A 288358-nucleotide genomic window follows, 5' to 3' on the forward strand; every position below is an offset into this window, starting at 1 on the left:
TAGAGTAGAAATTGAATGGAGAGAAGTGGCTGGTTTCCCAGCAATAATTTATCTGATTAAAAAAATACTCCCCCAGCTCCCCCTCCTCTGCTGGGCCTACGCCTCCTCCAAAAAGAGCATTGGCACTCAGGCTAGTGTTTGAACTGTATTTATTCAAATTGCTGGAAGAGGGATTTAAATGGGAAAATAAGTGTCAAAAGATGGTTCTCTGGGGACAAAAAGCACGAGCTCTGAAATTTGGAACGTGGGTTGTTGTGTGGAGGAGGCAGAGAGTAAATAATTCTGAGTCAAGTACCTCCGTGATTTCTAGCTCTGCCCTCATCTATTAATAACAAATACTTTACACAGACACGCACAGATGCACACGCACACATTTCACAGAAGGAGCCCTTAGCAGTGACTCCAAAGCACAGCAAACTGTTTCTGCTCTTCCCTTTCTCCTTCCTTTTTTTTTTTTTCTTAATTCAGGGCTGATTCCAAATAATAGAAGAAATCCACGTCATAAAATGCTCGTCTCCTTGTTTGTTGACTGTACAGGTTTTATTCGTTTTGAACCAGCGCCATCCAAGGCTGGCGATTTTCTTCTCCTGCCAAAGCCAACGTGGACCATTGTGATTAGGGAATGGAAAAGTCCCCCTGACTCCCCTCTTCATCACAGCAACGCAGCATGGTTGACCTGAACCGTGTATTTGTGGCCCATCTGTATTTCACCGTAGCCTGTTTCTTTGCAGGAGAGCGGCTGGTATTTTCCATTTCACACCGCTCCCGCGGTACGCGGTGATTTATAACAGGAGCTGCCTTATTAATGTCAAGGGCAGAACTGCTACCGACGTTCAAGCTGCAAGAGCGGATGAAAATCATTTTGTGAGCTCCGGCGAGGTCCTGGCACTGAGGGCTGTTTCTGATGTACGTTCCGCTCGCAGCCTCCGCCGGGTCTGCGTGCTGGGTTCTGGGCCAGCGGCTGGAAGGTGAACGAGCTCGTTCTGAGCCGGAGCTTCTCAGCCTCGGAGCAACCTTAAGCCGGGGTTCAGGTTTCCTTGCTTTTTGACAGGAGTGCTGTTCAGATGAAACCCCGCTCTGCTCCTTCTGGAGGATTTACACTGCCACAAGCCTTCATTTTTTCCAGATGTTTTACCTAATAAATCAGGGAGGCTCATCAGAGGATTCGAACCCAAAAGCTGTTACCATGACTTCAAAGGCACAGGCTGGAATGGAAAGAAGCAACGCAGACATTTTCTACTACTCTCTAGTCACTGATCATGAATATACATTCTGGTTCTTGTTTTTGTTTTCTGTGGATACCAAAACTCCACCATGATTAAATAAAACAGCGCTGTGCTCCTTCAGCCAACCTTTGCTGAAAAGAATTGATCCGGAGCCCTTATGGGTGCATGGTGGGCAGACACTGAGGATGGGGCTGGTGCTGAGCTGAGCTGAGCTTTGCCAGCCCAGTCCAAGATCGGGGACCGTTAACACAGGTTTGAACTCGCTCTGTTGTTACAGATCAATACGCGGCTGCATGTTCTCTCTCCGCGCTAGGTTAAGCTGCTCTCACGTAAAGGATTCAGACGTCCATTCATATTCTTCAGATGTTTGGGAGAGACAAAGATAAAAGGAGTTACATGGCTGCAAAATGTGATTGTGATTATTCATACTGGTTGGTTCCCTGATCAATAACATAACTTTATTTTTTTATATATAGGACGCTTTCTTTTTACAGTGTCTACGTGGTGTCATTTTCTTTCGCTGCTACGTTTCTGAAGATAAACGCTGTGGCGTTTTGAGGAACTGTTTTGTATGTGTTTCTAATAACAGTGCAGTGTACTGCAGGGTAAGGTAATGAAGAAAAGCACCTGAAGAAAGGGAAGATGTTCTGTGGGTAGGTGAGCCCAAGAGCTACAAGGCTGTGTTTTGTCGCCTGCTTTCCTGAAGAACTTGGCTCTGGCTGCGCGAGGTGCTGCCCATCAGAGATGCCTCATGTGGGTTACCTGCTTGGAACTAAATTTACTCCAATTAGACCACGTTCTATGTGTCCCAGGCAGCAGAGCGTCCTGCAACGTGTTTAACCAGATCTTTAAAAATCACAGTGGTTGCCCTACACATTTTCAGATAGGATGTTTTGGAGAAGGGGATGTCCTGCTTCATTCTGGTGGAGGGTGATCAGAGTGGGAAGAACCAGGTACGTATCATCTCCTGTGTTGTAATGATGGGTTCAGACTGAAAAATAACCTCATCTAAATCTTAATAACAAACTAACAGTTACCACGGTACTATCTGTTCTTGCCACAGACTGCAGAAGAATTGCTGCTTATCTTCCCTCCCCCAGCACCCCGAACTGTCGAGGCTGCCTGGGCTTGGTGACACCTCGAGTGATACGTGTTGGATCGTCAGAACGGAGTGGGAGTAGCACAGCTTGCTTTCGGGAGCCAAAAATAGGTACTGTCATTTCAGAGCTGAATCTTCCCTTCTTCTTCCCCACCCAGCCCTGCCTGTTTGCACGTGTAACACATAATCGCAGCACTCCCGTCGTCCCGAAGAAAACCACATTCCTCGAGCGAGCAGCGCATTCAGTAGGGGACGTGCTTTGGGAACAGGGCACATTATGGTGTAGATCCTAAATTAGCGAGCGTCAGTGACGATGGTTTGCAGATGTTTGACGGGTACAGCTCGTCTGCTGCATCGCCACGTGGAGAAACATCAGAGGTGTTCAGAGATGCACCGTGAAATAGGGAGCTTGAATTCTTTTCACTGGACAGCTGCTCAAATGCTTGTAATTGAACGACTGAGCGATGAACGTAGCACGTTTGATTTTTTTCTCCAGTTCTTTTCTGGTTTTTGTTCTGTAGCTCTGTGAATCTCAGTCGTGCTTTCACATTTTTTAAAGTCTGCTCACTGGAGTATTTGTCTGCTTCTGCCAGACCCCAAAAACTACATTTCATTAAAAAAACCCTGATTATTCAGGAAGAGTGAAGTTCGATTCACAAAGATACCACTCTTTGAAGGGGTCTGCTCCTTTGGTAGTGGCTGATTTAAATGGGCTCCATTTTACTATGCCTGTTTCAGTGTTCTCAAGGCCACACAAAGGAGGAGGAATTGTGCGAGGCCATATAAATCAGAGTTTGTTATAGGGATGTCAAACACAACTGCGCCGTGGGGTGTTCATAGTGAGCAGGCAAGTAGTCAAAAGCAAGTCAGAACCACCAAACAAAAGCCACAAAGCTAATCTGGTTCGCAGTGTCTGGTCTGGGAGACACTTGGGGTGTTAGACTGACCCATATCACATTTTCAAAGTGCTCCGATAAGTAATTGGGTGAGTAAGCTTGGTGGAACATCTTTGGTTCTCAGTTTCTTCCATCAGGAGAGATGTAAAAATGAAGCTACATGAGCACATCACTAGTCCAGGTCTCCTCCTACTTATTAACACCAAGCTCACCCCTCTGAATTTGGGTTCAGCTCAAGCAGCGTGAGGAGAAACAGCTCACAGGACACACACTGAGAGACCTGCTGGGTTTAACTTCCATCCAATAGTTCATTATTGCGTGGAGGACAAAGACTCCCAATCTTTGTGCGTGCAAATGAGAGTTCCCGTCTTTTCCAGCAGCGCTTTGTGGGCAGAGCGAGGGCAGACAAGAAAATTTAACCAGATATTGAGAAATCCGACAAACCTTTTAGTGCAGACTGGAGGCGAAAGCTCTCAGGCAACGTCTGGACCACAGAAACACCGCACGGACCGCAGCCTTTCTCCAGAAACGTTCGCCGCGATGGGCCCTGTGCGCATCTCGGAGCCGGGTTCCTGCTGACCTCCAGAAAACCAGTGTGCTTGCTACCCAACATCAGTCCTTACCCAACATCATAGTGCTTTAAATTAACTTCTTCTGTGCAGAAGAAATTAAAGAGAGTGGAAGGATTCAGGGTTGGCTGCAGCTCTTGGGCCAGGACCTCAGGCTGCACCCATGTGCGTGCACATGTGCCTGCAAGCACATGTGTTGTGGTTTCCATATTAGTTTTTGTTATTTCGCAATATTCCCATCAATATTGAATGTATTTATCTTGGTTGGTGGTAATTACAGTGGTGAAAGTGCTGACTCTGATGTCCTTCTGGGACATGACATTGGCTGGGGACAACCCAATGTTTTTGAGTGGGCCCGCAAAAGTTGTTCTGCCCACTATTCTTCAAACCCAAGAGCGTTCCTGGTTTCTCTGATAACATCCTTAAGCACAGCGCTGCTATAAAGACTTCTGTGTATATGAATGACCTGGCACTTCTAAATATTATTTATTTTCCAGGATTTCTGTGTCACTAGAAGCGATTTGAATTCTACCTGTTCCTATTAAGGACTTCAGTTACCTCAGTCCTATATCTTCAGCGTCCCTCTGTTTCACAGGTAATTTTTTTTGTAAAGAAGCAAATCTGGCACAACGAGAAAGCAGGGAATGAGAGTCCAGACCAGGGGTGCCCCAATGGCCATTTTTGGAGGGCAGTAGCTGAAGCAGGGAAGGACTGGTCCTGGTAGGGAGCACAATCGCTTTTCATCTGCAGCGCAAAGGCTGACGCAGGTGCCCTCCAGTTGGATGCACAAAGCTGGATTTCGCCTTTGTGAACATTTGCCGATTATAACATATCATGTGCGTCAATAGTGCCTCTAACCTGCCTTAATACCTTTTTATGAGAATAAAATTTGTTCTTATATGGGGCTTTTCATGCTCGAGGCAGTTCAAAGTGCTTCGCTAAGCACAGTAATGAGTTGGGTCTGGGGAGTGCAGGAATTGTGTAGGCAAATACAGGGACTATTATGTGCTCTGCAGTAATTCACAGAGCCGCCTGTGCTAGAAACGGTTTTATTTATGGAAGGGAGGAATGTTGGCTGGATCTCATGGCTGTCCTCTGGAAGATTTTAATGATCTTTAACTTCCACATAGAGAAATTGGAGCCAAGAGACCTCGCTCAAGGGACGAGGCAGCGTGGCAGCCGTGTCTGCTGAGGTGAGGGGCCCTCGAGCCCGAGGTTTACCTTTCCCAGGCATATTACATCTCTCAGAATCCTCCCAGTGCCTTCAGGCTGGCTCTGTTGTTTGATGTCCTCTTTTGCCTTACTTTTAGTTATAAAAGTAAAGCTTTTTTTGTGCAGGACCTTCCACCCCTAGGTCTTGAAGAGGGATTACTGAGTTCAGCGGTGACGCTGTGAAACGCCGTGGAAGTATTGCTGTTCTCCACACAAATAAAGGGAGGTTTAAGGCTGGATCCAAGCAGATGTCTGCAGTGAAATTTGCACAGAATTTAGGCACCTTAGTTCAAAGTCATGATGCTGAAAAACCTGCTCTTGGCTCTCCTTGCTGCAGGAGCTGCCTGTGCGCTGCAGGCTCTTCATTCGCAGGGTTTAACAACTTCTCAAAGGCGCCTGGGGATATGTCTGGCCAGACAGGCCTTTCCTGCTGACCATACTGAGTCTGGGGTTTATCCCTGTTATATTTGGGTCAAAATGAACTGTTCTGGTGGAGAAGGGCAGTAGCTGCTTCCACTGGCTTGCTCGTTTGTGCTGGTAGGAATCCTTTGAGTGAGTGAAGACACCACGTGCAGTCCGGTCCTCAAGGTAAATTCACGTCTTTTTACCTTTTCTAGAAAAGGCCAGATGACCCCTTGGACCTTGTCCTGAGTTTTGTGGGTACCTACTCATGGTTGAGGTGCTCTTCTTAATATTTAGAGAGGTCTAGGTGGAAAATGTGCATTATTCACTCCTGCACTGCAGTGTGCTTCTGCAAAGGGAGCCACCTTTATCCTATTGCTACACGATTATAGGAGCCTAGTTAAGAAAGCAAGTGGAGTCAAAAAGGAAAATGCTGCCCCTTGTTTCCTCCACAGCGACCTGGCCTGCGCAGCTTCACTTTTTTAAGCTGTTTGGTCTATTTATTTTGCTGAAATGCTTGTTTCGTGGCAGAGGCTCTGCCCTTTGGTGTCCCCTTTGCACACCACAGCAGTGGTACGTAGCAAAACAGTTAATAAAAGAAGTTTCTTGGGCATTTGTGCCTCAGGAAGCACTGCATGTTCCAGGACAGCCTTGAAACTCTTCTTCAAGCTCCTGTGAGGCCACTTAGGCTGTGCCTCCTGGGAACAAAGGGAATTTGCATGACTTTTCAGCATCTCCCGCCTGCCCGGTGATTTGTGTGTTAACCCAGAATAAGTCATTACCTCTCCGGAGCTGAGGGCACCAGAGGGTTTCAAACTGCGTTACAAACAGGGCGGCCCCGCTGACATGAATACAGCTGGTCAATTGGGAGTGTAAACACAGTCTGACTTATTATCAATTAACTTCCTACTAATCACAGAGGTAAGGAGAGAAAGGCATCACTTCACGCTGGAATGGGATGGGGAGCATAGCTTCAATTGTCCAGAGCACAACTACCCCCAGCTAAAACTGTAAGTAAGGACTATCTCTAATTGAAACCAGATGGAACATTCGAGTAGGCAGCCTACAAATGCTTTACAAAGAGTAGAAAGCTTTTTGTATGAGAATTAATCTTTAAGCCTCGCTGGCGTCCTAAGCACTTGTGAGAGAATTCAGCTCAGTCAGCACTGGTCTGTAAAGATCTATGTCCAGGTTTGCATTTAATTCTGTGTATCTGGGGCTATTAATTATCTCCTTTCAGTTTCCCTGTGAAAATCCGCATGTTAGGTCCGCTGAACACTCTTGCACAGAAAGATCTGTCATTGACTGTTTGGGCAGCTAAATTGGGTACAACAGTTCGCTGTTCAAAGGTATCTTAACTTCGCATCCTTTTCTGCTGGGGCAGGAATACTGGGGATGACTTCAATCTTATTGTAATCTCCTTGTACACATTGCTTTTCTAATTTCATGCCTAGGTACGGCATTTCCATTACAAAGGCGTTTTGTTGGTTGAGCTCTGCTGGCCTGGGTCTTTCAAAAGCTGATCAGAGCTTCTGGTCATGTGCTTCTGCTCTTTTCCCGCAGAACAAAACATCATCTACGCAGATCCCGGGCTATCAAACAGTTCAAGTGCCAAACACAACCCAAACGGCAGCCTGAGAAAATGATGTGTCCCGTAGGAGCTGTTGAATATGCACAAATGTATGATCTGTTTTCCTAACGTGGCTGTCGGAACCCTGCTGGTGCCTCCAGCAGGGAAAAATATTTGGCATGGGCCGTTTTCCCCCAAACTTTACTCCTTACAGGAAATCAAAAATGTTCTTTTCCTACATATTTGTTTGTGCTTCACTGTAATCACAAAGGGTTGCATTTTTTCCCCTTTCTCATGAACGTCCCCTCCCTGCCAATTCTGTTTCCTCTTCTCATTCCGGGAGCTGCGAGTCTTTTCAGCCCGTCCTCTGGTGTCTGCTCTGGATTCCAGTAAGAATTTGACGTAGGAGATGAGCTTTAGGATGGGTGGCCTGCATTCAGGTTTACTCAGCACACTGCACTGGCTGTTTATTTTATTTAATCCTTGTTCTCCAGGTGCTCTGGGAAAAGTGTTCTAAAGCGAACAAGGCTTTTCAGCACAACTGTGTACACTGCTGATTTTTCAGACCGTCTTTTTGCTTCCCCCTACACTGAACGCTGGATTCCTTTGGTCAGAGAGATGATCTCCACCCTAAGTGCTGACTTAAAGCAGTTCCACTCACTACCCACTTTCAAGAGTCTACTTGTTGCTTTTTGGGGGTGCTAATTAAGTTCATAGCGCTGTATAAGTTAATGCATAACTTAATTAATATCTGTTTGTCTTTCAGGCTGTGGTCTGCTTGCCCTCTGCTACATAGCCTTCCCATAAAGGACACCAGACAGGGATTTTGTCCACACCAACCGTTGTGTTGGCATCTGCACATTCTCGATGTCATCACTGGAGTGACCGCGTCTTTTCCCAAAAGTGGGGACTGGTTTCTGCTGCTCGCCCCACTGCTCTGTTCCGTTGTGTGGGGTTTTTCTGCAGACTGCTTCTGAATACTATAGATCTCTGCCCTCCTCCCTTCTGCCATAGGCTTTTGGATTATTGGATCTGTGTTCTCTCAGCTTCAGGACAGACATGGTGACAGATCCGTCCCCTGACCCCAGACCCACAGCTAGAACGTGGTCTCCAAGTCAGCTGCTGCGATGCCACAGATCCAGTCCTGGACTCGTTGATGCCCATGTTCATTGTGAGTAAAAAAATCTACTTTTGAGTCGTTTGTTCCAAAACACAGCCAGGATCTGGTCTGTTATGAGTCCATCTAGCCTTTCAGTGCTGCAAAGAAGCTGTTCAGGTGAGAGGATCACAGAGCTTTCTGCGCTTAGTCCTTCTTTACATACAACGTATCTGTTATTTTTAGATGAAGCCCAAGATTTCTTACATTTGTCACTTCTAGCATGGTAAGCATCATTCACCTGCGTCAGCCGAAAGTCAGTAAGAGCTGTCACGTGTGGCTGGCGGTAGCCAGGAACAAGACTCGCTTCATCGTTCTGGTTTGGGAATTGCTCACTGCTGGGTATTTTCCTCGCTCTGTGTTGAGTTCTCACTTCTGCAGCAGGAACCTGCGCACATGTGCTGCTTCGGGGTCTTTGGAGGCACCGTGCCCCACGGAGTACTGCACTTGTCAGAAACTGTGTGCAATACTTTAAAAAAAAAAAAAAGAGAATAAGAAAATAGGAGTTTTATGTGAGGTTTTTTTTCCTGATGTCTTTCTCTGGTACTTCTTTACAGCTTCTTTTTTTAAGCTAAGCATAATGCATGAGCTCCGCTCTCCAGTAAAAACACACATTAATAGCATTAGTAGCAGTAAACATCAAAAGCACATCGGTAATACTATTCCTTATCTTCCCTACGCTGCCTTCTCCAGAAGTTTTACTTCTAGAATGAGCTGGTGGTGTGAGCAGAATAGGCAACACTGCAGATACTGCGACAGGAACCCCAGAATAATACCAGGTAATATCTGGTGAGTGGGCTGGAGGTCAGGAGGAAAAAGCCTGACTACCATTGGAGAGGATGGTTTAGACAAAACTAACAGATCCTGAAGCAAACTTCAGCCTGAAATAGAGGTTTAGAGGCCGATTGCAGCCATTCAGGGCTAGAGAAACATTAGATTTGTGAGAAAGCTTTTCTTCCTCTGTCAAAGATGTATTTTTGTTACCTGCCTCAGAGGGCTCGCATCCGGAAAATGCCATTTCGTTTCTTCTTGGAATGTAAATGTTCATTCCAGATGATATAGACATAAACCTCAATTCCTTCTCAGCCCTCACTGCAGGTTTTCGAACGTTGAGTCTTTTTGAGAAATGCCTTTCTTGCTGAATACATACACTTCTGCACGTCCAGAAATGAAGGGTACTTTGCATAGCCTTAACCTCTTTCTCTACCAGTTCCTCATTTTTAGCAATGTAAATTTGTTCCGAACATTGAAATTCTCTCCAGTTTTTGGTAGCCATCCTTTTTTGCTGAATTCCTTTGGGAATGTGAAGGCCATCTTGCTTTGACACAAAATCTCCACTGCCTGTGTAGCACAAGAGTGTTTTTATTCTCAGATTTCCTGCCAGCACATACCTCCCACTGCCCTGAAGGAGGATGTGCCATTCTACCTTTGGTCCTTCTAAGAGCATCCCCCAAAACGTGATTTAGTGGAGGGGGAAGCAGGTGGAGCAACAGCCCCGGCAACATTTACAAAGTGGAGGTACCTGCTCCCTAGAAGGCGCATTACCACCTTCCCCTCTTTTTGGGCCAGGCTGCTCGTGGGCAGCGATGTTCAAAACCCACCGATCTCTCTGGGTATGAAGCAGCAACGTTTAATTTCCTGCAGTTCCCGATGCACACTTTTGTATCTCTGAATGTCTTTGTGTCTCGCTTGGGCGCAAAGTCGCATTCTGACCTCTTTGAAACTCATTTCATATTTCTTCGAATCAATAAACTTGGAATGCAGTTGCAGAAATACCAAGCAGTCAATAAGTCCAGTCAAGTCACGTTAGGAGGAAGAGCGATGTGCTGCAAAGGCAACATTTTCGTAAGGGACTGCTCTCCAGCCATATTTGTTGTTCCAATTAGTCTGATTTAGTGGCTCAGGCAGGGGGCTGCAGCCTGGAGCACTCAGCCTCTAATTTGATTTTTAAAGTTGCCATTCAGGTCCTAAGGAAATAAAACTATACCGTAAAACCACGTTGTGACAGCAGATGTATAGATGCTGATGTGTTTAGTGTGCAGCCAAGCTGTCAGGAAGATCTGCGGGTTCACGGCATGATCACCCACATTTCACATCCCGTCGGAGCCGGTGATTCGCTCTCCCGGCTTTGATCACCTGGGAGGAGCATGGAAAGGTGGCAGAATGGTGGTGTTTTTCCAGAACTATTGCCCTGAAGGGATGTTTAAACAAAAAAAGAAAGTAAAATTAATGTGTGTGAAAAGTGCCGGATTGACAGCTTTAGTGAGTAAAACACTTTACCTATTTGAAGGCTACCCACGTTTTATCTGCCAGAGCTCTCAGCGTAGTGCCATCTCTCACGCAAAATAGATTCTTTTCTTTTTAAGCTGTCCTTGTATCTCCAAAGTGCTCAGTCCTGCATCTGAAGAACAGTCAGACAGCACTGATGGGGGTAAAAAGTTGAACTGCTGAAAACTGGGAAGAAACATTGTCAAATGTGCCCTGCTTTTGGAGATGCTTACAATTTGCAAGCGGCTAGAAATGATTTGAAAATCAAATTTATGCAGAACGCTTCAAGGCATTGCTCTGCTTGCAAACTGGAAACTGCTGGGAACAGAAGCTTGTTTCTGTCCTTGGCGAATCGGGGCTGTTGTTGGTCTCTGCAAAGAGGCCTCTGTGGCTCCTCCAACAGCGGCGAAGCTGAGGACACGTCTGGGCTTTGGCAGCATGAAGGTGCTTTGAGAGACACCACAGTCACCTGGCAGGAGGTCACTGGCAGAAGACAAGTCCTTCAGTGGCACCTTATGAGCTTGGGGAGTTTAAACCGTGTCTAAACAAGGTCTTGGATCTGTTGCTTTATGGCATTGATAACAAGATATTCAGCTTCCTGGATAGAGTCCAATTAGGTCTCTGCGCTTTTATGCAGAGATAAATGTCCATCTGAAACTGCACAGTGAGGTCTTCAAAGTACCCGCTGCACAAACGTGAAGAACTGTGCTGAAAAGCCTAATTTACAACTGTTTGTGCTTGTCCCCTTTTCAGATGACATGGTAAAAATGAAGTAGTTTGATATTTCTTCCATGAAAAATCCGTTGTATTTATAGGAAATTCCTTCACAGCATTTGAAAGGGTTCTGAGGAGCAGACCCAAAACTCTCGTTTTAAAGAGTGGCCTGAGGAGGTAGGTGCTCATTACAGCAAACAGGACTCTGTATTGTCTAACGTCAGTATTCCTTCTCGTTTCTGCAGTTTTCACTACATCATATTAATGATGGGTGCCACTGTTTTTAAACTGTTAGATTAGTGGACCAAGGTAATTTTGTTCATATTTACTATTCAGTCACAAGGTTCTTAAAGTTCTCTGTGCCTCCAGTTTCTGCCATTTTAAATGTGGGGGGGATAGTTACGCCACTATTTTCAAACAGGGTCTCCTGGAATCGTTCTAGCTGGTAATTCAGTTTAAGCAGCGAGAGCAGTCTGAGCTGGCAGCCCTGACTGAGCGCCAGCAGCACAGGACGCCTGCGGGAGCTGCAGGTGTTGACTTAGCAGTCAAATGTATCTTAAGCTTTATGCATGAGACTTAATTAATATCTGTAAAGTGCGCTGAGATCACCGGGAGCAATGGGCTGTGTATTTTCCAGGCATCCTCTCTTGCTGGTCTAAGATTGTTTCTTTGATTTCTCAAGCCCAGAGGCAAACGACTGTTTTTATATGCTAAGTATCAATTCTCTTCCTTTTGTTTTGAGCCTTTCTCCTCTTTCCTCTCTGTTTTGAATTGCTCTCAGACTGCAGTCTCACTTCCCTGCCTTCGTTGGCACAGACACCAGGAGAAAATGTGAGAGTGTTTACATAGCACTGAAGCACTAGGACTCCGGAGACGTGAATTGTGGACCTGCTGCACTACCTTGGTGACTTCGGACACCTTTCCGCGGTTCTGCTTTCCTTCCAACTCCCTTCTAGACCATAACCTCTCCAGGAAAGGACTTGCTTTTATTGTGTGATCCCTACCCTGTCTCATACAATAGGTCCCAACCTCAGGTAAGACCTTTAGGCACTCCCATTATATGAGAACAAGATTGTTGGTGTCAGTAATTAACATTCTTGTGGGATTGTTGGAAATGCTTTGGGATAAATACCACCTGCAATCCTCGTCTGGCTTCCGTGGTTTTTAAGCAGTAATGGAGGCTGATCCTGTTCGTGTGAGAGGCCCTGGACCATCTGTCCCGTCTCTTAGTGGGTGTGCACAGTCCAAAAATGAGTTATTAATACAATAGCTCAGTGAGAAGCGGGGCGCTGGAGAAGTGAGGGCATTGCCAGTGGGGAAGAAGGATGGAGGCTCAGTTTTCAGTCTCCAGTTCTGATCTCACCTGAGAACAAAGACTACAGGACAAATACTGGAACAGAGAGACAAATACCAAGCTAAGTGTCGCCGATGACACAGTGAATGCCTGTGACACAGTGTCATCCCATGACAGGCTTCCCGAGATGAAATCTCACTCTGGTGATGTGGATGGCAAAACTCCCGTTGACTGCAATGCCATCCACCTTTCCCCATGGGGGTTACCTAGATTTCCCTCCTGAATGCCCAGAGAGCCACATCCTGCATCATTATGCACATTCCCATAAAAAATAACTTATTCTTTAAAGTGTGGATTGTAAACCCTGCATTTTGGACTCTAGGTTCCCTCTATCTGCATCTGAAATCCCTAAATAAACAAACATTGGATTAGAGCTCGAGAGATCCCTCCGCTCAGCAACTGAAGCCTTTAAAAGCATTTCACATCAACTGCTCTGCTCCTGTTTCACTCAGTTGAACGCTGACTCACGCAAAGGGGCTCCGTCCGTCTTCCCCTCAAACTTCCCAGGGAACTCACCTTCCTTATTGGAAGGTCTGTCTCCAGCGAGGAGTTGGAATTGTTCAGCTGTTGACATCAGGAATGACATAAATATGGGCTGAGGTTAGACAGTTGCTGGCAAACGGCCCGCTAACCTAGAATTTGCTCTGCCAAGTCAGGAGGACGACTTTTTAACCTCCAAGCAGTTTGTAAAACCACATCTGTGAGCAATAAATATGAAAAATTGGGAAAAAAACCGATCTAGTATGTAGCGAATGATGAAAGACAGTGTGGACACCGTGGTGTGGACATTGGTGTGGAGGAATAATCACAGAGGTCATTGCTGCCAGAAATCTGGGGACATAGCTGATGCCTCATACGCAAGGGAGGCAGCACAGCAGATTAAATTGAAGGTATCTCATGGCTGTGTCTTAATAATCCAGGTCTTTATTCGTCCCGTCTTAGCCCCAAATTGTCTTATTGAGCTGTTAGAGGGTGCCCAGTAACGGGAAATTCTCTAGATAACAATAAATTGGTGTAACGCTTCAGTGTCACCTCACATCCTGCTAAGCGATAAACCACGATCAGAAAAATAGACACAACCGGAGTGCCGCTGAGCAGGCGAATCCTAATTTTATCAGCCTTTTTGCGGGCCACAGATAACCCAGAGCGACTCGCAGCAGCTCTGAAGCGGCTCCAAGTCTCAGCAGGAGTCAGAAAGACTCAGTCCTAGCCCGGGGACGGAGGAGTCCCAAAGGATCCGTGGAGTTGTCATTGTGCCATAACCTTGCTTCTGCAGCGAAAATCCAGCGAGCTGGTTTGAAATCTGAAGCACCTCAAGCAAAAAGGCAAAATTTTAATCACTGATGAAATGAAGGTCCTCGTGTGGATCGCTCTCTGGAGAATATTGTCTGCCTCTGATGAGCATGCACAGACTCCCAAGGAAGGTAAATGTTGCATTTTAAACTGTACAGTGTCAATGGCTGAATGACAGCATTAAATCTGGGCTGTAATGCTGAGATATCTCCAGGAGGAGAAAAACACCTTTTGCACTCAGCTGTGTAGGGATGGCTGAGGCAAATATATTGTCTCCAAATATTAAAGGGTGAGGGAATAATTTATACACATATGTGACACATCTGCAGCCTAAAGGTGTTTTGTTTTTAATTCAAGAGTTTAAAAGGTCAGCAATGCCAACAGTAAGGTGGCCTGTGCAACTGTAATTTGTCCCTTTTGTGCATTTGCATTATGATACACTATTTAATTGTAATTAGATCACATGCTGTTCTTTCGACAGGTTCCCGGCTTGACTCACTGTACAAAATAGACTGTGCTCACTAAGTAATAATTTTATTTTCTCCTTGCTGTTCAGTATGTGGCCCGTGCTTTATTTACTGCACACTATTCAAATATTGTTCTGAAGACAGATTTATTCATTTCCTCCTGGGCTTTTCCACAGTACTCATCACTATGGTATCCAAGTGCTTCACAAACTCTAATTCATTTTCTCAACACGGTTGTGAGAACTGGTATTACCCGTATTTTACAGATGAGGAACTTCGGCGTACAAACAGAATAGTAAAACCCGTCTTTTAATTTTGGATATCTGTCTCTGTTGTGAGCGCTGTGCTTTGCATCCCTCGCCGGAGCAGCCGTCGCCCCCTCGGCCACAGTGCCGGGCGGCCTTTCCCTGCTGCTTTTTGCAAGGTACATGAAGTCCCTGCATCTTCATTTTTGTAGTAAATTAAGTGGAAGTTGTTTTGGCACTTACCTTGGTTCCTTGACCTTGGTTCAGCATCTGAGCCAGGCTTATCCTTTTGCCCTGGCAGCCTTTATTCTGGTATTTCATAACTCAGGAGTGTTTTACTTTGCAGCCTAACTACTGTTGTTTTAATACAAGGCTATTTCTCCTTCGTTTAGAGCTAACATAGAAAAACGCCAGCAATTTAATCCTGTGTTGACATTGACGCAGGCTGTCAGCAATGTGGAAACTTACCCTAAAATGAGGAATGTAAATAGTTTGCATGCCGTCCAGCACTCGAAGGGGATGAGGTACGTTCCAAGTGTATTTCAGATACTTGCTGCCAGTCATGATGTGACCGTTTTCCAGGTGGTTTTCATTCCCGTTCCTAAATCCTCACCTTTCTGCTCTGCCTCCCTCAGCCTCCGTCGTTCCCACATCTCCATCCCTGTCTCTAGTGAACTCCCTCTTCCCCTTGGGGTTGTGTGTCCTCCTCCCTCGCCTGCTCCCCCTCTCCCATCTGATCCCTTTTGCCCAACAAATTTTCCTTCAGCCCTTAGCCAGGTAACGTACTGGTCTTGTGCTGGTCTTGTGCTGGTCCTCCTGGGTTGCACGTCCTCCTGGCAATTTTCTCCCCATACCCAGTCTGTTTTCAAGCCTTCTCCCAACACGCCGGCTTCCAGACTCTTCTTTGTGAGCTTTGCTTTATCCAGTTCTTGTCCCTGGTCCAGTTCTTGTCCTGGTTCAGTTCTCATCCCCATGAGTGTTACTGCAGGAGTTTCCTGCTCCAAGAGGACTGGAAGGACAGGTTCTCCACTCGCCCTTCCTACCTTCACACTTGGCATGGCCCAAGAAAGCGCCCGTTCTCGTTTGCAGGCTCAGAGATCCCTGACAGAAGGAAGGAAAGAAGAAATGTTTGTAACTTAACCTGACGTATGAACTTAAGATGCTTAAATTTCAGCACAGCGGTTCGTCTGGGACTATTAAGAGTGGCTGAAGGTAGGATTTTAGGATGGGAATTGCTAACCAGCTTTAATAGGGGTTCTACTACCAGTCCTGCCTTTTAATCAGTGCTTCCATTTTCAGTATAAATTACAGTTCCTTGCTGGTAATCCTCCTGGCATATCAGATATCCGCGTAACTCGGCAAGCGTAACGGAGAGAAACCCAAACACCCTTCTGAGGAGGTAATTATTCCTCGTTGTGAAAGTGCTCCCGGATATTTTGAGTAGAGGACAAAACCCCTGTTTCCTGACAGAAACAAAATTATAGAATAATGAAGCAAGTTTCACAATGAAAAGCACTTCAGACGCCGGTATTAGCTGATGCTTTGTAGTCACAGCAACAATGAATTAATCGTGCACATCTCTGCATCTCTATGTACAGCAAAATTCACACCCGCGTTTGGGTGCTCAGCAAAATGTGTCGTTGAAAAGCTTCTAAATTCGCAAATCCTGCTGGATCAGGGATAATTTCAGGAGAATATTGAGGTGCCTGCTTGGAGAGGGACAACCCGGCCACATGTGGGGAGTTTATCAGGTAAACTTGGCTGGAATTAGTCTTTGGTTCCTTAGCGGGAGTGTGGCTACCGGTGCAAAAACGTGTTTCTTTCTGGATTTTAAACTAATTTTAAATGGTTTTGCGATACAAACGCACATTCTGGGGGGGTGCACCCGTGTTCCACGTCTCGCAGTGCCCCAGGGGTACGGTTATCTCATGGTTACCACTTCTTGAGCCCTGGTACTACATAATTTATGTGCTGAAAGAGAGGATTCAATTAGTCAATAATAAAATGAGCAAGGATAGCATGCACATTGTAAAAACACAATTTAGTGGGCAACAAGCTGAGATGGAAAAAAATATAAGGGTACTCTCCATGTGATGAGTGGAGGAGGAATGTATATTTATAGCTGTTATTGTGTCCTTTGGAGGGATATGGGATAGACTAAAACTGGCTGGTAACGATGCAGCATTCAAATGATTTGGATTTGAATGGCAAATGCTGCATAAAATTAATTACCCCCAGGAGGATGAAAACACATTTCATTTGCCTTTGCAAAGTACGTTTGGTCTTTTCTTCCCATTTATTTATCCTTTGGTTTGTTGAGAAACATGCTTGTTTACGAAAGCCAACATCCCAAACTGAGCAGCAATCCTCCCCGCACAAGAAAACAAGTTTCTGCAAGTTATTTTTACAAGATTAGCGTGAGATGTATTTTTTTCCTCTCGCCGGTTCCCAGCAGCGCGCAGCCCGACGCCTCCTTGCTTGGCTCGCTGAATTTGCAAGGATAACCCAGGTTTGCGCTCTATAATTCAGGTTTTTTTGCGCGTCTCCGCGCACGGTAACACGGGCGGGTTTTGCAGCCGCGCTGCTCGGGCTGAGAGAGGGGTAAAGAAGAGTTGGTTTCACTGGAAGGCGGGAACCTCATTGCTGCGCCTCTCGGCAGGAGCGACGAGCTGAAGCGCGGGGCTCGGCCCGCACCCCGCGGCCGCCTCCTCGGGGCCGGGGGCGCCGTGTGGGCTGAGGGGCGGCGGTAGCGGCTCAGTGAACAACGGCACTCACTGAGGGGACAGCAGTACCGACTGACAGTGGTACCGACTGAGGGGACGGCGGTACCGGCTGGGTGGACAGCGATGCCGACTGAGGGGACTGCGAGTGCCAGCAGTACCGACTGAGGGGGCACTGGCACTGACTGAGGAGACAGCGGTGCCGGCTGAGGGGACAGTGACACTGGCTGAGGGGACAGCGGCACTGAGCGGCCGCGCATCCCGTCCCGTGCGGTCCCGTCCCGTGCGGTCCCGTCCCGTGCGGTCCCGTCCCGTGCGGTCCCGTCCCGTGCGGTCCCGTCCCGCCCCGCGCTCGCGCAGGCGCAGTGGCGGGCGGCCGCCCGGGCGCGCGCACACCTGGCACGGGGGTCGGCGGCGGGAGGGAGCGCGTGCGCCGCCGTCTCCCCGGGAGCGGCGGGAGGGGCGGAGCGCGCGGGCGCATGCGCACGGGAGGGGGGGGCGGGTGCGTGTGTGTGTGTGTGCGCGCGGAGGGCGGGGGCGGCGGGAGGAGGAGCGCGCGGCGGGCGCCCCTCAAGGCTCCGTGTGCGGGAGCCGGGACCGGCCCGCCATGGAGTGACCGGCTGCTCCCGCCCGCGCTCCCGCCTCGCCGGCCGCTCTGTGGGCCGCCTCCTCGGGGTGCGGAGGAGCGGGGGAGGCAGGAGGAGCCCCCCTCGGGGGAGGGGCTGGCGCTGGGTGCCCGGCTGCCGGGCGCGGGGAGCGGAGAGATGGCGGCGGGAAGAGCCCGGCGGCTCCTCGGCTCCCTCTGGATCGCCCTTCTCCTCGGGCAGCCGGACCCGGCCGGGGCCGCCGCTCGGAGCGGCTCCCAGAGCCTCCTCACAGGTACGGAGCCGGGCGAGAGCCGGGGGGCGCGGGGTGGGTGTGCGGGAGCGGTGGGGGCTGCGCGGGGGCGCTGCGGGCGGGGAGCGGCGGGTCCGCTCCGCTCCGCTCGGACCGTGCGGGCACCAGCAGAGGCCACTGCGCACCTGCGGACGGAAAACCAGAAACACCTGGGTCCCCTGTGAACGCCACAGCGAGTCACCTGCGCGGGGTCCCCGCGCACCTGAGATGAGTTGGGACACAAGCCGGCCCGCTCTGGGCTCCCCGGGGCCGGGGAGTGCTCGTTACCGGAGAGGAGACGAGCGGGCAACCTGTGGAGAGAGGGGAACTTGCCTGGAAACTGCCGCAATAGCTCAGAAACCAGCGAGCTGGCGGCGGTTCAGCCGCTCTAGTTCTCACACCTCTTACCATTGTTGCCTTTAATGATCCCTTATTGAATCCTGCTTTTTTTTATAGCCCACGAAAAGCGTAATCTCATCCAGATGAAGTGCGGTGTGCGTATGAGAAGCCTATCTAAAAAAATGCCCTTGTAGAAGACAATACTGTAGAAGGCTCTCTAGTTTTGCAGTAATGCTTATTTTGCAGAATATTTGTTTTAAAGAAGAACTTTTTTTCCCTTCCCCTCTTCGTTAGCAACAAGCTACTAGAAACCTTGTAAAAAGATCTGGTTTTGAACGCTGGATGCTGGGATTTTAAAAAAAATATTCCCATGTAGATCAAATGCTGGCATTTAAAAAGAGCTCTGTGCAAGTGGAATTTGGCAAAAAACTGCTGGTTAATTGACTTGTTTTTAGCAACTCGTAAAAGTAAGAATGGTTAGGCTGGTATTAAATGGTGTAATTATCCTATTGCAAATGCCATTAGGCAGCAATGTCCGTGGTAGCTCTCATCTCAGATACTACTGATGTAACCGTGTGTGCTGACTCCCGTTGACAGGGGATATATTTATTCTCTTACACACTACAAGCTTTGCAGATTCCAGGTCTGAAGCAGATTTTTTTTCCTGTTTGATAAATATTATACATGGAGTCAAAAATCTTCAGAGTATGTGTCATAGATAAGTTACTTTTTTGATGTGTAAAGTCTCGCCACGTGACGATTCTATTCCAGTATTTACAGCTCTACTGACAGCTCACTGTAGTTACTGTTGTGTTGGTCGCTCTTTGCTGTGTTAAAAAAATCCTTTGTGGGTTGAGGAAATGAGATTCATAGGTGAAGTTTTATCAGTTGAAGTCAAATATGTGAGCTCTGTTAGCAAAGGCGAAGTGATGTACTGAAACATGCAAAATAAAACCCTCATTAAAGCTGTTTGGAGTGGGAATTTCGGAAGTTCTGGTGAATCCTGGCTTTGTTCTCTCTTGTGGGAAGTGTTTTTGTGCCATATCGGTGGGTACTGTCCTGTGTCATCCCCGTTAAGGACCAGGAGCTGGGGTTACTCTGACTGTGTTTGTACCGGTTATTTAGAGGGAGTGAGTAAATGAGGAGGAAGAGGCTTCCTGGATTCTTTGTCTCAATGAGGATGAGATTCTTGATCTTAATTCCCACTATTTTCCACCTGATTATTACTGTTTATTTTTCTGAAAGAGATGATGCTTCATGTATATTTGGTGGGAGGAGAGAAACCTTCAAGTCCCTCCCTGCCTGAAGGGGAGGGAATTGGGTCCCGGCGTGAAAGTTCTCCCCTTTGTGTTGTGGATGTGAGGATGACAGCGTCTTATCTTCTGTCCTGTTCTGCGTGAAGCTCCATCTCCTTGGTGCTCTCTGGAGAACCTCGTTAGGTTGGAACCTTGTTAGGTTGGCGTGGAGGGCCAGGGAGGCAGAGGAACAAACACCTTGTGTCTAGTTCCAGGTTTAGCGCTGAGACTACAGTGCTGCTTGTTGTGTCCAGAGCAGTAGTTTTTTTAATGAAAAAAACAACAAAAAAAAGCAAGCTGGCCTTTTGGTGTGGCTAAAGATGACGCAAATGAGCGGGAGTTACAGATTCGGAAGCCCATATTCATTGTATGTAGCCGTGTATGTTTGAGTGATATTTGAACCCTTCTATAAATAGCCAGTCATTGCTCTGCAGAAGAAGAGAGTGTAGCTGAATTATCTTGGGGAAGAACACCTATATAACTTCATTTATTTGTGCATCTGTAAACAGTGTGTTTCCTAGTCTGTTTGGTTGATTTGCAAATAAGATAAAATGAGCTACTGATTTTAGAATTAGGACAACATTTCACTTAGCTAAGGGAATAAAACAAAGAAAGTAAGGAAGAAGCATCAATTTAAGTTAAATCCCGCCTCTTGTAACTGTTTGGAACTGACTTGAGTTTAATGGAAAACCTTTGATCTATACAGGATTGCATTACTAAGAATAAAATTCAAGTAGGTGTCACTATTAACTTTTAATACAAAAGCTCTGATAACCTATATACACCATTAAGATTGCAAATTAGATTATTCAGAAGCTGGAAATTTGTTCTGTCTCCCCCCTGCTCTTCTCTAAGCCCTTGGGATCCATGTATATTTTGTTGTTGGACAAGCTGGCCATTTTGGAAGTCCACAATCAAATGCAATTAGAAATTGGTGGCATGAAAGTTGCACGAGGCTCCCAGAACTGAACAGGTGTTTTTAGCAACATGTTGATCAGGGATCAGCATATGTTGCTCTGTAGGATGCTCTGCCTACGGTATGGGGTATGGAAAGCTAAGGAGGATGGGTGCATAGATCAGCTGGGTTCCTTGGAAACATAAGGCCAAAATTTGTTTCTGTTTTGTACATGCTTCTTGATTATTTCTAAATATATCACAGGCTAAAAATAGAGTGGAAATATTCGGGGCTCAGTTACATCCCAAGTCACTTAACACAGGTCTCCAGTTGATATTCCCGTTTCATATAAATACAGTATGTGTGTTCTGCGTGTTGCGTAGGAGCTGATAGAGCAGTTTGATTGCTTATAGCTCCTGAGATACATGTTCACCAGTGCCACTCATTTTATTTGCATGTATAAATAGGCAACAGTAAAAGCATCTGTTGGTGCTGGAGCATATTTCTTGTGGGGGTGAACAATAGTTTTCATAACCCGTGAATCCTTTCAGTGGGGCTGGGGTGCTGCGCTGTCGCTTGTCCTGGGACAGAAGCGATTAAGTTGCATCTGGCTTTTGCAACCTGTGTTTAATTGTTTTATTAGTCATCTAAGGAAGTGATTTGGCTTGCTTATGAAGGTATCCGAATAAACTAATGTTGCAATTTAAAAATTGTAAGGTGTGTCTACACACCTGTGCCTATTATTTATCACAGTGAAAAACAGCAAGCAAAACTTGTCGTATTTAAAATAAACACCAAACCCCAACCAACAAACCCCAAAGCAAAACACTTGGCTTAGTTACCTCCCGCTAACTTATCAGTGCAGTTTAAGTACGGAAATTCTGTATGGTGGTGGATTTTTCTTTATGCGAGAGTATTTGGTTATTCCTGATGATAAAACATCCTGGTGATTTACAAGACATCTTCAACCAAAGATTTTTAGAGAAATCTGGAAGCTATGTTGGCACCAACTCAAGTTTGCTGTGGTGCCAAGAGGAGGAGGATGAGAAGGAGCATGGAAATAGAGTGGGAGTTTGAGAGAACTACACGAGGAGCAATACAGTATGTTTCTTAACCTTTACTTTCAAACTATAAAGGCATTTCCCTTGTGCAACATCAGCCTGAGTATGATAGAGGGTTTGAAAGCAAATTCTGGTGCCATCACTAGTTTGGCGTGGCAATAATTTTGTGTATAAAATGTGTGCCAATATGTTCATAGCTACCTTTTCTAGACATGCAGTATTTTTATATATGCCGGATTTTCAGAGTTTCACTTGGCATTGTGTGTGAGGGGGAATAGCTGAAATTCTTGTTAATGACTAATTAATGCTCGTTTCCTCCAAGGAATCTGCCCTAGCGTTGAGATGCCAGTCGGTGGAAGGGAGGTTGGGTTCTGGGTGGAGAGGTGCTGCCCCAGAAATTCACATTATTGCGCTGAAACACATCTCTGTGCCGTGAGTAGTTAAATATAATGCTCTGAGCCTATTGATCTTTAAAAACGGCAAAACAGTTCTTAATGGAGAAAATGCCTCAGTACTGTGGAAACAACACTCATATTGGACTGATTGGATGCTATTGATTTAGTTCTCCAGTTAAATTGCCAAGATGAAAGTGGTAATCCTGATTAATTCCATGGAAATAGATAAGCACAATTTGTATGTGCATAGTTGCAGAGTTTTTTAGGAAGACTGAAACCCTAGCTTTATATGGTATTTCAGATGCTTTAATTTTAAGTGGATTTTTAGCATTTTGTATTCATGCTGAATAGAGTATCTTAATTTTATAAAACGAACAGGCTGTCAATTCATGATGAATCCTTTTTGCATCAGTTAAAATAGTGCGGGTTGTGTTGGGGTGTGTGTGTTGCTGTGTTTATTTTATTTTATTTTTTTTAATGAAAACTGTCCTTATCAAAGGGATTGAAGGAATTGGCAATGTTCTGCTGTGAAACTTTCTTGGGAGTTCGGGTAATTCCCTGGAATATATGACAGCCATGACATTTGAGGTGTGTACAAAGTGAAGAGAGTTCATGTTTAATTTTAATGGAAACTATTTAATGTCCCTTTAATAATCTGAGGAAGAAGTAAATTACTACAAAGCGAAAAGTTTATTTTTTTTATAGCATGACTAAACAACATCGCCCCTCTCCTTGCTTCTGGATGTTGTGGGATGCTTGGAAGCTATTAGAGATGTTAGCAGGAAAAAAATCACAACCAAATCCCTTAAGGTGCTGTTCTGAAGGGGCTGGCCAACTCGGGAACCCACTGGCCTCCAAATACCTATCCGCATATATATATATATATATATTTGAACTTTCCTGGTTCAGTTTGGTGTGGTGAAGCGGCCAGGACTGAGTATGGCATTTTTAGGAAGGTGCTGGTAATTTCTGTTGTGATACTGGTTTATATTTTACACTTCTAATTCCTCTTGCGTTCTAGTTTTCATAGCTATTCAGTAAGAGATGTTCTCTTGAGCTTTTTGTCTTTAAAATGCATTTTTCTGCATACATTGCATTAAAAAAACCCCACACTGTATACTTGCTGGTTTTTTCATTTATCTACAGCAGAAGGTTAGAAAACGTGTTAGTTTTTGAAAGCAGCCGAGCCACTTCCCATCGCTGCATTGGATGTTCCAGCCCTTCAGATCTGGTGTGTTTTTACCCGGTGATGATGGGAGAACCGTCCCAAAGAAACCCTGTAACCTGTGTCATTCTCATGTTTTTGTACTTCTGCCCCCTGCTCCTTTAAAATTTCATCTCTCCTGTTTTTGTTTTAATTGCTTATAGACTTTATATCCATTTGGGTTTCGGTGGGGTTTTATTTCTGCTTGATCAGAATAGCTCTATTGAACTTACTTACGATTTTAATATTTATTTTTGTCTTAGAAGTATGGGCATCTTCTGAGTTCTTGATTCTAGCTTTCTGCCCTTGCTCTTAATATTTTCCCTTTGTTTTTGTTTGACGTCTTTTTTAGGAGTCTTGAGGCTGTCAGGTTGTGTGACAGTGGGTCGGAGCAGGTGTCTGTAGCCAGCACACTTGTCTTCCATTATTATTATACTTCGATAAATTTCTCTTGTCTGATGTGCTTTTAGCTTTTTTGACATGTGTCTGATGTCAATGTTGACCTAGAGGTGAATAATGCAGTGCTGCCAGTATGTGTGTGGTGTTCTGGAGTTTGAGCTTTGTGCCAATATAGGTTTAAGTGATGTTTCTTGTCAATTAAAATATCTAAGTTAGACTTAGTATCATTGGGAAGAGACAATGTACTTCTCTGCAGCTTCATCTGTTAAATGTTCTGTGTGTAGTTTGCAGCCAGGTAATGATGAGACTTTTGCTCTGAAAGTTTTGCTTGATTTAGTGTTTTCTTTACTAAGGCATTTTGAACCATGGAAGATCCAGATTTGTTGTTGTGTGACTCTGAACACAATATTTTCATGTCTGCAACATAGCACTTCCTACTCTGTTGTCTTGAATGTAAAAGCCGGAGCCAAAATGATGAGAAATACATTGATTTCTCTTACTTTTGGCAGAGACACCTTTGTATTACTGATATCTTGAGCCCTCAGGAGCAACTTCCAGTGTTTTTCTGCTCCCAGGTTTCAGTGTAATGGTCCAGCAGCCTGTTTCTGCTTGTGCTGAGGTGGATGGAGTCCAGTCCTGTATAAACTTTGTCTTTCTTGGTTTTCCTCTCTGGTTAATGAACCTGAACATCCCTTTTTAACACCACTCTGCAGTTCATGCGTTGAAACCTTATAATGTAACTGTAGCAAGAAAGGGAGAGCCACAAATAGAGGTGTTCGGATATTCTTTCTAAAAGTAGAACAGGCTGCCAAAAGTCATTTAAGTCATTAGGCCTGTCATGACTTTTAAAATCTCTTGCGTGTGTGTTGAGAAGCAGAGTATGGCTTGCTTGCTGAATTTTTACTGTCACGTTGATTAAAAAAATGAGTAATTGCTTGAAACCAATAGCTGTTCAGTGTCGTACATAGAGAGGAAGGCTGGGTATTAACGAGATGAAATCTTTCCAAAAGTAATGCAGAAAGCCAAATGTTCCTGTTTGAAAACAGGCAAGGAAGCAAGTAGTAGTAATCAAGGAAAACTGCATCCAGAAGCATTTTTTGCTGTGGTAGGACAGCTGAACAGTTCGTAGTCTGCTCCTGTGCAGCCGGAATTGGCGTTCTTGATGTTGGGCTCCCGGTGCTCACGTTTCAGAAAATCCAGGTATTTTGTTATCAGTTTGTGAATCTTCTATTGGAAATGTGTCTGGGCAGATATGAAACACGGCAGAGAGGAAGTCGATGCCAAATGTTAATCCTGTTTTGATGTGTTTAGTTTCAGCGTTTGGAGCTGGCGGTGCCAGCGCAGGGAGGAGGACCCACATACTGTGCCCTGCCGTTTGCTTTCACAGGCATTTGCGGAGGATGGAGAGAGTTGGATCCGTTCCCTGATCTGCAGGAGCACTTGTATGAGCAGAAGGGAGAGGGTGACATGAGCACGTGGGAATGGTGCTACGAGAAAGGGACGCTGCTTTTGCTGCTGGGGGTAGAGATTGGCTTAGTATTGGAACACGAGAAGCACTAGGAATAAAATATATCGCGTGTCTTCTGTCACCATATCAGTCTTTAATATTATGATGTATTACAGCACATTGACTTCAGATCTATGGACGAAAATTTTGTCAGAAAATGTGTTATTGTTTTTAAATGAATTTGCTAATAAAGTGTCTCATAAAAGCGAATTTTTAGATTGGTAATAAATCCTCAATTTAGCTTTAATTACTGTTTGAGTTTTGTTAGTTTTTTCCCCACGCTGAAATCTTATTTGCTTGAGTGATTCCAAAGTGGGAATAGAGCTCCAAGTTTCACCTGAAAATCCTTAACCTTGAGGAAAAGAGCTCTAAAACTACCAGGTAGGTTACACTTTCAGAAGAGGGTAGTGGCCTGGTAATTCTTTGAATGCAGTATCTGCTTACTTGCTAAAAGAGAAAATTTAGTGCTGATTCCCTTGTGTAGCATATCATTTCAGGTGTCACTTTGAATCTCTCCTGCGGTGTAGCTTTGTGGGGCTGGGACTTTCAAAACCAACCCTGTACCGATAACGACATTTTGTAAGGAGAAAACTGAATTGAAACCTGACGGAGAGCGTAAGAAGAGCTCATAGATGTCGTATGATGTGCTGATATGCTAGTGAAGATGTATGGAAAGCATATGTGGCAGGCAAAGCAACTCCTTGTGTGGAGGCTTCCCCTGCCTCTACCAACCAATGTAGCAGTGCAGTGCTTCTGGACTTGGCTAGATGCTGATAGAGGGATGGTCTGATACTAGAGGAGTATTTTCTTGTTCATTTGCAAGGCAAATACATTTTATTGGACGCACTATTTTTATTAAGAGCTGTTAGAGTGTATACTGCAAATATTGGGTGTGACAGCCCTCCTTCATGATTTTCCCACGTTGCTTCCTTTTGTAGAATGTGGCATGGCTTGTCTTATGTTTGTAGTGTAAAATAGCTTATTTACCCTAATCTTCACATGTAGTTGTTTGCTTATGCCTAGTACAGGTCTTTGTAACCTTAATTTTAGGTTCTGTAGTTTTGTTGCCATGGATTCTTTTTACTCATCTCCTTATTTGAAGTTATGATAGTTTTTGAAAGATATTGAAATACTAAGAGGTCACAAATGGCTTAGATATCTGCAGTGATTTGGTAACCATTTCCGTGTTGTGGTTTTCTGTAACTTTTTTGAGGTTCGGATGAAAGAAAACACACCCAAACCATAGCTACAGGAAATCAGTGTCATATAGGAACTGCTGAGGTTTCCCCGTTGTGCTGTTGAGCGTAAAGCAGTGTTCTTCCCCTTGCCGCTTGTCGTCTTTGAGTACGGACAAACAGCATTCTTCATAGCCCGTGGAAGTAGTGTAGGTCTGGTCTAAAATAAGGAGGCAGGATCTGCAAGATAACACCGTGGTACCTGAATAGAGGTTTTCTTATTTCAGATTTGAGGCTTTTGTAGGGGAGAAGTTGGTTTCTGAACAGGGAAGGAGGAGCAGCCAGTCATCAAATGTATCCAAAGTAGGATCTGATATATTCTGACTCCTAGGTAGAGCTAGTTAAAGGCTTATTCTGGTTCAGCTTGATTGGAATATCTTGTGTTCATGGTAACAGCATTATCAGCCCAAAATCTGAAGTGGTATTTTGTAAGGCAGTGTTTTCCAGTTGTTCCTATATGCTGTTGTTGCCAGCATTCCATTTGGCTGTGGAAATCAATCTAAAAGAAAAAAGCCAGCATTCACAGTAACTGAAGGTATCTGCCTGTACCAGAGCTGATCTACATGTGCGTTTTAATCTGCCCTACATTTGTTCTCTCTGGAACTTACTCTGTAGGCACCATTGCTCCTGACTCCATCGCAGAGATGGAGCCTGTGCTTTGGAGCTTCATCTTTGTTTTCACATTCATTATGCACAGGCTATATTACCTGGGTATAACATTTTCAGGCATGTCCTTTTTAACTTTAAATAAGCAAGGATCTGTAAGAAATATATTTTTGCCTTTATTTTAAATCTTATGTCATCCTAAATAACCTTTTTTCCCAAGTTTAGCCTGTAAGCAGGCCATTCCTGTTTCTGCAGGAGGCTGTGAGGGGTTGTCAACTGATAGTTTCTGTTATATTAGAGGTTAATATATGGAACTCTGGTAACGTGAGGAGCTTTATCATTCCTAATTTGCCTGCTAAAGGGCTGTTGGTTATTGTGAGTGCACAGAGTGAGGAAAAGAGGGTGATGGTGTTTATTTAATAATAATAATTAAAAAAAAAAAGGCCTTTGTTGATTCTCCCTCGCGGGTACTGGTGGTATCAAGTGCCTTGTTGAATTATGACTAAATGCAAAGTCAGATTCACTGGCCTGTCTTGACTGCAATTCCCGGGGGATACAAAGCAGCTGGATTGAATTGGTAAACTGAACCTTAAATCACAACATGTTCAGTGAACTACCCATGTCACTAGCATCTAATTTCTTGTAATTCCGCGGTCTTACTCTATGTCAGTGTATTAAGGAGGGAAAGCGGATTATAGGTTGAGTTGATGGTTTCTATGAGTAGCTTGAAGATTGAAAATTTATGTATTTCTTTAAAAATGTGTGGCTTGTCACGGAACAAACTGGCTTTAAGATACAAAATGCACTTACTGATTTCAGAGAGATTTAACCTTGTCCTGCAGTGCCAGAAAAAGGTAGAGTTTGGTTTCAGTTAGGGAGAGGTTGATGCATGAGCAGTAATTCCTTTTTCACAGCGGAATGGTTATTGTTTGGCGCTACCTGTTACCGCGGATCTTTGGAAAAGTGAAGGGTGGGTAGAGGTCACGTCACCGCTCAGAACACCTGGAAGGTAACGCTGGGATGGGGTAACGGGCCAGGAGATGCTCACGGGGCTTAGTGCTGATTATTTTCTAACTTTCCTATTAGTGGTTTCAGAAATGGGACTTAATAATCTTTCAGGGCTTCCAGAGGTGCTGCGTGGGTGGGAATTAATGGTTACCTATTCTCTGCAAATAAGCAGGAATGTTTCTGCTGTTAGCGCTGTGCGGTTTGTTTGGTTGTGGAAGCTGTTACAGTTTTTTAGGTGGTATTTTGGAATTCTAATCATGAGAACACCCTTTGCTTCATAGTTTGGAAAATTTCTCCTCAGGCAGTTTTCTAAAAGAATGATAGAAGGGCTTTAGATGTTGACCAAATGATATCTGGCTATCACTATGAAAGCAGTTTCCACATTTGATTCATTCTTCTACCTTTTATGATAGTAACTGTTACATTTATGCAGTCTCTTATAGCAGTTTCAATCAGAAACATCCATGCTTGTTCTGCAGTTGCCCATATGTGCTCTTCCAAGGCTACAAAACAGCCGTCAGTGCTGTGTAGAGTAGTTCCGTTTTGAGGTGCCATTTCCTAAATGTTTTTAGAATGAAAAATATTGTACTTGTTTTCGAAGCGTCAGATTTGCATGGAGGGGGAAAAATTGATCAAAGGTGGTAGCTACAATGTATAAATGAAAGTATGAGCTTGAATAGACCAGTTTGGCAAAAATTAACTTTAAAATGAACAAACAAAAAAACCAAATCAAAACAAAAAAGCCCCAAAACCGCAACAACAAAGACTTCTAATTTTGGTGATTGTAACTGATCTGCATTTAACTTTCCCAATAAGCACATACATGACTCAAAACCAAGTGAAGATATTTGGCAGAAAACAAAGCTGTCACCAGAAAACTCAAGAAATGCTGTCTCCAAGTGTTCCGTTCCTTAGCAGGCTTTTGATGCAGGCAAAGAGCAGCGGCACAACTTTGCTTTTACAAAGCTTTTAGCTTACCAGAAAGCGACATTTAAATTCAGGAATTCATCACGAAGGCATCTCATGTTAATTATATGTCATACACTTTGATGCCGGAGTTCTTGTTTTAATGAACCATTCTGGGGGAGGCGGTTGCTGGTTTTTTAGGTTGGCTCCTCCCTTTGCGTAATCTCTGTTGTGCATTTTCTCAGCGTTCGCCTCCAAAGTCACTCCTAAGCTGGATTTCACAACTTTTTGATAAAATTAGAAGCGTATTTCTGTGATTAGTGTTTAATTGCTGCGACCTTGCTGTCCCTATATCTAACATTTTGTCTCTCTAAAGATAGATCTGGACCTGACTTAATTTCTCTCCTTTATACGTTTTTACACTTTCAGACTTTGATTTACAGAAAAGGATCAATAAAAATGTTTATTGTTGAAATCAGTTTTAAACTGTTTGTGACACGTGGCATGATTCTTCACCTTGCTCTACTTGCCTAAAAAAGAACTCTGATCACAGGAAATCTAAACTGCTCTGGTTTAGAGGATGGTCATTCTAAACTTTGAGAAGCAGTTCTGAGAACTCGGCTATATTTTTGAGCTCTGCTGTAATATCATGCAAGATCTTTCTGAAGTTGCTTCATAATTTTTGGTGTACAGAAATAAAGATGTCAGAATATACTTCTGTGATGTTGACATAACCTGGTCTCTGTCATCCACAAGGCTGAATTTAAATAGCAATTGGGAAACTGGATGCAAGTCTTGCGCTTAAAATCCCTGTTAGAATTCCTATCAAAAATTCTCTGGATGAATCTGTTTGGTGAATTTTTCAACTTGGAAAAAATTCTTGACTTCCTTGTGTGTCCCCACTCGGCGCAGTGTTTGTGGGCAGCTGCGTGACATAGATAATGAACACGTAAATATAGGTAAAGGACACATCCAGGGAGGTGGTGTCTGAGCTTGAAGTGCCTCGGACACACATCGGGGATCAGGTAACAGCAGTAAAAGAGTTGGATGGGTCTTTTAGTGTCTTTCTCTTTTCTGTGCAAATCCACCTCAGAGTGGGAATGAGTAACGTGTCATGGGCGAGTAACATGTTTGTACACAAGTCCCTTACACCTCTGCTCGACTTGCGAACAGTTTAAAAATACAAAATTTGTGCATCTTTAATGCCAAGGTAATGCATAAACCTGTATGTGCTTTGTAGGAGTAGGATTTCACTTCATACACTTACAGAAATGTGTTTTTTTGGGGGGGAGATAGTCGTATTTACTTGTGACATGCCGTGAAGCCGTGAGGCTCCGTAAGGATATGGAAGCTGCGAGGTGAGCGGGACTCCTGAGGTTCGGGGTGAGGAGCGGGAGAATGCTCTCCCCCACCCCAGAGCTGGAAAGGAGAGCGTTTGCACTCTTCCTGGCTGTCAGCAATTAGCTTTTCGAGTAAACATTGATTTTTAAATCTGGGAAGAGGAGGATAATTACGAGATTCTTAATACGTTAATGTGGACTGGAAGCTGGACTGTGATTGAATAATTTTATTTAGCTGTATTTACGTGGCTAAGTAGGTGAATGTAAAATCCAAACCTGAACACTGTAGCAAGGGCCTCCTTCCTCAGGATTGTTTTCTTTCAATTAGTGTGGTGCTTAGAGCTTTTCTCAAGTGTTCTCTTGTTCTTCATTGTACGAAAACTATTTTCCTTTAATGCTTTCTTTTTTTTTTAAACCACTTTAACCCTTGACCACTCTGGTATGAAGTTGAATAGAAGACTTTGGCTGTGCCTGTGCTGAAAATTTGAAAAAGGAAGAGAAGTCTTGCTTTCTGATGCTGCTTTGTCTGCTTTTTCCTAGTACGTGTTAGTGCAAGAGCAGAAGTCTGCCCTGCTTAATGAACACTAACAAACTTTGCATCCTGCAGGCATTATAAGGATGCAGAAGTATCACCGAATTTTTAAAGGTCTTAATTCGTCTGAAGCTCAAACCCTCCCCCATGAACAGTTGTGATTTAGAGTCACGGCCAGCATTGCGCACCCCAAAAGATGTCAGTGTTTGGATGTTGGAGGGCCGGTCTTTCTCGCTCTAATCCTGTTGCTGATATTTTCATTGCTTGACAGAGCAGAGGAATGTCTGAGGCCGCGGCAGGGGGCTGCGGAAAGCAGCGGATTGAGCCCAGCGCAGGGAAAAAGCCTCATGTGCTCCCCTGGGATTGAAAAGAAGGGGCTGCAGCCCGGCGGACTGTGATTTACACACAGCACGCTTGTCTGGGGCGGGAGGAGACGGAGGCTCAATTGGTGCAGCTTTATTTGCTCGAGAAATTAAATGCCTCGCGGTAACTAAGGACCAGGATTACAACTAATTGCTTTATACCTGGAGTGACTCTTGCCCTGTTCTGCCTCTCTGATACCAGCTTTGGCCCATAGTTGAATCAAAATTATATCAGTTTTTAGTAGGGATAAATTCTAGGGAGACTAAGAGCTTAAACTGTGATTTCTAACGTGATGGATGTCAAAGACAAAGCCTTTCACAAGCTGTTGTGGCAGTTTGTCTGGGTGGCTCATTGTTCTTCATTCACACTTGCACTGGAAACGCTTTTATGGGGAAGAGCTGCTTTGTATTTATACAGAGATCTAAACAAATCTGGAGTTTTACTTCTTGACCAGAAAAATTCAAATGCTATGAAAACTAAGTGCAAAGACAAATGCAGAGAAGCTTTGAAGAAGTAGATATGTTCAAATTGTATTTCTGTTAATACAATTGATTTTGCATACGACTTAAACATAAAAATTTACTTTTTTGATGTCTGAGGTTAAACAGTTAAAATATTATTCTGGAACATTACAAAATACTGGGGTACAGACAGGTTATGTGGAAATGAAGCTGTGTATTCTTGGTGTTGTTCATCCAAATGTTTGTCAGTGGTCCAGCCCTTTGTCATGTTTCCTTGGAAAGTGTTATGAATCTCATCTTTAGGTCTTAATGATGCCAATATTAAGCCAATTCTTTCTCTGAAAGCGAAGTAGCTAATCAACATACAGTTGTTGTTTTGTTTTGTTTGTTTGTTTGTTTTTGTTGTTTGTTTGTTTTTTGCCTCAAATGTTGATTTTTTAACACTTCTCATCCATCCTTGGCTTTCCTGGGTCCACAGGACATTATTTTAACAAAGAGGTAGAGAAGTGTCTTTTACACGAGTGCCAGTTTTGCGGCACGGTGCGGATCTGACACAGGAATTACATGTATCCGGTCATCTCAAGGATTCTTCATGTGGACTAAACAGTGTGGTTTTTAATAGATTAAAACAGGTTTGTGAGAATACAACACAGCTATCTGCCTTGTGTCTTGAAGGCTCCAAAGCAAACCCTGTAATTATGTTCACTAATCAGAAGAATCCAACCTGAGAATTTGACTCCACAGCTTCCATCAGACACAGACATCCCCACATTGTACGCCCTTGTTTTGGCGAGTTTACTAGACTTCTGGTGTCCACCCAGAAATCTCCATGGCAGGACAACTTGGGGATACATTTTTCATTTGCGTCAGTTGGAGACAGAGGGTACCATGCATACAGATTTTTCCTGCTAAATTTAGATGTAAAGCATAATATTTAGCTCAAAAAGTAGTTTAAAAGGTGTACTTGTCTCAGGGTGCTGAAGGGCTGGTGGCTCTGGCTGGAAGAGCTTGAAGAGCACAAATTAAATGGTTAAAGTATGACCATTGTATTCAAACAACTGATACAGGGTAGGTAAAAAAGGGCTAATCCTATTCCTTTGCACCATTCTGTCAGCCTGGGTGTTGTGTTTTTTCTTTACAGGTTTATCCTTTATGCACTTGTTTGATTTAGCATTTTTCACTACCTTTTGGGGTAGCTCTTTACATATTTTGGCTGCTGTGTGAATGTAAAGGAATTCTGTAGACACAAATCTGCATTAGCAATGGGTCGGGCACTGTGTGCATCCCATCTCCAGTCACTGCTTCTAGTGGCAGCGGGCACTTGGCATGCATGCTGTTTATTTTGAAGAAAACCAGGAATTTAAATAAAATGTGTCAGTCTTTTCATAACAGTTTTCATATGGAAATAAATGTACTTGGCTCGTTACTTTGACAAGTGGATTTTATTGTAATGTGTTGTTTCACTCTTGTTTTGTGCAGATTATACCATTCTTATGCATATAGTCTGGTCACATAATAGTTTATTCATGACTAAAAATTACTTTGGGAAGTGCAGAGCTACAAGCAGTTGTCACTTTCCCCAGTCTTTCTGAATGGCTTGAAATCACTCTGAACTCTTGAACTGTCTTTTCTTGTTCCTCGGAATATTAACTTTATCACTTGAGAAACGAGCACAATTTGCGTGCAGAGAATACGCAATATTTCATCCTCCCAACCTCCAATTTTACTTTATATGGAAATCAAGCTACTAAATTCCCAAACCTGAATATTCTCACGTGACGGCCGGGTGTAAGGTGACCTCCTTGGCTCTGCTCCCAGGCCAGGAATGCGTCGTTTCTTTGAGTTAGACTTTGAAACAGGTATTACTTTACAATTTAATTGGCTGCATGCATCGCAAAGGGTAAAAACCGGTGGGTTTTTCCACTGTGGAGACATAAAGGCTTGTTTCACCGAGGAGGAGGCATAAACACGCTGCTACAAGGAACCCTGTGTGAACCGAGCTATACCGAATACTTCAGGGGGAAAAAGAAGTCAGATATATATTTTTTTCGTGGCCTTGTGGGTTTGGCAGCGTCAAACAAAACAGTCAGTGTTCTCCTAGGAAAACTAAGGAATTCTGTTATATCTCAAAAACATATTTAGAGGCCCCCTGGTGTTTGTGCATGGCTGCCAACGTTCGGTCTGACTTTGGTGGAGGTTCTTGCGTGGTTTGGTCGCTGCCGTGTTTTGCCCGCTCTGGTGACGGTTTCAGATCTGGGGCAGCAACCAGCTGCTGTGGAACCAAAGGCCGCTGACAGTTAGAGAAAAGAAAAAAAGGGAGAAAATTCAAAATGTTTGGAAGGGCAAAGCCTTTGTTTTGGAGGTTTTTTTCTTTTCTCTTGTTTTTAATAACTGAAAGTGATCTAATTAGTGTCTGTAGCTGGATGAGAAGCCTTTTGCTGACCTATTTTCAGCCGCCTTTCATCAGCTCCTCTGCGGTTCAGGCCTTGGGAGCAGTTATTTAGCAGTGGGGAACCAGACATCACAAGGAGGGCGCACAAGCCTTTTGGGTCTTTGAATCTTGTTTTGCTAGTTGGTTGGTTGCTCCTTATTCAGTATTTGTGGCTCGTCTTTAATTTAATTTCACTTTACCGTTTTTGGCTTTTCTTCTTTGTGATCTGTGGCTTTGAACATCTGAAAGGTCCTAAATATTTCATCAAAATAAGACCTAATTCCCCTTCTGAAGAGAATAAATCACGTTAAAAGTGGTAGAAAGAGAAACCACGTGCAGGCAAAATGTGGTTTGAGGGGAAAGCTGCACTGATGTCCCTCTGCTGCCTCCGATCTCGTCTCAGGCTTCCAGTACAACTTGGGTCATTTCCATTAATCTAGTTAACGCTAAGAGCTCTGGGTGCAGGACTTACACGTGTGCGTTCGCTTAAAATCTCATTTTCTCCTGGTCGCCTCAGTCCTGGTTTCTCCAGCTTCTCGTTCTGTGTTTAAATCTGTGCAGCAGCTGCATTAAGACTCATTTCTGAATTTTTTTGGAGTGGAGAGCAGGGATATGTTTGTGTGACTCTTTCGTAATTGCAAGTAGGATGTAATAATGATGCGTATCCTTCCTAATGCTGTTTTAGCGGAGTTTTCCGCAGTCTGCATTTACAATAAATTCCCTTTAGTGAGAAGCTGGTGGTGAAACTACCAGATTTGTAATACTCCAACCTGGCTAAACTTGTTACTGCAAACTGCTGGAGGCTGATGAAGAGCTTTGGAGATGTCAAGTGTTGCAGAAGTGATCAGCAGCGTTAATCAAACCCATGAACGTGCAGGGGTGGCAGATGTGGGTAACATCTGTGGCAAAATAGTTCATGGTTAGTCACTGAAGTACGTAGAATGTTTTTTCCATGTGGATTTGGTTACTAATAATAAGATTGAAAAAAATATTAGAAATTATCACTGTGCTCTCTTTTTGCAGAATCTAAGATCTGATTTTCAAGCAGTTCCTGACCCTCTGACTCCTGTAAATTTTTTTTTAATCCCATCTGAATATTTTCTGGCAAGGTAGTTAAAATATTATTTAAACAGAGTATCACTTAAAGCTGATTTTCTTTTTTAAGATAAATATTTAAAGTTTTACTTACTTTAAAATCAACATTTATATTAATGCATAACAATATTCTGGCAGCACAAGCCTGACATTTAAAAGAAATTCATGTGAGTAGGAGGGGGAAGTCACTAGATCAGTGTTAGAAGCAGAGTTTGTGATCCGCTGGATCCTGACGGCAATCAGATTTATGCCAATGCAAAAAACAACCACTTCGACAGTTCAGTAGATACTTTGTGCAACCTTAAAATATTAATAAGGAACAGAAAAATCAGGGCAACTGTGTCTTTTGCTTCAGTCTGTAAATTAGGACTTGCGTGTGAGGAGCAGAGATCATAGGACCTTTTTATCAAAGCTTTTCAGCTCACCATCTATAGAGACTTTTGTTCAACAGAGAGATCTTAATGTGCAGAACATCATCGGCTTGTAAGTCAAGAGCATTTAATGTCTATTTAAAAAAACACAGATGACTTCCATGTTTGCAGCATTCAAGTTAATTCTCTAGAAAAACAGCTTGATGCTGATATAAAGTAGCTTTATGTAATAAATAGTAATAATCTCTTTTTACATGTTTCTGCTTTAGAAGGTAATGCAGATGGGTGTTAAGAAGTGTGATAGCCTGATGATGCACATAAAGTATCCTTTTGGTCCAAAAATTGAGGTTTGGTATAAAGATTACAGGCTGTCATCTTGAAAACTATCAGCCTGGCTTTGGGGGGGAAGGTTTATAAGAATGAAACCATTAGTTTTAAAACAACTGGGGGATGGCACGACACAACAAAACTCACTTTTTGTGTTCTTCAGAGTAATGGAATGAATTGTATTTTCTTCCTCTCCCTTTGCTCTAAGCACTGAAACACCACCACCTCAATAATTCCCCGCTGTAGTTCTGCTGAGTTAATTTTTTAGTTTTCAGAATTTTTTAATTTTCCTTTCTATGGAAAACAAGTCTGATGAATTTGTAGTAAGTAATGAGTCTCTTACATGTTAAGATCAGTTGCAGGTGAACATTTATTATATGAAAATGGAACAAGGAGGAACTGTTGTGTGTGCAGACACGTTGCCATTTTGGAAGGAATTATTTGTTACCTTAAAGATGGAGGAAAAGTAGATTTTGGAGCCTGAAGAAGCATGAGGTTAAATGAATCATGAAAGAACTCCTTTTCTTCCCCCCACATGTTTGTGCTTTGATTTACTGCATATTACTTTTCTTCTTCCAGAGTTGTTCTCCAGCTCACTTTTCCATTTGTGCTCGGAAACCGTACATAGTGCTTACAGATGAATTATAAATAGCCTGAGACATTGGGCATTACCTGATCCGTTCATTCTTCTTCTCCTTCTTTATGGTGGCAGCCTTGGCCAAAAGAAAAACCTATTGTTAGTGAGCCAGAAACAGGTCTGCGTCTGCATTTTCAGGAATGTGCTTTTAATATTCTTGGACAACTTACCTCTCACCAAGAATTGTTGGTGTTGGAGCTGCAAGGGCTGCACAAACTTCCTGAGAGGAAGCAATTGTGAATTATTCAGGAAGTTGATAGGAAATGTGTACTTCTGTCTGTGAACTACATGAAGGGCTGAGGCTTCAAAAGCACCAACCTGCATGTCACAATGCTTGACAAAAATTGGCTTGTTCTCCAGTTATAGGAAACTTTGTTTTGTCGGCTGGATGTCAGCAATGTGACCCTCTGTTTTTTCCTTGTTTGAACTTGAACTCATCTGAAAACGGCCTTACAGTTGCTGCCTGAACTGTGCTTTCTCTAGTGACACTTATTAGCGGCACAGTGACAGAACGTGGTTTGTGGTTGTTTTTTGTCCCCCTGGCTCTCACTTACCAGGCAGACCTGGCTGCTGTGGTGCTGGGTGAGAGTCACTTCCCCGGAGAACCGAGATCTGTGAGGATAAAGACAATTTTACATGATTAAGCGTGTTCTTTGGCTACTGTAATAGGTGCCATTTCTTTGGTTTTGTCTTATTAATGTAAATCAGAATTGTCAATGTGTAAGTACATAGTCTCAGGTAGAATAATGATTGGTTATCTAACCGCCAAGTATTGCAAAAGTATGAAGTCAGGCTGCCTTGTGATAATGTGGATGAGGAGCGTGTTTGGTGTTTGTTAAAGGTTTTCTTCGAGTTCAGCTGTGGGCTCCAGCTTGCACAGGGATGTGGGAGGCTGCAATTGGGGCCTTATCTGAAGGAAAGCTGTCCTAGCGAGTTACACACTGCGCGTTTGCTGTAATAATGAATAATTCTTTCAAAATATTCATCATTAGCATTGAAGTACTATCTGGATTTTTTTGAGGTCTAAAAAGTTGGAGTTTGCAGCCTTTTTCCTCTTGAGAGCAGTGAATCTTCCACCTTGATGTGACTGCCTTTTTATTAATTTTGTGGGACCTCTTGGAAATCATTGTCAAATTTGCTTAACATTTGCAAATACAGACTTGGGAGTCCCTGCAAGTCAGGACTTTGTGCAAATACATACATAAATATGCATGTCTATACAAAATTTGCCTTGTTTACTTGAAAGCAGCTAGAAATAGTGATATGAGTATGACTGATGTTTGGTGGCCAGAAGGATTTTGGACTTGCTCTTGCCATCTCTGACCTGCAGATGGTTTGTACTGCTGAACTAAATTATAGTTTGAACATGTTTTTTTGGGTTCTCTTTTAGCTTTGGCCTCTTTGTGGGTTTAGGCGTTTTAGCAGCTTGGAGAATGAGTTAGCAAAACTCTGTTTTTCTGCGTGGTTTCGGAAGAGCTGGCCACGCTTGCTTGAACTGAACTAATTGGGGTGTGATTAACCTGATTTACTTCTGAAGAGAACAGAAATCTAAGTATATAATTAATGAAGGTCATTTAACTTGGTTCTTTTCTTCCCTTTCCTTCCTGTTCAAACGGGGAACTTTGCAGGCCTTGCAGTGAGGTTTGTTTGGGCAGCACCATATGCCGTGATACCCAGACTGTCGAGACCTGCAGTGTAACTTGTACTTTAGCACGAATGTGCAGGATTCATCTCGGCCCTCCTGCCCTTCTCCTGGGCTTAGAAAATAATTTGATAAAGCAAAATAACTTTGAGAGCTATTTTATTCTAGAATTAATAATGTAAGAAGTGGTGCTAGAATTCGATAGAAAACTATCTATAGTTTTTCTGTTGGGCAAGAGTTAGAACGACCTCATGAGGAGAGTTTAAAAATCACATTTTTAATCATTGTTAATAATTTTTAAAGCTGAAAGAATCATGCAGTCCTTGTGAAGAGTTTTGAAAATAATTTGAGTTTCTGCCTGTTCCTGTTCTCCAATTCTTCTACTTTCTGTTATTGCTGGAAATGCTTTTCTTCTATCTCAGAATTTTGCCGTTCCTGTAATATAAGCCTCCGAGGAGGTGTTACAGAACGGGTGAGGCTTCTAGCTGGATTGTATTTATCAAACCCTTGTATTTATCAGAACGCGTCCACCCTGTCTTTTAATCTGTGCCACACACCGATTTATCTTGCTTGGCCTTCTCCTTGATGGCAATGATTGGTTTTGTCCAGCTGCTGTGTTAAATTTAATTAACTGCAAATGCTGGGCACTTCTGTCACTGGCAATGTGTTGAAACCACTATTATCTAAATGTGAGAAAGTTCTAATGTAGCTCAACTGTTTGAAATATTTTAGGTTTGTTTATTTTTAATAGGATCTGCTATGTGCTCGTTAATGTCTGGAGGAGACCTTGCATAGGAAGCCTGCAGATGCAATGACCAGTGTGTTAGAAACTGAAGGATGGGTTTCTCTGTACATGCTTGTTTTTCTGGTCAAGGACTACTTATGGTGAGAACCCTCACCCAGTCCCCAAACTGCTGCTTGGGAAACAGTGACGTTCTCACAATCGTAATGTGAGAAGCATTTTCCTCTCGGCTCTCTGGTACACCGCATTTTAGCGAAAGAAACGTACGTGTGCTTATAAAGTGATTGTATAGTCCACCCTACCTTCTGTGCAGGGCTGACATTTCTCAAATGAATGAAGTTAGGTCTGTGAAACCTACTCGAAGAGAGGAGGGGTGCTGGGACAGAGGACAGCAGAGGGACATCGACTCTCCACAGCTCACCTGAGAGCCATAAACAGGTCTGGGGACACAGCGGAGTGTTCTGGTCACGCAGGAATCCCCAGTTTCCTTTGGATAACGCTCTGTCTGGGGACTTGCCATCTCTTTGAATGGAACTGGCAGCGTGTTGAGCCTGGTGTTGTAGAATTCAAAGAGATGATCAATCAAATGCTTGAGAAATGGCTGAATCCCAGCAAAGGCTCCGTGGTACACGCTGGGCTTGATGTCAGCCGTGCTGCAGGAAAACACGGTGGGTCTGTGACCCTGGCAGTGCCGACGGACGGTCCAGACTGATTGCAGTGTCCTTATGTGACATCTTGACCACATCACAGGCACAGAATATATCTGGTACAGTAACAACAGTGCTAACACGAGTCAAGCTCTAAAGAAATGGGCAGCAAGCTTTTTTAAGGACTATTTTTGGTAATTTTTAAGTAGAGAATGCCTGAGCATAAATAGACTTCCCCATCCACTAATGAAAGGATTGGGTTTACTTTGCCTTAGCGTGTTTTCTGGCTATGCTGAATTACTTGAATATGGCCCTCATGGTTATATATTGAATTTTTCTGCAGCATGCTGGCTCCTCTAGCTTGAAAGTCTGTGTGGATCATTGTTGTAGCAGATTTTGTTGGTAAAACCTCTGTATGTGTAAGCAAACGAACGAAAAAAGTATTTGATTTATTAAACTGTATGTTAATCTAGTAAATATTGACTAAATGTAGTTTGGGGCATGGGTAAGGCTTTTGAACGTGAAGACAAATTTCGGCCTAAAGGGAAATTGTAAATGTAGGATCTGGCTGTATTTAAACAGTCTCCCGTGGTACATGGGTAGGACTGGCTGCTGCTCGGGATTTATTATAAATGAACACTGTGCTTAAGGTTTGCCTTGCCTTGAATTCCCAGCAGTGCCAGCATCGGTGGTGTTTCTGGGAGCCTTTCCATGAGGATGAGGTAGCCTTTAGGAGGTTGCCCAGAGTTGTACCCCAAATAGTTTCTCATTTCTCCCCGTTTCTGTGTCAGAGCTTAGCCTGGCGTTGTTCTCCAAGCTTTATGGTGTTTCTCTGGAAATGTTTGGTGTAATTTGCATGTGTTGGGGCGGGCAGGGAGCCCTTTCCCCTTTAACATGCTTTGTAAAGCCACAGGTGAGCACGATAGCTTACTCTGAGCTGTACCAAAGGCCAATGCATTCAGTTCCTTTGAACTGCTTATTTACAGCATCACTGACTAAAATGTCCACAAGTGATGCAGCTTTTTGTAAAGGATCCTGCAATTCTCCTTGAAATAAGGCCTTTCCTTCAGATCATGTACAAATAGCACTTATTCATAAGTACTGTTTTTACTCACCCTTGTTTTGTATGGAACTGTAGCCAGCTGCTTGAATGAAGAACGTGAATTATTTGCCTTTAACTGTCTTCAGCAACTCACCACTCTCCTTGCTGTCTGAGTTCAGTTCTCCTGAGAAGAATCGGTTCATCCTTTATTATTTGCAGGTACACAATGTACAGAGAGGTCTGAGCTTGCACCTTGCTCTGGTAGGTGCTGCCGAGGCAGGAAAACCTTGTTTTAGAGTGATGGAGTAGTCGCTGAGTGAAGAAATGGATAACAAATCTGGAAGGACAGCTGGAGTTAAGTCATCTGTCACTTCACAGCTCTAGGGATTAGAATAGAAATGTGTTTAAACCGGTGTTTATTTAAATAGCGAGTTGAGTAATAAAGGTAATACCTTTGCCCAGCCATGAGTACCAGAACTCTGGCATTATTGAAATTTGTTCCGCTCTTCACAAAAAGGCCGTCTTTGCCTAGGAAAATAAACACCTGTTTTGAAGAATAAACCAAAAAAAGGACTTTTTTGTGTATCCCTTCCTAATGGTTGCATGGTTCCTTACTAACATGCAACATTTCTTATATTCCTTGAAGCTGCAAGCATCTTGTCTAAAATCAATATGTGGCTATTGAGCAAATGCAACTGCTTGCCAGAATGCAGAAATTGAGGGCTCTATCAGCGTAGGAACCTCATGGCAAATTGAAGTGTCAGATTTGAGAATTCCCAAAAGTATGAGAATTCAGTGCTTTTTCTTGAATTTCAGGATAGAAGTTTGTAGCGTTCATATTCTACTGATAACCGTTCAGAAGAAATCAGGTCAAGTCCTTCAATACCAGTGGCCTCGTTAAGATTGCATGATGAGCAAAACAGCTGAAATCCAGGATTAGCTGCCAGAGGTTTTTTTATTTAAGCAAAATATTCTTACAAATAAATTAATTTAGGCTAGAACTGATTAGATTTCTGTATTTTATTTCATAGTTTGATACTTAGAATTGGTAAAACAATTTTTTAATGATCTGCTAATTTACAAACTGATTTTTTCACGTTCGAGATACTTGCAGATTTAATAACTTCAGTACTTAGATTTTGCCGTTGCAACAATATAAAAATACAGCAAGAGGGGACGGTGTGAATATCCATGTCTTGCCATGTCCTGTCCCTTTTTAGCGCTGTTGTGTGTGTATTCAAAGGGAGCAATAAAAGCCGGTGTCGCAGCGGAAGGGATTTTGGTTAATCTGGCTTGTTGCTCCGCTTTGGCACTCTAGAGCTGTATTAACTATCAACAAGACCAACCTCGTTCAAAATCACTGCAGTCTGAAGGATTAATTTACCCCATAGCCTGGTGTCAGGAGGAAAAGCATGGTTTGGTGTATATATGCGAACCACATTTTTGAAGCCAGAAACATTGCTTGGTGTAGAGTTTTATGTAAAATAGCTGAGGGTGGTAGGCTCAGCATGGGATGTGTTGTGTTTGTACCGAGTTCAGCTGCAAATGTAAGTTTTCTTTTAAATGAAAGCTCCCATTCAGGAAGTGGTGGTAGCGTAAAACTGATAGTGCTTTGGGGCAAAAAGCTGCGGGTTGTTGTTTGCAGGTACCTGAAAAGGTTTTTATTTGGATGCTTGCACTCAGAGGGCAGAGAACTTGCTTGGTAGGAGCTGTGCTCAGGAGACGCAGCTGGCTGCACAAGGAATGGTGAGATTGCAGTTGGTTAGGGATGGAGATGTGATGCCATAATAATACTAGTAAGTTTCTACCAGGAAGCGTGAAGAGGAGCTGAATGGGTGTTGGGAGCTGCTGCTGCCTGTGTTCATCACTGTGATCGTACTGTTCCATCATCCTGCTTCAGGGCTGGTCGTACATCTCAATCGTGAGCTCTTTCTACTACTCTTCCTCCCTGGTCTCAATTGTTCATTGTTCTGGTCTGTTTCCCACCTCTGTTCCAGACACTTTCCTCTGGCCATGTCTCTTCCTGTTCACGCCGCACCCTTCCGGACGTCCAAACCGCGCAGCAGCACGTTCCACCCTTTTTGGAAGCCCCTGGATCTCTGTTACGAGGTCCGTCTTGCACGAGCGTGCCTGAAGGGGGCCGAAAGCCCCTCAAAGTGATACTGCCTTCCTGCCACACCTGCTTGTGTTAGAGATCCTGTTCCTGTTTATCAGTGGCTTGGAAGGTACCAACTTTCTTGGCATCAACTCATTGCTCTCTTGTCCCACTCCCATGAGTTTTGACATTGTATTAATTCTTTCATGTTCAGATGCCACCTGTGACACTTGCGTTCCTCAAGTAACATTCCTACCTCTGCACAATGATATCCTGTAGTTTCTTTGGCCATCTTTAACTCCTGGTGTCCCGCGGGACTTCATAAATATCACTTCCTCCAGCAAAGCTGCTGACATGGAGCAAAAGCCATCAATAAATTATTCATATGCCGTTCATTTTCGATGTTTAGGAATTAATGCGGCTTCACTTAAAAATTCTCTTCCGTGGCTGAAGCAGAGTAAAATTGCTACAATTGAAGCTGCATGCTAAGCTATGTTTTAATTTTCAATAAATTATTTTGCATTTTAGAACTAGTAGTTTGAAAAACAATTAAAAGTTGCATTAAAAGCTCCCACTGTAATGTTAAATACTGTAGGTAGGTCTGATTTAAAATGGTTCCTGATGCATACGTCGTTAATGTAGGCTGGTTTTTAGACAGTCACTTATATAAAGTGCAATTTTGTGCTGTTTATAAGACATAATTTGTGATACTTTAATACATTTATGGAGCAATATCTTCAAATTAGGTAATTTTGAGGTTACAAGATGTTGTTTTCATTAAAGAACAAAACAAAACCCACAAACCGAACACCTAAACCTCTCTAAATCCCCGAAGCCTGTGGTGTTGATTGCTTCTATCACATTAATGGCACGCTATTTTTCAAGAATGTGTTTTCTTTGTAATTTGAAGAAAGTGCGAAATTATATTCTTCTCTCATTTTAGCAATTATCCGCGATGCAAAGGCCTCTCATGGATGTATATAAATAGGTTAATTCTGTAATACTTGGCTGTCTGTGTGTGTCTTTCGTTTTCTTCAGTCTCAGACCGTGTTTCTGGACTGGTTACAGTAAACAAGCCCTTTTCTTTAGGGCACAGATTTAGTTCATGAAAATGTCCAACTTTATTCCACAGGCACTTTATTTCAAGCATTGAAACACCAAGAAGAACGCTCTGTGAAGGCAGATGGTGAATTTATGTCTGAAACATAGCAGAGATGTTTGAAAGCATCCCCTCTTCTGCAAGGACAGCAAGCGAGGAGGGGCAGTCTCAGCCTTGCTCCTGGGAAGGGATAATGAAGAATTAAGGTTTTCTGGCTGGTTACTAAATGAGCACTTCGTGACATCTTGGTCATCTCAACATTGCTTTAGTTTTTTGGTGTTACTATGCCTCATCATTGTAGTTTGACGCTATTTTCTTTTGTATAATTTAAAGCAATATTTAGTTGCTGTGATGGTCCTAAAAGGTAGATGCTGTGATTGGAAAGGATTTGTCCTGTTAGTTTGTTGTAAGGGTTGTTTTGAGCACAACAAGTGATTCAGTGTGGCTTTTTTAACCCGATTTCCTGGTGACCGAGAAACCATGGTTGCGGTGGGATTCAGTGGTGCCCACACACGGGTTGGGGTGCACAAGAGAAAATAATCTCTTGGGTAAAACTTTGCTGTAGTTCTTTTACAATGCAGAACCCAGTGTAAAGCAATATAAGTATTTTGCGATGGGTATGTTTAGCTGCTGTGAAAATGTGGTACGGGAACTGCGAGTCCCTTGGTGAAACGAACAGCTTAGTTAAAACAGATTAGAGAACCACGTTACGTGGTGAGGACTGAACTCGTGGGACTTTGTGCTGGAGGAGAATGGAGGCAGCACATTCAGAAAGGGTTGGACGTGCTGATGGACGACAGGCCAGGAACAGATCTACCCCTATGACTCCTGTATAGTGGTGGTAGGTACCTGAGGACTGTGAGGGGAACGGATTATAGAGAATGGCCAGGCTTGGTATTGTCACTTAAAAGAAATGCTGCCGTTGCTATTGCTGGAAACGGAACTGTAGGTCTCACATTATGTATGTTTTCTTAAGCAAAGTGCAGACAACTCTAGGAAAAGCATCCTTCTTCAACGAAAACGAAGCTCCCAGCTGGTTGTCATGCATTTCTCAGCTTCCTTTTACGCCACTGCTCGTTCTACACCTCTCCATTCATGGGGTTTTGTGTTGTGCAAATCCCGGAGCTGTCGTGATGCGCTGTGCAGGTTCTCTGCTGCAAGGAAGGTTTTCTTCCTTACTGGTACCCTGCTGTGCGTATCAGTGAGAAGACAGGAGCGTCACTCCTTCATTTTTGTGACTAGAAATGTGAACTGTGGATATGCTACCAGGTGTATGATCTTTTTACATTCAGGACCTATTAACCAGCAATTACAGGATTTCTATATGACTGCGTCCTTAAAAAAAAAAATCAAACAAGGTTGTCTCTCTGTGATCATCTTTGTGATGGCAAGTACATCCTAGAGAGTCTGCCGGGGTTGGTCACAAGAGTTGAAGTGGTGGAGAGCTTTCCACACTTGCTGGTCACCCAGCCGAGCGATCAATTACTTGTCTTAAAACCTAGACACCTCTAGTTAAAGCTTGTGGACAGAGACAACACCAGGAATTGAAATATGTTCTAATGTTTCATGGCATTATTTTGTGCAGATCATTACTGCTTTTGAGTTGTCTTCTAATTTCCTCCATAAAAATTAGCATTTCTGGCAGGACTTTCTATATCACTTACTTTTGTAGGCTTTTGCTGTAGTCATCTTCTCTAAGTTTGGCCTGTGCTGTAGGTGAGAGATCATAATATAGATTTCTGGTAACTTCTTAGTGATAGCAGTGGCAGAATTCACAGCTCATGTTAAGTTTGGGTGGTGTTCAGGCTGTAAAAGGAGTTATGGCGCACACTTCTCTTGTACCGGCAGCGCTGGAGGATGTGACGCTTAGGGATGTGCTTTAGTGATGGAATTGGCAGCGAGAGGTTTATGGTTGGACTTGATGATCTTAAGCATCTTTTCCAACTTAAATGATTCTATAATTGCTCAGGATTTTAGGGTTTTTGAGCCTTAGGATCATGCTGGTATTTGCAAAGTGAATGTTACGGGGAGACATGGAATGTGTTTGCCGTGTTTTTAATTAAAAATTTTGAAACAGGTGTTTGTTTTAGTTGCAAGTAACCTTTTATTTTGTGCCCTTCTTGAGGTGTCTAAAGCCACCAGAGTCTCTGACTGCTAAACGGATCAGAGAAAACTCCCATCTGTAAGGAATGAGAAGTGGATTAGCAAAAGCTGCGATGTGAGTAAGGTTATCCATGGAAGTTAGTGGGGAATGCTGGTATCAGATTACGTGGTGTCACATTGTGTGTCCTTAGGCTGAAGTGCGGGTCTGTAGCGCTGGGAAGGCGCAGCAGCCGTGTTGAACGCAGATCGCAGGAGGTTGACGTCGGGTAGGTCTGAAATGATGCTGTTCCGGCTGAACCCTTCAGTGCTCGGTGTACAGTGTCGTTAAGAGCACGAGATACATCTCAAGTGATTGGTAGTAATGATATGGTAGACTCGAAACGGAGCTGCTAAATCTAGAGTAGGATGAAAAGCAACTTGTTTTCTGGAAGAACCTTGTGTTAATTGTGCAAATACATGAATGCTTTATGGAGCAATGGGTGATGGGCAGTACGTTACCGCCCTCAAACGCTGTGTCTGTAAATCACCTGGAGCTCTGTGCCTGCTCTCTTACCAGGGAGAAAATGTGAGGCTGAATGTTGGAGTTACCCTTGTCTAACCATTCCGAAATACCACCGCTTCAGCGTTGGTGCAACCGCCTTCGTCACCTCTGCAGGAAAACAAATAACGGACTTGTTTTGAAGAAGTGGAGAGGAATTGCAATTAACGCTTGGGTTGTGTCAGATGTGGCCCTGTGTACGCATGCATCTTTACCTCTGCCAAAGAGCTTATGGTTAATTAAAGAGTTAAATATGGAAAGCATAGGACATGGGAAAGGCATGGAACTTTAGTAGAGCTTTAGTGTAGTCTAAACCCTAAAATCTCCTTTTGTATTTGGAAAAATTCCCGTGTTTGTGTGGGATAAGTAAACATCTGGATGTTCTGTCTTTGCTGCTTCATAGTTACTGCAGTTGTTGCTTTTATTTAAATTTTCCCTGAAGATGCAAATTAAAATGAAAAGAGCACACAGGGTTGGAAGCCTTTCCGTGCTGTGTATGGCTGGGAAGCGCTGCTCTGCTTACTGGCTTTGGTGAATTCTTTTCTCGCAGGAACAAAGGAATGGGAAAATCTGGAACGTAACTGTGCTGCAACTGCACTGAACTTCTAAGGAAGGAAACAGACTTGTGGGGTTGGGAGTGTATTTTAAATATCAAACACTTGTGTTCTGGTGTGGGACGGTTTTTATTCTGGTCCACTTAAAGGACAAAGCAACATACTGAAGAGGTTCAAATGGCAGAAAAGGGGTTGAAGTGAACTGGAGGTGAGGCTTTGGCTGGGGACTGTAGTGCAAGCACATCTGTCAGGTGCACGTTTTGCTGAGTTGACAGAACAGGTTTATGCCTGGAGAAGGAAAACTTGGCTTTGGAAACAGCTGAAAATACGTGACTTCCAGCAACGTCTTTCTAGCCGATACTGGATTAACTGTCAACTGCAACATTGCAAAGGTACTTTATTTTGCAAAGTGCTTAACCTTCAAGAATACTGATTTCTTGCATGTGGAGAACTAATGCTGTTTGTATTAGTGATCCCCAGCTTTCCACGGTGCTCACTTGTTCACATGTTGAACTTACTAGGCATCATCATGAATGTTGGTAACTTCGAATGTAAAACTCCATAAGCTTTATCTTTTCTTCAAGAGTATCTTCCTACTGTGATTAATACCTGTTTTAATCTTGGTCTTTTTTCCATAGTTTTTTTTTTTTTTAAATCCACAACAAAAAACCCCAAAACCAAACAAAACAGACACAAAAAAATGAAAGTCAAACCCAATTATTTGGTTTGCGATCATCTCATCATTTCCTCTGGTCTTTTTTCACCTGTTAGTGGTCTTTCCAGGGTGTAGAAATGTATTTGAAAAGCATTTTTGGGTAGTTATTATGGTTAATAGTGCATGTTTTGTTGAAAGGAGAAAGTAGCCTGACTTAGTTTTGATGTGTTTGACACCTGTGTTTTCCGAGCCACCGTCTCTCCGCTCTTGCGTTTGGTGACAATTAAAGAGAGACCAAGGCAGCTGTGATATTCCAGCTGTTGCTTGTGCTGTGTGACTTCACATCTGGTCCATTTGATGTGTAGTGTGGAGATGTGAAGGAAGAGGAACACACAGATTAATCAGATAAAGCAAGTGAAAAAACTTAAGGTGATAGCTGCAGGAAGGTAACCGTGTCAACAATGAATAGGTGTTCTGCCTCTCTTTACAGCTTTTCCTATTTCTGCTCACACCTTGGAGAAAAAGGAGGTTATTGTCCAGCATTAGGAAGGGAAAGCTGCTGTTTAAACAGCCTAAAGTAGTTGCCTTTCCTAACAGTAATTGGGATCCATCTCCTGAGTGTATATTATCTTGCAGGCCCTGGTACATGTTCTCAGCCAAGAAGAATGGACAAGAGCAATAATGGCTTCTAAAATGAAGTGGTTTTGTGGATACCTTGATTTCTTACAGCAAACTTTGCTCTTAGTGCCTTCATGTGAATGCAGCCTCTTGCTGTTGTGGCCCTTATTGAGTGTCCTTCCTCAGGGATGGAGTTCTGCTCCAGACCACCAGTTTGCACAGGGACGAGTCCAGCTTTGTTAGAATGCGTGGGTTTGGGGTTTCCTCTGACGTTTTCCAAAACCCTGAGTTGGTTTTAATTTTGATTATTGCCTGCAGGTTGAGAGAGACCAGAATTTGATAAACTACTTAAATATTTTGCCACCATCATCTCTACCTTAGTCCTCTTAGTCTTGTCCTTCTCAAAAATGGAATTGGTTCTGGGAGACCTGCCTGGCGAGAGATGGTGGGGATCGCTGCTCAAGATAGTTGGGGTTTTTGTCCTGAGTGTTGTAGGAAGTGCCCATCAGTATCACCTGCTTTCCATGTGTTTCTCAGCTTATCAGAATCAACAAAACCCAAACAAGTAAGACAGCATCAATCTGGCCAAGGCGTAGTACACAGAAATTGCAGGTGGCCCTGTGTCTGCAACAATTGCTTTCTTTTTTCCTTTTTAAGCTTCACAGCTCAGCAGGGGGTGGAAGTCAGTTACAATAATGTTATTTTTTTTCCGAAAGAGCTGTTTTGCAGAAGTAGGAGTTTTTCTCACAAAGGGCACATCCCATTGTGTTGTATTGCTGGCTAGTACTTGAAGTGGCTGAAAGAAGATAGAAGAGCTTCCTGATTATTACAGCATCCTCACACTGCTGCTGTAAATGACTCGCGTTTGAAAGGATTCCTTTCTTTTCCATCGATCCCTATCTCTGTAAGAGGGTAAACTGTTCCTCACAGAAGTCTGTACTTAAAAACTATCAGAAACAGAGAATTGGGGTGCAGAAGCAGGTCTCACCGGGACAGTTTGAATGTGAGCAGCAACTTTCTGTTGACACCAACCAGTAGGAGCTTTACAGAAGAGAGAAGAGAATTCCTATGACAGATATATATATTTTCCCTCTTTGCAGCTTGCAGTTGCTAGAATTACATTTGTCATTCACTTGGGAGGTTTGGATCTCTCTGGGGAAAACCTTGAGTTTGTTTCTCCTGTGAGAATCATGGACATTGTTTTACGTTGTTTCAAATGAGGAGCGTAGAAGATTTGGAGACTTGTACTTGATTCTGGATGTGCTCTCCGGGAGAATCTCAGCCCTTGAATGAGCTGGTTTTGTTCAGTCTAAAGGGAATTTGCTCTCCAAATGTCAAGCGATGTTGTGGTGCTTTGTGTGAGTGACAGGTTTGTCAGCACCGGAGGTCTGGGGACAATTTAGGGGACAGAACCCACCCCCGAGTCCTGCCCTTCCTGCTCTGTAAGTAACTTCAGCGAGGATCCCTGCAAGCTCCAGGATCTGGAGTTTGGCCACTTGTGCTCCGCGGGGAGGTTGCGACTGCTGTATCTGATTGCCCAGAGCTGCCAGGGTTGCATTAAGTGGAGCTGCGGAGGTGGAAAGGGCGAAGGGATTAATCTTTCTTGCATTTCGCTGCTTTTCCTATCTAAATATTGTTGTGCACAGCCTCTCCAAAGACTATTAGTGTTAATAAACTGGCCCTTTTTTATCCCAGTTCTGAGAATTTCACTTTCCCAGTCTCATATCTTGTGAGAGAAACTCTTCAGCTGTACTTGGTCAGGGTTACCACTTTCCCTGCCTATCATTACCAAAATACTGAACTTTTATATTTTGTAGGTGACTGGCCGAAAAGAAGTCCTTGGTTTTTCTATCCTGAATAGTTACAATACTATGCAATCATGTTTTATTGAACTAGAAAATGTTTTTCTTCTACTATATAAGCTGATTAAATTTTACCCCAACTTTTCTTCCTACTTACCGTTCATAGTGATCTGTAACCTTAGGAACAATGAGATTATTTTTAGGATGATGGGTTTACTACCCCTTTGATTTCCAAGGCGTTGGATGCACACACAGATTGTACTAAACCAACGTGCAATAAAACAGTTCAACACATAAATATGAGCTCATAGTACATCTGTTTTATATGGTTTTCTTCTATATTTTTTTAGTACGGGCAGTTGTTATATCGGTAACTGATTGTTGAGTGTTTAAATGTAATCATGGTGTTGCAAACTGATGTGTAACTTTCTGGTGAGCTAAACTATAAAACTATACAGATGTTTTTACTGATACCCTTGCTAACAAATTTCTTGAGAGGCACAAAAATCCAATTGTGCTTTCAAAAGTATTACTTTTTTTTAAATAACGTGCGCATATATGTGTATGCAGCTTGTTCTGCCGTCTTCATGAACTAAAGCTCAGATTATAATTTCTTTTCCAGTTGTAATGAATGAGTCACTTCTGTTTATAAGGATTTGGTTGTTTACTCTGACAAACCCTTGATAGGAGACACTCAACAAGATCTCAGTAAATCAATTTGTTCAGGATCTATAAGCATCTCATTAGCATTTATTTGCAATGTTCACTCGAAGCTCAGCTGCAGCTGTTTAACACACTGAATCTCTCAAAGATCTCCAGGATTGTAAGCATATGTTTGGAGATTGTGCTTAAAGTGGAGGAATTTTGTGGGCTTTTTTCTGCTTTTCATTGCCACTGTTGACAAAGATCTTTTTGAATTGAATTGCAGGCTCTGTGTCTACAATCTTTCCCATTTCTTGACTGCTGAAAGCTTAGTTGGAAAAAAACATTACTGCTGGAGTGGCATTGACTGGGAAACTATTCTTTTTCCCGTCATTCTCTTTATTTCACCATTGCTGGGAGGACAACACTCGCATTTCAGATGCAGTTTCTGAAATAATAGTTGAAAGGAAACAGAACGCTTTTACCTTCAACAAATCCCAGGCGGTGACAAGCGACGTCGTCGTCTCTGGGACTCGCAGCTCCGCGCATCCAGAATGCAGGCGGGGTGATAATGCTGGATTTCACATTGACTAATGTGCCTTGTGGCACAAAAGGAGACCAAGACCACCTGCAGCTCCCACTGATTGATTTTCAATACAAATCTCATAATAGTCTATTTTAAAGAAGTGTAGCAGAAAACTAGTTGGATACCAACATTTCAAAAGGTAACTCATAGTAAGTAATGTCTCCAGGATTGTTACTGAGGGCAAGTTATTCTTGGGTTTGTTTTTATTTTGCAAACTAGACTGTAGGAAAAGGAGAAAACGAAATAGAAGCTTTTTTAGAGAGCGACAGTGTAATTCCCATAGTGCACAGCCCAGACTGGGGCCAGAGAGTGCTGTGTGCACACAGTCACCGATCAGCATGCCTGTACATGTGTTCTTTATTAAAACTAAACCCTAACTTCGGCAAATACCAGATTTGGGGAAAGTACAAACGTACAAAATGGTTCTTTTTTTGTCCAATCCTGTGCAGCAAATGAAAGTGCCTTGCTGGCAATGCCAAAGTTGATATTTGACACTTACCCTTAGTATTTAAATCCCTGCGATTCGTACCACTCTCTGTAATTGAGTTAACCCGCATCTATTTTTCTTTCATATTTACAAGATGGAAAAATGACTGTAAGGCCGCGGGGTTGTTTTGGTTTAAGCGGTGGGGGTTTGCATGACCCCCTCTGTGTCCACCCCAGTTTGGGGGTGGCTCTGTCAACCCTTGGCTGTGTGAGGGACCGGGAGCATCCTCAGAGCATCCCCGGAGCAGCACGGTTGTGAAGTTGGTTGTGAAGGCTCCTCTCAGCTGCCATCACCATGGCAACGGGAGGATGGATCCCAGGGCCCCCATCCCCCTCCCGGGAAACCCGCCCTTGTCATTAGACCCTTCCAAGGAAGGGCGTTTATTGACCTGTGGGTTCAGGCAAAAAGTGGAGAAGCGCTGCTTCCTCCCTGCTGACCTGGGAATGGGCCGGGTGGTGCGGCACGCTGGACGTCTTGTGTCCGTCTTTCTGGCTTGCTTTCCCACCTTGCAGGCTGCTATGCCAGGTTACTTGGAATTAAAACAGCAGAAATTGTCTGTTGATGAGCCACAGTAATTTTTTTTAAAAAACCCTGTATGTCTTTGAGTGGCGCAGTGTAAATAAAAGTAGATTTCATTAGTCGGCCTTAGTGTACCAACTTTTTTCTGAGCGTATCAGAATGGAAGGTATCATCAGATCCCTGTATCTGAGTGAAAAAGGCTGTGAGGGCAAACTGCTGCTTCTGCAAACAGTATTCACAAAATTCATTCTTTTTTCTACAAATGGGAATCACATTCTTTCGCTGTAGTGGGTGCAGGGTCTGCTGAGTCGCTCCTACAAGCACCCTGCAGTCCAAGCTGTTTAAATATTATTTTCTAAATTCCTTTCCTTTTATGTGATTGGAAACACCGCCGCTCGTTCCAGCTGTTGCCCCGTGGGTTGCCAGTCCCGTGGATACCTCGCTAAAGCTGACCTGGCCTGATCAATGGTGCACTGAAAAACTGATTGTGTCTTTTCATCTCAGATCAATAATGGATCAGTGGTTCGGGCAGACTCAAGATACCACCCACTACAAAATATTTCTCATAGAAAAAATGTATTTATGGCTGAAGAAATGGTCTAATAAGAAACTTGTGATCTGAATTTCAGTGTGCAGTTTTGGAGCGATGAGGAAGACGTTTATGACTTTGATTTTGTGACCATTCCTGTAGCGTAACACAAGGGGTTTGCAGCTTGGAACGAGTGTGAACATCCGAAATTGTACTTAAAAAGTTTAAGTCAGGGAGACAGTGTAGCTTTGAGGACAAAGATGTAGTTTGTAGGTAGAGTTCTGGAGAGACTTGAAGGATAGGTGTTCATTTCTTGAACCTGATGTTTAAGTAAGATGAAGACAACCATGGCAGGATGCAGCAGGAATGGCCGTGTTTGAAGGATCCCTGTCCATGCCCCAGAGCCGCGCTCTCATTCACCCAGCTTTACTCTTTTCCTTCCAGCTTTACTTTGCTAATAGCAGAGAGCCTTCTTTGTAGCAACAAACTCCAGTGCCTCTGCTGCTTTATACCAGTGGTGGTGTTTCTTGTGTATTAAATTAACCACTTCTTTGGAAGTCCAGTTGTTAACTGTGAAATACTAGAAAGCAGGTTTCCAACACCTCACACAAATTACAGGAGAGCGATCAATATAGCTGTGGTAACAGATAGTTAAGGTAAGGTTGGGAGGATTTTTGGCCTGACGCTGTTATCACCAAGATGAAATAAGTGCGTGGCTGAAAATGCAGCTTGTTTTATTCTAAATTTAATTTAAATTTAAACTTGGAATAGTGTGGTGGCGGCTGGTAGTATAATTGTAGCTTGACATAATTGCTTTTTTCTTTAGCCCCTTTTGACTACATTGAAAAATCTGTCTTTATTTAGTAGCTCCCCCGATGTCGTTCTTTCAAGGTTACTGGAGAGCTGGAAGGAGGAGCTGGGTGATGGGGGGGTGAATAAAACACAGACCTTTTTGTGTGCGGATTCTGAAGGTGAGGGTGTCTGAACAATCTTCTGACCTTGAATTGTACAGTGGGGAAAGGGCTCCCGTTTCCCATCTGATCGCTTAATGAAGACTCAATTATATTTTTGGCATAGCATTTAGAGAATGATCTATGAGTTGCATGCAAAATTAATAATCTTTAATTTAATTGATGTGATGTCCCAGGCACCTTAGTCTAATAATAAGTTTTGACTGTGTTAATACTTATTTTTGCCCTATGAGCTGCACAGACTTAATGAGCTCTCCTTGTGATGTTTTGTTCAGCTTGCTGTTTGCACCTGGACTTTACATCCAATAGGTTTTTGGTTTGGTGGGGTGGTTTCCAGTCCCCTGCTCTTTTGGCATTTGCTTTTGGTGCAGGGTGAACTCGCGAGCCCTTCCTTTGCCTTACTCTATTTTCCCCAGTTCCCTGTGAGACATCTCCCATTATACAATGTCCTTTTATGTTTTGTGGTCATTTTCTATCATGTGGTCCTGTAGTGTAGCCCCAGATTTTCTAAAATTCTAGATAATTATAGTTGTCAATGAGGTCTCTCTGATTAAATACGTTTTGGTAAAAGTAGTTCACCTGCAAAACTAATTTAAAATAGGTACCACTGGTATCTAGGGTTACCTTTTCACTGTATATTTAAACAGTAAAAACGGCAAGATGAAGCTCAGATTCATTTCCCAAAATTTTGTGGGACTGAAAATATGCAAGGAGCAATACCTGGTGTGAGAGCTGCCAGCGACCAGCACGCCTTTGCTGCTTTGAACATCTTTGTGAAGAGCCCTCGGACCACTTCCACAGTTAAATTATTAATAATCTGAATGCTGGAGGAGATCTACTACTGTCATTGGTTAAGTCTAAGGATCTATTATATGCTTTATTGAAACGCATGGATTTATCATTTGCCTGTTGGTAGTTCTAGCTAAATTTTTGCTTTAGAAATCATGGCATAGGTAATACTTAGCAGTCTGAAGGAGGGAGCCGTGGCTGGGGGGAGATGCTCTTAGAGCTGAAACTGTTAAGCGTAAAAATGTGAATAACTTGCCCCTCCCTCTGTTACTTTGCAAAGATCAAAACAACTTTTAATACATGTAAACGATGTATTTGAAAGCTTTGGGAGATAAAGTCATTACATTTGAATACTGGCTGTAAGAAATCTCTGCTGTGTAGAAGCCCTAATGAAACAAGAGCAAAGCATCTTAATATTCTGTGATTTATATCCCATCTCACGTGCAAGTAAGAGTGCAGTTAAGTGAAGGAGGACTTGAATAGTACATGTTATTGGGTGATTCAAAGCCAGAAAATCTAAGATAAACAACGTTTAACAGAAACATGACAATTTGTTATTAATATGTTCACTGTCTTTTTTTTTTCCTCAATATTTTACAGCATATTTGTATGCACAGAGCGGTGCTGTGTTACAGTGCCTCACCTCTGAGATCCCTTGTCTTTAGATGAGTTGCCCAGTTCCTCTTGTAATCAGATGTGCAGCCATGGGTGTTCCTGTTCTGGGCTGATAAAATGATTTTACATGCTCTTGTCTGGGACTTTTCATGGTTAACAGTGACATGAGCTCGGCTCTCTGGGAAAACTGCGTTTCAGCCCTCTATACTGAAAGGAGCTGGTTCAGTAGTTGTGTTTGCTGGTTGTGGTTCTTGAACCAAACAAAAACCTCATCAAACATCAGGGAATATTTTCTTGGAAATCTCTATTTACAAAGTGAAAATTACTCTGCTAGGAAGCACAGCTTCCCATTTGTGATAGTCAGAACATGCTGTGAATTGTAGGCTCAGCAGGGACTGCAGTCTAATCACCTGATAATATGGTGATTAAGGTATGTTTGAGGTGGGAAAGTTTCTCAGGAGAAGGTAGTACAGGTTATTTCTGTGAAACCTCAGAGTGGACAGGCAGCTGAGCCCAGAGGGGTTTTTAGCTCTCTAAGGGTGTGTGACAGCGGTCGCCAGTGAACGTGTATGGAGCAGATCTGCCCTTCGACTGGAAGTGGTGGTGGTTTTAGCTTCAAGGTACCATTTTGGCGGCTGGCACACATTACAGCAGGAATTCTTAAAGGATCTGGGCAAAGCTTTGCCGTAATGTCTTTTGGCGCTTGTTTTGTGTTGCGATGCTTGAGCTAACTTATTTGTGTAAATTGCTTTGTACTAATGCAGTTCTATCACCGTGTATTATTGAGAATAGAAAGCTTGTTGCAGCAGGCATTGACCATGATGCAAATGTGAAGTGTAGGGTAAAACCCTTACTTTAACGCTAGCTAGAGGCCTGAAACAGAGGGGAAAAATAGACCCGTGTGCCCTGGTCTTAGTACTAAAACCACGCTTAACATCACTGGTAGCACAAACACAGCTGTAATGATTAATGAGAGTCAGACGGTGGGATTTTCAGTGTGCTGGGATCTTGTGTCATCCTCCTTGTTTCTCATACGGTAGCAGATGGATCAGGAACGTGGTGTAGCTTTTCTTGCTGGATTCCTCGGAAAACGTGTTTCCTAATGTTGCTGTTATTGTGGCTTTCTGTGCTGCTTCTGGTGCTTTTAATGTGAAGGTATTTAACAGCTCACTGCTCTGTGTGAAATAATGGAAAGCCATTTTGGGGTTTATCGTTCACCAGGCTTTCCTGCTTTGGATGCTTGGACACTTCTTGCTTGTCTTGTGCCTGTCCCCACAAAGAACCGCATCCCAATCATGTTTTATGAAGTCGCATCAGCTGAAATTATATTTTGGAAAGTAAGTGGCATCCCGCTGTCCAGGCAGGTTGAAGAGCTTTTCATCATATGAAGGTGAACGTTTCTCTTGCAAAAACAATTTGGTTACAGTCTCCTCTCTTCACTTAAACATTCTGTTCAGTAGCTCACACTTTAGCTGTCCCTCATCAGGTAAATTTTTGCATCCTAAAAACTCGGAGATGTCACCAGAGCAAAGGGCGACACCAACACAGTCTGCACGGGTTCCTGAGCCATCTGCTGCGTGTCGGAAACTCGCGCGGTTGTCAGTGCCGGGAACAGGTATTGCCCTATTTCTGTGGAGCTGTTAGTTCTGCTGCCATAATTAATCGCTTAATATATCATCAGGTCTGTCTATTTGTTTAACAGCTTAAAGTTGCGTGAATTGAGTGCTGCCCTCCAATGTGATATGCGGAGTTCAGGTCCGGGTCCTGTTTTGGTATTACTTGAGCTTGAAAATTCTGCTTTTTATTAAGCAGAGGAAAATCTTGAAGCTGGAACCTTCTCAATAGCCGACCAGGTAGCTGTCAGACTACTGAATGTGTTCTGTGCGTGCCCGTTCATAAACTCATAGTGGGAAGAAGAGAATTAACCAGTGCAGAGCCAACCGGTGAGGGGAGTGAGCCCCATGCTCTTGTATTTAGATGAGAACTTTTACCATTATGGGGAAATCAGAATAAAAGGGGCATAAGGAAATTCCTTCTAATGTGACCTACACATTTGCTTTTCTTAAGCACTTCCAACTTAGTAATTCAGGTAAACCCATATCTATATGATGATTTAGTTAATATATGCAATATTTGTGTTGCCACTCTTGTGTAAGTTCCTTTTAAACATGCTTGCTTTCCCACTTCGAAATAATATATATTATAAATGAGCAGATAAATCTGTTTTTTACTTGCACGTTTATATAACATTTGCAAAGCTAATGCTTGTAAATATTTTTGTTAATATATTTGCAAAGCCACAGTTGCAGTTTTTTATTTGATTCTGACTAAACCTGCGCCAATCAAAGCTATGAGACTTCATGGGAATTTAGGAGGTTAAGTGAGTAAACAAGCGAGATGAAAGCTTTGGTTTGTCTTGTAGAAATGAAACAGGAAGCCGCTTCACTTTCAGAAGAGACAAGAATCTGCGTAAAGCTTTTAAAACTCCTCTTTCGGCTCACTTTACTGTACTTTCAACTGAGATCAAACAGGGGGAGCGCCGGCAGTTGAACGCGCTCTGTGACATCCCCTGCTTTCTGTTCTCAGGTCAGCTAGATGTGTATAGTATTATATGACTGCCCTGCTTGCCAGGAACATGTGGGGGAAGAGATCTCAGGAATCGGGGGTTAAATTGAGGCATTTGGCTATTTTTCTGTTTAGCTTTTCTTATAAAGAGCTCGCTACCGGCTTAGCGGCAATCTGTTATGGAAAACTGTCAGCGGGTAAAATAACAGGACTGCAAACTTGTAATAAAGGATCAGCCCAATTGGATTTTTTCATAGATCTGTTGTGAATACAAATACGTTGTTAATAGTCCACAGTTGCCTTGCTGAAGTGTAGCTTTTTGATTTCGTATATGAAAAAGTAATAAACAAAAATCCAATAATTTGCTCTACTCTGTATGTTCAGTGCACTTGAAATAATGAAGTTGCAGTAAATAAGACTCGGGGATTTTATTTTTTTTAATTCCAGGTCATGTTTGTGCATTTCACCATAAAGGATCAGCGAGATTTACGAATATTTCTGTCATGTTTTGCCTTGGGGGTCTGTAGCAAGTGTAATTGAGGATGACAAAACTGGTGGGGTAGGTGCAGTGTTCCTGGCACAGCTTGTTTGATGTGAGGATATGGTCCGGAGTTGGTGGTGCAAAGCCAGAGCTCAGGTTTGGGTGGAGATTCCCTGTTGAGGCAGCCAGAGCCCAGTTCTGCTTCTCAAACCGTTATCAACCGGACCCAGCCAAACTGTATGAAAGGCAGGAAATGTTTCCAAATCAGTGGGCACAACTCACGCTTGAGAGGATAAAAAAAACATGTTTGAAGCTTGTAAAACCAGTGTATTGTTGAGGTGACACAAGTGGAGACTTCTATCCACTGCTCACAGTAAAAAACTAAGTGACTTGAAGGAGTTGTTCACTCAGCGACGTGTGCTTGAGTTACTGCTGCAACTGTTCTGCTGGTGGACACCGGTCCGTCACATAATTGAGTGGTGTTTCTTGGCTTATTCGTGGGCACAGTTAAAATGGTGTTCATTTGTGACTAGTTAGCCTCTTTTTTTTTAGCATTGGGACTGATCTGGATAACAATTTTTAATTTCTGCATCTGCAAATCCCTGTGTTTTACCAGTTCGGAATCTCTTAAGTTGTCCTGTAGTCTGGTTCAGTAATATTCTGGTTTTGTAAGCCATATGATGTGTATTTGTTTATAAGGCTAATAAGTTGTGTTTGGTTGATGCATGTGGCAGTTTTTATAATTATTAAATGTTTGTCTTGAAAAAGTAATCAAGGTTTGAAAAATTATTGGTTGTAGAGGACAGTGGTAGTTGTATGTGTAACATAAAGTGTGCATATATATAAAGTTGATATATATGGGTGTGTGTATAAATGTTAATGAAAGGCATGGTATACATGACTTAATGATTTGTTGCTTAAAGTTCACAGGCTTCTAGATGGTTGCTGCTATATAATGAAATCACAAGGCTCATTCTTGCCTTTTGCAGGGATTCAAGACTAGGCAAATCTCTAATCTGTTGTCTAGCGTCAAGTGCCTTGTGTATTTTTCTGTAGTTGAGTTAGTATTGAGTGTGTGAGGGAACTGAGCATCTCCAGGCTTTTATCTTTAGAATGCACAGCTTTTTGGGGGGGCCTCTCAAACAACCAGCGTGCCAAACCCTTCCACTCAATGCAAACCGAAACCAACGGGTGATGCTCCTGGTTATCAGTTGTTATCGCTTAGATTTGGGAAGCATCAGTTTTATTGCAACTTAATTCATCTATGTAATGAACTCTGGCACAAATGTTGAATTTTACGGGATAGAAAAACTAGCGTAAATATGTTTTTTAAATTGTGGTTCTTAAAAACACTGCGGTACCTTTATAGCGTCTGTTATGTGTGTCTTTGCCTTTCTACCATTCGCATTTTTTTTACTAGCATCTGAAAGATCAATAAAATCCTCATTTATAAATAGCTAAGGTAATTATATTTTTATATATTGCAGATCAACAGTGTGATTGGACAGTGGTTGCTGCATAGGAAGCCAGATGAGTGAAACAGGCTGTACAATTAGTTATGCTGAGTGTACAGAATTAACTGGGTGTCTTTATCCTTCAGCACGAGGCCCCTAAATTAGAGCCCTCCATGGCAGTTCAGAGGTGCCAGCAGAGGTTGCTGGTGCTTTTTCTTCAAGAGCTGTTGAGCTTAAGAACAAAACCCACTCCTGGCCGCCCGGGTCCCTCAGTGCCGTGCAGAGGCTGAATTTGGGCGGGTTTTGTGTGTGTGTTTGCTCAGTTCTGAGGTGTTCCCTCGCATCCGCTCTCGAGTGCGCTGTGACAAGACACCGAGTTAAAAGGATTCTCTCTGCTCTGATCTGATGCGCCTGTTCTTCTGTTTCCAGGTCCTCTTGGATAGTCTTTGCTTGATCTAGCATTAAAGGTATTTGTTAAGATTTTTTCCCTCTTTTATTTAACATGACAGGTCTCTCTCTTTAGAAAGACACCGGAAAAGATGTTCAGCAACTTTCAGTTGAGTTCTTGCTTGCATCTTTATTTCTTTTTAATGTTCAACCCTTTTTTTTTCCACTTCAAGCTTCCCATAGAGACCGCGCTTCTTCTTATCATCCCCATGTATCCTCCTGCATACCGTTTTGACCGTTGGCTGCAATTGGAGCCCCCCTGAGTTGGTAACAGCATCCCCCTTGCCCTTCACACCTCTGCAAGCGTCTTTGTCACCATGTCACCCCCCGAAGCACTGAATTGAGTGGGTGGGCCGGAGGAACCCACCGCATGCAGGGGGTTCGTCCCCTGATGGCGCAGGGGAGCAATTTCTAGGGTTCTGCTTGCTGCAGAACAATGTTTAGATTTCTTAAAGAGAAATGCAACCTTAGAGAGTGTGGTGGTGAGTTTGCTCTATTATTTAGGAAGCAAACTGTCAGGTGTCTTCCCTCTGATGACTCTTCGCTCCAGGGCTGTGTCTTGTAGCCCTGGAGACAGATTCTCAGGCCAGGCCTATGTCTGTCATGGTGTGAATGTTCAGAATTCTTCTCTCCCTGATAACTGTTGGCTCTGGAGTCTATTTTTAAAGCTCCAGTTGCAAACCTTCAGGTGAGGCCCTTAACCACATGCAAAACAGACTTTCAGGAGATGTAATTTTCAGAAAATAAAAAATGTAATGGGGTAGAATAGCAGAAGGGCTGGCTCAAGCCAGGTACCTGTGCAAAGGTCTGCCCAGGCATAGAAAGCTACAAACTTTTCTATCTTTACACCAAAATCCAGTCCAATAGGAAAATTTCAGCACCAGGTCCTTTGCTCCCCATTGGACCCATTTTCTTAGCCTCCACATGGGTTTGTTCTGTTCAGTTGTAGACATTGGGTTTGGTCCATATCCTTGAAGATGCCATTTTCTCTGGGTAAATCCTTTCTTAGCAGTGTGCAAAATAGGCCCCGCTTTGCAGATGTCTGTGGTGTCTCTGCGTTAGCCTTGGATCGTTGTTTTCCAAGTCAGTTCCATTTTTCCCAGGAAAATGCAAGCCGGCCTTCATCTTGCAGGTGCTTAGTGTAGTCTGCAGTTGCTTTTGGTAAATACAAGCAGAACCTTACAGCTTAAAATTTTAGGAAATCTGGTTTACCAAGTAACATGAATCAAAGAGTACACTAAAAATAATTCAAGCTTATATCTCTAAATAATCTATTACGTTTGGTGTGCATCTGCTTAAGCTAAGTGATCAACATTGAGCTTGAACTGGGCTCATCCCCGGACCTGTGAGTAGTAAATCCATTGCCATGCAGCTAATTTTTTTTATACATATTTATATTCTAAACCATTTTGGAAGTACCAGTCTTGCAAAAAGAAAAGACTGAGGCAGCGAATCTGCTTCTCTAGCGCTGGGGAGGGCTTGGGCGAACCAGTTACTCCAGTGTGAGCACCCAGAGCCCAGCCAGGGTGCCAGCGGGATGAGATGGAGGCATCTTTTGCTCCAGATGTTCAGCATCTTGCCTGCATTGTGTGCAATATGTATTTTGATTCCTACAAATGGCTTTTCCATTTTTTAACCCGTTGAAAGCCACTGTTTGTTTTTACCGTTGCGTATATCTAAAGAGGTAAATTCCATTCCTGAGCACCCAGAAGACTGGAACTCTAGGGAAAGAAATCCATTACTCCAGAAAAAAATGGCAGTTGTTCTTCACCTGCTCTAACTAATGTGGTATTGTCAGTAGCTAACATATGGTAGCTATTTCTGTGGAAAAGTCAAAGTACTATTGTTCACAATGGTGAACAGAAATACGTTTTCTTCCTTTTGTAGGTGTCTTCACAGTGCCCTCTAGTAATCTTTTGTAGAAATGCTCGATGGATCTTTTCTCAGGCCAATCTGGTAGAGTCATGAAAACGATCACTGGAAGAATTAAAAAATTGAACGCTGGTCCCCTGTAACTGATGTGCTTTCCGAAGGAAGCACTGCTAATAATAAAGAGAAGTAAAAATTGCGCGGCATTCTTGTCTTTTTCATCCTTGATCAGGAAGAATATGAAAAGTGTAAGTACTCTGCAGTCAGATTACTGTAAAACCGCCAGAACTGACAGCTGTAAATTGGCTACTCCAGTAATGGGGTTTCAGCCAGGGCTGTGAAGTTCCAAGCAGAGAAATTACATCTTTTTGCTCGAAGCGTGAGGAAGAAAATTGCAGGGAAATAAGAGCCATGCAGAGCATAAAAAAAAGGGATGGAATGGGCAGAGATACCCCCTCCTGGCATACTGTTAATTTCCTATGAAAGGTAATCACTGTGGCTTATTTTGATAGGTGAGAAAAGCGGAGTTTGCCGTGGGATGAGGGTTTGTTGGGTAGAGTGCGCGGGGGTTCATGGTGCTGGTCACCCCAATGGCATTGGCACCCGGGAGCGTCTGGAGCTGCTCTCAGATCATCAGCTCAACAACTGATCCCCGAGATTGTGGTCAAGGGAACCGCTGTGCCCGGAGCTTAAGTCAGAGAGGTTTCCACCTCGTTGTCATTCTGGCGTATTTCTGTCATTAATAGCAATAGACGGGGGATTACATCTGCAAGAACGGTTTGTTCTTACCGTTTTAAATCCTACTCAAGCTTAAAGGGATGTGTCGGAGATTGGCTATTTAAACAAAACCTGATAGTTTTATGAAATGAGAGGAATGGCTTTGGTTGCTCTACAAAAGAAAGAAAAAGGTTGATAAAAATCTTTTAATCTATTCCTCTGAAATGATTATGGAAAGAAATGTTGCAGTTACGATATTCAGGGTAATTCTTTCATTGGCTTAACTTGAAAATATGGCATTACACAGTCTGGCTTGCTTTCCCTCTGACTATAAAAGCAAAACCTCTTAGAAAGATGTTCTTGCAGAAGATGAGAGGTTTGTGGGATACAGTTCCTAGAAGCGAGTTCTGTAAAACCCGAGGGTTGTTTTTAAGAGTTGTCTTAGTGGGTACAAAGGATTCTTTCTCCTTATACACCAGGAGGAATAACAAGTCCAACCGATCTTGTTTTTGAAGCACAGCTGGTTGGCAGTTTCCTGGGTTGGGGTGTGGATTGAAGGTATCCAGAAACCCTTGGCAGAAGTTAACTGTTGAAAAGCAACACTGCAGTTTGTGGCATCTTTTCTCCTTCAGTTTTCCAAGCCTGATGGTTCTGCTCGGTGTGGTGCTGCTCCTTAGCTGGCTCGTTAAGGGAACCATCGTCACAGAACGTACGGCAATTAAGCGGCAACGCTGGGTGTAATGAAGTTGCTTCCATGCGTTGGAAATTCAGGTAAAAATATCCAGCTCCCTGGAGGTGTTAGAAAGGCCACACAACAAAACAGCAGACGTAAACGCATCTCCTAGAACGGCTGGTATTTGAGATTACAATCTGTGTTTGGATTTTGCTGTTGATTATTATCTTGTTTTCCTTCCCATTATTTAATAATATATGAGGAGATGGTATCACTTACAGGAGTGGTTGGAGTAAGTGCCCGGGTGCTCGCTTTTCAGTGGTTTACTGCAGGCACACCATGCACTGTTGGGATGCTTTTTTCGTAATTTTGTTTCTGCATATTTTTTAAATGGGCTAATTTTTTCAAGTATAATTTCATGCTTGAGTTGCATCAGGAAGGTCGGTTAAGATTAAGCCAACATTAACTCATTATTAACGAGTGAAAGTGAACTGGAAGTATGGACAGAGCTGTAAAAGCATCGTTGTAAAATGTACTTTGCTTTGCTTGAATTTGTTCTGTGTTCATTGGCTGTACTGTGTAAGTGACAAGGACATTTCTGAGTTACTGAAGGTGAAGTCTTGAAACATATATTATTAATATGTCTTTCTATCTTACAGTAATTCCTATGACAATGAGCATCTTGGCTTTTGTGCTTCTGTTACCACATGATGTCAAAACCCTTCCCGACTCAGTAACTTGAAACCACTAGAGAATAATGTGCAAAAATAGGCAGCTTTTCCCAGCTTCATGTCTCTAGAAGGGTACCCTTTGCCAAAGGGCAGAGCAGAGTTCCTGCTGCTAGAACTGTCCTCTGTGCGTTGGTGACAAGTGCGCGTGGGCCCATGGTATCCAGACGGGCGCTCAGCTCTATGGTCCATACACAGGAATTTCTCTGAACGGACAATTGTGTCGAACTGAAGGAGGGGGCAGGTTTTCTGGTGGTGTCCCGGGCTGTTCGTATTCGCTCAGCATTGTCTGGTTGGTCTGTGCTGTAAGACGACACCTGCATGTCGGGTTGGTGACTCTGGAGAAGGACAAGCACCCGACTTGGTGCTGCCTTCAGGAGAATGTGCTTGAACCAGCTGCTTTCCTCGTGTCTCTGCTGCACAGAAGCAACCCGCTTTTACTTTTTGAAGGGAAAAGAGGCTCTGTATGGCTTGTTTCCCTGTGTTGGAAATAAAACACTGTCTGTCCCTTGTGGATCTCGGAACATCCCTCCTTCTGTTATGGGCCAGGGCCCATCTGCGTCATTCTTCAGGCATCATTGCTGACCAGCCGTGCTTAATGATGCTGGGGTGAAGATTAGCTCATCTTCTTGATTAATATCGTTGTTAATAGTGTATTAAATCATAAAAAGAGGAGTTCTGCTTGTGCTGAAGGAGAAAGGAATCTAGTAAGTCTGGGAAGGTCTAGATTGATACATGGCGCTACTCATCATGTTACATCACTTGTTCTCCTTGGTTCCACTGTCAGCCCAGCGCTGGAATTATTGGCATACCAGCACCATTTATATTGTACATCTGCAGCCAGGGGTGGCTCTTACCTTTTGTTCTTTTTTTTATTCCCGATGCTTAAAGACAATATCATTCTTGTCTCATAATTTATGGATTGTAGAGGCTTTGTAAAGAAAGAAATGAAATGGATTTTAGAAAATGCAATTTAAAGGATTTGGCCTTGGTTTTTCAGTGCAAGAGGACTCGCCAACCACCACTTATATGATTGGGCATTAGATGTGTTTAAAAAACCCCCAAAATCCTACAGATCTTTGCTTGGTTTATGTATATTGCCATCGTGCGCAACTTCATTTGGTCAGGTGGTCTATATTCTATATTCCCCATAAGAGAAACATGTAATTTTAAGTAGAAAATAACTCTGCATCGAAACATTTATGTTGTAACATCATCTCTAAATTTTTCTTATTGGGTAGTGCAGAATGTTTCCAATGTTGTCAAGGAAAAAAAAAAATCCAACTTGCTAATACTTACATTTTAATTAGAGATTAATGCATGTAGCACTTTATCCAGATAGATAATGTGCTCCTTGGCAATGGGTGTTGTAACAAACCACAAAACAAGTTCATTGTGAGCTCTTGCTGGCAGCTTGCGAAGAATAACATATGTAACATCTTCAATTAAAATACGCTGGGCTAATTCTCGAAGACAGCTTTTTTAATGATCTAGGTTAGGAAGGGCATGACATACTGGTTTTAGGATTACAAGAGCCATTGGGAATGTTAATTAAATTCTGGTGAAAAGCCTTTTAAAAGTTCAATCCGGCAGCAAGAGAGCTTGGATCTTTTATCGTGGGCTTGCAGTACGCAAAAGGGGCTTTGTAAGAGTTCCTGCCGCTCTGCTTAGGGTGTTGTCAAATACTTCTCTTTTAACCGTCAGTTTTCAAAGGCATTATATATGTGCTCTTAAATTGCTTTGGAGTCTAACTTAAAAGGACAAGTATGATCCCCCCGATTGACACAGCTTTCCTCAACGCGCAAAATAAGTGCTGGTTCTTCATCAAAGCCCTGTATGAATCTAACATCAGGTATCTTTGACAGAAGATGCGTTTGGTTGCCTTAAGTTATCGTTTCCATTTGGAAAAAGTGATTCTGAAACTATACCTGCGCTTCACGTTTTCTTTCTGGATGGTGATTGGGTTTAGTGTGTGTAAATGGAATGCAGTTTCCTTCCAGTACTCAGGTGAAATCTGGTATTAAAGTCCTCTGCTTGCAATGGAGTTGGCGGTTGTGGCCAGAAAGACGTCAGTATGAATTAATTGTGGTGGCAACAGTGAATTGAAGGTGAATCTGGAGCCGTGTGCCGGTTGGAGGTAATTTATATGTACTAAGTAGAACTGAGATCGGAGTCGTTTTGTCTGAAGTTATTTTCCTGAATGACGTAATTTTTCAAGAGCTTGTGTCAGGCAATTGTACAAGCGCACGTTTAAATGATGTAAGTTTGATATCGGAGTGCTTGTCTTTTTCACAAATTAACTGAACAACGCAGGGAAGATTCTTCCCACTTGAGCAGCTGCCTTACATGCACTGTTCCAGGCACCCCCTCCCCTGGATGCAGCCGTGTTAGAGATGTCCCACTGCACCGAGTGTACAGCACCCCGCAGGTCTGTAGGCGTGGTAGCGGTAAAGAGAAGGCAAAGAAAAGCCTTAGATTTCTTTTTTCACGCTGAGGTACACAGCCCTTTGAAAACGCAGCGTTGGGAGGGGTGATTGATGAGCTCATTGTGTCTTACCTCTCTGCCCTCAGATTCCCTGTAGCTGGAAGTGTCACTAAAATGTCCTTCTTTGGGGTTTCAAAGTGTTTTTATGGTCTGTGGGAAGTGTGCTGTGAGGAGAGGCTCAGGCAGCTTCAGCTCAACTTGTTGAACTCTGTGTTGTCTCAGATGTGCTTCGTTGGCCCTTTTTCAGTGAGAAGAGTTGCGTGCTCACAGTCCTTCACCCCAGTCTGATAGAGTCAGCTTTGAGCTAGGCTTAGCAAAGGACAGCCGGGAAGTACCTCATTGTGAAACATTTTGCAATCCGGTACCGGTACTGCCAGACCAAGTGAAGTGGTGCATGGGTTGGTTTGCTGCGCCGATGTCAGATAAAAATAATGTCCTATGTACCTGTGCTGTATAGTGGAGACAGGTCTGTCTTTACTGCTTTATACATTGGCTGAACACTCACCATCTTTGTTTCCTCAATGGTTGTGAACAGCTCTGGAAAGGGAAATGGAACTTCTCTGCCATGGCTGTTAAAGAACGTCCTCAGACGTGACTTGAAAAAGTTATTTCTCAAATTTTTAGCTAATAGCAATCTAAGGCTGCTGCTGCTGCATGCTTGAGGGTACGTTAGTAGACACAGTGGTTGTAAAATACGCTTGATGTGTTAGGATGGTCGGTTATTTGCTGCATCTATGGAAAATAGTTACTTTCTAGGCCTTGCAAAAAGCCCTTTTAAGTTTGGCTGTGTGTTTTCAGGTGGCATTTCGAAGCGTTTCCTTTTGCAGCTTGCTTTCGTTCTATGAAAACAGGAGGACTTGTCGCAGCTCCAGGTCGAAGGGACTCTCTCCAAAAGCCCTATTAACCATTTAGTCTGTGCACTTCCGTGTTTGGATTGCTGGTAGGCAGCTACTGGTATTGCAGTTTCTATTGCCGTGATGTTTTGTACACGTATCCCACTCCTAGTCCCAAGCCGAGGAGAGGTGGAGCTTGTCACAGTACAGGTGGGCAGCCTTGGTGGGGCTTCTAAGGTTGGCTTTAAAAATAACTGCCCTGTTAGCACTCAACACAACATTGTGCTGATTTGGAAAACTGTTCTTCTCTAAACGTGTTTTTCTTCTTTCTCTTTTCTCTGGATGATGAAGTTAAGGCAAGTCCAAGTGATATTGACACACAGTCTTTCTGCTTGACCCAATACACCAGAAATACAGTAATTAAAATTCCCTTCTTCATGGAAAGTAGATGTTAATTATAGAAGTCCTCTGGGAATACTTACAATGGAAAAGTAATTGTGTTTATCCTGTGCTAGAATAGAAGAAAACGTTTTATGGCACTTGCATGATGAGTTAGGCTCAGAATTGGCATCTCTTTTTCTCTTGAGGGCTGAGTTATTCTTAATATATCTTGATCTTTATTATACAAAACAAATGACCGCACCGCTATGGTATGGCAGCCGTACCACAAAAGGCCAAAAAGAGAGGCCCAGCAGTACATGCTGTTTGTTCTAAGTGTGGTACTCGGGCACATCTATGGCTTTGCACAGGTTTTGATGAGGCTGACTTGTGTCCGCACTGGATTGCTCGGGGCCGTTAACCACATCGGCTCCACTGCAAGCAAGAGGATATGTTACAAGGATGAAAAAGTCTTTAAATTTAAGAGTTCATAGATATAAATAGTCAAAGCAGAAAATACCGTCATATAGACCAAACTATTTTTACCATGTTCAGGAAGACAACATTGCAAATAGTGATGACTGTTGCGCACATTACAACAGTTTGAAATGACGACGCATTTTCTGTTTAAGAAAATTCAGAAAGCTAACCCCCAGACTGTGATGCAATTTGTGTTTTGCAGGATCCCTTGTGAGAACCTTCTCTCCGTTTTACTTTCTGGTGGAGCCAACGGATGTTCTGTCAGTGCGCGGAGCATCTGTCATCATGAACTGTTCAGCTTACTGCGAAACTTCGCCAAAAATTGAATGGAAGAAGGACGGGACTTTCCTGAACTTGGTGTCCGACGACCGTCGGCAGTTGCTACCGGACGGATCTTTATTAATAAACAGTGTGGTGCATTCCAAGCATAATAAACCTGATGAAGGATATTATCAATGTGTGGCCACTGTGGAGAGCCTGGGGACCATCGTCAGCAGGACAGCAAAGCTCACGGTAGCAGGTAAGTTTCTGTTTTGGTTGTTAATATAACAGTACATGTGTACTCCGGCCTTGCTAAAGGAGGAAGGCGCTTTTCGAGAAAGGAAGAGATAAGTTTGGTCAGTGTAACTGGGACTGTATCTCTCGTGTTACGAGCTGAAAGGTGCTGTATATTCCGTTCGCCTAAACGGCCTAATGTGTGTTTCTCAGGAAATGCTGAAGATCAGGAAATCTGAAATGAACGGATTAAAAATATAAAAAAGGTGCATGTAATTACAATGAAGATTTACCGCAGCTTGAAAGGGGAAAGAAAAAGCAGTCTTCTCTTTATATAGAAATACCCTTAAAAATAGCTGTCTCTGCCTGCTTGTATGCTGACAATTGTCTGTCCACGTGGGATGTTCGGGAAGCTCCGACAGACCCTGCAGAACTGGAAGGTGTGCTGGGGGTTGTGTTTTTCTGTTTCCTGAGTATCAGCTACAAACAAGGAAATTTGAAAAGTAACAACCAACCAAATGCTTAAAACTTCCCTGACAGACATTAGGGAACTCAAGTCATAACCTCCTTTGGTGTTCCGAGTAACCTTTCAGGCAGGAGAGCTTTGATTTTGGGGGTGGAGAGCAGGAAGTGAAGCTCGCACGTAAAAATGCAGAGTATGGCTGGGGACGTGATCTGTTTTCAGAATGTCACTTGCTTACATGGCAGGGCTGGGCTGTCAGATTGTCCTGGACACAGGGTAGCTGGAAGAGACCTATAATGACTTAGTGAGACTTCAAAACTGGAAAATAAAGGTAAACTTGGGAAAAAGCCTAGGAAGCAATTTTCTTTTGTGTCTCTAATGATTTTTGCCAGCCTTTTTCAAACAGTTTTTCTTTCTTTGCTTAATAAACGTCTCAAGATAATGAATTCTTCCTGACTAGCGCTGCAGCATCTCCCAGAGCTGCTGCTTAGCCGCATTTATATTCCGATGTTGTTTCGATTAAGTTAGCTTGTAGCATTATTGTGAAACATCAGAAATGTCAGAAATAAAAAAGAACCAAGGGTTTTATACCTTGAAGGAGTGACTCTCAGAGTCTCCGAATGAGAAATAAATTCCTAAGTTTCGCGGCAATGAGGACAATAAAAGCAGTTTTCACGCACTTAGCTCAGGCAATTACCACCTTCTTACATTGCTGGCTTTCCACATGAGATCGTTCAGCGTCTTGCTTCTGCCATCCTTCCTCTCTCTATGATCATTAGGTGAGGTTAATGGGGTTGGAAATGAAGGGAATCCAAAATGTCTTCAAAATTTCGAGTTTGCTTTTCCTCTCTTTGTGTAGCAGACGGTATTCTAACTGATAGTTTTTAAAAGGATGGACTCTTCAAGAGCCTTTCAGTACTAAAACCCAGCCCAAAGCCAAACAAACAGAAGCACACACACAAAACCACCCACCCGACACAGTTCAGGTGAGTTTTGTTTTCAAAAAATCTTGGCTAGAAAACTGAACAAATAGAGTCTAACACTGGTTAAGATGAACATTTCCTGCACAAATAATTGCCTTTGTCTCATATTGGCCTAGCAGTTGTATTAGAAGATTATTGGTCAATTCCATGCAATAAAAATCGCAGATTTCTTTGGTTGTCGTTCAGAACTAGAGAAAATGCTCTTTAGGTGTGTTCTCTGTTACCTTATGCCGCTGTTAAGGTAGAAACTGGCACAGGAGCACCTGCTACAGTGTGCAGAAGGCGTTCGTTTTGTCAAGTGTAGGTGGGTGAAAACCCATTTACTAACTCAGTGCCAAGAGCTCTGCAAGACTACAGAGTGTAACCCTGTAGTTGTGGGGAAGGGTAGTTTTGCTTGCTGAAGGTTTGCAATACGAGAGTATTTAAATTCAGGTTTCTTATATAGGTTTTCTTAACCTCCTTAGAATCTCTCAGTATTATCAGTGGATTTTATGATGTCTTCCCCCCTCTTTGTTTTAATTGGAGGCTCTCAGGCTGTGCTAAGTGTGGGGATAGTTAGTGCTGTAGAGCTTCTCCTCAGCCCCAAGGTAACAGTGGGAGGCAGCTAATTCCCTTCTTAATTGAGCAGTGGGATGCTGGATTCGTATGAGGGGGTTTGTTATACGGCCATGCACCTAATTTATTCAAAATATAATATTACAAAGCATAGCTTGCATGTTTTAACTGCTCCTTATTAATTAAATAACTGCATTACTTGAAGATGACAAATTGTGGTGAGTAATGTAGGCCAGGGCAAAGAAAATCCAGTAAAAACACTCTGTGGTACCTTGTATATATATGAATATATGTGAATGAATACAGGTTTTGAGTTTTTAGTCTTAAAACTGCACAGTTTTGTCCGACAGCCAATAGATAATGCTGAGCAATGTACCTGCAGCAAGTCTTCAATAAAGGTCGAACAGGCTGCGAAATTTGGATAAATATTTGATGTAATTTAAAGGACTTTTATAGAAACGGTTTTGACAGGTCTGAAATTTGCGAAGGTCAGAAGCTGTAGCTGCGTGTAGGCACATGGTAGATGTTGGAAATGTGAGGTGTCGTAAGGTGTCGGGGGGACTTAATCAACCCGTGTGTGGAAAAATCAAAGCGAAACACTCAGTTCCTGTGCAGGGACTGGATGCTCTGTGTTACAGACCTGCATTCTTGGGGTTTTGCTTCAAGTTGTGTTACGGACACATTGCTGGAAATGTGTCGTTTCAGGGCAAAATCGATGACGGCGCGGATTGGCAAGTTTGTGGTGCGGGTGACAATGTGCCCTCGAAGAACCTTTTCCATGTGTGATAATAGATGAGGAGCCTTTACTCTCTGTGGTTTATTTGAGGTGTGAGAATCAAAGCTTCTGTCACAACTGAGACTCATAGAAATCGATCTTTTCTTTCTTTAATCTACTTTCTCAAGCTATTGAAAAGAGACGTGATGATAATGTATCGCATTATGAAAAATACTTTAAATCAGCACAGTCTGTGGCTTGAAAGCAGATGCTACTGCACCCTGATGGTAAATTTACTGTTCAACCAGACTTCTTGTAGCAAATATTTGATTTTTAGAAATGGCAAACAGCAAGGAATTGGATAGTTTTCTTTAATGAGCAGCGGTTTCAGGGTGTGTGTATCTGTCCCTTTGGTGTGTGTGCGCACCTGCATTTTGGTTCCTTTAGCAAATGAAGGTTGAGATTGTAGATTCATGTGTTCCATTTCTTTCTAAAATTGGTTTTGCTTGCTTGCTTGCAACCAGAACGTGACTGCACAAACATCAGGGTGGTGGAGGGAGATGGTGTCGTGGTCATCTAGTCCCTATAATACGTTTTTGTCATCATTATGATAGAGTCGAAGTAGGTGAAGTCAAAGGATCTGCCTAATTTATGTAAAGCCACAACACGTTTTAATCAGTGCTTTACTACAGTATGTTTTTAACGGGCTTTTGAAATGCAAATCTGTCTTTGATACCTAAGTGCCAGTTAGATCTTCAGAAGGGTTGAAGGGCTGGAATAAGCCTTACAAAGCACCGATTTTAAAAAAGGTTTACAAGATTTTGGGGAACTGTGTCTGTAATTCATCTCGGGAAAATAAAATCGTGTGTATTTTAGTAACAAGGATGACGATCCTAGCTTAAAAGTGTTCCCAAGATGATGTTTGCTGCTACTTAGTTGCAGCTTTCATTGGGAGAACAGATACACGATCTAAAGGTCTGAAGTGTGATGGTGACACCACGTTTCATCAAAGGGATCTATCAGTTCTGTGTATCCATTTAAAGACTGTTCACTGAATTATTCATTTCACCTCTTGTCTTCTTTTCCCCCCAAGTGAATCCATCTGTTTTCCCTCCTCTTCTCCCACTTATCTTTGCGTTTGTTGGTACTGGGCTTTGCGCTTTCCATCTCATTTCCTTGGTTGCCGTGATGTAGCTGTGTTGCCGCCTTCATACAAACTTTAAGCGTGTCCAGGATTCATTCAAAAAAGCACTTGGTGATAACTTACGACCTTTTTTCACCTCACCTCGTTTTAATAACCTATGATAAAATTTCTACAAGTATTTAAATGAAAAATAATTTCCAAACCTCGTTTCTGTGATTACTTGTAGAAAAAGTACAGGCAAATAGCTTCTGTTGAGAAATATTCCTGCCGTGTAGTATCCAAATCTAAAAAGGTTTCAGTAATCAGCAAAGGCAGGTTTGTATTTAGTAAAAATGTCAGAATGTGTTGACTCTCTGATTACCTGGAATATTCAGAGGCCTGGATGAGCAGCAACTGTGGTATTTAATGTAATGTGGCTGGGGTTATCAGTTACGAGCCAGGAGATGCCCATGTCTGATCCTGATTTTCCTGCAGGCTCGTTATACGACCTCGAGATCCCCGTGCTTTGCCTTTTTCTCAATGGGCCACTAAAGAATTTGCCTTCAGTAAACTCAGTGTTACTTTGTCTAATGTCCCAAGATGCTGCAGATGAGAACACTCAGACAAGCCCGTGTAGGAATTTTGGGTAGCGTTTTTTTCCTCAGTATTGCATATTTCCTTTCAAAGCGAGGGTGGGCGGGAAATCTTGATCACGGCTTCATTAATAAAGAGTTTTGTGTGCCTTGGAATTGGAAAAAGTCTGAAGAGCGTAGGTACTTGAGCAGAGAGCACTTGAGAGCACTTACCAGCAAAAGTGACACAGGTGATAAATTTTCATCGCAAAACCACATTTTTCTCTGAAAAAAGCACCTGCGTTTTTCATAAATCGGCGTAGATCAAAATGCATTTCTCAATGACAGGGAAATGGGAAAAGTGGTTTTAACAAAAGTGCAGTTTGTACAGTTTCTGTCAGCTGTTATTTAAAATGGGAGAGTTTAGACATTTAAGACAATAAATGCTCTACCTTATGTGTCATTCTAAATTCTTAAAATCCACAGTTGTCCAGTTAAAGCAGGGAAAAAATCTGTATGAGCCCTTGAACTGATCTCTGTTAGTACTTGGACTGAAGGCAAAGGTCCAGAAGCAGAACTATAGTGTTTTCAATGTAAGGTTAGGAAAAATGAATTAATAGACTTCGGCATCATTTTCTTTGTGTCGAACAGTAACTGTATAAATTTGGGAGATGGGAACCGAAGTGATCGAAGTCATTTGTGATACTGAGCCCTTCATTTTTGGGTATGCAGCCTGCAAAGACTGCGGCGTAGCCTTCAGTGCCTTTTCTTCTTTCTTGCCAACAAAACCCAACCAGATGCCAAAACCAAATGGTGTTGATGTTTTCCTGTGGCCATGAATGACTCTGTACCCTTTGCATTGTATTAGAGAGTTCGGGTACCATTTTTCTTCCAGAATTTAGTTGACTTTAATTCATTTTTGGGAGTGTGGCAGGAGAGGACTTGGGTTTGAAATGAATCAGTGGGAATCTAATGTAACTAAATCTGTGTTGTTTCACCTGGAAGTGTTGGAGGGATCAGCAGGGTATCAACACAGTAAATTCTCTAGACTTGGAGGGGAACAAGTGCTGCTCCTGCCTCCCTTGTTTTGTGCTGTGCCTCTAATTCATCCAGCCCAATCCTGAGTCCTTGCCTCCCCAGTTAATTCATCCTGCTGTTTAGAGTGCTGTCTTTGCTCCTGGAAAGCCGTATACACAGTTATGATTTAGTATCGGACGGCTTCTTGCCGCATCCGAAGCAGATAGCTGAGCAGTTTATCTGCAGCTAAATCGGTGGTTCTCATCCTGGGTGAAAGCCCACGGCAGGATTTTAGACCTGCTTGTTTTTAAACTATTCACTGATACCTAATGATCACTGTTTCTATTCTAAAATGCAAGTTTTTTCAAGCTTTTGTGTTTCAAGTTTGTTACATCTAATACTGAATCAAATCACCCAGCCCGTTTTGACCGATACCGTCCCTGTCCCTGATTGTGTGCGTGGGTGAGCTGGTTCAAGCTGATTTGTGCTGTTGGAGGGTGACGGATCCTCTCCTGTAGCTCTAGGAGAGGGGACACATGTAGATCTGTAACACTCCTGCCTGAACTTTATGCTTTAGTAACAATTTATTATTATTGTTCTGAAGAAAAACCCCCATAGTGTGGGGTTTTTTTTCTTGCTGCGATATCTGTTTAAGATGGTTGTTGTAGCTGATTGTCCTGATTCTTAAACACCCAGCATGAAGTGTTTAAATCCAGTGATCATTCATTAAAATTTCCTTAATTAGGCATTATCTCGGGTGCAACATTCCATGTTGTAAACCAGAAAGATGAGATTTTACCAGTTTGCAACTTAGATTAAGTCTTATAGTTAGCAAAGCAGGTATCCTTTGTATGTTTGGTTAATGGACAAAGTTGTCTAGATGTTGATGTGCTTCAAAAAAAATAACATAAACTTGCTGTAAATAATAGAAAATCAAAGCTCTTTGTATACGTTTGAAGCTTGACCTTTGGTTTGGAAAATATGGAAGGTAACGTAGTTCTGGTGTGAGAGTGGAAAGCGAGAGCAAGCTGCTGATGCTCAGCACTCCTCAACAAGAAAGCCGGATGAACTTGGTTTAGATTAGTGTTCTCATTTGTTAATATTTTCACTCAAATATGTATTTTTCTTGATGTCTCTGCATGTCAGCACCAGCGATCCCTTAGGTAATTCTGTTTGGCAGGTTTTCCCATGGATTGCTCACTAAATCCCAGACTGTCAGGGGACTGACAGTTACATATGCAACCCGTATTCCTAAATCACTGCGTGTTCTCGGGTGAGACTCAGTGAGATGTTTCGGATTCAGTTAGTATGAAAGTGAAGGGTGTCCATGCTGACAGTGTTCAGATTTAACTCGACTGAATGTTGCATTTTGAAAATTAGAAGAACTATCGCACCCACCCAAATGAAAGGTGACGGGAAAGAAGGATCGTGGCAGAAGTGTGCGTATGATTAATTACTGGATTTTTCATAACAGAAATTCAAGAAGTTGTTTAAAGACATTAAAAAGAAAAAGATATTTTTAATAAGGCAAAATGACGCTTACGGTGGTTGATTTCAGGGAGGTTAGTGCTTGGTAACATTTTAAAAACGTAAGCCATGTCTCATCATTCACATAGGTACACTAGAAATATGTTAAATTATAAAAAAACCCTGCACTTCTTGCTTATGTGCATATAAAACCCCAGTTTTGGGGAGAGCGTGGGGAGGTGTCTCTATATAATGTATGTGTTTCTGTGAAGGTGTTGCTCTTCCTTCTCTAACGTCTTCTGAAGTATCATTCCTGGATTAAACACATCAGTCTGCTCTTCTGTGACCGGTCTGAAGTTGAACTCATTAAAAGTGAAGCCGTGAAACGCTTCGTTATGGAGAGACCTTTCAAAAACTGTCTCTGTTATGAGGAGCTTAATCACCAGCCGCTGTCCGCAGTGCGGGGCCAGCGCTGTGACAATCCACATCTTAGCTGGTTTTCCCCCAATGCCTTGGAGCGAAATGCAGTTTTGAGGAGTAATTTGCTAGTTGTGCTCCTTTGAGTCTTTCTGCTCCTTTCTGCCATGTCTCTAAACTTTGTCTTTTTCAACTAGATGTTTCTGTCGTTTCTGTCTATAGAAGCTCTGCATCCTGCTCTATTTATATCTCCTGTTAGGTCAGTCTTCAAGCACTTTAATTTTGAGGGTTTCTTTGCTATTCCTGATTCTGAGTGTGTCTCTGAAATTGCTCAGGGTTTTTCCTATCCCTAAATGTCTCTCGTCAGGTACCAAGGGGCTTTGTCACTGTCTATAGAGCTGCCTGCAAAATGTTTCTTTTTTACCTTTCCTTTCTTCCAGTTTCTTGATAAATTTCTGGTGACAGTGCTGTGTGTGCGTTAATCCTCTTTGACTAGCTTGTTCACACGAGCCTTCGGAATTCATAGCCTCACCTGGATCTAAAATGATTTAACCTGTCAAGCTCTTCCTTTCACCAAAATACTCAAATCTTCTTCTTCTTTTGTTATGGCTGTTGATCTTGTTTTAGAAAGAGTAATTATGAGCCTGTACTGTTCTTTTTTAGGCAGTCTATTGATCAAGACTTGAGGTTTCTTAACTGATGAGGTAATACCTTATTGTAGGGGCTCCTCTTAAAATCCAACAGCTCTTTCTTCATTGTTCTCACCATTACAATGATCTCCACAGTACCAAATAAACTATTCCATAGTTTGCAGTTCATTTTTCTGTGGTATTGGGAATATCTACGTGCCACATTTCTCGGTGTCTGTGCGGATCAAGTTCCCCGTGGTTCCTGCAGCCTTTCCTGCTGCCTTGAACTGCTATTGATGCAGGAGCTTTTCTGGTCTTTGGCCCTCAGTTGCACGTCCTGTCTCTGATTTTAATGGTGCTATTCTGTCACCGACTCCATTAGCAGAACTATTTTTTTTTCCTGCATTCCTGTGCTATTTCTTGCAGCACTTTGAGCCTGACCTTCCCCTGTGCCATGGGCAGCGCCCCTGGCTCACCCCTGTTCGGTTTATTGTAGTTTATGCTTGGCATCTGCGACCTCTGAAATTTTTTAAGATCTTCCTCGACTCACCTTTCTTGTTCCCATCTCATTCACAGAATAAATTATTGATCTCTTCTTGATATCACCTGACTAGAGTTCAGATTTATTTGTTTAGCCTATTCTGTTCTCTAGTCTTGTCCTTGTTTTTCAACACTTCCAATACCTTATCAAAGATCAGTTCTTTGTTGCTCATCTCCTGCGTTTCCTCCAGAGGGTTTCTGAGCTACCTCCATCAAGGACAGCTGGATTAAATTTGTCCTTACCACTTCTTCTTTTTGTATTATTCATTTTTTTAAGTACAGCTGGACAATACAATGTTAAGGGATCTCCAGGACTGCTTCACCCCAGCTTGAGCAGCAGTACATGTTGAGTTGTCTTCATCAGGAGCTCTGCCGGGACACATCCTGCACTTGCAGAGCAACTGTGTTCATGAGGTTGTCCCATGTTCATTATGGGTGATCTGCCGTTACAATATGCTTCCATAGTTTAGGAAGGACAAAGATGTTTGTGCAATCGTAAATTCATTTTCAATATAAAGTGCCTCATGCCAGTAGTGTTTTCTTCCAAGTCAAAAGTATTTGATATTCTAATTTCTTTATTCTCCTTGCCTTTCTCTGTGGTGTTAGCAGGCACCAGCCCTTCGTCCCTTCTCAGAGCTGATCTGACTGGTTCATAAACAAAGATGTTTGATGGAGGAATTTTCTTCTCCTGAGCTGCAGGGCTGGGATGTCACAAAGCTGCTTCAGGTTAATTTATTTTGGCTAGAGACCCGTATCCCCGTTGATAGAGTATCAGGATGTACATCATGGCTACTCTCTATTTCTCAGTCTGTTTTGGCACTTTGTTATTCATGCGAGGTCTGTTAAAGGTAGCGCTTGGCAAAGCGGCATCATAAAGTTATTTCTAGATGTACAACTTGTCTCTTGCTCAGTGTTGTGTTGTCAGTCACAAGTTTAGTGGTTTCACCAGGATTATCTCATGGACTTTTGTGTCACTTGTTTTCATCAAGCTTTTACAAGCGAAGCTCAGGTGAGATTATTGTATCCTGGTTTGGGTGGAAAGAGTTGCTCCCAGCTAACAAAGTTTCTTGAGAATCCAGGATCTCTCTATGTGCTTTTTTCCATTAATGGACTGAGTTGAGCAGGTGCTCTGAGCTTTCTCTGTCCTGGTTCAAAATCGGAACCAATCTGTGATACTCAAACAGGCTTGATCACATCAAGTTGTGAGTTTTTTCTCACATCTACATGGCTGTGTTCTTATGCTGTTGAATTTCAGTTTGGGCTTCTGGGACACTGGACTTTGCACAGTCTACCCTGGGATGCACAGGACAATGATATAAACACTTTTCATCAAACAATTTATTTTTTAAAACTTTTTTACCAGGTAAAACTTGAGAATATTCTGATGAGTTTTACTACTCCAGACACCCTGTTAAATGTTTGTGTGTGTGGTTTCTTTGCTTTGATTTTGGTTTGTGGTTCTGTGGCAATTGGATCCCAGTCTGAGAGGGGATGGGACAACCTCCAATTCCTGTAGTCTGGCCTTGTGCCAAGGGCCTGATCGGTTTTGCTCAAACTGTCCCTTTTAGAAGTTTGTTTTCAAAGATACTGTGGAAAGAGGAGCGGAATTCTATTTTGTGCTATATTTTGCTGTCTCCGTAGTTTTCTGTATACTTCCCCATATCATAGTGCAATAGGATCATGGAGCTTGGAAGGGGCCTTGGGAGATCTCCAGTTGCCCATTCAAAACAGCTCTGAGGTCCTACCTGGTTACTCTGTGTGCATTGATTTTTATATATATATATATATATATATATATACACACATAGGTAGATATGTCATGTACATTAGTGATATGTACAATGACATCCTCTCCATTTTCCTTTTCTTAATTCTGATGGAGGGATACTTTTTAAATCGGTACACGCCATGTTAATTATGCTGCTGAGTCTGTGTTTAACAAGTTCAGAATTCTGAGTATGCACCAAAACGTCTCGTTCCTGTTGTGTGTTCTGCATAATTCAAGCTTTAATTTAACCAACAAGGACGTTTGGTAGGTTTTCCTCTCTTTGTGTTATAATCCTTCTCTGAATTCTCAGTCTCCTCTGGCTAGTCGTCTCTTGCCCTTATCTTAATTCAGGTGATGCTGGACTTCTGTTCTCCGTGAATGTTTTGTAATTACGAAGTCTAATCTATTCACTGGTGAGGTTCATGAAATATGCCTTATTAACAGAATTGTATTTTAAAACATGTTTCACACCTCTGCCGCTCAGACAAATGATGCTGAATACCGTCGAAGAAAAGGAGCTGCGATAATTTAATGAAGTGTCCACAGATGGCCGGACTTATTAATTTTTTAACAGGGTTCGCGTGAAAAGCTGATGCGCTAACAAAATATGCGGCATCTTTGAGATCCGCTGCTTCACGGAAGGATAACAGATGTTGCAGCTATTTCAACAATAGGGTATCGTGTTTGGTATCCCTTTAGCTACTTGCATTGCTAAAACCTTCGCCCTTCCCAAGAGGTTGTTTTAATGGAGTTGTGAATTTGTCATAAGTTCAAATTTGATTAGGCAAACAAGAACGGGGGAAAATTAAAGTGTCTTAAAATTGTATCAGCAGTTTGCGTAATCATTCTCAGGAGCTGGATGCAGAAGAGCGGGAAGGTGAAAGCTGGAGGGTTGTGGTGTTTGTAGATGAAACTGCTAAAGTTAGTTGAGTTTTGGGTAAGTTTTGAGAAACTGGTGTGAGATAACATTGGGCAGCAGAGGGTTTTCGTGGCTTGTGTACAGGAAGTAATTGGTTGGGAAAAACTGTTGACTACTTTTACTTTTTCCCCACTGAAAGGGAAATAATTAGGGAAAAAGCAAGGAAAATATTTACTGAGTTCATTGAGATGCCACAAAAAAGCCTGAAAGCAGGTTTGGGAAACAGCTAATTGTATAAACGCACAAGACGTTTGTGTGTTTAAATCTATTTAATGCTTACCCAAAGTATTACATTGAATTCCAGCCTGTGGAGCAGTGACAGAGGGGACTCGGGCACATGAAAAACGTGCTCCCAAAGACTTGGTCTGACAGGGAAAGCATGAATTTCTGTAGCGCTGCCTGGTGCCCTTCAGACAAGGAAGCTGGTCTTTTATTTTTGTTTTGCAGTCTTGATTTGACAAGATCGATGCCAATAGGTTAGTAGGATTCTAAAGAGGATTCAGTGTGTGTCTGGTAATAGCATCCATGTGAAATAAAATCAGGCATTTACAGTGATGACCGACAGTATTTAGAGCAGAAAACAAGCATTTACTCTGAAGTTAGAATATTGTCCTATCAGCAAATTACGTAGTAATGGTTGATTATGGAAGTTGATTTTTCTTTGGGCCTTCTTGAAAATTATTGACAGTGGCCGTGATTGTGTAGAGGCTGCTGAGCTACACGAGCATCTGGCTCGATGTAACGAATTCCTCTTCTTCTGGAGATGACAGGAGATGAAACAGCGGCTCCACTACAGCAGACTACAGCCAGGACTTTACCATTTGTGCTTTCCAGGAGCATGGGAATTACCGCTCTTCTAGGCATGTCTTTGCCTTTTCAGAAATGAAGACAATGGGCCGCAAATCTCAGTAATGCTCAGACTGGGAACGCTGCCTGAATGGAACAAGTTTGCATTGAGTAGCTTGTGCATTGACATTCCCACCATTGCTCTGGTCCTTTGAGGAGAGAGGAGGGACAAAAGAGAAGGAGAAAACAGGGGCAGAATTGACTTCCCTCCCCTATTTGTGTTGAAGTTTGTGGTGCATCAAATTCCTATTGTATGTGTGTGAGAATCTGTTGTTTGTGTTCTCCTGCCACGTTCAGAGAACATTCCAGGTAGAAAATCATCCTTCCTAATGGAGTTGATTAACCTGCGGTCAGCTAGGTCAGTAGTATTTTCCTTCAGCATCCTGAAATCGATACCTAACATATTTGTGCTGCCACGGAATGATTAATGTACATATAAACATGAAAAAAATTATCTTTAATATCAGAACTTCAAAGTAGCATTTATCATTACATCTGCGAAAGATGGGAAAGATGCGACTCAACGTCTTGCAGTGTGGGTGAGGAGCGGGTGCTGCTCGCTCATTAGAAATGTAACTAATTTTCATTAGATCTTGGTGATTGAGAAATACAAGCCATTGAGGGAAAAGTACCTATTTTTGTAAATTTAATTTTGAAAAAATAGATTAAAATGTGTATTTAGTTTAAATAGACTGGATTCGCTTACATGTTAATGCATTTGCAGATGATAGAAAATTCGGGGAACGCAGGCGTACAGCTCAGTTGCTGTGCCGGTGCGCTGGGACCTGCTACTGTGTTTATAAACAGGGCTTGGAATTAATAGTAATTAAGGCTTGTATTTAGAGCTCCTTTTGTAACACATCATTATTGTTTTGTGGTTGTCTGTTGGCTGAAGCAAAAGGGTCCCGTTCCACAATGGAGGCTTTTAAGCAGTGCAAATTGCAAATAATCAAGAGTAGAACAGAAAATTACTCTTTAGGACAAAATTATAGCCGAGGTTAAAGTATATATTTTAAAAACACACAAAACAGTGATCAAATAAAGATTTTTACTAGCATTTAAGATGACCTGGGAAATGAACTGTAATTTTGTTGCTAGTGAGTAATGAAACCATCTTAAATAAAGCTTATTTAACCTTAATGGAGCACCTGCACACAACAGAATGCACAATGCCTATCTAGTCCAGAAAGCAAATAGTACTAGTTAGGACTTTAAATTAAAGCATGGTCGAGCTTTATGTGAGAAATTAGCGGGATTTAGTCCTGCTGTAACAATCTCGCTTATGTGCCAAGTTGCAGATACGATGATTGCATGAGTGGTAGTTGTACGGGGTTAAGGGGTGAAAACCTCATGACAAAATGAGGAGATCCAGGACTCCTTTCCATGCCTTAACATGCAGGTCTGTTAATAAAGATTTCTAACGAGTCGTGAATTCAGCCCACTCAGTTTGATGTCATTTTTGCAGGGATTTTGGAGGCAAATTGGAAAGAAGGCTGAACTGTGACATGCCTGGTGTCTGCGGTTTGTGTCGGAGTCCATGGCTCAGAGCCCCGTAATGCGATGGGCACACCACGGCACAGCCCGTGGGTACGCTCTCCTGTTAGAAATTGGGCAAAATGGTAGAAATTGAAATGAGAATATTGAGATTGATAAGAATCTGAGGTAATGATGAAAATTTAATGGGTTATATCGAGAGGGAAATCTTCAGAATGGAATGATGCCTCGGAGACTAGACTTTAGAAAGGTGATGTTTAATGTCTTCATCAGTGATTTGGCTGTAAGAACAAAGTGTATGCTAACACAATTAGCAAGCGTGGCAAATCCAGGAGACCGTGTCACTCGTGCTGTGGCCTCCAATGGTTTTATAGGAAGCGTTAATTAATGCTACAGACTGAATAATGGTGAAACTTATTAGTACAGTGTGCAAAGTCATGCAGGTATGGCATTATTCTTGGTGTGGTACTAAGTTGGGACAGAGGGACGGGTGATTTTATGAGAAAACAGGCAGGTTACAGGATTGACTGTAGCCTGCTGGTGTGCAGACAGCTAATGTGGTTGTGAAATCTTTTGGGGAGTTATTTTCAGTAGACGCAGGGAAACAATTTTGTTATGTTCCTGTGGATGCTTGTGATCTTAAATTACAGCAGGCACTTCAATTTGTCTGTCGTCTCTTTGTTGTTCTGCCAGCAGTGTGAGGTGGGAGAGAAAGAGGTTTTAGAGATCGGTTGAAGCAAAAGAGGCTGAAGTTCTTCATCAGATGGTAGATCAGGTTGTCCAAGAGGTGGTGCCATCCCCATTCATGTGGATTTTCAAGATCCAACTCACCAAATTGCTGGGTAACCTGCTCTGACCTCATACCTGGCTCTGAGCAGGCCCTTCCGACTCAAATAGTCTGTGATTCAGAGTCTTTAAAGATGAATAGATGGGGAACGAGGGAAAGAAACTAAGGACTGTAGCTTGATTAACTAAGCAGATGGAAAGTTGAAAGCAGCTGTGATTTTTATTCATGCCAATACCTTAGAGGGAGGGAGTAATGGATAAATATCAAAGATACAAAATAATTAATACCAAAACAAGGTCAAGATCAAAGATAAGAAGTTGGTTGTAAATACACTGGGAGGGGAAACGAGAAACTTTCTTCTCAGGGAAATGAGGTTGTGGAAGGAGCCTCCAGATAGAACAAGAAGGGGGGGAAAAGTATGTGATGGTTGGAGATGGACCTGTACAAGGTTATGGAGGGAACTGGGTGGCAAAACAGAAGGGAGCTGGATGTTGCAAAGGTACTGTGCTAAATGCAGTCCACCTGTGCTGAAGGGCTGGGAAGATCTCTGGGTTTGTATCTGCTCCCCAGTTAGATGCAAGTTTTATGTACAGTTTGTTTTCTCTGTAGAGGTTAAACACAGTGCTTTGCATTGCGTTAACATTTTGGATCTCTCACATGGTGGCACGTGATCGTTTGCAGATGTTGGTCTTTAACTATAGGGCTTTTGTTTAACGTAGGTTGTGAAGACGATGTTTTGTGGGTTTGCTCAAATCTCTTACCTGTTTGGCTTTGATTGCAGAACGCTGGAGTTAGTTCAGACTTGTTTTTCTATGGGAGAAATATATACAAAGGTTCTATGAGAAGTGTATAGTAAAACTCCTGCTCGAGTGAGTGCTAATAATGGACAAGCCTGCAGCGCAGGTGAAAAAGTTTTTCATTCAAGTGAGAAAAGCCTGAACATGTGACATCAGAAGCTGCTTCTTGCTGCTTTTCCAAAGATTTCTGGAAACAATTGGAGACCTAAGATCAGACAGTTTAAAAGACAAACAAAGAAATCTGTGGGATGCTCCTGCAAGTAAACACGGATTCAAGCTGGAAATGATAGGAAGTACCATTTAAAGAAATGTGTGTTACAGATTCTTTCCAAGGCAGTGGGACGTAGTGAATATGGTCAGGGAGAACTCCATGAGCTGGATTCCAGCACCAGTTTATAGCTGATACGCAACATGTGGTAATGTACTTTTCTAGAAGACTGGGGCTCAAGAGGTAGCTAACTCAGCCGTTCCTTTTCCTGCCCTTCACACTGCAGAGCCACATGGTGGTTTTCACCCGTGAGTATTTTGTGTACCTCAGCATCAGCCTAAAATCCCTGGGCTGAGTGTTTTATTTTCCCTTTTTAAAGGAAAAAAGAATTGCAAAGCGCTGAGCTGTGTATTTGCGTAATAAATTTTTTAAAAATCTATATGAGATTGGTCATATTACTGTTAAATTCTTAGTGCATTCTTGATAGATATGTGTTAAGAGAGACTTGTAAAAATACAGGGTTGACCTGTTTGGAAATGAGTATTTAAACAGTGTAAAAGAATCATCTTCACAAGAGATAGATGGGAATTTTTCCAATTAGGTCAAACTTTTGACCACTGAAGATAATGGGTAAGAGATTTCACCTTTAGGTTTGCTAGAAGAAGTGGAAAAGGTGAGAACTGACCTAAACCGTGTTGTGTTTTCTGATCTGGAGCCCTGGCAGCAGCACTGAATTAGAGGTTCCCAGGGCCTGCTGCCTCCCAGCAGGCGCCGTTCTCGTGCTTCAGTAATTGTACTGGGATGGGTTAACTTCTGCAACCGTAGTTCCACTTTCCTCCTTTAAACTGAAGGCACACAGTGTACTGACTTCAGAGGAAAAAAATCATAGTACGTGCTTGAAGCTGTGTGCTCTTGAGAGGGAAAGGTAAAATGTCGAGAGTACCGACAGGCTGTTTCTATGACAATATGAGCTTTAAGTGCAAGCGTAAGGAAGAATGAGACTGTTGCTGTGCCCATGGCCACCACCAGCCCTGTGCGGCTGCAGAAGGGAGGGCTGATAATCACAGAATCATACTGCTGTGGAAAATAGAGCGAGGAGGCTTTTCCTTCTCCTGTCCCATGAGTTGTCCTTTGTTTTTTCCCCCCACACCACTTTCAGTTGCATTTATTGAACTGTTTCCTTACATCACTAATGGATGGGGAGGGGGAAAGGAGATGAAAAAGTTTGCGGGTCAAGACAGATCACTCGCCAGTTATTGCAACGGGCAAAATAACTGGTGCTTGGGGAAAATTAATTTAATTTCTTGCCAATTAAAAGAAAGTTGAGTGGTAGGAAAAGAGAGACAAACACTGGAACACCTCACCCTGCCCTCTTCTCATTTCCTAGGCTCAGCTTCCCGCCTTCGTTTCCAGTTCTGCTGCCCCTGTGTCTGCCAGAGCTGCTCTCCCTCCTCCTCTTCCTCTCCCTCCTCCTTCTCTTCTTCTTCCTCCTCTTTTTCCCCCTCTTCTACCCGTGCTGTCACAGAGCTGTTTCTCACACATCTCTGGTGCAGCATTTTCCTCATTTTTGGAGGTGATTCCACAGAGGAGCCATCGGCTTCACCGCGCGGCTCAGCTCCGGCCTCCACAGGCCGGCTGTGGGACCAGCCAGAACCAGCCGTGTCCAACACGCCATGTCCCCAAGCTCTTGTCACAGAGGCCACCCCAGCAGCTGCTCACTGGGCCACGGCCACCCAAACCAAACCTGAAGCCATTCAGTGGGGTTTGGGTGTTTTTGGAGAACGTTTTTCCTCAGAAGGTGACAGGTTTGTTGTGCGGCGCTGCTGGGTTGGGGTGGCAGTGATACCGCGGTGTTATGCTGTGGAGAAACTCAGTTCTCGTTACGCTAGCGTGAGAGAGAAATATTTACGTAAGAATAAATGCAATTTTTACCTTATGGTGCTATATGCAAGGCTTTTTTGTAGCTGAAATCTTCAAAGCGATATCCTGTTTCCATTGAATTTCAGCGAGTTTTGGTCCTTTAACACCCTCAGGCTCCATTTCATGGACTAATTAAATTACTGCGAAGCTAAACCTTTACTTAGACATGGTTGATGACAAAGCTGTAGAAAATACTTTTTGACTTTTTTGGCTTATTCTTGATGGCTAAACTTCTCATTTTAAGATTAGAAATCTTAGAAACCGATCAGAAAAAAACCCGCTCGTTATAAGCAGTCCTGTAGGCAATAAATGTAAATTAAGATGTCGTGTAGACTGAGAACGTGAGAGTGTTGGAGGTGCCAGAACTCCTCCTCAGTCCTCTCTTCTGAGTCAGAACTAGAGGTCATCTGTGTTCCTCTGCAAGTCAAGCAGAAGCTCTTACAAAATATGGTTCAAACTGTATTTATTCAGATGTACCAGGCAGAGACACCACTTGATTTTTGCCACTCTTGTGCTGTATGTTCCTCAAGGATAGCAGCAACTCCAGAGAACTAGCAGAGCTTACCTCCAGGCCTAGTCCCATTTTTGAGGCCTCCAATGACTTCTTTTCAACATCTGCTTGTTCCTAAAACTTCTGTTTTTAAATCACTGTTTTTATTATAGGTTGATTTACCCTTACACCAACTATATTTAGCATTGTGCTAGTGAGTATTAAGATTTTGAAAGTTGGAGAGGAGCTTAATTATTTTTAAACTAGGTTCATGAATCTTGACTTGGACTTCAAAGCTTTGGTGCCATTGTCAGATTGCCTCTAATTTTTGTTTTTCTAACTCTTGTATTTTGTATTTGCAGGCCTTCCCAGGTTCGCCAGTCAGCCGGAATCCTCGTCTGTCTACAGAGGAAACAGTGCAATCCTGAACTGTGAAGTCAACGTCGACCTGGCCCCGTTCGTGAGGTGGGAGCAGGATCGCCAGCCCGTCTTTCTGGACGACCGTGTATTTAAATTGCCAAGTGGAGCTCTAATTATTAGCAATGCTACTGATACGGACGGAGGACTCTATCGCTGCATCATCGAAAGCGGTGGGACCCCCAAATACAGTGACGAAGCCGAGCTCAAGATTCTTCCAGGTATTAACCTGCTTTTATTTGAAAAAATATTATGTACTTTTTTTTTTCTCTGTGTGTAACTTGAAACGGGCATGGGCACTTAACGCTGAAGGATTTTGGGCCTTGGGAATGTCAGCCTGTATCTTACAGGTGGGAAACAGAAAAGCAAAGTCTGAGCTCTTACCAGTGGTTGGAAAAAGGCCAAAAATGCGCACATGCTTTTTTTGCCATGTTTAATGGTTTAGCTTCTAAGGGCTTTTTGGGAAAGTCTTCATTTGAAAAGTCACCAATAATAAACTTCCATTGTGACGTGTTACAAAGAGGGAATTGGCTGTTTGAGTAGAAACTTCTGGGGATTTCTAAGTTTCTCTGGCTTGAATCCCATGTTTAAAATACTGTTGAAGTTTCCAAAAGAAGTTAATACTTAGTTCCTCACTCTTGGGATGCTTAAGCTTAGGCAGTTTTAATTGTCACAATATTGAGGACATTATGTTTCTTTAAACATTGGACCCTTGTGGAAAGTCTCCAGAACACAAAAAGGGGAGTGACTTTTTATTTTTAAAGGTTTAGCTATGCCTAATGTGTTGAAATGTTTAGATTTTGTTTTTAATTAAAACAAAAAGTCCAGTCCTGTTTCTACATTTAGGGTGTTCTGTTTGTGTGACACTACTGTGTGTCACCAGATGTCCTAACGCAAAGCTTTGAAAATCGACCCAGAATAAGATGGGAGCATGAACCACACTTTGCCAAACTAGGGAAAGACAAGCTGTGTTCTGTATGGGTTTTCTGAATTATTTCCAGAACTTTGTGCTGTCTCTTCTGAATTAGTCTTTGTGTTGGAATTCTGATTCCGTTGGTAGTGCCTGGAGAGGTGCCGGGGCGAGTCGCTGAATCATCATCTTCAGAGGGTTTTGGGGCTCTTTAAAATACCCCAATTTTACCATTGCAGCCTTCCCTCTTTTAAAATGAAGGTGTTTGCTAGGGTTTGGAAATTAATCATGTTTACACATTAAGAATTTGTTTCATTAAGTTATTTAGACTTTCTGAAAAGAAAGGCTCATCTCTTTATATAATGATACAGATTTAGAAAATATGCTTAATTTAATTACTTAGTTTGCTTTACCTTCATGTTTCTATAGCCCCTCAAATGAGTGTTCAAGACTTTTCTGATTTTTTGGGAGATTTCCTAATAAACTTCCATACTGTGTTGATCTTTCCATTTCTGATGGCTCCAAGTATAGTTTACTTCCTTTTGTAATGTTTTGCTGAAGGTAATGAAGTAGAACTGTATTAGAGAATACAAATAACGCTATTTCCGTGCTTGGTCATGAGTCTGAAAGTGCTGATAGAGTTAAATTTTGCACAATCCCTCCCAGCAGCCGCTTTTTTTTTTTGAGGTGGGATTAAACTGTCGAACAGAAATCTCTCTTAATCTTGAGTGGCCCCATAATTGATTGTTTGGTCTGAGATGTGTATGAAAGAAGGATTTGAATTAATCTGTTCTCCATTCATTTTATATCTGATGCGTGCCTGACACCGCTCTGCTTCTGAATCCCTGAAATGCACCCGACACGCGCTCGCGTTGCGCAGATTCGGATCCACAGGCTGCATTCTGCTTTTCCCATTTATATCTGTGGAGCTCCGTCTGCATTTCTGAGCTCTGCTGCTGGGTAACAGATGCTTTCAAATATAGGAATGCAAGGAAAAAATAAAGACTTTAAATCTTTGAATCCAGCTTGCACTAACTTGAGACCTGAACTGCTTTTTGTGAGCTCGGAGTATTAATGAGTTGTGTCTGCGGTGACTCGTACCAACTCCTCTCCCTGGTGTCATTACCTGCTGGCAATCTGTTAGATCTGTTTTTCGCAGCTCGGTTTGCTCCATGTGCCACTCCAGGTCACTCTCTGTGTTACCCGCCTGTTCACACATGCTTTTATTTCTGGAGCAAGCAGACTTGTTTCTTCCGATTGGGAATGTGGGCAGAGCCGCTGTGATAGTTAATGTGTGGGCCTGAGACAAAACGATCCAGGATCGCTGGAGTTTGGCTCCCTCGGCCCAGGACAATTCTGGAACGTGATTTCCATTGCGTCTGGTTCTCTCCAATACCCTGGTGACCTTATTGTACCTTGAAACACGTGCACGCCCTTGGCGTAGCGCTGTAAATGCTCAGTTAGTATTTTTAGCACTTTGAGCTGAAGAACACGGAATCCAAGAACTTTCAGAATTTCCTGGGGGTATCATGTGGGTCCCAGGTGAAACAGGGACCAAATACTGTGTGTGATGGCCACAGAATGGGCTTCAGCGAGCGAAAATAGTGCAGGTACAGAACAGCCTGCCCCACTTAGGGGACCAAAATTAGCTTGTCCGATGCTGGAGCTTGCTTGTCATACAACTTGTATTGAGAAAACTGCAGTGAATGCAGCATAAACACTGGGGATTTTTGAGCGGCTGACAGAAATGCTGGTGTGCAGTAACTCATGTAATGATGGGGCAAGGAGGTATCGCAGAGACAAAGGGTACAAGCTGCATCTTCTGTCAAGGTGTTACTGGGGTCCCTTGATGAACTGGTTGCAGCTCTAGGAACTCTGTCCTAAGGTTACGTTTGGGAAGTCATGGAGATTTTTAGTAAAGTAGAAAAGTAGCCTTTTGTTCTGGATATTTGTTCTTGGTAGTTTAGTTCAGAGAACGCTGCTTTTATTGGTGAGTATGTTTTCAGCTCTCACTAAGGGCCTTTTCCTGTAGGGAAGAGTGAGTAAAGACTAAGTAGGAATTTTGCTTGTGCTTGTTTTAAAGGGGGAGGAGAAAAATGAAGCAAACCCCTCTCCAGCCCAATTCCAAGCAAAACTAATTCAGAGGATTGACTGTTTCCATAGGGATGGAGAACCAGGATGGATTTTTGTTTTAGTGTAAATCTTGTGTTACTTCAGCATGTGAATGATCTAGTTATTTTATTTCACTTAGGGCTGACTCTTTACTGCAGTAATTTTCATTTTCTAGTGCCTAAAGGCCTGAGGTTGGCTGGACAAAGTCAAACCTATACTTTTCTTTACTAAAGCTCTACTAGCTGGTGGTAATTCCAGCTTCAAGGCTGTAGCTTTCAGCCCAAATTATTTTCCAGGGAGTTGAAGGAGTCAGAATCCCAGTTTGCATGTCTGGAGGAAATGGTAAGGAGTTATTCATGTGGGAGGAGGGAAAACCCCGTATGTAGCTAAGATGATGATTCAATCCTGTGAAGATGCAGGAAAGAAATTAGATGTTTCATTTGTTCTTTTTAATATGATCATCTTCCGATTCCATATCTGGTGACGACTTTGTCATTTCCAACACGTTTGCAGATCCAGAGGTGCCGCAGAAGCTGAGGTTTGCGAAGCAGCCGTCTTCTCTAACCAGAGTTACTGGGCAAAGTGCAGTTTTTCCGTGTGTCGCCGTAGGATTTCCAACCCCCTACATCAGGTGGACGAGGAATGAAGAAGAGCTTATCACAGAAGGGTGAGTAACGACTAATATGTCTGTTTTTATCTAATGGTAGGAATCAAGCTAGAGTTACTATTTTACATGACAGCACAACTTGCTTTCTGCATCATTTTAAAGCAGAAGCTTCTAGATGGAGTCTTATGACAGGTAAGGTGGTTCATGAGGCTTATGGAACAATCTCAGCATTTTTATTGTTTTGTGGACACCTGAAACCAAGAAATCTTATTTGAAGCAGGGAAGTTATTAAGAATATATTACTTTTAGATTACCACTGGAATAAAAGCAGCAATTAAGGGAATATGGACACTGCATAAAAGCTGGTTCTTCTTCATGCTGGCAGATTTTATGTGTGAAGCCCTGCACTTGCATTACTGTTTGGGTAGTGATGTTCCACTATGCATCTAAATGTTCCATAAGAATTTAAGAATAAGCAGAATGTTATAATTTCTTATTAAAAGAGAATATTAAAATGTTAGGCATGATTTTAAAAAAAAAAGCGGGCTTTCAGGAATGGATTAAGTGAAAATTGCTCTATTATACACTGTCATTGCTGGTGCATTCACTCAAAATAACATGGTAGAAAATATGTATATAAACCAAAAACAAGTCTTACCAAGGAAACCGATCTTTTTGTCTATTTAATGAACATACTAGAACAAGGAAATTACAAACAGATACTTGAATGTTCTTGGTGTCCCTCAAAGTCAGTGGTGAGATTAATGTGGAAACAAGTTAATTGTAAAACAATTAGGGTTAAAGTTATATTGGGGCATGGCTGCCACAGAGAGCAGCTAAAGGAATATGAAGTATTTCTGCAGTACCAGCGATAGTAATAGATCTCTCTTTTTTGTCAACTCTTAAATTAAAAAATCCAGGGGCTCATAATTTCAACCGTCTTTATCTGGGAAATGCAAGTTCCTGTGGGTAACGACTAACACTGCTAATACTGAGAAACTGTCTCCATGTCAGTCTGATGACACATGATTTACATTGTTTTTCCGTAAATATAAGAAATCACTCACAAAGAACTGTATGGAATCATTAGGGTTGCACAGTCAAATGTGATGAAATACCACAATAAATGTGCCTGGTAAGATGTTAATTTGTTTTTCTCGTATGTAAAATGATATCCTGTCATATCTTAAGTTTTTGCTGCCCCTCTGCACCACCTTTCCTCAGGTTATGTTGCACTGGGTGCGGGTTAAAGCTCTCTCAGTGCAGACCCAAATTTTGAACTCCTGCTCCGAATGCAGTCCCGTGCACGTCCTCAGGAGCTTTGCTGGGCAGGCTGGACATGAGTGACTAAAGTTACCTTGCTGATGAAATGGATTTTTTCTTCCACTGAAGAGTGTGCTCATTCTAGAGTTTAGTCTGAAGGCAGGTAAAGTAGAAGACTGGATTTTTATTGCCTCTGTAGCACGAAGATTCCTTCATTGTTTAAGGGATCACACTGTGCCAAAACTCTTAAGCCTGCGACTCATGACTATGGCTTAGCAGAGAACAGATTCAAACAGTAGACAACAAAAAATTCCTAACTCCTTGACCTCAATGGCTGCTGTATGATGCTTTTGAACAGAATAACCAGGAAGTCTCTAGAACTAAACACTAAGATTTATTGTTGGAGTAAAGCCAACAGTTAGACTACTGCAAAATAGTACCTCATCTTGTTATACGTGTTCTTTTAATTTAATTACAAATGAAATCACTTTTAATTTGTATTAAAATCCCCTTTTGATACAAAAGTAAGACTTCTCATATGAGTATGACTTTCCTTTGTCCCAAGGAAAAAACGATCTGTCTAATCTGGAGGGGTTTTAATGTACGTTCTGCCTGGGAAAGGCTCTTAAATCACGGCTGCTGTCTGTACACACACACTGCAGCCATTAACATACATATATATGTATATGCACCTGTATGTACATAAATATTTGTACACATATCTATGTACTATGGGGTTAGCCTGGATTGCGTGGTCAGCTGTGTCCCTGATTTTTACTCCTTGTTAAATGGTTTAGGCACACAACCTTATTTTTGTCTTTTTTAACTCTGGCAATTAAGCCAATACAAGGTTAAACGTTTTCCTTTCAAGCTGCATTTCTAAGGAGAATATGTATTTATACAGGAGCCTGTATTTATAAGAAAAATAGCTTGATTTTAAGGATCTGGAGTGGTGAGTTTTTGGAATTAAATATTTGTTAGAAGACCTGAAGAAAAGGAAGGCGTTGAATTTCAATGGAGTGTTTGTCGAAGGCTGCAATGAGATTGATGTGAGTGGATAGATCTGGGTGAAGTTGAATGCTGGCAGTCTTGGCACTGGCTCAAACAAGCAGCCTGGAATGCAGTATCTTGTGAAATCAGTTTGCTGTGATAAAATACTTTCTAAACTAATTTTGGTTGAATTGGCTTACTAGTCAAGCTAGTAATGTTTGATATGTCATAATTTTCTCAAAACTACATAGTTAGAAAAGAAAGGAAAAGGCCAAACCCTAATCTAGATTGAGATTTCTGGTGTTTGTAGCTCCAAACCAGAGCTTTAAAATGTGATGCGAGCCTCTAAACTCAGAGCAAAGCAGAAGAAAGAAGCCCATTATATATATTAATTGTTGTATAATCTTTGATATAGCATATTGTGCTTGTAGTTCTTCAGTTTAGGATTGGCCACCCTGTCATGTATGTGGTTCAGCAATGTGCAAACGCATTCTGCTTTTTCAGCTGGATTTCCTCCATAAACTGAGAATATTTCTGCCGGGAATGGAGAAGAACTGAGAGCAATGGACGGTCAAATGTATGGCTATTTGAATAGATCTGATGTCCTTTATAGAAAACTTCTACTGTGATTTTACTGTATTTTTAATATTGCCTGATACAAAAGGCTGTAATGGAAATGGTAGTTATATCCAGGTTGAAGAGTTTTTCAGGTTTTGCCAACTTTGAGCCTTTCATACTTGTTTTTTTTTTTCTCTTTGTTTTTAATGTCTGGCTGAGAATCCACTGTGCGAGGTTCTGGTTTTTGCAAATACAGGAGCAACTTTGTGCTTTTGCTGATTGTGAGGTTGAGAAGTGAAGTTTCAGGTGAGGTAGCTGCACAAGTGGGTTTCCAGAGCCTGGGAGATGGGCACAGGCTTTCAAACGTTTGCAGGATGATGTTCCGCTCTCAAACAGCATATGTTGTGTGTCTTGATGTGTATTTTGACACTTACATGGGAGAAATTACAAATGCGTGTGCCCCAAATTCTTGAAAACGTTACATTAAATGAGATGGTTCATTGAAAATAAACAATTGGAAGGACCCTGAACAGTAACATCCTATTTTACTAAGGCTCTTGAAGCACAGATGACTCTTTGGTGGTTTGGGGCTGTTAGTTCAGCAAAATGTTATGCTGGAAAATGCCTACAAAACACGGTAACGTGGTTTTATGGTTAATAATTGGCTAAAGTGAAGAGATCAGAAAGCTGAGGTTGCGTGTGTGGGATCAATTTAATGCTGTTGCTGTATGTGTTTAAATGAAGTCTTTAATTGTATGACCACATACATATTCTTAATGCTTCACACAGATGTGTGATACTTTCAATTATTACATGTTATTGTTTGCCAGCCACTCAGAGTGATTTGTATTAAGTGAATTACACTTGCCCAACTCAGTAAAGGTTAAACATAGCAGAGTAATTATGGAGATTTTTCTGGTAGTAGATTCCACAAAATAATCTAATTTACTGTCTAATTTTATCTGCTGTACTTTAGCGAGGCTGCAAACAGATTAGAAGATGTTTTGGGAATAGTAATTTAGAAGAGGGAAAAAAAGCTGAAACCTCAGGGTATAACTGGCTGTTTGAATACAGTAAATTAATAAAGGCTCACTATATTTGTGATAATGAAGCATAAAATGAGTGTATGAGTTAGGTATCCAAGTAGTCCAAGTAATTGTATATAATGAGTGTGTAACTCAGGGCTGTATGGAATGCATATAAAAGGCTTGAATTTGATTTTCTTGTTACCTGACATTTGGATGATCAATCCTTGTTGTTTTTAATGACACTTGAAATTACGTTACCACTACTGCATTAAGCTGATTCTTCTCTCCAGCGTCTGAAATCTGATTGCTTTGCTCGTGTGTGGAAATGCTTCCTTGTCCTTACAAAATTAAGATGTTTTTACCTTATTATAAATGCAGGGGGTTTTGAAGTCCAGAATTCTTCCACAACTAATACATACAGAAGGAATCACCAAAGAGTCTGACAGATGAGTTGTTTTCTTCCATGTTTTTAGCAGTGGTGAACTTGCATTGGATCAATATTGGTAAATAAAAGTATAGCACGCAATTAGATGGCTGAAAACTATATAACCTTGTTTCTTGAAAAGAAGGTGAATTCATGTAAATGCTGCCATGTACAAGGAGTTTGTGAGATCCTGTATGACAAAACTTTGTTGCTAATGTGACAAGATCTAGTAAGTTTTTTTACACTTGAGTTACCATGTGAAGTGCTGGTCAGTGCCCACGACAGGCTGCTGCCTCACTCCACTTGGCCAGAGGCCGGCTGTGGGAAAATGAGCATCGTAAAGCACGTGATGCTTTTAGGTAGATAACAACAGAAGTTGGTGGATATCCGGAAAAAGGCGTTACACGGCATCAAAATCACACTGGGCCTTTTAGCATTCCTGTGTGATTTAGTCTCAGTTTCTCACTTCCAGTCAGTTCTTTCCACACCACTTTCCTTCCTGTTCTTGTGTCCTGTCACTGATGGATGTTTCACATTTACCAATTGGCTCCATTCCATAGAATCATAGAAACATTTCAGTTGGAAGAGACCCTCAGGATCATCGAGTCCAACCATAACCCAACTCTAACATTAACCCACGTCCCTGAGAAGCTCATGTCCGTCTGTCCAACCCTCCAGGGATGGTGACTCCAGCACTGCCCTGGGCAGCCTGTTCCAATGCCCCACAGCCCTTTGGGGAAGAAATTGTTCCCCACATCCAACCTCAGCCTCCCCTGGCGCAACTTGAGGCCGTTTCCTGTGCTCCTGGCGCTTGTTCCTGGGGAGCAGAACCTGACCCCCCCTGGCTCCAAGCTCCTTTCAGGCAGTTCAGAGATCAGGAGGTCTCCCCTCAGCTCCTGTTCTCCAGGCTCTCCCCCAGCCTGCAGCGTTCACAGGGACCCAGTGTAGGACCCGGCACTTGGCCTTGTTGAACCTCACACAGTTGACTTCAGCCCATCGATCCACCTGGTCCAGATCCATCTGTATGGCCTTCCCATCCTCCAGCACATCAACATCCACCGAGTTTGGTGTCATCTGCAAACTTAGTGAGGGTGCACTCGATCCCCTCATCCAGATCATTGATGAAGAGATTGAATAGAACTGGCAGTACTGAGCCCTTCTTTTATCTTAGCTCTCAGCGGATTATATGCCACTCAGAATAATTTAATTTGTTTTGAAAGCTACAAAAAATAATCAAGGTATTTTACATATTAAAAGGAGATGCAGAACTGCATATGTGTATGCATCGCGGTCCAGACTTGTCTTACTCATTTATTTTTCTTTAAGCATGGTTTTAATGCAGCCTTAACATGTCTAATACACCATTCTGTTCAACTTGACAACATTTGGAAAGCTCTTCTGTGTTCGTGGACTGTTGATGTCCAAATACAGACAAAGAGATTCAAGAGTTGGGAAGAGCTTCGTTTTCTTAGATGTTTTTAGATGTCTTAGAACTTTCTTAGATGGTCACATTTGCTGTGGAGCTGCTGTAGTCCAAGACTTCTGCGTTAGTTTCTTTGTGCTGACTTAACAGACTTGTGTGGTTTAAATCTAAGGAATTTACCTAAATAGAATACAAGAAAGTGGGAGAAGAGGGAGGGGGGGGAAAGTGATAGAGTTTTGGCAGCTTCTGTTCACATCTTCTTTGTGTAGGCTTTTCTTGCTCAAGATGAGAGATGGATCATCCTTCATTATCTTTGGTTACCAATATAGCTTGGTTTTTTTCTACATATCAGTTTTTCGTCTGATCCACAACAGGAGGCTTCTGCTTGTTTGTTTTGGCTGCACTGACAATAAAATACTATCAAAATAATCCAAGATATATCTTCTCATCTCCTCATTATGGCCTTGAATGAGCGGTTCCAAAAAAACCCCTTTAATGACAAACCTGCTGTTTTCCTCTTAGCCAGAACCTCTTTGCAGTGCTGTTCACAAACTCCTCTTTTTAAAGCTCCTAATAAATATTTTCATATTTATGTATATCTTCACTCAAATTCCCTACACTTGTTACAGAACAAACTTTGTGATGCTCCTGTTACTGGATCATGGAAACAGGATCCCTTTCCTTGAGTAGGACATCTCCCTGGACATGCTTAGGACTGGTTTCTTTCACTTCATTCCCATAATGATTTTGTTTGTCTCGTTTTTAAATGTATGGAATCAGAAATCTGATGAACAATTAGAGTAGTATCATAAATCAATAATTATGTGAAAATTACTTAGGTGAGTCAAAAGTCTGTGTGTCCTAACCATTTGCCTTTCTGAGTAAGAAAGAGCATTGCATCGACTAATGTAATTCCGCTAAAATTTCAAATGGAGAAAATAATTAAGTTGGTGGTTTTTGTGCATTTGACCACTCTGTAGAGATCAAAAAAGTTAATTGTTTTAATGTGCTGTTCAGTTAATATCTTGAAAGAATTCAGTCCATTCCTGCCCGCTGAGCCATTGCTTGGTAATACCAGAAAGGAAGCCATCAGGTAGACTCTTTTACATGATCTGTTGTCTCAGCTTGGTGTTTGTGGTAATGATATTGACATCTTATTGCAGACACTTGGAGCGATGAAGAATCTTGGAGAACTCTCGTACAGATTTATATCACGTAAAAGGGAATGGTGATTGCAAGGGGAGAAGGATGCCGAGGGTACTGCATAAAATGCTACATTCAGCATAAAAAGCAGATCGTTGATAATTGCAAACCCTCCCCCTCCCTTTGCGAGTCAGAGGGAGAAAATTATCTATGGAAATTTTGCCAACTTGTTCAATTTGTCTTTTGAATTTTTTCAACCTGTACCTTATTCTAAAATCTGACATCTTACTGAAGCAGCTATTTTATTGCAAAAATTCCATTGCTTTATGTAACACAATATACATTGCTGTTCCTTATGTTGTACAAGCATAAGTCTGGCATGTTATAGTTCATTTGACTTTTCAAGCAATCGTTCCAGCTCTATCTGCAGAATGTGCTTTTTTTATGATGTGGTTGTGTTATTTAACTTTTGAAGTTTTAGTTCCTATTGTCTCAATACTGTGAAATGCATTTAATTAAGAAGAACTGAAGCTGAAAGTATAAAAAAGGATGAGCTGCTCTTGTGGAATTGATGTAGTTTGTGAAGCCAATTCTGGAGTTTGAACATCTAGTTAAAAATTCCTCTCTAACATGGCTCCTTGTAAATGGCACCCGGGAATATGATATGTAAGCACTTCTTTGGGTTATGTAGACACTGCAGTCCTGCGTGTGCTTCTCTGGGAACACCTGATTTGGGTGCATTTGTCCCTCAGCTCACCCTGTGTCCTGTTTTGCGCAGCTCGGAAAGGTTGGTGCTGCTGCCGGGGGGCAGCCTGGAGATCGGGGACATTGCGGCGGAGGACGCCGGGACCTACACCTGCCTGGCGGAGGACGGCAACGACACCATCGAGGCGCAGGCCGAACTTTCCGTGCAAGGTGGGGCAGATGTTTAATTTTCAGAGAGAACAGATCCCAGATGAGTTTTCACAAGAGTTTCGTTGTGCGATCGGTTACAAACCAGACAAAACCCCCTCGGTTCTGTTGTGTCACGTGTCACTCTTGGTCAAACTGTTTATAGTTTAATAAGTATTGAAATGCGGAATTTGCTTACAAAGAACATCTTGAGCGTGGTTAAAATCTGCTCTATGTTCTCATACAATATGAAATGTGGTTGATGCCATATACTTTTTGTTCTGAAGGACAAAGGTCCCAGTGTGGCTGATCACATCTAAAAATGGACCTAGAGTGCTACTGCTTAGGTCAGCCTTGAAAAGGACATATATAAAGTATTTTGCATAATCCTTAAATATACTGTTGTTTTTGAAGAGCTTGAAAGATGATAAAACCTGAGATAAATAATTATTTAGTAATACCCTGATTTATTGTCTGCATAACTGTCTTTCTTCCTCTTGAAAGCTATTTTTACTAGAAACAGCACTGAAAATTTGATAACATTGATTTAAAAACCTGTGCAATTAAATTAGAGTTGTTAGGGAGCAGGAGGGAAAAAAGGTAGAAGTTTGGCTTCTTCACCTTTCTTACTTGCATGGGGAAATGTGTCCTTTTTATTAATTGGATCTTGATATTGATTTGAAATTGTTCAGTGGGAATTTGCAGGCATGAAAGTTTCTTGAAAGCCAAGAAATTCTGGTCATGCAAACAAAACCCCCACATTTTTCTTACCTTGTTTCTTGGGCCAAAAGAATAAAGGTAGATGCTCCGTCTCTTTAAATACTTACATGCTTGATGCTTCCCCGAACTTTGTGATGGTTTTACTCAGCTCAATGTGTGCTGTGTTTAATTCACTTCCAACCCATATATTTTACAGAATGGACACGGGGCTTCGAGCTTTATGGGCAATGGCAGATATTAATAATATTAATGATACAATGCAATTAAGCTAAGCAAGTCGTAGATGAGTGAGATTATAACCTTAATGTAGGATATACAACCAGGTCGCTTGGGGGATGGAGGTGATCTTGAGATCACTCTTTGCTCCTTATCTAAACTAATGTGATTTCTTGACTTGGTTGTAAAGATTTAGAATATGCCCTGCCAGTTCTTTTACGCCGAATTTTTCTTGCGTGCCTGGCACACACACAAAAAAGAAATTGTAATGCTTGAGTGGTAAAATATATTAAAGATTATACTGAATGCATGTTGGAAAGATGAATTTCTGATTTTACTTGCTAGTTCTAACGTTAATTCTGCTTCCCTTTGAGAGGTCACTATAGAGAGCAATTGTATTTCTGCATTACTGTAATTTGGCGAAGGATGGAATAGTTGATGTAACTGTTGTCTGATCACTTACCATTTGCATCTAGACTAGAAAAAGTGTCATTTCTCCCCACTTAACAACTTCCTGAGGTTGCTTTAAGCTTCTTCTGTCATTCCTTCAAATGAGTCTGGCAGAAGTTCAGACAAGAAATCAGTTGAGGGGGGATTAAGTTCCCTTGTCTCACGTATTTTTCTGCATCTCTTTCTTGAAGCAGCTGTGGGTTTTTTGTCTGGTGATTTTGGTGGCACACCAGAGTTGGTACCAGGCGGTCAGTCTGTCTTCCCCCATTAACATTTCCTGATGGCAGGTCAGCAGGACGTGTTCAGTCTGCGCTTACATGTGAGTAAGGTGACATTGTTTGACAGTTAGGGTGGGTAAAGTGAAGCAACATTCCTGTTGATGCCTCTTAACTGAGATTTCCAGCTACAAATTGACTGTTTGGTTTTGTGGGTTTTTTTATCTCTGTTAAATTTGGCACCATTTTCAATTCAAGTAAATGGTACCTTAAACTAGTGGAGCTTACTCACATCCTATTGGTGACGCTTAATGGTATCCTCTCTTTCTTATACCTTGAGTTGAACAGGCTACCCTGTGTCTTTAAAAAATATCACCCAACTTTATTATCCTCAGTGTGTATCTGGGAGCTAGAGTTGTGAGAATTGCATTTGATTCAGAGGATGATGGGAAAATTAATGGAGCATTTTGATGAATATGCAAAATGTACACAGTATTGGTCGTGAGAACACAGGAAAAAGTAGCTTTTCACTACTTGTGAAAGTAAGTAGTGGTATTCACTTGAGAAATCGCTTATATTTTAGGTGGGTTTGGAGAGAAGAAAGGGTGTTTTTAAAGTAGCCTACCTTTTTGAGGAGGACAACAGAAAGAATCCTAAATGAGTCCCTGTTTTTGTCATTAGTGACCTTCTTTGTGCCTTTATCTGTGAAACATCTTTGAATTTCAACTCTTTGCTAAACCTGATTATTCTTTGATATGGTAAGTAGGGATTTTTTTCTTCTTTTTTGAGAAATACAGGGAATTTGGAGCACTAGGAAATCTAGAGTACCTCTCAGAAGGTGGTGGGTTTTGCTGTAGCTTCTGTCAAGCGCCCGGAATGAATTGTGTGTGTAGTGGTGAGTGACTCCAGCCGCTCCTGCCCACTGGGACGGCGGGCACTGGTTCCGCTTCACAGCCCCTCCATCGTCCATTGACTGCTTTGTGAGCTCTAAGGCACTTCGGATAACTTAAACCAGACTCTTTGTAGGCTGATTTGAGCTATTTTAGATCATTCTGACCAAAATTTCTAGTCATGTGTGTGCAAACTGGAGATTTCGTGTACCCATGTACCACGCACCTGATATTTGACTTGCTCATTTAAGTGCTTCGAATATGGAAGAGAACATGAAATGTCCTGAGGGAAGATCTGGGGCTGAGAGAATCTAAAGCTTAACATCTCTGAATCTCATCCATGTTGAGGTAGATGTTAGTGGTGGATATCAAATGGATAAAATGTGTGTACAGCTTTGTACTTAATCACTTTTGCTTGAGTTAATCTTGGGTGCAATGATCGTATGTCATCCTAGTTGTGGGCCAAGCACCTCCAAGGTACCTTTGCAGGGTAGGTGAAGGGAAACAATAATTTGGTGTCGGAAAATCTTGGGTACGAAGTCCGATTTCTCTGAGCTGTGTTGCCAGTGTTCATTCCCTTGTCAGGGGGAGGCATGGTGCTGGCTACCACAGTTATTTACAACGCACGTAATGAATTGAGAGCACTGGAAAAATTTGTTTTGCTCTCACCAGCAATGAAAGAATCCGTAGTATTTCCGTCAGATAAGAGTGGAAAGCGATGAAAGAAAAGGTGGGGAAACAAGTAGTAAATGTATTTAAAATATAGTTGGCTTGCTGCTGTTCAGTCTAAAACCTGTGGCTGGGAAGAGCCGGCGTGGCAGTTAAATACTGACAAGGTTATAAGTTCATTCTTCATCTGGGAAATATTTCAGATTTGTTCCTGTGCCCAGCGCCCCTGGGATTTGTGCGCGCGCCGTGACGCGGGTTAGAGCAGCCCCGGCCTTCCTGCCGCCTGCCCTCGCTCGCAGGGAGCTTGCTCTTGAAATATGTACTGCAGATAATGCTGAACCAGAAAAATAACAAACAGACCGAAAAATGCCATTTTCATTTCCCTTTTAAATCAATATGGCAGGTCTGAAGTCTTAAAAATGAGTCAATCACTGCATTTGTGTGAGAAGAGTCCGAGTTGCTCTTTTTTGTTGTCTGTGTTTTTGGGACTTACTCTTGAGTCACTTAGGACAGCACTCAGTGCCTGATAGCGTATCTTAAATATTATACCTTAGATGCCTTGCTGTGTTAATGTACTAAAACTAAAAATAAGAAAGGAAAGCTTTATTTTGGGGTATCTGTAGTGAGAAATGAGAGGTTGCACATGGCAATAGGCCGATCGCTACCTCGTGCAAGCTGCCAGAGAAAATTGTATGGAAAAAAACGATGCAGTAGTGTTTTGATAGAATTATCAATTTTGTGTTTTGAAAGGAAATGCTAGAAATATTTTCAGTATAGCTGAAAAGCTTTATGCTAATTGTAAATCCTCATTCTAGCAAGAAATACGTAGATTGCAATGTCAGACCTGCGGTGTAAGAAAACATTTGTTGTGTTTCCTGTGCAAGGGCTGGGTAGTAATTGAGATAATAAAAGAAAGCGAGTTCAAGCCTATATTGTAAGTATTTTGTATTTCAAACTAGTTGGGGTTATGCTCTTATATGAATTATTTTCTATTTCTGTTTATGGGTTTAATTTCTGTTTTTTATACTTAGGGATGATAAGGTCTAAAGCTGTCGATGAAGCTTTAAAAATAGTTTGAAAAAGGGGTCCCTTTTACACTAGTATTGAGAAATGGGACTTTAAACATCTCATTTGAATGCTTTTTGTAAACATCTCAGAAAATATTGAGAAAGATCTGGTTTTAAACTTAGTGCATGGGAAACAGGCAGACTTGGTTGTTGCGTCGTTATAATACCTGTTAGTCACAGTTGCCTGATTTCCCGTTGAGCTTGTGGAGTAGGAACATTCAATCCTGTCTTTGGTTTCCCTCTCTTGCACAAAGAGCAGCTTTATTCAGTTTTATTTACTAACCAGCCTGAGTTAAACTTAACTGTTTTGTTTGGAGTTTAAAGAAAGTCTTAAGAAAGAAGACCTTTAATGTAGAAAATCTTAGAGTTGTTTTCCAGAAGTACATCTGACCAGATCTTCAGCTGCAGCAGATGCTTTGTTAAAAGATAATACAGTTCTCAAGAGATTGTAGATGTTTGAAAAGCTCAGAATAATATGGGTAACTCTTATTTTTGCATTAAGCTTCCATCATTATTGGATACAATTCTAGGGCAGAAATTTGAACCAACACTGGAAATTGCTAAAATGTTTCACATAGTTTCGAGATTATCGATTTCTGTTGTAATTAAGCTCAGTGCTGTATCTTTGATAGTAGGCTGCACTTCAATTATAGATTCAGACGATGCTGCACTAAACCTGATGCTGTCCATGGCGTGTGTTTGGAACAAAGTATTGTTTTTATCTCTGAACTCTGGGGGAAGATGTTTAAAGCAAGAAGAGTACAACAGCTTTGTACATGTTGTTTCTTTCCCTTGAAATTGTAAAGGTGACTTTTGTTAATGATCTTTGCGCCGTAGTGATGCAAAAGGAACAGTCAGAGGAGTCTGATGCTAGGAAGATTGATAAGCTGAATTCACTGTAATTTTGGTCAGAATCATTGCACTTCACTGTGCTATCCGAAAAGCCTTTCTGCTAGTCCTTGCTCTGAAGTGTAGTTTAATGTTTATGGAGTTGTATAGTTTGCTTGTGAATTTAACTACATATGAATATAGATAATTTTTGAGTAAACTTGTGTTCAAGGATAATGGAACTGGTGGAAAAGTGGTAAAGAAATGTTCAGAACATACACAAAATGGGGAGGAAGGAGATGGCAGTGTTATTTTAAGACCGTATCACTTGCTCAGGCTTTACCTGGAGACCCAAATTGTCCATCTACATGAGATGAGTAATTTTTAATACTAAATGTAAACTTCCACAGATATAAATGGTTCTTTGCATCATGCAAAAGGTTGTGGTTTTGTTGTGTTTAAAGATGCTGTGATCTGTTTCTGTTGCTCAGTGCTGTTCTGCAGGACGTGGGCTCAGCAGAACCTCTGGTTCCCTCTGCCTGGTTCTAAACCTTGCACTACAGTTGGTGAACCGTTGTAAATTTTTTGGCATGTCTTCACGTTTCTCTAAGACCAGGAGGAACAGTCCAGTCCTTGCCATAGTTCAGGACTGTTACCAGTTAAGCTTGTTGGAGAGAGCTTGCTACGATTCTTAATAGGGGCCCAAAAATGTGTTTTCTTCAACCGTATTTCCAAAAATGATGAATGAGGTTTGCTGGAATTTTGAATGATTCCCTTGTATCAAGGCAAATGTTGAAAATTCTGTGGCAGTGTTAGGAAACAGTGCAAACCTAATGTTGTAGCAAGGACTGGGGAGCTTTCCCAAGCAATGATCCCTGCACTGCTGCTTCCTCTTGCTTTTCAGTGTTCAAAGGGGGAAAATGTTCCCCCAAACTAGGGCTGGGCTGGTTTTCTGAGCTTACCTGAGGTCAGGCTTGGGCAGAGTCCATTTCCTGTGGTCAGGGCAAGTACAGGGCAATGGTTGAACCTGGTGGTGAAGACAGGGGTTGTGTGTGTGCCTTGAAGAGCAGCATCCCCACTGGTGTGAACCATCCCCAGGTCAGTGAGGTGCTGTGGAGACTTCACAGACCCAGCACTCATTACGTTAACAGGTGCTTTTTGGTACAAACCGTGCTGCTGAGGTATGTGTGATACATTCAGCTATCAGAGCGTGACATCCAGCCCCGACAGACCAGGACGAGGAACAGGAAATGGGTGTAGCGTCTGCAACGCTCCTGGCACAGGACGGGGTCCTGAAATGAGTCCCGCTCTTTGATGGTGCTCCCAGCATGAGCTCTGCCCTGCGCCGCGACCTGGGACGGGCAGGAAGGACACCAAAGGACCACGGATGTGTCCGTTCGCTGGGTTTGGACACCGTCCTGGGGACGAGCTGTCTGCAGCAACCCAGCAGGGGTAGCAGCAATGGGCTGGAGCTCATAGTGTTGCTAGGTGGGCTTTTTCTCTTAAAAAATTCTCTTTTCCAAGTACCCAGCAACCGTTTATCACAAGATTCTTTTACATGAAACATCTATAATTTATTAGGCAATTTGATTGCATTTGGAAAAATGTTCAGTTTGTTACGTAGGTGCTGCATGATTTTCAAGCAGATTTTTATGGCGCTGAAAGAACAATTGCAAACCAGCCCCACATGGTTCCGTGTAAATGAGGACAAAGAGCAGATCCTTGGGGCGAAGCTCCCGTAGCTGAACTGTATGGGGGTGGGAGGTGATGTCTCCATAACTGCATATGCAAGGAAGATGAGCTACACTTAATTTCAGAAAAGCTTTGTGATTTATTTATAGATATATTAAAAATACCATTAAGAAAGACAAAACCAAATTACCAGTAACCCATACAATTCACCCAAATGGTTTTCCTTGTAAATGTTCTTGAGTGAAATCCTTGGAGATAATGAAAATGTTACTAAATTAAGCAGCAGTGTCTTAAATATCTACCATGTAGAAACTGATATTGAACTAAGGGAATTGTAAAAGCTGGTTTCTCTTTCGGCTAGAATTTCTAATAAATTAAGATCACGTTGATGGGGGTTTGAGCCAGCTGCCGCTTTATGGAAAGGAATACTTTTCCTTACAGAGTGACTTTTAGAAAAACAAGCTGAGGTTGTTAGTGACACCTTTCCCGGGTTGTTGTTCATTATACTGCTGCCTTGCACTAAAATGCATATTTGAAATATTAATAATGTTGAGATGGCTTTTTAGCTTTGGGAAGACACGCAGTGAAGCTGGCCATCTCTCTTTTCTATACCTAGTTTCAGCTTGTTTCTTGGATGATGTTTTGTCCTTCAGGTTGTTTGAAACAAAAAGCGTTAATTCCACGAGTTTTGTCACATCATCAATGTCACACATGTCTATACATAATACACTATATGAAGCATACTGTTATATTCCTTGGGAGTTAATTAATACTGGGTGGAAAGTTCGTTCTTTGCACAACTAACCTGATGTTATGGGGCGTGTTTTTCATACAGTGATGTTGAAGGGTAGGACAGTCAAGTAGCCCGACTGATTCCTTATTCCAAGTGCTCTTCAGTACTTGTGAAGGATTGAAGGTTACAGTAAATAAAAACTAGAGATAGACTACAGTTTTTTGTTATTATTTTTCTTCCCTATCAAAATGAGATGTCAGAATTTCAATTAAAAATAAAAAAATGAAAGATTCAGTAGTGATTTTTAACTTGCATATGCCAAAGCCTTCCAAGAAGAATTGCATGTGTGAACTAAGCAACTCATTAAAATGCCTTCTTCTTCTAAGTGAGAACTCTTTTTATAGAAATTGTGCCCTAAATGGCAAGTATTTTTCTCTGTGTATTGAGGTCATCCTTCCATGTTTAATTGGTTGAATCAAGCTTTACGTTTGATTCTTGGATTTAGAGGTTTTAAGGGTAAAGTTTTTTCATTTCAACAGAGACTTTTGCATTGTTTTTGCTGCTCTGAGTTTTGTGATGAAATCTGAGGGTGGTGTTAAAATGGAAATGAAGAACACCATGCATTACTTCAATAAGTCTCTAGAGACAGACCGTGCCATAAAGTCTACATATACTTTCTTTCAAGTTAAATTTTTATGATCATTAAGCTGAGGCCCATACCAGCAGATAATTTATTTCTCTAATGGGAGATAGGTTATTGCAGTTACTAGATGTCTCATTATCAAACCTGCAGTCCTTGGCAAGGAAGTTTATCCCAAAGTTACACGCACGAAACAATCCACTAATTTGTTGTAAGGAGGCACGGCGTTATCTGCGGTGCCTTATTCCCTATGCAGTCTTGCAGTTAATTAGTTTCTCTTCATGATAAGAATAATTAAAAAGAAAACCACCACACAGTTACGATTCCTCGAGTAAATACAGTTTCTTTCGTTACGGTCTCGATTTAGGTTCAATATACTGTTGGATAGTCGATGTGGAGACCTTTGGGGCAGGGGTGATCTGTGTAATAAAGTTGTTTTATGCTCCTCAGTGAGGCTTCTGAGGTTCTCTCTTCACAAAGGTGCTGGAAGAAAACGTGAGCAGGATCCCAAATACGAGATAGGAGGAGATGGGGCCCACAGCAGGCCAGTTAATTGTCTGTAAATGGCAGAAATAGCTTTTTATATTGAATATTTTTCTAGGCAGTCTGCTAGTCTTGTTTATTTTCAAATGCTGACTCAAAGATTTCTTCTGTGGTCTTTCTTTTTGGCTTTTTTAGGTCACCTATACCCTCAGTGTAGTGTTAAACAAAACCCATTTGACAAGTGAGGGCATGAATTGCTGTACTGGAGGTAATTGAAAGCACCCTTGTGCTCTAGACGTGCCATTCTGCTGGCTCCGTGCTCTGACTCCATCAGGTGCCTTTAGTTCCCATGAAGTACTTTGTTCTGTAAATACAGCTTAAGTACAAGGGGGGTTTTGTGTTTGACAGAAGTTACAATAAGTTACAATACTTGAAAGACCCAAGGGCCCACTGAAACCTTACTGTCCTCAGTAAGTTAATACACACAGAACACACGCTTACTAAACAATAAATGTATTTCCTGCACCAGCGGTAGGTGTGCAAGTTGCAAACTCTTCCCAAAAGTCCTTTTTATCAGTGAAGATCTGTAAGCACAAGGAACAGATAAGTAGGACAGCGGTGTTTTGGTGTAGCCGTGTTGCAGGGTGGAATTGTACTTAACGGAGATACAGAAGTTTTAGCAGCCTTCGAAAATAATCATGTGTGCTCTGAAAGTTGTCAAACTCAATAGGATTTTGGAGCTTCAACTTGAAATAAATTCTCTCTGTTTATTCTAATGGAATATGTTTTACGAAATGCATGGTGCCCTTCACGTTTGCCGGGCCGCGCGCTGTCTCGAGAAGCTGAAGGCGGCTTTGTGCATCGTCATGAAACTAAGAGGCCAGAAGTGCGATTTAAAATATGTCAGTCTTGTGTAATGAAAGTCTCTTTTGAGCTGAGTTTAGCAGCTCACGGCTTCTGAGAGTTGAGTTGATGCTGTTAAGCATGCATTTTAGTCAGTTCAGATGTTTTACTGTAAGCTCTGTGTGATGCTTCGGGGAGAATTTTTAGAATATAATTTTGCCTTTCCTATCCCCTTTGGGCAAATAATTTTTCTTCAGCTTTTCCAGTCCATGTATAATTAATAACTTTGTTTACTGACAGCATCACCAATATCATAGCTCTGATTTATAGCATTTCTCTTTTGCCTGTTTGCTTCCTCGCTAGCACATCACAAAATGCCACATAGTCAGAATAAATCATGTCTTAGGAAGGTGGTTCTAGTGAGAAAATAATAGAAAAAGAGCGTGCGAGCGCTATCCTGTCACATTCTTTTTGAGGCAGAAAATACATAAGGCCCACATCATTGTGCTTTAAAGAATTGGTTGAAACTTTGTTTTGGACAGCTACCCAAGAATTTGCATGGCGTGGGGAGGGAAAAGAACCACTGGAGGCTTTGCGGGATGAAAAATGAGGTTGCGTTACGCAAGATCAGGCTCCTGAGGTTTTGCGAACCGTAGTGTATCTATCCTTGGCACTGACTGTACATTTCCTTCCAGTCGTATACTTAATCTGAACGTTGCATGGTTATTGCTCTGCTAATTTGCTTAAATTATCATTAGTGTGATTAACCATTATAGGAGTGATTTGCAGAGTTGCTAATCTCCCTGCCACCTCTTTTGATTATAGCTGGTATAGGCATCAACTCGGAGGATTACAAGTGTGAGAACTGAGGATTTAAACAATTAACCTCTTAACTTATGTAAAATTTAACTGGACTGTAAGCAAGTGCAGTTGAATACAAGGAATAAAGCTTTTATGAAGCCTCTTCAGTGGTTTCCATTGGCTCTTTTCTCCATATTACTGTTGGTAAAGCTCTGCATCATCGTAATAATGATACAATAACATTAAATCAGTGCTTTGAGTAGTTGGGCAAAAAATTGTGACTTCAAATCTTAAGCTGGTTCTCTTGCAAAACTGAAACTTGGTTTCTTTAGTTTCACATTGGATTATAATTACTGATTATTGCTTTCTAAGTACAAGAGGAATTTCATCAAAGTGCGGAAAAATGTTATATATGAAGGGGAATAGTTTAATTTTTTTGTTTGCCGAGAATAGCTCAGATAGGTAAAATTTTGTTTGAAAGAGCGCTCTTCCCTTTTTGTTAAAATAGTGATGAATTATTGTACTAAAAATATGAAATAAGATATTCTTTAGAATTATATACCAGCTTTTTACTAGGGAAGTTCTAGTGCTTTATTTATGTTCAAGTGGTCAGTATTTAATTTACTAAGTTGAAATGTGAGTAACTGAGACTCTTACATCATCTCTTCCTGATCTATTAACAGTTTGTATAAGTGTTTTATGGATGCTCCACAGTCTATTTGTGTTTGCTAGGAAGAATGGTTTTCTAAAATATTGCAAACTTGAACATTTCTTTGATGGATTTGACATATGCTCCTTATCCGTAATATCTGCCTTGATTTATCTACTTTAAGGAACCCCAAACTTACTGGATTTAGTTAAGAAAAAAGAGCTCGAGTGAGGTCTGTGCTTTGTTGAGACTGATTCTTGCAGCGTGCTGAGAAACTCATCCCCACACTCCATCTGTAATAAATCTAGAAAGCTGGGAGATTAGTTAGGTGTGCCTCTGTGCAACTAATCATACAGTTTACTTACATTGCCTTAAGTTTGCCTCAGGTACTTCAATTGTTAGGATCCAGTGTTTAATTTGTTTTTTAAAAAAGGGAAATCAGAACACAGTATCTTGGTCCAGCGCAGCGTTGCAGCGGTGCGGTGCTTGTGTTCAGCCGCAGCAGCTGAAAGCTATTCCAGCCCATCCTGCCTCTAACTCATATTTGTTTTCGTAAGACACTTGATCTTTGAGCACAGCGAAATGGTTTTTAAGGTTTGCATCCCGAGGCAGAAAAGGGACTGTTCCCTTTAGGCACAGCTGGTGCTTTGGGTGCATTTGCTGTAGGAAGAGCTCTCCCTTTTAAAAAAACAAGTATTTTCCTAGCTTGTGTGGGAAAAGGCTGAAGCAATCTGTCCTTATTGCCCCACTATACCAGACACAATATTATAGGCCTTTATTGTATCTTTTGCAGTTGTATCTTCTCAGACTGCAGTCTTAGCTTGTTTGCTTGTTCCTTATGTGGCAACTATTATTGGATTGGTAGGGGATTTGTAAATGAGAAGGGACTTTGACGTGAAGATCGGCCCGCGTTCATTGATCTGGAAATAGAAGCCATTGGATAACTCTTAATTGATGCGCAAAGCAAGCATTTGCGTCATTATAAGCCAAAACCCAAACAAAATGGAAAAGAATAAACTAATAAACTCTCCATCTTTTTTGGACATTAAAAGGTCATTTTTTCCTAGTGGGCGATGAGCGTGGGGATGCGGCTGGTTCCTGTGAGAGCCCGGTGTTGGAGCTCACATCGCGCTTTGATCCAGATGAGAGCGGCTTAGTGGAGCAGTACATCCAAGCAGTCATTTTTACTGTTTGCAGACAGTTTGGTATTTGAAATGATCTTAAAATCTGTGGTCTCTTTGGCCTTGGCCAGCTTCTCAGTCTCCAGCACACAAATGTTGTGAAGGCTGCACAAATATACGGAATTTCAAGGCTAGCTGACTTGGATTTGTCGCCTTCTTGTTATGGGAGGGACTTATGGAAATCTTAAAATACATGTTCTCCTGCTGTTTCTCCACAGGAGCTCACTGCCTTGTGCAGTGCACAAACTTCACAGTACTCATATATTGAGAAAATATTCAATATTTCATATTTTTTTCTTATTCAGGGGGTAGTACCATGATTTATTTATTATGCTCCGTTCAAATCCATATTTATTTCTTGTTTGGCATTCAGCGCCATGGAACCTGAATCATTCATAAACACTAATGAATGCATTTTTGCACTGCACTGAAACGAAGTGCTATCGCATCCCTTTTAAAAATTGACTGAGACGCAGAAGAATTAAGCTGAACTGTATCCAGCTGTTTTAGCGCCCAGTTTGAGACACTTAAACATTGATTTTTCAGAACGCGCCTCTCTTCATGTGTCCCATTAGAGCCGTGTTATGTGCCGCAGACAGTGAGCGGCTCTGCCGCTCCAGCACTGACCTGACCGCAAGTCACCTGTCAGAAGCTGCATTTGCTTTTTAAGCCGTAGTTATCCTTTCTGGTCTCCGACTGAATCCTGCTGTGCAGATTTTGGGTCCCTCCAGCCGCCTGCTCTTCTCTCAGTTGATTCCTATTCCTCTGCCTCTTCAGACAGTTTGTGCCTTTTTACCTGTTTTTCTTTGCCACCTTTTTTCTGTATCCGTCAGTCCCACTCCCTGAGAAATGTTATGAGTCTTTCGTTTTTCTCTCCAGCTCTGTGCTTGAATTTATCCCACCTGTTCAGCTTTCTCACCCCATCTTGCTGTTTGCAGTCCTCTCTCCTTTCTCCAGCCATCTCCCTGCTTTCATGCATCGTTGACATGAAGAATTTTGAAGTCCAGTTTTTCCTTCGCTGATCAATAAGATCTAAACAATTGTGAAGTTTGAGTTTTTGAAAACTACAGCTCAAAGAAGAAAATGCCTGTGGAAGATTTGCCATGTTCCTATTTTAACAAGTTATAAACTTGTTATTACCTAAACACACGGGTATCCTTCACTGTAGATGGAGACCTCAACTTTACCTGTAACAATAGCTCAGAAAACAACCGAACCTTTGGTTTGCCGTCTGCTGGAAAGGCTCATCTTAGTTGTCAGAATCGCATAATTATTTAGGAGCTTTATGGCAACACTACAGTGTTTATAGATGCATTAAGTGTGGTAATTGTCTTTAAAAACTTGTTATGCACTAATAAATGAGTAATGATAAACCACATGATACTGCAGTTTACTGAGGACTACAACTTTTTGGATGTGTTTGAACTTGTACATCATGCCGCGTGTTTGCGATGCTGGCAACTGTTTTAAACACACCTTTCAGGAAACAAACCCACCACCCATATCCAGAATAAGTATCTGAACGCCAGAAGGAAAGGCTTTTATTTTCCACAGTGATTGAGGCGATGCTGCAGATCCCTTCAGTAGATCGTCTCAGTATAAACGGAGGATCCGCGTTAGTGTTTTATTTAGGCAGTGGCATTTTAGAACAGTTGGGGGCTCTAAACAAAACCATCTTTTAAGCTTCTCTTGCAGCTTTGCTCTTGAGAGGTGTCACGATAGGAACCCAAACTGGGGGTTTCAATCGCAAGCAGCTTTGCACTGAAAATTGGAAACAAGGACCTGAGTGTCTGGGCCTCGATCTTGCCCAGGGCTGTCTCTGCACCTTGTGTTCCCTGTGCAGAAAACCAGGGCTCTGGAATTCAATAAAAATTTCATTGCCTTTGGCGCTGCTGTGAGAATTTTAAATTTTGATGAGCGTTCATGTTATTCAGATGTTTCCATGGTATGTGGAGTAGATTCAGGGTCAAACAGACTTGATTCCTCTCAGAAGGGCTGGGGAAAGAGGGCTTAGTAAAACATGATGTAACATTTTTTACATTACTGATGCTTACATGAAGATTTTTACTTCTAAAAATCATCCTAGAAGTTACTTAGAAGGCCTGCTTTGAATAATAATCAGTAATAGCCACTGATAAGAATTGGGAGTGAGCTCTCTTTTAGTTTACTGTGATTGTTAAGGTTTTACATATGGTCTGGATATCTCATTTTAATAGAGAAATCTATTTTGTCATCTGTTCTTTGTCATGACTTAATTGCGCTGTTCCCCCCGATAACAGCATGTTAATCCAGACCGTGTCTCCAGAAGTTTTCACAGAGGGTGTCCGTACACAAGGGGTGGGCTCAGCCTTAACAAAAAGGGTTTTAACATTAAAAATGGTCATAGGAGGGTTTTACTACCAATGCTGGAGGGGAGATAAGTGCAGAAGGTATTGCGGCAAAATCTCTGTATCGGCACATTAAGAACAGAAATTTGCAAAGCTCTGATAGGAAGAAGGAAAAATAAGTGCACAAAATGGGAAATGGGGTTTGTGTTGGAAGAAGGAACACCAAACAGTGTGATGGTGCTAAGCTGGAGCAGTCGAGCACGTGCCTGCCCGTGGTCTCTCGTCCATCGCGTCAGGCCGTGGTGGTACCGTGGTGTGAGAGTCTGTCCCTGCACCAAGGCCGTCACACTCGCTTCTTGTTCGCATCGTTCACCACCCTCGACCTCCCCACTGTGCTCTCCTCATGTCCGCGGTGAAGCTGTCGCCGTCCCGTGTCATTGCACAGGCTGGGCTCACTGACATCTGGCTAGTGCAGGTTTTGTACACACACATACTATTCATTCACTTACACTGAACGTTGTTAGTCTCCAAATAGTTTAAGCTTTCTTCTGTGCACTCACCTGTCGAGTGCAAAATAGTTACAATTTAGTACAGAACAAGCAGTTACTCGCTAGTGGTTGTAATACTCTGAAGTCTTATGAAAGCAGCTTTTCATAGATCCTTGTACAAAGTTCAGTGTTTCATCCATGCAGCGACCAGCTGGGAAGATGCTGGCACATCATCTCCCCAGCTCAAACCCCCGGATCCCTTAGGATGCTGTGGCCATACGAGCATACACCCTCATCCTACTGTGCGTTGAAAATAAAACTACAGGACGGCTGTGCTGTTACTGCACCTGCTTTTGGCATCTCCCTGTTGAGCTCTGGTTGTGGTTCACCCACCAGAACTATCCTTCCCAGCACAGGGCTGTTTGCAGAGTATGACCATATAGGTGAAAGCAGATAGAACTTACAGTCAGTAACAAATCTCAGGCTTTCACTATTGCCAAAAGTGTCACCGTCTAGGACAGGTACAGTGTTTGAGGGTAGTTTGATCACCATGGGCTTCCACCATGTTCATAGCACTGCCTTGCACAGGCGGTGCCAGGCCCTGCAGCTTTGCCATCCTCCTCCAGGGTGGTTCTTTCCTGGTGGAAAGCTGCGCTTTGTGTTGCTCCCATGACACCGTGCAGCACACTGACCTCGAGTGCTCCCACCCGGGCTGTCCCAAAAGCTGTCCACACCATCCTCCGAGGCCTGCCCCCATTCTTCACCTGTTCGTGTTGTGGAGGATGATGGGGAATGAACACCAGCCAATGTGCTGCTGCTAACCTCGGCTTGTTAAGCAGAGCTAGGAATAGGCCGTGTTGGGGGAAGCGTTTCAGTGCATCCTCATCGACTGAGACATCCCCCAAATATCGGTCTGATGTTACAGAGGAGCAGAGCAGCTGCTGAAGAACCCCAGACAGAGTGCACCCCTAGCAGGGTGATGTTGGGCTGGGCTGCTGTTACATTGAGTATAGAAGTCTCCCAGCCCCAGCCTCTCTTTTGCTTGCTCTGCTTAATAAATTGAACTTCTCAGCATCGTGTTGCTGGTGTTCGATCCTCCCCCTGTGACCTGATCAAGCTCTGCCCACACTCCAGAAGTTCACACAGATCAGAGGAGATGCGATGCTGTGTTTTCATGGGGGAGGTGTTGCACTGGGTATGTTTGAAATTTTTAACACACAATCTCTTTAAATGGAGACTCCAGACTTGTATTTGAAAAGCACAGCGTTAGGGCTGGAGAATTGATTGCCTCTCCAGAGGGGTGGCACTGGTCATCACCATCAGCATTTAGCCTTATTAAAAGGGATCTACATAATATCAAGAAAGCTTGCTAAAGCCAAAATGAAACAGCACAGCCAATAAAGGTTCAATACTTGGCAAGTAGAGTGGCATTTGTTTAAGGAAATGTGTGATGTTCACAGTGAACGTCTAATACTTGTCAGAAATTCTCTTGGAAAGACAAAAACACCCCACCACCAAAACCCCACCAGAAATCTAACTGCAAAGTAAAGCTAATTATTTTTCTCTTATTGGTATGCAAGTAAAATAGTACAAAGCTTTCAATCATTTGCTAATAACATAAACATCTAATATTTTTTTCCGAGCCTGTCAGCAGAAAGCGTAGGGTCAGCAGATGATTGAACGTCAAGAGAAGGGGGTGAGAAGATGGCCTGAAGCGGTAAAGGGAATCTTGAGATCTGTGTTCTCTGCAAAGTTGGAAGGTTTTTTAAAATAATATTTTGGGTTTTTAAATTAGAGCTTTTGGGGGGACCTACCTGAAAGTGTGGAGCTAATAAGATGTATTTCGAAACAAATCCATAAAGTGAACAGTAAGAAATCAGGAGCAGATGGTATTCACTCAACATTTCTCAACGTGTTTAGGTGTGAGGTGCTGAGCTCCCCAGTGTGGTGTGTAACCCAGCACTTAAGTCAGCTAATGAGACTGAAAAAAACAGACTGAAGATATTTTGTCAACGTAAAATCAAATTTTTAGAAGTCTTTTGAGGGAAATCTGGGAAACTGTGGCTGAGTTAATCTGACATTCGGACCAGTTAAATTGATGAAAAATTGAATAAAATATAGTGGTGTTAGACATTTGGGAAATATTGTGTATTGAATCCATTTGTGTGTATTTTGTGGGGGAAAAGCCTCGCTTTTGAGAACCTTTTGAAGGATGTTGAGGGCCCTTCCCTTCCCAGAACACTTGTAACAATCTCTCACTAAAGACCTCAAAGGATGAAGCTGTGGAGTCAGAGGGAATGTCCTTGTGTAGATAAGATAATAAATACATTATTTAACAGGTATAGAAAATGAAAGTGGGGTCAAGCAGTTTGTTTTTCAAGTCTGTGCTGCTCAGCATCATTGGAGGATTTCTGGAAAAGGGGGTCCTAGGGTGACAAACTTTGCTGTTGCTCCTGAGGCGATTGGGGCTGCGAGGATGAATGTGGACAGAGGAGCCTCAGAAACACCTCCTAGGGTAAGAGACAATTAAGCAATTAAGTGGCAGGTGAAGTTCCATGTACTATAAAGTGCTATATACAGATAGTTCTAGAAAGGTACATACCTTGGAACTGCGGCATTTTGTACAGGCATCAAATATTGAAGTTGTGACACATACGTCTTGGGAAAATGCAAGATCTTAAAAACCAAGTTAAAGGTTAGGAAAGGAATAGGCACCTAAGGAGAAAAATTATAACAGCACTGCGTAAATGTGTGGTGGTCCTATATATCAAATGCCGTGAGCAGTTCTCGTTCCCTCCCCTCTGAAACGTAATAAAGTCAAAGGAGGTGTAGAATGTAACAAGGATGGTCAAAGACATGTGGAACATTGAAAACTCTTCTGTAAAATCCTGAGTACCATGGGGAGAGCAAATAGGGAATGAATGCTTGTTCCTCCTCAGTTGTAAGAACCAAGAGACATCACATGGTTGATGGACTCCAAGACACGCAAAAACTGGTACATTTTCTCAGGGAGCGTCGCATGGACCGTCCTGCTGTGAGCAGTAGTGCTGCTGAAGGCTTCTCCGGATCCGGAAGCAGCGAGAACAGGTTTCTAAAGGCAAAATCTAATCAGGGTGAGGAACCTTTGGTTATGTGAAAACAGCACAAAGCAGATGCTGCATCTTCAGCAGATGCCGGTTAGATAAGGTTGTTGCTCTGAACACTCCTCGCTGTTGCTGAATGGATCGAATGACAGTAATAGACATTATTTTAGCTTTTTGTATTGATAGGATTAAGGGAAGCGTGTCTGATGCTGCAGTCTTGCCAAAGGTTTAATGCCAGCATGCAATTAGTGTATGGAATTGATCTGCAAATGCTAAGGCGCCCCACAAGTGCAACCATAAATACCGCTATTAATAGGGATGCTCAGAGGACTTGCTGAGTGTTTGTGCAGCTGGGAAACTGCCCAGCCGGTTGCACTGGTGGGTGTGTGTGCATCACCTCGTGGGCTGCAGCCCCAATCCAAGCGCCCAACTGGCAGTTCACGGCTTTTAATGAGAGTTTGTGCTGAATATGTGGAGTCCTGCATATCAGAAGCTCATATCTTTTCTTTTTTTAGACTGGGACAAGAATCTAGATGTTACTCCCATATAGTTTTTCCTGTGCAAGAATTATATATATATATATATCCACACACACACAATTTTTCTCTCTGTTGCAGTATTTATGTATTAAGCCGTCTCTCCTGTATGAGGTGTCCCATTGCATGACTGCTTGGTCTTGCCTGTGCTCAAATCACTGAATCCAGGACTTCGGTTTTTCTTTTGGAGCCACTTTTCTGAGACATTGATCATTTTTGGTGCTTTCTTGTAAATCCAAGTGTGTGCTTTCCTGAAATGCGGTCCCCAAACGACCCGCTCAGCAGCATTAGTGTGAGTCTCCTCCTGCTACAGTTGCTCCTTTCGCACCAGTACGATACTGGGAGTCTGGTTCAGTTCATGGGCATATTTGTGATCTCAGATAAAGTATTTTATTTTTCTCAGGCCTTTTTCTGCAAAGTTTATGGCTATTATTTCCTGTCCTACAAAGGCACAGTTATTTCTCTCTGAAAAAGAAAGGCGCGTTTATTGAATTCTATCCTGACAAAGCTATTCTACCTTTCTAACTGATCGATATAATTTTACTTTATTATTGGTCTGTACTATTCATCCTCATCTGGTTTCTTGGTAGTTGTAGTATAATGATCATTGAATGTTGTATTTTTCTTCATTCCTGCATCTGCAATGTTTATTTAGGGACCGTATTTCAGACCTTAGCAATATCTGAATAAAAGCCTTTCACTGTAATGTGGAATAAGTGTATTCAAGTGCAGTTTGAACATCCCTGCCCTTCTCCCACCTCTCGAGTTGCATCTGCATATCGGAGAATAGAGTTTGTGAAAGAAGCTGTCAAACAAAGCCACCGATTGTTTACTTGTTAGGAACAGCCGTGCAGTCATTACCTCAGTAGGTAAGAAAAGTAATATAATGTCACTACCGCAGAAACTTTGATCTGCAGTTTCTGTTCATAAACCGGAACTTGGGGGCTGTGCAATGAAAAATGCTGTGCATGTACTAGTTTACATTTTTATAACTTGTCTTGGTATACTGGGTTTTTTAATATTCATTTGCCAGTTTTCTATTCTGTGAGTATTTCTCTGAAAAGATCCCTTTTTGTCAGCTTTTGTTTGCTGTGCCGATTTTTCAGCTGCATATTAAGTACGTGTTAAGGACGTGACAGCCCCGCTCAGAGCTTGGGAAGGCTTTTGACTTTCCCGTGACATCATTTTGGGTTTTAAATATACATTTTTTTAACTTTTATGTTCTTTTCACAGTCCTTATTCATATACCTTTACCACTTTCAATTGTTAAAACCAAGTTTAACTTTTAAAGGATTTTAACAGGATTTGTAATGTACCCAAATGGGATATCTTGTTCTCCCTGGAGGCGAAAAAATACGTCAGCGCTTATCCTTTTATGTTGATATAGAAAGGTTTTTATAGTTAAATACCGACTTTAAAGACTGTTGGTAATCCTGGTTATTAACTGAAATACAAGATTGGGGTTCTACCGAGAGCTTATAGCAGAAATATAGTTATAAAATGGAGATCATTTGACCATGAGTGCCTAAGCCGTGATTAATCAGGGAGAGACGCAGAAAAATGATCCAGTCTACTTATATTTTATATCCGCTATTTGGAGGATAGGAGAACTTTTGGATTTAGAAATTGGTTTTGAATGGTAAGCATTGATTGATGGAGGAATATTTCAGTCGTGGGCAAGAGTATAGAAGGAAGAAGGTGAGAATTCCCCAAAGAGACAAGAATTGTGATGGAATCGTGTGCCTTTGGAAAGCGCGCTCCTGGTTTTGGGGATCGAGGGCGTTTGCAGGTGGCTGAGGAAGCAGAAACGGCAACTTCGGTCTTGTCCTTGGCAACTCCTTTGTGGAAATTTCAGTCGTTGCGTTTCAGTCCTTTGCCTGCCTTAGGCTGTTGCAGAAGCGTGTTATACAGGGTGCTTGTATCGCCACTTATATATAACAGCGTAGTCAGGTCTATAGAATTTGGTGAATCAATGAGAGCAAGAGAGGGATTGATCTGCACGGAATGAGGGGAAGCAGCAAAACGTCGTCATAAAGATGATATGTACCTTTCACGGTCTGTGTGTGAGCCGGTTGTGGTCGGATGCTGCTGCAACAGCTGTATTTATTAATGCATTTTAAAAAGAGAATAAGTATTTTTAAAGTATGGTTTGCAATCTGTGTTTCTGTTGCGTGAAAACGAATCTCTTCTTGGTGGTTTGTGTACAGCAGACGGTGTTTGGAGTATTTCAGCAAGTGAGATAATGGTGCAGCTGCCTGTCCTGTAAGGAGTATTAGGCATACAATGCTTAGTTCATTTTTGGATACTTCTAAAAATATATTGTAGACTTTTAGTTTTATTTTTCATATTATTTTGGTGTAAAGGGCCTGCCTGCTGGAGATGACTTCTCTGCAGGGTTTTCCTTGTTGCCCAGACGTGTTTTCAGGAGTCGCCGCTTTGGCACCATTAGGGATTTGTACCTCCTCTGGGGAGGGACGTGGAGGGGTGTGACTTTGGGGAGAGGTTAACATGGATAAAAGTGAGATCTTAGCAGCATTTTGGGTTGGTTATTGCCGGAGAAGCTTTGTTGTGCTCGTAACTAAGAAAGCTGAAAGTCCTGATTAGTTAATTTTGCCTTGTTTTGTGTAGTCACAGCTTGGCTGGAGGTTTTGGGTTTGAAGTGGGGTTGCGAGACCAGAAACCTCTGGTCTCTCATCAGCGATGGTCAGGCTGAAAAGAAAGCTCTTCAGGAGAGGGAGAGGACCCAATGTCATTAGTTTCTCCCTCATTTGAAGCTCTGCAGATGGCTGAATTGAAAAGAGATTCTTCTGCCTGTGCCCCTGAAGGCTGTGAAATTCCTCTCATAATGAGAGCGAACAGGCCAGAGCCACTGACCACTGAAAAGACATTGAAGAAAGAGACAGTCTGTGAAGTTTGGGATGAATGATGCTGCTTTAATACTCTCCATGTAGCTATCTGAAGGTTTCTGATCCTTGAGCATTTGAAAAACCAAGCAGAATGTGCATCCAAAGTTGTTGTTTGCGTGCTAATGTTAAGAGGGGTAGGAGTGGGATGAACTGCCAAGGCGTCTTTGAAGTTTAATTGTCTGTTTGGTAACGGAACACATAATCTTCCATTACAAATCTTATTTTCTATGGTAATTGGCTCATTTGCTCTCTAGTTATCAATTTAACTTCTCTACCACACACATCTGTACTTGCGTTGCATTAATCTGTGTGAAGGCGAAACATTGACCAAGTGATAAAAGTGACTTTTAAATGCATTTTTAAATTCATTAACTGGCAAGTAAATCATAGTACAGTGAGCACTTCTCACATGGTTATCTAGTTGCAAGCAGCTTGGCATTTGCTCTGAAAGCCAAAAAAAGCAAAGTCACTGTGAAATAATAATGTGTTTCAAATTCTTAATCTCCTAAATGAAAAGTGTTGGAGAGCAGGTAATAGGATATCCAGTTCAGCTTTCATTGCTGTGGAAAAGAAACACTGCATCTCACAATTCAGTATAAATGCCGGTTTGGAGATGATGCCCCAGGTTAAAGCAATGTCACTCACTGAAGGTGTTTGGGTGCTTTCCACGTGTCTTCATTACCAGTGAAACACCAGTGGAGGAAACAGAAATAATCCCAGAACTTTTCTTTGCACTAACTCTGTTTTGGATGTGATGGTCCATTGTTCCCTTACGGTGCTCTCCCTGTGGTTTAATTAAACATAAATCGGGTTCTAGTACGTTTTTGATCAAATAATGACTTGGGCAAAGGCAGTTCTGAACCAGAGCAGCTGTTTTTCGTGTGCCACTCATGATTTTATTGACCTTCTCTTACATACCCTTTTCTCATCCCCGAGATTCACGGTGTAGCTGCTCAGTACGGCCGTTTCCATGTGTTCCGAGGTCAGAAGGTCCATATTTTGTGCTTTTGAACACTATTGGCTTGTGTTGATTATGATTCCTGTAATAAGTTTAATATATGGCTAAGCAATGAAATGTTAGCCTGTATGTTATGAAAATAGGAGCACTGTAAACTCACGGAAAAACTCACATTTTCATGTTTCCAGTTTTTCTGTTCTCCTTTTTTCAAGTGTGTAAGCACTTGTAGAATCGATGTGTGTGTGTGTCTGTGTACACATGGAGAAAGATTGAAAGGAATGAGAACATAAACTATTGATCAAACAGACTGGAACAAAACTCCTCATTAGTTAGAAATGGCTAAGGATGAGAGAACAGTATCTGCCACATTGGTCCGGGGCATCTGGAAAAGGGCAAATCCAATAGTGGAATGGATTGGCAAGACATTTGCCACAGTGCTAACACTGTGTTTATGCCGTTTCTCAAGTCGCCAGTGAGACGCATCTGGAATTGCGCGCAATTAATTGAAACTACGACTAACAAAGCTGAATTCAAAGTAGAGCAAACACAGCAGGTCTGTCTGTAGGGAGAGTGCGGGCGACTTAGACCAGGACTAAGCAAACGGGACTAGTTGGGCCTGCCCAAATAAAGCTGGGATGTGGGAAGGGAATGGAATAGTGCAACTCACAATCAATATAAATGCCAGAGAGGAATAACGGTTTATCACAAAAGGCACTGTTTTCATACAGAATAAATAATTGCAATTTGGCCGCAGGTAGATTCAGAAGGCAGTTGTCAAGTGTCGGAGTTATATACAGTTATAACAGATAGTACAAAAATAGCTGAACCCTTTTAAGGTGTGGTTTATGGAGATTTTGGTAAATTTCTGGAACTGACTATACGCAATGTACGTCTGAACTCAAAGGCAACTGGACTCAGCCCCATCTAGATTTTTCCTCCTATGTGAGAGACTTCAAGCAGTGGATATCTATGTACCTCTTTATGTAGTTTCTGATATAGTTTTACATGTTTATCTGAGAGTTAAGCCGTTTTCTTACTGTAGAAATAAATATTTCCATATGTGTATGTTCTCTAATGTATAATCCAAAATGTGAGGAAGTTTGGGAGCTGCTTGTTTCCACCTCTCTGTTTTTAAAAATGTTAATTCCACCTACAAACCTTTACAACAGGAAGAAGTAAAAGGTGATCTAGTATTTCCTAGCATGAAATAAATCCCATTGATAGGTGAGGCATATAAAATATTTGCCTAAACTCTGTAACCTTGCCTTTGTTTGATAAATATTAAAGGACAAAAGACCGCGTTTGACTTTCCTGGAACTTGAATAATCAGACCTGCCAGCATCAGTAAGCAAATTGCCCTTATGTCAGTGAGTGGAGTAAAAACAAATAAACAGGTGGATGTTCTTCATAAGGGATGATATTAAAATTGTAGGTGTCTTCAAACAGCTTTTGTTTGTGCCGGGAGCAGTGGAGAGTCCTGGATGGTGTTCGGTGGCACTCGTGTTCACAGGAGGTTTTTAACATGTCTGTGCGTTGGACCCTTTGTGGCTTATATTACCAAAAAATCCTCTATCTCTCAGTTTTTATGCGTTTTAATTGTCTTTAATTAATCTTACTCTGAGTACGTTTTAAAAGGCAGTCAAGAACCAGCAAAAACAACTTCGGGACATGTTTTAAATGAAGGAATTCTTTGGGTGAATACAGCACTATCTATTTGAAAAGCTGGATTTCTCCACAGAAACACAAGGCAGTGGTGCCCTAGGAAAGTTCCATCTCCGTTTTCTCTCCGTTCATTTTTTAAATTAGTTTTTAAAGATAATTTTAGTTTTTGGTTACCTACTGACTTGAGTGCAAAGAACACCCTGAAGAGTTTCTGGTGTATCAACCAAGGGATTTTCTCTGAATAAATAAATAGTTGCTGCCCTCCTATAACTACACGTGTTGTGTGTTTTACGGAGCTCCAGCTGAAGTCACCGTCCATCCAAGTGGAGATTCCTGAACAAGTCGAACTTTACACCGAGCTTGTATGAGCTTCTGTCAAACCCTGACCTGAAAACTGCCAACGTTGCCACTGTTTGTGCCCAAATCCCTGAAGCCATCGTTGTATGTTATCTTAGAATAGAGGCACAATTGATGGGTTTTTGTGGATACTGACACCATCTTTTCCCTTTCTTCCGTTTTATTTGAAGTTCCTCCCAAATTTCTGAAGCGACCTGCAAATATTTATGCTCACGAATCCATGGACATCATGTTTGAGTGTGAGGTGACTGGAAAACCGACCCCGACTGTGAAATGGGTCAAGAATGGAGACATGGTGATCCCCAGTGACTATTTCAAAATCGTTGTGAGTATATATTGTCTGTGTGACTGATTTTTAAGCTGTTGATTTATGTGTTAGTCCTCTAACCCACAGACAGGTTCTTTGGTAAGGACCAGCTGCCTGATTTTGTACTATTGTACTACTTTTGTACTATATGTTTGCAGCCTGGATGGGAAATGGTTTCTCAAAACCTTTAATGCTCCGTAATTCGGTTGGTTTACTGAGGCGTGTTGCTCATATTGCATGGGTTGATTTCTTTATAGCTTAGATTTCCTACGAGACAGACACACACACAAATCGCACTTTGTTGGTTGAACCTTTTACAGTGCGAGCTTGCCATAAACACCATTTCAAACAGGAGTTTAAACATAAATGTAACTGAGTTGTGCATCATGAGTTTTGGTATATCGGTACTTCTAGAGGGAAATTTTAGAGGTAGTGAAAGTCATTATTGAGACGTGGTTGAGAACTTAATGGTTGTATAATTGGGTATACCTGAGGTTGTAGATATGTTCAGGTTATATTCAGTGCTTAAAATATCATAAAAATGGCTGTGGAAATGTTATGACTTGCCAATGATAGGTGATGCTGGAAAATGATGGCCATTAGGAGGAGGTGCTGCTGCTTTTCAATACCGAATAATTTGAGGATTCAGTGCAAGAGAGATGAAATCAGACGGGAACTCCAAATACGCTCTTCACGTTACTGCTCACAAGTTTCTCCTGTTGTAACAATATGCCGTAATAACACCATTGTTTTTCAATCACAACCTGTTTTTAAGCGTTGTCATTTTCCTTTTCTCCTCAGAAAGAACATAATCTGCAAGTGCTGGGGCTGGTGAAATCAGATGAAGGATTCTATCAGTGCATTGCAGAAAACGATGTTGGAAATGCCCAGGCTGGAGCCCAGCTGATAATACTCGACCTCGGTAAGATAAACCGTGATGATACAGCCAAAGATAGGGAGGAACAATTCCAAGGGACCATTTCCAGATGATATGTCACATCTATAACTCAGCTAGAGCAGGATATATTTTGAAATCATATGAGGTTCAGTGTCATCTTCTGCACACTTAAAGTTACTTAGGAGAAACTAAGGAGTTCTGTGGGATTAGCCTTGTATTTTGGAAAAAATATAGAAAATATTTAGTGCAATAATAAACTGTAGCCAGAAATCTGAACTATTGTTGCATGCTGAGATTTAAAAAAAAAAATAGCAGGAAGGCCAAAATGAAAACGGTCACTGAAATTACAAAAATAAGCAATTATGGAGCTCACTCCAAATGAAGTATTTGCACTGTAGTCATTCTGGTGTCAGGAGGTTTTTTTTCTGCTATTAGTTTAAAAAGTAGTAAGCTTCTTAAAAACAATTCCTAGGAGCATAAGGAATAAAACCAATAGTAGGAGGATAAGAGGAGAGACAAGGCAGACAAGAAAACACTAATTCTGTAGTTTTGGAGACTTTTGTGTTGCCTGTCTGTTTTGGGGTATTAGGTCAAAATTGTAATTTCTTTGTATTTGGATGGAAGGGATTTAGGAGAAACAGTTTTTCGTGTGGTCAGAGGCACAATGTAACTTCACACTTGGAATTTCAACTGATGTGAATCTGCTAAACCTGCTTTTGGCGTTCAGTGTACAGAGAGTAAGCTGTTAGGAGCGTACCACAGAAAGAGGGATTTTCCATGTATTTTCTGGTTGTTTTGTAGAGTAGTTGTGCGCCTACAACTTCTTCTGGGCTCTGGTTTGGCTCCGGGTGTGCTCCCTTGCTTGCTGGGTGATTCCGCAGTGATTTGGGGAAAGACGGGTGCCCTGTGCGGGGTTCAGCGGCTTTAACAGTGCAGAGCTGTGGGATTTCAGCCTCCCGGTAGCGTTCGGCAGCAATGAGCTGCTGTCATCAGCTTGCCAGAAGAAATTATTAAAAGTAATTTTATTTCTGCTCTATGCATGAATCACCGGAGTAATTTCCAAATCTTTCAAATGGAAACGTTATTCCGTATTTTCCACGTTTGAAAAATACTGAATAATTAATGGACTTGGGTTTTGACGCCCTGCCCAGGTTTGTGCTTTCTCCCAGTTCCCAGTAGTGGTTTCTAAATGACTGTTACTGTTATTATTTTAGTTCCTGTGGTCTCACTCTTCTTCCCCTCCCTGCCCTGTTGTTTGCCCAGCGGTTTCTCCTTCCACCCGAGGACTGTGCCCTCCAACACTGTCCTTTTTCTTTTGCACGCTGCCAGAGGATGGTGGAGCCTCCCTGGGGTGTAAAGATGCACCCCGAAGTCGTCCCGTTCTGTTCCGTGGCCCCTGTGTAATGCTGGTGTATTGTAGTTGTAGCGATAAGCTCCCGGTACATCACCAACCTGCATTGTGTTTTGGCTTTGGTGTTGAGTAGCGGCATAACAAGTAGCGCAATTAGGCGTGAATGTGCTGTGGCTCGGTTGTGATAGATGAAAACTGCTATAATATACAACGTAGAAGCAAATGCAGATGTTTGATACCTTCTTTTAATACCTTATCCCGATATATGAATAGCAAAGAAGAAAACAACATTCAGGGAAAGAGGATGCAGGTTTCATAAATATTACTTCTTTCATGACAGATGTCTTGGTATGAAAATTAAACCCACTAATTTGAGCAAAACCTATTCTGAACAGTCGTTAATACAGAAAGCTTTAAAAAAACTGATACCAGATGATAAGAAATACCTACTTTGCCAATTTGAAAAGTAGTTTCAGTAAAAAATGTGAAGTGTTCATCAAGGTTGCTCCCGTTTAGCAGCATGTCCCCTTCCCTTGCTGTTCTCTGTCTTCTCCTTCCTAAATGGAATTGGCAAACTTGTGGCTGTTTCCCATTAACCCTTTTGCTTATCATCTTCAATAAATTTATATTAGAAAGTAGAGACCTTATGGAGTTTCTGAGACAGGGCGCACTTTTTTTTTTTTTATTTTAAATACAATAGGCATAAGGTATGGGATGTGATTATCAGCTACAACAAAACCTACCTTGCAGGTAGCAATATTTTGGTGATTCGGAATGTATGTGAGTGTATGTTGTGCAGAACCACACAGACCAGTTCAAATGCAGACTCTGCTGGGCTGAAATAAACTTAATGCAACTGTTGATCAGCCACAAGTTTCTTTTGGGGTTTCGTTATTTGAGGTTAATTCTGAAAAACTTGCAATGTAAGTGGAAGTTATTTGTGGAAAACAAAACAAAGAATTGGCTGGCTGAAAATGATAGTGTGAAGGCTTATTGGAGTGGCTTTTTTATTTTCAAATAGTAATTCTCTGGTAATAAGTTTAGGAAATAAATGAATATGGAAACTTGGAAATTGCTAACTTAGCATTTTCTGCACTGTATAGAAGAGAATTGTGAGAAGAGATTTTAGGACAAGTGTTTGTAATGGAGCAGGTTGAAGGGCCAGGAGGAGCATCCAGGTGAATGAGCTGGATAAATACTCTTCTACCACTATCTCCTGTACTTGAGCTCAGGTGCAGAATTCCCGGGGCCCTTGGAAAGCATCCCAACTACTTTCCAAATACTTGGAGACTGGACACAGTGTCCCTGTTTCTCAGGCGCTGGCCCACCCTGGAGGCCATGTGCCTTTGGGAATTGCACTGAAGCCTTTCTTTAACTTAAAATTAGATCCTGATGGATCAGCCTCTGACCATCTTCCTTATGGATCAGATATAATCATATGCTCAATTATAACAAAGCCATATCTTGTCATTGTTTTTACAACCTTGTTTTGTGTGGTCTGTGAAACCTCAGTAATGGATACATGGGGGTTTTCCTCGTGGAGGTTAAATGTTGGTGACAAGACTGAAAAATTGAGCCCGGACCCATAACCTGCCCTTTCCCAGCGTATCTGGTGTTGCTCACAATGGCCATTTGGGGACTGAAAACGGAACAGGTGGTAATGAGGAAAAGGAGGTGCCTTGGGGAGGAAGGCAGATGGTTCCCTGTCACCCCTGTGCGATAGGCGTTTGACAAGTGCGCAGGCACCGACAAAATGAAAGGAGTGATTGTTGAATGCTGTATAAAGAAAAATCGTAGACTGTAAACAAATATGTCATGTTATTTAGAGAACAATTTCAAAACATTATTTGAGATGCACAGTATCACCATCAAAACTCCAGAGTAAGTGTAGCATACGGTGTGATTTCTGTACTTCTATACTATTTGCCATTCTGTGCTGTATTTGGGAGTTGTATGGGAGTGAGATCTTGCAGTGGATAAATTGAATATGATGCTGGTGTCCAGTGGTATCAAGATGTTTTGTGGTGGAACTATCAGTTTCTTTAAACTGAAATTTTTCGTTAAACATAGTGTATATCTGAGAAGGGTTATCCTGCATGTGAATTAACGTTACCAGCATGGGAAACAAGATTTTCTTGACCCAGGTTATCCATGTCTGACTGGATACTGGTGGAGGTGAGTGTTGTACATGCTATCCGGGAATTAAAATGAACTGGTCAGAGATCTAAAGGTCGTGCCAGCCTTGGCAGCAGCTCTCCTGAGCTGCTTTAATTCAAGCTTTGAGAGAACCGAGAAAAGCAAGTAGCAGAATTACAGCCTTGGGCTTCAGGACAGAACTGGATTTGTTCAGGGATGTTTCTGGCAGGTTCCTGTGGGAGGTTGTGGTGATGGTGACCCGTTTGATCTTTAAGGAAAGTCTCAAAGCACAGGAGTGGGCTGTTCAGAGGGCAGGAATATGAACATGCGTGTCAAGGAGACCAGCAGGGATAAAGCAGAACTGCTAACTGAGCTCAGTCACAAAAAGAAAATGCATAGAAGTTGGAAGCAAAGGCAGAAAAGGGATATTGCCTGGGTGTGTGGGGATGGAACTGGGAAAGACAAAGCTCAGCTGGAGCTGGAACCATTTCAGAGAAGGTTATGAAGCCGTGTTACACCAGAGAGATGGTGATGACTGGGAAAATCCAGCATGATTTACTGTGGGTAAATTGTGCCCAACTATCCCAGTAGCTTTCTGAGTTTAAATGATTTGCCTTGTGGTGGACAGGAGTGAATATAGTTTCTTTTGCCGTCACCAAGGCCTTTGGTGCTGTTTCCAGTAGTGTCCCTGCAGCTGAACTGGGGGAAATTCGGACTGGCCTGGTGGATGGTGGGACGTGTGGGGAGCTGCATGTCCCAGCAGATGCTGGATACTGGGACAGAGAGGGGTTCAGCCAGTGACCTGGCTGACGGGACACCAGGTTTGCAGGTTAGACCATGAGATGTGCTCTGACTTGCAGAGGAATTAGTTGGATTATTCCTCAAGAGCGGCAGCCTCATGACATCTTGCTGCTCAACCAGCTGCGGGAGGACCCAGAGCAGAGGGAGGTAACGGGAGGATTTCTGAAAATTTCTGATCAGATAAAGGAAGTAGTTTCACAGGGATGGGAGCTGCAGCTGGAATAGGTTGCCCAGGGAGGTTGGGAGGTTACTGTTGTTGGAGATGCTCAAGACAAGGCCCTGAGCAACCTGGTCACAGGTGGCTCTGCTCCGATGGAGGGTCGCACAGATGGACTCTTGAGATCCCTCCTGAGTCGTAGTATTTTGCACTTCAGAAAGCTTGCTGGTCCGAGAGGTGTGAATGGGCCCCATTTCTCTCTTTGTGTGGGGTCTTAATGGAATAGTCAAATGATGACGGTTTTGTGGTGCTCATTTCCACGCTGATCTCCTTACGAGAAACACAAGTGTCTGGTATCGGTGGCACAGTTTGACATTACAAACCAAATTTGATTACAGCGTAACACCGCTTTGCTTGCACTGTGTGATACTGATTCCTCGCCGAATTGCTCTATGCGAATCCTAATTCTGAGAGACTTTTAAAGACATCATTTATTGACCTAAATTGGCGCTTTCTTTGTGTAATTTAATTCTGTCCAGGACCATTGCTGCATGACTAGGTTCATTTTATGTTGATACTTCTCCGCTAGAGTTTGGCCACGAGCGATCTCGAGTCTGATAGCACTGAAGTGAGGTGGACAGGACAGGGTAGGGTGGAGAACATCACAAGACTGATCAGCATTGTCTGGAGTTGGGAGATCTCAGCTAAGACTGTGCTGAAAACCTGGCATTTCTATAGCATGAGCGGTGTTTGATTGCTTGAGGTTAGTTCAGACACGGACTCGGAGATTTCGGTGGGTCACATTCCATTCTTAGAAGGTATTTCAGCCAATCCAAAACAATTCCAGCTATAACTGGATTTTCCTTAACTGGTAGAGTGTTGAACCTTGGCTCTTCACTTTAACAACGCAGTTTGAAATTCTAAATGCACCCTGTGGTGCGCTTGCAGCCCTCCTGACTTTGCCTTCATTTAAACCTTATGAGCATATTCTCTACTCCATCATCCGGCTCTTAAAAAAATACACTGAACCATATAGAACTCGCTATACCGTCCTGTGCACCCCAGCTCGATACCACTTTTCCTTCTGATACTGCAGCACTGAGAACTATTCTGAGCGGGATTTTTGCAGCCGATTACAAATCCAGTTTTTGTGGTGGCCTTGTCTGGGACATATTTGCCTGCTTTGTAAAATGTCATGCAAGGCAATGTTAAAAGCCATACTTAAATCAAGATATATGAAATGCTCTGTCTTTTCCATATTTGTAAGTTCCATTATTCTGATGTAGGAGGCAAATATGATTTCTTTTTGAGGAATTTTGGCTTCTGCTGAAAGAAATCCAACAGTTGGCACTGACAGGTTTGTGCTCTGGTTCGAAAAACTCGATTGCACTTTTGGGTATTTTCCATATGTAAAAATCAACATAAATTTAACTTCTCCTCTCGTCTGGTTGAAGCCCAGAGGCAGAAATCTCACGTGTTACTTCAGAACCTATTTGGGATGATTTCACAGATATCAAATGTAACTTCTCAGGCGCTCTCACATTTATAGAGGTAATTTTTTAGAGTATTTTATATGCAGTCACATACTGTGAATCAAAAACATTTGGTGGTGTTGTCAGGGTAATAGAGTAAATATTTTCTCAGTCCCTGGAATTCTATGGAGCTTTTGGAGACTATAGGTGTACTTGAAAAATACACAGGGTAAGATGAAAAAAAGTCTGTGCAATAAAAGAGGAGGAGGGTGATTTTGGGTATTCTTCATGCTCTTTCTGTCTTGCCCAGTTTTATGTGTTTTAATGGAAGGGTCGATTTGGGAGATCCCATCTGGTCTCGGATGGGGAAAGATCCCAAAGGAGCAGGATGGAGAATCCACTCCCATGAGCATCTTTAGAGCCAGGCCCAGCAGGGGAATTTCCTCTCCCCTCGAGAACCCTTCTCCCTTTTGTCTGTCATATATCGACATAAATCCATGGGGTTTTTTTCCTCAGCGGGCTTTTAAATGTACGCAACCAGCTGCCATATTGAAACATGATATTCATACCGCGTTTATCACAGTTTACGTCAATAATCATGTCTCACATTTAGAAAATAATACAGAGGGTAATGGCACTGTGATATTTGAGCCAAATATCTTCTATACAGTATATGCCATTTAAAATATTTTGGCTATTGGGGCAGTTATTGTATTATGAAATGCAAGTAATTTCCTCACCACCATGGCACATGCACATCAGCTCTTCTGTGCACACATATATTTGCATATATAAAATATTCGCATGTATAAATAGTCATTTTTAAATGAAAGTTCTAGGATGCTGTAGACAACTACAGCTCTGTGAAAAACTCTGTAACAAACACTGTCTCAATACTGGCGGCACGATGAGGTTTTTAAAAGATAATGACGGTGCTTGTGTTGTAAGCGGGCGAAAGCTTTTCAAAGCCGGCTGACAATATCCAAATATCCGCGTGGATGAGGGATGAACAGCTTGGGAGGCTCCGCTGGAAAGTTGTGTTTCAGGAACACAAACAGCATCTGAAATCAAACTGACTCCAAACAGTGTTTTGTAAAACCAGAGCCAAACTCTGAGAATGTTTTGTTACTGGCTGTGGATACTCATTGCTAATTTTCGGTAAACATAACAGTGTGTTCTCCTCTTTAATGCTGAAAGACGTTTTTCATTTTAATTTTGATTTTAATTTAGCTTGCTTAGTTAGTCTTCCTCAGTTTCCTGTTTCTCAGCTTCAAAATGACCAGAAAGCTGATTTAATTAAGTTCATTTCTTGACTCAATCCCTGTTTAAAAAACGGCCTTTATTTATTCCCTCTTATGGCCCCTGCTTATATATAGTCTTGTTGAGAAGTCCAGCTGATTAAACTACACCAAATCATAAACTTCTTGAATTTTAACTTCATGAAACCGCGCCCCAACCAGCTCTCATATTCTGTATTCAATAGACTATTCACATATAAACTTGGCATGCGCTTGAAATAAATTGCTCTAATTTAGATTAAATTAGTAATAGATTAATGTTTACCGGCGCGCGGTGAATCGCAGGCAGGCATAACAAAATTGATGGGATATTTTGATGGCGCTTATTGCTTTTCATTTCTTGTTTTCTGGCTGTATTCACAGTTGAGTTGGCAAAGCAAAGCACAGCCCGGTGAAGGTGCTGGTGTCGCATGGGGCTGCATTTTCAATCTGCTCAGCACAAATCCGGGTTCCGGGGCTTGCGGCTCGTGCACTTACATGTGGAAACACTTGGAGTGCGGCTCCGGTTTCATTTTGGTTTTCCTGAGTGAAATGAATGGCTAAAAGGTACTTGTGTTTGAAGAAATAGATGTATTGTAAAGAGGAGTGATAGGTAAGGAACGTTTGGTGGAGGCAGAGAAAGAACCTGGAGGAGCAAAAAGCTTCCATGTATTTTGAGAAACATTGAACACGTATTAGTACATGTTTTCTACCCTGTGCTGATATTTATTCTGTATGAATAAATACCAATGAACCAGGGTGCGTCTACACCGTGAAAGAGGCTCAGACTTTGAGTTCCTATTTTAAATCATCTCTTCTGGGTCATCCTGAATTCCCCACAGAGCTGCTCAGTTCAATAACAGTCTCTTTGCCTGCAGAAGGGCTGAGAAAAGCAAATACATTTGCTGGAATATCACTTACCGAGTCCTCCAGTTTTACGTTCTGATTATCCTCTTGTATTTTATATAATAGTTGTTTCTGGCAGTTTTGAGCAAACACGAGTGTGTTCGGTGTGACAGCTCCTAGGAACATCAGCTGTGTGGGGTGCATTCATTGAGTCACCGTGGGTGTTTATTTTTAGAGGTTTTTGGTTGTTTCTTGTTTAGATGAACGCTATAATGGCAGGATTAGCTTCATTTTGATAGCTGTCATGACTACCAAAGCCCTTTATTATTCATCAACAGAGTTGTGCAGACTGACAGGAGTAGCCTTAATTTGTAATTGATCCCGGCCCCGTGTTGTAAAGGAAAAGATCAGATTTTGTCAGTCTCGCACCAGAGGGGGGAACAAATGTGTGGATATGGTCTTAACGGATTGCTTATGTTTCAGAGTTGCTAAATTATACAGTAATATCAGAGACAGCTGAATGCCATGTGGAGAAAGAGGAGGATGACTGGTGTACAGTTTGATTGCAAATGTAATGGGATTCATCCCATTGAATATCTGAGTCTAGAAGACTCTCTTCTGATTTTCCAGCAGTCTTGACAAGATAATAGGCTTATGGGTTTTATAGCATAAGGAAATCAAATAAATGGAAGAAATAAGTGACTCTACCACTCATTTCTGATGATGTGCATTCAATTGTGTCTCAGCAGTGAACACCTCACCTTGGGACTCAGGTCTGTGGCCTCTCTCAGTCTCTTCTTCAGCACCATTTGCCATTTAACTGCTTGTTCATCTTGTTAGGCAGGAGTTTTTAGCAGCAGTAAATGACCAGAGTTACCCACATTTAAAATGTACATTTGGGGAATAACCTTGTGCTGTGGTATGCAAAGCAAAGAAAGAAGATCTATTTTCATATTGCTGATGGGGTTTACTATTTCTGTTAAAATCAGAAATATGAAGAAGCAGAAGAATGTTACCTTGCTTTTTAAGAATAGAAAGCAAAAAATCTTAATTAAGAGTTCATAGGATTGGCTTTTGTGTCCTTTGTATGAATTCCCAACCATCCTGACACCTCATCTGGTTTCTATAAAAGCAGTGCATCTGAGGTAGCTTATGAGTGGTAACTGTGGTCTTTAATGGAGAAATCTGGTTGAAATGAAGGTAAAAAACGCCAGTACCAGATCCGGTAGTATTGCTGCATACCTGGTTATAACCTAAAAGAGGAAAGGTGGGGTTTGCTTGGTACCCTCTCTCCCTTAAAACAAACAATTGCGTATATCAGCCTGACCGAAAGACAAGTGGAGTGCACTAGATATGTATAAGAAATAAGTAGTTATATATAAGTCAATGTTTGATAAAGAGATTAGCAGAAATGAGTACAATTTGGATACACAAACAGCTTCTTCAGCCTCGGCCGTTGGAACTTGAGCTTGTCAGAGTCGTTGGAAGCGTCAACAGACCCAAAATGGAGGGAGATTATTTTTCATTTCCAAGTTATTTCTCAGAGAAAGCTGATATTTGGAGAAATCCTGGGTGCTGCAGCCACCCATAAACCGCAGGTACCTTACATTTTATTCAGCGGAAACTTTGGGGAGCTTTATGGTCATTTAAATAAAATATTTCCACTTAAAATCAAGGTTTATCAAAGTTATATGCAAGAAGCAGCACTGCAGGAATTGCACCTGGTGGATTAGCTCGAGGTAATGTATTTCAGTTTAGGCTGTTACTGAGAAATAAGAGGAAAAAGAGTAATTACCCTGTGGTGTTTCTTTGAAAATGCATCGTTAAATCGTCAAGGAGCGTGATTTGATCCTGGTACTGGTGTGTTGGTTCTGCTCTGCCATCCACGCACTGATTTGGTCCTGAACCTGCCTGGCTGAACTGGTTCTTGTGAGTTATTTGTAGCATTGACAGAACCAGCAGCTCCTGTTACCTGGGGGCTGCGGAGACCCAGCAGCGCTGCCAAAAACGCCCAAGGTGAGGCGAGAACCGAGCGATTCGCTCCAGCTGATCAAAGAAACTATTGGCGGAATCCCAGGGAAACTTGAGGCGGAAGGAACAATCTTGAACTCTTCAGGTGTGGAAATAGCTGCTGTAAAAACCAGCGCCTCCCAAAATACACGGGGATTTTACTGGGAGCCATTAAAGAGCTTTGCACAAACATTACGCATCAGCTTTTGAAATGAAACCATTGTGTTCCTGTTATTGGTGAAGTCAAGTTACCACTTATTGTTGCAGGCTCTACTGTTCTCGAGAGGGTTTTTTTAGTTGGCATAAAAGTTTGCTTGAAGAATATTTACATTAAGAGGATACAGGGAGTTTTGATACATTTATATGCATTTTTACTGCCTTGTTCTATAGTTGTATTTTGTTTAGGGATTTTGACTCTCATTTCTCAATGAGAAAATGAAATACTACCAAACTTTAAGATGGTCACATCCATCATTTTGCAACGTGTAGTTAAGATTTGAATTTCTTTCCAATTACAAAATCTGTTTAGCGGTAGTTTCAAGCTCCTCGGGGACAGGTAGAGATATGTTTGGCTTTTTTTGGTGATGTGAGTCTCGTGATCCAGATGCTCTCGTGATCCAAATTGCTTTACATCCGATCCGGTATCTGGTCCGACCTGGGGGTTCCTGCGTCACCAATGCCGGGCACACCTTTTAATGCTTGTTTGCAGCCACAGGAAATAATCAAATTGTTTCCTCTACACCATTTCATCATGAAATGAAAGAGGAATGTTCTTATCAGAACGGATTTTATGACTTCCTTTCAACTCTGTGGTCAGGATGTGTTTATTAGTATATTTATATAGTCTCAATTTATGCAGCGCCCATCGTTGTCCATTACAGTGTAGAAGCAAAAAATGCTTAAAATCGTACTGGCTGGGTATGAGGCATTTGTTTGTTGTGTGTTTTAAGTGAGCTTTTCCAAGGAGTATGTGTTGAGTGAAGAGTAAATAACTCTTCTCATTCCCAGTGGTAATGTAAATTAATCTACGGCAATTAAGAAAAAAAAAAGGCGTTTTGCCTGCCCGCTTCAGGCAAGAAGTGAAGTGTCTGCATGGAGAAATAGGGAGGCCTCTCTGTTCCATTTCATAGGAAAATGAGGGTTGCTCTTCCCTGGGGGAAGGTGTGTTCCCAAGGAATGGAGCGTTGCGCTGGGCTTTGACATCTGCTGGAGACAGCGCCTCCGTTTCCCAGCCCTCGCTGACTGGGTGTTAGAGCCAAAATCATTGAAATGCTACAAAAGTTAAAGTAATTATTTTAAACTACTTATTGAAAATAAAATAATTGGTTCATAAAACCAATATATGGAGGTTTCTTTGGCCAAGTAGAGTGTTGGAACAAAGTGATACTAAGATACTGTTGCCATGTGAACATCTAACAATTATCGCTGGAAAAATACCATTCTACCTTTTTCCCATCCGTTTTGGTACCAAATGTCTTTTATATCCAATGGGACGCGTTACTAAGGGATTCTCAGGTAATCATGGCAGACGATGTATAAAACACTGCAATATAATCTATTACATACCCACTCTGTGCGTTTTATCTCCTGACCCCTTGTCCTCATGATGGTCCTTGTCTGGTTGATTTTTCGACACATTTCCCAATACAGCAAAATCACAAAGTTCTGGGGTCTAAATTACCCCACAAAGTGTGATTTTGTGCGCAACTATTGGCATCATTTTGAATTTTCTCTGGACTAGTGAATTTTGTTGTCTTTTCCTGGTCACCTCGGGCAGACGTAGATCCATGTCTCACTATTTTATACAGCAGAAATTCACTTAATACACTCTTCTTTTTCCCATATCTGTTGATTTACTTTTTCGGTTTTGCATGAAAGCACCTTTAGTAGAAGAATAGGAGTCTGATAGATTCCTTTTAATTACTTCTTTCCAAGGGAAGGAAGTAATTCAGTTATTAATACTGTAATTGATGTATTGAGACAAAGCACCAACCATTGTGGCCATTTGCCCTGGAAGGACTTATTACTGCTAGTAAACATGTTTTCCTTTGATTATGGCATCATGTAAGGAACTACTCAGAATAACAAGATAATGTCCCTCCTGTCATATTAATAAATTTAGGGATTAAGCGTTTGAAGGAAGACAACAATTCGATATGAATAAAAATGGGGAAAAATAGGAGAGAAAGCCAGTTTTTCAAGGATAGTTGTATAGCATGCGCTCCCTGGTTTTATTATTTCATGCTTACTTCATTGAGCCAGTCACCGCAGTTTATGTGAAAAATATCATTTGTCAAGTACATAGTTTTATCTGAATACCCCAAGTCAAACATATTAGTACCTCTGAGGTGTTTTTTTTCTTATGTTATACAAGTAAAATATTCAAGGTGTTGAGGTCTGAGTGTCTTACATCATGGGTTTTTTGCAAAACAGTATTTTGCTGTTTTCAGTTGGTTTAGGCCAGAGCGTGGCCAAGAGCAGCCTAAATATGGCAAATAACTGGTCCTTAAGGTGTTTATGCATCTTCATTTCATACACTAGAGTCCAGCCGTCCCGCGGCAAGTTGTGACACAGACGAGGTGGCCCCGGGAGCTGGACCCGGCCCAGGTCATTCCCATACAGCAGCAAAGCCCAGGCAGATCACAGATAACATTCCAATCCGCTTTTCCTTTGTGTCCTGTATCCCGTGGGATCACGGGAATGTCACTGCCCACGGCAGGAGGAAGCCGTGAATGCGCCAATAATGCACCACAGGAGGAAAAAAGGAGGAAAAAGGAAATTTGAACCGGAGGGGCTGGACGACGTGGAAAGTATTTCTAATAATTAGCTAACAAATGGAGCATTTCAATGACCGGTTTTCAGGTGTGCCGTGTTTGACAGAGTTGTTTTGATCGCATCGGCATCCTGCAGTGATGCTGGTTGAATAGCACCGCGGGCACACGGTCCAGTTTGTCCTCACACTGCAGTGAATTTCACTAAAAACACGGGGGTCATTTTTCCTACACAATTAAAAGCTGGATCCCACGTTAGCGTAAAACTGATGTGTAAATGTTTTATATATCGGAGTAAAACTAACTGGTGCCTCTTAGACTTCACCAGTCTCAACGTTTGTGCTTTTGCTGGTGAAGGATCCAAGTTATAGAAGTCATCGATGGTTATTTATTTGAGTCCAGCTCCTTGTGGGTATTTGTGCACTCTGCAGAACATTGTGATATTAATAAAATAGTTGCAATAGGTGATGTCTGCTCAGATGAAACCCTTGGAAAAAGCAGCTTGACAAGGGCTGTAAGAAATGGGTGATGCAGATGTGTTTGAGAAGCCAGGGCTGGAGGGAGGAGGAATCTTCTCCTGCCTGGGTCGCTGGGATCCATGTTCAGATTGTCTTCCCACAGGCAGCACAGACATGACGTCTCGCAATCCCGTGTAAACCATGTGTACCGTGAGGAAAAGTCATTTCCAGCGGAGAGTGAAGAAAATGCTGCTTTTCTCGTTTTCTGCCTCCGTCGCCCTGTTGGCGGGTTGCTGGGTGTCCCGCCGTGACTGCGTTTCAGTAGCTGAACGCTACCTGTGTATTTAGTAGTTCAGACATTGTTCTGTTGCCCCGATTACCCCATTAGAAAAATTATTATGCGAAGCAGAAAAACCGACTCTTTGAAATGTTTTGCTTTGGTTTAAACTTATTTTCATTAGACTTTAACTTCGTTAGATGCAGACAGATAAATCAAGTGATTTTCCCCATCTATTGATCCCAAATTGAAATTGTATTGCGACGGTTTTAATGTCTCCAGTCAGCAACATGTATTGAACCTCATCTCCCACTCTCAGCCCCTGCCTGCAGTGGAGCCCGTTTGAGCAGTAATTCATTCAACGTCAGCTCTTTGGCCAAACAATTCCCTCTGAACGCGGCTCCTCACAATATGCTGGATCTTTGTGTGATGCCACATTGAGCAAGGACTCATTCTTGATCCCTTGGAAAAACATACACTCAGAAAAGTTGATATATCAGCAGTGCTTGAAAAGATAAATCTGTTGTATATGTGTCTGGTGTGCAACAGCGTCATTGTTTTTTCATATTCTCAGCATGCCACTTGCTGCATATGCATATTGTATATATATGTATATATATGTATTTTTTTAAAATTGAGGTTAATGCGGAACTGTGTAGGAATAGGCCTGCAAAGAATATTCCAGAGCATAGTTACTTTTTGAAAAGTGATGAACTATATTTTAGAAAGAACAGGCTTGTTTTGCGTGTTACCGTGCTTAAAACCTTGAAGTAATAAAGCTGCTCCCTTATTGGCGTTCAAGCTAATTTTAGTGTAATTACTCATTAACAGAGCTGTGCGCTGCTGAGCGTTCTGCTCGCGCGGCTGTGTACAAATCGGTTTGTAATGGCACTCAAGGCATTTTGAGGAAGAATGGGGGGAAAAAGGAAAGGAAATAACCTAGTCTTGTAAAGACATTCCACAGCTATTAACAGAAGCAAATTGCCACCAAGCTGCTATTTAATTGCAGCTTGCACTGGGCGAGTTTTCCAGCTTATTCATTGCTTACCGTACTTGTATGATTTACAAGTCCTTTGTGCTTCTGTTTGCTTCACAGTTTATTTTTCAGACAGCGCTCGTTTTCTGTTGTGTTTGACCGATCTACCCGTAGTGCTGTCAGAAGAAATGTCTCTGGGCTTGAGTCTCGCGCGAGGATAAAGCCGGGTTTTTGTTAATCTCGGGGATCTTGGCAGCTCTCCCAGACTCCTCGTCTTGACACCTGCAGGTTCGCCAAGCCCTGTGTGCAGATCACTTAGATAAAAGATGGATCTTTATTATAGAGGAAGACAAATAACATGAGTGCATGGGATGCGTTTGAGATTAAGCAGATGAATTTCAGCATTTTGTTTCAATTTAACTATTTTAAAAAAATCTTCGTATTACATTTTAACTAAGCAGAATGATTTTTAAAGGTAGGTAAAATGCAGCTTTTGTGTGCAGAGCATGTAATTTGAAGCAGATCACCTGACAATATTACCAAGAGATGGAGGAGAAACCAAAGTATTAACGTAAGGAGACAGAAGATTGGTGGTTTGCATTGGAGTGTGAATAGCTATCCCAGCTGTACAGGAGACTGGCAAGTCTGAGACTCAGCGTTGGAGTTTTGTTCTTCCCAAGTTCATACAGCAGAAATCAATCTCCTGCAGTCTTCCCAGAGTTAAAACAAACAACCCAAATGGTGGTCATAAGGAATTTCTGTCCTGTTGTGCTGGATATGAAATGTCTTCACTTTCTTTTTAAAAAACAGGGACACTTCACATGTTAAGTAGTTTAAATAAATGTGTGAAGCGATCAGTCAAAGAATTCACCAGAATGGTTCAGAAGATGCTGCTTCAGAAGGCAATTGGCTGGTGCAGCTGGCAAACACCAGTTTGTTTTTGTAGCAGCTTCCCTGCAGATTATTCCTCAAACTGTTTCATGGATTTAAATAATATTGTGAATATAATCAGTTAATAGGAGGGTAAGAAATTAAAGCTCTCTTCAAGGGAAAAATATTCAGTTGAAGTGCAAAGCGAAGAGAAGTGTAAAATCAGAACTGAAGCAGCAGTCAATCACGCGGGCACTCTGGGAGAGATGCTGAGAACTCTGGGCACCAGGAGGTTTGTGCGGGGCCCTGTACCTCGTTCCTCGGTGGCAATGTGATGAGTAAAGGCACAGTGAGTAACTCTCCAGTCCATGGCCTCAAATTTAAACATGGGAGAAGCCTGGCTGGTGTAACCGGGATTTAATTGGCACTCATCACAGAGCAGAGAGATGGTAGTTGGGAAGATCCCAATGCATGTCTCGGTGCTGAAGTCCAAGGTTGCCACTTCTTGATCATGCCAAGTGCTCTCCCCACTTTCCTCGGGATCTTGAATTCCGCCACCTGAGGGTCATTTCAGCTGAGGATGCTACTGACTATCGCATCTCTGATCAAATTTTCCTCACAAATAACAAATGTAGGAGAGCATCTCTCCTGCTGGGTCATCCAGTCCTGGTGTCCAAACATTGACAAGACACTTGGGTCTTCACCGAGTGGAGCAATGGTGATGCTGGAGGTTGGAGGAAGGTTATAGCAGTAACTCTAAGTGCTGGTAACTTCAGTTTTAACCTTTTCTGCTCCGAGACGCTGCTGTTGCTCCTCAGTATATTGTACCGTTGAACAAGGGGTGAGGCCGTGTCATGAAATATCCTGTCGTGAGTGGTCCGGAACAGCAAGGCCCTGTCTGAGTCCAGCAGAGGAACTAAAATGTGGTGCTTTTCTGGAAAAAAAACTAGTTGTGGGAACATAAAGATAGTTTAGGTTTTGCAATGAATGTGACATTAATGGTGGTGTCTATTGATTGGGAGGGGGGCGCTGGAGAATTCATAATTGTGATCTGTGGCTATCACACTGTGGAAAGGATAATTAAGAAGGTAATAAATTATTGAGTACTTGTATATCTGGGATCTGTGTTTTCAGGGCCTCCCGGTGCTATGATACATTGGTTGGGCAGGTTTGTTTAGAATTGAAGATCAAGGTGTTGATGATGGACGTTCTTGGTCACCTGAGGGTTTGGTTGCTCAGATCACACCCTCTGGTTTACTCAGGTGTTGTGTGTCCTGTTTCCTCCTTGTCTATTGAGACACAGGTCCACGTATTCTGGTGGTATATTGGGTCGAAATGCTGAAGCTCTCAACAAAAGCTGTACTAGTTCTGAACTCTTTCTGGGGAGAATCTGAACCATTTTAGTTCACTTCCGTAATTAATAAGTGAATGAAGGTATTTGGCCGCATGCATTCCTTGGTGGAAAATGTCATCGGGTGGCTTAAGCTTGGTAAAAAGTTAAGAACCCAGAAAAAATCAGGGTATCCTGAGCTTTAGGTTTTTGTTACTAATTGTGCTTGCTGTAATACTCTGTGGTAATTGGGGTCCAGCTGCTCAGAATATTACTGTTAGATTTACTGGGCAGATTGCTTTAATGGGATTTCTAGAGCAGCTATTTGTACCTTACAGCTTGGGCGTTTAACTCACCAACCTTTTAGTGCAATAATCCCAGAGATATCCCGGCTTTAAAGCAACGATACAGGAAGACGTACACGACTTAGTTTGTTAAGTCTCTGTATAATATGAAGCAAGAGTTGTTTCTGCATGTTAGTATCTTTCTTAAATTATGTGATATATGTTATGAGAGGGAGGAGGAGCCTTGATGGAAAGAAAACAGGGACATTAGTGAAAATTAGAAAAATATTTCTATTTCTACTGCCATACGAAGTTGGTCAGCAGGTCTTAGCAGTGGCGTTAGTAGAACCCGGCCAGCTCCGAATGTGAACTGACCACAGTCTTTAATGGGATGAGTTATGGACTTCGTGTGCTGTCACTTTTTATGATTGAGAATAGTGTAAAATCAACTCTGCACGGTAATGAAATATAGTAGCAAATTAGCTCTGGATGTATTTTTTACTAAATAGTACCAGTTGGGTTTTTTATTGGTAACGGTTGGGTGTTACACCTGGTTTATGAAGCACTGCAAGTGCAGTTTGCTGCTGGTCTGTGCTCTGAGGTCAAATGTTATGCTCAGTTTTCACCCTTCCCTTCCCCTGCCACTTCCATTACAATGGAGATTTGGTCTGCTTGCTCCACAGTGACGTGTCCTTTAAAATTTCCCATTAGTTCCCAGTAGTTACCTTTGCCTGCATGTCGGCCTTAGTTTAATGGCCTTTTTTGTGTGTGTTCATTTCTTTTGTTTCCCATCGTGGTTTTGTTTATTCCTTTTTTTTTCTTTTTGTTTTGTTTTTCTTTAACCGTGGTGATGTTTGCCCTTCATATTCCCCAATGTTTGCACATGACAAGATGTTGCCATCCCAACATTACCTCCCACTTCACTGACCAGTGCCACTAATGACCATCTAGCACCAGCCGCGACGGGACCGCTGCCTTCGGCCCCGCGGGACGTCGTGGCCACGCTGGTCTCCACTCGCTTCATCAGGCTGACGTGGCGGACGCCCGTGTCGGACCCCCAAGGAGACAACCTCACCTATTCCATCTTCTACACCAAGGAAGGGATCAACAGGTAAAGATCTCGGCGTGGAAAACAGGTTGCGCTCTGGCGGGACACTCCACGTTCGCTTTGCGAGCTCGTGCTGGGGTTTGATGGAATGCAAACATGTTTGTTTGACTGCAAACAGTCGCTACCCGCTTTTAGCAAATTGCTCAGAAACTACAAGCAAGCGGAGGCTGTAACACCCTTCAGGAGCACCAGCACTGCTGTAAATCCGTAAATGCCGTCACCACGGGCACAGAAACATCCTCCAAATAACCCATTGGGCTGATGAGGGACAGCAGTCACTTTGTGCTTTCAAACCCTCTAAATGCAGTCTGATTCTGGGGAGAAGCACATGGCAGGTGTTGATCCTCTCCCAGTAATCCCTGTAAATGGAAATTTCATGGATGTGAAGCATTCATGAGTTTTTGACATATTATCCCAATGGTTCGGTTCAATCCACCCCTTTTTCTTACTGATGGCATCTGCTGCTCAGACTTAGAGTAGTGGTCAGTTTGAAGGAGTTGGAGCTAATAATTATTTTGAGCAATGCTTAATTAATGGCAAATTAGCTTGCTTATCAAAGTTATTACTCAAGAGAAAATGATCTGTCTACTTGCTAGAGCGTGAGACTCAGTTCAGAAAGTCTTTGGAAAAGAATCTAAAACTACTCGTGATGAATTGCCACTGTCTTAATTCAGTGGACAGACATCTCATCCAGGTTCGTGATAACTAATTGAGGCAATTAGTAAAATTTTCTTTGCTGCACAAGTGTTGTTTTTCTATTATTTCCTTACTTTAGTGATATTCATTTTTATTTTGAGATGGGGAAAAAGGTGGGATCTTGGTCCTTGCCTCTCCCCTTCACATCCCTGCTTGTAACCAGCCCAGCCTGCTGGGTTCTTAGAAAATAATTTGCTGGAAATTGGCTGCATCCCCCTCCCTGTGCTGCTTTTGAGGAGACAAAATGCATCCCCTTCCACTACATACATGATTATACAAATCTAGAAAATATTCCTTTGGGGCCAAAAGCGTGTGCGGAACACGGGGTAAGAGGTGCTGTTTCCAGTTCTTGCGCCACAGTGTGCGGAGGGTTACCCAGCAAAGCGCTGAAGCTGGTGCTGATGTGTGAGCAGGTGCTTCCATTGACCTCAGTGAAACCTTTGTTTGCTTGAGTGTCCTTCTGGATCAGGGTTCAAAGTGGGCTCCAAAAGCCTTTTATTAGCACATATTCGCCATTTTCTCAACTTCACCACTCCATCGCATTTTTAACGGGTTTTGTTATGCCTCATAAAGGCGGTTGGAATCACACGTTTCATAGATTTATATGAAAATACTGTGAAATCCTGCTGCTGAACCTGGGTTTAGAGAGGGAGAATGGTGCCATTTTTTAAAAAGGGAAAGAAGAAAGTAGTTCTCCTTACCATTGATATTACGTGGTGATTTCAACCAGTTGGTTGGGCCTTGTGGAAATGTTGGTTAGTTATTGAATAAATATATGAGTGTGTCACACACAACTAAACAGACTGAAATGAGGAAAGCTCCAAGTCAAGCTCAGATGTGCAACCCTCCTTTTTTTATCAGCATTATAAAACTGCTTAAATGATTGCTTTGTAGTCCTTGAATTACACACGATCACAGATCTTCACTGTGGCTTTAAATGCGTATGTTCCATCTCCTCACACCATTATATTTTTGCCTATACGTACCATTTTCATAGCATGTGTTACTGGATCCTTTTAGTAACCTCAGTGTTGTCTCTTCCTGGCTTGTATTTCAGCAGTGATCAAACTCGCTATTTGATTTATTTACCATTTAAATTGGGCTTGTGAAAAATGAAAAAATAGGTATAACATGGACCGGCTTAGCGAGATATTCTGACACCTCTAAACGATCTTTAAAGGACTTGCATCCCCAGTGAAATTATATATTTCGCCTTTTAAATTCAGCGTCTACTTGCAGAAAAACCTTGGCCCCTAAACTAAATGTTACAGAAAGCAGCAGGAAACAAGGAATTACAGGAAAAATGTAAATGTTGCCGAAGCTGTAGTGGTTTTTTACCGCTTCTGGAACGGTTAAATGGTTCTGATAACGTCAGAGAGAGGCTTTTATTGAGGGAATTCCATCCCAATGAAGCGGGTGTCTCCTGGATTTGTCACACCTCAGGTCATCCCATCCCGTGACGTGGCCATTCCACCCTTGCATCAGGTGTTCCAGATTGAAATTCCCCTGAAAAAGGGGTGAAAATCCCAGCGTGTTGCGGGGGGCAAAGGGAGGTTGAGCTCGGTGCAGCTCCAGACAACGCGCAGCCAGCAAATCTCCAGACTTTCGGGATTTGGACAAAAATAAAAGAGAATAGCACATGGCTGGTAAATCCCACGTGAGAGGTGTTCAGCTCACGGTTCAGCATAGGGTGTTTAAATCGCAGAAAATGGAGTTTAATTGTGTGTAATCAGCGCCCGGCTCTACAGCTGACGGGGCTGGCACACCAATACTCACTTTTTAATCCTTCCCTCCAGCTTGTTTTTTGTTCTAAGTGTAACTTAAAACTCCACATTTCCAGTTCAGCATTTCTGGGTTTGAACTTTTTCCCTGAGGTGCTCCATAGCTGTTTTAAACCTCAAGTCTAGTTGACAAAGCTCTTTAATTGGGGATGAAAGTGGAATGAGAGTGAATGGCCCTGGTGTTCTGTAGGGTAATGCGGTTATTCATATGGACCAGCTGATTTCTACCTGTTAGAGCTACCTGAACACATCAGAGCTCGCAGAAGTTGCTCAAGGCTCCCTAAGCAAGGGCATAAATGAGAGGTTCATGCAGCACTTAATGAGATTAATCTCTCCGTATTTTAAACAGAGGGAAGGCGCAGTTCCCAGTTATTACAGAAAATTGCAGTACTTTGACGCATCTATTTATTTTTTGATAAATGCTGTCCTTCCATTAAAATAATTTTATTTTTCTTGTCGTTTTAAATAATAACCTTGAATTGGTGATTTTTTTTCCTAGATAAAATCAGAGAGTGCGTTTACACTTGAGGCATAAACTGCAATATATTTTGCATGTCAATGGGAGACGATGTTATTCCACAGCTGTGAATCAGTTGGCACTTACCCTGGCTTTTCAAACGCCATCGCTGTATCTCAGACACGTCTCAAAGGAAACTACCCATTTGAAACTGGGTTTTCCAGCGAACATTTTGCACTAGAAATAACTGGAAAAGTTAGTGAGGGAAAATACTTCTCATTTTCCCTGCCCTGCGGTTTCATTCTATGCAGTTATGCAGGACCAGCAATACTAGTTGATTTTAAAAGAAATCAATTAAAAATGGGGGTTTTGATGTCGTATTTCTGCCATACAAACCACAGCGTAATGGCTGGATGGTAGGAAAGGGGAGACAGGGTTCATTTTGCCTGGGCTTCTGCATTAGAAATGGTTTAATAGCCGCTGATGGTCAGGATGGGAAACGTCTGCCCTCTGCTGTGGAGCTGAGCAGACAAAAGGCAAAGAATTGTATCCAAAGCAGTTGATTTCCTCAGTGGAGAAGTTCCAGATTTCGTTTGTAAGACCCCTTGTCTTTGTATTTTCAGGGCGAGCAGCCCGTTTTCCAGCAAGGCCGCTGTGTAGATGGCATTACCCCGATGCAGGTCTGAGAGCCCACGTGCCAAGAGCAACCTCTTGGAAATCAAACCTGTAGTTAGTTGATGATTAATCTTTCAATCTTCCCCTCAACACAAGAGCCGCTGGGCTTTCCTGCCCCATGTGGGCTGCGATGGGGGGTCCATACCCCTGCAACCCCTGCGGTGCCCGGGTGTGCGCAAAATATTAGGGAGGAACTCAGTAAAGTTTGGGGGAAATGAATCTATAAAATGGTTTCTTTGAGGAATACACAAAAAGCAGCCCCACGGGATGAACAGAAATGCCTTAGATCTTGCCAGACTCTTTGTATGTTGCTTAAATATTTCTTTTCGGGCTTCAGAGCAGTAGGATAAGCTGTCGCGATGAATTATCGCACGCTGTTAGGAGAATAACAAAGAAACTACTTAGAATTTTGTGATGTCGAGCGTAATTTATTTTTTTACTTCGGTGCGTGGCTATTTTTCCAAGAGAAGTTACAAATTTAGAAACTGTTTGTCACCAGCAATTTTGGCATGTCACTGTTATATGGTGCAGTCAGTGCCGTTTAAATAACCACACCATTAAATACATTAAAACAGGATACGTCTTAGTAGCATCTACCGCTTTATAAACTGCTCTTACAAAGCCATATTTCTGTGCCCAAACCTTCTGTTTCCAAAAGGGAACGTGTTGAAAATACGAGTCGTCCTGGAGAGACACAAGTGACGATCCAGAACCTGATGCCAGAAACGGTTTACGTGTTCCGCGTTGTGGCCCAGAACAGGCACGGCCCCGGCGAGAGCTCCGCGCCGCTCAAGGTGGCAACGCAGCCTGAGGGTGAGCCCACCATCGCTTCCGTTTCCGGACTTTAACATCGAGTTTTTATTGTTGTTTTCCCCATTTGTGACCTTTCCCAGAACAAGGTGATAATCTTCCAAGCCGCTCTCGCAGCCTGTAGTTTCAGATTTATTCTCCACGTTACCATATTGATATGCTTCTGTGAGTTATTCTCACCCTTAAGAAGAACTGAGATGATGTTCCTTGTTAAATTTTCTGAATTTGTTTTAAAAGGAATAATTCTAAATTGTCATTAACTGAAAGAGGGGAAAAAAAAGGAAACTTGAAGAAAATGCAGAATGTGTGATTTGTTAGGATCGTTCAGGACAAAATGAACCTGAGCAGGATCTGCTTTGGAAGCTTGGTCCCACCTTTACACCCTCACTAAGGAATCCAGCCAAATGGTGATATGTGGAAAAACAACCACCTTTTAAGTGGAGTCGGCTAATAGTGAAGTTGTTGCTAGAACAATGATGTTCTAGCAGCGTGTCGTGCTTCCATTTCAGTTCAGCTTCCCGGTCCGGCCCCCAACATCCGCGCATACGCGGGATCCCCCACCTCGGTCACCGTCAGCTGGGAGACGCCGCTGTCCGGGAACGGGGAGATCCAGAACTACAAGCTCTACTACATGGAGAAGGGACAGGACACGGAACAGGTACGGAACCTCCTCTTCCTGCGTGAGACACGACGCCAGGAGCAGCCCGTCTTCTTTCGTTATGTTTTTACCTCCTATTTCCAGAAACACCCTGTGAAGTGCTCATTTTTTCTGATAGACTGAGTCGTTTAGCCTGAAACACAGAAATACTGAACATCAAAAATCCATCATGAAATGTATAGGTCTTGGAATTAAAGCAATATTTTATGTGCTGGCTTATTTAGTTATTTGTCGGCATCAAGAAATGTTTGGGTGTGTTCATTGTATCACTCAAATAATGGCCGTATCATCCTTTAACCACTCTGGTTTGGGTAGCATCACGATGCTTGCACAGGTTTTATACACTGGCCACTTTTAGTTTAGTAAAGCAGGCGAATTACTGATTTCGACGTCATCCTCAATGTGAACTGCTCTTGCTTCTTGAGTTCTTTGATTCATATTTTGATAGTGGTGAGTGTGTAATCGATTAAATTTTCTTATGGTCCTACGGGAAGGATGCAATATGGTCCGTGCGAGTGTAGGTTTGTGCTTAAGAATAATCATGGCTTTGAAAGGATCAATCCCAGTCATTAATCCCATCTGATGGCTTATGAATATGACTCCAGCTTTAAAAAAAGCGAAGGGAAGAATATTTCTGTTAGCATTTACAGTCCTTGTTGACGGCAGTTTTTAAATAGGAATGTTGTATTCCTCAGATAAAATTACCTTTCCTGCTTCTGCCTCCCACGATTTTAAGCTCACTTAACTCTGACCTTGGCTTGTACGTGCGTTTGTTTGTGCGCAGGACGTTGATGTGGGCGGACTCTCCTACACCATCACTGGGTTAAAGAAGTACACGGAATATAGTTTCCGAGTGGTTGCTTACAATAAACACGGGCCTGGAGTCTCAACTCAAGACGTTGTTGTACGAACACTGTCGGATGGTGAGCTGCTTTATTCCAATTTGTTGTTTGTTTTCTTTTTTTGCAAGAATTATGCAGTAATTTCCTTTAAGCGAATTTTTAACTAGAAAGACTTCTGTGGGTCTTGTGTGCCCTGTTTTATTAATAATGTCGCTGTTGTTGTATGGCCACGTGTGCTGAAAGTTCCCCCAGGGCTTTCCAGATGAGGGGAAGGAAAATTACTGTACCTGATTCTGATTAGGAAACAACGGTGTCCTTCATTTCACCATCAGTCGTTTATTTCATGGGTTATTGAGTCTACAAACTATTAAGAGTGGACAGAAACACAATTATATTGAAGGCAACAGCTAGAAATTATTTTTTAGATTCTATAATATTTTTACGTATGAGCAGTCTTGGAGTGTTTTTATTTTAATTGTGGTCATATGGTCATCTTTGGACACCAGCACAGATACTATTAAATCAATTGCATATAACAATGAAATCACAACGTGGTAACTATAAGGCAAATAAAGAGGCGATGTGAGCAAATACAGATGTATGAACAACTGTAGAATGATCAGAATTAATGTTAATTTTTATTTTTTCTCGAGAAGTTAGTTTATATATAAGAACAGTCAGACCAGAGCCTGGAATCCTCTCTCCAGGAGTGTCCACAAGCAGAGCAGGGGAGCATTGTCCCAAATTCTGTGTTCAGAAGTTTGTTCCTCTGTCCCTTCTTGACTGTGTCATGGCTTCTCTGTATTTGCTAATGCTGTTTCTCATCCATAAAACCCTGTCAGCATCATCTTTAACCCAGGCCAGCTTTTCTCATCCACAACATCAAGTGCACAAAGATTCTGCACATCAGCTTTCTGTGAGAAACCACGCGATGGTGTCTACTCAGAACCTGCCATGGGTTGGTGTCATTTGTTCCCCACAGCTGTACCGCAAATACTCAGTAAACACTTGAGTGTGCACCAGCCCTCTGAGCCACTCCTCACTTTGTAGATTTTTGTTACATTTTGCTGTGTTCTTCCTCTTTCATCCCTTTTCCAGACTCAGAAGTCACAGAAGTGCTTGGCCATTCCTGTTTCAACCTCCAGTGCCCTTTTCTGAACCTTTTTCTCGGTTTCTTTTCTCCTGCATGCGGGTAGAGGGGACCAAAACTGTATCCAAGACGCAAGTGTGTAATTAGTAGCATCTGACCATCTTTCTTGGCTCATTCTGGGCACAGAGGCGACATTTTTGGGGTGGAACTGGTCAGCTCAGAGCCATCATTTTGCATGTAGAGGCAGGACCATTTTTCCCATGCGTGTAACTTTATCTCCCGTGAATTTCGTCTGTCACTTGAACATCCAGCACAAAATATCCCGAGGTGTTTCTGCAGCTCTTCAGATCTCATCTGTACGGACATTTGTCACCGCGTCCCCCACTCATCTCCCACCACCTTCCTTTCCACGTTCTCTTTTGTCTCTTTTAACCACTTATTTTCTCAGGCGAGGGCTTCCCCTTATCGCTTCGTTTCTTCAGAGCTCTCCAGCAGGTTTACAACGCAGGATTTGCCTTCAAAAAGTGAAAAATACGTATTATTCCTCCACGTATCTATGAGTTTCATGCTTTATTATAGTTTATTTGCCTGATACTGGTTTCTGACTGACTTCTGGACTCCAAACAGAACATTTTTCAATACCGGCATTGAATTCCCCATCTCCCTGCACAGAAATAACCTGTGGGGGGTTCCAGCCCTCTCTGAGTCGTGCAGCTGGTTCTGTTCCCAAGTTGCTGGAGAAATCCTGGCTGAACAACATCTAACCCTGTTCGTTGTGACTGGCGCTTCCATCAGCCTTTCTATTGGCATTTCAGTTTGAGAGGTCCTGTAAGTTCCTTGTGAAGGGCGTCATGGAAACCTCTGTTCTCACTTCCACTCAGTATAAATGCAAAGAGGTTGGTTGTGTGGCCTTATTTGTCGTACCCTGATCATCTGCTAACTCTACAATTTCTCTGAAGGGCTTCCAGCTCCTGATATGTTTTAAGAAGAATTTATGATTAGTTGTAATGTCATTTTCAAGTTTTCATTGAGTTAATTTTGGCCCAACTTTTGTCATTTAACCCAGTGAATTTTATTGTCTACAGCTTTCTGTTGTCTTTTCTTCTAACCGTCTTAAAACCTTCAAACACGCTCTTCTCCCCTTCAATCTCTCAAATCTTTCTGGATGGGAGATGCACGTTTTCTTCTGGTGTTTTCCCGTTGTGGGGCCTGTAACCCAGTTCCGTGTTCCCTGCAGGGTTTTCATTCTGAGCTTCTTTTAGCTTCTGTTTAACAAGCTGCTGCATTTTTATGGAGGTGCTCGCTCCTACTCTGAGCATGTCACAGTGGCTTGTTTAGGATTAGCTCTTCAGGTGTTAAAATTTAAACCAAGGTTTATGCGATGCTTATAGGGATTTCTTCTGATTGTCTTGCCCTTTCCAAGCTTGCAATATATGCATTAATTATTAATCATTCCTCGTGAAACCTGTGAGTTATTTTTAGATTGTTCTGAAGGTACACACACAACAAACAGCATAAAAGTAGTAAAGACCCAGCAAAGAGTGGAGGGTGAAAAGCAGGAACTGTCTCTGCGATGCTCTTCAGTAACACAGGGACGTGATGACTCTGAGGTTTTCCTGTCACTGAAAATGACAATAATCTAGAATTTTACATCTGGGCTAGAATTTTACATCTGAGTTCCCAGAATCCCGCATGTAAAATGAAGATTTGATTTTGAAAATAATCGAATGTAATCTTTTTTCTTAAGAGTTTATGGGAAGTATGTTTAAATAGAGGGTGTGTTTAATTCAGATACCTGTGATAAGTAAAGAGCTGAATAAAAATTGAGTTTGTTCTTTGTGTTGAAAATCCGTAAACCTCTTCAGCCCATACTGTATGGCATGAAGTACCGCTGGTAGAATCTTGTATTTACTTTACAGAGTGTCTCCAACCAGAATGGTTTGTGCTTTCATAGTGAATGGCAGCAGAGAGTGGTTGTATGTGGAAGTGCAGTATTTCATACAGTGTATGGGAATGCTGGAGTTGTAATTCCTTTACTATTTCTAGTCCCCAGCGCTCCGCCGCAGAACCTGACGCTGGAGGTACGGAATTCCAAGGTAAGAATTCCCCCTTGGCAGCAGGAACAGAAAAGGTTGGTGGATCTCAGAACCACCACAATTCAGAGCTGCTTTGGGCTTCTTTTCCACCATGCTGCTCTTCAGCTCTTTGTGCGTGAGTGTCCCGACAGGACGGTGTCTGATCCTGGTGTTTGGAGCATTAGAAGCTCCAGCGCCGATGTGGATTGTGTGTAACAACGCGGTGAGGACAGTGACGATGTACCAGAGCATGGAGGCTGATGATGAAAGGGGTTTAATCAGGCTCAGCAGCCTGAAGCACCAGAGCTTGAATGTGTTCCCGGTGATTAATTGCTGTTTATGGTGTGTGTGCATACACACCTATATTTATAGTGTCCTGGGCATGTCAAAAGAGAAAATAATATACTTAGTCGTTATGACTTTAGTGGTTATGATGGGAGATTTTTGAAAAAGCCTTTTCTAAACTCTTTTCCAAATACTTTTTTCTACTGCCTGTATGATTAAAAAGAAATAACTTCCTGCACATAAACTACAGTTCAGGTAATTTGTACCCTGTAAAGACAACACCAGTTCTCATAGATAGATCCTCAAATAAACCGTATCTTAAGATAACCTGAAGAAAATGAGAGGGAAACCCAAGGGGCCGTTTGTGACATGGGAATCCAAAGGTCTCATAGGATTGAAGAGCTTTGACGTGCCCTTCTGTAGGCACATGTGTGACCCGGGCTGCTGCTCAGGCACAGCAGTTGTACTTTGTACAGACAGCCTATGTTTTCCTCTATGAAAATGCACTGGTTTATCTCGCGTTTTGTGAAGTAGCAGCCCTGGAGCAGTTGGTAACGCGCTCTCCCTCCGCAGAGCATCATGCTGCACTGGCAGCCGCCCCCCGCGGGGACGCACAGCGGGCACATCACCGGCTACAAGATCCGCTACCGAAAGGTGTCCCGCAAGAGCGACGTCACCGAGAGCATCGGGGGCACCCAGCTCTTCCAGCTCATCGAAGGTGAGCTGCGATTTGCACACATTTGTTAGCAAAAACGGGGCTTAGGTGCTTTTACAGGGCTGAGGCTCAGAGACATGGGTTCCTGCCTTGGGAGAAAAAATGAAAACACTTAATGATTGTAGGTTATGAGGTGTAGCGTGGGCTGGCTAGTGGTAACCGAACTCTTGTGACCTGTTTTCTAGCCCTGATTTTGTCTTCGATCTGCTATAAGGGCTTGCAGGGACAAGGGCACACTCAGTGAGCTCAGATTGAGCTGAAAGTCCAGAGGAAGATTAGAAGTGCAGCCTGGCTGGTGTTGGGCAGAGTCACCACTTTGCATGTAGGATATAAAGTATAGAATCATACAATGTAGGTGTGCTCCGTTTGTCAGTGCTCACCGACAAGCCCAACTCAGAGTCCTATGAACTTCTTACCTCCAGCATCTGCACAAACAAATCGTCCCATTTAGTTCCACTAACACCAACCTTTCTTCTTCTTTCTGGCATGGACATAATATAGCCCCTCTTTATTTTGTACACTTAAAAAATCCAACCCTGTACATCACTCAGTATAAATTATATTCGTTACTGAAATTTTATATAGCAAAAACAGTACATGAGAACAGGAGCAACACTACATATTGTTCATTTTTTAAACCTGTGTAAATGAACAGTTGGTCAAAAGAGGAGAAATTGTGCAGCTTTAGAAAATGAAGATGCACTTTTTAACAAGGAAGGCCAATGGTACCTGGGGTGGGTTAGAAGGGGGTGGTCAGAAGGTCAGAGAGGTTCTCCTGCCCCTCTGCTCTGCCCTGGGGAGACCACACCTGGAATATTGTGTCCAGTTGTGGCCCCTCAGCTCCAGAAGGACAGGGAACTGCTGCAGAGAGTCCAGCGCAGCCACCAAGATGCTGAAGGGAGTGGAGCATCTCCCGTGTGAGGAAAGGCTGAGGGAGCTGGGGCTCTGGAGCTGGAGAAGAGGAGACTGAGGGGGGACTCATTCCTGGGGATCAATATGGAAAGGGGCAGTGTCAGGAGGATGGAGCCAGGCTCTTCTGGGTGACAACCAGTGACAGGACAAGGGGCAATGGGTGCAAACTGGAACACAGGAGGTTCCACTGAAATGTGAGAAGAAACTTGTTGGGGGTGAGGGTGTCAGAGCCTGGCCCAGGCTGCCCAGGGAGGTTGTGGAGTCTCCTTCTCTGCAGACATTCAAACCCGCCTGGACCCCTTCCTGTGGAACCTCAGCTGGGTGTTCCTGCTCCATGGGGGGATTGCACTGGATGAGCTTTCCAGGTCCCTTCCAACCCCTGACATTCTGGGATTCTGTGAAGATGTTTTGATTTGTTCTCAGAAACTCCAGCTGTGACTCAGTGGGTTTGTTTTCTCCCAGTAGCTGATGTGTGCCTGTAACTACAGTACATTTTTGCCAGCAGCAGTGCCCGTTTCAGGAATTCCGCATATCATATATTGAGAGTGTCTTCATACTGCTTTGATTGTCGATTATAAGCTCTCACACCCCATAACCCAGCTGTCTGACATTCCCGCTTTGATGCCCGGTGCTGTTTGTGTCGCAGGCCTGGAGCGAGGCACAGAGTACAGCTTCCGAGTCGCCGCGCTGACCGTCAACGGGACCGGGCCAGCCACCGACTGGGTGTCGGCAGAAACCTTTGAGAGTGACCTGGACGGTAAGATCATAACCATGACCGTCATTGTGGTATCAAAACCATCCCAACTCGTGGACAGGCCACAGGAATGTTTGTTTGCCTTTGTTAAACCTGATTTCATTCCTTTGTTTTGCTGCATTCTAATGATACAATGTGCTTTATTTTTTATTAAGTGAGATTAATTTTTATTTTCACCTAAAATTCTTGCTAACTCAATCAAATAGCTTGAAATTCAGCCCCGCTTCTATACTTCCTAGCAGTATATGCTGGCACTAGGTTTTTCTCTGCTAAGGAACATCCAGTTACGAAGGACAATGTCAGTGATACAATATTTAAATAATAACATATTGTAAGACTTATATAATAATAATGATTTTATCTTCGTCAAATATGAGAGAGATGCCACAGTAGGAGAGAACCAGCAGAAATATGTAGTTGTCACCCACAGACCTTTGCACTCTTACCATTGTGTTTCATTGCTCCTATTTTTCCTTAAAATATTTTTCCTGCCTTTTTTTGTTTGTTTCTTTAAATTTCTTGGACCTTTTTTCTGAAGGAAACATTGAACCCACAGTAATTGGTAATTTGCCATGGGAGAAGAGGGAGATTGATTCTATTGTCAGTACTGATAGACTAATACAGACCATATCTTCCATCGAAATTAAATGTTTTCCACCGAAGCCACTAATTCATATGTGGTATCCAGAGCCTCAGTAACATCTTGTTTTCCCAATGCAGAGGTTAACAAGCAAAGCAGAAAATGTCCTGTGAATAGTTGTGACCTGTGATAGGTGATCCAGATGTTTGGTATTCATTACACTAGAATGATTTGCAAAGGGGAACCTGATTCTTGCAGAATTAAAAGGAGAAGATTTGTGAGCATGTCCCAGAATCCGCTGAAGAGCGATGAAAATGGAAGAAAAGTGCCGTTTTTAATGAAAGAGCTTCAATCTGTGTCTTAGGCAAAGTTGATGCTCAACTTAATATTTTGTCCTCCATTTGCTTCACTCACTTAATCAGGAACAGCCTGAACCCCAGTGTTAGCAGTAGAGTTCAATTTTGTAGTTGTTTACATTGTTTTCCAACTGGAATGTTGCAGTCCTATAGGAAATCTAAATTTCTTTATGCAAATACCTTACCATTAATAAAGCAATAAAAATTCACCGTTAAGACGATGTAACATGGTATTCCTACCATTCTGTAGACATGTATATTTGCGTATGTGCATACTGGAAGGAAAGACGCGTGTTGCTTTACTTTCCTCAGTAAGCTCGCGTGCATAATTTTAATACCTTGCAAATGTATTTACAGTTAATCTTTATTTCTCGGGTTCAATAGACACGTAAGGCATAATTCCTTTGATTCCATGGCTGGTTTTTTAACAATTCCCTTTGTAGCATCGTCAATGTAAAGGGGAGCCAGAGCGCTGCAGTTTAGTGTCCGTAGGTTCGTACCAAGTTCCTCCCCAATGCACGAACTTCTGTGCAGTTAAAAACGCCATCTCTTATATCACAATTCTGTCGCTTTTCTGTATTTAATAGTTGTGAACTTTAATTGATCAGCTGCGTCACCTGGAGACCATAAACTCCCTGGGCTTGCAGGCCGATGGCATATTATGATCCAAATAATCCTTTTGTAGTGCTTTATTGAATGTTTTTACCGAACTGCAGCTTGTTTCATTAAAGTGAAATCCCTGCAGGAAGCAGAATTTTGTTTTGGAGTGAGAAACTCAGCACAGAATTATTTATGGTCTGTCACCACACGGCAGGCCCCAGCGACCTGAGAATGTACTTATTTCATTTTTGAGAAGGTAAAACGAAGGTGTGGACATATGTAGGTACAGTTTGCTTTTAGATCGCTCTTAAGTTGTAGTCAACGTTGGAGAAAAATCCTTTCAGTAAAAATCAGAGATATCAGTGCCATACTTTGGATGTCCTGCTGTGGTGAGGGATCCACGTTCCGTCCCTGGGTTGTCAGTAGATTTGTGCTGCTTGTGGGGGAGATCTGAGGGCTCTGCGATCGTGTGCTGTGGATGTGTCATCTCCTCGGATATTTGGGGAATTATCTGCAGGAGACTCCAGGATTTAAACAATGACACGCGTAGGACAAACCACAACCAACCTTTGGAGCAAAACCCCCTGAGTTTTATTGACCATTCGTAGAGCTTTGGAATGCTCTTTTTAATCCTACAGTGAGCTCAGGAACCTCTCCTTCATCATCAGTGTGTTTTCAATATTTTAATGCCCACAAGTAAGTTGCATGTTGGAACTACAAGCAGATCGCTTTGTGGAGAGCGGGACGCGATAAATTCAACGCATATTTTGAAGAATTAGAGAGAAATGCACAAACATCAAAAATCTCTGCCTTGAAGCAGATCTGATACTTTTCAGTATGACTGTCCTCTCTTCTAAAGAGATCTATTAAAATCTATTAGTGTGTGAAACTGTGTTCATTTCTTCTCCTTATTAGAGGTTTTTGCTCCCTCTCGTACACTAAAGCTTTGCAGCGCACTGATTTCAAAGCCGCAATGCTGCGTTTGCTCTCGCAGCTCTTCACGTCATCACCTTCCTTTAAGACAAACCCTTTAAAAGGCTCGTTTTTCCCGAGCAGAGACTCGTGTTCCGGAAGTGCCGAGCTCCCTGCACGTCCGGCCGCTGGTCACCAGCATCGTGGTGAGCTGGACCCCGCCGGAGAACCAGAACATCGTGGTGCGGGGCTACGCCATCGGCTACGGCATCGGCAGCCCGCACGCACAGACCATCAAGGTGGATTACAAGCAGAGATACTACACCATCGAGAACCTGGGTGAGCTGCTGGAAATGAGTACAGTCCCGAGTGTGTTTATCAGAGGGTCTTCTTTCTTTATTCAGATATTACACATTTCAAATAAACTCAGCTTTGTACTGGTAGAGAATGAGGCAGAGGAATGAACATTTAAATTAAAAACAACAATCCAAACCCAGAATCCTAAATTCACCGGGTTTGCAGCAGAGTGCGTTTTGATTTGATGCTTTCCCTTATGACAAAAACTTCGCTGCCGAGCAGCATTCCCCCATTCTCCAGAACTTCCCACAAAAGATACAGCAGCATCTACATGAAAAGAACAATATAGAATATCAGAATTCTCTGTGGTAGGTAAAACATCCTGAAAGCAAAATAAATGCTAGTATTGCAAACTATTGAGAAGTTTCATAAAATTGGAGGTTTGATAATGCTATAGCAGAGCAGCTTAAAATGTTCGTTTTAAAACATTTCTCCTCGCTGCTGTTTTTTTACAGTACTTAAGATAGATTTGCTGTCAGTGTGCGCTTCCGCTCTATGAGAACTACCGAACACTAATGTTAGGAGAGTTATTCCATGTATTTCACTTAAAAATACCGAACAAAGAGAAAATGCATAAGCAGAAAATAGGATTCACGAATGGTGGGTGCTAAAAATCTATTGATTTGTTTTCTCTTTCAGACCCCAGCTCCCACTATGTGATAACTCTGAAGGCGTTTAACAACGTGGGGGAGGGAATCCCCCTGTACGAGAGCGCGGTGACCAGACCCCACTCAGGTAACGCCCGCGGCGGCTTTTCCCTCCCGCACAGCCCCAGCTTGGGATGTGATGACATTGAACTGTTGGGTTGTGTTTTATTTTAACCGATTGGCCTCACTGCTTCAGGGTCTTGTGTTTCATCCCTTTTATTAACCACCAAAAACTGGTTTCGTTTTTTAAATTACACAATTTACCTTTCAACTACGTATGGAAGTTCTCACTTGTAAAGTTACCGTTACGTTAGCACAAATTGTGTGGGTGCAGTTCTAAAGGCATTGTCCCTATTTTTTGGTTGGTTGGTTGGTTTTTTTACACCCAAGCATAAGGGGTTTTTGGTCTTTTACACTGAGATTTCGAATACGATGTCTGTGTTTTCTTTGTCTAAGTCTCAACCTGCAGTCACTTACGCTAAACAAGTTCTTGACTTCTTTTCATCTTGTAATACATTAGTAGAAGATTTTAAGCAGAGACATTTGCTCACAAGTGAGCTATTGCAATGCTATGGCTCACCATGCTCCTGGACTGTTAGTTGGTTACTTTGTGTAGATGTTAACGCTGCTGTTCAGTTCGGTCTCCTAAAGAGCAGGAATTCTTACAGCTTTTATAGAGGACATTGGAATTGCATTTTCTTCAGTTCTTGGCAATTTGTATGGTGCTTGGAACTTGATTGCCATGAACGCTCTTTAAAAGATGGTGGGAGTTCCCTGTAACTTTGCTGAAGTGTTGTTTACCCATCTAGACAAATCCAGCTCTTTTTCCCCCTCCCTGTTTTCTGGAAGAGGAACCGGGGACACTGAGGCAAATAAAGTCAAAGTTAAAATTACTGGATGCTTGGGCTTGGTTGAATGCGCTGAACACAAATACAGTTTGGTGTATATATATATATATATTAGCATATATATGTTGTCTTACTGTCTTAAGAAGGGAACACATTGCAAGAATAATTTGTTAGCCAGTCTTATGTCACCTATTAACTCTGGCTTTTCTCTCTTTTTCTCCATTTCTCACCTCTCATTTCATTGTATTACCCTGCATTCCCCCTTTTTTGTTTTCTTTTTTGTTCCCATTAAAATGCCACCTTCTCCCTCTTTTAATTATAATACACGACTTTTTGCCCATCGATTCCCTAGACACTTCCGAGGTTGATTTGTTTGTTATTAATGCTCCATACACTCCAGTGCCAGATCCGTCGCCCATGATGCCGCCGGTGGGAGTTCAGGCTTCCATCCTGAGCCACGACACCATCCGCATCACTTGGGCAGACAACTCCCTGCCCAAGAACCAGAAGATCACGGACGCTCGCTACTACACCGTGCGCTGGAAAACCAATATTCCTGCTAATACCAAGTACAAGGTACCGGAGTTTCGACACCGCTAACGCAGCTGTGTTTTTTTCAGTGCAAAATTTAACATTTAAGTCAGGCTTAAGTGGAAGCTGAGGGTAAAGACAAGCACCTAGAAAATGGTATAGAGTGTGCCCAGGTTTATTTGAGTTGCCCGGACTGAGCTCACATCAGTCCTGCTCAGTTAAGTCACCCCTTCAAAGCCGTCTCTCGACTTAGTTTAGTGGTTGGTTTTGCATATGTGCGTGAAGGAGATTGGGAGGGGGAATTGTGTGTGAGCAGCTCTGGGAAGGATGGCAAACGCTTCCAGAATTACCCTCTTTCCCCAAAAATAAGACACGGTCTTATATTAATTTCTGCTCCAAAAGATGCTTACTTTTTTACATGTATAGTTGCCTGGGCACTATTTAAATTAACATTTTTTATTCATTTGTAACTAGGGCTTATTTCTGGAGTAAGGCTAATATTTTGAGCATCCTGAAAAATCATGCTAGGGCTTATTTTTGGGGTAGGTCTTATTTTTGGGGAAACAGGGTAACTTCTGCTGCGGAACCACAGACGCGGCGACAGTTTTCTTTTTCTGCTCGATCCTGACACGATGGCCGTGTCTGACAGATACGCACGGGCCTGCCTTCTGAGGAGCCAGAATGCATTAATAAGGTTTGCGTTACTAATTAACAAGGTTTGTGTTACTAATGGCTTCGCTCCAGCGAGCAGAGGCCTCTGAATTTGTGGGGTGAGTCACGCAGGGAAAATATTTACCCTGCCGGTTTTATCTTTTGTTTTACGACCTTTTCTGGTCATGCAAAGTTGATAATGAACCTTTCCTTTGGGACCGAGCGGGTGCACAATAGCTGACGATAACTTTGTGATATCCCTGCCTGCCTTGATTTCCATCTCCCGTTTTGATGTGGAGATTCAGGGCTCGGTTTATTGGTTTGGATTCTTGTAGTCAGATGGTTGGGTTTTTGTCAGTTTTCAGGGTTATCTGGAGGCCCCAAAAATGCTGACTGCAAATTTCACATTTGAAATGAGGCTCAAAGGAAATGGTTGTTAAATTGGAGCTCCCTTTATGCTCTTGCCGAGCAATCTTATTACAAACCAGATTTTTTCTTTTTAATTGAAATGAAAAGCCGTGTTCTTCCTCTAAAGGCGAGTTATTTATGAACCCACATTCCTGAGTCATGTGCAGAGGCCGTCTCGGGAGTGATTTATATAATACTGCAGTTTCATTAGTTAAATGCTTTCAAAAAAATGGTGGTAAATGAAATACTCCCATTGCTGTTGGTGCCAGTGGTCAAGGAGTTTTATTGTGGACCAAAAATAATACGTAATGGTGGAGTATAGTTCAAAATTACTCATCGTAAAAAGCATTTGCCCAAAAGGACTTAAGTTTGAGAACATTTGCTCGAATCATTTTTAACCCGTGATGTCTGGAGAACTCCCAGCCCGCTTTGCTGTCTTGGTTTAATCCTGAGTTCTGTTGGACAAGAACAAAGAGCCGTTGTTGGCGGAGCAGAGTCGTCCTGCTCGCTACCTGTGATTGATTGCAACCTAAACTCTTCAGTCTTAACTTGGATCTTTTAGGAGAGTACAAAAGGAAAATAAATTTGACAGGGTAATATTTATGAAGTTTATTTCTAGTGGGTGAGCGGGGTTTAGTGTCAGGGGACATGCTGTGATCTCAGGAAACAGTAAGTGGTGTTAAAAAGCAAAGAAAGCGGAGCAGTCGAGCGCTCCAGTTTAGCCTTTCATCTGTCATTTACATTCAAGATGATGCACAAGGAAACAAAATACCAAGTTTCCAAGGCATAGATGTAAAATACAAACGAGGATTCCCTGCCATGTCTACCTGGCAAAAGAGACCTGTGAACAAGCAAAATACTCTGTACAAATCCAAATCTCGCTTGGCTGACGGCTTCCTGAGTGTCACCTGCTGGAACAAAACACCTGCTATTGATGTTAGGGAAATAAAGGGGTGCAGAATTGGGCCGGTGTTATTCATCGAGTGTGCATAGAACATGCATTTATAGACCCATCCTTGCCTTGAAAAAGAATTGGCTGCAAGCAGCTGTTTTCTGAAGGCAGCAGTTGTGTGCGGTTGTTATATGGCCCTGTCAAATACCGAAACAAGGTTGTAGGTCAAGGTAAGGAACGTATGTATATTTGTTGTTTGGTTGGGGTTTTTTTCCCATAGGCCTCAAATACTTTGTCTAATTCATGTATAACAACTATCAGATACTTTAACCCAAAAGTTAAGAATTCTACCCAAACGGCTGTTACAAATCGCGCTGTAAACCACGTGTAGTTTGAGTGCGTGATCCTAGACAACCAGTTTTTGCTGAAAAATATGGACCTGTTAATAAACCTTCGTTATCTTCAGGTCTCTCAGCACCTGTACTTTCAGTTGATTGTTTTAAAGTATGTTAAATATTTACAGAAAATTATAACAGGAGTGTGAAAGGCGGATATTTGGAGAAGGCCTGTTATTGTTAGCTGGGCTTCATTGTTTTCCCCGGCCAGAGGAGTTAATGAAATGCTGTAAATTAACCCCCCCGAGCAGACAGTGATTTAACCTGCCGCATTACAAGTGTGCTCTGCACCTTGCACTGCTCTCTTTTTTTGAAATGTGTAATTGACTGCTATTAAATGCTCTTGCTGATTGCAGAAAGAATTTCTAGTTTAGGATAAAACAACTGCACATTAACACTTGATTTGCATGACAGAGCAAAACTGGTACGGAATTAATGCCCGCGATGCTGAAAGGTTTGAAACACCTGAGACGAGGCTGGTGGGGAGCTGGGCATGGATGGGTTTCAGTCCAGAAGTTCCTGACGCGTTGCTTTTCTTCCAGACTGCAAACGCCACCACGTTGAGCTATTTAGTGACCGGGTTAAAGCCAAACACCTTGTACGAATTCTCCGTGATGGTGACCAAAGGTCGGAGATCGAGCACCTGGAGCATGACGGCGCACGGAACGACGTTTGAATTAGGTACGCGCTCCGGAGGGGCCGACGAGACCGATGGAGTCGAGTCTGCCACAATTCTGGAGGAGGGAAAACACGTATTGAAATTATGCTGATGAATAATTGCTCGGGGCTTTTCTTCTTTATGCTTTAGTCAGAAATCCTGATTAAAAAACAACGTACTTCAGAATTCACAGGGATGATTGCACGCAAAAGAATTTACATCAAATTACAGAGGAGTAATGAATAATGTACCACAGTTCACAGACAGGAGAGAATAAAGAAGCATACGCAGCTCAGAAATAGCATGTTAATCGCAAATACAAAGAAAACACTTCAGCAAAGAAGAATTTCCATTTGCCGTAGTTACGATGATAGTTACTACAGACTTGGGAAGTGCAGGAGGCAAAGGAAGTTTTTAAAACATTCCAGTAGAAATGAAGCCATCCCAGTTAGACCTGAGTTCTTGTTCTTCAGCAGGAATTGCTCTTGCAGCGCTGTCAAAACGCCGCGCTATCCAGGTACAGGAAAGAAAAGGGGTTGTAGGTACCGGCAGGAACTCAGGCCCTCCGATCCTGCAGTGGGAAATGAAATGATATTTGTGCCGCTAAATTTACTGCTTCTTATGCTTGTGTTTGTGATTACTGGAAGCGTAAAGACAAAAAGAGCCTATCCACGTGACCTGCGGCCCTCAGCCTCAAGTAAAATACAGCAAAAATAGCAAGCGTTGGTGAGTTCATCCAGCATTCTAAACCAAGAAATAATAAAAAGCAAAACCAGGATAAAATCAGAATGCTCATAACTTGTTCTGAATCTCGGAAACACTTTGTGAGCTTCAGTTGCTTCAGTTTTCGGTGGGAATCCACCAGCCTGGACCGAGGCTCCTTTCCCATCCCAATTATTCTACAATGCCCTTCCCACAGTACAAGACTTTATTTGGTATTTTTGCTGACAGACGTACGATTCTTGTCCGTACATCTACGCTAAGATGAGAGATTGCAGAGGTCGCACAAATAAAGAATTTGAAGCTCAAAAAGCACAGGAGCGAGGGGGAGATGCAGGAGGTCTCATTTCATTTCAATAGAAGCTACGTTTCCAGTTGGGCTGGTTGTAAAGAGTATTTGCAAATATGACTTAAATCTTGGGAACTAAAAAAAAATGGCTAAGTGTATTTTCTGCTAACAGATCGTGTGATTTCTATTACTCGCCAGATTCCTGAGCGTGTGACTCATTATTTTTGAACACTGGTGAGCAGCAGCGTTGTACAGGATTCGCTCCTCGGCTAATGCCCAAGATTGTTTTTCTATGGATTTATTTTCTCTGGAGCTTCCTATAGGGCCTTGATTGGTGCTTTACATCGGTCCATTTCCCTTGAGCACGTTTTTAAGTATTTGGGATAATAGTTACAGTAACTCTTGAGCTTTTGCTCTCCCTGGTTGCCTCCTGTTACTCTGCACAGGGATAATGAGGAGCCATCTCAGCGGACGGACAGATTAATTCCTCATAGGTAATGCACAGAAAGCTCTTTAAATGCAGAAAGCACCGTGTAAGCACTAAATGTTACTATTATAGTATTAAATATCCAAGGCGGATTTACTTTGCTAAAAGGTGCCTCATTAGAAGTCTCGGGTTTTTCATCGTGGGGCCTTGCAAACCGTGGCTGGTTAATGCACCATTGGAGACGCTGGAAACCATTAATCTGAGCCCCCGCTGGAGAGCGGAGCTCACAGCCAGAAAGTCTCCGATTTCAGGTTTTCTCTGGAGCAGTTTCCTGAATTTGGGCAGGAGGCTGATGGGGAAGCAGCGCTCCCCTTTCCTGCTCTCACTCTCTGCCAATGGGGGAAAAAGGTTGAATGGTGTTCAGCAGAGATTTCTGGATTTCCAGTGCTGTGGTGGTGCAGATTTCCTCGCCAATGACAAATAATTCTTCACTAAATTAAATCAGCAATTACGGATTACGTTTTGCCACCTCTGGTGGATTTACCTTGCTGATTCAGATTGGCATTTCTGGGTCCCACCATTAACTTGCAGATATGGAGATATTCTGTATATCTGTACATACAGAATATGTTTATTTCATCAGCTCGTGTAATTTTTACAGTGACCAGACAAAGTTAGAAGCAGGGACCTCCTTACAGAGATGCCGCACACCATGATGGCGTTTGCCAGCTGGAGTAAACCAGTAGGAGCGCTGCACTGGGATGCTGGATGTGTTCGAAGCCTGAACATTCAGCGTTATTATTATCGTGGCTTTTTCAATGGTGAAACAGAAGGGAAGGTGCTTACCCAGTGACGGGGCAGCCCGTTTCTCACAGCCTGTTTTGGTTTTCCGTCTGCAGTGCCGACTTCTCCTCCCAAAGACGTGACGGTGGTGAGCAAGGAGGGGAAGCCCCGCACCATCATTGTGAACTGGCAGCCTCCATCCGAAGCCAACGGCAAAATCACAGGTGCAGTTTGCGTGAGCGATATTGTAGATATAAGACACCCGGTTAACGGCAGAATCTAACCTGCATAACTATGGGAACATGTTCCAGGTTTAATTTAGCCTAGAGCTAGCCAAGAGGTTTAGATCTTCTTTGTCAATCTTTTTAGTAGCTCAGATTAATTATTTACTTTTGTACCTAGTAAAAATATATTAAGATATAAACTAACTGCAGTGTGAAATTGGAGCCTAACCAGAAATATAATTGAAAGTTGAAACAGCTCTATAACCTTTGCCTTCATCAGCTTGTGCTGTTGTAATAGATGCCTCCAGAAGTACAGCTGTAATGCATCTGGCCCATCCGTATTTCATTTAGAAGACTCCATTCCAGAGCTCTTTGTCATCTTTGTGTCATTTTGTGGGCACAGAACAGATTTAAAATCAGTTTATTAGTCCCCTGGCATAAGTACTAAGAGTAAACTGTTATTCGCCTGTGAAACTGCATCATTTTCACGGCAGACAGATCGTTTTACAGAAACTAATAATTAGTGTTTCAGTAATTTCTGTTTGGATTCTCCTTCCTCAAGGCTTTTGCTTCAATTTTCCTTTTTACCCCAAGCTTTAAGCTTTTAAATCAGGTTGTACTGACGCATAGTTTGCAGTGTATGAGTTAGTTTGCTTTTATTTTCAAAATTAACCATGGTGCAGAATGAAGCCTTTGAAACCAGCCAGCATCTGATTAGGCGGGAGTCTAGGCCAGGTTCTAGACAGGAGACTAGAGCTAATTAGATCCCTTGAAAGGGCAGAATGCTGGAGACTCTCAACCTTGAGTAACTAAAATAAAGTTTTATGTAATGTGTAAGAAAGACCCGTGAAAGGCTGCAGGTAGGATGGAGCGGCTGTAACAGGTACGTGCTTTGTCTCCTGGCCTGCTCTTCTACATCAAGCCCATCAAGGGTTATTTTATTATCAACAAGATGTTTGCTCTGTACAAGAAAGGTTTGATGGGAGAAACAAGAGCTGGCGGTCGGGGGTCGTGCAGACGGGTGAAATGTGAAGCACAAATATCCCCGGGTTATAGACGCTCTTGCAAAGATCAGCCTTTCATCTTAGATCAAGTGCGTGCACGAGCAAGGGAAGACAATGTACAAAGAGATCAGCCTTGCCTGGCACGAAATGATCGTGTGCATTCGATTTTCCAGGTACAAAATCTCCTGGCAATGTCTGTGAAGGAGAACCTCACATTTATTTATATGCATTGAATGAAAATGTATTTACTAGTTTTGCAGGGACACGGGGGCTGAGCGCCCTCTGCTGGGGACGGCCGCCGATGCCACTTAGGGCTGCAGTAATTCCTCATTAAGTAATGCCGTGAAAACGACGCAGTGATGTAACTGCAGCACATCTGTGGAACAGCCGTCTTTCCAGCTCTGATCTCCTTTTCATGGGGGTGGGATGGATGTGAGGTACTGAACTGTGCTGGTCTGGAGTCCAGATGCTTGTGCATCGGTATAGCTGCTGACTAATTAGTACGGTCATAAATCAACTCAGTAGTCCTGTGCCACTATACTGTATAGAGAGCTTTTAACTGTCACTATATATAGATGTATATGTTGCTGCTGCTTAGACAAGTTACAGATATGTTGCTGTGCGAGCTCAACAAGTAGCTCTGCTTCTTATATAACAAATGATACAAAGCTTTGACTTTATATTGCTTTGTATCTACAATATATTTAATAACAGATCATAAACACTTCCCATAGCTTTTTTCTTTGCTGTGCAAGAGAACTTCAGTTCTCTTTGTATTGTTGTCTTTGTTAATAAACTGTAAAAATAAATAATTTAAAAAGTGCTGAACATGTCCTTTAGCTGTGCCTGATAATGTTATGTTGGTTTAATGTTAATTATTTTTAATAAATATGAATGGTTTGAGGATTTTTTAATAATAAGAGCTTTATGTTATTTGACATTATTTGATCCATGAACAGGTAAAGATAATTTCTCCATATTCAAAAATAACGTCGATGTTGAGATTGCTTTTTTCCTCTTAACACGTATTCTTGAAAGGTTTAAAATTTAAGATGGAAGGATGTATCCTATTTGAATGTATTCTTAGTCTTTGAAAAAGTAGGAATAGCCGTTCAGAAAACCCATAATCCTTTAGCTGTGCAAATACCAATAGTACATTTTCTTTGAGATCTTAGCACTATCCACTTCTTTCAGGTATAAAGTTCTTCTGCTTTTTCCCTCCAACAGGATACATCATTTACTACAGCACGGATGTGAACGCCGAAATACACGACTGGGTTATTGAACCTGTGGTGGGAAACAGACTGACCCACCAGATCCAGGAGCTCACCCTCGACACCCCATATTACTTCAAAATCCAGGCCCGCAACTCCAAGGGGATGGGCCCCATGTCCGAGGCGGTTCAGTTCCGAACACCCAAAGGTAGGAGGAATATCTTCCTTCTCATTTCCCGAATGCAGCCTCTGTAAGGATAAGATAGCAATAGTGAAAATTTTATCTTTAAAACGGAAAAGTCAGGAAGACAGTGGAGATTGACTAGAACGAAATGTTGTGTTGGATCGCTCCTGCATGTAGTTAATACACATGGAAATGCTGCTCCGCTGTTGGATTGGTTGTGTTGTTTCAAAATTACCAGTCAGGTAATTACCAGACAGGTCAGCTTGTTATTAATGCCGAAGGTCCATGTCCTAAATGGGGTTTTTAGAAAAGCAGTTTTGAGTTGCTTTAAGGTTCTAGGTGTTGTGTGGAGTTGGTAGCTGGATGGTGTCAGGGGAGTAGTGTGACACAGCTGCTCAGGGCTGGGTAACTGGTGGCCTGATATCTTGAGAAAAATGGACTCTAAGGAGAGGTGAAAAAGTGAGGAGTGGAATTTCTATCGCTACTTTTTCCATGTGAGTGCTGGTGTTTGGAAATGAGAGCTCTGGCCAGGGCGCTTACGCGATGTGAAACTTTAAATTCTGTCTCTCGCTCCTTCAAGGCTTGTGATCTCTCTCTTGTTTTTCCTTCCCTGTGCTTGCCCCACTAGCTGAGTCCTCAGATAAAATGCCAAACGATCAAGGTAAATGAACAGCCACGCTTTCTCTTTTATCCCATCCTTCACACCGTTTGTTTTTCCTGTCCATGTGCTGTTGCATTTTTGAAGTGAAACCAATATCTCGAAGTGTAGATGAGCAAGTTCCTGCGGTGCTTTTAGTAGCAGAAGAACGGGCAGCACTGGTTGGGTGTTAGGAACGTGGAGGGATCTCCCAGGGTTGTGCCAGAGCTGAATTGTTCTGTCAGAATGCGTTTGGATTAAGTGATGCTCCTGCCAACCTGTGCCAGGGCTCTAGAGCTATAATTATTTTTGTAAGAAAAGAAACTCTGTCTGCTCTGGGAAGTTTTTCTGGTCGGCTCATTGAGGCTCCAGACTCTCTAAAGCCCTCAGGTTTTAAAATGCTGCCTTGAAAAATGGCAGCTTTGAGTTGAGTGCATTGGATTAGAAGGTGAATGTCTCAGGGCTATTTTTGGTTTCTTCCAAATAACCTACAAGGCCAATAAAAAGGGGAGGAATTAGTCTACAGGCATGAATTTCACAGGACATTGGCAATCAGCGCAGACATACAATTAAATAGATCCTAAAGTGTTGAGAATGAATTTATTTTACTTGTTGCTTAGAAGTAATTAATTAAATATGCCTTTACATGTTGTGTACCCAATAAAGCAGACAGTAAACAGTTACGGAGTAAATTAATATCCAGAGACGCTGGGTGAGATTCAGGACGGCTGTGGGGAAGCAGATGTTGAATTGGCAGGGAGCAGGGGAAGGTTCAAGTGCTTGCTTTATTTAAAAGTTGCTGGTTTGTCTGTTGCACTGCTGTAAATTGTCAGCCATCGTTACCATCCTGCAGTCCTGTACCCTCCTGTCTTTTTATATCTTGTTATCTACTCCATTATTTTATGTGATCTGTTAACTTCAGTAGCAATTATTTGAATTTTCTGTCATGGTGTTATTAAGGATATGAAATTACAGTTGGCCAAGCAGAGATCTTTGCAGAACTCGGAAGGAAGGAGGGAGGAAAGGGAAAGGGAGCCCCAGAAATACGCACTCATTCCTCACAGCCTTTCATGCCCTTTCATGAAAGTGTTGCCCAACACACAAAAAATACTACACCTTAGTGCAGTACCTCTCTTTCAATTACACTAGATTTCATTTATTCCCCTAATATTAATAATTTCTTAATGTATGTCAATGTATGATATGTGTTTGAATAGTTTGACTATATAATCATAATTTATTATGCATATTAATTTATACAAATATAGGATAGATTGTTTTGAATAATGCCATTAATAAGATTATTTTGATTTATTTCAGTAATTAATAATTATTTAATTTTTATTATTTCATCTTTTCTGCTATTTGTGGTTTTCTTTACACATCACCAGCTAACAGGATTTTTACTCTTTCCAAATAGCTTTATAATGACGCAGCTAATTACATTCACAGAAGGTTAAGCTGCACAGACAGGAGAAAACTCAGAAGAATGGTTCTGTTTCTACAAACTGAACACCAGTAGTGGCTCCTAAGCTTAGTGACACAAATAACACAGCAATAACAGTGTGTGCCAATAACTCTGCATCTCCTGTTGCAGCTTCTGGCTCCGCAGGGAAGGGCGGCCGCCCGCTGGACATGGGCCCGGATTACAAACCCCCGCTCGGTGGTACGTGCTGCTCTAAAGCTTTGCCTGGAAAATACATGGGGGGCTGTGTTTTGCTGTGTCTTACCTTCAAATATCCATGACATCTTCCCTAGTAACTTCTCTTTCTGACAGGAGTTGTTCCTGCGCCAGAGATGGTCTCGTTCTTCTTTCTTCATGTTCTTACCTCCTGTGTGGGGAACATGGAAAGAAAATCTCATTACACACATTTACATTTCAGTCTTGAAAAGCAGATCCTGTTCCCTGTATGGTTTAAAATAGCTGCCCTAGTACACCAGCAAAACTTATTCGGAAAGATCATCATAGGAAAGAAAAGAAGTCTCATCTAATCTCCTCCTTATTAGCCCTGCTCACTGCAGAAGCCTTGCCCAAGATGACACTCGTTAGTGTTACAGAAAATGGGGTTTTCTCAGAGGAAAGTGACCACTGTAGGATCCTGATACCCATTCCTGTGATGACTTGGTCCAAGGAAAGTGCCTGTAGTTTTGAAAAGGTCCCAGGTTAACTCTCCTTAGACTCTAAAGCTATTTAGCTATTAAAACAAAAAATTATATATACATACATATATATATAAAAAACACTATATAACAATTATCCAGAAACACAGATAACAAAAATAATAAGTGAGCACTTCACTGGACATCCTAGCAGACAAACCATCTCTCTCATTCGACTGATCTGTATGATTCTAGGAATCCTTCCTGGGCACTACTTGCTTTTGATGGATTTTTTTCTCTCTGTTAACCCTTTTTCCCCCCCGCAGGCAGTAACAGCCCCCATGGAAGTCCCACCTCTCCCCTGGACAGCAACATGCTCCTGGTCATCATCGTCTCCGTCGGGGTCATCACCATCGTCATCGTGGTCATAGTCGCCGTCTTCTGCACCCGGCGGACAACCTCGCACCAAAAAAAGTAAGATGTCAGTGTGGAACTTTGCCATTGTGTTTAGAATATTCTCTTAATAACTGTAAGGACTGCAAAGTTATTCTTTTTAAATGAAAGTTGCGCAGCATGTGGTGGCATTTGAGACAAATGTCATGGCACCAGAACTGCGTTCAGCTTTGTCGGATGGAAAATTCAAAGGTTCGTCCCAGTGGACGGCTCTTGCTCAGCTGAGCCACAAGATCTGAAGGATCCAAGGATCAGTGCAAATTTGCCTTCCTCAACAAGTGAAAGGAAACTACATCTCAGACTGTGACATTTGTTTTCCTTCCCAAGGAAACGAGCTGCCTGCAAGTCGGTGAACGGGTCCCACAAGTACAAGGGAAACTCCAAAGATGTCAAACCTCCCGACCTTTGGATCCACCACGAAAGACTAGAGCTAAAACCCATCGATAAATCTCCAGATCCCAACCCCATCATGACCGACACCCCCATCCCTCGCAACTCCCAAGACATCACCCCGGTGGATAATTCCATGGACAGCAATATCCATCAAAGGCGGAATTCCTACAGAGGTCAGTGATCAACAAGTGCTTCAACCGTCATATTTAAAATAAAATACATTTTACTGTATCTATTTGACATCACTTCACTGACACATTTTTCAGTATCTTTGTATTTTCCAAGTGGGGAGATGGTTTTGTGTGCCTAGCTTATAAGACCCTCTGAAAAGGATGGATCACATGTTTTAGTGAGAAATCTGAGTGCACAAGCATTAAATGATTGATTTCCCGTGGTAAATACTGATTAGTAATCAGAAGATCATCTAACAAGTGTTTTGTGTTAAACTGTTGAGAGACGCGTGTGACTTTTTTAATTGGTCAAACACAGATTCAGGTTTTGGTGCTCTAACCAGCTCCATCTCCCTGCAATGCTAAATAACCTTCCGGATTTTTCCTTCAGGGCACGAGTCAGAAGACAGCATGTCCACGCTGGCTGGAAGAAGAGGGATGAGACCCAAGATGATGATGCCTTTCGATTCTCAACCACCTCAGCGTAAGTGAACAGCCCTGACGTGGGGAGCAGCCCAACAAGGCGCGTTGATGCTGCACGCACGGGCATACCCGCTCACCTCCCCGCAGCCTCCTAAGGAATTCTGTCCTGGCTGCGGGGAGACAGCTCAAGGACAACATCCCCAATCCCTGATGGTGAAGCCATCCTTAGCTCACATTAAAAGGAACACTGAGCGAGGAGTGTGCACATTGAGCTAATGAGATCAGAGATCGTCACCCGTATCTCCAAAAACTCTTTGCTGAGTTCTAACTGCAGCATCCTAGTTACTATTTTGATTATTTTCCCCTCACTATGTTACTGTACACTGAAGGGGTGCTCAGTCTCTTTGCCCCCTCGCTCAGTCTTGTGGGGCCCTTCTGGAGTTATTTGCCATCAAATAGTATTTAACTACCCCACAGACCGTACTGTTATTGACAAACTTGAAGACTGCGCTGATTGCTTCTGGGTCACCGAGAAAGATAATTGATTAAAACCAGTCCCAGCATAGATACCTGGGGAATCTCCTGGTGACTCTCCTCAGTATATTGACATCTATTTACTGGCACTGTCTTGAAACTGTGAGCTTAGAGAAGTGGGATTTACTTTTACAGGACTCACGCTTACTCTTTTCTAAACAACCATTTTACCCTTATCTGCAGTCATACTGAAACATTAAATATAACTGCTGTCCTGAGGAGGATGTCTGGTTATTGCTTATCTGTGTATTTCCCTATTTAATGATGATTTAAGCAGAAGTGCCAAATTGAAATTTTGTTGAGTACTTTAATCATTATCAAGAAATATTTCCAGAATTAAACAGTATATCTAGTTTTCAAGTGATGAGTCTGAGATGGAAGGGGACTTGGCTAAAACCTCATAACAACTGGACAGAAACCCTGACTTAAGAACACACGTCAAACGCACAGAAGTGAATGTGCAGTGACAGAACTGTACAGCAAAATTACACAGTGCGTAGCTGGTCTGAGCTCTAGAGTTCCCTGAGCTCTATAATTATGTTCAGCCCTCTAGCCAGGTGATGGTAATGATTGAAAGCCTTGCTGAAGACAGTGGTTTCTACAAATAGAAGTCATTAAAATGTTTATGTCTTAAAATCGTTGTCTCTAACGCCCATCACCTCTGCCTGGACTCCTGATCGCCGAGCTTTTGTGGGTTTTTCCTCCCTTCCCTTGTTCCCACAAAGTGGCATTTTAATCTTGCTTGAAGTTCTTAAGGAGAATATGTGACTTTTCACATCCCCTTGAGAGCTCTCACAGGACTGACATCTAGAACCGAGCGATTGCCCAGTATTAGAGTTTAGTTGCTCTTCATTGACAGGAGGTTGACAATGACGTTGGCGTAACTCAGTGGGAGAAGTTGTTCGTTAGCAATAGCTGCAAATCTCTACGCCTATCGCCTCCAGTGATGGGTTCCCGTATCCCGTTCTTCAGGAGGGGTCAGGTTTGTTTCGTCAGCCTTCGTGTTCAAACCACCTGCGTCAGTGCAACAAGTCTGACCTGAGCTCACCCTTGCAAAGATGGATTAGTGCATCATGCCATTCCTGAAAAGTAACTTTCAAAAGCAGCGCATTTAGAGAATTTCCAAAAAAGGTTCAAAAGAATAACCAACCACAACCTTTTTTGTCTTTATGGTGCTAGTGGTAGCATTCCCCTCCTGCTTTCTGTGTTGAGACTCTTTTGTTTCGATGACTTTAAGCAATTCAGTATTATAGGCTGTCCTAAGAACTAAATTCTGCGCGTGCTTTTCCTCCCGGCTGGGGAGAACTGAGTTTGTTATCACATCAGGGTGAGGGCAAAGGATGATTTACAGTCAGTATAAAATTCACATGTCTCGAACCAGAAAAAGAAAACAGCAAAATAACAAAAGGAGGGGGAAAAGAAAAAGAGGCTTTTGGCTTGAATTTATTGGAGCAGAGCTTTACTAAGTCTGCACCAAGTGTCTTGCCCTACTCTTACCCTTTGTCTTGCATTATTTAATTAACCAAAGATGCCACGTTTCATTACAATGTAAAGAAATTCAATGACAGCCAGAAATTATTTTGGAATTTGAGCTCCTAGTTCTCCTGTATTAGGTCTGACATTTATAGCACAGGGTGAAATACATGGAAGTTCTAAAGGGAACTGACCTTTTCTCAAGCATAGCAGCGCTTGAAAGATTCAGCCAAGAGAGATGTACTTTGTGCACAGGGAAATGAAGAGCTCTGCCTCTCTGGGGGGTTGTGTATCTTGGCATGAAGTGCTGGAGCAGACTTGGAAAATGGGTGCAGAACCATCATCATGGTGTCACTGGAAATCCCGTTGCGTGGCTCTGTGGGAGAAGGGAGGGACACGTGGTGCATTTCAGGACGTACACGTGCATGCTTGTCTGTGCGTTAAGCATTTTTCTGTCTTGTGTTCACCCACAGCTGTGATTAGTGCTCATCCCATCCATTCCCTCGATAACCCTCACCATCATTTCCACTCCGGCAGCCTCGCTTCTCCAACTCGCAGCTATCTCCATCACCAGGTCAGCCCGTGGCCCATTGGCACATCCATCTCCCATTCAGACAGGGCCAGTTCCACAGGTGAGATACAAATCAGCAGGGAGATTTTGCTTGTCATGGAAACAATGAGTGAAACGTGGAAATCAAACCCTGAAACTTGGTTATGTGATGTTCCATGAAAGACAGAGAGATTTAGTACAGTAATTAAGTAATATTCCTTCATAGGCTGAGTTTTCGCTAGACACTTTCTTGTGTAGATCAGATGTTGACCCTTGAGATATGTGATGATGAAAAAGAGGCTTAATGTTTCATATACAACTGAAATAGGAAGATTCCTTATTCTAAACCCTTCAGACCAGGAATCCAAAACAGCAGTTTAAGACTAATTTGAGCCACTTTAGATGAAAACTAATTAGTCATGTTTAAAAGTGAGAGAGGACAGAAGTCCAGACTTCGCTACTGAGAGCTGACGTTAGTTAATCAATCATCCCGAAGCACACAGAATATTCTGGTGTTTCCTACGCAGCATTTTCAGGCTTGAAGTGCAATCATCTGCCATATTTTTTTATAATGTCTCCAGTGCTCTGCGAAATTCTGAAGCGGCACTGTGGCTAAATCCCACTTAGGTAACAGCTTGGGATGAAGTGAATTCTGAGCTTCTCTAGTTTAAGGTCTACATTTTCATTAAGGTGCCACAGCCAACAGTGTTGTTTCCTGCTTCCTGATGAAAACAACTCACGAGGCTGCAAATGCAAGGCAGCCAATATGTTAGAGGCAGAGGTTTCCCTTCTGCTTTTACACTGAAGTGACAGCTCTCATGATCCAGATCTCGTGTGTGCTGTGAGTAGGATCACAATGCCCTAAATTCCAGCTACCGTCTCACTGTATGCACTACACTGACATACGCTTAAAATATACCAATTAATAATGCTAATACTGGGAAGTATTGAAGGATAAAATGAGAATGAAGATTTGTATTCTAGGATGCTTATCTGAGGTCTTATTACAGATAGCTGCTTCAGTGCAAAATTGTTGAGTTGGTATTATGCCTGTGGAGTCATTCTGTTCTCACGCTATTTTGTTATTAGACAGCCAGTGCCGTTCACCTTAAAACAGGACAGTTACACAGAACTGGTGCTATACGCTACACAGTTAATCTGTGAATTCACTTCTTAGCTTAAAACAGACATCTTGGAAAAGGTGCTTGCAAAACCTACTGCTTTGTTTCCAGCTGACCGCAGACAGAAATGGTGTTAAAGAAAATAAACCATGGGTTTTTTTGTGTGTTGTAGAATCCGTCCGAAACACACCCAGCATGGACACCATGCCGGCCTCCTCGTCTCAGCCGTGTGCCGAGCACCAGGACCCCGAGGGCTCGGCGGGGCCTTACCTGGGTGCTGCGCCGGAGGAGGACGCGGCTCAGAGCCTCCCGACCGCGCACGTCCGGCCCTCACACCCGCTCAAGAGCTTCGCGGTGCCGGCGGTGCCGCCGGCCGGGGCCACGTACGACCCCGCGCTGCCCAGCACACCCTTACTGACCCAGCAAGGTGAGCCGGGAAAGCTGCCAGAAACAGAAACAAAAGGGGTTTAAGATGAAGAGAAAACTTCCTTGAAGGGAGAGTAGAGTTGGGCTTCAAAGAAAGTATGTCAGGGGCCAGACTAAATTTTGTTCAGTGCCCTTTGTGTTATGTACATAGAGAAAGCAGACAAAAATTCAATTCAGGACTGCGTAATTTGAAGTGTTATAGAATCCTTTTTACTTCCCCGCTTTCAAGAGTTTTCTGAATACACAGAACCAATTAACGCTATATATTAACACTAATTATATAACAATTTCTTTTAAGCTCCTAACCATCCAGTTCACTCGGTGAAGACTGCGTCAATTGGGACTCTAGGAAGAACTCGCCCCCCCATGCCAGTGGTGGTTCCCAGCGCCCCTGACGTGCAGGAGACCACTCGGATGCTGGAGGACTCGGAAAGCGTGGTGAATCGCTCTTTATATCATCTTTATATCATATTTTATATCACATTTAGTCCTGTCTGCACTGAGAATTTCAAAGGCAGGTGATAATGAGGCTTCTGACTTCCACCAAGTGCCATTGCTTGTTATCCATATAAAAAAATCTAGCGCAAATACCTTTACACAAGGCTGTAAATTCAGATAATAAGCACTTAAATCGCAAGCATTAGTGGTGCTTTCTAAATTTGAAAATTACTTAAGGTACCTTCAGTGCTAATTACATAACACTAAACAGGTGAAGCGCTTCCAGCTATTCCAGCCTACAAGCCCCACTTCGTCAAAAACGGAAAAACATTCAACAATATTTTGGCTGAACTGAGGCTATTATTAATATTAGCTGAACGTGAAGTTATCTGAGATTTCCTTTCCTGCCTCCTTGCTGGTTTCTGCTAGCTGATCACGATTCCCTGAGGAAAAAAGACAGATCCCATCTATAGCATGAGATTATAAAGTTAGGATTAGAAAGTTATTGGAATTGATTCTGCTTTTTTATGAGAGCCTGTAGGGATGGGCCTGAGTCGTCCTAACTCACTGCTATCTATCATTGTCAACAGTTGGCAGATAATGTCTTAGACGAAGGACAGAGAGGACTTGCCCGGGACGAGCCAGATTACTTGGTAAACTGGAAAGCGCCCACTGTGATTGTTTCTATTTAAATGAAAGAAAAGGGTTGTACCTAGAAGCAGAGGAAAGGAGATCCCAGTCAGGACTCCAGTTTTATGGAACACAATCAGCTGAGAAGTAGTTGCAATATTAGGTTTAATAATGGGCCTCATATAGAGACAGGAGCTCTGCTGCTTCTGAGAACAGCGGGGGTTGAAAACTAAACCACACTGGTTTAGCTTGGTCAGCTTAGCAAAGGTTTTGAGATGCAGCAGTTCGTGGTTCTGTCTACACACACAAACAGCTACCAGAATTCTGTTATCTACGCGATGCTCTACCCCAAGAAAATGGGAAGCTGGACAATTGAGACTAAAAGTGGAGTATGATTTTTAGCAAGCATAATGATTCTCAAAGCAGTTTTACTGAAGTGATTCCTTTGAGCTTTTTTCTAGTTAAGCTGGGAAGGTTTTTCTACAGATTTTTCCTTTGGTTCAAAGGAAGCTGTTATCTTGAAGCAGGAATTGATACAAGGAAAACAGATAAGATGATCACAGTCTTAAGAGTCAGTGAAACCATGAATCACTATTGCAAAAAGATCTGTATTAAAACAGAGAGATGTTTCAGGTAACTGTAACTGTCACTAAATCTGCTTATTCATGTGTCAGGGTCACAATCTACACCAGAATCACTGGCTGTTTCTTCTTATTTCATAATTCTGTCTCTCTTTAAAGAAATGAAGTCACCTTGCCAATAATAACAGCTCTTTATCTCGCCCAGAATTACGAACCGGACGAGCTGACCAAAGAGATGGCCCACCTGGAAGGACTCATGAAGGACCTTAACGCCATCACTACAGCGTGACCACCCGCACCGGGACACGACTCCAGACACTTTGCAAGTCTTGGGACTCAGCCTTGGAACACAAGGAATTGTACAGAGGAAAGAAAAAAAAAGATTAAAAAAAAGCTAAAAAATAAAGAGGGACAGCACACGAGAGCATGTACGGAAAGCAAACGAGCCAGCCGGTGCGTCTGCGCTACAGCCAGGCCAGGAGAGACGACCTGTCTTGTCATCCAAGTCATTGCCACGTGGGATTCCACGTCCCTGCAGGACGGGCCGGAATCGGCATCCAGACAAAAGGAAAGCAAGTGGACTTCGTGTTGGGTTTGTTTGGGTTATTTTCCTTTGGGTCAGGTTTTGTCTCAGTGGTGTGATTGCCCTGCCTTTTCAGTGTTGGACATTGGCATTTATGTACAATTTCTGGTTTTGTTTTATCTTTTTTTTATAAAAAGGAAAAAAAATACTGTAATCAAAAAAAAAAGAGGAGAAACTGTTGTTTTCCACAGCCTAGACTGACGTTTGACTGCTTGTTCTATTGTGTATGAAAATTCATTGCCAGCGTGGGTTGTTCTGTTTTGTTTTATATTCTGCGTATAATTACGTCCCCTTCTGGCAGTTAATCCATGGCCTTTTGGGATGCTGCACTGCTATTTGTAAGCTTTTTTTATTATTTTTATATTATAATTATTAAAAGCCTGACTTTTTCCTCTCATCACTGTGAGATTACCAGTCTGTTTGAATTGAAATGTAATTTGAAAGGCTTGTTTGTCGCTTTTTGTGCAGTTTCAATATTTTAAGTGGGGGGGGGGGGAAGTAGATGGGGAAGGGGGAGGGGAATCCAGCGGGAAGTTTCATTATTGTTGTTTTCCTGTCTTTCTACATCGACTCGAAAGACCGAAGCAAATGAAAGCATCTTCTGTAATGTCCTTCCCTGTACCTTCAGCATACTGTGGTTAACAAATTGCAGCGAGGCTCATTTAGAAACATTAAAATAAATTCCTCCTGTAAAGTAGGGTTCCTTATGTTCAGATGACACTAACGCTTCTTTTTGGACCTTTCCTCATCAGCAACAGACCATATCATATTTCTGAGAACACCACGTGTCCACAGGATCCTGCAGCAGCAAGTCCAACCCCAGTGCCGTGTCCCTACCCTATTTAAACCAGAATCCTCCTCTTCAGGATCGTTCAGAGACATGAGCAAGGCAAACATGTATTTTTTTACACTTTGGGAACCGTTTGAAAAGAAAAAACCAGTATTAGCGACTCAGGTGCTGTTCACATAGCTGGCTAGAGAGGAAGGAAATTTCAAAGGGAACTCCTATATGAGGGGAAAGAAAAGGGGTTTTTCTCTTCTCCTCGACTGCCTGGCTCTGCCGTACTCTATGAGGAGAAATTGCGTACAAAGTGGGGAAAAAAATACAATACTCAGCTGCCTAACAAATTCACGTGCGATTTCATTTGCAAGATGAAAGGAAACTCCAGACTTACTGGGGATTGGGACGGAGCGTCTGTTCCTCCTGAGCGGTGGGATTTGCCACCTCGGGCGCTCAGCGGTGACGATGGAGGACGCGCAGGTCACGGGCGCTGCCTGTGCTGGAACAGTAAGAGGAGTATTGTAATCTGCTTACATTAAAATAAAATAACCAAAAAAACCATCACCGAGAAGGTTAATTTTCCTAGTCCCTGTCACTAAGAGAAGGGCGAGCCAGTTTTACTTCCTTTCTTTTCCTGGACTCTGTGTTGTCATTTCTAGGACATTTGCTGGTTTATTTATTATTTGAATGGGAGGGAAGGAATCAAATTAATCGGAGCACCGTGGGCAACCCAGATAATTGATGTTTGGAATTTTAATCAACACAATTCAGGGCAAAATAAGCTACAGAATATGTATTTAAGTGATGAAATACACAGCCTGTCCTGAAAGGAGGGGGTGTATGTTTTCCTTTGCCTGTTTTTTACCTCTACCCAAAGAAATGCCATCATACATACACAGTATTCTTAGCTGGTGGGTCTTCGTGAATCTTACTTATGTATAACACCATGAATGTTAATATTGTCATTGAATTTGGGGAGGGGGAATATTTTTAATGATAAAACAACTGTTCAAAGTTGGTTTTTTAAGGTTAAACTAAAAAAAAAAGAAAAAAAAACAGCAAACATTTATTCAATTCAGTGTACAATCTGTATTGCACTTTTTCACATTTTAATGCTACGTTTTCTTACGTATCCTGTGATTTTCCATTTGGAACATTGTGTATCCTTGTAGTGTCATGGCCAAGCTGTGCAGTGACAGCGTCCCTCAGAGACATTTGGGGAAAAAAACCAAACCTGTATATTGTTTTATGATTCTCATGTAGAATTTTGAGGCCTGCTGTAGCCGTCTACCTTTCTGTACAATTTTTTTGCTTTTCTGTAGTATTTGCTGTATACTCTATGGCTTTTTTTAATAACTTCATGTTTATTATTTTGTATTGGACATCCAATACACTTTTTTAAATCCAATTGAATTCCGGTCTGCTTGGAGAGTTTTGTTCTCTTTTTATTTATTCCTATACCTTTTGTTTTTCTTCAGTGAGGGTGGTGACCAGGTTTGGAATGTTACTCGCGCCTTTTTTGCTGTGGTTCGGTGAGTTGTGTATCCAGAGAAAGAAGAACCGTTATCCCCCCATCTTTGTGCAGACGAGGATGTAGCGTCTCTCAACTCCCTTTCAAAGCTCAACAGTAGAAGTCTCACCTTCTAAACAAGCAGGCAGCATAAGGAAGGGTTTCACATCAGTGAAATTGCATTGACTAGCCTTAGTAAACCAGGAAATCACAGCAAAATAATCCTATAATTCTTCAAATATAGCACTTACTAAGTGCAGTAATATACTTGCTGTTCCCCTCATTCTAGCTCCAGCCTCTTGCTTCCAATACTAGAGACTCTCACTGATCATCAGCCTCTTCTCCACAAGCCACCCGCTTGCCCAGTGACCGGTGTCCCCTGTTCTCGGGGACATCAGAGCATTCCTCAGCCTGACCTCTGCTAACAGAACACAAGATACTGCTTTGTTTTGCATCCCTCAGCTTCCCCCTCTTTATTTTGCCGCTCTGATCTTTCCATTTACTGGAGCACACGAAGCTCTCAGGTGGGAGCCTCAAGTTCTGGAGGGATTCCAAGACCCAGCAGGGATTTCTCAGCCATGCTAGAATTGGGCTGTGCACATCTACAGGAGAGGAGAAATGGCACAAAGGTGTTCCTCATTAAGTTGAGGCTGTCACAGGGCAGACAGAATGAATATGGGAAAATAAAAAAAGGCCCTCCCTTCTACTTACTAACCTCTAGCTTTAAAAGTGAATATGTTTTGCTAGGTTAGTCGGTGCTACTTGCTTTGCAGACCAAGCCAGGCGACCAAGGGACAGTTTAATGAGGCGTTCATCGCGTAGCCCGTTTGAAGGCAGGTAGAAGGAAGAGCTGCTGAGAGCTGAGTGGGGATGGGGACACCAGAGGGCAGCAGTGACCCGCCGGTACCCAAAGCTGCACCGCTAACCCACCGGCCGCACCATTTGTGCATCCCCCTGGAAGAAAATCACTTGTTTCTCTTCAGCCTGGGTTAAGGACACTCACATTTGTGATGCTTTCGTGTTAGCAGCAGGTTAATAAAGAACTCGAGCTGCTTGTCTTTAAGATGCATTGAGACTGGATTTAACCTAACACCAAAACACTGTTTATCTGAAATAAAAGCATTCCTGATTTAACTGCCTTTGCCAAAAACATTAAACCATTATAGCTTTTCTGTGGGGCCAGGTTTCCCCTAACCCAACACAGGCTTCAGCCTGAGCACATACAGCCCGTGTGACTCTTAAAAGCCAAATGTTGAGGTGCACTGTGACCCTCTAGAACCTTCCACAAGCAGACGTGGCAAAATTTCTGCATCCCAAAAAGCTCATCAGCTCTCCAGTGTGACAGACACCCTGGAAGTCAAGGGGACGATCATCCCAGCAAGCCAAGGGGGCTGACAGGGGACAGGCAGCAGACAGGACCAGCGGGCTGGGAAAAGCAAAGCCAACCCTTGGCAAGCACAATGTGGAAAAGTGGCAAGGAGAACACGAGTGAAAGGGTGCGAAACACACACACCTGCAGGCAGGAAAAGCCTGAATGTGACAGAGCGCCAGGGAGACAAAGGCAGCAAGAAGGGTGGGCAAAGAAGGATTCGGCCTATTCTGAGTGCTGCTGCGGGAAAAAGTTCTCTGCCAGCTGAGAAAGGTCCTGCCATCAGGACTCCCAGGTGCCTCACTCATTTTCCTTCCACAAGCAGGACCAGTAGCAGTTAAACCAGGACAATAACCTATTGCCTGCCCTTCAGCAAATGAGAATCAACTTCTCCCAGTCACTTCACATTTCAGCCCGTTCCCCAACCTTCCTCCAGCACACGCTGCCGCTCTCTCTGTAGGGACCGTGACCTCCCATAGAGCTGCAATTTAGAGAAAACGTTGATTTTTCTCAGTAATCTCTCTCTTAGGAGGAAATGCTGTTCCCCACCGCAGCTCCCTCAGGACATCCCAGCCCAGCCAGCTGCCCAGTGCCCAGGCTGAGGGGATGCTGCAGGGTGCTACAGGGTGCTGTGCCCACGGGGTGGGTCAGGCTGGCAGTTTAACCACAGCGCTTTTGTTCAACACACAAACACACCGGTAACACCACTTGGAAACACAATGCAGGGCTGCTCCGGGATCTGCAAATCCTCACCACCTGAGCCAGACACAGCCCTGCTTACAATACCCTGCAGCAACCTCCTCACCACAAAGGCTGGGAGAACTAAATGAGTCATGCTAGAGATGTAGCAATAAAATCACACATTAACAATCCAAATCACTTGTACTCACCCTTGGCGGGCGAGGGAAGGCTGGGCTGTCACAGGCTCCTCTACTCAAGGTTTTACTGTGTCCCTTTTTCCCTTCTTTCATTTTAGGCTGCTGTCAGCGCCTCCACCTCCTGTCACTTCGTTATTCTGGGAAAAGGGGATGAGGTTTTCTGTCCTGGGCTGCAAACCTGAGGGAAAAAGAAAGAACAGCCCCATTTGTAACCTCAGTGACTGTCTCTGGCTGGCAGGGCCTCTGCAGACAGACCTGGGACGGTCAGATGAGCATGTTGGAAACCCCCAACACGATTTCAGGCCCCCCTCAGGACCCTTTCACAGGGAGCTCAGCCTCCCAGGGGCACTGCTAATGCAGACACATGGGGCAGGACAGGGGGGCCGGGGTGTGGGCACCCAGCACCATCTGGGGCTTCAGAGGACACAGAGGTTTGTCAGCGGAGCCCAGCTGTGATTAGAGCCTGGGGAGGGCTTCCCCAGCGGAACGAGGAAACCGGGGATGGCTGCGTGCCTGACAGCCTCATCCCGCCCAGCATCCTCATATGCGAGGAAAACACCGAGCCCCGTTTCTGCTCCATCACCATGGTAACAGCAGCCACTTCATGTGGCCAAGCTCTGCGCCGAGGATGGCGATGAGGACAGCGATGCCGGGGCGGCCTCCCTCCCGCACGGGGGTTTCCCTGGCAGCTGCTGCTGGTTTATGAGGCGCAGCCCCAGCTCATGCTGCTCCTTATCGATCTCCTCACTGGCTGCGGGGAGGATTTGCAGCCCCATGACAAAAAATCCCTGTCACTGGAGACAACACTGCGGTATGGGCAGAGAGCAGCTGCCAGGTAAACCCAGCCCCTAGAGCTGCTTTTTGGTGAGCTCCGGTAGCCAAATGCTGGGACAGGCTCAGTGACACACCGGGTTACTGAGCTGGGGTCACCTCAGCCCCATGTGGGATCAGCCATAGTTGGAAGGGAGAAAGAAACTACATTGCTGGTGGAGCAGGGCTGGGTGTGCAGGGAAAGAGGGGGGGGACAAAAAGGACACCACCAGATACAGGGTTGGGGGAAAATGCTGCCCAGCCCCACACCTGCTAGCACTGAGGGGACCCTAAAGATGGGATGCACACTGGTTAGCAACACACTGCAGCACACGGCAGCTCCCAGAGCCTCCCACCCCAACGTGGAACGCAGCCCTGGCCTTGGGGACAGTCCCCAGCCTGGACACAGAGCCAGGGCTCCACCCCTCCTCCACAGCTGCTCCCAGCAATTAGGAGGACCACAAGCACATCCCCAAAAGTGGGTTTAAAACAGCAAGACACCCCAAAATCCCCACCACCACTCTTACCTGAGCTGGAGGAGCCTGCTGCTTGCTGCAAGGAGCTGGGAGTTAGACTGAGAGCTGCCCCGTGCCTCACCTTCCCCAGGTGTTTCCCATCTCCATCCCCAGGGCAGGGCCGCTTCCCAGCTGTGTGGAATTAGCTGGAGTGTCCAACCCAGCACTGCTCGTTCTGGCCACCTGCCTGGACTTGGTTGTGCAGACAGGCTCGGAAATGGGGCTGGGCAGGACAAGGGAGTTTTAATGGGGTGAGGAGTGGAGCTGGAGACAGCCCTTTTCAAACAGGCACTGTGCTAGATACTACAAGCCACTGAGATGCAGTGAAACCCAGCAAGCAAACAAAGGCGTCATGACAAACTGGAGATGGATCCTTAGTCCCCTGTGCTTGTGACGCATGGCCTCTCACAGGATATTCCTGAGTCCCCAGGTGTCTCCCTGTTTTCATACAACTTGAATCAAACCCTATGATTTTGGAGATCATTTTGCTGGAGACAGGGAGAAGAAAAATGTGTATTGTGTCCATGCACAAATGCTTCCTGGGGTATCTGGACCTCCTATATATATATGACATCATATATATATACGGTATCACACTTGAGCCTTCAGAGTAGACCTACTTAAAAGCCACATGTTAAGCATCTTGCTAGAGATAAGTGCATGTGACACAGCCTTTCCAGGAGCACCAGGCTTACAGTGGCATGAAACATCATGTTGTCCTGGCACTAAATCTTCGCCACAAACCATGAAGCTGCAAGAGGGGCCTGAGGCACCAGGGAAGAGGTTAATAATCCACCAGGGACACTGTTCCTGCCCAGCAGCACAGCCATGAGCTATAGATGTGGCAGAGATCAGCAACATGCTGCCCCAAGCACCGTGTCCCCTCCCTGCCCAGGCTGCCAGGGTTCCTGTGCTCCTGGCAGTAAGTTCAGACTGCTCCTGGGCAAGGCAGCAGAATAGAATTGTTTTGGTTGGAAGACACCCTTAAGGCCAAGTCCAACCATAACCCAATTCTAGCACTAACCCATGTCCCTGAGAACCTCATCTAAACGCCTTTTAAACCCCTCCAGGGATGGTGACTCCACCACTGCGCTGGGCAGCCTGTTCCAACGCTTCACAACCCTCTCTATGAAGAATTTTTTCCTGTTATCCAATCTAAACGTCCCCTGGTGCAACTTGAGGCCATTTCTTCTTGTCCTATCACTTGCTATTTAGGAGAAGAGACCAACACCCTCCATGCTCCAACCTCCTTTCAGGCAGTTGTAGACAGTGATGAGGTCTCCCCTCTCCTGTTCTCCAGGCTCTTCCCCAGCCTGCAGCATTCATGGGGCTGTTGTGACCCAAGTGCAGGACCTAGCACTTGGCCTTGTTGAACCTCAGACAGTTGGCCTCAGCCCATCAATCCAGCCAGTCCAGACCCCTCTGGGGTCTTCCCACCCTCCAGCAGATCAACATCCACCCAATTTGGTGCCATCTGCAAACTTAGTGAGTGTGCACTCAGTCCCCTCATCCAGATCACTGATGAAGAGATTAAATAGAACTGGTCCCGGTACTAAGCCCTGGGGACACCCCTCGTCACCAGCCAGCAACTGGGTTTGGCTCCATTCACCACGACCCTTCGGGCCCAGCCCTCCAGCCGGTTCTTTATCCATCACAGATACACCATCCAGGCCATGAGCTGCAGCTTCTCCAGGAGATGCTGTGGGATACGGTGTCAAAGGCTTTACTGAAGTCTAAGTACACAACATCCACAGCCTTTCCCTCATCTACTAGTTGGGTCACCTTGTCATAGAAAACCAGGTTGGTCACGCAGGATCTGTCTTTTACGAACCCACGCTGTCTGGGCCTGATCGCGCAGTTGTCCTGGCTGTGCCGTGTGATGTCACTCAGGATGATCTGCTCCATGACCTTCCCCAGCACTGAGGTCAGATTGGTAGCTCTGGAATTCCCCAGATCCTCCTTCTGGCCCCTCTAGATGGGCGTCATGTTTGCCAGCTTCAAGAGCCCAACTTCAGCAGCACTGAAGTCCTGTTCTCCATCTCTTCTCCCCTGCTAAGAGCAAGAAGTCGCTCCCAGGTCTGCCAGGCTTTTTAACTCTGGTTGCTTTGCTCCAGCAGTGCCAGGACCTGCCATACCTGCCTCCCATGCTGGGTGGTAGGGTGAGCTCCCTTCTCCCAGCACGGTGAGGCAGCTGGGCCAACTGGAGCATCAGCAATAGCCAAGAGCAGCTCCTGTCCCTCTCTAAAGCCACCCCAGGGCTGTGCTGGCCCACGTCAGCACCGAGCCACTGCCGAGAGGAGCTGACAGTGATGGGCATGCACAGGGCCGGAGCTGACAGCATCCTCTGGCCGCAGCAGGAGGCCAGCGCAGGTGGAGGGGACACCTGAGAGGCAACAGCGAGTCTGGGGAGGGCAGCTGGCCGTGTCCTCCACGAGCCACCCCCACGACCCATCTCCAGCAGAGCCGGAGGGGGAGAGCCGTGCGTGGGTGAGCCCCAGCCATTCCCGTCACAGCTGAAGAAAGCGGGTGTGTAAAAAAATAAAAATGGCCCTGAAGAGCTGTCTAATTTGCAGCACAGTCAGGGAGAGCAGCTTCCCAGAGAGGGGCAGGCGTTGAGGCATGTGGCCCTGGGAGATGCTGTTAACACCTTCGTGCCCAGTGCCGCAGGACAGCTTTGGGCAGATCCCATCGCCTCCCACAGGCAGGGGCTGCCTTTGGGGGGCATTTCTGGAGGAGGTGACCAGCTCCCCCTACACCACAAGGAAACTGGGTGCTGCAGTGCCCACGCCAACAAGAAATCACTCAAAGACCTACAAAGGGTCTGGCATTTGCTGGGCTAAAGTGCCTGTTTTAACCTATCAAGCTGTTCTTTCTCCCCCATTAAAACAAGAGAGCATTTTCCTCTTCCGAGAGACTTCAGTCAATGTCTTTTCTAATCAAGTGCCTGCTAAAAGTTGGACCTGAGAGCAGTCACTGCTGATGATTAAGGCCAGCTGGTAGCTGGAGGCTGAAAGGCAGCTGGTTTGCAATGCCTTCTTAAGAGAAAAATCAATATTTACTTTCCTGCAACTGTAAGTGGCAGAACCAAGTTAGGATTTTCTTTCCTTAATTTGCAAATAGTAGATGGCACCATATTCAGCTCCATTTAAAACAGAGCCTAAAGTCAAAGTGAAGCTTAGGCTCAGTGTGCTGGATTTAGCAAGACAAACTGTCTGAGGCCTCTGCAAATGATTTGATGGACAAAACCAATGTGCATATATTGATGTGTGAAAATTCACCCCCGTTTTTAGCAAAAGGTAGAAAGCAGGCAATGAATGGATTTGTTTGAGGGGACCTTTGAAGATGCCGAACCAGAGAGCAGTGCCCTGGGATTGCTGGCAGCAGAGACAAGGACAGCACCTGGCAGGGACAGGGACAGGGATGTTGGAAAGGCCCCAGCACGAACAGGGTCACCGGGGCGGGTGGCACTGACAGCAGACAGCTCACATCCAGGGCCATCATGCACGTCCAGCGAGGCCTCCCGGCCCAACACCTTAAACAACAAAAACACTTGGGACCTCAGACTTCAGCACTGTGTTGAAAATAGGCAGAGCTCAGCTGTGACACGGGGACAGGACCTTGGGGTGGCCCAGCTTCTCCACGTTGCTCCCTCCTGCCAGAAAAGCAGTGTTGAGCCAAGCCCAGGCCTCTGCCAGGAGGGGGGCGGGTAGTGTTGCTCACAATATGCCTAAGTGGCTTGATTGAATTTCTGCAGATTTCTGAGTGTGAGCTCGAGCTTAGAAACCAAACCCACTGTTGGTCACACCCTGGCTCAGGGGCCACAGAAACCCTGGCACCAAAAACTGAGCATTTCCCTGGGTGGGGAAAGGGAGAAATGTGACCGAGGAACCACCCAGCTGATGACAAGCAGCTGCAAAACCACCTCTGACTGCTGAGGGCAAACCCAAACTGCAGCTTTCCCTGCCCTGATTCTCTCCCCGTTGAGCCCTGCTTTAGTTTAGCAGTGGGAAGGGCCGCCCCACCTACATCCTTGCTCAGAGGCCACCAGTTGGTCGCTTCTTCCAGGGATGGAGGGGTGAGACACTGTCAGCAAGGGGGTAATGGTGGATAGGAGGGAGCTGAAGTGCCACCAGCAAAAAGAGGGGTGGTCAGCACTGAAGCAGAGCATCAGCATGGGGATCCCAGTGCCATAGCTGGTCTGGCCTCTTTTCTCCCTTCTCCTGGGACTCACGTGGTACTGATGGCCCAGCCAACTGCTCACGGGCTTGGAGAGGTGTCTGCCACCCATGGGTGCTGGGCAGGGACAATGACCCTCGAGGGGTGCACCTCATTGGGTGCTGGGGCTGCGCTGGTGCCAGCAGCTGCTGTCTCTGGTTCACTAGCGCTCAAGCTGTGACACTGCCCTTGCCTATGGGAAGCAGAAACTCCTGGTCAGCCTTTCAGTCCAAACACAATCCCCAGCACCTCTTTGCCGGGGCTGTCGAGACACCAATGCTGGACCCTCTCCCTTCTCTCCCTGGGCTCCAGCTCCCTCTGCTACGGAGCTTTGCTCCCACCCTGGTGCCCCCCCTGTGGTCTGTATTCCTGTTCTGTACCCTTGTCCCAGCCCCGTAAGGCTGGAAAGATTTCTGCCTACCCCATCACTGGAGGATACGATTGTCTGTGCCCTCCCCATGTCTCCAGTCCCACAGGGAGGTGGGGGCCCTTCAGTCACTCATTTCTGCAAGCTTGTCCTTTTGTGTGAGGTGGCTGCAGAGCCCAGGGGCAGAAGTGGCTGAGTTCTCTGCAGTCATGTGCGGTGTGACAGGCGGCCTGGCCAGAGGTGGCTGCAGAGGAGCTGGGGGGTGCGAGACTCCTCTGTTGTCCTGCAGAGGTGTAAGCAGTGAGATGTCACCTCTGCCTGGCCAGCGGTTCCTCCTGCTTCTGCCTGAAGGTGGAGGAGCAGCAGCGGTGACCCCACACCAGCAGTGCCAGGCCTTGAGCAATTCTCTCAGTTGCTTTTTAGGTGCCATGGTTTGCACAGAAACGGGAGCATTGCCTCGTGCACATCTTCCACATCGCAAAGCGATTCTCTTCCACAGAATAACGGGAACGCAGAGCCTGGCTCACGCAGCTCGCAGCTCGTGTCCCACTGCCACAGCAGCCCCTTGGGCTGGCAGGTACCAGGTGGCCCCTGAGGCTGAGTGAACAAGTAAAAGCTGTCACAAGTGCCTGGTTTTCTTTATTTTAAATACTATACTAATGATGATGTATTCGCTTCTTTGAAGTTGTGGTTCCTCACTTACTAATGTCTCCCCTAGCAAGGAGGAGAAATGTACAAATCCCTTCTCCTCCTGGGCACTCACTGGAGTACTTTGTAGGGTACCAGATTCCTCCTCTGAGCTCATCAGTCCTGTGCCCAGCACTACGAGATCCCTGAATTTGCAGGGATTCAAAAAAAGACTCATCCAGGGCATGCACAACCCCAACCCAGCGTCAGGCTTCCTGGAGACACATCAGAGATGTTGCAGGGTCTCTTACAGTGGTTGTGACTGGAGGCCAACGCCGAGCGAAGAACCCACCTGCCAGGCTGGTGCTCACATAGCACTGAATGTTTGTGCTCAATGAACCTCATCATCACCTCGCTGGTCCGAAACAGCTCAGTGAATTTGCAAAGAGGAAGAAAAAAGCCTCATTTCCAAGAGCTGAGCCCCAGCCGGCTTCTCACTGCACCTCTGGCACCACTTTCCTTCCCGTCTAAGGCTGGTGCAGGGGCTCTGAAAGCACTGCCAGGAATAAGGTTGGTCTCCAGCACCCCAAAATGTCTCACAGGGTCAAAGAAGTATGAGTTTGGGGACCCTCAGGAAAAGCATGAAACCCTCCTGATGTAGTCCTGCCCATCATTCTGCAACCTGTGGCTTGTGTTTGAACCCCTGCTGGGTGTTGGTGGAGAACAGAAAGCAGGTTTCACAGGGAAGTTTCAAAGCTCAAAACTTAGATTTTTGTTCTATTCCAGCATTAAAACCTTGGAAGTTTACAAATGTATTTTTAAAACACATTTTTAAACTGGACTGACTCACCATCCCAGTTTCCTCTGTAACAGTAATGGCGTATAAAACAAACCCTGGCACAGACATGCATATTTAAAGGCAAAGCAAATATTTCACTGCCTGAGCTTCCCTCACTGAAACTCCAGAACTGACCGACCAGGGAGGAGCCCTCTCGTTTCAAGGGAACAGCATTTTCTGATGAAAATGGTTGGTTTACCCTTCTGCTTTCCTGCTGATTTACAACCAGGCAAGGCCAGAGGATGGCTGCAGGGAGACTCTCAGGCTCTCCCATTTTCCTGTACTGGCAGAAACAGGAGGGAAAAGGAGAGGGAGCCTGTGTGGCTGTGCATCTTTCTCTGCAAAATACCGATTTCATTCATGGCCTTGGGCTCCTTTTTTTCTCTTTTTGACATCTCTGGCATTGGGCGTTCTGGTAAAGAAGGTCCTGGACCTTGTTCTCATCTCAGCAGGGAAGAAACTCAATTGATGCGTTAGCAAATTCAAGTCTTTCAGAGGCTGGACAGGATGTCAGAGGGCTAAATAAAACCATTGGATGAGAAGTTACCATGAAAATGAGGTTTCAGAGCAGGAAAGATGAATGTGAGACTATCAGAAGGCAGAGCTGGAGGATGGTATCTGCTACACCTTGCTGCCGCGGGCTGTGGGACACACTACCTCCAGCAGCCGGGCTGCTTGGCCCTACATTTTTTGGGCTAGAAAGAAAAGGCACAAGGTCGTAACAGCTCCCATGTGAGCTACTGACCCAAATCATCGATTTCGTGTGTAGAATGGGGCTGGACAAAGGCTCAAAGAGGATCTCAGAGGAGTGAAAGGACAGCTAGGAGTTGAGTCTAGTTTTACCTTCCTAAAATATATCGGGTCCTGACCTTGGCATCCTCATCCAGCTTAGTGTGAGACCTCGAAACGGCTATTTCATTTCTCTGGTTTCCTGTCTGCTTTCTGTGGTAGCTCCTACTCCGAGTTGTTAAGGTCTGGATCCTGTGGCAGGGCTCCTCAGGCTCTTCTCCGAGGATCACAGATTTCTCCTTTTTACTGTTAAAAATTCAAGTGTAGGTAAAAGTTATAAACTTTTACTGTCAATGGCTAAATTCCTACAAGAACGTGTGAGGTGGAGATGTGGCAGCAGGTAAACGCACTACTAAAGCTCTAAAGACATCAGGAAAATATAGATAGTGAGACAAAACCCTTCAGCTCCTCTGTCCAGTAGGAAAGAGAGGACTGAAATGCCACCCAAGGTTTTTTTTCTTCTTGAAACCTCATCTCATGTTGCCTGAAGTTCAACACTCAAAGCAGACGGCCAGTCAGAGGGATGGGTTTTTCACATTTTTATTTACTAAGGTTTTTATTGTGTGTTTTATATTGCAAACCCCACCCTTAGAACTCTTCCCTCCCTCCCCCCCAAAAAAGAAACAAAAAAATAACAGTAATAATAATAATAATAATAATAAATATAGTTCCACCTACTGAGACAAGCCTAGTGTTGACTGGGGTCCAGTCGGAATAACTCAATATTGGCTACTGCACTGCTAAGAACTGGAAAATCAAATATCCCCGTGAAAAACAAAGCAAAGGAACCCAACCGAAGAAGGATGTTCACCAGACTGGTGGATGGAACGCACGTCTACCAGAGACAGCCCTCGGGGTGTTGCTGTGCCCCTCCGTTTGTCTGAGTGTCCACAGGGCTTGTTGAGATTCAAGTACCAATGCAGCAGTCACAGGACAGTCATCCAAGAGGGCTCGGCATTGAGAACCAGCTCCTTTTATTAAATACCCCAGACCCAAACAGCTCCCAACCTCTTGAGATGCTCGCTCTAGGGGCCCTCTAAGCATACGGGGAAGAAAAGATCGCTAAAAGAAATATCAAACTTACAAGGATATTGTGAGTCTTCCTCTAGGAACTGCCTCATACCTTTGAAAATCTGAGAGGGTCTGAGTCTGCTTCAATTCCGGCAACTGATTCTGTTTCAAGATGAACCTGTACATATTTGGAAAAGCAGGAGCTATGGATTATAATTATCACCTGCCAATCAGTCCTACAGGAGGGTCAAAATTGACATGTATTTTAAAACTAGGAGATATATATATGTGTGTGTGTGCGTGCTTACACATGTGCATAAATAGACTACATATGTGTATAACTGTATACTATATATAGAAAAGCATGTGTGTATATATAGATAGATATATAAAATCTACACACACACACACAGACACACACACGCACCCCTCCCACCACACACACTCACACATATATACTCGTATGTAGCTAGTAGAAAAAACATTTCCAGAGTTCCCCTGACCCTTTAAGGAAGACCAAAGCTGATTACATCTGAATTCTGAGCCACCAAAGCACGTTGAAGCAGGAGTGCCCAGTAATGCTTGCAGCGACATTCAAGATACAGGCACATGTCAAGAGTTTTGCAAACAATTCGGTATAAAAAACGACTGTCAGCCAGTGTTTCGGGAGAGAGTCGGGGGTGGGAAGAGGTAAAAGAGGGAGTTTCATGGACCTGTATCGTTACTGTGGAAATAGTAGTTTTTTGGCACTGCTGCATGAAGTCCTGCTTTCCCTCGGAGGGCTGCCAGGACCCTGCGATCGCTGGGAACAGAGGGAGCCTGGACATGTGTTTCTAAGACCTGTTAGAAAAATTGAGCACCTGACTCTTTACAGCGAGGTGGCTGGAGACACCTCTTGGCCTACGGGAAAAAAAAAAAGAGAGAGAAAGAAAGGATCGAAGTAAAAGAAAAGGAGACATTTGCTCTAGAGGTAAAGGCTCCTCAGCGCTGTGCGCACCCAATGGCCCCTTACCGTCTCCATCCCGCCTCGACTGCCTTATATCAGGGGAGCCTGGAAAATCCAGCTGCAGGTGCCTGCCAGGCCCCAGATGTGTCCGTGACGCTGCAGGACAAGCCCAACGCCAGCCACATGCAGGCGCTTATTGCTGGTGAAATCAAGCAAAGGATTTCAATTCCCCCGTCAGAGAAGCATGGACCACGGCCAGCCGAATTTCTGCTCTAATCTGATTTAAATGGTAGAAACGTAGTTGCAAATCTGGAGGATTCTTGGCTTGGTGCCTCAAAGCTCAGACTCCCCTGGGCTAAGGAGGAAGAGGGCTGGGGTGACTGCACCCCACTTCTCCATCTTTTTCTACCCAGTTGTCTTCAAAGCAGTCAGCCCATGGACACTGAGACATTAAACTGAGGGAGGGAAGGCCAAAGTGCTGCCTCTATCCCCGTCCCTCCCCTCGCTTTGCCCTGGCAGGCAGCACACACAGTAAAAAAACACGGAGAGGCTGAAGCTTGGGCTCTTCTGCTGGCAGAGAGACAGGGCTTCTCCCACAACCCACATCTGTGATGCCTACAAAAATACAGAGGGGATATTCACTGCCCTCCCTGTGACTTACAAGGGACTGTTTCCTGTTCCCAACTAGAGCATCAGTGGAATGAGGAAACAAGCCATGCCCGTCCATCTCCTGGTCACCTTTATCTTCTTCAGATGCAGTTCAAGCAAAAACTCAGCCCTTCTGAAATCCCTAGATGGGACTGCATTAATGACACTCGCCCCTCTTCTTGCTTCCTCTGCAACCTGCTGATCCCAGGAGCAAACCTGGGGCAAGCGAATCTTTCTGATGCGCGCAGTGAGCCATCCAAGTTCCCCCATCAACAGGTGCTGGGGCCGGGTTCACAGCTGGTGCAAAGCCAGGCCAAGCTGAGGCCAACCAGAGCTGTTCTACACACACCAGCTACATGGCCCATGTCAACCTCGGATCTTTGTCTCAACAGGAAAACCTTTTTTTTGGTGGCTTCTATGGCTGATCATTCATATGTTCCAGCTCAGGCACACGCCTCGTCTGTGCGTTACCTCGTTGGATTAAATTTGCTCATATCCTTTTGTTCCATGTATTAAAATATTCTATAAAATCAAGTGACCAAAAATCTATAGCTCTAAGAATACTTGGTTATCTTCTTTTTCTGTTGTTGTTTTTCATGTGTTTTTTTGTTTGTTTCTAATCACAGTTAAACCTAAATAAAATAAATGGAGAAAAAAGCGGGGGAGAAAAAAAAAAAAGGAAAAAGAAAATGATTCATGAAAGTCTAATTGGGAACTGAATTGCACGGCTGACATAACCAGCTCTCAGAAGGAGTCCTCACAAATTGGAGGGCAGTTTGGATCTGACAGGTTCCAGATCCCCTGTGAGCACTATGGATTCTTTCCGCCCGCCAGCAGTCAGAGCGCCTGCAGCGCCGGCCCCAAACACCAGCGGATGCGGTAAAGAACCTGAGGACATCTGACGCGGTAAAGTCACACGCCCAGGAATTGAGCTACAAGGCTTCCCAAGAAGTCCGGTCCCTCCCCCAGGAAAAGGGGAGAAGCTGGAAATAGATTCTCTAGAGGAATGAGGAGAACTTTGGCTCAGCGTCTGAGCCAGCTCCTGAGGCAAAGATGGCTGGGAAGCAGAAATCAACTTGATGTCCTGGTTCAGACGTCCCGGCGGCACGGGCGGCGTGCTCTTGGACTGCAGGATCTGCGGAGGTGGGCTGGCGGTCTGAGGCAGGAGCAGAGATCCGTGAGAGCCTGAGGCCCCCAAAGGGCCACACTGAAAAGTTCTTGTCGCCACCGGGCTCTGACTAGGAGGACTAAGGCCAGAAGGGGTGTAACAGGGAGAGGCGACGCCAGACTGTTGTAGCGGAGACACGGAGGCAAAAGGTGGCCGTTCTTGGTGGAGCTGGGCTATCGTTCCAGTTAACGATCCTAAAGCACTTGGATGTGTCTGGCACAGGCCTGAGGACGGCCCAGCACAGGCCTGTGCCAGCTGGCTGAGGCTGGAGGATGGAGAGTTGGAAGAAAGAGGGGGTTGGAAGTGATTCATTCCCCCCAAAGTCCCGCTACCAGAGAGCTGCTGTAACTGTCCCCCCTGCAGCGGTCTTGAGGTGGGCTGGAACTGGTTGAGAAGACTGGGGGGTGAGTTTGATGAGAGCTGGGTGAGTGATGTTGATGGGGAGCTAGTTGTGGCTTGCTGGAAGTGCCCAAAGCCAGCGCTGGGAAGGGCTGGCGGCTGCTGCTGCTGCACGGGCTGAGCTGTCCCCAGGGGTGACCCAGAAGGCGCGTGTTGGAACTGGCTCGGTCCCACCGAGGACATGCCGCTGGAACCCGGCTGGCTCGGGCCACTCGGAGGGGATCCCACCTGGAACTGGCCTAAGCCGGCGGCAGCTGAGAACCCTGCAAGCTGCTGGATGTGGAAGGAAGAGGACGAAGGGGTTTCTGCTCCTGGGGTGTGCAGCTGGGATGGAGTACTGGAGGGAGAGCCAACGGCAGAAGGCCCTGTCGACGGGATTAGCGACTGCAGCCTTTTCAGCTGTCTTGGAGTCTGGTTGGATTGCTGGCCCAAGGAACCCAGCACGGACACCGGAGGACGGAAGATGGCAGTGGGGAGGCGCGGGTGGTGGGTCAGAGCTATAGCCACAGAAGTGGTGGCCGCTGCGGCTTGCAGGGGTGCCTGGATCAGCGGGGTCCAGATGACGGGGGTCGGGGTGGACGCGGCAGCGGCGGCGGCAGCGGCAGCAGCCTGGACGTTGTGAGCGCAGTGTGCCATCTCCCTGTCGTGCTGCACAATCTGCTGGATGATCTCGTTCTCCTGGTAGTTGAAAACGCCCGAATTGAGGTCATGCTGGACTTTGTGCAGCAGAATGGAATTTTTCTTGCCTGTAGAGAAAGTGAAGAGAGAAAGTGTCATTCGGATATGTCAAAGCACGGGAGGCTCCCTCAAAGCCTCCTGCCAGACTTTCCTCAGATTGTTGGCACTTTTTCTGTCATTATGGGGTCTGTGCACAGTCTGTGTGCTCCACCAACAAGACTACAAACGTCACATCCTCTAGTTTCATCATATCATCAACAAATCTCAAGATCCCATAAAAATGTGCCCGACAGGACACGTATTCTAACTTAGACAGCAAAGCCACTTTTGATAAGTGTGGCAGACTGGTAGCAAAGCTTATGAATCTGGAAGATTCCCATTTTGCACCTCACGATCTGAACTTCCATTAGAAAAAGAGACTAAATCTGAAGGCTGTCATTTTGTTGTGTTTGCAAAGGAAAACCTCAAAAATGTAAATCCAGTCAAGTCTTCTGAGACTTCAGCTAATCTTCTTCAGCTACGCCTTTTCCTCATCTGCCTCGTGCAACATGTTCCGTCTGGAGGCAAACGTGTTTCTAGTGGAAAAGAAATTTCTCTATGAATAAGGGACAGAAGGACTTTACATGTTGGAAAAACTCAGCTGGCCCAAGCAAGAGCTGCAGCTCCCATCTTACTTGGCCATGCCCTTCTAGCCCCAACTTTAAGCTTTAAGAAATCTGCAGACCAGCAAACATCAGGTTCCAGCTGGGCTTCCTCGCCTGCAGCAAAATATTAGCTCAGCATTTTGCCTTTTCAATGGGCTGGAAAATGTGGTGTAATGAGTTTGTCTGGCCTGAGCGCGCAGCTGGCACTGAAGGGACGCTCTCTGCTGGACCGGAGGACAGGACTGGTCAGTGCTGGGGGATGAGACGCTGCCTGTGAGGCCCTTTCATCAGAGTACAAATGCCTTCTCAAAAAATAAGATTTCTGATGTGGACAAGCTCTCTGCACAATGGTTTTCATACCTCTATTCTCATAAGAGCGTGCAAATCGGTAACTGTGCCGGCATTGATTCATAAAGAGCTGGTATATGCCGGTTTGAACGATTTTCTTACAAAATCAGTGTGGATAGCACCTGCCTATGGGCTTCCTTTTCACTTGATTTTACTGAAGGTGTTTGGATTGGAAGGGTTCAGCGCAGTAAGTTCTGTGTCTGTGTGTGTGCGCATCCCCGGCCCTGGGTGCGTGTCTGTACACAGTTCACTTGGTAGCTGAAGCTCAGGGGGTGAGCGTAGAGGGGTCACCTGTAGATGAGGCACCAGCCAGTTTGGATCAGATCAAAAGCTGTATTAACCCTGCTCCTGAACCAAACGCATCCTCAGAGAAAACTCTGCTCTGATTCAAATGTCATTTCTGCTGATTCCTGGCTGATCACTTCTCACTCCTGCACAGGACCAGGGCAAACACAGAGCATCCTGCCAAACGCTGTGGATTTACAGAGCATGACATAGCAGCAGGTATGGAAAGGAGGCCTGGATGTGGAAGGGCCTCTTTTTCTGTATTTCAACCCCCAAATCATGTCATGCTTTAAGAATTAAAGGCTGGCAGCACAGCTCAGGTCAATTAAGTTTCCTGCAACCAAGGCCTCATCCGCTAATATTTGTCTACATGCTTTCATGAAATTGCAACTCTCAAGATAAGCCAACCATTGATATTATCGACCACAGTATGATATTTATTTTGTCCCATAGGGCATTCTAGTTTAAACTGGCCAGCAGGTGGTTTCCAATGGTTAAGAGCGGACGGCCACGTCAGGTAGTAAAGCCCAGTGAGATTCCAGAGGAATTTCCTTCTCAGATCTCTATGTACAGACGGGGGTACATCCCTGTGCAGAGATGACATCTGGATTGTCATTTGGGTGTTTTAATGTATGATGTATATTTTACATCTGTAAAAGATGAAAGAGTAAGAGTTTAAGGACATGCCTCTTACTCTAGCCAATGTAAAATCAAACACCTAGCAGCAAAGAACTTGAATGACCTTCTGAAGACAGTAGCTGGTACCCTGGTGTCCTAGAAAGTAGCTCTGAAATGGTGGAGTCTCGAATATAAGTTGTTGAGTTCCAAATCTACCACCAGAAAAAGGTGAAACAATCATTGCACAATGAAGGAGGAAATTGTAAAGTATAAGGGAGTACTAGTCACTATCACACATAATGCTGGGAAGGCATACAGTATGATGTTTTAGTTCTGGTGTCCAGCTGCAAAGCATGAAAAGGTACAGAAAATAACCACAAGAATCTGGCTTGAAAAACATCAGTGAATAAGTACAATGTATTCAGCTTCTCTCAGAGAAAAGGGGATTTAATACTGATTTATAGGGAACTTCACAGGCTGCTAAGAACCACTCCCTTCAGTTCCAGGAGGACCTAAGAGATATTGTGATTTTAGACAAGCCCATTTAAAAAAATGAGGAAAAATGTATATAATGTCTGTGTCATTGTATACTGGACTAGAACACACAGCATCCACCTGCCTTTCACGCAGCCAGGCACACCAGAGGGAGCATGAATGTCACCTTTAAACTTCTGAGCATTTTTGCAGTGAAGAGAGTGAAAGGGAGTGAATGGCACAGAGGGTCAACACAGTCATTTCCACCTGGTATCTACTAGAATCATAAACATGCCCACAAACAAAATAGATTGCAAAGAGTTGCTTAAACAAAGCCAGAAATACTAACTGCTCCAAGAGAAGGAACAACCAACCCATCTTAAATAAAACAGACAGGTAAGAGAGATTCTGGCCAGCACACAAGTTAGAGAGGGATTCAGATTGCAGGTTTGTAAATCATTCTTTCTGGAGTTGAAGGTACAAATCCCAGCATGGGGAACCTGCTGCTACCTTGCACAATGGTGAGGTCAGGATGCGGATGGGAGACAGCACGCTGAGTTCAAAGCGGCCAGCGAAAAAAACGCCGAGCCACATTTGCTTTCTTGCTAACAGACTGTAGCAAAACTGGGCTGAGGAGGAACAGCAAGGGGTAGAAGAAGGAGAAACAGCAGATGCTGCTAGTGCAGCTTTCCAAAAAGCTCAATACCAGCAACCGCTCAGTGTTTCCATCATCACACCTCAGCTCACTCTTTTAATTCCATCTCACCTGTCTTTGGCTTCTGATTTGCTCGTCTGTGCTTGAATAGGCTGCAGTTTCCAGTGCTGCCCTCAATTCAAATGAGAACCCACAGCGATGTTAATCAGACCCGCACGGATGAATTGAGGGGACTGATGTTTTCATAACCGGAGCTCTTGGAAACACAGAGCTGAAGAGCAGACTGTGGTTTCCTCGGCACAGCACTAGATAGAGAATATGCTAACATTTTCCAAACATGCATGCTATTTACCGGAAAATGGTCTCATCAAAGCTCCTTCAATTTGTGTCAAATTGGTAAAGCAGTTCCAGCAAACACCTTGGATTTTTCTGTTGTTTTTAAAACAGAATATCGCAGTTTTTCCAAATCATTTTTCAAAATTGTCACTGGTTAGCAAACCGAAAAATTAATCGGTTCCACTATTCTAATTAATTGTATCATTTACATGATGTTTCCACACACCAACGCTAAGTCTTATTAGTTGCTTCTGAAGAAAATCCTCCTTCCAAGCAGCAGCAGACGAGAGCAGGCAGAGTCCTGCTGGGATAAAGACATTTTCCTGGCAGGTCTGACTAAGGTCCTGCATGAAACAGAAGCCAACGGGGGAACAAGGCAGTAGGACTAAGTTTGCTTGGGCCAGTGGTTCCAAGTTTATTTCTCCCCCTTGTCTTAATGATGGAATTGCTACCGGAGCACAGGGGCTTAGGACTAAAAGGTCTCCACAGCACAACTGACTTTTTTGTTCACTTTGTACAGCTCCTCACACAATATGATTTTTTTTTTCCCCATAGATAAAAATAAATACCATTAATCGAATGCTCTGGGTTCTAAAAATTCCCTATTTTCCTCACTGGAACAATAGGCTAAATACAGGGGGAAGAAAAAGAAAAGGAAGATATTTAAAGCCTAGAAGATGTTCACTGCAAAGCTACTGGTGCTTTGAAGCGGAGTAGGGTATGTAAAATTATGGAAACTAAGCAAATAGATGTTTCTCCCTTAATAAAGAACTGCAAAGTCAGATTTTCCTCAACTGTAGATAGCACACAAAAGACCAAGGAGAAAGGCTCATGTGATTTCATAAAAGGAGACAGCACTCAACAATAATTCTTCCATCAAATAATCAAAATTAGCCTTCAGTTGTTAAAATTCCGCACAGACACAGGGGAAATTAGTTCTGACTTTCTGTTCATTTCTCTTTTCAGCTCTGTCTAAGCCCACCGGCTGCAGTTTAAGAATTCAGGTCACTAAATTCCTCTCTGAATTTGCATGTATTTGAAATAATCTCACTTTATTAGGCTGGCTTATGCCCTGGCCTGCTGTCCAAGTGACACATGGTGACTTCTTTCAGGTCTTCGCTTCTTATTATTCACCTTCTGTCACCATGTTTCCCCCGCATCCATCAGGGGATGGAGATTCTCCTTAGCCCTCCTCTCCTTGCTAGTATGTATAAAGGGAAACTAGCTGGAACAGAGATTTGAAAACAGTTCTTAACTCCCAGTATATGTGCTCTTTTCCTGTTCAAGCCTGACTTTCTCTCAGAGGTAGGTTAACCCACACTGAACTGCATTAACTGGCATGCCAAGCTTTCTGCTCACAATTAAAGCAGCTCCTGGAAGCAAAGCCAAGCCAGCTGGATCACATCTAAGAGCATTGACAGAGGAGTCTGGTGCACTTAACAAATCTGCTCTGGAAACTAATTCAGATTAACTTCCCTGAGAGCCTGGCTGCGTAAACACATTACAAGCTGGATGTGCAGCCCTCAAACCACTTTGCAGTATTTGCCATATGTGTGTTCTTGTGACACGAGATGCACAAGGCAGCACCCACCTGCATCTGCAGCTTCATTTCTCTTGCTAAAGCTCGATCAGCTGAGCTCGGCTGGTATATTTAAAGTACAATATTCCCTTCTCCCCTGCAAGCCAATGTGGAATTACATCTGCACACAGAGGTTTTCTCGTGGGAAATCCAAATGCCATATTATAAGGGAAATAAATTTTACTGGGGAGGTTAGCTGAATCTGCTGTCTTATTACCCATCTTAACAAACAATAATGAGTTCAAAAATGTAAAATGGACAATTCTCTATCTTTCCAAGTGGAAGTCTTCCCTCCCTTACAGCTCAGGCCTGCCACTGACTGCTTCTCCTCTCCCATAAACCGAACAGACATCTTTCAAAATCTGTGGCATCTCCTTGAACAGACAGAACACAAATTTTCACTGGGCCAAGCTGCTGTAGGTCAAATGATACACGGTGAACAACGTTGTCTGATGAATCTCATGGCAGTTAAACAAAACTGAAAATCAAGTAAGTTCTTCACTCCCCCTCTTCACATTTTGTGTAATTCTAGAGCGCCTGTGACGCCCTGGGCTGCCGCACGCACGGTGTCCTGGCTGTTACTTATGGCTGCAGACTGAAACCAAAGAGCTGCCTCCTCCTCCAAGTGCTTCTGTCTGCGGCCAGAGCTCCTGCGCTCCATCCTCGGTGCCTGCTGGAGCTGACAGCTGTGACAGGGACATGCTCAGGCAGACACCAGTTTGCCATCAGCTGCTCTGGTTGCAGATACCTGCTGGACTGCCTTCCAGGAAGAAAAGTCCCCTCAGTCTAGAGGTGAGGCTGGGAAACAGGCCCTACTTCATATAATTAAGGAGAGGGTTGAAAATTATCTTTAAAGGTGTTGGAATGGTAAAATGTCATCTGAACAGGTGTTTCGTTTGGATGCAGATGCAAAGAGGTGTGGATGCGGCTCCCTGAATATAAAAGGAAACCATTAACTCGGGGGACCCGCAGAGATGAGGCACAAATATACTTTATCTCCTAGAACTCTATCAACTCCCTCACTTTTCTTCTTGTCTCCCAGCAAATCAACTACCCCTTGGTAGTCCTGGTGACTCCCGCCTAGGAGACCAAACTGCCCAAGGAAATTGCACCCTGCAAGGTAGACATGGGTTCAGATAAACTGATGTGAGCAAGGTCATTTACAAACTCAAATACAGGTCTCCCTGGATCTCATCACCACCCTGCACTGTCCCTTCTGCTGGGGTGTCTTTGGCTTTATTTTCCTTCTAGAGTTTTGCATGAGAAATGGCACTTCATATTCACGTGAACAGGGTTGCCGGTTCACCTTAATTAAGCTGAAGTAATCTGCATTCACGCACAGCTGGTGGGTTGCTGGCATCTTTCCTCAGGCTGAACAGCAAATACTCTGAGTCTGGGCCTTCACTTCCAAATAAAAACAACTTCAAATATTCCATTCCTGCTGAAGTCCATGCTCCTACCCCGCATATCTGTGCTAGGCAGCATTTCCAGGGTGGGATAGTAACCTTAGGAGAAGACAAATCACACTCTAAATACCTTTTTCTCTCGGCTGACTATAAAAGCGAGATTCAGATCTCCACACTGTACTGTTGGAAATGATGGGAGAGGATTTCAAGTCAGAGGAATAGACACAGCGGTACTTCGATTCCTCATAGTTATGTTTGTGGGTTATTCAGGCTATTAAGAAAGGACACAACACCAGAGAACCTGTGTTTTCTCTTGTCAGCCATGGACACCCTCACCTGCTCAGTACCTGGATAATAAATAAGATTTCACCTCCTTAAAGGGCTGGACAGAGTTCAACGTGATTTTGAAATAAAGCTCTCTCCCAAAGCACACACACTTTGCCGTTGTTTACCCAGGCCATGGGAACTTGTATCTGTACATCACCCAGTGCCTGTATCAGCAGCCTCAAGTAAGTATATACAGATATGTATACAGCCTTATGACCAAATCTGCTTGCTCATCTCATGTGCAGCTCTTCAAGGGTTACCCACCTGCATACAGCAAACCAATCTGGGACTAGGATGCAGATACAGTGTGAAATTTATGCTGAGTACTTATTGTTTAATTTACATATGTTTCAGTCCGTTTCATTTATTCGGATGATCTTGCAAGGCCCCTGTCACGCGGCAGCTAAGGAGCATTCAAAGACGGAGCTCCACCTGTGTTAGTTTTATTTTCCCCGTGGAAGAGATGAGGTGCTGAGGCACAGAGCAAAGGCACGACAAGGACAAACGGAACGTGTGGCAGCGCTTGGCACAGATCCCGGCTCTTCTCATTCCCAGTTCAGCCAGCCCCAGGCAGGCCAGCCCTTCCTCTGAGGCAGCAGATCCCAGAGCATTAGGCACGACCTAGACAAGCGGGGCTGCAAACCCAACAGGATTTCAACTGCAAAAGCGTGATCACAAGCTGATAAACAGGGTGCCCAGTCAAAAAGTTTGGGAACAGCTATTCTTGTGGCTTGTTTGTATGATAAAGCTTTTCAAACTTCTAGCACTCTAATACCTATCTTGAACAGACAGTCTTGTACTGCAACAATATTATATGATTATATTTGGAGACTGGTATTGTGTTGTCTCAGCTTTAGCTTTTTAGCATCTGCAATGCCTGGAGTAAGTGCAAGGCACTTTTAACCCTGGTTAACTGCAACATATGCAACTGGCATTCAAAGTGTATGCATTGCAAACTACGTGGCGAAAAATTCCTGTCAAAAATGAATCAATAACTTCCTCTGGCTTTAAGTACGCTCTCAGCTCTCACCAGCAGCCTCGGCATGGATGGTAAGGAACTTTATGCCACACATTTATGGTGTTTATTACAGCACAATGAACAATAAACAATAATTGTTCCCCCATATTTTTTCAATGCGTCAGTGAATTTTGACTCCACAATATTCACGACCTGTATTGTATTTACTTTCAATGAACATTTAAGAGGTTGTGTTTTACAAGTGCGAACAGTTGTGAAAATCTAATTTTAAGCTTCAGTGGTCACTGAAAGCCAGTTTCAAAGCCAGTCAGGAACAGAACGATGTGACTTACGTAACTGGTGCATCACAAACTGGGCCGATTCACAAATGCTTGTCACACAAAGAATTACTCACTGGAGAACTGAACAAATATGACAAAGAATTTTACAGCTTGGTCAAGAACACGAGGAAGATTCAGTCAGTGATAAAATGGTCGTTAATCAGTGATCAGCCTAATTTTCTTGAGTCTCAGCCTTTAGGTCTGGAGCCCATTGAGCATCAGGCGTGTGATGCTCTGCAGGCTGAGGAATTACTCAGAGTCTGAAGTTACTCAGAGCGCAGAGTGAAGCAGGGACACAAACCTCTGTGGAATCCCAGCCTTAGTCAATCCATGCAGACTAACGCAGCTACTGCGCAGCTCTTTCTGGATGGTGCACGTTTTGGGGGAAGGTGAAGAAATGCCTTATTAATAAAGACAAGGATTTCCATAGCACCTGCTAGTTTCAGTAGGGTGTGCATAACTCCCTTAGGTTATTTTATGAAATTACAGAGTGTTGGGCACAATAGGGTTGGAAGGTGCTATCGAGATGCTATTTTGCAATAGCAAAGGATGTAAAGTTGAGAGAACAGGCAGCTCTCAAGTCTGACTGCCATGGAAAAAGGAATTTTAAAAGTACAACTCTGAAGGTCTCTGCATTTTATATGGCACAGGACTGATGTTGTCTCAGGTCAGCAGAATGGCAAAAAGAGGGGAGGACAGTGCCAGAGCTCTGCTCCAAAGGGCCTGTTATTCCAGTAGCTCTGTGTCACCTTCTGACCTTACACTGACATTTTGCTGCTGCGCGTGGAAGGGAATTTCTCCTAGGGGAAGAAATATGTGAGGCTCTTCACGCTGGTTCAGGATTTTCCATGAATTTTAGTTGTGTGTGCAGTAGCACCCAAAGCAAAAGACAAGGGGCACAGGATGCCCTGCCCACGTGTATACAGTCACAGAGAGTGTCAGACTAGGGTGCTGAGCAGCACTGACTGTCTAAAGACGAAGAATTGGAGATAAAGTCAAGCTGGCCCATTCCTGGTTGCACCTGACATTACATTTTCTTAGTGCTTTGTACAGTCTAATTTAAATAACCCGAGTGATGGGACTATTGCCACTTACACTAGGGTCTCATTAGCGTGGGCTTTGCCAAACTTGACATATTTAGCTCATAACCTTTTCCTCGGGGGTCACACTTTCTGATTTGCAGCAGGTAATGAGATGCACAGAATACAATGTTCCTGGCACGAAAAGCCCCAAAGGCACTGCACCCCTTGCTGGGATGCCAGCTTACTCCCTACCCCCTCACCCCATCATCCTCCTGCCTCTGCATTGTACTCAGACCCACGCTGACCTTTTTGAGGCTGAAAAGCGATGAAAATGCAAGCAGTTTTAGGAGATGTAGAATAAGAAGCTAAAGGAGTTAGACTGGGACTCTGCAATGCTTGGTCCCCTGCTCTGCAAAGACCGCTTGCACAACGTTGTCATTTAATCACTCTGTGTTAAACGTCTCTGGTTGTGACCAAGGAATAATATCCTCGGCTTTTCTGTTTAGACAAGGATATTTGCGGCACAGGTGATGTCTCCCCCAGACACAAGATCATCCCAGGATGGGTCACTATGAGCTAGAACAATCCAGTAACCCTCCTTGGTTACCTGTGTTTACTTTGGGCTGTGGGAGGTTAGCTTTTTAGCAATTGTTCCATGCCTCATTCCATCAGGTGCCTATTCCTCCTGAATATATTTACAGTTGGGCTCTGATGATCAGCTGGGCAGGTCCTCTGTGGTTGTGTTTGGTTGATGGCTTTGCACAAGAGTCTCTTTAGGATCAGAAAGCGCCCAAACCTTTCCCTTCCCTACAGCACTACCTGCTTCTCCAGTTGCTTGTCAAATATGGCCAGAAAAAAAAGGTCCAAAAAAGGAGCATAATGGTCTGCATTTCATTATGCACTGATAAACCAGGGAAGAAACCTATTCCTCATCAACGTCGCTGTCAGTTTTTGTCTTACAAAAAATTAATACCAACAACCATATCCCTGCAAAATCAGGTCACACTGTAACAAACACTTAAGTCCCCGTGCTGAGAGATTATTTCTGCCACAGAACGCTTCAGTGAAATACTGGGGTTTGCTTGCAGGACTTTGGGCTCGCAGCCTGGGCTGTTTTCTCTTGGACCTGAGAGGCTGTGGATACTTACACATTCTGAGCTAAAATTCAAAATGTAGGGAATTCATCAGCATGGCCCTGAGGGACTCAGATTGCAGATCTCAGTTCTTCAAAAAGACCTCTTAGGGAAACAAATGAAAGCAGGAGCAGCAGAAATGTGTATGTGTGAAAGAAAAAGAGTGAGAAAGATGGGGATTTAAATGATTGTGAACGGGGCACCTTGCAGGAGCTGAAGCCAGGCAAGAAGAGACAGGCTGGAATCTCCTTCAGTTCACAACTCCAGAAAAGGAACTACGGACCTATGTGATCTTTGAGGTCCCTTCTAACCCAAACCATTCTATGATTTTACGGAGACGGGGTGCCAGGGCAGCAGGTAATGGGAAGGAGACCCTCACACCTTTTACTTACCAATTCTGTCCAGCCTGTCAAGAGCCACAGTTTCGAAAGCCCGACGCATCATGGGATACTCCTCCAGCACCTCGTTGAAGTTGTCCACGGAGAGGGAGTAGAGGCGGCAGTAGGTATCCGCTCGCACGCTGGCTGTACGGCGGCCACGCGTCAGCAGGCAGATTTCTGGAATGAAAGAGCCAGCCTAAGGACATGGGGACAGACACTGTCACCCTGTGACACAAGCCCTGGCACTGTCACACCCAGCCTCCTCTTGAGCTGGACTCTACCTGCTCTCCCATTCTAAACACAAACAATGGTAATATTCTCAATATGTGATAACATTTAAAAATACCAGGGGGCTCAGCTGTGGCAGCTGCTACACACAGTTGCACCCCAGGGATTCTGCTGATCTAATTAGCCAGTCAAGTTTTGTTATGGTGGATTATCAAAGATTCCACTCGTTCATTCCGAGTGGAGAAACTGCCTTTCTCCAGCTCCTCATGGGCGCTGGGAGCAGGTCAAGCTGTGCTCTCATTGAAGCCAGTCCTCTCTCTAGATTTGTAGTAAAGGCTCTGTACTGACCCATGGCTTTGGTGCTTGGCAGTAATTTTGAACCCCACACCTGGAACATTTGTCTTTTCAAAGTTTGCGAAGTTTTTTGTAGATGTGCCACAAGCTTACAGATTGTCAGACTAAACTGAGTTAGTGCTGCCTACTAATTCATGGTGTATTTACACTGCAGTCAGCTACTCCTAGAAGGATGCCCAGCTGGATACAGACCAGAAAGCCCTTGATTTTACCATAAATGCCTGATTTAGGCACAGACACTCCTTGAACACTCAGCGGAGAGCTCCTGAGGCTGCTTTCCTAAGGACATCGTGCTTACAAGACCATGTCATCTTTGAATGTGTGTGCGGAGCTGGGTGTATGGTATCTAAAACACACTGAATGCCATCAGCAATTTTAATCAAATTGGTCAGAGTCGGGGTATCCTGAGTCCAAATCTGGAACTCCAAATCCCAGCAAACTGACCCAACTTACTAGGGATGTGCAGAATCCTTGTACTGCACGTAGATGCAGACAGGTTGTTTCACAGGACCTAAGAGACTAAGAAGAGTGTAGGAAATGCACGATAGGGATTTTTTAAAAAGGAAAAGGCCCTACAGAAGGGAATGAAAGGCAGGTTTCATTCTCACCCCTCTCAGCAGGCCATTAATTGCGGTGCCTTCAGTGCTTGTACTGAAACATGCACCTACCAGAGACCTGTCTGTCCTGAGCTGTCAGTGAGGTCTCTGTAGGGCTTGGGTGGGTGTCTCTGTGTTACTCAGAAGAACTATGTCCTAAATCTTGTTTCATATGCTTTTCAGACCTGACTGTTCCAGATGATACATTATGCCTGCCTGCTGACCTTCACGACATTTTGCTCAGCCACAGGCTGGGGAGATGATGGACTATGTTTTTACCTCCGAGTTTCTACAATACCTCATATGATAGATGCCAGATAGCAGGACTAGGCAACACTATAAATGTGCCTGGAGAATTGAGAATGCTCCATTTTTTTTTCTGTAGGTTCTCAGCTTCACAGACCTGTTCATTTGCTTGGGGCAAAAAGAAATGAACCGACAAGAACTAAGTTCCCCTTCTCTGTTTTGTTATCATTTATTATCTAAACTCCTGCACCACCCATGAGTCCCAGTCACCTCTCACTGCACAATTTACTATATGGGAAGCTGCAAGACAGGTGAGAAGAAAGGAGGGTAGAGGAGGAGGTTCCTGCGGTATCAGTTCCACGTTTTGTCACCCTTGCATGCCAAGGACAAGTTAAGGAATGTATGAGCAACAGCAGTGGGTGTTGCTGTGGGTGATGGACCAACACGTACCTCCAAAGTAGGACCCATCTGCCAGCTTGGTCTCCTTGTTGCCTTTGGTGAGGACGCTCACCACGCCGTGCTGGATGAAGTACATCTTCTTGCCAATGGTGCCCTCCCGGATGATGTAATCCCCCGGCTGAAACACCTCGAACCGCAACTTGGTCAACATGGACGTCACAAAGTTGGGATCTGCATTGGCAAAGAGGGGCATGGAGGCAACCAGCTTCCGGCAGTTGAAGTTTATGATTTCCTGACCACAAAGTGAGTGTAAAAGAGAGACAGAGAGAGAAGGAGAGGGAGAAAAGGTGGGACAGGGAGCAGAAAAAACACACACATATATTTAGTCAACATCTAACAACCTATGAAGATCCCCCACTTGACTGGTACATTAGAAAGTTAAAAATAACAAAAAAAGATGCTGTTCCTCTAGTCTGGCTCCCCTGAGCACAGGCTGGAGTGGGCCTCTGGAAGCTCAGAGCGCGTAGCAGCACCAGCTGAAGCTGATAGCTTGACACCACGCTTCACTGCTTCCATTCATCTGCTTTCTCTTTGAGCAGGGACAATACCCCCCAACCTTCCAAACAGACACAATATACCTCTTTCTGCAGGAAACCTTGAACTGAGAGAGAGGTGCATAGCGTCGGTGAAACACTGAATGAAAAAGCCCAGGGCTCCTCTCTGGGAAAATGTCATAACTCACCTTGGCAGCCCTACGTTCTCTGTTGCCCTTCCTTGTCACTGAGATATTAAACAGCACAAATGCGGTGAGGTGCTCAGAGAAAGAATTATCCTGAGCAGCTGGGGACAGTGTCAAGGGAGGGGAGGGAGAGGTGCCCACCAGTCACTGGGGCATGGGCTGGATCATCAACCTCGCATGAAGAAAACCCAATTCAGCCGTTCAGCTGTCATACAGCAGACAGGGACTGTGCCTCCTCCTGTGGCTTGCTGTCACTTGGAGGGTGCGACAGCACTGTCTGCTGCACAGGAGCTGCTCTGTGCCGTGTCAGCTCAGACTCTGAAAGCAGCAGAAAGTGATATCAGGTAAATCACCTCAGCCAAGCAGGGAAGGAGCATCTGTGCAGGAGGAAAGAGGGCTGGGGAAGCAGGTGCCTCCTCCTCACCGGGGTCCTTTTCAGGGCTGCCCTTCGAGACTCTGGCAGATCCTCAGCTCTTTCTCCCTCACATAGAAGTACATTACCCAGGGAGGGGGGAAGACAGGACGAAGACTGCTTCTAGTGCTCGCGGGTAACATATTAAAGGCATATATTAGGGAGAACCTGCATTGTTGGCTTCAGCTGGGGAAAGGGCTTTTCTGTAGAGACTCCTTTCTAGTGTGGGCCCTGCTTCTCCTCTCCTTTGACCCTACATGCTGGTACAGATGATGGATGAGGCATAGATGAGGCCAGCACACTGCATAGAGGTTTATATAAGTATATGAGCTACAGCTTAACGTTAGGGAGCATGTGGTGGGAGCTCACTGAGATGCTGTGGTGCATGTTTGCGTGGGGAGAGAAGGGTGAGGTAACAGCAAAGCACTTCCAGAAAGGGGATGACATGGCCAGACACCACCATGGCCTCAAAAGGTTCCCAGATGTATTAACAGCTGTTCACATGACTAGTGGGTGTCAGGGCCTGCGTGCTGTAGCCCCCATGGCCTTAATGTCAGACAGCACTTGTGCTGCAGCAGTTCGCAGACTCGGGCAGCAGTCCTGCAAATGCCAAAGGCCTGGATTTCTCTCTCCACAGCGGAGGCTTCTGCCGTGACCAAGGGAATCCCAGACATACACCAATGGGTAGGACAGTCACTCCCTTTGAATGAACACAGCCAAGCTGTGGACCATATTCCTCTTTGCTTTCCTCTCCCAGAAAGGCCAAGAGGAACAGGCACAATCTCAAGTAAAATGGGGCCTTTATGGCTGTTCAGACACACGTCTGCTGGGCCTGACACTAGAACGAAGCACTGGGACAGGACACTGCGCACTGGGAACTCTACAGCTGCCAAAGACAACAGCAACAAGCACTGCCTGTTCACCACCCTCTCCTTACCTCGCGGAGGGGCTCGCTCAGCTCCCCCAGGATGCTCTCCTCATCAAACATCTTCCCCTGGTAGCGGTGCTCATAGTAATCGTGGATGCGCTGCCGCATGTCTGCAGGGAGCTTGTGGAAGGACATATACTGCTCCACTTGTTTGTACTGTGCAGGGGAGAGAGGAAGAGAAGGAGTTATGAGGACAGGCAACAAACGGTGCCCACTCATGGAGAAGCACATGGCAGACCGTACCCATACCTGCTTCCTTCACATTAAGCCTGGCCTAGGCAGATAAATCTGGTGCAGAAGACTGTCTGAACACACAGGGAGTTTGCAGACACCTTTGCTATATTCCCCAAATGGTTGCCCATGTTTTAACCTTTAAACTTCTCCCGAGCTGAGCAGCCCCGGTGTCTGTTCTCCCCTACGCACACAGCAAGAGCTGGGAGCAGAGACAAATAACAAGTGCTCAGCTGGGAATCTCCTCTCAGCAAATAATGCCAAGGGAAGAGTGTCCAAACCCCATGCAGAATGAGAGCAAGGAAAGCACAATGTGCCCTTGACAGAAGGTTTTTCCACACCTCACAGCAGAATGGCAGCCAGGGTGTGCAAGCAGTAAGGCCTCAGCCAAGCTCAGGGGCTGTACGGAACAGCAGAGCACGGTTCTGCCTTGGATGGTCACCAGCACAAACAAAAGGACACATGTAGAAATCTGATGGTTCTTCGGTTGAAGCTGCAACACCCATGGCCTATGTTTCCTCCTCTGTGTTCTCGTCCGTGCCAGCTACGACGGCACCTTTGCTCTCCCGCTTAGGGCTGCACAGGTCTGGCATTTCTTCACATATTGCCCCATGCACTTGTGCTGTCAAACCTGTCTGTATTTTTACCTAATGTTTTACACTTCCATCATGTCATTTAGAAGGGAATACAAGGGCACACTGATGGATGCCACAGCAGTATTTGGGGTTGAATGGTGCTTTCTATAAGCAAATGACACTTCCTCAAGGGCACACGACTGTAAATGTGTCCACTTGCCTTGAAGGTGCTGCAGGGACACGGGGTGTGCATTGCAATGGCCATGCTCCCTCCTAGTGGTACGCGGTACCCAATATGATCCTAAGCATGTAAATAATGCTGACAAAAGCACTATGCTCCCTCTTTTCCATACTTCTTTCCCCTCTTTTGTGTCTCTGAACGTCCCTTTACTGTAGCTTGTGCTGAAGAGCCTAATTACCAAACTTCTGCTCGTTACAGACCTCCCCTGCACACATTAGTGTCACTCTGCTCTCCGTACAGTCTGTGCTGGCGCTGCCTTGCATGCTAACAACTTGATCTGCACCAGAGAGGAGAAGGAATTACTCTAAGAAGCCAAGGTGGCGGAGGGGACACTCGGGGTTTCCTGGCATTTCCAGAGCTTTTTGTCTGTAGCTAGCAGCAGAGGAGCTGGCTGTAAATATTCATGATGACTACAGCATGATCAAAGTCAAGCGAGTCACCACCTCCCCACAGGCAGCCAGGCAGAGAATCGGCAATGAGCGTCGCACTCGACGAGCTGGATTGCTGAAGTTCCGTGTTGGCTGCTGCACAGTCTGCAGCAGCGAGTGAGGAAGATAAAGGGAGCAGAAACCAACACCTCACATGGGGACAGCTCACTGGTTTGAGCCCACAGAGGATTTTGCAGGTTATGTTCTTAAATGCAGAAAGTTTAGGGCTTTGCTTGGCTCAGATGCCTAAACACAGATGTCTATTGCCACTGGAGATGCACTGCAGCATTTGAGACATATGTAGGGCCTGGCAAATCAGACATCGTACATCCACTCATTATGGAAAAGGAAATCATTAGGCCCTAGCTTTTGCCGACTCGCTTTTATTAAATTTATCCTAAATCCACAAGCGGTTCTGCTTGGTTTAATGCCACATTTTTGTTGAATAAATTATTTGCCAAAAATATCACCTTAGACTCTGGGGTTTAGCCATGTCTTGATTTGGACCATTGACCAGTGTCACGAGATGCTTCTCATCGCCTGCTGCCAGTCACCTGCCCACTGCCCCTCTTCTCCCCATCTTCAACTGACCTTTGCTTCTTGGGAAACATACTCGCAGTTTCTCAGAATCACAAGCACGGGAAGGAAGGGGCGACTCAGACTTTTTGCTTATTCACTACTGTACATAGATTCATTGCTTTGTAACAAAGAGTAATAAATTACTGCTCTGCAAAGTCCCCAGGGCTTGTCAGATTCTCCTGCAATCAGTCCCTAGGTAAAGCTAAGAGTAAAAACAGGACAAGTTTCCTTCACCAGAAACTGAAAGCAAAGGAGTAACAGGAACTGTGTGGTGAACATCAACAACAGAGTGCATGGGGATTAAAGACTTTGCCCGATCACCCTGAATTTACAGCTCTTCCTTTTCCAACCGAAGCCTGATACCGTGCAGACCTGGCACTCTCCAAAGCCCCTTCATGCCCCTCTGAGTACTCTTCAGAGGTGGCCAGGACTAATCTCACAGCCCCTTTTGCCTCCTTTCTCCCTTGCACTTGTCGCGCTACTCATCTCCATCCATGTCCTCAGTCTGACCCGTGCTCAGAGGAATGCGCAGAGATTAGTGGCCAATCTGAGTTCAACTAAAAAGATTCATTTAGGAATTACTTCAATCTCTCTGAAGACAATTGAGTCCATTTAAATCCTAACTCATTTTCTTAAGTCTGTTTTTCCTCAAATAAGCCCTTGAAGGAGGTATTAATATATCAAAAGGGAATCATTTAGCTGAGTACTTCTATAACTGGCCACTTTCCCCAGCTGTCTCACCACTCCCCTCCCCTTCCACCAAAGCTCAGATCATTCACAGTCCAAAGGGAACTAAATATTTTTAACTCCATCCGTGCCCTCAATCTCCATCACGAATCCTCCTCTCTCTGGCAGTCATAAATCACTGCCTGAAAAGGCTGGACTGTTTCCTTGTCCTGCTTCTGAATGTTAAAAAATCCTGCATCTGAGAAGAGCTGCTCCCATCCCAGTCATAGCACCAACACCTCTTTGCGTCCTCTGTCGGTCCACACACATCACTCTTCAGAGCCTGATTTCCATTTTTGCATCTCAGTTAGTTCAAATACACTTAGACACTTTCACAGCATGAGCACACACACGTAACCTACTGTAATGACGGCACTTGGGATGCTTGTCTCCCTCCATCCATAAATAAATATACATTTCCTATACAGAGCTGTACTGCTTGCACCCTTCCAGAAAGAGGCTGAAATCACCATGAGACGGTGTTTCATCTCGGTCACAGCCTTCAAATCTGGACATCACAGAAGTCAAGAGAGATGCACTTGTGTAAGAAAAAGAAGAATCAAGCAGGGTAACACATTTTGAATTAAGTACGAAATTATGAGGCTCTAACAGTATTTCAAAAGCTGGTAGTATATATCCTGTGAGACTGGATTAAGATACACATAAGTAGCCATGATACACAATGTTGTGGCTCTCTCCTGTGGATTAATGCTTCATAGGGGCAAAGATCAAGTAATGAGATTCACCAGATGGAGTGTCCTGATGGGACACAGTTGTATCTTTGTTTTGTTTTCTCTGAGCTACGATTAGGAGTAAACCAGTGCTGCAATGTCAGCTCCCCAGCATTTAGTAATCATCAAAACCAAATAGATGTTGAATTCCATTTTTCGTCTTCTAAACCATTCATTTTCTCATCCTCAGGATTTGTTCTACAACCAGGAGATCTCCACCTTACTCAAAATGATCAAGACACGTGTTCTCATGGAGACAAATGCTTCCAGGAGTGAGCAGTTTAAGGGAAGAAAAAACCATGCTGACATTGCTGGGGCGACCTTTGTTGTTTTCCCTGTACAGAGCTCCATGCTTGGAGCATATTTAGTGTCAGATCTTGCTTACAGAATTTTGCTCTTTTCCTGAAGTTTTGCTCAGAACAGTAAGTGGCACAGGCTATCACACTTTATCCCATGCCAACACTCAGAACGCAGCTGGCTCTACACCCATACTCATGCTCCTGCTGTTTTCCAACAAGAATACAGACATTCATCAAATTAAATGTGCACATGGCCATCTTCTCCGCAGCAGTAGGGAAGTGATGGAGAGGAACTGTACTCAGACATACGCTGTCCCTTCTATGGCCTCCAGCCTCCAGGCAGTGAGAAGCTGGGCTTACAGCTGGATTCCTTACAGAGGGAACCCGAGGAAACTCCTACATGAAGCGGTAAGTGCACAAGAGCTGGGGTGTCTGCACAAAGGGGGAACCAGGGATTATTTCAGTACCAAGTCAAGCAGAACAACTCCGACCACATCCAGCACAGCACCAAAGATTATCAGTGCTACTTTTGCTTTTTTGATTAATGAGCTAAATTTAAACCCACATCCATCTACTCTAGAGCTTTTGGAAGATATCTGATTCTGCAAAAAGCTTTATGTAATGTCCTGGTTCTCAGTTCTTCCAAAGACTATATCGATTTGGTACAGGAAGATGATTTTTAAGTGTTGCATATTACATGCTGGAAAAGCATGGAACATGTTTACCCTTACTGCAGCAATGCCTTCTGAAATTGTAACACCTTACCTAGCACCAGGCTCTTTATCTTTTGCTGTGGTACAAAGATCACAGACACCGGCAGAAAATTCTTGGAGCTTTTTCTCCACTTCCCATGCAACATTCCTTACATTGAGGATGGCTGTACTGATTAGCTGGGGTAGCTGCTGTTAATCAGCACCTATTCAGGGGAGGATTGTGCTTCAAACATTTCTGGGCTGTGAGATGCCAACAGACTGAGCAGAGTCAATGATGGACCTGATGAAACAGTTGTTTATTTCCTCGCACATGGCTGCAGTGGCCACGGTGCAAGCCAGGGAACCCACCACAGGGGACGGTGCCATCCAGAACAAGGCGCTGAGCTTGCACTATGTATGATGTACAAACTTGTACGTCGTGGCTACAGAGACGGCTTGTTTTCCAGGAGAAGCTCCAGCATGGGAAAGGCACACGAGGAGAACACTTTGCCTGGGTGGACAGGCCACATCCTGGTGGGAGTCAGTAGTTCAGCACCGGGAACTTTTGGACCTGCTCAATGAACCTTTTATCAGGCACCGTGAAACATCACAGGGTGGTGTGGAGATGTCAGGTTTTGTCACTGGATCCACATATTTGGAGGTGCAATGGGGATAAAGAGATCAACATTACCTTCATCAGAAGAGCAGAAAGAGCGAGATGAGGTAAAATCTGCTACCAGACAAAGGCTGGGATGGGGCAACGGGAACAGCGAGTCTGTGCAATTTGCAATCAGCATTGCTGGGAGCAGCTTTCTGCCAGGAGAGACAGCTCAGCAGGGAGCCTGAGCTCTTCACATTATGATGTATTTCTTTATTTATTTACAGTCCAAGTGTCAAAATGAATTTCAAAACTGATAATGAAGTTTGCAATCCCACACTGGGATGCGAGGAACTGCTGAGGCGACAGCCCTTTCCCTCCTGTGACAGCACAGGCAGTGCTTGTGCATGCACAAACACACCGCTCAAAGAACACAATTGTCTGCCTTCCACTTGCAGAAATAAGACGTCAAAAACCCACCTATCATCACAGTATCTCTGATACAGCAAACCAAGATGAATCTCTGGCGTAAACCTGCTGACAGAAGGCAACCTACCTGGCAGTTTCATTTTTCTTTCTGTGAAGATGCTGCAATGTTGCTGACTCCTTCCTTGCATTGTTCGTGTGAGCATGGAGCGGGTACTGTGTGTTCCTCTGCACCTCAGAGCAGCCATACATTCCCTATAGGCACTGCTATCACTATATAGTCCGCACAGTGTCTGCTCTAAGTGCTGACTGATCACCACCACATCCATATCTAGAAAATGTGTTTTACAGTAGGGCTTCCCTCTAACACATGGTAAACAGTTTCAAGAAAGCGTTCACCAATGAAATATTCTTGCAAGAATAAAAACTATTTGACCTCAGATTAGTTAAGACTATAAAGGGAAGGCAATTTGCACTGCAAGATGTTTTTAAAATAAACCATTAGGTGTTTCTTTCAGAAAACATTTGCATTTACAAACAGCCCAGGATTCTATCATGAAAAGGATTAAATAACCTTAAAACAATTGACACAAACTTCTGATTTTCGGTTGAGTTGAAGTGAACAAATCATTATTTATACTACTCCATTACCTATTTCTTATAACCACTCTAAAGTCGTGATGTAATTGTGGCACCTGGAAAAGGAAAGCTGCCTTGCGTGCACAATCCTGAGCCAGCCGTTCACACTGAATCCTGACGGCTCACTGCCTGAAAACACCTGGGGACTTTAAATCAAAAGAAGATCTAAGTTGGAAGGAACCTCTGGGGAGTCATCTGGTCCGAATCCCCACTCAAAGGAGGACCAGCTTATGTCAGGTTGCAGTTATCACATGTGGGTGGGTACGCTTAGAAGATGGGGATGGGGGACCCTCTATTATTCCAGCCATTTAGGGGGGAAGTTGGACCCTTCCTGGAAAATTGAGCTGGAACTAACCTTGCTCCTTTCACTTGCTGATTCTGGGCTGCAAACCAGCCAGAAAACCCAGTCCTGCTTCCAGAAGAAACTACACAGAGGCATTGCTGAGCCAGCAAGCCTGGTGCTCGGCACAGGCCCTTCTAGACACAATCAATACAGCATATTATTTATTAGCCTTGTTAGCAACCCCAAATGCTTTGACTGACAGTAACATGGGACATAATAGTACTCAAGCCCATCCCTTAACAGGCTGAGGTAACACACAACTAGTGTGCAGTCACAAAAGGATTAAGCAAGGCACTCCAAACTTTTTCCAATTAGGAAATGTGACTAATTTTTGCATTTGATTAAATTTTCCAGACACCTTTAATTTCTGGAGTGCTGCATCCTCCCTCCCCTCTCCTTCACACACATCACTAGAAAAGTAAGGGAGCTTTGCAGCTTTCCTGACATGCAGAACTGAGATGCTAGCTCAGGAGGGGACTTCTATATGACCCCTTTGGACTCTAAGAACCTGGGAATGCCACCTGAGAACCTACAAACATTGGAGACCGAACATCTGGGGAATGGCACTTCAAATCCTGGCCTGAGTGGTAATGAACATGAAATCTCCCATCTGACAGGTTTGTGGCAGAGTAGGTGTGGGAATAATGGGAGTTTTTGGCCCAATTTCACATTAACAGAGCAGCTGACACTGGTTATCTTAATATATCTGCACTGTGTCGTACCCAAGGTAGCACGGGCTAAGCCAGCCCTGGAGCCACAACAATTAATATCACTTTGGTACAGTGTTGTGCTTGGGTTAATTAGCTGTGCTTAAATGAGGGGTGGAGCGGGGCTAATCAGCAAGGGCATGTTGCCAGGGTAATGTGATTATATCGCACCTAGGACCCCAGCTAGGAGCTCTGCACCGAATTCCCTGTGCACCTTCATTTGGAGGCAGTTCAGAACACGAACTGCATAGTAAAACAGCCTGAAATCAGACTTTGGGCCCCCACAGCACCCTGCAGCAGTGAGCACCACACTTTATAATTACATATGATTTAAAAAATCACTCCTTAAATCTGTTGCCTATTAAGACTCCCTACTGCTAGTCTCCAAAAAAGGGCAGGGACTGCCTAAGCCCAGAAGACAGATCCTCAGCTCAGTGTAGTAGGCAATGTCTCACTTCCCCTCTAGCAAACGCTGCTCTAACATCTGCTTTGTCATCCAACAGAGATTGAACATTCCAGTTGTCATGTTTCAGCCTTCACAATTACTAAACTTTCCCCAATTAATCTTTCTTGAATTCAAGCTGATAACAGAAGGGCTGAAATGTTGATAGTTGGCCAGTAAAGTGCTTTTTTGCTTGGACAGCCAGCCCATGGGATAAAACTGTGGCAAGAAGGACTGTGCTGATGGCTAAGCATGGTTGTTTTAGGAACCAAGAGCCGATGTCACTAGTGCTTCTGTAGGATTTATAAAGTGATTAGAGTTACCTGCTCGCCCCCTTGCCACTGTGCTGCAGCAGGTGCTTCTTCATAATACTGACAAATGAACATGCAAGTGTCAACCCAGTTTCAACACATATTTTAGGAACTAGAGGCACTGAATGGATTGTTCAGGAGGAAGGAGGAGCTGTGGAATGGATGTGGAGCACAGAGAGCCTGAGCGAATGCCAGTGTAGCAGACAGATCTCGAGGAGAGATGAGGCTCTGGAAGGAGAGATTACAGCTTTACTGGGCTCTGTGGTGCTGACAGCAGCAATTCCTACCTCTCATCAGTCATTCTTCCGTGTGTACCTGGCAAGATAAGGCGGGAGAGCTGAGGCTCTCTGCGGGATGCCCAGCACTGCCTGCATCCTGCTGGGATGGGAGAGCGAAGCCCAGAGTCTCTGCTTTGTTCCAGGGAGCATGGCTGCAGATAATCACCACTCCCCAAAGCCTTGAGGTTACCGAGTCTGCTGGGGAGGATGAGTGGGTGTGTGTGGTGACTTGACATAAATATTAATCCAGGATTAGAGAAAGAAATTAACAGGGGAACCTGCAAAAACCACGCAAATAACTTGCATATCAGCCTAGTTTATCCAGCTTCTGGGTAGGAACACTCTTTCTCTCTCGTGAGCCAGAGTTACTGCAGGCTGTAGGGTAATTTTGCAGTCAATTATGAACTTATATGTTATGACTTGAGCCAATCCAAGAATAGGTGCGAAGGGCCCTGGGCCTCTGCTCTTGCTTCTGGACTTCTTCCCCCAGCACCCTGCACTCTGGCACTCACCAGACTACAGTAAAATAATCCAACCTGCTAACCTGGCACAAAACTAACTCAGAATAAGGAAATCAGTGCAGTAAAGGTCTGAGGAGTATGAAAGGTGGTACACAAGAGTGAAGAACAGCAGCAGGGAGCACTGGGTGAGAACAGATCCGTGAGGCTTCCCCTCCGCTCAGAGCTGTCAGATCAATTAATTTATAACACGGAACTGCACAACGTGACTTCGGGAAATTTTTCTATTTGAATCCTTGTAGTAATATTGACTCACATGTAAGCAATAGAAATGCGCCTTGGGTGCAAAGATATTTTGGAGTTAGACACCAGACCGAGGGCAAGAGAGAAGAGTCAGGTCCTGATCCTGCCGTTGACTCTCTCTGTGAGCACGGGCAAGTAATGTAGGGTATAACACTCTCAGTAATGCAAGACGGGACAGACAGGTCCCTCCTAACTTTGCCTCTGGGACTGGAAATAAAACAGTCACTTCAGAGTACCAGATCTAAAGAGCTGTTCTGATGCAGAGCTTTTTAAGTGAGGCTCAGAGGGAGACTGACACAATGGTTGTGCCACTGACAGTGCCTGAGCTGGTGTGAATGCTCTGAGCCACATGGGACCCTCCACTAGTACTCAGAAACCTTAGCACTACGCTGTCTCAGAGAGTGCACCTTCTCTCTCCAAATTCTCCAGGCCTCCTTCCACCCTACTGATTCTACACGGCTTCCCTGCCTTGCAAAAACCAGCAGAGCATGAAGTCAGATGCTACAGGAGGAGATCTGGAGAGGACAGGGATTGAATATCCAAGTGTTCAATAAATCCACCCCCAAGCGAGACAAGCCTGCTGCTGAAGCCAACAGACAACACATCTTGGCTTTTATTCCTCTTCTCAAAAGCCCTGTTTGTACAAGTGAAGAACAAGTTGGTTTGGCAGAGATCTGGACAATCCGAGACTTCCCCACAAACTTACTCCTGAACGTCGTCCTGACGGTTACACAAAGCAAAGCCTGTCAGTACAGTTCCTGCCCGGGTATTTTGTTATTTCTGCTATTCCTCTCACTCCCCGCTGTCTCCCCTTTCTTTGGTTGCTCCCAGAACAGCTGCTAAAGTCTCTGTAGCCTGAGCCTCTGCTGAGCCCTGTTTGCAGCCCAAAGCTGTACTCAGCAGAGGTCTCTAAACTACTGTCGGCTTCTACCAATCGACCTCCAAACTTGTTGAGATTCTTTGCTTATAATATGCTTCAACAGACACATTGTCCCCTGAGGACCGAACTAAATTGAGTTGCAGGGCTGCAAATCACAAAGCAGCCTCATTTTAATCATGCCTATTCAAGTGCTAAGGAATGCAGAGAGTAAATACATATTTGTTTTGAGACCATCATTTGTCCCATTTGCAAGAGGAATATGAACGTACTCAATCCCTGAGGCTTTATTCCCAGGAGAATACCTTGGGAAATGAACCTGCTATAACACTACAGATGAAATACACCCTTTGTTAAACCCTCTACCCACTGCTTTTGACACAAAGCTTTTCTCCTGGATCTGTTAACCCTCTCACTCACATCTCCACATTCTAAGGAGGCTTTAACATTTCACACTTCTGCCACCTCTGCCACCGTCCCTGTTGGCTACCGGTGACTGATTTCCCTGAGCACTGACTGGAGTCCAACTTCCAGGGTCAAGTTCTGCCCTTGCCAGGGGACCTGGTTTGGGAAAAAAAATCACCGTGTCCAGTCCTGCAGATGTAAACTTGGCTGCAGCTCGGCTGGCCAGGTGGCTGGATGTGCAAATCAAGTCCTTGACTTCTCTGCCACTTCAAACACATTTGAATAAGGGCTCTGCACACACAGATTCGATCAGCTTGCGCTCCTAGTGCTGCAGTGTCCTTCTCTTTGGCATGCCTTGCTCTCAATTAGCATTAGTCCAGCCAGTGTGTTACACAGTGGTAAAACTCTATACAAAGCCCAGGGCTCTAGTTGCATCCCAGTCCTCCAAACTTCTTCTCCTGGGCTTCTTCCATCTTTTATCTCTAGCTGTGGTTTGAGATCTTCCCTATTCTCAAAGCATGATTCCACTTCTGATTTTTCACTCTCTGGCCTACTGCAAGGTCTTTCTGCAGCTCAGCGTTGTCATCTCCATGTCTCAAACCTGTTCCTAGGCCATCTAACAAATCCTTTCTCCTATCTTCCGGCCCCTAAACTTAAAATTCATCTAGCCACAGTTTACCCACTTGAACAGCTACCCTTTCACCTAACAGCACCTGGTAGAATCAGAACAGGGCTAGCACCTAATTCTTCCTCTTTTTAATCTTCAGATCAAATGCAGGCCTACAGGTTGAACCAGAGGTTGAAGACAGAAGTTTTTGCCTGTCTGTGTCCTAGAGGGAAAAGTATCATTGCGCCAGCAGCCCCTTTGCTTGAGATAACTAAATGTCATTGTGCAGACAGCAACACACTGACGGCATGGAAAGAGGGAAGGAATCGATGCAGTTCCAGGAGTTCCTCCTTATTGCCTGAATCATGGTGACTGACCCTGTTTGCCCCTTAGCATCGTATAAATTCACAGCATCGCCTTGAACCCACGACCACCAGTTCCTGCCAGTGCAGTGGTAACCCGATCAGTTGTGACACTTCTGTCTGTGCCCTACATTATGTAATTCAACAACCCTGCAATTAATTTGATAGGTACCTGGGGAACCTGTTCGGTGCTCCTGAGCTTTGATCTGTGCTTTGGAGTTTGTTACGTAGTCTCACTCACGAACACCAAAATAAATAATCTGGACAGTTTTAAAAAAAGTACTTGCGAAACAAAAGCTGCACATTCTGGAATGTACACTTGGGATTTGAAACAAGATCTGGGAAAGTAAAAAGTGTTTTACAACTTTAGATACCAGTGACATTGATAATGTTGATCTAAAAAGACAGCTTGCCCTATTATTATTCATCTAATCTTGCATCTACTTCCTCCTAAGGGTCTGCTTGGGTGAATAGATGGGTATGAATACCCAATAAACAAAGACACGGCACCTTTGGCCTCTCGCGTGGGTCACTCACAGCTCTGGCTTCCTCCAGCCAGTGTATAAACCACCCCTGGCTCACAGAAGGGTTGCAAAGCCCAGTCCTTACCTTCTCCTGGTACTGACGCCGTGAGGAATCCAGCGACTGGATGAGGGCTGTGGCGTGGCCGATGAACATGGCATAGCAGGTGGCGCCGACAATCATGCTCAGCATGGTGAGCCACACGTCGGACATGCCCACGGGCGCCTGCTGCCCGTACCCGATGCACAGCATGTGACTCATGGCCTTGAACAGCGCGTAGGAATACTGCTTCCCCCAGGAGTCGTTCTGGAGAGGCAGACAGACAGACAGACAAAGCTTTAGCAGTGGGACAAGACATTCTCCGAGCTGAACACATTTCAGAAAAAGAATACCTAACATTAGACCCGAAACTCCATGTTTAAGGCATCTCTATATCTTAAATACGCAATTCAATTCTTTGATGGCTTGGAAGGGCTGGGCACCCTCGGTTTAAAAACAAAAAACTCAAATTTAGCCAGCTGACATCAACTGACTTTGGCCAGGGTTCCTGCAGATTACATGTACTCTTTCCAGCAAAACTTTCCAGAAAAGAAGCCAGCCAGTCTGACACACTGGTAACCTGGGATAAACTGAGATGATGCATTGGGGTGTTTTCAGAATGACCCACGTGTGGGAGAAGGAACTGAAGCAAATGATTACTCCCCTGGGAAATGGACTTGAAGGGAGCTGGCTGAGCCAGATTGCCAGCAGCAAGATCTTAGAGTGGGGAAAATCACTCCCCAGCAATTTAGGAAATGGTCAGGATCTCTGGTCATTACCTGAAGAGATGGGAAGGGCAGAAAATTAAGAGGACAATGCCCAGACAGCAAGTTCTTCTTGGTGTTAAACAGGGTGGGCTTTTGGGGTTGTTTTTTTGCTCTTTTTATTTTTTTTTCAGGGAGCTGAGAAAACTACAGATGGTCTTGGAGAGATGCAACAAGCCACTGTGAGAAGCCAGCTGAAGTCAACGGCTTCTGGACACCCTGTGCTCTCCCACTGCAACTATCACAAGATGCACCTCAGCAATTACATCATGGGATAGGGAGAAAAAAAAGCATAAGTTTCATGATTATTCTGATTAGCCTGAGTTCATGGAACAGCTCAAGGTACATTTACTATCCTGTGAGTATTATATGCTGGTAAGTCCTTGCCACAAAATCTTGTAAAGTAAATGCACTGTCATCACACACTGCTGTTACAAGGTATGTGAAAAAATACCTCTGCGACAGTGACATCCATTGCAGCACATAACCTGTACATTCATCTGTCATCTTTCTGTTCCTAGGAAGGTGTTAACATTATGGATATAGCTGTGCAGATACATACACCACGGCAACTTAGAAGGCCATCGTACAGAACGTCTGGTTTGTGGCTTGTCAGACAGACAATACTCTTGTGAGCTCCACTCAGAGAGATGCAGCAGCCCCAGCAGCAGTGACTGGTCATGCTGGGAGCTCTCGAGTTTACCGGGCACCTCCTTGGAGGGATCTAATCACAATCAGGTGGATGGTTGATGACCTCTCTGCAAACAGTGTCACTAATGTTGATGGAAAATTTCAGTAAGTTTACAAGTAGTAAAGAGAAACTGTTGCTGTTTGTGAGCCGTGGCAAAGAGCTGGAACGTCTGGAGGGTGTTAATGCTCGGTTAGGAGGTGAGCACATGGACAAAGATGGGATACTGTTACTCTGGCCGTATTCGGTTACATTATGCAAGACAGGCCTGATTCATGCTGCAACGAGAAGGGCAAAGCAACAGAAGTGACGAGGAAGCAGACATAGGAGAAGCGGCACATTCACAGCCCAAGAAGAGACTGGTCCCCACTGGCGCCAGCCTGTCTGGGCTCACCTCCCCAACAAAGCAGGCACCTGTTCCCCTCCTGCACTGGAAAAAACTACCCTTGATCAACAGACAAGAGACAATGTGGCTATTGGTGCCTATCCTTGGTTATGCAGTTATCTTGTGTGTGAGGAGCTGCAGCTCAAACTGGAGACAGCTGCGGGTGAAGGCAAAAAGCATTTGCACTTCACTGCCTGTGCAGGGCAGCAGGAAGGATCCGACCACAGGGGCTGCCCGAGGCGTAAGCACCGAAGCAGCAAATCTGCCCCTCAGCCTCACCCAGGGCTGTATGTGGCTCCCAGAGTCCTGGCCAAAGAAGGATGGGGGGGGGGGGGGGGCTATTTTTCCACCATCCAGGTTCTGTGTAACATTGCAGACCGCCTTCTGATCTGGGAAGGCATCTCAAGCAGCCCACACACCTCACACAGGCACCCCTGCATCATCACTGTTAATGCTTCCAGGAGCCACAGTCCCTTTCCCTCAGCCCTGTGGTACTTGCAGTCACAAAGGCAATATGTCTGGCACTTACAGAACAGCAAATGCTGTGAACTCCATGGCTTTAGCCCATCTCTTGTCCATGTGAAGCAGGGAAGTCGTCATCCTGAGACAACAGGCAGCAGTAGTCACTCTTGACCAACCTTTGCTTAAAATAATGCATCACCCATAAAGGTGGGCAGTGCATTCACAGCTTTACTGGAGCAGTGTCCTGTCCCATCCTTTCCTTGCTAGATTAATTCCTTTCCCATGCAGGCGCTTCTCAAAGGCCACTGCAGAAATGCTGCTGCCTTCAGAGTTCAGTGTGGCAGCAGTTAAATAGGGCAATGCATCTCCATAACAGAATGGAGAACAGCGATAAAAGAAATACCAAGGTGAAATTCAAAAGGGAATTTTGGGAGACAGAACAAGAATAGCTGAGCTGGAATTTGATATATCAGGAAACTGGCTGCCAGAGTCTTTAATGGCCACAAATGATCAGAGCTTAAGAGGAGCATATGGTATCAGGCAGGTTCAAGTTTTAGAAGCCATTTTTCCAGCAACTTGCTGTTTAGGAGGAGGCTTGCCAGCGTTTTGTAGGAATTAGTCATCCAAAACCACGACGTCCAACATGACTGTGCCTCCATAGCCTGCAGAAACACTCCTGGCTCCCTGGGAACTCTGCACTTAGGAGTCACAACCCCAATGCCATCAGCAGCAGGGCTCCCCGGGAGGCCAGCCTGCTTCGTGCCAGACCCAGAGTGCTGAGTAATGACAGACCGAGGGGCGAGAGCTGGAGCAAAACACAGAGCGTTTGAAAACATCCTGAGCAATGCGGTCTGCTGGGAGAGGAGAGCAAGGACTGCTGCAAGAGAGGCACTTCCATAAGAGGAAACATTTCCAATCAAGTACCTGTAGGACACAAACTCTGAGCCCTCTGAGCATCTGTAAAGAGCACTGGTCTATGGGATGACTCTTTGCTTACAGGTCTCAGTATATGTGTAGTTTTTAGGCCTGCAGTACTTTAAGCCAGACCAGTAGAAGTGGTTCCAAATGTACTGTGGACACCGGCTTAATGGCATCACGGTGCCTTATCCTGATACAGCTTGTTTCCCTAAGAGCCATACCCCTATACTCAACATACGTCAGTCCCCACAATGGGAGGGTTGTACTTCTCCATATACACTGGAGTGGCCAAAATGGTCCATTAGGGTAGGTAAATAAGGCCTTAAACTGCAGAAAGAAAATAACTCCGTGTTAACCAGACCTCAAAGCAAGCTAAAATGGAGCTACAGATCTGTGCTTGAACACAGTCAAGAGGGATGTTATTTCAGCCACATCCCAGGCACTAAGAGCATTTGCAAAAGGGAGTTAAAGCCACTTTGAAGTGGTTTCTCACACTAGCTTGTTTTTAACATCCACACTGGCAGGACCATAAGAGCTTCTCTGGGATTAGTGTCTGGACTGTAATGCCTCTGTTCAGATCCATCCTTGAATACTCGGAGACATGTTCCTAGAACTCTTCAAAGGTAATGTTCTGCAGGACTTTACAGAAGCACCTAAAGAAACAGTACGGTGTCTTGTAGGATGTTCTGGGTCTGACATATATGTGAGTGCACCTGGTTGAACCCTCACAGGAGAAGACTTGACAGAGAGGAGTAAGGACACAGAGAAGTACTGGCAAATTCTTGAGGTAGGGGCACGATGAGCACAATGTTATGCCTGATTTATGCCACTAACATTTCACAGTATTAAGGAGCTGTCTGTAGTGAAAGGCTGTATTTCAGTCCTGTGAACTCCAGCGTTTGTGGGAACAGTGATCTTATCTGGCCAGAAGTTGTTTCTTGAGGTTTGCTACCGCACACCACTCACACCAAGCTGTGAAATAAAGCCTCTGAACATCACTGCCCTTCCGTGGACAACACTGTAGCTGCTGGGCAGGGAAAACAGACCTTCTCATCCAATTTAGAGGAAGGGAATAGGGGGACAAGAAATGGAGATGATGGGTCAGACTTCACATTGGACAGAACCTGCCTGTTCTGGGCTTATTTCGAAGAAAAGCTTTGCACGGCCTTTATATACCAGAAGAGAAGATTTCTCAGGACTCTGAGTACACCAGTATGATTTAATTGCCCCAGTCAGCCCATGCCCCCATGGCTCCTGGAGCTCCATTTCAGCTCAGGCCTGGGCATTCAGGCCTAGCTTGAGTTGGTTGTACCTCTGCCCAGTCTTGGGCCCTGAACATCTGTTTAACTTTGTTTCCAGCCTTGCCTCTGATCCCATCTCCTGCTGCTTCCCCCTGGACTCCCTGGGAGGACTGAGCCATAGTTGGTGAGGGCACTGCCTGTGCAAGTGCCACCCTTGGCTCCTGGCTCATTTCCCATGGTGAAGCAGCCCTACTAGATTTTGCAAAACATGAGAATCTACTACACAGCTTCCAACTTGAGGTATTCTGTGATATGGCTGCTGGATGTGGATATGAGGGATCTGAAGGACCAGGAGCTTGGGGGTGGTTAGGAATCACACGGGACATCTGAATTCCACAACACACGCTGCATCAGTTTCTCTTCCTCCTTTCTATCAGCAACACCACCAGAATGTGTTGGGTGGCAGGGAGGGGGGTATAAGCTCAAAAGGAAAGCTCCTGTCTCTCTTTGGGTAGAAGAGAAGATGATTAGTATTTCCTATGCAAGGTCGCTGCATTTGACATGAGGATATTTGCCTTCTCTGCAGGGTTTATCAGTTCAGCACAATACCCAAGGGAGGGAGCCACATGTTTCCAGCAGCTTTTGGGTCTCAGGAGAGCTCAGATTCTTTTGATGAGAAGCTGCCAGGAAAGGGTCTTGGGGAGATGCTCTGCAGCTGACTCACTAGCGTTTCTCTTCTTAATAATGTGCCCTGTAGGGAAGCTAATGCTGAAGCCCATGAGATTGAGACTGAGCAATTAATACTGAAAACATCCTTCCCTACCATTTCAGAGCCAGCTCAGAAAGAAGTCCTACAGAGACTCCTTTGACAATTGCTAAAGATGAAACACAGAGCATGTGGAAAACACCAAGATGAATTGGACCCGGGGATTTATCGAGCCTGCGATATGATTTTGGCAACAGCAGACCCTTCACAGGTCCCCTGGAAGAAGATCAAACCTTTAGGAAGGAGATGAGAGGTGATGAATCTTCTTTCCCTGCTGCATCAGAATCAGAGCCGGTTTTATGAACTGCCAAGTAGCTGGGTGGGAAACTCCGGAGCGGTGGAAAAGCAGCACCAGCATACTCAAGGAGAAAGCCTCCAAAGCATTTGGCACCTCACTCTCTGCTTCCCTTGGCTGTAGCAGCTCCAGAACATTCCTTTCTTTCCTACAGTGGTTCCATCCCAGCTTTTTGGCTCCTGTGTGCAATCGGGGCAGTCATGCACCAAGGATATTTATCTCCTCAGAACTGTGACCAGGTCAGTACAGAATGTCCCCAAATCCAGCCTAGTGACTCTGTCACAGACAGATGCCACCCTGGCCTCCCAACCCTGTCCATCACAGCTCTCCAACAGAGCCATTCCGGAAACTACCAGCAAGATCTTGGCACCAAAGTCTGCGAACAGCCCAAACCACCGTTTTATTCTTGTTTCCTGACTCAGTGGCCTCTAATATTACTTCGGTATAAACACTATGTAAATTTTTGCACTAATCACGCCATCCACATCCATTGCTGGTCCCACTAACACATCTAGAAATCTTCTCAGGAGATTAGAGGACAGAACCTTACTGTGAAAAGAAACTATCTTATTCCGGAACTAATTATTCTCTTTGTTAAATATTCTAAAACCAAGCTATTTTGGGGCTGGCATATTCCTGTACAGCTTCTGGAGCTGAAGTGGGGCATATAATCATCTCTCGAGTTCTTCATCCCAGTTTCATGAAGCTCCATTTCTGAGACAGTCACTGAGATAATACATATTTTTTTTTCCCACTTTTATTAAGTGGAAAAAGTGAAGGTGATTTAGCTGCAGAGGAGAAGCAGAAAAAAAATCACACAAGGCAAGTTTAATTCCCAGCTTCACAGGCTCTCAAGGCTGGAAGACAATTACTGCAGCGTGAGTCTTTGCCTGGTAAAGCTCTGCTCTGTATAGAAACTTTCTACCCTGCCTGTCCTGAAGACTCTGCTGAGCCCTCCTGCCTGTGGGATGCATCTTTCCCCCCGCCTTTATTTCTCTGTCCTGTCTTCTGCCACCTTTCAAGAAAGTACCTGGGGAAGGAGAACAACTCTCGGAGCCCCCCATCTGACTCGCCTGGAATCACACCGAACTGAGCTGGGAACTGAACCCAGGTGCTGTGCTTTCAGTCAGTGCTCCAGCCATGCGATTATTCTTCTCCTCGTCAGGCATGTCCGCCATTGCTGGTTCTGTGAAGGCTCTTCATGCACCAGTTACCAGTAGACCTGGTTGTTTTGACTCTTCATGTCACTCTGCAGCTTGTGTTGCAGCTTCCATCTGAGTGTGTAACTCTGCAGTCCTGGCTTTCACCTCTTCCCCCAGGGTCAGATGGGAAAAGCAAAAGAAGTTGGTTGCCATCAGACAGGAGTCTCCATCCAAGTGTTAAGGTAAAGGAAACACGACTCAAACCTGCTGCTCTGAAGCTGTCCTGCAAGGCCACCATGGCCAAGCCACTTCATGGGATGAGGATGATTTCTGTGTGCACCTCTGAGCTCTCCAGGATGAAAAGCCCTATGTCCTTTTGAACCCGAATAGCACAAGATCAATGGGGCCCTGATCTTTCATTGCTCCTGCCATATAAATAATAAAAAGGCAGCATGGGGGAAGATAAGGCAGCTGCTACATGGGTTGTTCTTCTGCTGTAGATAAATAAAGGACTCTAGTCTCCAGAACTGTCAGTCTGGCGCCTTTCAACAGCAGGCAGTGAATGATTATTGCAGAGGGAAGAAATGAATAAATAAACACCAAACAGGCGACTTTTTCGTGGATGCTCACTCTTCTCAGGCATGGGTAGCATGTGCCCACAGCTCTGCATGTGGGAGGCACGGGAAGTTGGCAGTTCTTTTATACATTTTACGTTTGTTCTGTTCTGCCCCAGTGCCTGATTATATATTTTTTTTAAGAAGAAATTGGCTGGGGGAATCTGGAGGTTAAGAGCTGCAATAAGAGGCAATTTTTTAAGCTTTGTCAGTTTTTGCTGCCTAATCAACTGGACATTGTCCCTTTGAATAAAAGATCCTGAATTCTCAGCGAGATGGCTGAAAGGTACCGTGAACTCCCCGTGCATCTACCATATGGTACAAATCTCCCCCACAGTAAATAGCAGAGTGAGCAGCACAGCTTGGGACGTTATTGGGAAGTCTGGCAAAGGGAGGTTGAACTGTGGCTTGGCAGAATGTTTCATCCCACTCTAATGGGATATTATGCAGCTCCCTGGGGTGAAGTGTGGGTGATCCACCCTTCAATTTCCCTTGGGATCAGCAATGGGAAATACAGATCAGCCCCAGCCATGGCTCTAGGACCCCCCTCTGCCTCCTGCCTTTGGCTCACGATGCCCAAACCCCAGAAGAAAAGCTTCCACTCTTGCTCTTTGCTGTCTCCTGCCAGGAGAGGGAGCCTGGCTCCTGCCTTCTGCTTTAGGCAGGCTCTGATGGGGCTGGTTCCTGCTCTGCGTCCCTGAGACTGTCTCATTGCACAGACTGCCTAAAAGGAGCCCCCATGCCCACAAAACGTTCCTTGGCATGATCTAGCAGCCAAAAGAAGGATCCTTCCTATCACGGGTCCCTAGCATTTGAAACATGGTACTCCATGGAAATCCAGACCAACACATACAAGATTTGGAGAAATTGTCTGTGGCAAGGTAGGGAAACTTGGTGATTGTGACAGAACATCAAGGTGCATACCTTGAATTTGAATTCAAGGTTTTCTTTAAAGAATGCCATGAAGTAGCCAAACTATTACAAAGAAACCTCGTAAATTTTGAGCTGCAGAAAATATCTCATACCATCTGTGGATGGGAACCTCTGCATGAACCCTGATTGGGTGCTTAAGAGGTACTGTTTTGGAACAAAGCAGTTCTTTAATTCCCTTCTCACTAATGTCAAATAAATCTATACGACGTATTTGAATGGTGGTCTTTCCAAATGATCTTAATGTTACAAACATACCTGCTGCCTCCTAGTGGTTGCCCTCGCTTTTCAGCCTCTGCCTGTGGAAAGTCCTAGTGCTTTTTTGTATCTTTCAATCTAATTTTTTGTGGTTATCTTATTTCCTTTTAATGCTATTCAAGCTTAAATGATGTACACTCCCTACAGTTTTCACTCATTTTTTGCCGAACCAAGAACCTCTAAGGTAGCTGTTCCTGGCTGAGGCAGAGGCATGAATAAGAGGAAGAAACCCCAGGCACATTGAGTCCAGACATACAAAACTTCACCCATATAATTGTGGGTGGTGTGGCAGAATATATACAGGGATCCCACCTGAACACACTGCTGGATAGTGGAGAAATGCCCTAAAAGGACGTGGGTTTAGATGGGAAGCTGGAGGGTGCCACGTTAGCGCTGGGAGATCAATGCCATGATCGAGGGCTTGGGTTCAGGCCAGGCACTTACCACCATGCGGTTGAGGGACACCCAGCAGTCATCAGGGAAGTCCTGCAGCATGGGCACGAGGAACTGGAGGCAGCCGTCCCAGTGACACAACAGCAGCATCATCCCAATCAGGTTCACAATCCGCACCACCGCGCTGGCCAGATCGTAGGTCATGTGGAAGATCTGCAGGGGCCAAGAGGGAGCGGATTAGATGGCAGGTCCCCAAACGACCAACCCAATATAATTAGATGCAGTATCAGGGTCAAGAACCTTGCTAAAGTAGCAGAAAAGGCTGCATCAGCTCAGCTCAGGTCAATCACAGCATGCAAGCAGAACCAGCTGAAAAATAGATTAAAAACCAAAACACAAAATCATAGTCATTCATCCTTTCTGCCCTCTGATTTTGCCTTCTAATTTATATTAAAAGCTCTGTAACTGATTTTATAAGATAGGTTGGTTGCAAATATTTCTGGAACACCAGCCACTCCTCAGAAATAAACTCTATCATTACATCTTTTTGACTGCAATGCCCTTCTTTGATTTCTGCTCTTGCTGAATGTGTGCTAGGCACTGACCCATGGTGGAAGCTGTCTTTGTACTGCACAACAGATGCAGTCCCTGCAAATATCAAATGCAAGAAAGAATGGCCTCAAACTCAGCAGAGACTTCTAGAAGAAGATCTGAATCAACCATTTTCTTGTTTTTCTTGTATTCTGCAGCTATATCACTTCCAGTCTTACATGCAGGTGTGCAAGGAAAAGAGAAACGAGGCAGAGCTGTAAACAGTTCTTAGCAAAGAAGCCCAGAAACCTGGAAACGGGGCAGGTGCAACCACATCTCTGCAGTCAGTTCTCTAATGCAAATGGAGTTTAAGGCCACGTTGTCTTTAGTACTAGCCATACCAGGGCACGCTGAGAAACCCAGGTAACCTATTATCAAAGCCGCACATATGATCAAGAATTGCTTGCTGGACACTTATTTTTTTCCCTATGGTTGGTGTGTTTTGGAGTTTTGGGGGTGCTTGTCGTTTTATGGCCAGCTTTGTGATGACAGCTAGACACACAGGGGATGCTGGCGCCTGCTCTACTGAACCACATATCGACCCAGGCTTGGATTTCCCTTCCGTACAACGTGCCACAGTGAAGAGAGCTGGGCTCTGGTGAGTGTGGTTCAGCACAGAGCCCACCTCCTGGCCTCTTTTGCCATTAACACAGTTCATGAAGAGACGAGACCTTCAACCCATCACTGGACAGTGGTTCGGATCCAGTAAGGACCAGTCCTCACGGTGTGCTGGCTTCCAGCTAAAGAAGTTGACCGTATCACCCTGAAAACAGAGACCCCAAACACATCTGGCATCCTCTCCCACATGGTGCTGTGTCACCATGGCAATCTGTGACAGAGATGGGAGGGCCAGAGGCCTATCAGGCATGTCCCAGCCCTGCCAATGTGTCCTGCCCTAGAGCTTCACCTGGAGAAACATTAATCACATCTCCCCACACGCAGTCTTGCCATTTCTGGGAGAGGAAGAGTGAACTATTTGGACTGCTGTGTGTGAATGAAGCGGAATGAGCTCAGCCTTCTCGGGAGGCACATCCAGCCCGGATGGTTTGCAGCCCAGCCCGCAGTCTGGTGACACAACATTCTGGTTGGATTGAATGGAAGGGAACAAAAAGCAGGGGAATGGGAGGAAGTAAACAAGAGCACTGTGAAGCAGATGGGGCTGCATGTCCCAGCTCTATTCCTGCATTAACTATCCACTCTTTGGATTGAAAATAAACCTGTAAAGAAAACTCTCTGATGAGGCACCAGGCAGGGGGCCAAAAGGCACAGAGACACTGACACAGGCTTAGAGAAGACAGCGGTTCGCTGCAACAGGGACTGAAACCGCAGAGAGCAGCACATCTAGCACAACCTGAGTGCTGAACACCTATGTACTCGTCATATCTGCCCAGACCAGGGATCAGCCTGCCCGGCTCCCATTGCAAGTCAGTTCAAGCAGCTAAAAAGACAGAAAACTTTTGTTATAAAATAAAGGAATCCTGGTTTGTCGGTTTAGCTGAATTGGCTCATCACTCTGCTGTCAGAGCTAACCATTCAATTTGAATTTCTGTTTCCCCACCTAATCGGGATGCCACGAGGTCGTACGCGTTGAGAGATGCCAACATGCTCAACTCAGACCGGGAGGGAGCCAGAGAAGGACGCTGGAAACGACGAGGACGAATGATTTGGTTAACTGCTTCTAAAGCCCATTATGTCCACCGCATCCAAGATGCACATAGAGTCCACAGTGTCACCTGGTGTGAGAAGGGTCATTCTAGCGATATTTCTGGGCTGAAAATAAGAAAATATCCAAAGTACCACATGAAAGGCTGTTCTAGGAAATCTGACTTTCAATGCTGACTCAATATGAAAGCTGAGCACATAATTCCTAAAGAATAATTCCTACTGGTTTCATCATTTTTTTTTTTCCCCATTGCAGAAATGATCATTCTCATTTAGATAACCCAAAGCGAATCCAGCCTATCTGAGCGACAGCCACGGGCTATGCTTTTAACAAAGCCAGAGCAGTAGTTTGCAGAAGGATCACTGAATGGATCTTTTGTATCGCCAGGGTTTTACTGTGCTAATGACTTTTCCTCTCCCATCTATGTGTGTTTTTTAAAGAGCTGCAGCCCTCCTGCAACCCAGTGAACTGCAGCCAGGGACAGGGATTTAGGAACTGGTGGACTCAGCGTCTTTGGACCTTGAGATCTAACCTGTCATTAGAGCCACTGGATGGAAACACACATCCAGAGGGTATGCCATCTGATTTGTGGCACTTATTTACCCGAGGAGATGCACTAATCACACACAGGAATTCCTGTTTCTCTCTGCTGCCCATAAAGTAAGCCTAGATAATGAACTCCAACTGTAAATGTCTGAAGTGCAGGTGAGACAAATCCTATTTCAAATGCCAGTTACAGGAGTTACCAGCTTTGGCCCACTCCTTGGAATACATTTGCATTCACATGCAAGAGAAAAATAAGAAACACTGACTGTGTGGCACACAGGAACTACTGAGAAGAAGCTCCTCGTGTAAATGGGTGGCTGTGCTGCAGGAATATTAACTCCATTGGTGTGCTGGAGAGTGTCTAAGTCAGAGTTGCAGTGCCCTTAAGCAGTCTGGAGCTCACCAGGGAGACAGGGAAGAAATATTCGAGAATAGCTGGGCCACAAGCAGAGGAATGTGGATGGTGAATGGAACATCTCTGGTTCTCATCATTAACACTCAGGGCTTTCTTGTTGTGTTGTAACACAATCCAGGCTGGGTCTCAGAGCTTCTTCTGCCCCTGGGACTGCTTGTGCTTTCTGGCTTTCTGCTGCCTCTGATTGGGAAAAGGGGAGCGAGGAGAAGGACAAAGCACGGATTCACGCTTAAAGGTACCTCTTTCCAAGGGTATTACATGATAGAGCTAATATCCCTGTTTCTTGACTGTCCAAAACAACCTGTGTCTTCAGTTACAAAGCTGGCTCTTGCAATGCTTGCAATGCTTTCTGAAAGAACAGCTTGGGAAAGTGAGAGCACCAAAACTTTCCTCAACAAAGTCATCTCTACTTAAAAAGCTCCATCTTGGAAATCTGGCTAATACAGAACAAGCTATCGGGATCCCATCGGTATGAATCTGAAATCTTGTCAGCCCCAAACGGCTCCGTACAGTTGTGTGCTGCAGCAGGATTCCTCCAGCCTGCTCACTTGGGTTGGAAGAAATCAAGGACACCTTGGAGAAGTGGGGATCCAGCTCTGGCAGTGAAACAAGGGCTTTGCCTGAAGTCCAAGTCGTATGTTTAATTAGGCGCGTTGTTTTCTGTTGGCACACATCTCAGTGTGGCTACCCACACCAATGGGTCACCAGAATTTCTCAGCTCTTTGAAAGCCATGGTGCATCAGTATTCCTGTAGCACTTCCAAGCTAAGAGAGCCTGCAGGTCCTGAGCCAGTGCTGGTGTCTGTATCCTCGCTATGGTTAATAAACAACTGTGATAAAGCCCCTGTGGATAATCCAGTAGCTATGACACTATTCCAGCTTCACAGAAAGCGAGGAATTGACTCTTAATTTATGGCTTCAAAAAACCAAAGACCTTAAAAGGAAACACAAATGTCAAAAAAGAATCAAAACAGTGTCATATGTTATTCTGAGTGCTCTAGTCACAGCTAAGGTTGTTCTGCTGTAAGGAAATACCTATTTACTTATATTTCGAAGAGTGTTTGTGAACTATGGGGGAGAAAGTTGAGATGTCTTTCATCCTTCCTTTCTTGGCCTTTGTAGATAACAACAGAGGTAAAAATACATTTTCCTCATAGAGGCATTAGCTGCCTTTTCAAACCCCAGTGCTAATCTCTTGATATACTGGGGATAGGTGGTTGCTGTGCAGAGCTTTTCTGAGCCTAAAATACTGTTAGATTACTCTAGGGTGGTTGTACTAAGTCCCCGCATCATGGCTGGGCCTCGTCCTGTTTAGTTCCAAGAACTGACTGGACAATAGTTTAAGCTCTTACTCATTCTGGCCAATGTGCAAACTAAAGGCAGCTCATTACAAAACCTGGGGGTTTTCTCCTTTAGGGATCACAAATCAGCGCAAATTCTAGTGGCAAGGGCCAAAACGTCACCTTCTCCACACTCAGCAAGTCTTGACTGACACAACCCACATAAGAGGATAAGGGTTTGGGAGCCTTGGCGTGCAGCTCCGTCCTGGGAGGCTGGAGCGAGGGGAAAGACAAACAACACGTGGAGCTCACAGGATGGGGCTTCCCCAGGAGGAAAAATCCTCTCCAGGCACACACAGCATTATGCACATTAAAGCACCGAAGCGTGGAAGCTCTAGCATACACAAGGCTCACACAGAGCCAAAAGCCTCGAGCAACTCAGACACTGTGAGGACACACACAAGAAAGCCGAGTTGAGAGAGAAAGGGCAGCTCCCCAAGAAATCCAGCCTGTTGAGGAAACCCGCACTGCTGGGAAACAATGTTTCAGCAAAGCAAAACAAAACATCTGAGTTGCTCTTTCTCTCTCCTTGATGCTGCAAGGAGAAATGCATCAACAACTCCTTTACTTGCTCCTTCCTCGCCCTCCCCAACTTTCTATTCATTCTTGCAGTGATTTCATGCTTAAGCTGTGCCAAAACATAAACTAATTTTACTACAAAAGGTTTGTCGTCTTGAGTAACTCACCAGGACACACATCTGGTTGTTTTGGAAGAAGCGACAAAATGCTGCTAATGCTGCTCTTGCCACTAAAACATACAAACTCTGAATTTCTGAGGCAACTGTTGCTCAGGCTGGCCTGCTGAAAAGGGGTTTAGTTAAGGAAGAAAAATTACGTAAAGGACAGCAGTTTGGGCTTATTTACAACTCCAGAGTGTACTGGGAAGCAGGAGTCCCTTACGAAGGATCAGCTTTGGGTCAGACAGCTTTGCGCCGTGCTCATCACCATGTGTTTGGCAGAACGGCGCAATGGTACGAGAGGGAAAGAGGGAGCTTTGAGATCCAGATTGTATTGGGACAACGCTGAAAGCACCAGCCAGCACAGAGCAGATGGGCTGGAGATGGGAAATCATCTGTGCCGCACAGATACATCTGCAAGCAGCGTGCAGAAGCAGGGATGCGCTCGACAGTTTGAGACGGTGTGAGATTCGGTTTTGCCTGCTTTTTGCTGTGCCAGCAAGGAAAAATAGAGCCAGAAGATCAAGTTTTAGATGAAGGCCAGAGTTTGGGGTTGATTCTCTTTTTATGCTTGCTTGGCACCACATGACATAATCAATGTCAGCAGAGTTGCTGATGCTGCCTTGAGTCAGTGCGAGAGGAGATTCGGGTCTGTGATTCATTAGGTTTAACGCTCACGGGGGAACATATTATGAAGTTTGCTTGTCTCAGAGCTGCCTGGAACAGCGAGTTTGAGAGAAGTGCACCAAGTGCCAGGTGTTAAGAGAGATACCCAAGTAGATTTTACACTTAAAATACAATAATCCTTTGTGCTGCTGTGGCAGATTTCATCTGAAGGTCTCAAGGGGCTCGGCTGACATTAATCTGGTATGCTTCAATATCTCCAGTGAATGTGTGATCTCCACTATTCTAGATGGGCAAAATGAGGCATATAAAAGAGAAAAGCCACTTCCCAGAGGTTGCAGAGAAAGCCGAGAGCAAAGTTTGGAGTCAAATCTAGGGATGCCAGCTTTGATCTCCTGCTCTAACCACTGCCCGTGTATTTTGTCGACCAACTGGAGCCCAAGCAGGTCCCCTTGACGGTCAGAAACAGTCACTTCAGCGTCAGGAAAAGCTGCAGTGTGTATGTGCACATGGGGCAGGGAGAAGTGATCTTGCAGCAGCCTGGTGCTGTTAAAGCTCTGCCAGAACACGACGCAAGGCTCTGCCTCCTCCCAAGGTGATCTAACTCTTCTTGCCTTCTCCCTCAGAGACTTGTGTCTGTTGGAAAGTATTCACAGCAGAGAAAGGTGAAATAGCAGGACTAATTAGCACTGAGAAAGCTGGCGTAAACGGCAGATGTTGATAGATATATATAAACCCCAAAGATCCCGCCACCACCATGTGTTCTGCCTCTTGCACTCTCAGAGTGGAGGTTGTCAAGACAACAGCCCCATTTCTCCTCCCCATGCCACCATTCCCAGCCTCGACTTTAATCTTCAGCATTTTAAGAACTTTCGTCACCACGGCAACACGCCACAGACTTTTAAAAATATTTTCTAGCACAACTCGAGCGACTGTCTTTCCTGCATCGTTTTCTTTAAATCTCTAGGGAAAAATGTTCAGGGTTGGATTCTGCCTGCACTGAGCCGAGCTGGGAGCCTCCCATGGGTGCTAGTGAGGAGGGACAGGAGCTGGCCAGTGCCACCAGCACACAGGGACAACGGCATTGTCACCTCCCAGGGGATGTGTCCCACAACAGCGACGCAAGGACTGAGGCCAGGGTTTTTTTATGAACCTCTATAACTTTGGAGGATGCACCCATTTGCTTTTCAATGGGGCTTATGTTCCCATACGCCTACCGCTCAGGTTTGCAGCAGTATCTCTTGATATAGTTAAATGCTTTTGGAGAAAAGAAAATCAAGCCCCCAGAGCTGTAAGTAGGTTAGGTGTCTCGCTCTCTGTGGGAATTAGATATCTTACCTCCCTAGGCTTTTTTTTTTTTATAAATCTCTCGTGGCTCTTATCTGCATCTTTGGGAATTGTAGCTCTTACGAGAGGCTGGCAATGAATCACTTCTGGAAATAGGTCACAGGCTTTTTTGGAAGTTTAAGAATGACCACAGTCATCAGGCAAAAGGTCTGTCTAGCTCAGTAGCTATACATAGATACACCTAGGGAAAGAAATATCTGGGAGGTTGAGAGGAAAGGAAGCATGAACACCTGAGAAGGAGACAAGAAATGTAACTGGTTTGAAACTGGGCGTTAGGAAAACATGGGTAGCACAGGGTAAGAGGTGACACCTGTCACAGCCTGGGCATGGCATCGAGGAGCTCAGAGTGGGGGGAGAGGCTGGACCAGACCGGGCGCAGGTATCGAGCAGCAAGATGAGGTAACTGCTGGATGAGTCAGACCATGGAGGTGAGTCCAGGCTGCAGACTGTGTCAGAAGGACCTCGGTTGTGGTCTGATCAAAAATTCACTGAGTTAAGGGGGAAAACACCCCCTGAGCGCACTGAGCTACCAGGGACAAAGTCAGTTAAAACAGTTAGGATGGATAAGTAATGAAACAAAGCACTCATGGCAACATTGATCAGGTTATGCTATTACCTAGGTCAGTGACACCCTTTCCCTTGGAGCACAGATCTATTTTCAGTAAGTGAATTACAAATTCATATAAATAGGTGTTCTGAGGAAGGGGATCCCCATCTTCTTTCCTCCCAGCAGCAACACCAGGTGTGAGAGCTGGGCCCTGTCACATACTGTTGTGAAGCTGTTTGCCTTCCACTGAGGGATGGCTTTACCATAGTTCAAAGATTCCTGATTAAGGGGTAGGAGTTAAAAAACAGTAATTACATTATAGAACACCTTCTGGGACAGTTTGGTCCAGGGAGGAAATGCTGCCAGGTAGGTAAGACACAAATATCCCAGAAAGACATCAGTATCGTGTAATCCTCTGGGCCAGGAACTTGGCAGGATATTAAATGCATGCCTAAATAAATAAATGGCTGACTAAAAACAACTTTTAAAAAATCTGTTTATATTCTTCCTTTTCAGTGCTTAAAAAACCCTGAGGAATAAATCTTACCTGTAAGCAGATTAATGTATAGCTGTTGTTTTGGAATCCATCGTATGCCCCACTGAAACATTTGATGATTATTAAGAGCAGGAGAGTGGACTAAATGAACATCTGGTCTGCCACAGTGCCTCCCCGTCCCCATTTACAGACATGAACGAGCCTGACCCAGAGACCTAGGGACTGCCAGCTGTATTTGTATCCATAAACACACAACCAGAACACGGGAGAAAGGAAATCACATCAAGAGAACAGACCCTTCAAATGAGAAAGAAAACTGTCTTCTCCAAAGAAATTAGCAGTGACCTTTGTCTTTATATTTCTTTCAGTCACAGCTGAATTTTTTAGTTTAAGATTCCTAACAGGTTTTTAAAAATCTAAGATTATCACTTAACGTTATGTACGGATTCATATGACTACCACCTGGGATATAATATAAACCCATTAGGTCCTGCCCAATAAGTGCAAACTTGCTGAAGAACTGCAGAACCCATGCAGTTTACTCTTCATCAATTAGTACTTCTTTAATGCATCTCGCATTTCAATCGAGAGAGCAAAGCACATGCATATTAACCCACTATTCCCCATTCGGATATCTGTAAGAGTGAACTGAAAGATGCTGAGCCAAAAAATGCACATCCCTCAATAGAATCAGCACGTGCCTGTTTGTCTTCAAAACACTTTTCTCTGCATTAGCAAAGCAACATTTGCACAGGCAGGTGAGGCCTCCAGCTCACCCTAGAAGGGGCTCGAGCAGTCTGAAGCACAAGTTTATAGGCTCTGTCCCTACAGAAATCTGGCCTGCGGCTCCATAGCCATGGGGGACCCTATAGAAGCAGCACACAGAGATCAGGGCATCGGCCAAAACGCTGGTAACGTGTTATATTTGACTATATTTATGTAAAAAAGCATAAACTATTGCTGCTTCCAGCACAGCTTGCATTCTGCAGGGAGGCTGCGAACTTTCCAGCTAACTCAGTCCTCTAGCTTAATTCAATTACAACCACAGCAACCAAGCACAACTTCTACCCCTTGACTTTTTTTATACTATTAGCGATTTTAAGACTCACGAAAAGAAGCGGCCTGGCAGGCCTGGACACTTGGATGGTTCCACGTGCCACAAGGCAGAGTGTGTGAGCAAAGATAATGCAAAAGCTCCTGCGGCTGTCCACCCGGTGACACCGTGTTTTAACGGAGCCCAAAGTTCGCAGCCTGAGGATGCTCAGCACACCGCCTGATTTTCAGACAGGCCGAGCATTTGCCTGCACAGTCTCTGTTGATTCCCTTTGGGCACTTGTTCTTGCTAGCAACGTTTCAGCGATGGCAGATGAAACGACTGGTGCACTTCACGCCACGGTGATGAACAGTTTTCACTGCAGCCCTGGACAAATTCAGAAAAAGCAGGTTTGCCTGCTGGCCAGGCTGCTGTTTGGTCCCCAGTAGTGCAAATTTAAATTGCTTTGTTAGTGTTGGGTTTTTTCCCTAAGTTGCTTTGACTGAGGCTTGTCTGAGTATTTCCAGAAAAGATCTGAATCATCTTTTGGGGGACCTCAACAGATTGCTGACAGAGCACCAAACCATTTCATTGCACAGACGGATGCAAATTTCTTTCCATAGAGTATGTCACATATGTCACATCCGGCTCAAGACAAGTAAGAGGAGAGACAAACATCCTCCTACTCTTTTAGAATAATAATAGCAATATAACCTTTTCAGTTAGAGAAGCACCTTAGAGAAGACATCCTTAAAAGAAAAGCACAGTGAAAATAACTCTCTGAGTAATATACCTCAGAAAACCTGTACCCTCCAATAACCTTCACAGAGCAGCAGATGAGGAGGCACAGAGAAATTAGAGGAAGAGGAGCTGGGTGCATTTTTTATCTGCTTTAAGAATCTGGGGCAGAGAAAACTGTTTTTCAACCAACAGGCAGCACAGATGATATTTATGAAAAGTATGACAGGTTAATTCCCACTGTGGTTGTATATAGACACTTCTGGTTGATTATAGAAAGTCAGAACACAGATGTTGAAAAGCAGTATTTAAACTCTACCTAAAATGTTCTTAAACCTCCATTAATATATGCTGGGCAGGAATATAGTCCCCAAAGGCTGCCATTTTAATTAGAAATCCAACAGGAAATGCTGCCTGATGACAGTTATCAAGGCAAAAATCCCCAGAGCTGGAGCCAGCGAGAAAGAGATTCGTACAGTTCTTTTAGGGGTATAACATTATATTATAATAATAATAGTAATAAGAATAGTTTGACAGTGATGTTTAATGTTCAAGCAAAATACGAGGGTGTTATACAAAAGTGCTGCTGTCCCCCCTGTGCCCCAGAGACACGTCACCAAGCTGAAAACGTAAAGGGGAGTCTCTCTTCATATTCACAGTATGGGGCTTTGCTGGCCTTGAAATCAATCTTCACAACTTTGACACCCTCAGTTTGCAACAAACCCACAGCAACCAGGCCACCAAAAGGCAAAAGATATTAGGAAGTGCTTTTAAAAGGCCCCACTCTTCTACAGCCAGGTTTTTATCCTTTTTCCCCTGAAAAGGAAGAGGCATTTCATACCAAATACTCGTCTGTCAGTGCCGGAAGGGACCCAGACACCGCCAAGGTATTGCAAGATGCTTGCACAAATATTAACAAAATCCTAACTAAACCTTTTCTTCTTGCTGCATCACACGATCAGAAAGTATTTTGTTGGTGTTTCTCTCCCAAAAAGCACAATGCATGATAGAATTATTTAAACAAGGCTACTTGCTCTGGCCCAATTTTGGATATTTTCCTTCTGAAATGGCTTTGCTGCTACATCTATTCAACTTTTCCTACTAATCCTGATGGGAATGGGACCCACCACTCTCTCCGGATTCACTCCTCTCTTGGCCTCCTTCACACCAGTGAACACAAAGAATCACTTCACCCGCTTCAGTTGAAACCACAACTGAACAAGGTCAAACCACATCAGATGTGGAGCCCAGCTGCTCCAGAAAACTCTCTTTGGCAGCACCCAGGATCAGTTAATTCAGAAAAAGGCCTAAGAACTTCCCATCAGGCAGAGGGATGCTAACCCAGCTCCTTGGAAGACTTCACCTGAATGTGTAATAGCGAGAGATTGATTTAAACTTGGAAGCAGGAGTGGTTTTTAACCTTCCAAAGCTCTTGTCTACCTTATAACTCTGGATATACTTATAGCTCACACAAACATCCACCCTGCCCTTGAATTGTGCTGTCTGTGGAAGCAGCTCTGATGTCTGAGTACACGCTGTCTGAAAGAACCTTTCCCTGAATGCATTTGGAATTTGCTGCCTTTTCAATTTCATTGACTGCTCCATTTCTTTCCTGAATACGGCAGGAAAAATATATACAGCCCTCATCTTTTTTCTAGTTCACTTATTACTTTACAGGCTTTTTCTCTTCGCCTTAGAGGAAAGAATTTCAAACTTTTCATTTATTCCAGGTTCTCAATCATTCTCATCAGTTTTCTCTGAATCCACTTTACTCCTACAGTGCAGAAGTAGCCCAAGTAATTCAAACTGGGATATTTTTATCCTCAGTTATGCTATGATGGTCATTTATATTATTTTTTAATGCTTGCCTCCACCCTGTGCTCCCTCAATCCCCCTTCTGCTTTTCTATCCCCTCCAGCAGAGAACCAGACAGTAAGAAGCTATACAGAAGCAGCTTCTATAAAGAAGCTATACGATGAAACAGAAATGGAGCTGCTTTACCAGTTCAGCCTTACTCTGCTCGGCTTCTTGTTCAGCTTTAAAAGAAACCGAGTCCTCTGGGAATTCACTCCATAACCTGCTGGTTCTCCCTCTCCTGCCTTGCCCTCTGCAGTGTGGATCATTCCTGAGCTTCTGCGGCCGTGTCTGACTGAACGACACCTCATTGCTGCCAAAGCCCCCAGTCCAGTGGTAGGAAAATTTGCCCACATCAGTGTAAGAAGAAATGGCCAGAAGAAATGACAGTAGCAGCACTGAAAAATTACCAGTGGAAATGAAGCACATGGAAATGACAGCATTGATCATTCTTTCCAGTCCCCTAGCAGCTCGCTGCTGCAGCACAGCCTGCCTTGTCAATACCTCGGAATATTTATTCAGAGAAATTAAGTCTGGGGTAGAATCTGCCTTACCTCTGTGACTGGCTGGGCTTTACAAGAGCTATTTCTACAGGCGCTATGTCTACAAAGGCTACAGAATAAGTACATAGAGGCTATATTTACACCAGAAGGTAAGGAATAGACTCCAAGCAAGTGATAGGTATGCGGAGCCAGCCTCACGCCACACGCTTTTCCATCCCTTGCGGTGGCTGGGGCTGTAGCACCAGCTCAAAGCATCAACCCAGAATCAAGAAAGGCTGACACTGGTTTTTCCCCCCCAAAAACGAGTACTAATAGAGCGGTAAAACTGCAACACAGGGCTAGATTTCTGCCCTAGAGAGCAAGCCATGCTGTAAGAAGGGACAGAGAAGGGACCGGTACAGCGCTTCAGTGGTTTGCATTTACTGTAATGAGTGTCTTTTCCATGAGCACTTCTAACCTAAGGCAGAATTATTATTAAGTGTCAGTGGTGATTATAACTGAAGCCGAATCCCTGACCCCAGAAAGCCTTGGCAGAGCAAGAAATGTGAATCAGGACACAAGTCAGGCAGAGGATGGAGATGCCAAGAGCAGCTGCAACATATGGGATCAGGCAAGGAGAACAAGCAGGGCAGCAGGGACATTCTTCCTAGCCAATGTGAAAATACTCATTTCAGAAAGCTTTAGTGCTGGGACTACACGATTCTCTGCTTTAAATAATACTATTGGCTTCTTTCTTTGCATTCACGGTGCTTTCCCCTCCACTAAGTGAACAGGGAGTTAAGATGCAGACCGGGAGCTCTGCTTGAGCAACACACGGTAAGAAATGCTGCTTGGAAACCCACCCTCTGGCAAACTTGACCCTTCTCAGGCTGCTGCCATCCCGGCAGTGTGAGAAGGGGTGGTGGGATGCTTGAAAATGACAACAGAGCACAGGGTGAAGCAAACACAGGGCACCAGACTTGAATCTCTTCAGATTTCAAAGCCTGAATGGGAGAACCCAGATATGAGTTCGGTTCACTAGTTTAGGGCTCAGCATGAATTCAAAACCGTGGGATCTGACTTCCCAGTTCCATGTCTGATACAGTTGAAATCTCGCAAGATGAAAGATTTTGCATCCTTTCACCAAAATATCATCCTCTGGGTTCATAGCACCATCATATTTCAGAATTCTGTGCACATGGTGGGCAGCTGGTGAGACATGGGAACCGCACTGTAGTTTCTCTTCGTGACCACCTACGAACCAGTGACTTCCTCAGGAGAATTGGCTCTGAAGCACACAGATGGGTGTGGGCACTCTGAAGAGCGGTAAACAAAACAATCTGAGGGATCAAATATATCACAGTCCCCAGCAGGGAGACTGAAAATGGAAGGGAGTTGGGAAGAGATGTCTGATATCCTAGTTATTAGTTTGGATCTCCCTAAAACCCCAGGCACCTCGACCTCTGGAAGAATTAAACTGGTGTCTAAATTTTTAACAAATGATTGGTATTTGAATCTGAGCTATCTAAGAGACAAGAGATTATCTGAACTTTAGGATTTCATTAGGGATCCATCTCCCATCTGTAGATTAAATGCCATGGGGGGTACAAACACTTTTGACAAGACTAATGAGACGGAATTTGGCAATTGTCTCTCCTTCAGATCTGCCAGATGTCAGGAGGGAGGTGAGAAGGCAAGTGTTGAGGATCATCAGGGATGGGAGGCATGGAGTAGAACGTACTGTGATGCAATTAGGGAAAACCCTAAATGGAACATCAGGGGAAAATCCTGATTGTAAGGCTCCTTGGGCAGCAGCTAAAGGAAAGGTAGGAAGACTCATCACTTAGGGCATCAGAAATCAGAGTTGCTCTGGAGTACAGGAGGTTTCTGCGAGGATCTGCACTTGCACTTGTGTCTGCCCAGCCCAGCGTATCCTCACTATGACTCAGGACACCCAAGGTGACCTGGCACATCCTTCTGTCGCAAAAGACATAAAGGGAAGACCAGGCCAGCGACAAAGACAAGTGTCTGGCCAGTATGTCCCATCACCCTCCAGCAAGCCAGCTGGGCTTTGCTAAGTTGTCAGCCTCATACACATGAATATATATTTGTACACAAGATGAAAGGATGTCTCCAGCAGAACTGATGACCACAGATGACCTCCCTCTGCCACCGCTCCAGGAATCAAGCGTCTCTCTCCCCGGTCAGCCTGTGAACTGGCCAACAGTGCTCTCCTGTATTTACCGACTGCGGGAGCTCAGTTCTTCCCACCTGGCTTCCAGTCTTCCTGGCAGTCAGCAGAAACGCACACAGCTTGCCGTGCTGCTCCCAGGAGGCTCCGGACCAAGGACTCGGAGCACTCGGCTGCCCTCGCAGTCCAGCCCCCCAGCCAGCCACCTGGTCTGCCACATTTCCTTGGCTTTTAACAGAGTTATGCACTAACCCCCCTCACACGGTTATGTCCCAGGCTCGTTTCCCCACTCCCACCCCGGCTTGCTTCCTGGCCCTTTCTCCTGTCACTTTTCTGATGCCACTGCTGGCATCTGGAGCTGGCAGCTGCCTCCGATCCATCAGTGCGTCCCCTTTTCTGTGCCAGCTATCAATTAAGCCGGCGCATTGGTGCAACCTTCCCACCTACTCGGCTCCAAAAAGCAACCCACGGTGCACTGAAGTGCCAGGCTCAGAGGCGAGGAGCCGCTTGTTAGCTGTCAGACAGGGTCAGCTCTGACCAGCTGCACACAAGTGATGGGAGCGAGAAGCCACTGTGTGCAGTGCTGATGCCCAGCCCTCATGCTGAGGAAATGCCGTGTCTGGAATTAAATATGCTCCGTCCTTTTTAGCTTGGTGGTTCCACGTCAATCACTGCGGAAATATCCTCCCCCTCCTCATCTGTTTGAAAGATCTCTCCACAAAATAGTTTCTCCCCCTTTCCAAAATAGTTTTGGGGTGGTGTCCTACAGTTCATGTCTTCCCTAGGAAGGAGAGAACTTTTCTCTAAATGACCAGAAAAATTGCTAGCTAATCAAAACAGGTACTGCTTCACTCAAACGACTGATTGTAGCACTGGCTCTAGTCCCTTCTCTCACCCCATTAGCTGATCAGGGTCAAACGCTGGGCTCTGAGGCTGCTTCCCCTCTGTCTGGCCAGATGCTGCAGAGGTAGGAAGGAAAGGCTGAAAGCCTGTTGCCAGCAATCGCTCAGGCTGGGGCGACATTTATCAGGCAAGGAAAGGGCAGAGCAGTCCACGCTTTCACCCTCAGGAGCTTGCCGCACTGCACTTGCAGAGCACAGCAGGTTTGCTAGAATACAAAGAGCAGGGAAGCTGGAGCAGTCCAAGCCTCCCCGGGGCTGCGCAAATCTCACCAAGGCCCACGGGTATTTGGTGGGGTTATGATCCTACTCTGACCGGTAAGGTCCCCCCTCCGTGGTGCTATTGATATCCAGACTTGAGCAAAGTCAGCAGAGATATGTCTGCAATTTTGTGTAATGCTGATGAACCTTTAAAAGCAGGAGGGATGGCTTTCTCATGAGTGTGCACGGCTGGTTTAGCGGGTGCACTGCTGCAGACAGGCTGGGAGAGCTTCCCTTTGCAGCAGTAGATGGAAAGCTGCTGCCAGCTGCTGCAGGTCCCCAGTCAGCACTCTGTGCAGCACGTCCACAGCTGAAGGCTGTAGATAAGGGGAGAGTGGCTTGCGATAAGGTTGCTTTTAAAGGAACCATCTCCTGTAGGAGCTTGCAGCACGCTGCGCCTCAGGAAGGGGGGAGGAGGGAAAGGAGAAAGGCCAGAGGAACATGTTCCAGCCTGGCTCCAGACCTCATCATCTGCATTCCCAGCACTCCCAGCGAGCCAGGATAGAAACCGAAGGGTTTTTCCATCTTCCTAAAATGGGTTGCGTTCTTCCTTCCCTGCCAGCTACTAAAATGACCTTGAAGAGGGCAAGGAGAGGGGTGAAAACCTGTATATGAGAAGCAGCAGGATCATGTGCTTGCATCTCATCTCTAGCAACATTATTGCCTGGGTCGTTCCTCGGGTTCCCCCAAAGCATCGCTGCGCTGTACCCCCATGCACTCATGGAAGGCAGCAAAGCAGGACGGAGCTGCAATCTGCTCACTGCTGCATGCTCCCCCCTCTCTCTCGTTGTGGATAGGAGAGCTCTCCTTTGGCGTTCCGTGCTGCAAAAGCCAATCTCTTCCCCCTGGCAATGCAAAAAACACCTCTCCACTCTCTGGCCCACTTAGTCTCTGGGGCCAAAAGCACAGTGAGACCCTGGCTAAGCACAGCAATCTACAGCATTGAAAGTAATCAATATCCTTCACGGTATACAAGACAACGCTACAAGATGAACATCTCAGAAAAAGCGACAAGGTATTGCTACCTGACACATTTGAAGCTTATCTGACAACAGCCCTTGAAGATGGAACAGACAATTCTGTGCCACACAGACCAGATGATGCAGTGGGCCTTCCCTATCTCTCATTGCTACCGTCTCATATCTCAGAAGCCCTCTTCATTCCGCTTTCCTCCCACTCTGCTGGCCTTCCTCCTGATTCCTTTTGCATTCCAGAGTTGGACTGGGCCTGCCTTACGTTCAAAACAAAATACAAGTATGTCTTTGGAGGGAAGAGAGCTAAAGGGAAAAGTTCTTATCTGTCCTACCTCATACCTACAAGCTGGAGGTGATTTACCAGCTGAAAAAGGTGGTTGGTAAGATGCCTGTGCATCCTGGCGGGATCAGCTTTGGGCAAGTGCTGGGAGTGCAGAGGAGCAAGGAGGCTCTGTCACAGGCCAGGCTTGTCTGAGCTCTGGGATGTGTTGTAACAACTTCAGGAAGACTTATAAGTGTGGTGAATTTAGGGGGATGTTGCATCCTTCTAGCACCGAAAGAGAGGAGCTTTCTCAGTGCCACGGTCACATCGATGTGTCTCATCTCCCCTAGGGACACTCTGCTACGTGTACAAATCAGTTAGAGCTGGGCCGAGTAGACAGGACTAGTTTTGGGTGGTGGTGATAAGAAGATGACCAAAAGCTCTTTCTCTGCTCACAATCTCTCATTGGCGATCACTGCTGGGCCCTGACAGCAGTCTCCGGACTTTGGCTGCACCCAGTTTGTTTAATTAACTACACAATTTCAGCTTAATTCTTAGTAGCATCAGAAAAGCCAGGCACACTGTGGGATAAAGTGGAATTAGAGGATGTTTGGGCGATGCATACTGGAGAGGAATTTAATCAACCCTATTTGAGGGACAGCCTCTCCAAACTGGGCTGCAGCGAGACAGAGCAAATCAAGGGGAATTAACACCCGGCAGTTTGCTGGGTGAAAAGAAAAAAAAGTATATAAATGAAAAAACACACAAACACAGCTGCTGCATCTTAACTGCTCTCCACCCCCTCCAGGGACTTGAGGAAGAGCAGGCCTGTCAGCTGCTTTAAGGGACATTATCCTCACTGTTTCTTCCCAGTGTTTACAAGGAAACGCTGTTGCTGCTTGTTTGATTGCTTGTCACTGCCAGCACACAGAGAGGTTCTGCAGAGTTCACCCTCCACGGGCTCCACCACGCGATGGCTGAGCCAGACCTAACGTGATCCTGGGCAAGGGCAGACCTAACGTGACACCATCCTCTGCTGTGCTCATCTACCTCGGTGACCCCAAGTCAGCAGGTCACGGGAGAGGAATTAGATACGTCACAGAATGAGAAAATAAAGATATATATGTCCCACTTTGGTTTAGGGCTCTGTTTCTACAGAAGAGTAGAACTGTGTTCCTTGGCCCTGGAGGGTACTGAGCAGAGAAGTAGATGTTTATGTGGGATTGCTCAGGGTCTATGTCAGAGCAGATCCCAGGCCTAATGGCACCTCAGAAGCATGAATGAACTGCAGCTGTGTAAGATCTGTGAGGTGACTACATTATTATCTTCATTTTATGGAAAAGAACATTGTGGTACTCCAGGCATGTGGCTTATCCTAAGCCCAGAAGGAAGCTAGAGGAATAATTCTGGTGTCTCTTTTTTCAGATCACATCTCTTACTTTCTTTTTCCAGCTGTCACGAAAGCAGAATGCTTCCCAAGATTGGGCTCTCCCCGATTTCTGGCTTCTCCCTCATAAATACTGGATGAGCAAACGGCAAAGATAAAATCACCAGCAGCTCAGCAGGGAACTGCCTGCTACACGGCCATACCAAGGTACATAGGGCAACCATTGCCATTTCACATTGTCAGGGAAAATAATTTCCTCTTCAGATTAAAAAGCCAAAGAGCAAAGTCTTCGTTCCCCTTTCCGTCCGTACACCCAGCGTCCGTCCCTGGCAGCACTGCTGAGTCACACTGGGACTCGCTCCGGAGCCTTGGGCTGCTCTGCGCTGCGGGACCGACGTGCCATCAATCCGCGGGGAAAAGCTCCAAACAAGGGGCCACAAAGAAATGTTTTTCTCAGCTTCTGTGATTAAAAAAATCCAGTCACTGGGCACTGATCGGGGAATGGGGAAAGTATAACTCAGATTTATCTGAAAGCATCAAAAAAGTAAAGCACTTTTACTTTCTTGAACATAAGAGAGTCACAGCGGGTAAGGTGGCAGCACAGTGAGCTTGGGCTGAAGATTTTTGTTCTGAAGTTTATCTTTAGTCTGCAAGGAATTTGCATGTGTCACTAGACTAAAATACTGTGTGTGCGGTGCAACCCATTTCAGAAGTGCCAGGGGAAGGAGAGTGGGCATATTAATGAAAAGCATGGCAATTACCCTACTTTCTTCAATTTTATGGCACATTCTTGTTGAGGAACTTCTGGCCAGGCATTATCCAGCTCACAGGTGGCAGCTGCTGTTCTGCAGGACTTCTTGCTTACAGAGGGGAGAAGACAGAAGGGAGGACTAGTTACCAGAATATCTATTGCCATGTGGGAGCAGAGAAGGTAACAGACGCTGGAAGAAAAGAGAAGAAGGGGACAGGCGTTCCTTGGAACAAAAAACTGGGGTGAAGATCAGCACCATCAACACCACTTTGGAATTGTTCCCTGGTGAAGTGGTGCTGAATGAAATGAATAAAAAAAATTCAGGTACTAAGGTCATAGATGTACTTCCAAGTCTTTTTCCAAGAAGGTAATAAGGAAATTTTTGCCATGTATTGTAAAGATATTTCAGAAATATTTTCCATTCTAATGTGACTCTGTGAATGTGGAAATTGTCTCACCCGTTCCTCTAGTCCTTGGGGTACTCCTGTTTAATCAAAGCTGGGAGAGGGAGGAGTTAAAGTAGAAGAGGAAGCTTAAAAATATGCATCCTTATGAGAAAAGCAAGAATAAAATGCCATCTCTCAGCTGTGAAAAAGTTACCACATTGATTTCTGCTTCATAAAAATTAGGTTAAGTTGAATGCATTAAGCTGGCAAACTGGATAATTGCATGTCCTGAAACTGTCTTCGAAATGGCTCTTTTCACAGCGGTGCTCAGAAAATAACTCCATCAATAAGGCTCTTGCCCACTAAACCTTCGCACCTCTCTGTGCCTTGCTCAGGAGCGAAGTTTGTCCTTCCCCAGAAAGACGACTTCTTCCTTTCACCACAAACTAGTGGAGAAAGTAAGGCTGGTTTGCATTACATCCGCATATTTCTGGCAAGAAGAAAAGAGAGTGAAAACCAAACATGTTCTCAGGGCTGGGGCTTTCCAGCTCCGGTTACCCACACATGGTGTGCTGCAGAGTCTTGCACTGCGCCTGGCAACGTTTTCTCTGGAGTGGAAGTGAGAACTGCTCAGAGGCAAAGCCTGGCCTTGGGTTTTGCTGCCCTGCAGAGGAGCTTTCCTTCCTTCCCCAGCCCGTCTCAGCAGGGCCAGGCCGTTCCAGCCAGCCAAGCCCTCACGCAGCCCCATCCTGCCCTTCTGCATGGTTCACATCGCCCTTTTCCCCTTCCTCGGTGCACAGCAGCTTTGAAAGGCAAGCACTTCCCTTCGGCTACCTTGTTTGCACAGCAACGCATACGAATTCTTCAACTCACAAAATTATCCAGCGGTGGTGCTGGAGCCTGAGATCTGAACGCTGCACGCCATCCTACTGAGCTTTGTCTGGGAGAGGGATTCAGGTTTCTGCTCCGCCCTGAGCTCCACAACACAACAGCACTTGCGACATGGTTTTGCGCCTACAGACAGGGAGTGTATTGATAATTGGTTGTTCTGTCCCGCCATCCCCATCCACTTCCTAGAATAAAATGGATCAGGTAGGTACCTGCTGCTGCGGATTCCTCTGGTGTCCGGTGGTGCCTCAGAGAGCCCAGCAGCTTCGAGGGGAAGACAAGCAAAGCAATCCAGACAGAAGAAACCACACACATATATAAAGAGTTGTTCAGGTACAGATTCTTCTCCAGAATCTAACCCCTTAATTATGGCAGTGAGTGGGGTATTTTTCTCTTCCCGCTGGCAGAGTTTTGCTGTCCCTTCCACTCCAACTCCAGCAGGAGCAGCTGTTCGGGTCCCCACCTGGCACTTGCCCAAGCACTGGCTCAGAGCACAGGAGGATGCTCTGCGGGAGACGAAGGAACTGACTTCAATCTCTCGGCAAAAAGCAACACCACACTGCCATCCTCTTTCTAACACTCAAAAATCCCCTTTTCTTCCTTCCCCACTAACCAAGTTGATTTTTTTTTTTTTCCATGGTCCTATTTGGCCCAAGCTCCTGCTTCATTCACACAGCTCACAGATTCGGCACGTTCCTTTCCAACCCTGTCTCGCTACATATAAAAAGTGAGCCGAGGAAATGCTGTTCTCTTCAGCTACCTCATTAAAGTTTTTCACTAGATATGAATGCAATCAATAGTGCCTTCCTGGAAGAAGCTTCAACAAGAGGAGCAATTAATTTGCTACCACTTTCCAATGTGCCTTGGAGACACTGGCCTTAAAGTACAGAGTGAGTTTGGCAGAACATGATTCCCATACTGCTAAAAGACAAAAACCAGACTTGGCGCTGGATCAGCAACCCGAATGGTAACAGAATCTCCCACTGAACGGCTTCAAAAGCTGTATCAGCTGTCCCTAACCTCACCACTATCTTTTCCTTAAGCTTCGCAGTCAGAGCACAGGGTCGTCAAGACCCCTCTTTCTGTTTGAACGTACTTCATATAGGTCACAACACCTCATCTGTCACCTATATGACACAACACGGCAGGCTGTGTCGATACGCTGGGGGCCCAGCGTCTCTATATCGCTGGAGCACGCCCCACCACTAGAGTGTGTAGCCTCCGTGATATTACATCTCAGAAAAGAACACTGATTGCAGGAGGAATCCTCATGCACTTCTCCTTTGAGGACCCTCTGTTATTGTATCACCACAGCAATAATAAAGCCTGCCAGAAATCCCCCTCCAAAAACAATGGCCTGAAGAAAAATGACAAGCGGCTGGCAAGATATGGGCACAGAGCTGCAGGCAGCTGGTGCTGGCAGAGAAGTACAGAGACGTGAGCTCCCCAAAAGGCAAACCCACCACCACGTCCAGAGAAGGGACATATAAGGAGCAGGCTAGAGGAGTCTGAGGGAAGAGGAAAGCAAAAGGCTGGAGCAGCGACCAGCTATCACAGTGATTAGACATCATCAGGAGAGCAGCCTATCTCTTTTCAAAAGCTTTAGAAAACCCTAGACTGACGGCCTTTCTGATACAGAGAACCAGAGGATGAGCACAGGCAAGACCCCTTATTATTAATAACACGTCTTGCGCCCTGGTCAGTGGGGCTCTCAGTCCAGATGTGGGGGGAATTTAACCCCCTTGCTGCAGCTATGCGGAGCCTGAGGCTCACCAAGGCCAGTCCCCCAGCTGATTTTGTCACACAGGCACCTGTCTGCTAAGAACAGATTAGAGAAAAAGCATCCATGAGAGAGCAAATGCTTGCTACACGCTGGATCTGAACTACTGACCTAGAGACAAATGGCTCCATGCCCTAATCCCAAGCCCTCAAGCTATCGATTCCCCCTATCATACCATCCTGGTGACAGAAGACACATTAAGCACTGCCAGAAGGTGACTGTAAAAAAAATATAAGGCTTTTTCCTTTTTATGGCAACCCCTGTAGCTGCGCAGCTATTCAAATATTTGCCTGGCTCCTTATAATTCATTATAACCCATTTTTTATGGTATTCTCTTTGAAACTGTACTCCCATTGCCCAGGTGGGAAACTTCATTTGCATTGTAGCAGTAGAACTTCCTGTTAAAGAGAAATTCTACCAGAAAACTTTCTCAGGTTTCTTTCTTCTGAAAGATAATATGGCGCAGGGCAGAGGATGGGTCACTTGGGCATGGGCAACTGAGGGAGAATGCAACATCTGTACAGGAATGGAGAACATCTGTCTCCTCCTGTCGGCTATCCTCCCTCTGCAAGGATATTATGCTGCACAAGTGAAAACTGTTCAACGAAAAAGACTGTGGTGAAATCTTGAACGACCTTCTCATATGTGAACGAGAGTTTTTTGCCATTGATTTCGGTGTAGCTGGGATTTTCTCTACAAGGAAAAGATGCTCGAGCTTTGGGTCACTTTGTGCAATGAGAATAAAAATCACTGTAACTTGCATGATGGTTCTAATAAGCTCCAGTAATGACATTAAAGACAAAAGCTTGATAATGCTGCCTTCAGAAATGAGGTAATGCAAATTTAGGAAGAAACTCAGCCCATTCTCCCCCTCCCTGACACATTACCAGTGTTTGTTGAGTCTGATTTTACTCAAGGGTGGCCAGAGGTTTTAATGAGTTACTCTCGTGGGTCTGTCTTGCTATTTAACATGACAGAATTGCAAATCATATCGATAAAAAAATCTGCTAAGCTATTTTGAACTGCTTATGGAATGGGACCCTGCTGTGCTGCTTGAGAATAATCATTTTGCCGAGCTCCTCCCCTCTCAGGATCCAGTTATGGATTTGGCCTAACATTACATCCCCCAGGCCGCTAGCCACATTATTTTAATTTAATTTAAGGAAGGCTACAAATAGGTCAGAAGAAACTGAGGGAATTAGCTGTTCAAATCCAATAGAAAATCAATTGGGAGCCATATTCTCACAGTCTTTGGAAGCTCTCTCCTAGTCCTTCCACATGGGTCGTGGAGTCTTCGAATCAATTCTCTGAATATCTTTGAATCTTCTTAAAAGTGACGTCATCTTTTAGGTGATGTAATCCGAGCCCAGTAACGGCGCTGAGAAGATGCATTCCCTCAGTTCTACAACTTCTATGTAATATGGAAAGTCAGGGGAAGGAAAGGACAGCATTTGGGAAAGTTTTCATTGATGTAATAGTTTGAAAATCACCTTTTCTTCAGGTTTCAGTTGCAAAAATTGGAAACTATATTTTTTCTGACAAAAATCTGAAAAAAATCCACTCATGATAATGTTATCATTGTGCTATGTATCAAACCCAGTTAGTTCCTTTCCTTCCCATCATGAGCCCTTATATAGATCCCGAAAGAAAAATATTTTATCTTAGCATATGTGCTATTTCAAAACCAATTTATAGGAGTAGGATTTCACTGTTGTCCCAATAAATGTTTCTTGTTCACAAGTCAAAATAGTTTGATCTTAAATGTAAGTTACTGCATCCTGGCACCCAACACAGGGTGAGATGCTGTACATAAAATAGTGAAAACTCAGCAAATCAATCTTAGGGAAAAAAAAATGCAATCATTTTTGCCTGTGAAAACCTGAAGAGTTTTTTTCGTCTAACACTCACAACCTGAACTGCATTGGTTCATTTTGATTGACTATACGGATTACATGGTATTATTCTGCTTTTGTTCTTGCTGCTGGGTGACCTTGGGCTGAGGTTTGTAGCGTGTTAATGTTCAGAGTCTGCTTTTGTTTGACAACTTGCTCAGAGAAGACCCAACTCCCTGGCTCGGTGAGCGACAACGTGCCTCTGCGTTCACACGGTCAAGAACCACAGACCGACCCAGGCACCCTGAAGAGCTGCTGGGGTGGTTCGAAGGCTGAGACAACGAGAGCTTCCACGGGTATGACCACGGCATGACCGGGGTGCGCAAGTTCATTGCAAAGCAGGCAGCGCAGCTCCAGCCACAGACCGCGCCAGCCCTCCTGGATCTCTGCTTATGAACTGGTTAACTATCGCACACTGAAGTTTACAATACGATATTGAGGCAAGCTCGGCTCAAGCCAGCACGAGTGTGCCTTCCTACACTGCAATCAAGTTTCCCACTGCAGGGTAGATACGGCGAACACTTCAAAAAGTCTCTATTTATATTCTGCCCTACTGGTAAATTCATTTGTTGGACCATTCGTGCAAAATGGATAATGCAAATGAAACTGCTACATTTGGAATTAAGCTTATTTTCGTACTCCAGTGAACAGGAGAACGTTAGACTGTTTTTCTTTCTTTCTTTTTTTTTTTTTTTCTTTAGGGTGTTTGCCCAGCTGTAGCCCCCAGAGCTCTTGTTTCAGAGCTGGGGAGGATGTCAGAGTATCCTGCTGCTGAGCCACAATGGTGCAGGCACTTCAAACCACTTGCTCTCGAGCCCACAGCCTCACGAGTAGCGTTGATGTGGAACGGATGAGTGGCTGGCTGCTTTACAGCATTGCAGCCTCGGAGAAGGCTGCTCTCCTCACTGCAGGGTGAGTGATAAATCCATGCAGAGCATGGAAAATTGCAGGGGAAGAAACGGAGAGGCTCAGGGTGAACTCGGGAAGTAGCCACTTATCCCTGTACTCACTCAGAGGTACACTAAAGCACAGACGTAATGTTCACCTAGGAGGCAGAGGGAGGAGATTAACATCTCTGTGTGTACTGGATCCCCTTCTACTTCTTGTACAGGACGCGTAGTCTCAGCACTAGTCATAAGGAAGGAGCTAAGTTTCCCACGACACCAGTTTGTCTGCAAAGAGCCTATGAGAGAAGGAAACTACCAAGCAGATGAGACATAGGGTGAGATAGTGTGGGGAGCAAAGGAGACTTGAAGTTTTCAGCAATCCTCTCTCCCAACAGCCCTCCACCCCTTTTGTAAACCCAGAGTAGGTCTAGTGCAACACTGCTCCATCCTACAGAAATTAACACTTCTAGATCACCACTGCTGAGCTGTGCAGTTAGGAAAGATGAACGTGAACTTTCAGAGATGGATCATCTGTAGGCACTTCAAAGAGGCCTACAAAGAACTGTCAGTGTGGTTCCAGGGAGCACAAGCATTTACTTCCACACAAAGATGAAGCAGCACTTCTCTCCCCCATCTCCTCATTGCTTTGTAGCGTGCACTGACTGCACCAGCGACAAGGACCGACCCTTCTCTCTGCATCCCTCCCCCATTTGAGAAGGTGGAAAACCTAGCATCATACTCTCTCTGGGAAACTGCTGCTTGGGTTAAGCTCTGTTTGAAAAAAAGACTATCATGTTTGCTCTGCTGGGCTCTGCAATGCATAACAGCGTCTGCATTGCAGTGTCAAACTGCAATCCAACACCATCTGTCCCTTCCACTTGCAGCACTGCATCACTTCAGGGACTCTGCTCTTCGGGTGATGCAGAGAGTGTCCGGCTGTGCAGTCCCCTGGTACCCATGACAGGCAGCAAAAGGGAAAAACACCCCACCAATTCATGTTAGAGGACTGAAACTAGAGAAAGCTGCTCAGTGAAACAGTATGCAAAGCAAGACGGGAAAAGGGCGCTGATTTGCTTTCATTTTCTTATTTTTTAAAACAAGTTCAGTACACTCAACAGCAAATATACTTAAATTGTTTTCAGCCACCTTATGGAAAGTAAGTCATGGAGCAGAGACAAGCAAGCACGGAGCTCTGCGCTGCTGGGGCTACATGTAAATCTGTATGAAGGAGCTACTTGAACACCAGCCTAAGCCACCAACTCGCCTCTCCCAAGCGTGCCCAGATTAGAGGACAACAGACGTGGAGATATTTCATTGCTCTGCTCAGTCTCTGACTTACTGAGTCACACTGAGAAAGACACTTTTGCTTTATTTATCTCCATCTCTCTATGCACTTCCTGCCTGTCATGTTCTGAAGCAAATTAACTTCATAGTGAATTCTTCAAGGCTGTAGCTATCTCTCCCTATACATCTGTAGAGCACCTTGCACAATGTCATCCCAAAATTCAGCAAGGCATCATGCTTTGCTGTAAGTGAAGCATTCGCAAATTATAACACCACAAAGATGAAGCCTGAAATGTGTAAAGCATGCACCAGTGCTCTCCCTCTGAGTCTGTGATGCCCGGAGGAGGAAACGCTCCTGCTCTATCATGAATTAGCGTTCTGACAGCTGGGTGCAATCTAGCCATGACTTGCATGGCTGCTTTCCCTTCACGTTCCCAGGAGCACACTCTGCATTAGATCATGCTCTGCATCAGGCTCTGCTCCAAAGCAGAGGAGAAAGTACAGGGAGGAAGACAAAATTGCCTTGACCAGCTTTCCTTGTCCTGAAAATATGCTCCTGCCATGTGGAGAAAGCTTCAGGGAGCTTCCTCTCTGCTTTGGGGAGCACAAAGACAGGAAAAAATAACTAATTTTCAAGCTACTTGTAAGGTTGTGGCTTTGCTCATGTTAGGGCTGACAACTCACCCTGAGCATTGGAACTCCCCTGGAAACAGCACAGGAGTTCCTCTTGCTTTTCACCAGACCTTTCTGTCTTTAAACAGACGCTATTTGTCTGCAGAGTTTTTTTTCTTCTTTCCTTTTCCCCTTAACACAGTGTTGGAGAATTTAGAAAGCGAGAAAGTTATAAATATATCACCAAGCCATTTATTCAAGAGATAAGCATGTAAAAGAAGATGATGCTTGGGTAAACAAATGCCACAGCTTCTGAAAATGGTCTGTCTCTAGACCAGCTGTTCCTGGACACTTTGGGGTTCTGAGAGGACAAGACCCCACTCTCTGGCTAACTGCTCCCCTCCCAGGCAGCTCTGTTTACTCTCCTCCCAGCCCACGCATCATCTCCACAAATTATATGTATTATGATCATGAAGCAGATAGTACAGCCTCAAGCGACTATGTAACAATATGCTGAAGGCCCTCTCGGGAACCTGCTAAAAGCAAAGCATTCGACTCAAGACACAATTCTTTAGCGTTCACACTGGGATAAAGTAGGAGAATGGGCATTCAAAGAAAGCACTTCTGTGTAATAGCAGCATAAGTGGAGAAAAGATTTAGGATGCAAGCGCATCACAGGCTGTGCTCACCTCCTCCCACTGGTGAATATAGCGGATAAGCCGGGAGAGCCGCAGCAGCCGCAGGAGGCTGAGGATCTTGGTGAAGCGTACGATGCGCAGTGCCCGGGCTGTCTTGTACACCTCCGAATCAATGCGGGTCTCAACAATCAGGAAGATATAGTCCACAGGGATGGAGGAGATAAAATCCACCACAAACCAGCTCTTCAGGTACTTCATCTTGATCCTCTGCGGGTCTAGGATGATCTCGGTGTTGTCCTCCACCACAATGCCTGTTCGGAAGTTGAGGACAAGGTCGATGAGGAAGAATGTGTCAGAAACCACATTGAAGACAATCCATGGGGTGGTGTTTTCATCCTTGAAGAAAGTGATGCCCACAGGGATGATGATCAGGTTCCCTACCATCAGGAGCAGCATGGTCAAATCCCAGTAAAACCTGGACAGCAAGACAGAGACATGTGAGATGAGCTATAGAGTGGGAGATCAGGGTGCCCAGGTCAACAGCACTAATGTGCTTTATACATCTCTATTGTCATTCATTCCCTATGCTCTGCTTGTCCTCCTGATGTAGAGTGCACCAGCTGCTAATGAAGTACTTAGTATCAAAGGAACATTCATCTTCTGATGGAATTTGGTACATGGCTGGACGTGCCCACTTGAAAACTTTGAGACTTCAGAGCCACGCAAGAGACTGACATTCTGCAGTTACCACAGTGCCTGTTAGGTAGAGAGACAGAGAACAAGTATTTGGAAAGTCTCAAAGTTTGCAGGCCAAAAAAGCCATTTGGGATTAAAATCATCAGGCTTGATCCCGTTGCCTGCTCCTTCCTTAGAATTAGCTAGCACTGATAGCATTGGGATCAGGATGGAACTGGAGACCGTGCTGTGACCTACAGTGTTCAGTTTAGATTTCTTGCTGAGCCAAGCTTACACTGAGTCTGGACTTGAGGAGGTTAGTCCACACTCTATAGACTCCCGTGTGGTACAGAAATATCGATAAAGCTTGGAGTCATGTGCCTGGAAATATCTATTTCATTTCTAAAGTAAGCAATGACAGCATTTAACTACTGTTCCATGAAGCACACTCTCCAAGAAGCTTATCTTCACTTTAGTGACAAGTCCATGCTATTCAGTGGGCCTAACAACATTCATTTTTGGTTTTGAAGGCACACACAGACTGAATCCAGTTCCTAATTAATTTGTTGGGGATTTTTTTAAGATTTTCCCTGGGTATCAGTGTAAAAGATACACAGTCACGTTACGGTGCCTCAGTTCACCCAGAGTAAGGACTAAAATTTATTTTCTGGGTCTCAGTCTTTGTTGAGGAAAGAAGAAAGGAACCTCATTGTCACACAGAGCCAGTGGTGCTCCCATCCCCTCCAAAAGTTTCACACCCCAACGTACTGTGGTTTCACACTGCCAAGATTTCATCGGCTCTACACTGTACACTACAGGGCAACTCCTGCAATACTGTGAGGTATCATAAATAACTTGTATGAAGATGTCACAGCAAATGAGCGAAGTACACAGAGCAAACTGATTATCAGGTTTGGCTGCTTAAACCTGAGGATACAACATTCAGAAAGCTGCTGTGGCTGTTCCAGTCAGTCACACAAATTAGCATGGTGTTTTTATTATTATTATCATTGTTGGTCTCTTGAGTCCCAAGTAGGCCTAATAAGCCTACAATACCCTTGAGTACCAAATAACCCTGGAGTACCAAATAAGCTTAATAACCATAAAAAAGGTGAGAGCAAGTTAACACAAGAGAGAATTGTGCCTTCCTTTAAACCAATCGTCTCAATAAAGTCAACAATGACCTTGGATTTACAAGGAGGTACAAACAAAACTGTTGGGTCTGCTGGAAAAGGACATGCACATGCTGCTTCTTTAACTGCCAGATTATATTCCAAATCATTGAAAATGTTTTAAGAGAAACAAATTTACCTCAAAGATCCTCACAATCTAGTTTGGTAAGAGTTGTTCATCTTAAGCCTGGGCCTTGGACCAGGCTGAGCTGCTGCAAAACGGCATCAGTAGAGTGAGGCAACTACGCTCCCTTGTTAAACTCTCAGCAGGAAAACAAAAAGGGCAGAATATGCCTTGAAAGCCTTCTCTGTATAGATGCTCTCTCCCTGTTAAGAACGTAACACTTTAAAGCACCTAAAAGCATATTTAAGATTCCAGCTATTACACATGTACAGAGAGGGTCACAAACCAGCGGCACGCCAGCAATTCTCAGAAACATTCAGCAGAACCTGATGGAAACTGGCTTTAGCATGAACAAAGTTATCCGCTAACGAGGTTTCTAAAAAATGTCATCAACCATCTCTTTCTTGCTCTCAAGGTGCCATGCCCCAGCACGCAAGGTAGCAAGCAATCCTTCACTTAGAATAAAAGTATAGTTGCTGCTGGAAGACACTCAGCAATGAGATTTGTCCGTATGTTCTAAGAGCAAGGCCGTGGTCACGCAGTAATGTGCATTAATATCGTATAAATCCAGGTTGCGGTCTTCCTTATTAAGGGCTTGAGATGATGCTGCAGCTTTCCTAGTCAATTAATCTAGATAATCGCACAATAGCAGGAAGTCTGGAAGCAGCGTGTATATTATTACTGAAAATAAATAACCTCCCAGCCATCTTTAATTTTCCTTGGGGAGATACAGAAGGAGATATGCACAAAGAAAATTATTTTTCCCAAGTTTCAAATTAATGGCATGAGGCGGACATGGCCAGACATGCAGAGATGTAAAGGTAAGTGGCTTTCTTCGGAGATCTTGGGATTTTTCTGTCACTTATTTCTACACTGGCTGGTGATTTCAGTACTTAGTGGGAACTGGGGACAATGACAACAGTGGCTAGGCCGGTTCGTAGTTAAGTCAGATGTTTTGCACACATACAACCCCAGTAAAACACTTTCTGCCTGCACCTCCTACCCTAGTCTCTTCTAGTCAAGCCTGCTCATACCAGAGTCAGCTGTCCTGATTTACAGCATTTCTTGCTATTCCAGTTCAAAGGTCTTCAAATTCACACAGGCTCTTCAGTCCCAGTCTGCTATTACTGCTAAACTGTCCACACAGAATCGTGGTTTACAATGTGGGCAAGCAAAGATGAAGTGCTAAAATTCATTGCCATGTGTTTCTTAAACCACAGTTCTCCTCAAGGGTGTACTAGTGACTCAAGATTATTGTCACAGGCTCCCCTCAGTCCCCTGACCTTTAAAGCCATCACTTACAAAACACAGAAGGCAAACTTTTGTATCCAGTGCACCCCTGCTAATAAAAGGGTATCCAGTGTGTCAGGGAGGCAATAACCTTTGGACCCTACGAAGGAGACAGAAAAAGCTGAAAACCACCAAGAATTTGGTCTGCAGGCTCACTCCAGCACAGAAAATTACAGTTAAGACTCCCCCCAGCTCTTACACATTTTAATCTTACCCACATATGAAGTATGATTTGCTCAGGGTGGCATCATTGGATTGAGACAGAATAGATGCTCACGGGTCTAATATCATCCGTGTATCATTTTTGTATTTACACCGAGGAACATCTTTTCACTCCTGTAAATTATTGGCCAGAATGACTAACGGTGCATGTGATGTATGTAAGGGCAAGAACCAGCTATTAATAACCCACGTTTTCTGTATTTTTGTTGTTCCTTTCACCCAGGGATTCCACAGAGTTGACAGTGATGAAATTGGCTCCGCTGCACCCATGAGAGGCAGATAGAGTTATTATCCCTGTCTTGCAGATAGAGAAGCCACATGGCAAAATTAAGAGAATGGGATTTGTCCACAGAAGTCTGAGGCTAAATAAGGGTTAGGACCTGAATTTGGTTCTTGAGTCTAACTAGATCTGAAGCTGTTCATACGGCTTGAAAAAAAGTGTTTAATAGAGATGCATCTCATAGACAGCTTCCTCTGATATCCTGGCTTCTTCTCACCTCTCTTCCTGCTTTCAAAAGCCTACATAAAAAATTAATAAATAGGAATGTATTGTTTTATTACAGTTGACTCAGTGCGACTGAACAGCTCACAGCACAGGGAACAGTCAGTACTATATAAACCAGATGTCTTGTTCAAACATACCTGTGTTTTATACAACATCCTACTCTGTGCACGCTTCTTATATCTGAAAATCACATTTAACATGCACCGCTACCTCTCATCTTTTAGTTCTTAATATATTATTTAGTTGTAACAGAATGCATCTGAGAATTAGCGTGACAAAGGCACTTCAAGAATATATGCTCTTTAAGTGTAGCTGGTGTCGCTCAGTTGATTTGATAGTATGTACACTTTGTAGGTATTAGTCTGTGGTTTCTGATCAGAGTCAGATCATCTTTCCGTTCTGCCGAGTGCATGATGTAACAGGAGGCTAGGAATATTGCTTTCGGATGTCATTTTTTTAATTAAATAAATCTCGATTTTTCAAAGCTATGCAGTGTAATCAATTACAGTGCATGAGCTCAGGAAGGACAGTGACCAATTGGAGAGAAAATTGTGAACTGTTGAGGTCAGCCCAGCATCTCTATGTCAGTCTGGTGTTCAGAGCCTGCCCAAGTGAGGCACATTCGTAGCCTAAACTTCTGTTCCTGCTCTGTAGTGTTTGCACTGTCAAGAGAAAATAGACTTGAGCAATCTCTAAATTAGCAAAGCTTTTTGGATGTTTCCAGCTTCTGCTGAAAGGCAGCCAGCCCCAGGTTGAACTGAGGCGCTGCCTCAAAGTGCACACAAAGGAAGCAAAAATAAAATGCATCTAACTGAAAATGCCAGCGAGCCAGGGCATTTTCACCAGCAACAGAATTCAGCTCAGACACCGTGACCAACCTTCCTAACCTTAGTAGAACACATCTTTAATGAATGTATCTTGCTAAACCCAAGCCCAAAGACAAATCCAATTGCTCTAGAAGCTCGGGCAGCACTGGCTCAGCGCTGACTCCAGAAACAGAGTGCCACCTACTGAGTGACAAATGACAGCTCCAGCCTCTGCCTGGCATGGCCAGGAATTGCTGCATAATTCTTTTGAAGAGCTGCTGAAAATCTGCCCTTTTTTCCCCCAAGTGGCAGCTCCTTTCCCTCTCTCTGCATCGCACGTTGAATGAGACGCTGCCACGCTCCCCAGCAACTATCCTGACGGGAAAGAGGTCGCACTTTAATTCCCAGGACTGCTAGTTAGGCTAGAAATAGAAATCATCTTTCGTAAGGAGCATTAGTGGATGTCAGCGTGGCTGGAGCCGCAACAGCAGGAGCAAAGTTTACTCCAGAACGCAGGCGTTCCTATAGGTAACTGAACACAGCGGAGAGAGAGAGAGAAGCAAGGATCCTTCCCTGCCTTTGGAAGCATTACTTCTCCCAGATATGAGTAGGCGTATTTCTACCGGAGAGTTACAAACTTTGCATTATTCATAGAGGTAATAGGAGGAACACGGTGATTCACTGCTCCTAAATGCACTAAAGGACACTTAACCAGCTACCGAGTCCAAGAATTTGCTTGCTAGAAGAATTCATTTATTTATAGTGAGATATTCAAATACCTGTGCACTTGAAAACCTCTTTGAAATGAATATCCACCAAAAAAAAAAAAAAAGTCAAATGACTTACCAAAATATTCTGTGTGCTGTATAATGGGAAATGATTAGAGGGACCTAGCTAAAGAAGAAGACAAACAGTTTTAATTCCTTCTGACCAACCTATGCAAATAATATGTGTCCTCTGCCATCCTGAATAAAGCCCCTGAGAGCGCTGATAATTAGCCATGCATTATGGCAGCAGGAGGAAAAGCACAAGGAAAAGCTGTGCTGTGTCCCAGCCTCCTCTCCAATCCCCTGGCCTCCTATTTCGGTTGTCCTTGGCTGGTACAGAACATGGGCTGCACCGAACTCCGCTTCACTGCCCACTGCTGCTGTGCAAATACGGAGAAAGTAAAGAGATACACCAGGGCTGATGCACTCAGATTACTGGCACCCATGGGTCTCAGGGCTCTTAAAACACACGTGTTGTCTTTGACAAAATTTTAATTGAATTCAACTGTCAATTTTACTTGAAGCAAGATATTTTCCGAGGTCTGGATTTAGCCTTTCGCTTAGATTATCTCCAATCTACAAAACTGCTCACCTAATCCCCTCTGAACAGTGCAGAATTCCATACAATGTTTCCAGTTTAACACATATGCTCATATTATTATCTTGAAATATAATTACATGGATTTTGTTGAGTGGAAAATTATGAAAGCTATTGCTCATGTCATAGTTTAAACCAGCATTTGCAGTCCAAGTAAGGTAGCATGTTAGCTTCTTATTGCTTTTCTATCATCAGTTTTTAAATCTAACACTATGTTATTAAGCAATAATCAACACCTTGCATTTTTTAAAGTAATGTTCATACATTAGTTACATCCCAACAGATAAAAGTAAGAAGGCATTAGCAGTCTATATTACAAATAGATAGGCTATGATATACTACAGATTTGAGTAACTTATTCGGAGGCAGAACTACTACCCAGCAAATATGGTTGCCTAGTTTCAGAAGAGGTTTCCAGTCTTGCTATACACTGTAATTTGATCAGTAGCAGCCAAGGGGAAATTTCCTTTCTCTTCCATTGTAAAAATATAAATATACACATTACTTCGTGAAATTTTTATTCCAGCTATAATACTTGACAATTTGCAAACAACACGTTTGAGGCACCGATGCATTTACCCAATTATAACATAGTACACTATGAATTATGCCCTTTCTTTAACTTACAAAACACAGTACATTATATCAATATGAGCTAGCTTAAATTATTAGTTCTTTGATAGTACCTACAATACACCCACTCTACTGTCAGGCTTCTTAAAGAGATGAAGACTTGCGTGACGGAGATTTTTACAAGAGAATTCAAAAGAACTGAGAACTAGTAAAGCAGACTTTATGTTGATGGTAATCTCCCAGGGAACGTGTTGGTCTGACCTATAAAACAGCTCGATGCTCTGAATAAACAGTACTAGCAAAGCAGAAATTGCAAAGCTGTCGCCTCACATGGGCTCTGGCCACACGCAGGGACCTTGGGAGACACGTCCCCCCATAGCTGGGACACCCAGCACTGCCTATGGGGGCAGCCACTGAGAAACAGATTGTCCTTCCCAAAAACTACATTTATCAAGATACAGACCTCCCTCTAGTCAGTTTAGAACAAGCTTTGTAAATCGGTCAAGGCAGACAGTCCTGACACTGTGACTTCCTTGGAACAACTTCATTGTGTTTCCTGTTTTTCTGTCTCTGAAACACCAAGCACTTCCTATTATCTTTGTGCTGAAGGGCACCAGTCATGAACCAAAATGACATCAACTATTGTTCAAGCGTGTAAAAAAATACAGAACCTTCTCCACAAGAGCTGCTGACACCCCATCTCATAAGTGTATTTAACTTTTACTCCAACGAGGATGCTGACGATAGGATTTCAGTGACTTGGTAGGACAACAGCTCTCTAAACACTACAGTGCTATCTTTCACTCAAGTCCCCCCAAATGCCATTCGGTGTATGTGACAGAGCAGTTCTCTGAGGCTGCGGTGCTGCTGTCTGTCTTAGCCTGGGATAATGAGACTTCTGGACGTCTCATCTGTAAAATCAGCCTTGCAGTGTGCTTAATAGAAACTGTACATGCATTTTCAAGAGTTTTACGTGCAATCTGCCATTTGATAAATGCAAATGTATTGGACCCCTTACACCTCATCCTTGGTCTGCAAACATACTGTATCACACTGAAACAATATGCTCCTGCACTTCTTTGCCAATAATGCTGAAACATAAACTTGTCTCAAGAATAAGAAAAGCCATGGTGGACTCTGCACGAAGTATTCAATTGACCACTCTCCTCAACTCCTGCCTTCCTGCCTGCAGATATCATCCTAACAAAGTAAACAGTATCTGAAACCTATACTTAGAACCTGATCTTCTCAGAAAGGTAAAAATAAATAAGATTTCATTTCTCTCTTTGGGGAGCACACACGGACAGAAACAGAGATAGTCACAAGAGATTTTGTTTGTTCCAGATCTAAATTTGGAGTACGGAGGCCAATAGAGCACATATCCCATTTTTATTAAAAACAGCATCAGTAATATTTTCTCACTTTCCTTGATGCAGCTATTCTGAGCTCACGGAGAATTCACCTGTAACAAGCTGCAAAAGCAGTGAAATTTTTGTGGGTATTATCTGTAGGGAACATTATTCCTTCTCTTCTTTGAAGGCCCAAAGGAGGAACATTTACACACTCAACCTAGACAATTTATTATTGTGCTCCTAGCACCACTGAGATGGTCCAAGATATATATATTGTTCCGCAGTGGGAATTCATTGCAGCAGTGGCTGGAGGTAACCACTGGGAAGATAAAGTGGTACAAATTCAGTGGGACTTGTATCAGCACAAGTTTCTTCTGGAAGGAAATCAGGGCAGAGAGCTTAACTCTCTCTTCATATCCCACCCTACTGCACTCATCAATGTCTTGACAGCCCCCTCCTTTGCACCCCCTCCTCTGAATCCCAAAGGTTTTCAAGGTGTTCGATGTGTATTGATTCCATAAAGCTCCCGGAATATATTATGTATGAGACTGACATGCTAAGGGCCTGGCGATTCTGCATTGTTTGATCTTCTGAAATCTCTCGTTTGTATGAATATGGAAAAGTTCCTTTTTGCTTGCTGTCCATTGATCCAGACATTGACCCTTCTCTGTGTGCATTTATCTCCGATGATTTAATAATGAAAAAGACCAATAAACTGAGGAAAGGAAGGAAGCCCCTTCAGGGGGACCTATTGCCATGGAAACGTGCCATATGTTGTTCTTGCAGAGAATGAATAGATCAATAAGGGCTGCAGCTTCCAAGTCATCATGAATACGTTGCGGAATGTGAAGGACGAAAGCCTGAAGACATGCTTAAGTTGTGACATTAGGAAGACCAGGTCCTGGCCGATATCCAGCATCTCGGATGACTCAAATTCAAATGTTTGGGCAGTCTGTTAGAAAGGTGGATCTGCACCAGGGAGTTCTGAATTGTCTCAACAAGCAGCAATATTGGGCCAAGGGTTTGATTTGTACCCAAGGATACAAAGGAAAGGGAGTGTGTTTTATTTCAGAGCGCACAGACTCCAGTTTCTGGGAGACATACAGGTAGAGATTGCAAAGCCTACTTCTCTGAGCCCGATCTTTCACCTTTACTTGCCAGAATATTAACAGCAACTCACACTTACAGTATTTGGTGCTGCATGTAAAAACTTTACATCTATATAGATGATACAGATACATGTAGGTATGTCTATTAGTTCAGTGTAAATGCTACTGCAAGAGTGGCAGAGGACACATGACACCAACTGATATAAGAGGTATTTTCCACCAACTTATCTTCTCAGTATGTTAGAAGGATGACAGGCCAGATTCTTAACTGTTTAGTATTGATATGGCTCTCTTAACATAATATGAGTTCACATGAGATGAGGATGTCAGCCGCATGACTAGGAACCCAAATTGACTAAAATTAAACACTAAAATACGGCAGAGAGATGGCATGAGTCACGCAACTAGATCAGAATTGCAGTTGAGAAAGTGGGAGACATTGGAGGGGACGTAGCTCGGCTTTCTGCCAGTTGTTCTTCTTTGGGTTGACATATTTATGCCCTCATGCTCTGCAGTAGTCCACAGAGAGGTGACAACACATGCGGCAGGTAGCTAAGTCATCTGCCAGACTGAGAAAAAGACTTCTAGCCATCTGGGCTGCTAAAAATGTTCCTCCTAGGTGTTGCTGTGCCACAGCTTGGTGTTCATTAGGAATCACAACTCCAGTCTCCCCAGATGGAACGTGGTCTCTTATTACAACATCTAGGCCCTCACAGAGGCTCCTAGAGACCCAGGTTTGGGGTACCCGCCGTAACCTTTGAACCACGCACGACCAGCACAACCGTCTGTGCAGCAGGTCACCAGTGGGCTTAAGCAAAGAAACAAAGATCTATGTCATTTAGCTGAGTAGCTGGCCAGTTACATCTCGCTACTTTACAATGAAAGACTGAAAAAGAGAGGAAGAGCTTCCTGTGCCTGAGGATGGATCAGACCGGAGCCTGATCCAGCTACATGAAGCAATTTACTCAGATACATCTCTGCTTGCAGGATAAGGCACACGTGCTCTCTCATATTGTCTCTTCAACTTTTAAACTTCCCAGGATTTATGTCTGAGATAAGCAACGGCATCTGCCGGACTTGAGCACCCATGCACGCTTATGCCTACTGCTCTGCATGAGCCTGGACATGCCAGATGGGGCAGGGGAGAAAACTTTAACCTTTCTCACTTAACGGCAGGATGAGAATCCAAATTGCTGCCAGAGAGAGGTAAGAGAAAGTAGTGTGAGGCTTTTCAGCAGTCTGCTGGAATGATCACATTCAAAGGCTCAAAACTTCCTAAACCACATGCTCACTGAGGAAAGAGAAAACATTTCCCTGCGTGTAGCTTTCACCTCCGACAAGGACACTTCACCATGGACCTACTGGTTGTGCAGCACAGGGGGAAGAAGACCTGGAAGAGAGAGTTCACTCCCCATTTACACTCCCAAGTCACGTGTGGTTTAGTTTCAAAATCAGAAAATATTTTTCCTCCCCAACTCTCTTGCTGCTGACATCAGATTCTTGTTTGCAATGAGTTATTCAGGCTGGATTGGAGCACAGCGAATCCTCAAAAAGACTAATGCTGCTGGGATCTCGGGGTTATTCAGGTATCTGAGACCCCAGACAAGAGATGAATCACCATCTAAAAATGCAGCAGTTAAGGGGAAAAAAAAAAAGTCCAATTGCCTCTGATTATTTCAGGTCTCAGAAGAAACATACTGTGCTGAGGCTCTGCTTATCTAAGGCATCCACGTGAATCCACTATCCGCTCCAAACATCAGATGCTGAATTAATTACTGCATGTACTGAAACACTATGTAGCTCACAAGAGATGTTTTCCTTCTGACCTCAAAATACTCTATGGCAGGTGGCCGAGTCTCACCATCAGCATGTGCCAGCCGGGGAAACTGAGGCACGGAGCCACGGGCATTTCCCAAGTGCCTCACTCACATGCAGGTCCAGAGAGCCCAGGAATCCTGACACCCCCTCCAGTGTCTGAAGGACACTCAGCTCACAACTCAGCTCCACAGAAAGGCAGTTCCTTGTGCTCCAAAGACCTTTTCGGTTTCCGAGAAACTATTATTTGTTGTCCCCACAAACATTTCTGCATTAAACTACCTGAAATGAGGAAACCCAGCAGAAGATTAAGGGCAGCAGGAGGCTTGGGGAAAAATGAAGACAACTTGGTGCATGCTCTGAGACAGAAGACCCAGAAACTCTGGACATTTAAAATATATTATCCCCCTAGAAATGATACGGTCAGACCCACTCTTCACCCACACAGGATGCTTTGAATCACCAATTATACAGAATATTGAAAATTCAATGGCTAGATTTGGGGTGTTAGATTGGCAGGAGCCATTCTGGCTTTTCACCCTCTGTGTGGCACGGAACATGCTACGTAACTCTCCTGTAAAGGACGCGGCTGCTAAAGGATCTGGGCACCTTCAGTGAACTCGTCTCTTGGCTTTGGCAACACTCAGGATGCTGATAGATCTCTCCTGCTCTTTCCAGGACATGCTGCAAATTTCTTTCGCACATCTGTGTGGTGTGGTGGGGATTCTCAGGGGATTCTCCGTTACCAAAGCTCTAGCCCGTGTTGCAGGCTCTTGCAGTCCGCTCCAGCAGTTTGGTCCAGTCAAGAAACCTCGAGCAAGTTAATTGCAGCCTCTCCTCACCATTCCGAATCCCTGTTACAATCAATGGGAGTTTGCAGAATACCTCTCTTTAAAAAACATACAAAACGCTGGTTGCAAAACACAGCAGCTTGCGGTAACGCTAGGGTAACGTCCAGTGCTGCTCCTCCAATATATACAGCACTTTTCTGCCAGAGACATCCAGACAAATAGTGATGGGCACCATTAAAAAATGCTTAGATAAATCTTTTCCAATATGGGCTGGGTTTGATCATCACTATTTAAGTCAATGGAACACAGCCACTGAGCCCTGGGGGAGCAAGTGCCAGCCCTCAATAATTTCTTTGATTAATTGTTCTTTGGAAGGAAGAATTCATTAAGTATTCCTCTCAGCAATTATAAATAAATATATTTTTAGAATGAACAACCTGCCAGAAACAAGTTGTTTCAGAAATATATTCAAATTGATGCAGCCCATTTTCCATCAATCCGTAACAAGGAGGCTCCAGTCTGCCCAGCTCCCATCATACCTAGAGGGACAGTCCTGTCACCGAGGAACGACTTGTGCTGCCTACACAACTCAAGTTCGGATTCTGTGAGCAAGTTGCTAGAAAATAATGTAGTTTCTCTGTATATTAGTTTTCCAGGCACAAAATGGGAATATAAATCCTTGCTATTTCACAGAAATATTACAAAGCCATTTCTATAAACAGTTGGGACAGTGAAGATACGATAGTCATGAAAACCCAATAAATAATGAAAAAAAAAACCCTATATTTGCACTTCGGCATCAAAGCTCAGATGTGCTACAAACTGAACATGAAATAACGTTCTCTTTAAAGATTTTTGGACGTATGATCAACATCATTCCCACAAAATTCAGGTATAACTGAAACACACAAGTAGTTTTGTTGACACGGTAAACAATTACCAAAAGGAAAGAGGGACAGGTAGCTACACCAAGGCAGTGATATTTGAGCACTTTCCTGCCTATTTCAGGCGCAGACTCCACTGACAAACGAGGGGTAAGTGATTATTTTAAATCTACCTGATCCTGTTTTAAATTTTAAATCCCGTTACTTCAAGACAGGAACTCATCACAGAGCTCTATTTTCTTTGCCCCTTTTGGTGAGGTCTGTTTGTGCCCAGAGAAGCAAGTACAACTGCAAGATGAGCAATGGCACTTGGTGGATGCCACAGCCCTCCTCCCCAGTCTAGAAAAGATGTACTTGTCCCCACGCTGGAAGAAGAAACCCCGAAAGAACCTGAGCATGCTCTGGATACTGAAAATTACAGCCACAAAAGACTATTCTGGATTTTTGTGTCTTAAAATAAAAGATATGTCTTATCCTTTGCTCATGGTGCCTAGAGGCAAGTCAGTTCCCCGCTCTGGTTTGGGGGACCCAGGATGGCAGCAATGTCTCAGTGAATTCCAGCTTTCCCAAGAAGCCACACAAGAACACACTCTCAAAAGCCCTTTTCTCTAAAATATTAAATATACTTGTCTTTTTTTACATCTACACATACAGGACCGAATTTCAAGGCCACTGTAGCAGGCACTGACTTAACCTTTGATTTTGGCAGGAGCAGGGATGCGCCAGCATATTATGCAAATGAGCTGGAAATGTGCACTTCAATAATGCTTGATTATGTGATCTTAATGTTTTTCTTCTTTCTAGTTAATCTAGTCCTTCTGTTTAAGATTAGTAGTAAGGCAAAGGCTAGGGTTTTCCTCTGTGTGGTTTCAAATTCATCCCACCAGAAATATATGTGATATGACTCAGCCCAACTGGCTGGCACTCGACGGGAAGGCTGAGAAAGAGAAATATAAAGATGGTTGAGTGCCGAGGGTACCTGGAAAAATCTCTGCAAGTCACTCCAGCCAACATCCGCAGCGCTCCCTGGTTTCAGCGGGGAACAGCACAAGGTCTTTTGCTGGAGCTCAGGAAAGGCAGATAGCAGATTAGCTCTCTTCTCAAACATTTGAGCTCATTAGATATTCAGATCGTAAATTAGGGATCTCCTTTACAAAAGATATCATTGAATCAGAAATAGCTGCTTGGTAGGCAAAGAGCAGAAAATTCAGTGCTCTAAAATGCTTCCACAGCAGCAAGAGACAGCTATCCTCACTAAATCCTGCTTCGAAGATCCATTCTACAAACATCCAAATGTGAACGTCAGCTGGTGTCTCCCACTGTAGTGCAATATGAGCAGGTCTCGTACAGTGCTAGACACAGTGCCCATATGTGCCTCTCAGGTACATATACAGGAGAGACAGGCCAGAAGTAGCTCCAAGGACTAAAACGGGTTCCCAGCATCACCCCCACTAGCTGCGGTGGAGTCTCACCAAGGGATTTGGCTCCATATGTCTACTGATAAAAAGTCATTTCAAAGAAATGATGACCTATCCTTCTGCATCCACAAGAACCCCAAAATACGGAGAAAACCTTTTACCCAGCACTGTAGCACGGCTAACGCTGCGGTGAAACACAGCAGCAAGGCAGTACATAGCAGAACATACAACTAGTGCTTCAGGGCAGGGTATGAATAAAAAGCACATCATTTAAACTGTACTAAAATTACAGCGTTATCTGGCTGCCTATAAGGCTAGTAGGCTGCTCTGTCAACAGCCATGGATTTTGAATGATCAGGGTAATTCATATCACTAAAAAACTACTTCATGTGGAATATTTTCCCTTCCGCTTTCCGAGGTAACCAGGACGGTATATGTTTTTTCCTTTGAAAAAGAAGTTTTCAAAGAGCTTGTGAAGAATTCTTTCCCCTCCTGTAGGAAAGCTATGCTCCACCTTTAACCGTTCCAACCGGACATAGAGCTGATCGTATGTCTTTTTCCCTAACCGGACTGCAGATCCAAGTATCCAAGTATGGGGCAGGCACAAGTTGCTGCTTATCTGTCCTTACTTGAAAGAGGTGCTCTTTCCATGGAAAAAAATCCTCAGCCACAAGGATGTGCACAGCAAGCAAGGCCTAAGGCTTATTTGTGGGCCAGGCTGAGGAAATGTGAATGACTAACGTCAAGGCATCTTGTTCAGCTCTTTCACAGCTTGTCTCTGCACATCTTATCTAAGAAGAGTGGAAAGAAAAGCTGATGGCCTGCCATTACTGAGAAAATGTGTGTGTGATGATTACACTAGAGGAAGTGTTTAAGAACAGCTCAGCCTTGTGAACATAATATCCTAGAACAGCTGCCAAGTCCCAGAGGGGTTACATCTCCCGACTCCCCAAGTCATGCATGACTGATGGACATTCGTGTCTCCAGCAGCTATTGCTCATGGATACGCATTGTTTTGCATCTCTGCGGACAAGCCAACACCCCCGTCATGTCCTATTCACCATGGGGTGCTCTGCCCTGCAAAGAGGGTTGTGCTGATTGGGAGACTGAGCTTTTGAGAAATGTCACTGTTTTTTTTTTTTCCCCCATGTTTTTAAATTTCGGACTGGAAAGACATCGTTAGTGTTTTAGGGTGGGAGCAAGAGCAAACAAGAGGTAGTGGTGGTCTGGACTTGGGAATCACCATCCCATGGTACCAGGGAGAGTGATCTTTGTACAGATGTTTGACACGCTCAGCTGTTTTACTCTTCTCACATCCACATCATTCACAAGGTATTGTATTATAATATTAGATGCACCCCCGATGTTATGTATTCATTTCCCAAGCAGATTCATTTGCACACACACAACACATCCACCCACATGCAGTGATGGTTAGACAGACACAAAGCCATCAAGCAGCCAATTATTTGGGATGGGAACAGCTTGCATTAGCTCATGATGAAGCTTAGCCTTAATTCTAATGAGCTAGAAAGGCTGGGAGCTGTGCACTGCTCTCCTGACTGCGGATCTCAGAGCAGGGCAGATGATGTCAAGGCAAATATTTTTTTTTGTCTGCAGTGCAGATTTTGCTGGGTGAATTCACTTGCAGATGAGGCTTCTAGATCCCCTGTTCAAAGGCAGGAGCCTTAGGCCTTACCTACATCTGCCAGTGTTAGCCTAAATTCCTCTTTGTGCTGAAAAAGAAGCACACAACCAGCAGAAGTAACCTTTGGCACCACTTTCAATCAATGTGTGTAGACAAGAAGCTGGAGGAATTTGCCCCATATGGGTCAAGGATCAGGAGCAGATGACAGGAGTGCCTGTGGTACTAAGAGGCAGCAGAGGAGCTCAGTCACAACAGGAATATGCCCAGAGAAGCTCAGAACAACCTAACTGTACATGAGGTTTTGCAAAAGTAAGGACCAGAACCTTTCCAAATGCAGTCAGGGTTGAGCCAACAGTCATTGCCAAATGTGGTATTTAAGTATGTGTTAGACCCAGGCATTTGTCCCAGCTCCCAACTGTGGAACAAGCCTAGTTGCTCTCTTACTGTGGTGTACACAGCCTATCACCTTAACCATAGTTGGCATGACCTGAAGCACGCTTGTCTTTGCACTAAAAGCCAAGGGTCACAACAGATTATCCAAAAGATTCAACATCTGGTGAGCTTAGACACTGTTTTCTAAAGGTGCTCCACCACAGAAAAGGACAAACATCTTGCCAGCTCCTGTGCCTGACCTTTTATTCGGGAGTGTTTGCATAAGTCAAGAAATCACATATTCCCAAAGAAGAGGGTAGCACACCTTGCAGTACACGTGACCAGTGAGAAAAAGATGAAACGTTTTCCTTTCAGACCATCTTGAAACCCCATGCAGGGGCTGTACCATTCTCATTTACAGATACAAAACGTAAAATTCATCCTGTCTCCCTCCCCATGCAAGTCTTTTTCTACCTTTTTTCCAACCTAGTTCTAAATGTGCCCCACAATACAGCACCACACATACTGTAGAAGTGTTGGTAACCAGTTTCCTTATTAAGACAAAGGGACCAATTATTCACAAATCACTTAACAGTATATGGATCTACTTATTTTGGCAGACCTAGCAAAGAAATGTAACCGAACCTACAGCAGTACACAGAAAAGGATAAATATGAAGAAATTCTCATTAAACTGCCTTGTAGATATCAACCACCCCCTTGCTGACATCTACTCTGGCATCTTCTGTTACATTAAAAGATTTCAGACTTCTACAGCATCTTCCATGGTCCCTGGCAGCACCATCACCCCCTTCTGAAAGTTGGAGAAATCAAGGTACAGAGTATTCTGCTGAGGATGGGTCGCAGGGTCAAAACTAGATGTCTGACCTGTCTTCCAGTTTGTCCTTCTATCCATTGTACGTTGTCTATAATTCAAAGGATATCTGCAGCATGGAAGAATGATACAAATGGTTTGTACAGGCATTAAAGAGAACAGACCATGATCTCTTCCTTTTTCCTGCCATCCCCTCAATTCACAGAAAACCAGGGGTGGAAAACAATATTCCTCTTCTTATGAGCAAAAGTATAACTTGTGTCTGTATTAGTGCTTTAAAGCAAAGGGGGAAACACCAAGCATCAAGAATTTGTGCTTAAAGAAAGCGGGTTTGCTATTGTTAAAAAAGCTGCATAGTTTCAGTCATCGTTATCTTTTCTGTTATCATTTTTGACTGTTGGGAGAGCTTGTCCAAAGCCTGACACTGCCAGAAAACGTCACCTTTGCACCACTTCGCTATGCCTAATGCAAGATCTGCTTCTGTGCAGAGAGCCAATATGTCACTGCGCCGGCTCAGCCCACACCTCTGTCCCTGCCCTGTCCCCCCAGCCCGGTCACAAACGTGGACGGAGGTGGGGAGAACCCGCCGAGCTTCCCCTGTTCCCCAGAGACACACACACAGCTCCTTTGTGGATGAGACATTGCACGGGTTAACGATGATGTTAGCGCTGCAATGAGTTAGCGTCGCCCTGAAATCACATGTGAAGCAACGGCTGGGAGGAAAGGACTTATTAAATGTGGAGTCCCCGAGTCTTTGGAATGCAGCTGTTATCTCACTCGCAAGCTTTGGAGAGCTGATAACTTTGCAAGACATTTCTTTCCCACACCCAGGCAAATTCAAATGCACTTCACTAGGATTTCTGTCCCCAAAACACACAGAGGGTGGAACTGAGCATCACACTGCCCCAGCGCTCAGCACCTCTGACCAGGAAAACCGAATCCCGTCAGAGCTCTCGCGCATACAGTCTTGTTGGAGCTGTGTATAGGGATGAGGAGTTACTCAGTGTACAAGTATTGATTTCCTGGCAGTCACAAGAACCCCAGGCACAGCGGTGAAAAGAAAAAATTAAAAAAAAAGGACTTACAGCTGCTACACTACAGTCAACTGGCAATCTGCAGCACCTCTCCTGCCTCTAAGCTCTTTAACAATAGGTACATAAACACAGACAACCTCTCCATCCAAAGAGGCAGAGATTTAAACCCTTAATTAGCACATTTGGACGAGTCGCCACAAATGAGATTAGCTTTTGTGCATCGCTGGGGAAGCAGTTGTGCCCCTCTAATGTCCAAGTGGTGGGGCCTGGAGCTGACCTTGGGATTCCCCTGGGGATGCTCATCTCTCTGCTCTCAGTGGCACCGTCCTCCCCTGCTGCATGCAGCAGCTCTTTAGGAGTCAACAGCCCTGTTTTACTACAGTCTGGTGCTAGTACCAGGCATGGGGTGACCATATTTGATGTCAGCCACTATGAATATACTGCATGGAATGAAGAATTTCAATTTGTAAAGGGACTTCCCAGGTAGCAAACCATTCAACAAGGAAAGGGGGCAGAAAAAGGTCTCTATGATAGTGCCTTGTTAGCCCAGCACACATCTGCTCTCTCTTGTGTGTTTCTCAAGTCCTCACGGCTTTGTCTGCTGACAAACCCCTGGTTTTAGTGCTGTCAGCACTGCAGAGCTATAGAGCTGCACAGAGCCAAGCTGCGCTCTCATCTGCCTTGTGCTTCACCAAAAAAAGCAAGGATACCTGAGCAGTTTTTGCTGCTTGTAATATATAAGGCAGCTTTGATTTGGAGACCCCAGGAAGGATTTGCAGTGTGGCCTAGCGAAGAAGCCTTGTCCGGACTTGTAAGCTGAAAAGCAACTGTTCTACAACTGTCTCAGTAAGAAATGCTCAGATAACGTGGGAATGAGCACTGTATTGCTGCTAGACAAAGAGGTTACCTAAATGTTGCAGGACAGAACTTGAAATTAACTCCTATTCACCAGAACAACTCTTCTTAAGCACAAAGTAAATATCATGAAGTTATAGATCACTGCACGGCAAAAAGGTAATGATGTCCCCAGCCAGGTGCTGCCTGATTTGAAAGATGGCTGTGGGTACCACACCTGCATATGGGACACTGGGAATCCGTAAAGGAGAAGAGGATGTAAGTTTCCACACATGGAAATAAACCCAAAACCATGGAAGGGGAAGAAGAGCATTTGTCAGAGATGGTGATTTTCTTAATTCTTCCTTTTGCCTTGAGGTCTGCAAATCATCTCAGCTCTGCACACACCCAACAGCCTGGACCTTGTTCAGCCACAGGCCTCGTGCCATAAACATTTAGGGGTGATTTTTTTGTTGTTGTTTTTTAAGTTCCCAAAGATAAAAAGGAGCTGGCACCTTTCTTTTTGAGTGACATTCATCTGTAGGTAAATTGATTTAATAGCTTGTTAGAGTGCCAATTAGAACCAACAATAACTCAATTGACCTATAACTGCCTTGGCACCAACACAGCTTTTAAAAATAAGAGAAAGGAAGAAATCTGTGCTCTGGCAGAGATGAGAGCCCAGATAGCTGGTTTCAAAAGCAAACTGAGGGATTCATGGGCTTGCTAATGAGATGCTCATAACACATCAGAAACAAAGACAAATTTCAATGGTTTCAAGCTAAAATGACACTATGTTATCTGCAGACAAAGATCACTCTTTTATCTGTATAATAAATGGATTTCAGTGCAGCAGCAGTGACTCTACAGCAGAAAAAACTCGGTGCGACAGAAAGCACTAGCACAGCTACCTAACCAGAATAACACTGTACCAAACACTCCAGTTTACCTGCTTACCATAGCACTGAAAATTCCGGCACTGATTCTGTGTGTGCCTACTAATAAACACCTTTAGAAGACACATTTTTGCCTCAAATAAAATCTGGTTTGCATTAATGCAGTGGAGACTGTGCTTCTATACAAATTCATCATTTTAAACGTCTAGCTCCAAGGACACAGATATTTCAACTTCAAAAAATTTAAAAAAATGGGTAGAGTTTGTCTAAATATTGCTGGGCTGGTGGTCTTCAAGCATGGAAAGAGGGATCATGTGGAAGGGTTTTAAATTTCTAGGCAAAATGATCCATTCTTCAATCAAGAGGGAAAGCAGGGACCAAGAAAACAGATTGTTTGAAGAGTCAGAGGGACGATAGCAACTAAGAATATCTAGAAGGAGAGGAAACTAATTTGGGGAGATCCACCCAGAAGAAAAAAAAAACCTGAAGGGTAAGGATAGAGACTGGCAAGAGAGGAAATTGGACTAAATGAACTGCCAAGCACAACATACTGAAAGGAGAACATGGGGAGGGGGGTGGAGAAAAGAGGCAGTACTAAAAACTAAGGTGAGAATGAAAACAGTGACCACCTGAAAAGCTTGGTGTTGGGATCTAGGACCAGCCGGAGAAGAAAGCTACCACGGGAAGCCCAGAAAATGGAGATGGGCCTGGTGGGTTAGGAAACACGAACTTGAAGTGAGGGACGGAGAAAACAACAGGTTGGAGAGAGTGAGGCTGAAGGTGTCACACTTAGGTACTGAGGAGAAAGCAAGTGAGAGTTTGTAATAAGCAGGGTATGTTTCCCTTCAAAGCCTGGAGAGTAACCCAAGAATCTGGTGCATCGTCGTTCTTTTGCTGTAACTTCTTGCTACGGCCATTGCTTAATTCAGAGCAGAGGGTAGTGCAGCATATCCTCAAAAAGATCCCTACCTGCTAACAAACCCAGAGATGATATTATGATGAGGACGAGGACTGATTTCTTTTATAAAACCTTAACAACTGTACAAAGCCACTGTCTCAACAGTTAGACTGCAAAGTCAAAAGCGGAGGTTATGAAATAGCAGGACGGATGTTAGCTGTACATATATATTGTGTTACAGTCATTACATGATGCAAAACAGTTCTTCCCATAGAATCCGGGCCCCGTTCAAGATGAGAGGAAGGGCTCGAGGCAGATGTGTGCAGGAAAGAGATTTTCTATAGGAGCTCATTTCTTGCACAATCTGGAAGGTTTGCAGTAAGAGATAAGGAACTGCAGAACGAGATGTGATGGCTGAGGCAGATGAGCGGTGCCCTGGAGATTCCATCTCTGCCAAAAAGTTCCTGCAGAGGTGTCAGGCGAACCGCTCAATCCAAAACTGTAATTAGAACAATATTCTTAGGTGATGATTAAAGAGAACACTATGTCATTGTTTACAGCAATGATTTTTTTTTTTGCTATAAACAGATAAACTAACAAACAGAGGCTTGGGAAGAGGGTGGGTGGGATCGGCATGTCTGTTTCTCAGTCTGGCTGCTCACCAAGCCAGCCTAAGAAATGGTCCAAATCAGAACGTCTCAATCCTCTTCAAACACCCATTACCCTTAAAACAGGTAGTTATCTCTGTGCCCTTGTCTTCTGGGTCACAGGGATGTCTGATTCCTTGCTAAGCACCCACAGAGGAAGAACTCTGAACGTTAGATACGCCGCGTAATGCTGCGTACTTGGCAAAACAGGTCCTCAAACTGACTACACCACGCCAATGAATGTTTTTGACCTTAATCTCTAGGAGTCTGTGCCACCTCGCTATAAAATGGGGATGATGGTACCAGTTTCCTTACCCCTGGTGTCAGGAAGCAAAATGAACATTTTTTGTTGTTATAATTGAATATTTTTTAAGTGCCAAAGAAAAAAAAAAAAGGCCACAAGGAAATTAACCAGTATTTTGCAGAATATGATCTGAATAAGATGAAATAAATACAAGGAGAGACGGAGAAAATGTTACGCAGTTTTTCACAAAGGAACCATCCCTGTGTGCACTGAATGAGACATGGGCTTCTGCAGAAGAGATAATGTGTTCGTCTGTTGGCAGAGATTCATACAAAGGGCCTGAATTAAGTTTATGCAGAAGAACTTAATCACAGCACTTCCTTAAATCCTAGTGCTTGCTTTAGTATTTTTACTCCTTCATTTCACGTTCCTCACGTGAACATACACAAAAATACCGTAATTATATAGGATTATAGTCTTAAAACATATTCTGATGATACACTGAGGTGTTTCATTTACTGAAGCCTTTCTGTTTTCAAATGCTGCCCTTTGTAGCATCTGAACCTGTCTCATACGAAAAACTATATCCCCACACTGATTGTCTAGTGTGGAATTTTTTTATCCTTTGCCTCATGACGTGAACCAGGGCATGATGTCTGTGATAACCGGCCTGTAGATATGGACAGTATGGCTGCACTAGCTTGGTCTCCTTAGTTCGTCGTCACAAAACCGTGATGCTTCTCCTGATTTGTAGTCCACTAAAGACAACAGAGGTCAAATCCATGCTGTTTATTTGGATAAGCTCAAGACGTGGGCCCATGCGAGCCTCATGAGGTTCAAGAAGGCCAAGTGCCAGGTCCTTAAAAGGGGCCTATAAGAAAGATGGGGACAGACTTTTTAGCAGGCCCTGTTATGGTAAGACAAGGGATGATGGTTTTAAACTAAAGGACAAGAGATTCAGGCTGGAAACGAGGAAGAGATTTTTTACAATGAGGGTGGTAAAACACTGGCCCAGATTGGCCAGAGAGGTGGTGGATGCCTCATCCCTGGAGACATCCCAGGCCAGGCTGGACAGGGCTCTGAGCAACCGGAGCTGGTGAAGATGTCCCTGCTCATGGCCGGGGTGGTACTGGGGGAGCTGGGAAGGTCCCTTCAACCCAAACTGTTCTATGATTATCCCTCATATTATTCCTGTTTGGATCCCCTAGTTCTGCTTCAGCAAAACTGCCCTGGGAATCGGCAGGAAAAGTCATCTGCAGTAAAGACAGCAAGATCTGACTTCAAGAAAGCATCTCCCCTTCCTCAGCTATGAGTGTCCTCACATTATTCTGAGGCAACTGCCATCAGCATGAACAAGAGAAGAAGGCAGCCAAGCCTACAAGCTGCCTACCAATGAACCTGTGCCCGATCTACCCTTTGTGTTTGTTTCTGCTGAGAGGCACAGGTTCTGCTACTAACGCAACTGTTTCCCTGACCTTCAGAGGTTTCACTGAGCCAGAATTTCAATTTGCTGTACATAAGGCTCACACAATGGGTAGCTTTCATTTTCCTTTGCTATGAGCAGTGGGCAAGTCACAAGATCGGGGTTTGCCACTGTGGGCAGCATCTGAATGTGGGTAGGCATGAAGGGAGGCTGACACGAGCAGCAGGTAAAGAAAAGGGCGTTATTGTCTGAGAGCAGGGACAGCAACACCCACCCAAGTGAACTGCTGAAGTCCGTGAGCAATGCTGCATGCTTCACAAATTGTTTATCCTTCTAACAAAACAGTGCAAAGCTGACGAATGAAAACAATCTCCACAGACAGAGCAGCACTCCATGAGGCACTCTGGAAATCAGTTCTGCTCAGGAGAGCGGAAAAGGTAAACAGGCATCTTCCCCATTTCTGCTTAATCCCCCCAGTGCTATTTCATTTAGTATTTAGTACTGTGATTAGTAAACTCCCCCGATTCCCTACAAGAAAGCAGTCTGAACAACACTGCCTAGAAGTCCAGACATGAAGGGAAGCAAATGATTTTGTTCTTCAGGAATTCCCCGACTTTATACATCGCAGTTGAGCATCTATTTCTTTTGGTGCCACAGAAACCTCCCCAGGTTCCCAAGCAGATAGGGGGTTCTGGCGGAGGAAGCAAATGCAAAAGGGATCTGTTTGCAGACAAGTATTATAATTACGAGAGACCAGCAAAAATTCTAAAATCTGAAGTTGGGACTGTTACTGAGTGGAATATTTTCCATTGTTTTCAAGGAGGCAACGGCTTCTCTTTTCTCTGAAGAAGTTAATAGATTACTGGGCAGTGAATAATGTGCAGTTATATTTACATCCACTGTTTTGGTCCTTCAGATAGTGTATCTGTTCTCAGGCCTTTCTAAAAGCAGCATGCTACACTTTTTTGCAAGCCATTCTGGATAGCAGCGACAACCAATATGTTTTAGTCAGCTACAGACTAGATAGATCATTGTTTGTCTGGAATTTTTTGATTAAACCAATTTTCTTGGATCAATGCTTCCTCTAAGCAATAAGTTACAATTCTACCTACCCAGTGAAAAAGCTTTCAAAGTCACAGATAAATCTTGATCTAGGTAATAGTCCGGCTCTGCACGGATGTGCCATCAACCACAGATGCAAACAAGGAGCTGGCACATGCATCTGCACCTCAGCACAGGAGCTGGTATTCTTATTTTCATCAGAAATTGCTAAGATACCTTTTAAGTGCTTCTAGAACTAGTCCACTGCATTAGTCAGGAGTACTCAGGGGCACTGAGTTTGGTTTTTATAAAGGTCATTTGGCGTCTTTTCCCCTCACAATGGACTAAAAGCAGAAATCAACAGAGCTTTAATCTATATTAATCTGCTTTACTCTTGGAGGGTCATAGATTTGCCACTGAAATTAGCCATATTAGATGCTAAAATGATAATTTAATGAGACTATGATGAAAGCCTCTGTTCTATTCTAAACCAGGAACTCCTCTCACAGTGCAAAGGAGAAGCAGCTCCCTGAAGTTGGAGGAATTACACCAATGTCATTTCACAGCAGAATCAAGCTCCAGTAAATAGGGCTAGAGTGTTCAGTCCCAAGCTTCACATCTCAAGCTGCACTGAGACAGAAGCCACGAGGTCTGGAGCTCTACCAAAACACCTGGACATTCACCTCGTTCTCACAGGTGAAATTGGTTTCTCCAAAGAAGATCTGGGTCTAAATATTGAAATATTAACTTGAAACTTGTACACCAAATGCCGCTGCACGGCTTCGGTGACAGTGCAGGATCATGGAGACTCGTGCCTCTTACAACATCCTAACTCTCCAGAGTCTGCACCCATCTGTAACAAGGAGCCATCACGCATTGCACTGCGTAATTTGCAAAGCAGAAAATAAAAGTCCTTTGGGTCAAGGATATAGCTTTTGCAAATATTTTGGCAATATCTGCTCTTTGGTGCAATCTGCTGCATTTCAGAGGTCAAAAAATGTTACTCAGATTCATGTGAGTTGTTTCCAAGACAGATGCTTTAGTAGCATTCAGAGAAGGGGGGAATACAAAACCCGAACAGAATTTGGGGAAGCTCCCACTCTCCTCCTTCAAGGCAGCCCTTGTTCATAGGTCATTTTTCATGGAAGCCCACATGTTTTCTCTAAGCAGCATTCATATTCAAACAGATATGCTGCAAGTGACCTAGAAACCAGAGCGAACAAAGTTTCCCAGAAAATCCATGTACTGACCATACAGCAGCTCCTCCCGCTCTCCTCAGATGTCTCGCTGTACAATCAATACCACTGCCCCATCTGATGTCGATATACAGTAGGAGGGCAAAAGCATTTGTGTGCATCAGTTTAGAAGAAACAGCAAGGGGGAAGATATCAGCCTACCTGGAATCTGACCCCAAACAGAGAGCGTCTTGCACCAGGGCACACAGATCCAACTCACTCTGCTTTCTCTGCACAATTGCACAGCTACATAAGGGGAGGATTTTATTATTAATACTAACAAGTCATACATGCATTCGTATGTATCTGCACACACAGGAACATCTGAGCCTTAGCAGACTCAGTGTGGTCAGCTGGCTTGGGAGAGGCTGGCTCGCCCACGTATTTCATTCCTTTGTGTGAGACTGGGAGTAGCCCTATAGCCAAGTACCTCAGAAATGAAAACCTCCTAATTTATTCTGCCGTTTTAAGTAATAAGCACGGGTGCACTAGGAATCTTAAAGAAATGAACTCTTCAGACCATCTCACCTTGGGCAAGGTGGCCACCTCAGCGACTGCTACAGTCCTTTTACTGAAGTTTGCCAGTCTGCTTCTATGCTGAAAATGTAGTCATAAAGATGGAATAAACCCACTACACGGATATGTAAAAGATATGAAAACGGAACACTACTTCATCATGAATCCAAATATAATCCAGATATTAAATCCCAAACTCCTTGAGGGTGCGACACACAGGAAACACCTTGGTAGAATAACCCAAGAAAGCAGAGGAGTTAGTTTTTAACTCCAGACTTGGGGCAAATAATACAAAGATCTAGAGCTAAGAGAATGAAATTGGTTTTGTTCTTTATAAAGCTAATAACTCTCGCATTTCACTGTGTTTGTGAGGTACTACTTGATCACTCGCAACAGGGAGGCAATTTTATAGCCTTTTCAATCTGGGTTTCAATAAGATTCTATTTGCGAGGACTATGTATCATGATGTAGCTGCTGGAAACCCGCATGTGCTCGGTCAGCTGGGCGCTTGGGACACTCGAATGCACTGAATTCAAACGACAGTGCAGTCTTCCAATCCACGGAGCCTTCTAATAACATTTGTTAATCCAAGCAAATATCAAGGAATCTGCTCAGTGCCAGTGCTGAATCTTCTCAGCTTGTGGACTACTTGCTAAATCCATTAAAGGTAGTGCCAAAAGGTTTGGCATTTCTGGTTTTGGGCACCCAAATCCATCCCAAACTCCTTCCTGCAATTATCTTGCTAACTGTGTTTCAGGGAATAATGCAAGGTTTCTTCAAGAGTCCAAGAATTCAATAAAATCATGCAGTATGATAGATACATGTTTGAATAATGTTCTTCTACTGTGTGCTTTTAAATGTGAGACATAAGCCAGTTGTAATTAAAGTTGAAGCAATAAACCTTAGCCGTTGATTGCACTAAGTAATTAATTATTGATTGCAGTACTTTACATACATATTGCAGAGGACAACTCACCTGTGCAGTAGACAATACTTTACTCAGAAATATCCAAACACAACCCCTCTGCTACACAGAACTCTACAAAAATTGGCTCTAGGATTTACAAGTTAATTTTCTTATTAACCTTCATGGAAATGTTGCTGAGTGCAAGAAAACCATTGCTTTCATAAAGGCAATGTTAACTATTCCCTGTCCAAATGAATTTTGCAAATAAGAATTTACATCCGTAAAAGAGAGAATCTTTCTCGATAAGACTCTGAAGGTGTTAAACTCCTTCTTAATGATGCCGTTATCCCTGCACATACCAATTCCCCACAAGTGATGCTGCAGTAAGAAGCCGTACAGAACAGCAACGGTGGCAACATCCTTTCCTAACTCTTGGGGAAGGAGAAGGGAGAGGACTTGGAGGTACAGAAATGGGAACTGAAACATTAATCAACCAGATCATCTGTTCTGAACTGGAGACGTAGGACTAGTTAGGTAGCAGAGACGCTTTTAGGCTGGAGTTGCGCATCAGGTGGAAACATCTTTCCCCATTTACACTGAACTTATGGAGAGGCTTTCCCTTTTAAAAAGCCAAAGCAAAAGACTGGCTGTTGCTCTAAAAACACAATTTAAAATTAATGATAGAGTGAGGAATCTGAAATTAAGCTTGAAGAGAAATGAAACCTGCAGACTGTTTGACTAGTGCAGATCTCAGATGTGTCCTCCTCTGAGTAGGAAATGAATAAGGAAAGTTATGTCTGGGTGTGTGCTCTGTGCAGAAAGGTCTGAGATGGATATGGCAGGGGAAGGGGCAGGCCAGGTAGTTTTGAATGGTCCAGGAGGGGGGGATTGTACCTGAAGTCGCTGTAGGGATGGATGATCCAGAACCCGGCAGACTTAACCCTTTCCTGCTCCCTCTCCACGGCCTTCTGGCTGCCAAACATCCTCAAGGAGAATTTGTTGACCCCCGGCTGGAGCATGGCCCCGAATTGCCTCTGAATGAAACCGGTTTGGCCCAGTCTCTGCTCCTCATCTGGGGTGATCTGGTCGCATCCTCCACCTCCTTCCACTTTGATGGAGGTAGAGGAGCAAGCCCTGGGGGGCTGCTGCTGGGGCTCCGGCGGGGACGCCGGCGGTGGGGACGCTGGCAGTCCCTGCTCCAGCTCCCCGCTGCCGGGGGGGCTTTTGTCCTCGCAGGGGGAGGCCGGCTCCCCTTCCCCACCGATCAGCCTCTTCTCCTCGGCCGCGTCGTGGAGGTGCCTGCTAGTCAGCGAGGACAGGCTCCCTTTGAAGCGGCGGCAGTCCCCGTTGGTGCTGGTCTTGGCACTCTTGCTGCCGGCTTCCGTCTCCAGGAGGCCGGGGTCCCCTCCTCTGCCGGGGTCTCCCCCGAGCGCCCGGGTGCTCCCAGCAGAGGGCGAGGGCAGCGGCTTCAGCCTGATGCTTTTCCTCCGGGTGTCCTTGTCGCTGTCTTCCTCCTCGTCCATGATCGACGCCTTGGGTCCTATCTGCTGGGGCAGGCTGTAGAGCCTCTTGCGCATAGAGGGGGGCAGCTTGTCCATGGCCGGTGCTGCTGCTGCTGCTGCTCGGTTAGAAGGAGAGACCCCCCCCCGCTCTGCCCAAGGAGGGGAACTGTCACTGCCCCCAGGCCCCTGCCCCCAGCTCAAGGGGCTGAAAGGACCACAGACTGGCGTGTCATCTCCTTACCAGACTGTGGTATCCACAGGCTCTGCATCCAGAAGAAAAGGGAAAAAAAATAAAAAGAAGGAAGGCAAAAAAGCACCCCCCTTCCTCTGTTGTCCCGATTTGGCTACTTGCTGCTTGTCTCCCCTTGGTGAGTGTTACTGCAATCCCTGTCTGCTCCAATCCAGCGCACCGGGCAAGAAGTCTAGAGGAGAGCCACACACTTCTGGCTGGAAGGCGAGGGAGGGCGGCAGCAGCGGCAGCAGCCGCCTTGCCATGTTGGCTTCGAGATGCAAATGTGCTGGATCTCCCGGCGGGCAGACATCATCCGGAAAGCCAAGCTCAAGCCCGGTTGTCTCCAAACTCCTCAATCTGCCGGCCAATAACACAATGAACTGCAACCTGCAGCAGCCACCGCTTGCTTACATCACTGTCATCACTTATTCCTCATGCAGCCCCAGCTCCTGGGAATATTCATGAAGCGATCCCGTTCTATTGGGTTGCCATAGGAGCGACTACTGCACGCAGGCTCTGCCTACCTGAGCCAGCACCCAGGCTTCTTAAAAGGGCAACGCCTGCCTGCCAAGGGTGTGTGGGGATGGACGGCGCCGCATCGCTGCTGCTGCTGCCGGGCTGCAAGGACCGCGGCGCCCTGGCGCTGCACAACTGCTGAGCTTAAGTCACTCGCGGCTCGGCTTTGCTGCCAGGCTTAGTGTCAGCCTCGGCTTAACAGCAAAAATTAGCAGGCAGTCGTGAAATTTAAAAATAGCAGCAGCATAAACATTGAAATAAAAAAGACTACGAAGATTGCTTTTAGATGCTGATGATCCTTTCTCCTTCGGGAGTCGTAGCTGCTTTGTTGCGGGTTTGCTTGTGAAGCCCCAGGGGGTTTTTGTGGGAAGGGGCGAACCCAAACCTAAAGGAAAAACAGCGGTTCACCTTGAAAATCTCAGCTGCATGCAAAGCAGGGGTGTGGGGACTGGTTTTTTCGAGCAGAAGTTTGCCTGCTGGGAAATACGTCGTGGTTTGTACCTGTCTGCAAACCACTGAAGGTTTGGAACATTTCTTTTCCCTCTGCTGCTTTCCTTCCCCATTACACATGCAAACCGCTACTATTTCTCCCTGCGGGGTTGGATCTGTAGAAGTCATTCAGAAAAAAAAAAAAAGGCAGCATCTCCAAGAGCTCCCCCGCTTGATTGCGGGAGGCTGGAAGGGGATGGGAAGGAGGAGAGCGGGGATGCCAGGGATGGGAAGGAGCAGAGCGTGGGCTCTCCCCACCCACCACCCGGGAAACCCACTTCCCAGTGGGCACCTGAGTCAGCACTTTGTGCAGCTCAGCCTCGGCTTAGGGAAAATAACAGCTCTGGCTGGGAACACTCCTGCCTTAGGCTGCTGGCTGGGATAGATTTCGTGTAATAGAGGCCAATCAGTGAGGGGGGAAATTAAAAAAACAAGGCTAAAAATCAGGTATTTCCCTACCTTTTGTTATTTGAGAGGGTGTTTTTCGGCAAAAAGAGGTGGCAATCAGTCCTGTCCTATCCTACGCTGCTTATTCTGTTATGTTTAAGAAGCTCCTAGACTGATAAACTAGTTTAAATTACTTCCTACTGTAAAGCCTTTGAAACCAGTGGAATTGAGAATCTGTTTAGCCATGCATATATTTTTGCACAGATTCAATATGTGAGGCTTTCTATAATGTTTATTGGTTTTATATACTTTAAATTGTGCCTCCTAGGAAAAAGAAACCACATGAACTGTGCAGACAGGCAAGGAGGCTGAACACAGGCAACAAATGCCCTCTGTGAGCAGCAAGGAAATCCTCACCCCATCTCTTCGCTTCTGCTCCCATCAGCAAATATCCACCTTTGCAAATATCCACCTTTTCCTTTCCAGGAGTCACCTGTCACTGGCCTAAGGCAACTCTGCCATTTAAAGCAGCAGGAGGTTACTTAAGCTCTTACTTCAAGGTAATGCAACCATCAGCAGTGATTTCACCACTCAGACAGGACATGCTTCCTCACCTTTGCCTGCCCTCTCACTCAAATCCTTTCTCTGAAATATTCACCTGCTCCCCTTCTCCTCCCACCTCCTGGCACAACCGGGACACTTGAAATACTCTCCAGTGAAGCTACCCAGTGGAAATATTCTTTAATATTATTGTTTTCATCACAACTTCTGGTAGCAGCAGCTTTTCTGGGGAAATAGATCTCTATTTTGAAATGCTCCTGTAGACTAGATCACGTGAACTAAGCCACTGATAGCATTAAAGGTCTTTTTCCTCTTCTTCCCTCCTCCAGACGCTGGGGATGCTGAGGTGTAAGCACTTCTGTGCCTCAGCTGCAATCAACTGCCTTCCAAAAGGATGCGTTTTGATTAATGAGGTGCATAACATCTGAAACTGATGCAGCTTCTTAAACACAGTCCCTTATGTTCCCAGAGAATGACAGAGCAATAAAGGACGTGCTCAAGGAATCAAGCTGTTCGTCCTCTTTCAGCTATAGGTATTCTAGCCGGCTCCCGGAAAATACCCACACTATTTCCTGGCCTATCTGGGATTATTCTCTGAGCTCTGCCTTATTTGATGACACAAAGAAGATTCTCTTACAGCCCTGAAGTGGGGAAAGAACAGAACGGAGCATCCAAGCAGCAGAATGCTCCTTTATCACTTCTGTAGCTGGGAAAGGACATTCTCAGGTGCAAAGACTGAGTCAGGCTGACTAGCACACTGCTGCACAATCACAGAAGCACAATGGTATCCTCATGCCCACAATCCTGCCTGGCACTTCCCAGCCACCAGTTTCCAGTCGATATATGATGCAAATGATTCCGTGGATAGAGCGGAGGGGCTTTAAGTTATTTTTTTGAGACCACGTTTGTTCACCTTTACGTCTATGTATAAAGCATGAAGTTTCACTTCAGTATCACACCTGCTTTGAAGCAATTTTTCGAGCACATCACTTCAGCAAATATTATAGTCCCATTTAGAAAAAAAAAAAAACACGCTGAAATAAGAGTGTAAGTGCTGTACTGAATGTAGG

At 44.0% G+C, this 288358-nt stretch overlaps 2 protein-coding genes and 2 long non-coding RNA genes across 14 annotated transcripts; 1 reads left to right on the forward strand and 3 right to left on the reverse strand.

Annotated features, from left to right (window-relative positions):
• The first annotated feature begins 13680 nt into the window (after positions 1-13680).
• Positions 13681-179089, forward strand: NEO1 (neogenin 1). 10 transcript variants are annotated; one of them, XM_071813736.1, is made up of 29 exons: positions 13681-13890; positions 68462-68779; positions 86827-87102; positions 90417-90570; positions 98118-98254; positions 122795-122949; positions 123733-123853; positions 141737-141956; positions 146221-146375; positions 146882-147030; positions 147815-147953; positions 151009-151058; positions 151896-152040; positions 153596-153706; positions 156296-156490; positions 157148-157243; positions 158356-158579; positions 161423-161561; positions 163874-163981; positions 166213-166407; positions 167012-167044; positions 168618-168686; positions 169447-169594; positions 169901-170139; positions 170528-170620; positions 173040-173198; positions 174410-174664; positions 174962-175101; positions 176518-179089. In XM_071813736.1, exons 1-29 carry the CDS (start codon positions 13815-13817, stop codon positions 176599-176601), a joined length of 4383 nt encoding a protein of 1460 aa, XP_071669837.1. In that variant the 5' UTR covers positions 13681-13814; the 3' UTR covers positions 176602-179089. The 10 variants fall into 10 exon arrangements, with proteins under 10 accessions (XP_071669837.1, XP_065703907.1, XP_065703908.1 ...); XM_065847835.2 differs by lacking the exon at positions 13681-13890 and adding an exon at positions 17720-18070; XM_065847836.2 differs by lacking the exon at positions 13681-13890 and adding an exon at positions 17720-18070 and having other exon boundaries at positions 174962-175098.
• Positions 161529-168848, reverse strand: LOC139828911 (uncharacterized). Of its 2 annotated transcripts, XR_011740981.1 has the most exons (4): positions 168751-168848; positions 163821-166448; positions 161993-162109; positions 161529-161614 (listed from the first exon to the last, which is right to left on the reverse strand). It is a non-coding gene; the product is annotated as an uncharacterized lncRNA (long non-coding RNA). The 2 variants fall into 2 exon arrangements; XR_011740980.1 differs by having other exon boundaries at positions 161560-162109.
• Positions 171387-173046, reverse strand: LOC139828912 (uncharacterized). The gene is made up of 2 exons (XR_011740982.1): positions 172761-173046; positions 171387-172175 (listed from the first exon to the last, which is right to left on the reverse strand). It is a non-coding gene; the product is annotated as an uncharacterized lncRNA (long non-coding RNA).
• An 11124-nt stretch (positions 179090-190213) lies between the features above and the next one.
• Positions 190214-285912, reverse strand: HCN4 (hyperpolarization activated cyclic nucleotide gated potassium channel 4). The gene is made up of 8 exons (XM_065847474.2): positions 284496-285912; positions 257023-257446; positions 229579-229740; positions 220720-220938; positions 208862-209008; positions 206825-207065; positions 204963-205127; positions 190214-194512 (listed from the first exon to the last, which is right to left on the reverse strand). The coding sequence occupies exons 1-8, from the start codon at positions 285197-285199 to the stop codon at positions 192957-192959; spliced, it is 3618 nt and encodes a 1205-aa protein (XP_065703546.1). The 5' UTR covers positions 285200-285912; the 3' UTR covers positions 190214-192956.
• Between the last annotated feature and the right edge of the window lie 2446 nt (positions 285913-288358).

Source organism: Patagioenas fasciata, chromosome 12 (assembly GCF_037038585.1).
Source record: "Patagioenas fasciata isolate bPatFas1 chromosome 12, bPatFas1.hap1, whole genome shotgun sequence".
Classification (NCBI taxonomy): domain Eukaryota; kingdom Metazoa; phylum Chordata; class Aves; order Columbiformes; family Columbidae; genus Patagioenas; species Patagioenas fasciata.

Bases quoted from the DNA above. Each gene is read 5' to 3' on its own strand.
- NEO1 (XM_065847835.2), top strand. From the start codon at position 17,956: ATGGCGGCGGGAAGAGCCCGGCGGCTCCTCGGCTCCCTCTGGATCGCC. The intron at 68,780-86,826 runs GTAAGTTTCTGT...TTGTATTTGCAG, and splicing joins AGCAAAGCTCACGGTAGCAG to GCCTTCCCAGGTTCGCCAGT. The intron at 161,562-163,873 runs GTACGCGCTCCG...TTCCGTCTGCAG, and splicing joins CGGAACGACGTTTGAATTAG to TGCCGACTTCTCCTCCCAAA.
- HCN4 (XM_065847474.2), bottom strand. From the start codon at position 285,199: ATGGACAAGCTGCCCCCCTCTATGCGCAAGAGGCTCTACAGCCTGCCC. The intron at 209,009-220,719 runs GTAAGGACTGGG...TCCCCTGCACAG, and splicing joins GGCGTCAGTACCAGGAGAAG to TACAAACAAGTGGAGCAGTA. The intron at 205,128-206,824 runs GTACGTGTTGGT...CTTTCATTCCAG, and splicing joins AGATGGGTCCTACTTTGGAG to AAATCTGCCTGCTGACGCGT.